The 288,358-nt window shown below is 40.1% G+C and overlaps 5 protein-coding genes across 5 annotated transcripts; 2 read left to right on the top strand and 3 right to left on the bottom strand.

The window, feature by feature from the left end:
• Nucleotides 1-98,636: 98,636 nt before the first annotated feature.
• On the top strand, nt 98,637-234,401 carry il1rapl1a (interleukin 1 receptor accessory protein-like 1a). The gene is made up of 11 exons (XM_053328433.1): nt 98,637-98,718; nt 146,538-146,823; nt 153,840-154,026; nt 155,376-155,529; nt 181,679-181,753; nt 222,814-222,946; nt 226,992-227,137; nt 229,312-229,458; nt 232,041-232,211; nt 233,075-233,119; nt 233,680-234,401. The coding sequence occupies exons 1-11, from the start codon at nt 98,637-98,639 to the stop codon at nt 234,399-234,401; spliced, it is 2,148 nt and encodes a 715-aa protein (XP_053184408.1).
• A 5,985-nt stretch (nt 234,402-240,386) lies between these two features.
• On the bottom strand, nt 240,387-241,741 carry nr0b1 (nuclear receptor subfamily 0, group B, member 1). The gene is made up of 2 exons (XM_053328434.1): nt 240,938-241,741; nt 240,387-240,628 (listed from the first exon to the last, which is right to left on the bottom strand). The coding sequence occupies exons 1-2, from the start codon at nt 241,614-241,616 to the stop codon at nt 240,387-240,389; spliced, it is 921 nt and encodes a 306-aa protein (XP_053184409.1). The 5' UTR covers nt 241,617-241,741.
• Nucleotides 241,742-261,002: 19,261 nt separating this feature from the next.
• LOC128367660 (TLR adapter interacting with SLC15A4 on the lysosome) lies at nt 261,003-263,484 on the bottom strand. Its single transcript, XM_053328271.1, has 4 exons — nt 263,430-263,484; nt 263,307-263,379; nt 263,173-263,188; nt 261,003-261,983 (listed from the first exon to the last, which is right to left on the bottom strand). The coding sequence occupies exons 1-4, from the start codon at nt 263,482-263,484 to the stop codon at nt 261,003-261,005; spliced, it is 1,125 nt and encodes a 374-aa protein (XP_053184246.1).
• A 190-nt stretch (nt 263,485-263,674) lies between these two features.
• LOC128368220 (uncharacterized protein C13orf42) lies at nt 263,675-266,677 on the top strand. The gene is made up of 3 exons (XM_053329002.1): nt 263,675-264,082; nt 264,156-264,300; nt 266,433-266,677. Exons 1-3 carry the CDS (start codon nt 263,675-263,677, stop codon nt 266,675-266,677), a joined length of 798 nt encoding a protein of 265 aa, XP_053184977.1.
• A 927-nt stretch (nt 266,678-267,604) lies between these two features.
• Nucleotides 267,605-274,261, bottom strand: rnaseh2b (ribonuclease H2, subunit B). The gene is made up of 11 exons (XM_053328633.1): nt 273,860-274,261; nt 273,446-273,514; nt 273,023-273,130; nt 271,544-271,620; nt 269,863-269,977; nt 269,710-269,774; nt 269,443-269,548; nt 269,069-269,150; nt 268,925-268,970; nt 268,517-268,594; nt 267,605-267,774 (listed from the first exon to the last, which is right to left on the bottom strand). The coding sequence occupies exons 1-11, from the start codon at nt 273,921-273,923 to the stop codon at nt 267,664-267,666; spliced, it is 921 nt and encodes a 306-aa protein (XP_053184608.1). The 5' UTR covers nt 273,924-274,261; the 3' UTR covers nt 267,605-267,663.
• Between the last annotated feature and the right edge of the window lie 14,097 nt (nt 274,262-288,358).

Here is a 288,358-nt window from a genome sequence, read left to right as displayed (position 1 = left end):
GCAAATTTTCACTGGCAAAAACAGACTTACACGGGCCATTAGAGCGAATGCACTTCCTCACTGACTTCACTTCTCAGACTGGGAGCTACTACTCGCTTGGCTTTGCCGCAACAGGGCAACTGTGTCACACAACAACCTTTCCAGCAGTGAAACATATGTTATGTTCGTGTACTGCACATATAGTCTAATTTATGTAAAGGGAGGATGTCAGAGTGGACAGTGGGCATGCAAGTGCAGGACACTGGAGACTAGTGTTTAGATCCTGAGAAAGTGGAGCTGCAACGATCAGTTCATTCACTGATTAAGGCAACAGAAGCACAGACAGGAGCAAGGTTAGGAAGAAAATAGAGCCGTGTTGATTAAATGTTAGTCAAGTTTTTGTCCTTCCAGTCACTGTTGACTTTTTCCAATTTTAAACCAAGGTCTTGATCTTACCTTAGCTATATATTGTATCAAACATAAACATAAACATAACCACACTTCAGTTGTTATCAGCATATTGTTGTTGATATTATTTTGCATCACCACAATGTGATTTCCTCATTGTGGTGATGCAAAATATAACAGAGGCAGCATCAGGTATTTGATCATTTGCAAATGATATAAAAGACAGGTTTGAACATAAACTGTAATATATTGTATCTCCAATGTAGAGCTGCAATGCAGTATAGATACCCTGCCTCCCTATTCTGTTGCAATTAATTATTAGTGGATCTGGGTCCTTTGGGCAAACAACACTATCAATACTGCATCTACTTGCTGCGATCAATGAACAAGTTATTTAAGGAATTGGCCACCGCCTCCTCATACAATAGCTGACTTGTGCTCACACATTCTTATGTTTCAGTTTCTCTTCATTGCAGTTGTTTCAAACGTACCTCATAAAACACGTCCACACCACTTGTTATTCTTACTTTTTTTTTTTTATAGATTGTGGCCTTACTAGCCCATACAACAGCCCCCCTCCTTGTCTCCATTGCAATGAGCAGTCCATTTGCAAATGCCAATAAGCCCTCTGTAGCGTGACAGCATGTTCTCAAACAAATTAGAGCCCTAAAGACAACGGCAATATTATTATTTTCAATCCTCCATCATGTGTTCATTAATCTTCATTTGGTCTTGATGAGTGTGGCAATCAAATGAAATTATATCCCTGTTTTGGCCTCTTGTGGATACCCCCTCACACAAACTCCTTATCTAATGTATTCCCGCAAGCTATTGGAATACAACAAAATTTCCAAATGACTTTAGATTAATTTTGCCTGATTAGCAGCTAAATATATCATCAAGCTCCTTCAAAGTCATTAACAGCGTCAACAACGGCTGCAAAGGCGCAAACACATCACAGATGAAATGCACTATCAAGCGCGAGCAGAATCGAGACCTTCAAATATTGAAAGATAAACATCATACAGCAGCCTTTGTTTGATTATGCAAACATGCCAAATCTCTTGTGCTCTCTGTGAGATCTGAAATCTCGGCTGGTAATTAGAAGGTGTGTGTTCAGGGCCCGGCTCCATTGCTTTAAATCACTATAATTGCCCGTGATCTCCTCTTAAAACATCACTATTCATTCCCCCATAATTACCGGCACATCTGCGGGAGCACACGTGCCTCTGACATCACTGTGCAGTCTGCCTGGCCAGTTTGCTGTCTGTTGGTGGCCTGTCCAATAGAGTGAAGACAGGGCAGCGTTACACAGAAGACATTATAACTTAAAAGACCTACATTTCAGTTCCTCTTAGCCACCCTATGTCTCTCTACATTACTGATCAGCAGTGGGATTACCTTTTCAAAATAGCCAACTAGACATCCTGCTGCTTTGTATCTGCAGGGCAAATTTCAAAGCACTATTTCATTATATAGAATGTGACAAACCACGTAGAGGGGAAACAGCAACACTTCTCTGCTTCATTGTGGTCTTTGATGAGACTCAGCAATAGGTTCTTTGAATATTTTGGAATATTTTCTGTCTATTGTCAACCACAAGTGTGACAAACTAGAAAATGTGTAGCCTGTATAAAAGGATATGGGCAATGTGTACAATCACACCCATGGGTCTTCATTTTAAAGGATGAAATAGTATAAAATGGGGAGACTTTTGTACCAGTTGCATAGTTCATCTCTCTCCTTTCCATAATCCCTGGTGTTTTTAGCTCATTTTCCTGCTTTCACTGCAGCCCATTCATTTCATTTACAGTTTAAAAAACTGCTCCTGGCTGGATAATACATTTTGGAAAATTAGATTTTATTTTCTTTCATAGTGCCAAAGTTGAGTATTTTCATAACAGTGTTCATATTCATAGATTATTTCAGTCTCATATATTGGAGACAAAACCTTTTTACCTCTTGCAAACCCTGACATCCTCTGTGACTGCATTACGCTCTGATTACTTTCAACCAAGTCATCCCCATGAAATAACACCTGAAAACATGTCAACTTACAAACTGTAATATCACATTCATGTCTTTTATTTCATATGTTTGTTGGTTGAGTCATTCAGCCTATCACGCCACGTTTCACACTGTGACATCTGTATTTTAAAAATGTCCAAAAATCAGTGGATGGTAAAACACAGAATATATGATATAAAGCAGATGCAGGCAGTAAATAGGCTGTTACTTTAAATCACTGTAATCCCCTTTAAGGTTGGCCTGCTGCCATGCTATTGATTTAAATAGCGCATAGAGAATAATGCAGAACATCTGTCTTTTATCGTGGTCTCACCTTGACACTTGGCTGGACATTTACATCCATTCTGCCAAGTCATTGTTGACAAACTTGAGCACAGTAGAGAAGGAGACAATCATTAGGAAACTTTGAGGTAGCGCCCATGTGGGCCCAGGGCAGCAGAAATCACGTGTGACCCAATTCTCAGCTGTCCTAGATATAAACACTTGGCTTCCAGTAGATTACTGTCCTCCTCAGCTCATGATCAAAGATAGCCAGAAACAAACGACTGCAGCGCAAGAGATGGAAAGACACTGAGGAAATGTCCAATGAAGAGGAGAAAGTGGTTGGAAGAAAGGATTTAGAGAAAGGAAAAACATGTAAGAGTTGGATGAGGAAGGCATATACATGGGCAGAGGAATATAATATGACCTGTAATCAGACCTTTATACACAGTGTCATCTGCTCAAGGAGGTTTTGACTTGTGGCATCAGTATAAGTCAACATAAATACAAAAATGATAACATACATACAATAACTAATGCATGTCTTTACCTCACTAAAAGATGTATTATTTGATAGTAACATCACTAAGATATACAAAACTTCTTTAACCAAGATACAAATTTGCTTAGCATGCTAAAACTTCCTCAACTTTAGAGACACTGTGTATACTTTGAATTTTTAATCTGGTGCCCTCAAGTGTTAGCATCAAATACTACTGTCTCACTGTGGCAGAGAGCAATGCTGCTAGATGCTATCCTCCAACCCCATGGATGTATACAGAGAACTGGATACAGCGTCGGAGGCCCATGCTCGTTCCTCTGAAACCTGCTCAATGGCAAAGAAGACAAAAAAGCCACTTCCTGAACTTATACCACACACCCTCTATGTGCCAAATGTGCCAAAGACTTCCACCGGCCAACACTGCTAACTTCTGGTTTAGTTGGACCAAATACATCAAATTCTGATAGTGAAGTGAACCATTTCACGGAGGGTGTGATGCTCTAAAAAAACCCAAAAAAACATGCTGATTTCCAGATGCCTCTTCTACTATGTACTGTAAGTGTATGAGAAAAAGTGTTTTGGGCCCAGTAGCATCATGTGACGTAATTACACGGTTTGACCACTATGTCAAAATTGGCTCTAAACCCTGGCGCTCTTCCTGCTACCTCCATCTACACAACTGTGAGTTGAAAGCAACACACGAAGAATACCCAGTTTCAACATTGTCACATTGTTGCTATGAATAAAAATATAAACTGGTGGAATATTTCAAAATATGTTGTAATTAGGGGTGTCACAATTCTCCAAATCCTCGATTCAATTTAATTTTCAATTTTAAGGTCACGATTTGATTCGGTTCTAAATCTTTTTTGTGTCCTTTTAGCACAGATGCCTGCCATTTTTAGACTAGTCATGAGTGATATGATCGCCATCAGTTGTTTTCCTTCCTGTCAAATTTAAATAATTTATTAACAATATAATGTAACAATAACTTGTTTCAGCAGTAACTGTAAGATAGATAGCAACAAACTCACTGGTCATATCTGTGTGAGAGTGCCTGTGTGTTCGTGTCCAGATCAGCTTTTAATTGAAGGCAGAACTAATCAGAAAATGTGTTTTTTTTCTGTTATTGCCCTCTAGTCTCTCTCCTTTTCCCTGTGGTTTCTGTATGCCAAGTCATAAAGCTGTGGGGTATGTGCAAACACATCTTTGCATCAATTTGCATCAATTCACTATGGGCAAATTTCTACTCACATCTTTCCATTGACTTTTTGTGCAGTCGTGCCACCTCTCAAATTCGCTTTTTATTTTGTGCGAACATACAGTAACATTTTCTTTCACGTGTTTGCATGCAGCAGTATAACATACAGCAGTATAACATACAGCAGTATAACATAGTTAGGTAGTGTACAAAGTGCCATAGCGATGCTCAGTGCTAGGTACAGTTATGGATCGGTTTTGTAACTTAGACTAGAAAAAGACTAAAAAACATACTCAACACACTCCTCAAACAAAAAGCTAGAGTTTTATCTTGGCTAAAAAACAGAAATACACAGGTTGAAAAATTGTGAAAATATTTTTCACAGTCAAGTGCAAGTAAAAGTACATATCTGTATTTAAACAAATGTATCAGAAACACCACTCTGCCTTCCTGTGGCTGTGTTTCCATTATCAGCATTATTCACTTTATTAGCATAGTGATTTATTAAAGCTGGTGTAACAGTGGGTGGCAGCCATGAGGTGAAACCTCTAAAGAAGTGAAAGTAGAAGCAGATCTTGCAGTGTCATTATTTATTCAAAATCCTCTTTCCGTCAGCCTTCATCTCATCGTCTTTATTAGTGCTCCTACTATTTGATTTTCATATTTTAACTCTTTACATGTTCTAGTATTTACATTCAGTTCTGATTTTTTGTGTGTGTATTTAAAAATGTGGTGTAAAACCAGTGTATTGAAACTGTTGATGGTACTTTGTATACTATAAGAATTAACCCTCAAAACCTTTAGCCTTGATACAACATGTGGCAGAAGCAGGGAAAACCTGGAGCACTGAAGAGGCCTGTTAGCCCGTCTGCAGTTGCTCTCTGTCACAACCTGTATGGCTGTAGGGTTAACCAGGGGCGACGTGCAGCGGAGCATTCATGTCCTGTCCTTGTCTCTCTGTTTCCCAAGCTCCATCACTCAGGCTCATGCAGGGGCAATATTAATCATCATAACTTTCCTCCATGCACAAGCTGCAGTAATGAAAATAAAACACACTGTGATGCTTATTCAGAAGAGCAAAATCTATTATTATCTGTTGCTTGGTTATTTAAGTGATAATCAGCATGGCATCCACTAGGACTTAGAAAAAAACCCCCAAAAAACTTTGTATGCCTTTTGTAGATTTTAATTTGTTTTGTATTAAGGTGTGTAGAATTTAGTGACATCTAGCAGTGATGATGCAGATTGTAACAAACTGAATACCTCACCTACCCTCTCCCTCTAAGTGTGTAGGACAACCTTTGGTGGCTACAAAATTTGCAAAAAAAACCACCCGTTTTCTACTGCAGAAACATAGTGGTGCAACATGGTAGGCTCTGTGGAATGGGTATGTAGATATTACATTATACTGAGTCTGTTCCACTAGATGCCACTAAATTCTACACACTGCACCTTTTTAAAGAACAGGTTCACATTTTGTCTTTCTTAAAACAAGTCAGGTGCCCATATGAACACTTTCTTTACTGTAATCATTCCTCTTGTTCACACTGGCTGTTAAACGAGCCAAAATCCACAGTGTGTCCACAGTCTTTTCAAGTAAAAATGCATTTAAAAGTTGATGTGAAGCTTATATGAGGCTTCAGCAGTCTGAGTAAGTCATATGAAGTGGTATCTGCCACATGTCTTTTTAGCGTCAAATTCCCTCTGACAGTTTCCTTGTTGAACTTTGGTGAAGTATAGTAACAAAAAGAGGGACTCTGGCTTTAAAAAGATTAATTTGACTAATTTGGAAGACTGAAGCTTCATATTAGCTTTAGATTTAGGACTTTTTAATCAATTTAAACACAGTAGGACGAGTGTGGATTTGTCCCCCCATCACTTACATTTTATGTGCCTTATGAAGAGATCTTCTAAATGGCCAGTATGAACAGTAGAATGATTATGGCAAAGAAAACCTGTTTCAATGTTCATTTGAGCAGCAGACTGTTGTAAGACATACTTGAACAATTGTTAACCTGTCATACAGTACAAGAAAATAACATCTTAAAATCTCACAACCTTCTGTAACAAGGTTAATGATGATGTAACATACTCTACAGTGACTATGAAAGATGCAACATATCAAACAAAAAAGGATTTGGAAATATTTGGAATGTTCAAAGTCCGACTTTCCCACACCAGTATCTGAGTTATTCCAAAGGTGATTTAACAATCCTTTTGAACAAAGGACATTCCTACAGTGCATCTGCCACAGAAGAATAGAATAAATCAGATTGTATGAGTTCCCTGATGAAACACAGGAGTATTTCTGCTTGGTGTCATCATACTCATTATGAGACACCCATTTATAGATCTGAGAAGGTGCTCTCACATCCTTAGAATAGCCATGAGGTCAAATTGAGAAGAGCTTTACTTTAAACAGGCAGAAGTGTGCCATGCAGAAGTATAAAATATGCCGCACCTCAAACAGTGTGTTCTGTCTTTTGTGTAATGCACCCACATTCATGGCATGAATTTGCTACTCTGCTGTATTGTGTATTACTCACCTTCTGAAGGAATTTGGAAGATACTTGTATAGATGAAGATACTAGAGGAAGATACTATTTTATTTGTCCCAGAGCTGCTATGAAAACCAGCTGTGTATTATATTACACAAACAATGGCATGTTATTGTACAGCTCAAACAATTTCTTGATAAGTGGGTTTGTCACAATACAGAAAATTAATCGGCAACAATTTTCATAATTTATTAATCTATGAAATGTTTTACATCACTGTAAATAGAATATCTTTGGATTTTTGGGGTGTTGGATGAACAAAACAAGAAGATGTCTATTGAGCTCTGGGAGCTTTTGAAAGGATTTTTTAAAGCTATGTTCTATTATTAATTAAGAGCGTATTATCTCCTTGCTGCTTGTCTCCGTACTTTACCGTGTTGCTCATGTAATGGAGTCACTTCCAGAAAGGCTGAGCAGCTGATTAGAGCTTTGTTGTCAGTCCCGTCGTGTTCGCTTGTGAGTCATTGTGTTGATTTACACTGACCTTTTTTACACAGATGCTGATTTGGTCAAAGATTTGGTTAAATCTTTCAGACTAAAAAAAAAAAATCCCATAGATGAATCAATAATGCAAAGTGTCTCTAGTTACGCTATAGCCTCTTTGTTATTATGATAGTAGCTGATGTAATCTGGAGGTTTAGGCCCCCATCTTGAGGTCAGTGCACAGTGGATGGTGGGCGTCACGCATGTGTCTTTGTTAGTTATGTAAAACATAAGTTACTTTGGCTGAAAAGAAAGTCTTCACACACATTGCTTGACAAATGTGCCGTTATAATAGCAATCCACCAGTGACAGTGTTCCTAGATATTAAAAGGAATGGGAGACAAATCTCTGATTGGTTTACTGCGTGTTACGCCCAAAACACGCCTATGATTAATGAGGGGACTCAAATCCAACCCTGTTGGACCATACGCCTGGCGCATTGACTGTTTTCCCGCCATTAAAATAGCAAAAGTGGATTTTGATACGCTCTAAACTGGCACTTCACACCATGCATTATAGACAGTTAAAATGGACCCCTTAATGTTAACTGACAGCTGGGACACCCTCCTGTTCTAACAAAGCAGTGTTGCAAAAAGTAATCGTAATCATTTACTTAAGTAAAAGCACCAAGATGACAATGGAAAGATTGTTATCAGCGCTTTTCCACTATACAGTTCTAGCACTACTCCACTTGGCTCGACTCGACTCGTTTTTGTTTCCACTCGGTATAGTACCTGGTACCTGGTACTTTCAACTTCAACTTCAACTTCTGCTGAGGTTCAGACTGCCGGCCACTGATTGGTCAGAGAGTTACTGGAAGAGTCATGAGCCGTCCCACACAAGAATCAAACCTGGCATTTTTAAATACTGGCAACAGCGTAACAGCCATACGGTTCAATGTTCTTGCTTTGTGTGTGACAGAAAGCCACATACAGCAGCAAGTACACCATCACCTCCATGTCCTCCATTGTTTATGTGTTTGTCGCGTATCATGGCAGTTTCGTGGAGCCGTGCTGTGACGACACCGCCCATGTTGAATAGGTACTTTTTTGTAATGGAAAAGGTCGTTCCTGGAACTGTGTTGAGTTGAGCCGAGTAGTGCTTGAACTGTGTAGTGGAAAAGCGCCACATGACTGAGTTTAGTAGAATGATGTTCATGATATTTCTCTGCAAACGCTATCGCTGTTTATCAGCAGAACTGCACCTATATGAGCAACAATTAAAATAACTGGCACCATTTTTTTTTTATGTGAATCAATACTCGTTGGTTCCAGCATAGTTCTGTCAGTACCATTAAAAGTACCGACCTCAGTACCCAACCCTAATTATGGATAACAAACATCAATGTGTCAGTAGCATTGTACATTGAGGCTGGTTGAGGTGAAGCTCATTTTAACTACTTCAGTAGTTTAATTCAGTGGTTCCCAACCTGTCACAAGATAGATCTGAGGGGGAAGTTGAGTGAGGAAATGTTTTACTGCAGTGAACTGAGTATATCTCACACAAAGATATACTTGAGTAAATGTACTTCATTATTTTCCACTTCTGGCTCACTGTGAATAATTTAACCATTTATAGCGAGCAATATAATACTTAGGGGGCCTGAACGTACCACAACATGTAGGTACTTCAACCCCTCAGTAGTTGCATTAGTCTAGGTTGTGCAGATGCAGATTTCATGGCTTGGTTTAATTCAGATGAGTGATAAAATATTGATTGCTGCTGAGAGGTTATATAAAACAACAGCTTTGTTGAAACCACAAAAAAAAAACAAAAAAAAACGTAATAATAGAGCGATGCATGAAAAGATTGCCCAGTGAAACAATGTCTGGATAAAGAATACCCTCCCTCTCCTGGAGTTTCTGGATATCTGCCATGAGAATAATAAAAGATCCTACATTCAAACACTGTATAGCACCGGTGTAACAATAGATGTTTGAAATAACTATCAGAGGGGCCATTTAAGCAAACCTTTGGATAATCACCCAACTGCCTTCTTCCATTCTGCGCATTCTTTTCTCTCTTACCTCACGCTCAATACACCTCCACTTAGCCAAGGAGTCTCATTCATCAATGCCAGTCCAGAGTGGATATTAGTAACCCCCGCAATAGTGAGCAAGAGTGTATTATCTCCCTGCTGCTTGTCTCCTTACTTCATCAGAGAGTTGCTCGTGTAATAGAGTAATTTCCAGAAAGGATGAGCAGCTGATTAGAGCTTTGTTGTCTGTCCTGGTCGTGTTTGCTTGTGAGTCATCGAGTTGATTTGCACTGACCTTTGTGCCATTGTCTCTGTAGAGGCCTACTGTGTGTGAGCATTCAATCACTAAAGTTGCACACGTACAATGCAGTGTACATTCATAACCATTCAAGCAAACAAGCAATTTCATTTTAATTAAAAACAAAACAAAAAACAAGACATTTGGATCTTGCTTTCAAATGTTTAAGGATGCTTTAGAAAAGATATCTCGTGCGGGCACTCAAAGCAGTCAAAGAGGAAAGTTCTGAAGGCTAGTAATGGTTAATGGTAAAGAGTGCAGACGTTAAAGGGCTTATTGAGCATATGGCAGCTCTCAGAAGATCCCCTTTCTCTGTTTCCCCCTGCAACCCACAGAAATCTCTCCTAGTTTATATTCTCAAAGCAGAGCCATGTGTGTCTCCCCGTGCCCTCGGTCTATGGGTGGCATTATAGACTCAGCAGGGTGATCAGTCGGGGTCAGAGCCAGCATTTAACCCTTTGTAGCCCCAGCAGCCTCTCTCCCTCCTGGACACCGGTTCTTCTTCTACATGCAGTCAGAGGTGAGAGCAGTGATACAGTGTTACAAGATTGAGATGCTTCTGAAAGAGATGAGAAAGATGAAGAGGAACAACATCATTGACTAACTGGACAGCGGAGTGTCCAGGTGTCAAACTGAAAATGGAATTTGTGAGTTTATTTCAGTCACTTCAACAGGGATATAGTAGATGAAGAAAATGTTTATTGTACTTTGAGAAATGTGTGCTTGTGTCTCAGTTTGTGTAAAATTGACACTGAAAAAGAAAAGTGAATGTATGAGGTCCCAATCCCTTGCCAGAAAGACAGACTGAGAGAAAACAGAACTGGAGGAGCCAAGAGGGAGGGGTTCATAGAGGATTTGGGTCATAGATAGCCAAGAGGGATCGTAGTGTGTGTGTGTGTGTGTGTGTGTGTGTGTGTGTGTGTGTGTGTTAGGGTGTGTGAATGTGTATGAATGTGTATGTTTGCGTGGGTTTTTTCTATCTGTATGTGTGTGCCATCACGTGAGCCTGTATCAGTTACACAACAGATTAACTGATTATAACCAATTATGGTTTTAATATTGTCTTTCATATGGAGAGCCACTCTCTCTGCAGGAAATACTAATCATATGATAAGACAAAAAGTAACTAGAATTCTGTTTAAAGGTGCAGTGAGTAAAATGAAGTGGAATCTAGCAGAAATGGAATATAATATTCATCAGTGTGTTTTAGGGCGCACTCACACTAGGTGATCCGTGCAGTGCCCGAGCACGTTTGCCCCCAGAACACTGGTTCATTTGACTAGTGTGATCGCTCCGAACCGTGCCTGGCCACGGAACGCTGAACCGGGCCCGGATGAAGAGGTGAGCTCGGGCACGGTTCAGTTGGACTAGGGCACAGAAATTATGCGACTGTTGCCATAGCAACAAACCAGCATAATAATTAATAATGGGTCTGGGTCTCACCTTGTTGATGAACGTGAATTGTAGTCGGTGAGTAAAGCTGTAAATCCCTCCCTCAACATCTGCTGCCTCGCCCAAAATGACTCGAAGTAAGCCAAAAGGAGTAAAACGGTTAACTCCATTGTACTGTGTGACAGCTGTTTCACCAGCACAAAAACACATTGCTCGACAAAGGCGTGCCCAGGCCCAGATCGTTATATATACAGTGTGAGCACAGACCAGCAGTGGAGTGGGGAGGGGGGACAGTCGTGCTCTGGCACTGTTGTAGCCAACCAGGCCAAGTGTGAGTGTGCCCTGAATTAGATACCCCTAAATCCTACACACTGTACTTTTTAATTATCATTTAAATGTATACAACTATACGTTCATTTTATGTTGGTCGGTTGGTCCACCGGTGTGGTCCGGACTGAAATATCTTAACTGTTGGGTGGGTTGCTATGAAATTTGGTACAGACTCTGGTGATTCACTGTTTCCTACCTTGATTTCTTTTTTGTGAAATGTTTAGTTGGTAAGTATTGGTTGGGTCACCTCCTGCTCTCCCTGGCTCCAGGAGTCAGTCATGTTGGTGCAATAATTCACTAAGTTTATTGTCACTTGATTATGATACCTGCCCTGTTATCACAATTTAAATAAAGTAATGTGAGAAGTACACACAGTACAAGTGTTTCACTCAGTTGCACCGAGCGTTCCCAGTAAACTAGCATTTGTTTTGGTCCAAGGTAGCGGGCGTGTTTTCAGAGTATGAATGGCAACACTTTGCACTCTTAATTTCCTGGCTCCAAAAGGAAAAGATAACCGCCAACCATAAACTACATCTCTGGGCTTCAAACTGCCTCCGATGCAAATCGTACTACTGCCACCTTTGGACAGCCTCACAGAGCTGCTGGAATTACTGTATAATACTGTTTTTCTGATAATGATTACAGTGTATTCTTACTTTTTCTGGTAAAACAAAGTATTGACCAATGTAGGATATGCCTGGTTTAAATGATGTGTCTTGGTAAAATAACAAAAAACAAACAAACAAATCAAATTCAAAATCATTTTTTTGTGAAAAAACATTGATACTCTTTTAGTGAGACAAACACAGACACACACACATAGATGTATCCTCCATTGCAGGGTCACAGTACACTGGGTCAGCCAAAAATCACTGTGTCTGGAGCACTGATCTGTAGCTGTTAAGGGCCTTGGACAAAGACATGCTTTTGGCAGTGATGTTGGGTGCTATGGGTGAAATGGGGGCCTGACTCTCAGAGCTGGCCTATATCCAACTAACACCCTCCCATAAGGTTGAGGGCGGTTGGACCACTGACCTCTAGACCGATGATCAGCCTTTCTATCTGCAGGGATAATGGGGCATCATCTATCTGCAAATACTGTGAATACAGGTACTGCAATGGTAAAAAGTCAAAAATAGCATGGCACTGCAACGTTTTGACTGGGTTCATGTGTTTGATGTTTGATGCTTCAGCCACTTTATGTCATTCACTCCAGCGAGTCACAGGTTTTCAATCTGAATCTCCTCAATTTATTCAGCTTGGGGGTCATGGGGTGACGACCCACATCTCTGGACTGTCATCACATGATCTCGCAGTGACATTGTCATGGAGATGCCCTGTGGACTCAGCATATTTGCACTCATCTCCTGTCAATCATATCAACTAGGAGGCACCCCACGGTCAGAGGTGACGCTTAAATGTTTTTCTCTGTGCAGCACTCTGTCAGCGATGTTTCTGAATGGTTGTAAATAGTGTTCTGACATGAGGAAGAACATCCTGATGGTTTGGTAGTGGAGCTTGAGTCAAGGATTCTGCATCCCCTTGTAATTTTCTAGGGGAGGTCAGATTCACCTCTGATTATAGATCATAAAGGAACAGCAGAGAAGCATATTCCCCTTTGAAGGAGTGTTCATGAGTAATCAGATTTTTTGAGAGATTTTTGAATGACAAGCAACTGATGGGTTTTTTTGCTGTGTGACTGGAAAGATTGTATCAAATGATACAGACTTTATAGTGTAGACTTTTACAATTATTCTACGGACATGAAGTCTGTCAAATGTTAGATTTTATTGGCATAAATATGAAAAATTTGAGAAGGCAGAAGTAAATGTTCCAAGCTGTAGTGCAAGAAAAAAAAGGATGTATGACAAAATCTGCATTTATCAAATCAGTTATTCTCTTTTATGATGATTACATTTCTGATCCTGATTTTAACTTTCTACTTTCTCCACAGTTATGTGTCCGTGATCTGAATCTGTGGAGTATTTGCATGTAATTGTTGAATTGAGTTAGAGATTGGAGGGAAAGATTGAGGACCAGTCTCCACAAAGGCCAGCATTATCCAGAAATTTCATAGACTGAAATTTGGTTATGGACAGGCTGCGCTTCATTAGCACAGAATGAAGCTGTTGAGACTTTCTCAGCTGGCCTGGAAGCCAGTTTAATAGACTGGAATCAAATCTAGGGATGGAAAATGGAGCGAAAACTCTGTTGGAGAGAGCATTCAGGAAGCAACTTTTAGGTTCTGAACTGAGGTTTCTTCATTGGATTTATGTTATTCTCCTCATATTTGAATATAAAAAGGGTGGATGCATAATAAGTTTAATAAGTTTGAGGATTTTGGCTTAAGGATATACAGTACGTACACACTATATGGCCACACAAACAATCAAAAAGTCACACAATCCAAAACCCATGGATCAGATGCATAGTGAGTGTGCAGTTCTCATTTTCTCCCGATAGCTGTTTTAATTTACATTATGCAATGTTTTTGTCACCTTCTCTGATTATTGTTTTAGCCTTGGGAGTCACTGCTACAGCTTTGACTTTTCAGTGTTGTGCACACAACTGTCATGGCCACGTATCAACATCTGTGAGCTCCGCGATAGTTTAGGCTAATGTTTTAATTGGTTCCTGAGAACAGAGGGCAAGCCAAATTGCTTTAGTGTCCCAGAGGCTTTCGCTCTTAATGAGATATTCTTCCCTCGCAGGATCAGAGGGGTCCTGACCCATGTGTCGTCACTGGGATATTATTGTAGCACATTCCCCTCTGTCTGATGGAGCGCACTGAGAGGTTAATGAAAGCAGAAGTCAAGGAGATATCTATACACGAAGGAAAGTGCTACTTCCAAGCACAAACTATTGTAAATGAGGGAGTGAGATGCTTGTTGAGCCAAAGTATTTACATCCATTCAAACCATCCATCCACCAAGTATTGAGTCACCTTCATTCAGTCCAGTTCACCTACAGTACACCGGTCTGCCCTGGTGGCCTCAATTCAGCCCAGACGACATACTCTTGCATCTCTTTAGTTTTGAATAAAGTCTTGAGCGGTATCCTCTTAAAGCTGGCAACAGAAAATTAGATTTTAAATTAGATTTCAAAACCCCTGTATGGTATTCTTTCAGGGTCTCACCTTTCATCACTTAACAGGGAAACAGAGGGGGAACAAAATGAGGTAAGATAGAGCAGAGAAGGTGATGTCCTTCACCTGTGGTCACCTGTGACAAAGGCTCTTTAAACAGGAACGTACAAATGAGAAAAGATTAGAATCTGTGTGGGCTGTCTGTGTGGAGTGGCTACATTTCCTTTTTCAGTCCTTGTACTGTGACAACCAAGAGGAATAAAAAGGAAAAGAGAATGAAAGAAGACAAAGCCAGTAAGATGGCCATTCTCACCTTCAGGCATATTTTTTTATTGTTCAAAGGGCTTTTTGTTTATACTGATGATAAAACTGAGATATCAGAGATGCGGGGGAACAGTCCTACTCTGCTGATAACAGCCTATATGACACCTGCTTCCTTCCCGCAAACCGAGCTACAGCGGATACCTAGCACTGAGATCTTATTCTGTCTGCCTCAGGGGCCCCACTGCACCCCCTCCTCCTCACTACGTCCTCCTCTATAAGCAGCTAAATCGATCAGATACACCTTGTTTAACCCCTCCCCAAAGGATTTGTTAGATTAAGAATCAACTGACAATCTTTACCTGCAATCAATTCAAACTTAAAGCCTGATGATAACCTCATGTCATAGAGAGAGAAGAAAAAAAGACACTGTTGCTATTTACGGCAACAATCAGGTTAACAACATGTGGGTGTTTTTTTTTCTTTATCAGCAAAACTTGGAAAAAGTCAAGGAACCGGATCACTGCAAATACAATAGCTTTGAAATGGGAACAATAAAGCCTTATTATTCCTCATTATAATTTCTGCAAATGATTGGTTCAATTAAAACAATATATTAGTGATAACAACATGTGGATTAGTCCTTTCTGCTTCAACGACACGACTGACGTACCTGTTGTGCTGCTGTTTTTCCTGCTCCGGCTCTGCTGCAGGGAACGCTGGTGTGTGGCGGCAGAGCAGGGGCAGGTAGCCACTTTGACTGACAGGCTGATTTGCTGTGTTCTCCATCGCTGTTCCTCTCCACCAAAGCGAGAAAATTAGATCTACAGTCGAGTCGCTAATGTCAATCAAACACTTCTGTTTCTTCTATTATACTGCAGCAGTTTCTTCTGTGTGTGTGTGTGTTTGTGCCCTGTGTCTGTATATATTTATGTGACAGCATATGTTAGGGAATTAAATGTGTATGCGTTTCAGTCCTTGCCCACAAAAATGAGTGTAGTGACCTGCTAAGGCAAAGTCGCACTAAGACAAGCTTCCCCATAATGCAGTTTGGAGAAGGGGGTTTGGCCGGCTCACAGCGGCGCTAATCTAATAGCGCTCATTCATGCTGATGCCAGGCAAGGCCGAGTCCGGTTGGAAGGTGAAACTTAAGGGAGAGGAGAAGTCTGTGTCGCTGCTGACTCTGAGAATCCCTCTTGTGGTGTTTATAGGGGGAAAACAGATCAGGCAAGCAGGAACCGTCTGCCTCGGCTGGCCTGCTCACTGTCTCATAACCTGATATGTCTGCTTGCCTCATTGGCTCTGTGTAACAGCATATTATGAGCCAGGCTGAGCATGTGTGTGCGTGCGAGTGTGTGAGTTTTAATTCTGATTGCTGTTTGCATATTACAGTAGACTCAGAGTGTGGGGGTACTTGATCTAGTCAGTGCTGCTTTGCCAGGGAGATTCGTCTCATAGCCTATCCAGAGACAGATACAGTTATTACAGCGTGCGGTACAGAGCCACAGAGAAACACTCGGCGCTGCAACACAGAGCTCTGACCCAGATCCCAGACGAGGAACGTTTTTTCATCTTCTCTCTCTTTTTAGAACAAAGGCTCATCTAGCCCTCAGATATGTGCCTCCATTCCACTCGTTTGTGCATTTCCACCATTTTCTACTATTTCTGTGTTTTGGGTCTATGAGATAAAATCCCTCCGGTTGGGAAGGATGCTCTCCGGAGTATAATTGATGAAAGGGCGCCATCCGGTTTTACTGTGCTCCCCAATTAGGAAAAAATACAAGGCAGAAATGGGAAAAAAATGTATGCTCGTTGAGTATCCACATGAGTGTGCCTTTAGAAGAGCCCCGGTTGACATGAACCTCGGCATCACTCTTTAATCAAACATCATTCTGGAACTTTTCCTGCTTTGTTAGTGCAAGCGTGCACACCGCCGCCACTTCATGGAGTATTTGTAATCAAATCAAATCACGTCGACCTTGTCCAAGGGCCCGTACTTCACTCTGCGTCATTCTCCCAAGATTCTTCCAATTTCATGGAAAATTAGATTAACATAAAATCAATTAATGCATTAATTAGTCTTCTTTAATTACACTAACTGGAGTATAGTTTTTGCTTTCAATTATTTATTCCATAATTAATAGGATGTAATTAGTACGTCTGATATCAATATTAAACACCTCGATAATCCCGCTGAGTGAAGTGGACATCTGAAGCTCATTAACAAGTTGCGCGGACCAATAGGAGGTCTGTTGACTCCCTGAGTGGCCAATAGCGCGATGGAAGAAGCAGTCTTTGAAATGTGCTGCTAATAAGGCACATGTCTTCTCATTTTGCATACAGCCTGCTGTGTATTGATTTTGAACAGGTTAATTACTTGATGATTTTGCCCTCCAGCCAAACAACAAGCTTTGTCATTTTTTTTTAGAGACCCATGCTAATTGTCAGCACAAATAACTATATCAATATCATTAACAGCTCACAGTGCAGGAGTGTGTTTTAGTGTTCATTACAGCATTAAATCTAATATGGCACTAATTTGATTTAAAGCAAATTACTGTTTTTTGTACTATTTTTTTCATAACAGGTGATTAAATTGGTTCATTATTTTCTCAGAGACAACTTAAAAAAGAAACGCTGCATACAATTTTGTCATTACAGACATAATTAACTTTTTGTAAAACTTGAAATTATACAGTTTTTAATATTACAGTGGGAGGTGAAAGTACAGTGCTGCTGTTGTTATAATATTCAATAGATATTGTAGATTAGATTGTCTCTTGGCTAGAGCGATGGTCTTTTTAGGTGCTGCCAGAATTTGAGGGTTTGTTTCTTTTCCATCTTCCTTCTCTCACTTTCACTCATTCACTGTCTGCCTTATCTGGCTGCTGGGACTGCAGCTCAAGGTGATATGGCAGCTAATTAGCAGAATTATCAGTGACCCCGTTAACAAGCCCGTCATTTAAACCTGTACTTCTCCTCTGAGAGTCCAACACTGCTGCCTGGAGCCCAAAGGGAGGGAGGGAGGAGAGAGAAAGTGAGAGAGAGTGAATAACAGAGACACTTAAAGACAGATATAGACAGGAGGAGGAGGAGGAGGACAGAGATGGAATGACAGACAACAGGACACAGAAAGAGAAAGATGTGAAATCACCAGATGCATGAAAATGTGATGGATGAGGCTGGGCAGAGAAGAAGAATGTGGCACGGTGAAGTAAAGCCAGCTGTGAATTGACATTTGAAGGGTTGAATACCCCACAAAGAGGACAGAGAGGTAGCATGCCACTACAGAGGAAATAGAGCAGTTTATAGTTGATGACATAATCTGAGAGAGCATTTTCCAGAGAAAATTGCAGAGGAGTAATGAAAAAAGGCAATGAATAGGCTGAAGTGATGATTTGAGTGTAAATGAGGATGGACAGCCGTGCTCCTCCTGTGCTGTCCTCACCTCTGAGTCTCTGACAGCCCACAGCATACAGATGGCACTGCTAATTACATACTGCAGAGGGAGAGGGGCAGCTCCTGCTTCCCCACACTACACAATCAAAACCTCCAGTGTGTGTGTGTGTGTGCGTGTGCATGTGTGTGTGTTGCTGACACTTGTCTTTTTGCTAAAATTGTCACCCTCACATCTCTATAATAAAGGGAGCAACTTTTTAAGATGCCTGCCACAGTTGGACATCTCATTAGAGTCCAAACCGACAGAAAAACAAAGACATAACAAATGCACGTAGACGTTTGGTGTCCTCATGCATAACACTGTACTGTACATGTATATATTACACTCATGGTGGTACATTTTGCTGTCAGAAAGAAATTGAAAGTTTTTTAATGAAAACAATCAATTAAAAAAAAAAATCTAAATATCAATTTAAAGGGTATAGTCATGATATTGCATCAAATTGTCCTGAAATAGTACTACAATAAGAACATAGTAACACTGAGCAGTAACGCCTATGATGCAAGGTTATGGGAATCTGTTAGAGTGTGATATTTTTCAGCTGAGTTTAGCAGGATTGACTTGGAATTACTTTGAATTCAGCACAGCGCCTGTGTCTATTATTTTTATGTATTCCTTCATGTTTTCACACCAGCTTTTTGGGTGTTGATGAATAAAATCATTTTTTAAAAGTAAAATGTTTGCAAACAAGTGCAGAAGGGGGTGGTCTCACTCTCCTCCACTGGTCAGTGGATGTTATTCCCACTCTAGTTGCAGTCTCTAAAATGAATAGTCTTTCTCTCTTGTGTAAGATTATAATTTAGCAATTTAAGTAGGTCAACAAGCTCATAGCAGCCATATGATCCCTTAGAGTTTTGAGATTGGATGGCTTTTAAGTGTTTCAGTGTTTTCTATTAGCCTGAATTATATCTGAACAAAAGTCATTTTTCTGTATTCATTTGTATTTGACTCTGCCTGCTACATGCAGCATCATCTCTGTTTAGGCTAGTTGGTTCCTTCCAGCTAGAAAGCATTGTATAGTAGTTGTGGAGCTAGTAAAGCTGCTGTAGAAGTTGTCGCTAACCACAGTGTGAGGCATGAATAATCTCAGATTACACTATTAAAACAGTATGAATTAAATTAGTTTGTAAATTAGAATTTCCTGATTTAAAGTGACTTGAGCATTATTGGTTTAAACTGTTTTCCACTTGTAAGTAACAGTGTTAGCTTGTTGTTTTTGTCAAAACACATTTACAGGACTGAAATGGACTACCTAATTAGCTCATATTAATCATGAGTTTAAAGCATGTTCTTGTGCAATATTGCTATTGATTTCATAATTTAAAGTGTAAATAATGAAAGTGCTAATAAAAGTGACATGACAATGCTAACATTAGCTTGTCCTGGTAGCTAGAGCTAGACGGAGAAGGAGTCTGGCTTGTTGGCCCTGCACTCCTTTGTGCCTTTTGTAGCTAATCAAAATGAAACTCTATGCTACCCTCTGAAAAAGACGGTAGTCACTGTAATGACAGTAGATAAAGCTGTTGATGGTGTTTTTGCAATCGACAGTATGTAGTAAAACCAGCAAACTGACTATCTGCACATCCTTCTTTTACCCCCCCCCCCCACACACACACACACACACACACACAGACACACACACACATACACACACACCTACCTGGATTTGAATATAAATAAATAAATAAAAACAAAATGATACAGTGTCTTCTTATACAAAGCTGTTTAAGTAGTTGAGACAGTGAGACCCAGATTGCTCAAAGGATGGCTTTCAGTATTTTACAGTTCATAATCAGTCTGCAACTGTGACCAATACCAATAATACCATACCTCTTGAAATAATAACACGGCCATTTCAAAAACAGCAAAGTGGGAACTTGTGAAATGGGATTAAAACTATGGCAAAAAAGAGAACTCGGGCGATGGCTGAGTATCAAATACAAATTATTCATGTACCAGTAACCCATTTAGTTGCATAACACTAGTGATTATAAATGCGTAATTGCTCTTGTCAGAGAGAAGTCGGGAATATTTACTGTAAGAGGACTGGTGCTGGCTGATGGGGCACCTTCAGTTTATTCCTCATTTTCTTTTGACAGCCTTATTCCTAATTACATAGTGTCTGTGTGTTTCAAGCATCATCTCGCTTCATTTTTGCTTTTGTTGTGACGACTGACCATCTGTGGTATTTTCTCAGCGGACTCTGTGAACAGGACAAGATACATTAATGGAATATGAGTTTTAAGGAGAACTGACTGTTGGCAAATTACATAAGTGATATGAACACAGACAGCGAAACCATTCAAGTGATGATTCATGATGTGCTTGAGAGTTGCTTTCAGTGTTTAATTTATTTATGTTATATTTTTATTTATTTATTATACATACACACATATTGCATGTGTTATCTATAATTTAGTATACAGTATATATTTATTATTATATTGTTTTAACGTCCTGCTAGGAAGCACAGCTGCTTCACATCACGTTAATCTGACAGCTGAGCTGTAGTTAAACTGTTTAGCTGTTAGCTTGTCTGCTAACTGGTAGCACTAACATCTTTCATGGTGCTAGCTAGCTAATGTCAGCTCTGGTGTGCTATGTTGGGCAAACTATCAACGCTTCTACACATCAAATGTAATAAACTGTGAGACTGTCCAACCAGTAAGTTATTTGCACTTATACTAATATTGAGACTTTGAGAGCGGACTTGTTATTTACTGTTTGCTTTTCAGCTGTGAAATTAGTTTGATTTTACTGCAATATCCATTTTAAACAAGTCCAAATAGACTGTCACTGCTTTTTATTGCAGCTTTGCACACCTGCTCTTGTTTATTTATGGAATTGTTTGTGTTTTAATGTAATTTTATGCAAGTCTTTCAGTGGTGCATGTTTTTATTGTTTGTGAGTCTCTAACCCAAGACAAATTTCTGCTATATGATAGTCAATAATGTTTTTTTTAATCCTGAGCACTCTCAGTAACTTGCAAAATAGTAAACCAACATGAAAAGAATCGTGATAAAATCGTGGCTCGTGACCCTGCCTTAAAAATTGCGGTATGATTTTTTTTCCCCATATCACCCACCCCTAGGTGTTCATATATAGGCAGGGGGTAATAACCTGCATTCTCTGTTCAAAGATGCTCTCTGACATCAGATGAGAGTAGCTTCTATGACCTTTGGGTGGTTGTCCACTCATGTCAGTTCCCTTACATTGCATCCACGTTTCCCCACCTGCGTCTTTTCCCTGTGTCTTAGTCCCTCCCACCAATGATGCATCGAGAGAAGCAAGAAAACATGTGACAATATGTTTCAGAGAAATGAGATGTCCTTTCTCTAAAGCATCATGTGAAGCGACATCAGTTTATGATGATGGCAGGAGCTGATCACAGCTGGATCAGCTGTTAGTCAGCCTTGACAGCTCGACAGACTTTTGATAGAGTTTGTGGCTGTACATGTGCACTGTGCTAACACAGTTATCACTGCCAGAGCTGATGTTCTCTCTCTAAAGCCTGTTACCTGTTTGACAAGCACCTGCACATGAATAAAACTCTTGCATTCTGTATCTATACTGTATCCCGCTCAGAGGCACAGGAATCCTTTCTACTGGCAGAATATGTTTATATTATTTATTAATTATTTGTGCCTGTAGTTGATATTGATATTCTGATTGTAAATTCCTTATTTAATAATCCAGAATATGATTTGAGTGTCCTTTGAACACTGGGAATTATCTATTAGGCTAAACGTTTCAGGGAAAATGGAAATGATGTAACTCATAACAAACCCTCACATGAATTGAAATGACACGAAATGATGTAAAATGTAAATGTGTTTAAAATGTGTTTCTTGCTGACAGACAGGCAGATGCTCCCTGACTTTAGTTTTGTCTATAATAAAAGTTAATGGTGGAAACAGATCATGAAAAACAAGCATTAATAAAACAAAAAAAGTTCTAATAAAGCAAGAAAGATGTTTATGGTTCTTTTGTTGATCAAACCGACAATTAATACTGATTTCTAACTGGATGGTGAGCCAAGAAAATAAATTACAAGACTTGGGAGTGATGCACTTGAGTCTCTTTTCAAAGCTTTTAACTAGATGGTGAGTCAGAAAACAAATAAGATATAAGACTTGGGAGTGATACACTTGAGTTTCATCTGTAGTCTGTCTGTTTACACTGTGATGGTCTGATGAACTACAGTGTCCAATCATAAACTTTCCAATAAGAGGGTGGGCTGGCTGGTAAAAGACTTAAAGGTAGGCTGCTCTCATGTATCCTTACCCATGGCACCTCAGAGAGCTCTCTTACTGAAGCTCCTTAGAGCGGAAATAGAAGCTTTCAAGATGGTGAACCGGAATGATTTCAGGCTCAAATAAGGGAATAGAGAGATGCACCTTTTGACTTCTATGCAGGTTGATGCTGTGAACAGTTATGATCTCCTCACAGACTGATGATGGTGCCTCTTTCTGGTGTTCATTCAGTCTCTTGCCCGAGGTCCTGTCTGTTTCACTGTTATAATGTTGATGCTGTGTGTGAAGTGGATGTCATACACCATCCAGTAGTTCTGGATGGTGGCTGGATCTGGCCGCGGGCATCCTGTCTTTAGAGATCTTGATATGTTGAATGTTGTGGTAAGTGTTGTGTAATTGTTCTGTTTTGTGTAGAAAGGTTCTCCAATTGATCTTTTATTTTGAAAGTGGTGGTATGAGTTGAAATTGAGATGCTGGTCTGATTTCCTCTACACAGTCAGCCTTTACATGAGTATAGGTGTCTAGAAATGGCAGCTTTTGGATTCGTAGCTGTAAGTCTGAGTGTAAGAGAGCATAGTGGAGATGAAAGAAATCCGATCTCCAGGCTATAAAGGAGTTATTACTCCACTTTAATAATATGGTAAAGAATACAAGAGCACAGTGCTTCTCTGAACTTATCTCTGACCATCAACATAGCCCCAGATTTGTATTTAAGACTGTTGATCGGCTGGTAAATTCAACCCCTCTGTGTACTCCAGCTTAAAGTGATGCTGATTGGGAAAAGTTCTTTTTTTCTTTCTTCACTGATAAAGCAGAGCTGTCCCCTAATTGTACATAGTCTAATGGCCATCCAGAATGTGCACTACAGATCATGTTTAATTTGTTTAATTATTGCTGCCTGTTCCGATCAGTTTACAGAGCTTTACTAGCTTGCTGTGCTAAATATTACAACCTCTTGACTCTATGTTAAACTATAATTTTCTCAGTACAGAGAGGTTCCTTTAACGAAATGTCCGTGGCATGCTCAGCAGCATCTGCTTTAAACAGAACTACTATCAGGAGCCTGAAAATGTGTGTTACAACTGTCTTTGGAGCTATTTCTAAACAAGGTATGGTAGCCATTGCCTTCGTGGTGAAAAGACATGTCTCCCAGAGCAACACTGTGGCTCTTTTTCAGTGGAGGTCTGTGGCAGGAGGAATAATATATATTGTTAGTTTGGCTCTGCACATGAGATTTGTTCACAATAAAAAACAAACAAAAAAAAATAGTTTTTTAATGCTACTTAACTTTATGAGTCTTCAGGCTATAACTCAATTGCATTTTGTCACTAAAAGGTTAATTTTTATGCAGGTGTGTACTCATTACTTTATGGGTAAGTTTACCAATCATGTCACATGTCTGCTGTATGTTGAAGATGACTGTAGGGAAGCCTGTGGCAGATTTTCAAGGTTAAGAGTAGGATTTGTTGATCAAGGGGAGAAATGGAGATTAGTGGGACTAGGAGGTATGAAAGTATCTTGGGATACATGAAGAGTGAGAAGTTGGAATCTGGAGTAAAAATACAGGGAAGCTGAAAAATGTGGTGAGGTTATAATGAAGCATGTGGGCTGTGTGTGTTAGAGCTGGGGGAAGGAGTGTTCAGGACCTTGGCGAGAAGGCCATCATAGGTGGTCAGGCTTCATCAGTCAACACCACCACAACCAGCACAGCACAGGGACTCACACTTGCCTTCATTTCTTCTTCTGCTGCCCTGGTGTACTCTTTTTCTTTTCTGTTTTTACCGCCCCCCTCCCCCTCCTCCCCACATGTTAGCAGTTTTTTCGCCCATGGAGTCAGTCATCTCTTCATTTTATATAAAAAAAGATGCCAGTTACCCTCAGAAAACAGAGTGGCGTAAAGTAAAGTATACAGATGCTCCAAATATGCTTAATAACATCAGCCTCAAAATCTAAATGTTGCTCCTTGGCTTGTGTTTGTGTTTTTGTGTATGCACGTATGTGTCTCCATGGGCGAGTGTGTGCATGATTTTGCTTTTTTTTTTTGTTTGATGTTTTTTTGTTTTGATGTATTTTTTTTTTAACTCTCATCTCATCCCACTGCATGCATGTCACTTCACACTGTTCAGCAAAACCCTCTTGACATTCTGGCAAGTGCCAAGCTACAGTATATCAAAGGGCTAATAATAGGGATTTGTCTATACAGAGTCCACGGTCCAAAAGCTGAAGAAGTGAATCAGAACAAAGCGATAGTCCTTCCCTCCCATCTGAAGGCTACAGATACAGAAGAGCTGTGAGACACTTCCAATTGACCTCGAGTATTTTGGATCAAATGCCATGAAGCGGCAGGAGCTGATCTCGTTCTTTCTTTCATGCTCACAATCTCACTCATGCTGTACGCTGCATACATGGAAACCGCATGACAGTATCTGATGAAACTGTTTGTAATTCAGTTGTTCCCTTCATATCGGTAAAGCATAGTCTCAGCCGTACAGTATCATCATGTAGAAAGATATTCAGAGTACATGTTGAGAGAAATCTGCTACATTCTCTGATACAGCAAACCTCTAAATGTGAGCAGTACAAATGGCTGTTTTCTTTCACAGTATAACACCGCCTATGTACAATATGAATATGAATTTGAAACTGACACTCTTAATTATATGCATACTTTACTATTTGTACAAACACAGTAATGCCTAACTTAGTATATCCGTCTAATTTGCTGCCATAGCCTTGCTGATTCCTATTTCATTTTCTGTATTTGTGGAAATACACTTTTGTAAGAAATGGATCTCTGGTGCTGAACTTCTTACTAATGAAGCTGGGCAAACAGCTGCTTTTTCCACACCACATGTGAAGTGTTTCATTTAAACAATTTGAGGAATTACATTGTTGTGTTTGTAGTTTGCAGCGATTGAAAGTAAGAAAAGAAAAGACAGTAATGATTCTAATGAGCTGTTTTGTCTCATCCCTTCCCATTTGGATATAGGGTTGTTTGTTTCATCACTCATTGTCACACATTTGTGAATGATTTTAGATTAACATTTATTCTTCTTCAAGAGGAATGTTAACTATCATTATTTCTGTGCAGCAGGTGTGTGTGTATAAGATGAAGCAATTTAAGGATAAAATGATCTATATTATTATACATTGTAATAAATGTATTATAATGTTATTATTGTGTGTGATGACTAATAGTACATTTGAATTTGAATATATTATAATGTGTATGATATGACTTTAAGTGTAAGTTATATTTTAGGACTGACAGACGTTTATGCTTTATTAATATTAGCCAAATTCAGTTTTCACTGGATTTCTGAAAGAAGAATCAACATTTATGACTAATTGAGAAGGCTGAAATGAGTCTAAAATCCTTTTACATAATTATTTTTTTAAACTGTACTCCTGCTGACTTGTACTTTGCTTTTAGGTCTCTGCCTCTATTTATAACAACTGCAGTCTTGACTAATAATGCTCATAACCCTGAGCTGTTCAACACCATCAGAGAAGATAAATAAAAAGGTCAAACACACTGAAGTGTAACACGACTCGCTGTTAGAAACTAATATATACCGTACTTTATAGTCTCATCTAAAGAAACGTGTCAGTGTCAAAACAGAAGGGAAGAAGGGAACCGAGGTACATGTGTAATTACGACCTTAATTTCAAGTACGTGCATGTCTATGGCTTTTATAGCTTATCCATTTTGTTGTTGTTTTTACTGCTTATTACATTTTACTGTTTACTGCATTTCATGAAATTCTATTTAGTATTATGTATCATTTCATTACTTCAGACCTGATTAACTTTAAGGCTGTTGTTAGGCATAGCAGAATTGTCCAGAGTCCTGTGCTGACCCCTGAAATTACATTTCCATAACACCAATTTGTTTAGGCAATTATGTTTTGATAAGACATATAAATGTTACCTGGATCATACATCCAGAGGCAACATTTTCTTCCACACACAGAGAGGTTACACAAGGTTCAGGACTCAGACCAGGTTTGCACCCTTACTCCTGCAAGTGGTTAAGTTTTTCCAACAGAAGCCCAAAGGCAGGGAACCATTATGATTTTAGTACAAAGGATCATAAAGATAACATGTTGTGTCTAATGCCTCGAGTCACTTTTGACTTTTTCAGAATCAAAGCAAAAGATCAAAAGCTTATAGAAAGCTTTACATTTTAATAAATATTATTTTCTTATTGTCGATTAACAAGACTAGGAGTCCAGCTATACCAGCACTGTGAGGCTGTAAGCATAGTGGTGCTTTGAACTGAATGTCTTGCTAACATGCCCTTGTTTAGCATGTGTATTGTTTACCATCTTAGTTTAGCATGTTAGCATTTTCTAATTAGCATTAAACACAGAGAAGCTAATGGGAGTGGCATTAATTTTGCAGGGATTTGGTCAAAAACTATATATTGAAACTTTGGTGGCCCAAGAGAAAAGGGAGCTAGTTGACTGGAGAACATACACGTTTGTACAAAATTTCATCCACCCAATAACTGTTGCGATATTTCAGTCTGGTGGACTGGTAATATAAATTCAGCTGCATCATGTTTCCTCCAAAACTTAATTTGCTGTTGCAAATGAGTAGTGTATAAACATAATGTCTTGGAGACAGAATTGCCCGTGCAGGCCAGACATACAGAGTGTGTGTGTCCTCTAAACATTTTCATGATGTCAACAGTGTGAATTCACGATCATCCTCATCCTCAAGCCGAAGCTCAATCCCTTTCTGTCCCCTGTCTGACTCACCCCAGAGCATTATAGACAACCCTTGGGAAAACACATGTATCATTTTGACTAGAGAGGTCATCTTTGTGGATTGTATGTTTTCCAAGGTTTAGATTTGTGTGTGTGCGTGTCTCATCTTGTCTGACTATCAGAGGTAGTTTACTGCACTGCTGCACTACCAACAGATGGCCATTACCATACTGTAGCAAACTCAACACTCGACACGGACCTCTCCCTCATTTCCAGCAGCAAAAGCTCAGTCACATCATAACACTGATATCTGTTCTCTCTCTAACATCCATAATGAAATACTGTAAATGTTCTCCCCCCAACAGTAAAAAAGATAAGTTTATAGCGCTCCACTATTTATGAGCAGACACAGCATTAGAGTGATTTCTGTGGCCTGTTCCTCAGCAAAACACTTCCTCAGCCTCACAGCTGTCAGGACAACTGCATTGCTGAATGGGATTGAAGAGACTGAGCCTTTTTTAAAAGCTCATATTCATCTCTTTGATCTGATAGGAACAGTTGGGTGAAACCCCGACTCTTCCGTCTTGCTCTGGGATTTGGTGGCACGCAACAGAGAGAGAGGGGAGAATAGAGAGAGAGAGAGGAATAAATGGGTGGTGTTGGGGGGGACATTAAGAAGTAAATACAAGCTTCTTAAACAGCTTTAGCCCTGAATGTTTGTGTCATAGAGATGATTTGAAATGTCGCCATGAAAGTTGATGTCAAAAGAACACATGGAATTAACGTCATGCCCTTAAAATGTATTGAAATAACCTCCTAATATATGATCTGTGTACCTGCTCATGTGTGTTGACGCGGGGGTGGGTCAACAATGAGTCTCAACATGCTCCATTCTTCCTCCAAGGGAGCCGTTGGCAGAAAAACTGGGCGGGTGACCAGGCTACAGATGGTGTCACATACACACACACACACACACACATTCACACACACAGACTGCCTGAAGGACACACACACCGCAGGCACCATGTGACTCCCTTTAAAGCTCACCCCACCACCCCAACACATTTAAAAGCCTTTTGTATTAAACTGTTAATGGCTAATCAAGATTGAGCTTTCAGTGATTACTCATCACCTCTAAGCTTAATTTGCTGGGTCAGAGCATTTGGAACATATAGTAAAAGTTCACTTAAGATACAGTTTATGCCTTTTATTCCTCTTATAGGAAATGTGGTCATTCACTTTCTGGAAGCGGGGAGGGAATAGTCTAGCTCCCTCCAAAAGTTTAAACAAAAAAAGCTGCCTGCCAACACCTCAAGCTCACTTATTAATGCCAAGAAATATAGTTACAACATCTAAGGAACCATAAAACCACATAATGTCATTTTCACGTTTCAGTACAGCTCAAACAAACAAGATGATAATGTTAATTAGTCAGCATTAGAGGTGCTGGTGGGAGTATTTTTTACCTCTGGAGAGACAAAGGCTAAATGTTTTGTTCCTGCTTTGAGTCTTAATGCTAAGCTAGGCTAATCGCATCAATCTCTTCATCTCACTCTCAGATAGAAAGCTAATGAGTGTACAAAATGTCAAACTATTCCTTTAAAGGATTTGGCTGTTGATTTTCTATATTTTTCTTACTGTCAGCAAATCTCATGCGTGGAGCCGAACCAACAATGAACTCATCCTACTTGAAAGTATCGTGCGTGCATCCAAACACTGATATATCTCCTTCCTCTGTGCAGTAGGGCTCCGTTGTTGTCCAAAAACTATTAAAAACTCGTCAACGAGCCACAGCACTGCACTGGGTGACATATTCCTTTATCCCCCAAGACAGTGGCCACTGTAGTCTATTTAGAAACGGCTCCAGAGAGTTAAAATAGCTATAAGATTGTAACCCAGCACGTGTGTGGAAATGCAGTCTGCCATACGAGGAACATCACTCCTGAGTGTTATAATCTTATCTGTTTTTACTCTAGAGCTGTTTCTAAACAAGCTATGATAATCACTCTCTTCAGGGACAAAAGAACATGTCACCCAGAGCAACAGTGAGGCTCACTGACATGTTTTTCATTATTTTCTTTTTTTCTTTAACAATATTAAAGGTCTGTGTAGCACTTGAAATGAAGTTTGCCCCATTTTCACTTGGACAATAAAATCACACCTGGGACAAAAATATATAGTGGCTTCTGTGACAGAGAGACTTATCATTACAAACAATTGTATGTACCATATATTCATGAGTATACTGTATATCATTTTAATTGTCGGGTATTCAACTTCAAACTATGTCACAGGAGCTCCCACACACACACACAAAATCAATCTTAGGACCTTTCTCAATACCAAGTATGCCAAGTTAGGACTCGCGTACTTGCTAGTTCGGCAAGTTTTACTCAGGAGTACAAACTTCTGAGGGTGGGAGGACACAGTAGGTCATTCTGCAATTGGAACAACGGCATACTTGCTGACAGCAGCAGCTCAGCTTCAACACAACTACCTGACTGTACTGTGACAACATAATCTCAACTCAAAGCTCCACTAACACTTTTTTTTTTCTCACATAAAATAACCTCTTAGAGAGATGCAGTAAATTATGTTCTTCAGTCTGTAATGTAGCTGTAATAAAAATCCAAACTGCAGTAAGGAGATAATGATGAGATTGATGTTGTATGAACTCAAAACAAATTGAACTGAATATTAAACGATGAAACTGTCATGGTGTTAAAAATAAAATGAAGTGTTTTCTATTCGATACGTTAAAAGTGTGTGTATGTAAATTTCTCTCGCCATATACAGTACCAATCAGAAAGAGGTTTGCTTTTGTTGTGCAGTTTTCAGTGATGCATTTATTGATCAAATAGAAATAAACAAGAGTTGATTAGATTTTTTAAAATTCATATTATTCGAATTTCTTTGAATGACCTCTACTCCGTCTACCTCAATGAAAAATCCAAGATCTATAAAAATGTAAATATTTTTTGCATTTTAAATGTTTAATTTATGGACACAAGCTGTCTCCTACTTGACTGTAAAGTTGAGATTGATATGAAAACAGCCTTGAAGTGTCAAACTCTGCACATACATCACTGTGCACAGTGAAGAGCAAGCATCCAACTTGAAGGGCTTGAAGTTTTTCCTAATCATTACAACTTGGTTAATAGAAAAAAAAGTAAATTACCTTTACACAAGATACACACACATAAAACCCAATATTCATTATTCAACTCTGATTGTTTATGACTCAACATTTAATTTTCTTTTATTGCGCACACATTATTTAGTTTCAGCAAAAGCAGGTTTAATCCTACTGGTGGATTAGTAATCACTCAACACTCTTGAGTCAATTTTATAACAATAATTTGTAGCTCAGGTTCACTGGTCTGTCATTATCACTGAGTCTCACATGTAATTGAGAGAAGGATGAGTCTGAATGATAACAAGCCTTTCAATGTGGAGACATCATTACATATTACATCTGTGCTCTCTCCTATTGCGACAACCCTCAAACTTTGTCCTGTGTTTTTTATGTGTTATAGGCTTTCAGGGTTCTGAGTGGCTCTGTGCTGTAGAGTTCCATCTACACTGATACAGCCACACTGAGGTCAGGCTGAACATGATCACTGCGCTGCATGGCCACTCAGCACCATGAGGACAGAGATGGAGTCCAAGTGCCTGCTACTCTGAGCTCGCTAACAGATGGGATGGAACTACGCAGCATTGCGGGTTTCCCAGTTTGTAGGTTTGTCGTGCCGTGCCAAATTAATCAAAGTTTGACACTCCATCGTGTATTTTCCTTGTACACTATGTGCTCAAGCAGCTGAAATAGCTCTTGTCACTCTGTTAGTGTTACATTTCAATTGGAGAAAAAAATGCAAAAGCAATCATACAATATTAGAAAGGAAAAATACACTCACAGCTGTTTAATGTAATAACGCATACATCAAGCTCTGTTCCTCCATGCGTGGCAACCTAATTTGTGTAGGTTGATTGTTTGTAATTCAAACATTCTCTGCAAATGTCTTGGATTGTAACCGGACTCGCCCGCGCACTAGAGTCCACGTCAATATGCCTGTGTGTTTTGCACTTGTGTATCTGTGTGCCTGGTTGTGCGTTCCGCGTCCGTTGAGTATATGTGGCTGGAAGGGAGATGGAGTGTGAAATGAAGTCACTGGAGCTAAGTTGAATTTCAGCACAGGGAAAAAATGGAGAGGTTATCGCTGAGCTACCTCGAGGCCACCGCAATGGCTTTCGGCCTCCGTCTGCAGCGTGTGAGAGCAAACTTCCAATTAGACAAATGAAATTAAACATTAGTAATCGTCCACCAAAATGCAGTGTGATAGAATCAGTAAGCTAATGAGAGGCAAAACTGTCACAGGTGTCTCACATGGCACAGAACAGAAACATTCTTCCGTATATTACTGTATTTTGCTCCAGAGCTACTTGAGTTCGCCTTCCCCTCTACAGCAAGCTGTAATCTAACCTTGAGAAAAATGCTCATCATAAAAACTGACCTGAGCAGTGCTATTGTGCTATCTCCTAACATGTCTCTTTCAAAGCTTCCCTTTGAGGATTACACAAGCTTTTGCTTCAAGATTTCAAAGTTCTGGGTCTCTTACGACTTATGGAAAAAACGTATATGGAATGATTTTTTTTTTTTTTTTAATGTGTGTATTTCCAGGTATTGTACACGTCAGAGCCCTTTTATTATACTATCCTTTCAGATGAGTGTTCATGGAGTACGTGTTGGCTTTGGCTGTGAATGCTCATTGGTAATCAATAATTAAAGCTCTATAGGGTCTCCATGAGTTAATATTCAGGTCTGTATCTTCTGCAATCCTCAGGGATACAAAGGCTTTCTCTCTCTATCTATCCCTATCCTCCCTCCTCCGCCCTTCATTTCTATTTGTATCCATCCCTGTGTTTGTGACTTCATAACCTCTCGTTCTCAACCAGATTCCCTCACCAAATCTAATAAAGAAATGCTAACACAAAAAAGCACAAGTACAACATGCAAAGGCACACACACACTCACACACTCACACTTAACCAACTCCTTTTTTGCCTCGTCTTATTAAAACCACGCTCTCTCTTGTGTATCATCTCCTTTCCCCTCAGAGGGTAGCTGCAGCCTAAATATGGAAATCTCCAAAAATATGTCAGGACTTCTGCTGTATCTCTGTACCTTTTTTATACTTCACTGAAACAAAATTTCAGTAGATGTATTCAGTGTAAAAGGGTTGATTCCTGGTAGACAAGCGTTTCCCTACATGGAAAATATGGGATACAAGACCACACAAGTGTACCAAATAATTAATGCTACTGGTCAAAGTAACAATCCAGTTTGCCATCTTTTGTCTTATTTATAGTAAAGCAGAAACATGTGGCCGCATTATCTATGCACTTGCAACTGTTCTTTTTTTTCTTTTAGCATTTTCCTTTCACTTGCCTTTCACTTCTTTTTCTAAGATTTTTCCCAATGTGGATAAAAAGACAAAAGAAATACATTTGAGTATAATGTTGTCTCACGCAATATCAACCCAAACTACAGCTTCCTAAATAACCATTAAGCTGAAACACTTTTTCTGACAGTCAACAAAAAGTGAACATGATGAACTTGGATAGGATTTTATTGCAAGACTGTTGCCTTATAGATAACATAACATAATACAGTGTACAAATTAAAGCAGTCATAATCTGAGTTGGCCATAAAACAAACTGTAAATGGGCGACATGACATAAAATCTCATATTCCAATATAGCTAACTGTTTTTCCGATAACGGTACATATCCCAATATTGCACATAATAATACAATGAATAAGTAGCTGATCTGCCATGTTGATGGCTTGTAGATCGTTGCAGCAGTGAATGCATGGACACTCAACTTTTGTTGCAAAGTGAGCGACACACTCGATAACGTCAGCTCACACTTTATTAAAACAACAATTAAGGTATTATCATAGATGATATATATCCCACAGCTAGCTGTAAGCAAACAACATTATCACCTTATAAACATGTGTTGGTTATCATTGCCTATTTACACATTCTGCACAAATCACACTTTATTTATATTACTGGCCACCCAACATATTAGTTTAATTTTTACTCTCCTTTTAGCTCTGTTTTTGGTCTCAATCACTGCTGTGGGAAATATATTCTTCTTTAGCTGCTCCACTTTGTTCACCAGCTGCTAATATTGTCTGTCTGTTATTTGATGCTGGGCAGGTAGAGTATGATGGGTTTATTTGGGGTTTGTTCCATTGAAAACAGCTGAATGCTGCTGTCAGAAACAACGCTGATGGGAGGGGTGAGAGTGAAGCAAAAAATAAAGATGCTAAAAGACACTAAAACGCTCTGTAGAGCTGAGGGGAACTATAGGGTCAGGGAGTCATTCTTAGAAGTAGTCTTCCTTTCACTACCTTTCAGTTTATTTTCATGTGCTTCCTATAGGCAGAGTAGACAATAAGCACCGCCTTTGCCTCATTTGGAATAAAACCCCTGCATACATGTTCTGATTTTCAACCCCCTTGATAACTGAACAAAAGTCTGATTTGTCATGAAGATGTTTGATGTGTGATTAGTCTTTAGAAACTAACATATTTTCTCCAGAGTGGTACAGCACAGAGCTTATCTGATAGCTGCATGTTTATCACAGACTGTGAGCATCTCCCTCCTTCTCTTTCCAAATATGACCCTCTGCAGGGAACGTGTTTACAAATGGCTCCCGCTCTTCAGACTTTTGATGCTGGAAAGCTCAGCGCTTGTTTTCCTTGCATCAGCAAGTGAAACCTCTCTCTCTCCCTCTCCACCTCTCTACCCTGACTAATTTGTGAGGAGTGTTTTCTGTGGTGATGAAAAATCTCTCGCAACCCGATGCTATAATTACATCTCAATTTGTCCATACTGCCATCCATCGCAATGTCTGATAAACAGGCTGTGTGAGATTTGAATTATTTTAATAGTCAGCCGTCTCAGAGCTGAAGTGAATTGACTTTAAACATTTTAGGTTGTTGGGAAGTAAAAAGGTCACAAATAACAAGGCACCAAATTTTTTTTACCTCGGCTTGGAGTGATATTTGTTCCCAACGGGAGGGGAGTGGGTGGTATTTTAGTTCATTATTGATGGTAAATTGAACCACTTGACCTCTTTTTGGCCTTCATATAATTAGGCAAATGATCATTACATACCTGTCAAGTTAACATGACTGGAATCTGTGAGGTCAGTGATTGAAAGATGAAGGCAGACAAGTTGTCACAGAGCTGCTCTGCTGTCATCACCTTTGTAACTAATCCAACACAAAGACTCATTTATTATTACTTCCCTTATTTCCTAATTATCTTACAGATTCCTGTCAATGTTAAGTTAATACTGGCAGCCATATCTGGAGCTGAGCTTTTATTGAATGGCTGCTATGTGCTAAAGCCAACATGGGGCTGACTCTACTGTCTCTTTCTAGGCTCTGAGGACCTCTGCTTATAACTTGATATTCAAGCCTGTATGTTCACAGCTCCCTAGGGGTTCTCGAGTGTTCACACTCTCTCCCTTTATCTGCCTGCATCTGTGTAATGATGTGACTCTGTCTTCTCCCTCACACGTCAACACACTGCATCAGCTCCAGGTTCTTATGTCTTCGCTGACATATACCGGCTTCAAAGAAGAGTTTTTTTTCAGCCGCAGAAACAAGTGAACATTGAACTTCTGAGGTCAACACACAGAGCGGCACTCGTCTCTCTCTCTTTTACTCCTTGACTCTCTGTCCTCTAGTTTCACAACAGTAAGTTACAGTTATATCTGCTGACGAGGTGCGATTAAGAGCAAATAATGAGCTGCTTGTGTCGTCTCTGTACAAGCCATCTCGGTTACTGATAATCATTCATCTCACCACAATTTAACAGAACTTTGAGTATTTATGTTTCTCACCTGAGATCCATCAGCCTCAGACAAACAAATCATATTTATCTGCAGCTTCCGATAAAACACAGTCTACAGTATCTTCTTTGAAATAAGTCCACGCAGTGTATCTGTCAAATTAGTATTTCGTCTCTTATTTTAATTCAAGTATTTAACCACTTTTGTGTGAAGACATACAACATAAAAATAGTTATTTATTATACCCGTAATATTTTATAAAAGTGGCAGATGTGTTGTATTATTCAGCAGGGCTGTCTAACATGTAAGTTGTATGCAACTGTGAAAAACACTACATTATTATAGCAACTGTTAGTCTGAGCATGCTCTCCAGAGGCTCTCTGACTGGGAGGGAAGGGTGATTTTAGTTGTGCTCATTTGTTTGGTGTTGTCTGTCACATCTGGTGATGCTTCTGTCAAAGCTGGACTGTGTAGGTGGAATATTCATAACACAGTACAGTGTATCAGGGTCACCACACCCAGCCCTCCAACAGAAGCCTTTTAAGACCTGAAGAAAAACACACTGCTACTGTATGATGTTATTTCTGCCACTGAAACTCTGTGAAACCTGTTGTAATATAAGCTTTCAAGTACCACCTTTGGCTAGATTTGCGAATAGATTTTAAAAACATGTGGCAGTGATCAAACATTTCATAGTTCATCTTTTTTTTGTTGTTGAGGGAGTGAGCATAAAATTGATATACTGTATACAGTTAGTGCTTCTAAAATCTCGGAACAACAAACACACACAAAACAACCAGCTACTCAAAGATGGTTGAATCAAAGATTTTTTGTGTGTGTGGGGGGGGGGGGTATCAACATACACTATTGTTTTAGTTGTGTGGTTTTATTTGTGCACATTTGTTGTTTTTAACAAGTCTTCTTTTCTGCCTCTTCGTTGTGGACTATAGCCTAAAAGAAATGTTTTTTTCTAACCATATGAGGATATGAATAGTTCAGTATATACATTGTACAGTATGTTGATTTATCGAATCCAACGGCAACATATGTTGTAGGCTAATTTTAATTCACTCATCCATCCTCCCACATACTTTATTACTTATGAACCTTTAAATGTACTGTGACCTTTTCAGTTTCCCTCAATCTGGTTTGGTGTTAGCAGCTGGACTAGATGCCTTTCTCTTCATTACTTTTGCCAACTATCTACAGAACTGCTTAAAGTGGAAATATTAAAGTAGTATTAGTAAGTAAAGAAGTAGCCCATAGCTGTAATTAACCAGAGTAGATGTTCTTGGTTACCACTGGTTGCCATGGATGCAGTCATTTACCACAGTTTTATCTCTGCTTCCCAGCTCACTGGACCATCCACTTGTATTTTACTTCTACTGTCTGCTTTCATACGGGTCAGGTAGTGAAAGGGGGGGTCAGTGCTCCCATCATCAAACGAGTGAGAGGAATCTGCGGGTAAATGTGGGTAACTGCGGCTCTGCTTTTTCTTTGAAGGGGAACAACAACAAAGGAGATTCCTTTCAAGGGTTTTATGATGAATGCTTCACTTTCCCTCTTGTCTTTTTTTTTTCTTTTGAAACATCCACTGCGATAACATTTTAACGTTGTGTTGAAACGCTTGTTACCCGGGGACACCTGAGATTCAGCGCCCTTAGCAACAAGTGTGTGCTACGCTGTGGTCACAGTAACACAGTGTTCATTATGTTACCTTGTGACAAATCCCTGCTGGTGGCTGTACTTCTTCTGCAATTCCTCACTGTCAGTATAACAAAGAAAGAAACTGAAAATGTCCAAAGCTAAATGTGGAACGCTTATTGACAAACAAGATTTTGGCAGTATGTTGCTATCCTTGGCAACTTAAGGCAGCACACACAATTTAACAGTTTCACAGTATCAGCCTTGCAGGGGGTTGCTGGTGGGTAGCTTTCAACATGAAGCACTGACTAAACTGTGTTAATATCAAAGCAACACACAGCAAATGACCTCGACAAAAATATGAGCCCATGGTAAAATTCTTTTTTTTTTTTTTTACTGTGACTAACTGCACTTTGTTGCGGGGAACGTTGACTCATAAAAATAGAAACCACATTTTGGTAGCATTTGGCATTGGAGGAGAGAAAGGAAATACATGAATAAGATGAGGAAGTGTGAACAATTGGCCTTATGCAAAGACAATTTAGTCTTTTCCTGAAGTTAAAAATGGCTAAGAATGGCTCATTTCACCCTCATGAATTAGCACCTGATTATTAACATCACCAACACTTCTAGAATAGCTGTTTTTGTTCTGTCTGTGGGCATATTTCATTCACAAAACTAATTCCAAATAATTCCTTCTAAATATTGATACAGCTGCCAATAATGAATCATCAGAGCAGCACTGTACTGTGACTGACATAAAAAGGGAATGGCTTGACATGTAGTTAGATGCTCAAAAACATCACAAAGCGGTTTCATGACCTGACCACGATGCAAGGCTATAACTGGGATGTTATATATAGGATGAGATATCAAATAAGTGAACATTAGAACTTACATTAGGAGATGTTCTCTGTTCTCTGCCTGGTGGAACAGATGATGATAGTTAATATGCCAACATAAATAATACAATGTCAAACATTATCAGTTAATTGATAATGATATTGATGATAATATGATAAACAGAATATTAATGTTGTATTATTTTATGTATATGTATATACTTTTTTAAAATTTTAGTTTTAGATTTTGCTATCATACTTAAACAACTAATTGATTCAAAATAAGGTGGTTTAACTCTGAAATCCAATAAGTGTTTCTCCCCTTGTGAAGAAAGGCAGACTATCTCTTCTTGACTGTTAAACAAGGAGGCTTTTAAATTTCATTCATATCTAAAAAAAAAAAAAAAAGTATGCAAGACTGGTGAATGTCATAAATGATCTTAAATCACTTGTGCTGTACATGCCACCTAACAACTCATTTGTTCATATGAGTGCTCCTCTGACCCACAATATAGTTAGTACAATCAACAAGGTCGTGCTCAAGCCATGTGCAAGGATACAGTAGCCACCAAATCACATTTCATTAGATGCCCCCCCAGTTCAATATAAGTGTATTTTTGTCTTGTTTTTTGTCAAAAACGTATTCACAATATAAAAGATGATCAACACAGGGACACAACTTGATCAGACATAAGGAAACATAATTGTCAGTGCGTATTTAAGATGAAGGGTGCAGTTGAAAGTGTGCACAGGCTTACAGAGCTAATAAACATGCTGAATTGGAGCATTGTTCTTGTCATTGTTAATGCTGTTTGTCACAACTTGGATACACTTCTGCTATCACTGGCCCTGTAAACACTCTTCAGACTGAATCAAAGATGTGCCAACATAAAAAACATCTCCACCAAGATATATCTCACACACACAAACACACACACACACACACACACACACACACACACACACACACACACACACAAAGTTTTTGACAAATGCTAAATCATTTTTTTCCTCTTACATCTCTTACACAGTAGAAGGCTTGTTGAGACAAACATTTAGAAACTTATTTTGAATCTTTGCACATTTGTAAGGCCACGACTGAGTTAGAATTGTGTCTGCTGTATCATAATTAGATCGAATATGTGTTCAGATTCATATCTGTGGTTATGACAGGACAGCAGGTGTTTGGAGAGATGATGACGTATCAGAAAAGGGCAAACATTGTCCTGACAACGCTGAACAGCTGGTCTGGAGTGTAACACCTGTGTCCCCGCCCAGCAATATGTCGGCCCTCTCCGGTACAAACTTCAATCACGCTTCGACAGCTGAACCAAAGCAGTTAGTGCAAATGCGAAGAGCATCTGTCACAAATCACCAGGTTTAGGGTGAGATCATGAAGCGTGGATTTTGGAGGGCAGGAGAACTCGTATATCTGGACTGCACATCTACCTTCTTTATTCTCTCTGTGAGGGTAAATGCTTAATCAGTGGCATTGAAGTTGAATTTACATTGTATTTGCTGCACAGTTGAACCGAAATGTTAGAGAAAATGTCCCAAAGTGTCCAAAACAAACCAGGTTTACACAGGTAATCAGATAACACATTTACATACACTGTAGTAATCTGGTTACTGCAAATCTACATATACATGTGACGGATGCAGATTTCTCCCCAGCCCCCAATCTTGAAACAACATGGGTCACTTTTAACGACCTTAGCTCTAGAAGCACTCATAATTAAAATGATCAAAGTATACCTTCAATCATGGTGTACTATTTTATACTGTTTTTATTGTTCTTTGGATTAATAGACTGGCTTCCAGTTGAAGTTGTATTGACTATTGGTATAATTATTTTAAGTGCACTTGAAAAATTGTATTGATATTTTTTAAAGTCTGACAAAAGGGAATTTCATCAGCATTTTTCATGATAGTTGAAGTGTTGAGTTGTCTCAATGCATTCAAGTCTGGGTATTTCAAGAGTGTGTTCATATTTGTGGCTGGTTTAATGGGACAGATTGGCAGGCTCAATAAACTGATCATCCTTAATATCACATTCTGTACAATGTTTTTACCATATAATGATTTTTAATGAGGTCCTTGGAAGCCATTGGTCATAATTAATTTTGTTACGGTCAGCTCAGTTCTGTCTTTGGATGGAAAAAGTAGAATTTAATTTTATTGGGCTATCAGATAAACATCACTGGTTTTCATTTGGTTGAGTCTAATCTGCTGTTTCTGCAGTCATTTTATTGTGACACATAAAGAATTGCTACTTGTGAGTAAACCATGAGTAAAATATCTGCAAGTGCATTGTGGCATGAATTTCATCCCGCTGTGGAGGTCGGGTGGGTGGTGGTGGTGGGGAGGAGCTGTTGTATTGAATTTTGGCGTTAGCTGCTGCTCTAGCTAGTTAGCTTTCATTCATATTGTTGCAGACCAATTGCTTTAGATAGAAGATACACCAGTGTCTTATGATCTTTCAAAGGTAAAAACACATCAACAGATGGCACAGTATGACGTTTTTCACATGTGTGTATTGAGCCTCTTTTGATTGGCCAGCTAAGACATGTTTTTACTTTGTATGGGAACATTTAACGTATGAGTCAAACAATAGATTTTGCAGGCATCTCATGTGACTGGGCACAATGTACATCATTACAAACACCATCCCTACAAACGCAATTCATGCACTACTTGTTGACTACTGTTGCAGTTTCTTCCCACGCAGAATATTCATGCATGTTTCAGCTGCCCGATAGTCTTTGTGGTGCATTCAAGAGCAACTATAAACAGAAGACGCATGGCAGTGAGAACCAACACATCGATCGTTATGTGTCTCTACTAATTTTTTAAAGTTGCTGTGGTGTCTCAGGGGTCTTAATCTCATGGTCTTGGACAATCATGCAATTTCACACCATCTGCAAGAAGAAATGTATTGGTGTAATCCGGATTAGTGTTCGTACAGCTACTAGCTGCTGTTTCCCATTAGAATTCAGTGTGTCATGTGGCATGCCGAAAACAACGTTGTGAAAAAGCCGTTCAAGTCTTCCATCCAAATGAAGTAATTTTCTTGTTTTTGAAGAGAGGTGTTTGCATATAGGAAACCTGTTCCATACTGGGGTTGAACAGTTTTATACATTAAATCTGCTGTCATTAGTTTTGACCAGTGTCTCTTTTATAACAGACTGTAAGATTGGAGCACTTGATTCCCAATGAAAGCTGCTCACATCAGGATATAAAGTTGACTTTCCTCTCTTTTACTTTGTTGTATGGCCTACAGCACATGTACATTGTACATAAGAGATTATATCAAACACATTCGCTCTGCGAAAGTGTTTCAAATATTGAAGTGTACAGAGATTTTGAGAAAATGCCCTTTGGGACTGCAGGCCATTTTTTTATCATACGACTGCAATTGGCCACTGGGACAGCATGACTTACTCACCCCACTGTATCCAGCTTTCTTAATGTATCCATGGTCCCTACATCCATTATTAATTAGAACAGTCATAAGGGAGTGTTCAGATGCACATGGCTTCGCAACCCCCCCACCCCTCCAAAAAAAAAACCACAGCAGTCATCCAACAAAAAGTATAGCAACCCGACGACATCCGGCAAGGCACTGTGTTGACCAATGGCATACATGTACTGTAAGCACACATTCTTTGTGAATGACTTTGTAATGTGAGCGCTGTATTCAACTGTTGTTCTCTTAATCATCGCAACGAAAGATAAAACGTTTTCCACTGAACACTGCCTAGAGCATCATAAGCAATTTCAAAATTAAAAACCCTTCTTGCTCCTTGTTGCATACTTGCATACTCTTCAACATATAAATTGTATTATAATTTGGTAGTGTGACTCATTTTACTTTTGGCATCATTAGGCTTCCATAGCTGCGCTAGATTCCCTGCTCCTCCTACTTCAGGCTCTCAGTGTAGAGACCTGAGGTCAACCTGCTCCTCTCCTCATCTCATACTGCTGACTGAGATCCTCTCAACAGGTAGAAGCTGTAACAAGGTTAATGATCCACACGTGACATTATAAAAAGAAGACATGACGTGCAAATACAGATACAATACATAGAAAACCAATTCTATAGCCAGTTTTTAGGAATAGCTTTGAACTCCATTGAGAAATCCAGTTTTCGAACATACCTGCTTACTTTATAAGTGTTATAATCACAACTTCCTGTTCAGTCGGATTCCAGTGCGATCTCTCTCCTTTAGCTGTTGTTTGCTCTCCCTCTGCAGAGAGGTCAGGGGTTAGAAGTGTTAGGTCAGGACATGGCCAGTGTATTTATTGCCTCCCTATGGTCTGTGCTTTAATATGTCAACACAAACGAGGCAGGATTGAGTGTCTGATGACAAGGGGCATTTTTCACTGCTCCCTCTCCTTCCCCTCTGTCCCACTGTTCAAGGTCCAGACACTCTTTTCTGGCCCACGAAGAAATCTATCAAGGACACACGGACAGGCACTTCTTTTGAGCAGGGAACATTTTAAAGGGCAAACCAAGGAAAATTGCTGGATAACATGTTTGACAAAGTAAGAGATGATCAATCTTTCATCAGCGTTGAGGCTGACTTTTCATTAATGGAGTCCTATGGACTTTCTGCTCCTAATTACTACACTACGAGTCCCACTAGAATATTAATTACACAATCCCAGAGTAAGCTGTCTATGCACTCCTTAATGTGACTGCAAAAGATAGGTATGTGTGCATGTATGTATGTCAGTCACCTGTGTGTCTGTGTGGCTTGCCAATGTGTGTGTGTGTGTGTGTGTGTGTGTGTGTGTGAGAATGTGTGCGTGGTAGTGTTCGTAAAAAACACAAAATCTTCCTACTATCTGTCTTCATCAGAGTTCTTCCTTATCAGTCAACCCACTCCAAGCTCCTCTTAAGATCCGGATGAAGTCTGTAAGGCAGCCATATTCGATAAAAAATAAAGTCACCCCCCTTTACCCCCGAGGATTAATCCTCATGGTTGTGCAGCAATAAGTCAGAAAGATATCTGCTCAGCTTTCAATAGACATTTTTCTGCTCCCAGCGATTTGTTTGATAACACAAGGATCACACATCCATATGTCAGCTATATGTATTTGGCCACCTTCAAGTCTTTCTTCTTCTGTTCAGCCTTTTAGGATAGATGCTGCATTTAAGGCCCCACAGGCCATACATGTAAGAAAGTCGATAGATGAACACCATAATCTATCCCTTCTTCCTACAGCATGTCTATCTGCACCAGTCAATGCAGAGGAAATCCCATACATTTAATTTCTCCATTCCATCTTGAAATATAACACTCGATAATATTGTGCCTCTGTGTTTACAGATTAATCAAAAGCCTTTGATAAAGTGGAATTGAGTTTCTATGACCCCACAAGCTGACAAAGTGTGTTTTTATGTGATGGGAGGGTTATTCAGTCCCCACAAATCACATTCGATTGGGTAAATATATGCGTCACAGAGGTTTGCCAGGCAGTATCGAGGTTTGGAGATGTGTTGGGATGAAAGTTACATTTCCAAGTTGTAGTCTAATTTATGAATTATCAGTTTAGTCCTCTATCTGCTGATGTAACAGCGCAGATGAGTACAAGTGTGGGCAGAGGCAAACAGTCCTCCGCAGCTCCAAATGACCACTGTTTTCCAGAGACTCCTAAATCACGCCCACTTAAAGCCAAATCAGTTTAATTTGAAATCACAGCCCACCCACGGATTACATTTTACTCATAAATACGTCACATTACAGAAGCCAACTGACTGCCGTTACAGTAGGACATGACAGATAAATAAATCCTCTTCTACTCCTGCTTGAGAAACATTTCATGTGCTGCACAGTTACTGAAGAGTTCATTTTTAATTAGTTTCATAAGATGAGGACTACTTCTTCAGCCAGAAACCAGAAGTTACATATATTCTCATTCATCTTGTATGACATGTCACAATTAAAAGCTTTTTTTAGTTCATTTTTTTGTGTTGATAGTTGTATATTTTTAATATATTTTCGTAACACTTCATATTTTCTAATCATTAAACAAGACACTCAAGGAAATATGTCATTTTCTTTCTCTTCTCGTGGAAATGTGGATGGAGATTGTTTGTTTGTTTTTGGAGACACATGATTATACACCCCTTTAACCACTTGTAATATACATGAAATTAACCCCCTGTGTGGCACGGGATTAGAGTTATATCACTGTGTGCACTCGAGACAAATTATGGCAGTGGAGGTCATTGATCTTAGAGGTAGCACAATAGTCAGCCTTCCCTTCAGGAGAGTGAACAGAGACAAGCCAGGTCTCTGTATCCCCCCCCTCCCCCCTCCTGCTAGGCCTTCTCTGATTAGTGACGGTAAAAATTGACTTTCTGTCTGGTCACAGAAAGATCCGTGCACGTCCGGTGCATTAGGTTTTATATCACTGTGATGCTGGGTAGATTTAGCATTTCAAACTTCTCTCTTGGCCTCAGTGAGCGATGATTGCAGCTCTTATAAACAAATGTAGGAGTGGAGCTCACTGCACAATAGTCAGGCCTGATGGATATACTGACTCACTGTTATACACTGACTCACTGGATTGTTCTCATCTTTATATTGCTCATTACAAAACATAAATTACTCTATTGACATTTTAAGCTGTTTTTCTATAAAATAAAAAAAGGTATGATTCATTATAGTGTAAAAAAAGAACTGTTGATACAAATATATAACTGTTACCGACCTGTTTCTTGTCTTGTCTTGATTTTATCAGTGGACAATAACCTCTGAACTGACTTATGAAGGAGGTTGTAACCATTACAAGTCAGAAAGTACATCTGACCCATCCTTAAAGTATCTGTTATTTACTTTGAATGTGAAGCTGTTTTGAGTGATTGACACTTATTTTTCATGATAATCTGAAAGCTGTGAACTTTACCCAGAGTTGGATAGTTGGATCAAGTTCCACATGTCATGGTGTTTTCCCATTGAGACAGCTGTCATACAGCTGTTTTTAAAGTGACAGGAATCAATATTCACAAGTAACAAACTGTGTGTGCCAACAAAGTACATTATCTTAAGTGCTGTAATTAAGTACATGATCACTCATACAACATGCAAATGATGTGCGCACACAGAAAAAACAAACATTAAACCTTAATGTGCTGTAGTATGTGAAGAAGTGCATTACTTTACTGCCTTTTTAGAAATAATGATACATTACAGCTTCCATATATTTGTTGCTAAGCTCAAGCAGGTGTTGCTGTATAATGTCTTTTTATTTATTATTCTCAGTTAGCAGAGCTGGTCTTATATTGGTTTTAATGCTTTCAATATGGCTGCAATCATATTTGCACCCCACTAACCCTGGTACTAAAGTGCTACAGTGTGTGAGCAATGACTTTAAAAGGGACATATGCTGTTTTTGATGTCCTGCATGCCTTGAATGCTTCAAATGTGATGGGAAGCTAACATCAACTCGTCACACATGCTCATAAACATGTGTCCTTTTGGTCCATTCTTTGTAGCTGGTGTGAACGACGTATATCAGAAGTTGCCTTTTAGAGTAAACGGTGAGAAAAAACTCCTACTATTGTTGCTTGTTTAAGTAACCTACAGAGGTGGAGGAAGTCGTGGCGCAGTTTTCTAGAGCCAAGAAGTGCAGAACAGAGTGGGCTCATCAGCAGGTGGTGGTGGTGGTGGTGATGGGGGGCAAGGGCAGGTTAAAGATACAGGAGTTAAGTTCTATAAATCATGCAAAGATATTCCCGTTGGGCCACAGACTAAAAATATGAAGCTTGTTATGTCCTCTTTAAATGTTCCTACTTCGGCTTCACTGACTGATACAATTTTCTCATAAACTAATGGACAGGGCCAAAGGAATTAACAGCTGAGGGACTGAAAGGTGTCTATTATTGCAGCATGCCCAGCACTGCCCCACTGGGCCGATGTGCCTTTGCAGCATCAGGGCTGAGCGACCCTGTAAAATTCTGCTCAGATTTACACAGCAGTTAAAGCCAAACCGCATGCCAGAAAGGAAAAAGCGGGCTTTTGGAGTGCATGTACAAGCACAGACATATATATACACACACTAACACACACCTAAGATCGCTTCCAAGACAAATCACACACAGCAGCGTCCCCGTTTTACACAGTATTGCACATGCTTTACCGGCGAGAAAAGGTGAAACACTCAAGAGAGTAGGGATTGTTGATGGCAGAGAGCAAGGTGTAGACAGCAGGTTACCTCTTCATCTCCCTCGTCCTCACCCCGTCGTGCATCACAGTGTATATCGGTAAGGCGAGTGGGATGCTGATTCATGCTGGCAGAAATGGACCAAGCAAAAAGGGAGGGAGCGACAGAAAGAGAAGGAGGCCCTAAAATGGCTCTGAACGTGTGAAAAAGTACCCTGCCAATACCGGCCATAAAACTTGAGCGACAGCAGGCACAAACCCATGAATCAGAATGTGACAGGATTGTAGAGTTCAGTATGCCAGACACCGGATTCAATCAAACCAGTACCTAACCTTCAGCATGGCTTCATGGTGACTGGCATAACAAGATCCACAGAGCAAGAACTGCTACAAGGGAATGAAGGAGTGTTTCCTGGTAAAATGGTTTCTTTCTAGTCTCATAAACCAACTGCAAAGCAATTGTAAAACCACAGTTAGATTAGAGAGACGTTGACTCAGATGGATTTGACTGAAGAAGGCTATCAACAGAATATAAAATACATCTGAGTTTGTTTTACCAGTTCAAACCCTTCAAGGAAATGACTATATAGGGGAAAACCACCTTGCTTTATCTTTATTTACTCTAAGGTTAAGTGTGAAGGCTGCACTATTGCAGACAGTTCACAGCAGCTCAAGCATTTTAAATCTATTGGATACAACTACCGTGCATGAAATGACTGTGAACAGCTATCAAGGTTTGGATCTAGTATCACCCAGAGTTTCATTCTTCCTTTCCTTCTTAAAATTCAATGTATCTCCTATATTGAAAGAACCACCCCAGGTAATTTGATGATGAAGTGCATATAGATTAATGTTGCCGTTGATGGAGCGCCCAGTGGGAGTGTGAATGTGAGGTGTTTCCAACAGCTTGCTTTCTCATCTAAATCTTCTGAAACCTCCTACAAGCCCACAGGGAGACAGGAATATACCGCCTGCCAGAACAAGACAATAGAGAATGGCCAGAAAGAGTATCATCTCATCAATCTTTGGCTCACTTTACGGTTTCTGTCTTACTGAAGCAGAAACATATTCTTTTCTGTCTCTAAATCATAAAGTTATCTGACTTCCCTGGCTACCATTAGGCTTTATTTTTGGAGGCGTGTGAACTGAGAGCTCAACAAACTTTTGTCAACAAATTCCAGATACAATTAGATTCTAAGAATGGTATTTAAACCCTTATTTGTATGAACTTTTATTTTGACAATACTGGATGGTAGATCTGATGTGTCAGGAACATTCTGCTAACAGCTGTCATACTGAACTTAAAGTACATACAGACATAATTACATTGTATTGACATAACAGTCATAGGTGCATTTCCATGTGTGCCTGCAAAAGAAAATGTCATATTTCCATCATGTTTTCTACAATATATTCCTGGAACTACATGGAAATAGCCCCACAAGCTCTTGCTTTACCGACTCCAAATATTCACAGAATAGCAGTGGATGTAAAAGTATATTTATTCATTCATTTTCTTTTGCTAATATTCTGGAAATTTGGTCAAAATTTCCATTAATTTTGGATGGAAACCTCAGCTAAAGAAATTGCCTTGAAAAGAGCTCTTCTCTCTTCCTCCAGTCCTTACCCTCTCCCCTCCCTTGTCGTCTGTCTTTTAGACCATCAGACCAAAAAGTAGAAGTAATATTAATTGATGAGTCATCATTTAAAAGTAAAATATTATTCTAGGAATACTGTATTGATAATTAAAATAATGAATAATTACTTCAGATAGCACATGCACAACTCAAGATCAAAAAGACACGTTTGGGAAATTCCACCTTACATGCACAGTATATATATGTATATATATATATATATATATATATATATATTCATTATTATTACAAAGGAGGCAAGTTTATTTATTTATGTTTTTATGTTTGTGGTTATATAAAGCTAACATGAGTCTGTCATCCATTTCTTTAACTTTAATACAGATATTATACAGAATTATCATTTTTCTAAACCACATTGGACAACTATTGTTACTTTCAGAGTAACACAGTGCAGATGGTTAAACCTTAAATGAATGAAATATGAATGAATCACCACTCGTCTTGTGGCTTTGTGAACAGCTTAGGATATCATGTACAGGAGTTCCAATTAAGGATGATGTTTAACTGAATGTTATTGATGTATAAATGTGTTTGAATCCAGATGCTTGTGAACTGAGGCTTAAGACAGGAGTCTTATATCAGTGAGTCAATAAACCCCTATGTGCTGTGTGAAAGAGGTATAATGACAGTTTTTTGATATACATTCAAAAAGTGGTAACAAGCTTCACACAGTTTTGATGTATGTAATCACTACAGTTGTTTGTCGCTGAGAGGGTTCATTTTAAGTGCTTGAACTACTGTATACCAAGATCATACAAGTGGCCATTTGTACAAATCAAAATCTTTCTTTTCACCAAAATCTCTGCCTTTGAGTCGGTGTCTCTCTTCATGATCTTTATTTGAGGGATAGCTGCCAAATCTCACCATTTGCTTTGATCAGCATGATCAACATAGTGTCCCTGCTGTTTATTCACATCTCAGCACATTTGATCTCAACGTCTGAGTTCAATCTAATACTTTAAAAAAATAAAAAAGTATAGTTTCTTGGTTTCTTCCTGCTGTGTCTTGCTGAGTATAGCATTGATGCTGTTAATGGGAAATCGCACAGCAGGAGTAAGACGGAGAGAATTATAACTTGCTGGCCTAGATTAAAAGTCTATAAACAATCCCTCAAGAAGTAGCGCAACTTCCTGTTTTCCCAACACCAAAGCTAGCCTTACCCTTGAAAAGTGAGCAATGAAGGAATTTATTCACAAAGTTCTTCTTTCTTTCTTTCCCTCTCTCCCTCCTTTTTCACCCTGCCTCTGTTGACTTAGACATTACCTTGAATTGCAAACATTGTGTGTTAATATAGCGTATAATGTGACACTAAATATGCAGATCTGTACAGCACAACACCTGATTTCACATCTGAGTGTCAAAGTGCCATCTGTGGGGTCACCTGGGGGCCCTGGCCTGATGTCACACCGAGTGCCGGACAGCAACATGAGAGAGGAGGGAGAGGGAACAAGAGCCAAAGAGACTGTGAAAGAGAAAAAGGGAGGGAGGTCAAAACAACCATCCTGATACGTTTGGTTACTAACAGCGGGCTCAACTTTTCAAAGCAGACAGAGAGCAGTGAAACATATCCAAGATAAGTTTGTTGGAAATAAATGAGTGGAAGGATAGAGAAGAGGAGCAGCAACCATATGCTTAAGATGGAAAGCTGACAGACACGAAGAAGTACTCACTAAAGCCTTAGAAAATGAAACCGCTACTGAATCAGTGAGCTGCAATTACCAAGTTTCTGCAGTAATTGCTACAAATCGTATTATCAATATTGCATTGATGTTGGCTTTTTGACATTACTCCCATTGTTCAACACTTTTTAAAAAATTTATAAAATGCTGAAAAAAAGTCTTTAGGAATATTCAATCTGCTTCGTAAGAATTATGTCAGGAATTAAGAGACTGGTCGGACAAAAAAAAAAAAAGAGTAAGAGGGAAGCATCAAAGAAAATGTTTTTGAGAGCACATCTGTGTGTATGTGTGTGTGTACATGTGTGCACGCACGCACGTGTATTTGTTTGTGTTTGTTTGCATGTGGGGAAATTGGATGACAGCATGTTTGTCACTGCTGTCGCACTCCACTGCTCTGGAGTGGCACTGCAGATGGATGTCTCTCAAATGCTTCAGTGAGCTTGCCAATTCAGCGGCTGAAACAGATGCTAAAGCAGATATAAACTGTACTGCTATTTGCTTAACTTTGGTGATCGAGGATCCACTTCCTGCAGCCACTCCTAAAAAAAACACTCACAAGCTAAAGACAATGACTATGCTAGTAGCTTTAGGGGTGGTAGTGTCAGACGGATGGTCCAACACTTTTTGTCCAGGGTGAATCTCAACAACTATCATGGCTCGCTATTAAATGTCTCACAAATATTTGTCTCCAGCAGAAGTTACATCTAATTAATGAGTTCATAACATTATTCAGTTTATGACAGGATGGTATTGTATTTTGAGGCTTTGAGACTGTGTATAATAATGGATGTAGTGAGGTGTGATGTCATTCACTGGTTTGCAATGGAGTCGTTTGAAGTCCAGAGGTGCTGCTTATGGCTGAGGCCATCTTTTCTGTTTGGAGCCAGGATATTCCAAATAAGGAGTGTTACCTGTTATCCTCTAGAAATACACCCCTTACTCAAACCAAAGCTATTGCTGGCTTACTCTGAACACCGGCCGGTGCACAGTTGAGCTAACATTAGCTCTTTTAGTTTACTAACAGAGCATGTATTATAACTAAATACCAATAAATGTAAGTTTCCTGTGCACTCTAAGTAGGTTTTTCTTCTTATTCCTTCAATTGGATGTTTGAGCTTCACTGTGCAGAATGATGTATGTGCAAAGTTTGACACTAGAAGCTGTTTCCACATTTATCTGTTGAAAGTAGAGAATTTCTCTTTGGTAAATTACAATCAGATTTTAAGGATTGGGTATGTGAGCATGATTTGTGACATCAAAACTATTTTTTGGATTCCAATTGTGAACTTGAAGCCTCTAGTGCACACACTGAAAATGGACTTTACAGTGAATTGTGTCCAGCAATTAAACTTACGCAAAATGACATATATTTGCATATTGACAGATTGTAGATTTTTTTTAATGGGGGAGAATGAGTAGATGCCATTTTAAGGATTTAATGTTGTCATTATACTTTTTAAATATAGTATTATAGTACAGTGTTTTTTATATGTCTTAATACCAGTCTGGAGGGGATCTTAAAATATTGCAACAGTAGTCCGACTCATTGGGAGCCAGAAGCTGGGACTGTCATATCTGCAGTTTTTACTCTATATTTCCATCTTTTGTGTGCACATTTCCATTTCTTTAAAACAATATGCTTTGAAAGCAAACAGGCTTCGTGATTGGCTTTTCTGTGAAGAAGTTATCTCATTAAAAAAGAGAAGATGCAGGTTGATGAAAATATATTTTTCAAATACATCTTAATGTTGCAGTACTTGCTTCTGCTTCTTCAGAAAAACAGTTTATGTCATGCTGCCAGACACTCTTACAGGTCTGTACTGCAGCACAATGTCACAGCTTTGGTTAAAGTAATGGAAAGGACTTTGTTTACATGTCATGCTGCTCCTCATTCTCTCCCCACATCCCTGTCAATAAAGGCCAATATGCCAAAACTAAAAAAACTCAAGTCCAGACAGGGACCCTCATTGTAATTCACCTTGTCTCTTTTCACATTACAGTAGCACTACAGAGACATAACAATCAGAAGAGACAAATTCATTAACTAACAAATGAATATAGGTGAGAAACAGTAATGACACAGAGTGATATGTCATAATTACTGCTTCTTTATTAATAATGTAATTTTGTCACATTCTTATGCAATTATATAATTTACCCAATGTAATAAATAATATTATGGGAGATAGAAATTGATAGAAACACAGCTGATTCATATTTAATTTTTGCAAAAATGCAAGAAATTACTTGCACAACCTTTTGAAGGAAACATAAATTATTTCTCAGAGCATCATGCATCACAGTCATGGTAATCCCCAGCTGAGAATGTGATAAAACACAGTAAATCAAACAACCATTCACAAGTACTGTATAGAGTGATATCAGTGTGATTTGGTGATAGAACCAGCAGTACATGAAAAGAAATGCTTCATGGTGTCTCCAAATGTATTCACTGTCAGGTGTCTTTTGCTGAGCGACCATAGGGTGTTCTACATTTGCATGTTCCAGGCAGGCAGGGCTCCAGCACTGGCTGTGGCCACCACACTGGAACAGATGTCACACCTGGTTTGTGTGATCTCTGTTGTGTGGGTGACCTCTTGGTCTCTAAGCAACACGCTTGTCTCATGGCTGATGGCCCCTGCAGATGCAGAAGCGTGTGTGTGTCTGTGTGTGTATGCAGAAAGGCTTCGGTTCAAGTGAATTAACATGCTTTTGGTTGTGTACTTGTGTGTGTGTGTGCATTTGTGTGCATTTGTGTCTACTTTCCTATAACACGTACATTATTTTTGTTTACTCAACTGAGAAAATGCAGAACAGTCAAGCCTGATGACTACAGAACATGATCATATATATATATATATATATATATATATAGGAAACATGACACAGCATTATAGAGCTGATATGAAATGAGTGCAGCCACTTTAGATACAAATAAAATATCTGCGGGCTTCTCCACATCCCCCTCAAACCCCTCTAGACTATGATGGTATTCCTGGTTGTCGTCTTACTGTTACTAAGAAAGCCTTGGAAATCCTTTCTCCCGGCTCTCCACCCCCAAAGACATACACACACACAGACACACTCATACCCACACACACACAAACTGATACAACACTAATCTCCCTCTCACAGTCTCTAATGGAAAGGATTCAGCTGAGTAGCTTTGGAGGAAAAAACAAAAAAGAGAAGTGGAGTGCGAAGTGAGGGAGCACAGAGGAGGAAGGTGGGATTTTCAGGGAGCAAGGACACAGAGGAAAGAATAGAAAAACGAGTTTGTATGTTTAAAGATCATACAGGCACGAGAGAGAAAAGCCAAGTTAAGAGGGAGTGAGGAAAGGTTGAGACAGAACATGAAAACCAAAAAGAAAAAAAGAAAAATTAAAGCATGTCACCAGAAAGGGATTTCACACTGCACACGAAGCTGAACAGAAAAACACTTTTCGGAACTTATCCGTACCTACACAATCAGGGATTACTCCATCTATCCGCACACAGTGTATGACAAGGCTCTGCCAGGCTGGCCCGACAGAGATAACATACATATGGAGCATGAGACACATCTGGTGGTGCATAGGAATGACGCACAGACACAGATGTGTGTACACCCTCTAAAGTATGCTGTGAAATGAGATGTCGTAAAGCCCATGAAAGTGATTAGCACTGCTTTGACAAATGAGCAGAAAATGGCCGTCTTCACATATAGCATCAATGTTAAGTGTGCACAATCACATTTTGCCTGTATACGTTTGTCTGTGTCTGTGTGCATGTATGCACGCCTCTGAGAGAGACTTCAGGGCTGCTCCTTCTCTCCTCTGCTATTGTCCTACGTATGTGTGGACACAGCACTCTGTATTTAGGAATGCGTGGGATTGGAGAGAGCAGGGAAGGTCATTGGGAAAATGTAAATTAGTTGAATGAATCAGCCGATCCAAATGTAGGCTGTGCATTAAGTTATATAAAGGCGAGACCCAGCGTGGTGCAGATCTCTCAGCTTTAGGAGTGATTGAGAGAGCTCATTGTGTTGTGCCAGGTGTTGACAAAATGGAATGTAATTTTTCAGCACAGACAGAGACGAAAATACCAAGTTACCTGTGATTTTAAATGACTTTTGCCTCAACTGCTGCTGATACTGAATTATGTACATAGTATTCACATGGTAGCCTAATGTGTGCTATCTTATTTTAGCTAGTGTGCAAGGCATCCTTGTCCACTGTCATGGCTTCTGCATGGCTTTCCACCAGCCACAGTTTGAAAAGGTGACAGCCAAGCAATTTAAAAAAAATCAGGATAAACATCTGATTATATACAGTATAATTTTTTTTTGTAATTTCATAGCAAGAGCTGCAAAGTCTTAGTTTGCTTGGGCAATAAAAGATAAGCCACTAACTTAGCTAACGTTACCTGACATTGGTGGAAGCATTTATAAACTTCAGTTTACTATAACCAACAAAAATACAACAAAATGTTTAGATATGGTAAACCTCTATTCTTGTTTGGATAATTGTGTGTAGCGTTTGAATTTTAGCTAGCTTTATCGTAGCTTTATCTTTACACGCTGGGCACGGATGACAGAGAGGAAAGGTGTTTTTTTTTGATGATATATTAGCAATTAATTCTTGTACTAAGAAAGTATTGCAGTATTGTTAATCCTACTTTTCTTGGGAGTCAATGTCCATAGGGGCATACAACATTATCGTAAGTAATGATGCTGTATGTGGTATATTGTCTTGCTGTCTGAAAATGTGTCTGTTCTCTCTGTGTGTTTACAGGTTTATAAAATGTCTGTCCATGCCTTGGTCTATGCGTGGTGATGGTGATCCATGTGTTGTATTGGGGTTCTTATTAATGAGATCTGGCCTGAGGAGTGATCCTAATATTGCTCTGACAGCCATTTATTCTAATATAGGACATATCATGAGGAGGTTACCGTGAACACAAGTTATTAATCACACATTCCTTATAATAACACAGGGCTCACAACATTGTGATGGGCACAGAGATGAAATTGGTGTGTGTGTGTGTGAGGCATGGTTTCCACTACCAGTGGCTCATTATCCTTCTGTCAAACACAGAGAAGGGCTCTCCTCTTTTCTTAAGATTAAATGAGAGCAAAAACTGAGATATGATTTCAAATGAATACAGACATGAGCACACACACAGCCACACACATGCACAGAGAGGCTTCGGCAGAAAATAAAGAGGGACAGAAATCTATATTTATAGTTTATCCGTGTAATATATAAGAGTCGGTATATGTCAGTACTGGTGACTGACTCACACAGTGCAGACTTTGGGGTCTTGGAGGTTGTTCTAAAGTGCTTCATTCATTTATATTTAGTTGGGCAGTGAACACAGGGATTAGTAAAAGGCTTTTCCAAAGCGATTGAACAATGCATCAAACAAAAAGGAATTTATAAATTACATGAAACAATCTATAAATAGATTACAGTGTGGGATAAAATAACTATGTATTGTGTAATAGGTAAGTGTTGACTGGAGAGCAGTTTTTTTCCATCCATCCATTTTCTGCTGCTTATCCGGGGCCGGGTCGCAGTGGCATCAGGCTAAGCAAGGTGACCCAGACAACCTTCTCCCTAGCAACGTTCGTCAGCTCCTCCTGCGGGATTCCAAGGTGTTCCCAGGCCTGAAGGGATATATAATCCCTCCAGCATTTTCTGGGTCTACCCTGGGGTCTCATCCCAGTTGGACGTGCCTGGAACACCTCCAGAGGGAGGCGTCCAAGAGGCATCCTGACTAGATGCCCGAACCACCTCAGCTGACTCCTTTCGATGCGGAGGAGCAGTGGCTCTACTCCAAGCCTCCCCCTGGTGTCCAAACTCCTAACCCTATCTCTAAGGTTGAGCCCAGACCCTAGTCGGAGGAAACTCATTTCAGCCGCTTGTATCCGCAATGTTATTCTTTCGGTCACTACCCAAGGCTCGTGACCATAGGTGAGGGTTGAAACATAGACCGACCAGTAAATTGAGAGCTTTGCCTTCAGGTTCAGCTCCTTCTTCACCAGGACATTCCAGTGCAACACTCCCATCACTGCTGACGCTGCACCAATTCGCCTGTCGATCCCTCCGGATCATCCAGCTCTGCCTCTTCTACAGTGGACATGTTTGCTGGGTTTAGGAGTTCCCCAAAGTGTTCCTTCCACCGCCCGACAATATCCCCAGTCGAGGTCAGCAGAGAACAGCCTGAGCTAAGCCCTGCTTCCCCTTCCTTAGTCGTCTGATGGTTTGCAAGAACTTCTTCGAGGCCGTCCGATAGTCCTTCTCCATGGTCTCACCAAACTCCTCCCGCACCCAGGCTTTTGCTTCCGCAACTGCCGCGGCCCTCCTGGCCGTCCGGTCCCCGTCTGCTGCTTCCAGAGACCCCTGGGCCAGCCAGGACCCAAAGGCCTCCTTCTTCAGCTTGACGGCCTCCTTCTCCGGTTGCCGCCCTGACAGGCACCGACGACCTTCAGGCCGCAACTCTGAGCAGTCGCCTCCACAACTGAGGTCTTGAACATGGTCCACTCGGACTCCATGTCCTCTCCCTCCCCAGGAACGTAGGAGGTGGGAGTTGAAGACCTCACGTACGGGGGCCTCGGCCAGACGTTCCCAGTTCACCCTCACTACTCATTTAGGCTTTCCAGGTCTGTCCGGCAGTCTTTGCCGCCATCTGATCCCACCCACCCCCAGGTGGTGATCAGTTGACAGCTCCGCTCCTCTCTTCACCCGAGTGTCCAAAATATATGGCCGCAGGTCCGATGATACAACTACAAAGTCAATCATCAACCTTTGGCCTAAGGTGCTCTGGTACCAGGTACATTTATGAACACCCTCACTGTATGTTCAAACAGGGTGTTTGTTATGGCCAATCCGTGGCTAGCACAAAAGTCCACCAACAACTCACCACTCGGGTTCAGATCAGGCAGGGTTAGGGTTAGGGTTCCTCCCAATCACCCCCTTCCAGGTTTCTCCATTATAGCCCACGTGGGTGTTGAAGTCTCCCAGCATAACTATGGACTTGCCGGGCCGCACCCCTTCCAGGGCACCTCCCAACGAGTCCAAGAAGGCCGGGTACTCCAAACTGCCATTTGGTGCATATGCACAAACAACAGTCAGAGCCTTCCCCCCCAGCAACGCAAAGTCACAGAGAGGCGACCCTGTCGCTCTGCGGGGAGAACTCCAACACAAAGGGGCTAAGCCGGGGACTTGTGTGGCTGTATCAGTTGTAGATATATTGCTTACATTTGCATACACATGTACACATTACAAAAATCACAAATTCCTGCACACATGCATGCAACTGCATTCATTTGCTGCTTTTTGTAGGCATCCCAAGATAGGAACTAATTATAAGTATACTGTATGAGCATATCTTCCTATGACATACATGCAGATAGTGCATGAACACTATCACCAGTAAACAAATTGTACTCTTACAAGTTATTACATCAGCCGCACACACACTGGTGTAAGATATGCGATTACATGGCAGCTATTTCACCCTGAACATTCAGTACAGATTCGAACAATCTTAAGAACGGTTCTATAAAAACACAGCTATTATTGGTTGTTTTTTTGGGTTGTTTTATTAGGTATTCTTTAACCTGTGAGAAAGACACACATCACATATACAGATGACACTGGGAGGGTGAGAAGTTGCTGTGAATGTATGCCTTCTATCCATCTATGCCCTCTATCCTTTGATCCTCACACCATTATCTCCATGCAGTGATAGTGTTCTCTCAAAACGCTTCATTGCCCTCACCATTCTCGGTAAAATAACAGCACAGGTGTATTTTGTCTCTTGGTATTCTTGTGTTTATCTGTTTCTGGCACCCCTCATTTTCTCTCCCTCGCTCTTCAAAGACTCTTTACACTTTCACCGCACTCACTCACTCACTCACACACACGTACACTTGCATGCACACAGGTGCCCTGCGGTACGACTAACCCCAGGGGGTCAGAACAAAGTGTACGCAGCTAATCTGACCTGTGGTGAGAAGTAAGGGAGCGGTCGCCTGGGTATGGAGGGGTTTTGACAGTCGGGATGGATATCATTGAACTAACTAAAACATGCTGCAGCTTCTGGGTCAACTGGACACCATGTAACACTTGGCAGAACTACACATATCTAATATAGGAACGCGTTTTTACATTTAGATTTCTCAGAGATTGTACTATTAAAACTGAAGCATCAGTGTTAGAGCAGCATGTTACTGTTGTTGCTGCTGGAGGTGGAGCTAGTTTCAACTACTTTATATACAGTTAGCCCATTTAGTCCAATGGGTCTCTCCAAAGGGTCACCACATTAATGTGAGGGGTAGTGAGATCATTAATGGGAGAGGAAAGAAGAAAAAACTAAGTTCTGATACACTTTAATTTTCAGTGAAAATTTGGATCATTTGAGCATTTATTAAAATCTTGAGTAAATGGATTTAGTTACTTTCCTTCACTTTCCAGTACATATTTATCAAGAAAACACAGGATGCACCATACAGGTATTATTGTAACCATGACGACAAAGTTCCTCTGACCTGAATGAAGTACTTATTTCAAACTAAACCATGGTTTAGTTTGAAATAAGTAGTTTGTTCATGCATGATCTTTCTCTTAACCAAACTAAGCTGTTTGTGTGTCTAAACCTAACCAAACCTTAAAGCCTAACCATGGCATTGTCAGAACATACAATATATGAAATTTTCAAAAGCTATTAGTAATATATTTTGAATGATGTTATCCTAGTGTAAAAAAGAACAGCATTTAAATGTCATAGATGTTTAAAGTACAATAATTAAGGGAATATGTTTGAACATGTTCTCACTGAGTACTGCAGATGGATGACATCTAAATAACTTGAACATTTCCAAAGGTTGTTACAAGTCAACCCCATACAGATAAAATGACACAATAACAGCAGATATTTAAACATAAACTCAATGGAAGGAGATTCCTCTGTATTTCAGTTCCAGGGTGTCAAACTGTGTTTGTTTATCAGAGTGTTGATTGTCGATGGGCATCATGTTGCTCCAGAATCAATAGAAAAAGTTGAAGGGGTTCAGATGATCTTTTCACATTAAGCTGGTCTCTCATCTCATCTGCTTTCATCTGAAAGCAAACAACAGCATTATCACTAATTATGTGTGTGATTAGTGTATATGCCTTATGCGAGGCAATGCAAATAGGACTGAAAGACAAGGAAACAGTGTGGCACATACAACAAATGTAAGGAAAGAGGCAGTGGTGCATTGACGACAGCGCTGCCTTTGTTATGATATGCAACAAAATCCATAGAAGTGCCTCACATCAGGACACTGAAAGCAATCAGTGTGATTCATCATAACACTGGCTAGCTGTTTAATATCATCCAATTACCTCAATAAAAACTGTATTGCATAACCTTGCACAAATGGCTGATGCATTTCAATAACCCATTCTACAGTACAAAACAAAACTCCTTTGGTAAGTCTAAATAATGATGCTTATCTTTAGACAACTGGTAATGTAAAAGCATAATTGTACCTTTTTCTGTCCAGTCCTGGCTTAAATTCCTCCCATCTAGTGGATTTTTGTAATGAATACAACAGCACATGTCGTAAGTGTTCTGTTTGTGTATTATATGTCTGTGTGAGAGTAAGGAAAAGAAAAAGGGATTTGGTACAAAGCAGAGTGGAGTGTATTTTATGTAACAGTGCGGAGTAGATCAGAGAGCAGAGCATGACCTATTTTTAGGGCTCCGTGGAGACAATGTTTTCTGTTCCATGCACTGGAAACCATGACGCCTGCTCTTCAATACCACTTTGCAAACCTATGGTGCATCAGAAGGTTGAGCTGTAAAGGTCTGACAACTCACCTATTCTTGTAGATAGTCAGTAGCGCTGCTGGTAAATTGACTCGTGTGTACAGTCAACCTGCCCGCACATACACGCTTTGTTTGACATACGTGATACTGTCCTATGAAGAAAAACAAAAAGTTGGTTGTTTCAGAAAAGTGCCCAACAAGTGACAAAGCTGTAGTTATTATGATGGGAGCAAAGAAGAAAATCACGTGATGTTATTATCAAGCAACAAAGTCCATGTTGGGAGAGGTCAGAGTGGGTGGATGGGTCAACTAAAGCGTGGACTCAATTAAAGTTTCCAGATGCCATGTCAGTAACTAAAGAGATGATCATAGACTTCAGGAGATTTGAAGTTGGGAAACTGCATCTTAAATTGCTGAAAAATCAGTTAAACATGACAAAGAATTTACATTTCTTGGCAAGTTGGAGACTATATTATTAGATTTGGTGTTTTTAATGTTCCTGTTACAGTCCTTAATTCAAATATGAGGTACAGTTTTATTTAAATGAGGTCTATCGATAATAACTTCCAAAAATATGAGTAAGGCAATTAAGTTGGTTAAAAAGGTTTAACCCACAATTAAGTGATAATTTATACCTTATGCTTTATACAAAGTCAAACCAGACCGGGTCTATTTTGACCCGTTTAGCAGGAAGACAGTAGGAGGGTTAAGTTATGGTCCAGTTTTAACTTCTGTTGTAGAAAGAGTGCTAACTTTGTCTATCTATCTGGTTACTGCTGAAACAAGTGCATTAGAGAAAATTGTTCAACTGGCATCTAAAATTACTGAAGGCTCTCTCCCATCTCTCTTTAATTTTTAACGTTCCACCAAAAGACCCTGAACATTGTGAGAGATGATTTTTCACCCAACAGCTCCTCTCTTTGAGGAAATGCCCTCTGGGAGGAGGTTCAGACAGCTATGTTTTAAACCTGAGTGCTTTAAAAGAAGAACATTCCCTGAGGCTAATCGGCTCTTGAATGGTAAACCTTTGGCACTTTTAAGGTACATTTTGTTTTTAGTTCATGGTTGTCTTTGTAATTATGTATCGTATTTTGTGGATTTCTAATGAGTCTGGGTTGTTCAGAATCACAAACCTTCCTCATTTTGTGGCTTTTACATTTATGATACTTTGTGTATTTTAAAATGGATTGACTAAAATTCCTCCAACGAAACAGAATACGAACAGTTTCTATAAAACATGTTGATCCAACATCTGAGCCAGTCCTCTCTTAGATCATGTGACAGCCAAGCGTTTCCCACCGTTCCCTGAGGTTTTGCAATCAGTATAGATCAACTGCAGCCAACTTGATCTTGTGAGGTTAGCATTGCTTTCATTTGCATGACATCAGATTAAGTCAGGATCACATTGGACAGAAATCTAGTATAAATGCTTTTACAGTGATCGCTGGTGACCAATTTTGCACCTGGCTCATCTCAAATAAGCCCAGGCCAAGGCAGCATTACCTTGTCAATTCTACTATGAACGTGAAGTTAGAAGAAAAAATGCAGCCACGGATGGCTGGAAGATATATTGACAATATGATCTGTCTGTTCTGCAGCTAAGTTCATGTTAATGCTGGAGTTGGGTGCTATGCTAACGTTAGAATTAGGTACAGAGTATTAACAAAATACTTCATCTTCACTTCACCAAGATTATTATTAAATTACTGTATGAAATCCAAAATGCACTGAACAGCTTTTCTTCTTTGAAGTTAACATTGTTAAAAAACTTCAAATCCAATTTTTTCACCTGCAGGGACCACTGTTGGGCAGTAATGCATTACAGTTTGAAATTCAGTAACTATATTAATCCCAGTAACTTTAACACTTGGGGGTCAGCATGCTTGCTGTATTAATAGGATTAATGGAAGGTTGATATCAGTGTGGTCTGACAGCTGACAGATGCTTCAGAGGAGAAGAAATGTGACACTTTCAAAGTTGTATTGTAGCTTAGCTGGATTGCTAATGTTAGCCACAGGTATGGTACACCTACCATAGCTGGAATCGCCTAATGCTGGTTTAGTTCTTAGTTGGAGGCCGTGTGAATCGTGTGGCTGAGGTCTCGACTGTTGGAATACTGTGTGCAGTCACTGAGGCAACGCTAACGCTAGCTGTATGTACGCTGGATGGTCTATAAATCCTTCCAAACTGTATCCTACCTGCTTGTTAAACCAAAATTATACTTTGTGTATAATTTGATTGGACAAGAGGAATTCCATAAGTGCTGATATTGAGTACAACAGCAGTAGGACTTTTAACTACACGTTTCAATCCAATTTGCACGTGTTCTAGTAACCATTAATTACATTAACAATCTTACTAGCTTAGACTTTAACAATCTTTGCACGACAATGATGAATATGTTTGCATGAAAGGTTATCAGAAGTGGATGAAAGGTAGGAGAGAAGCTTGGATACTTCAGTACACACCCTCAGGTGTGCTCATATGACATTACCTGACCTAGACAAGTTGCAGAAGAGCAAAATGAAGCTAACTGCCTCCAGACTTGAAGTCTCAAAAATATAAACGTCGACATTCAGTCTGTTAAGAAGACTGAGCTAAATACAGGCTTGGGGCAGTTTTATGGATCCATCTGGACAACTAAAGGGGAAATCTACAGCATCAGCGGTACCATGGGCTTCGGACTGGTTTAAATCGTTGTATCAACGAGCCTCCGGTTAGCCATTTTTGGAATTTAATGCAGGACCCAGAATTCATATCAAACAATAATATTTTCACAGGTGTTGTAAAAGACATTATAAGGTCAGGAAAAGACAAAACAACACACCACCCCCTGATTTCACCTGAAGACTAGCACATCATAAAATATTCTGCAACACTAAGTCCAGACAATCATTAAGTTTTACTGAACAGGATCTGGTACGCTATTCAGTTGCACTTTCAGCATCTCAAAACTGAAAATTGAGTACAACAGCACTTCCTCTCATGTGATATTGCTTAAAAGTCTCATTTTCTGTCTTTTTAAACATGTTAAATACAAAAGATGTAACATATCAGTGTGGAGGATTTTAAGTTGTTTAAAGGTTGTTTAAAGCTTTAAAATACTTTACAGCTTAATAACAAAAGTAAAGTAACAAGTGATGTAACTCATTATTTTTGCTACCAAGTGACAAGTAATGTAATTACTTTTACGTTGAGTAAAATGTAATCAGTAATTAATTACAATTTTCAACTTTCCCAGGCGAGGTGTGGAGCTGGCTTCACCTCACACACGTCTACCCACTTAGAGAAATCTCCGATGTATCTTCCTAACCTCCAACCACACACACACAACCTCACTTCACCCTCAGTGGGATCATTAAGACTGTTTGATGAGTAAGTGGAGAGACCACGAGCAGAAAAGTTTATCTCTTCAGGCAGAGAGCTTCCTGGCACTTTGCCCAAACCTAACACCCCTTTCACCACTTAGACTGTGTGTGTGTGTGTGTGTGTGTGTGTGTGTGTGTGTGTGTGTGTGTGTGTGTGTCTGTGTGTGTGTGTGTGTGTGTGTGTGTGTGTGTGTGTGTGTGTGTGTGTGTGTGTCTAACCCACCACATTTTTCAATAACTGTGGCTTCTCTCTGGAATAACCAGACCTGTGGCTTCATAAATCCTCAGCTCATCTCTTGAGGACAGATCCTGAGTGCTTGTGTTTTGGAAGATGACGTTCATTGTGTTCCTCTTTCTTACATGTATGTCATCTTAAATGGTCAATTCTCTTCTTTTAAAGGGCCAGCTGGTGATACTCTATTTTTGTTTCTTATTGTTCACAAATCTCATGAATATACCAAATCAAAAACGGACTGATTCTACGAACCGGTACTGTCTGTGTAGCTCAAGCCTGATCGACCTCATTCATCTGCAGCATAGAGCTCCATTGTTGTCCAAAAACTAATAAAAACACATCAGTGAGCCATATGTTGCACTGAATGATGTGCTCCTTGCTAATGATGAACATGGACACTTCATTTTGACTTCCCAAATAACATCCCTCTGCTGTAAATTCTCCCTGACATGTATCCACTTCTAGCTGAAGTCTTATTCATTCTTTCTATGTATATTTTTGCCTCTCTTCTCTGTGACTCCATCTTTCTCTCTTCCTACCTCTCTCTTTTGCCACCTCTTTATCACTCTGCCTCCCTTCTTCTCCGTATATTGTTACATAAAATGTAGGTGAAGGCCTGGCTGTGTGGGCCGTAGAGTGGAGGAGTGCCTTACCATGTTCTGAACTTTCATTCACTAAGGAGTATCCAAGTTCAGCATCCTTGCAAACCTCCTCAGCCAGCTCAGTGTGTCAGAGTACAAGAGTATAAGAGTACAAGACTATTTATGAACCCACCTCCAACATCCGAGCATTCTCTGTTGCTTCAGTATCATGGTCCCTCAGGAACTATAACATGTATATTTTAAAACAATGGATGCGCTGCGGTTTTGTCTTGACAGCTATGACAGCATCATTTAGTTTCTGCATTTCTCTCTGTTTGCTTTTGCCTGTTTCTTTATATCATAGATGTATCTCATGGTAATTATCCAGTCTATAAAATGTGTCCAGGCAGTCACTAGGGCAGGCCCAAATGAATGTCTTCAAATTTCAAGCCATATTTTGTTTGAGCTCAGATTAAAAGCCGAAGTTACAGAGAAAAGCAACATCAAGTATATTTTTTATGGATTAATTGTTCCAGGAAATTATACACAATTGTCATGTCCACTGTACCAAAGTTGAGAGTTTGTAACCTTTTCTGAACAGCGGCATGTGCAGCTACAAGCAGCAATTATATTGACATAACACATTATGTAATTTAACAGACAACAAATAAAATGACAAAAAAATTAAAAATGCTTGTCCTCAAAAACAACACATAAATGTTTTTTGATCTAACGCCACTGTCAACAGGATGACATGGTTTGTCTGTGCCATCTGAAACTGTTACAAATCACTGCTCTCTGAACTGACATCGGTATGTTTTGCAGGTTTGCTAAAAAATACTCTGTTAAAGTAGGAGAAACACTGTAAACATGGATGGAATTAACCAATATAAACCATAGTTAGAAAACAGTGAATGAGCAGCGTAGGATTCACCCATACACTGTACATAGAGGTGGACATAGCGAGGTGTGACATCACCCGTTATTTTGCATTGGAGCCCAGAGTTTCTGCTTATGGTCGCCGCCATCTTTTCCTTTTGGAGCCAAGATCCTCCAAATATGGAGTGCTGGATGTAGCCTGGGTATTGGTCTAAAGAGAACACCAAGCAGTGTACACTTGGGCTAACGTTAGCTACTTAAGCTAAATTGTGTACAGTGCAGGTATTGTAATCAAGTAACATAACACTTATGGAAATATTGTAATTATGTATGAAGAGAATCAGGTGAGTCAACTGTCAATCTCAACTGCTAATCAACACTCACAACAGGCATCAAAGCTATTACAAGTCTTCAAGTCTTGTTTATCAAGCGCTAATCTCCAAAATACACTACTTAACACCACACAACACTATAATACTACTTCCTCCTTTGCCTTGTAGCTTGAACATAAACATATGTTGTTTCAGGGCACTTGGTGAAAAGTCTAATTCAGTGATAGTGCCCCCTTACATTAGTGTTCTCCAGGGGACATGGACCCACTGACAATGTCCATACTGTAATTTGTGAGTGAACCACAGTGAACAGCATGATGAGTAATCCCAATGATGTTGAACATTGTTGAACGTCGGAAAGGCACAGACTCAAATTAGTAACAGGGTATAACTAAAGCTCTGTGGGCTTTTTGAAGAAGGGGATGAGGGTGTCCTGTATAAAGCAGAAGGGCTTTTTATTATTTATGAATACAATTTTTGATTTGGAAAATAAAGCATATAGTGTATATTCTTTCTGAAAAGTTACTTCCATGTGTGTATATGCATGGATTTATTTGCATGCTCAAAAAACCAAAACAACAATAAAACAAACTGTTAGACATACACAGACATGAATAACTGATGGGTGAATGAGGGCACCAGGTTCTGGTTTTAATTTCCGTCTGTGTTGATCTTGGAGATGCTGGCCCGCTCTGGATGAAGACAAAGTGTCACTTCATAACGTGGATAAATGGGATTAGTATCAGCACTTAACAAATGAAGAACATCCTTTATACTAATCTTCTGGCTGTCAGACGTGAGCGAGCGAGGGGATACTCCTGCTCCCTCGCTCCGGATCAGCTTACTACTAATGACACACCCACTCCAGCTTTCCATCCCACCGTAATGATTACAACAATACCAGTATGACTAGCCAGACATACATTAATACAGAGTATGTACTTAATATTGCTGACCTATTACGGACCGATTTGTTATAACTTTGAATGGGAGAGCTTTAAATGAGTTAGGTATACAGATAGTTGGAAAGGAAGATTGACTCAAGCAGTTAACTACTTTAACTTTTACAAGAAAGTTATCAACATGTTATTTATGTGTGTCTTTAGGAATTCTTTTTTCACTTCCAGTAACTAATTATAAGCATTTTGCTGCAGAGGAAATCAATCATGGCATATTGTGAGTCATCACACAAATTCATGCAAAATCATTCACAGCAAAATGATGAAGTGGCAAGCATCTAACACTCCTCCTTTTGTCACTTTAGGCTAATATTGTTCTCCCTCTGTCCTCTCTCTCCCTCTCTCTCTCTCTCTCTCTCTCTGTCTTACGACCTTCAGTAACTTGCTTCCACTACCACACCAGTTTTCATGTGTGTATTTGTCCTTTGTTTGCATTGTTACGGTTGGAGCTTTCTTCTTCTTCCTTTCCACCACGCTAAATGTTCTCGTTGGCTTTCCATGACGCTGCCTCAGTCTGTGTCTTTGTTTTTTTTTGTCTCTCTATACTGAAGACAGACAGAAAGAAGCCGCTTTCCACAGTAACTGATTCGATCCGGTGCTGCTTTTGTGTTGCAGATGGAGACAGAAGTATGTAGTGTAATATAAAGACTTACATTTTGGTGTTCTTCAAAGCAGATGATGTAGAATATAATAGTGATCACTCATGGGAGCCTGCTTGTGTTTTGTCTAGCTCAACTGGGACGGTCACACAAACACACTGGGTGACAACAACATGGATGTTTGTTTTCTCCAAACCACAAACACAATCTTTTTCAATCCAGACAAACAGGACAATGACTGCAAACCATGACATGTGTCACAGTGATGAAGCTGCTGAACAATGACAAAGAGAGGTGCCACTGACCATGCGTACCACTGTAATTGTTGAAATTGTAGGTGGTACTTTGGGTGCACTGACAGTGTGTCTTGGCCTGTCTCTCATTAGGCCAGAATGAACAGGAAACACTTGATGCATGAGCGACACTGTGCCAGCAGATGTTCCAGCAGCTGTCTTCAAATGCTCTCCTGCTTACAGAGGGGAAACTGCATGTACTGTCTCCGCAGGACTGTTTGTTTTGCTCAGTCAAGATTCAAAAATTATTCCATATTGTCTTTTCTTTTTTTTTCTCTCTGTCCAAATGGCTTATTAGAGTACTTTCGAGGTCGAAAGACTTCAAATGAATTTGGGACAAATTCAATTCTATTAAATAAAATTGGGACCAGGAACTCAGAATGAAATAATCTTTTTACATAACATTTGTAATAAAATGAATGAATAGAGATATGTTGATCAATTGGTTTCACTGGTAAAAAATAAAAATTGTAGAAGCAAACTGTAGGTGGGCTACAGTGGAGTAGGGATCTAAATCTTGGGTTGGGGGTTGTTTGGACAAAATAGTTTAAAGTCACACTGTAATGACATTAAGTCCTACATAAATAAAAAGCACTCAATGTTAGAGGTTGTAACCAGACCCCAAGTCTCCTGGAAAAGATGTTAAAGGGGAGCCCTGCCAATTTATAGAACAATAAACTGGCCTCATGTCATGAACTACTGTAAGTGTTTACCTGTTACAGTTTGGCGGGGGTGGATTCAGCTCTTTGCGTCCTGCTGCGTTGTCACCGAGCTCTGAATGTATTTCTGCTCTTCTTTGCTGTTACAGGAACCCGTCCTTCCCGCTGCAAGTACACGTGACAGTTTTGTACAAAACCTCTTTTGAGTCGACAGAGGGACATTAAGTACAGACTACAACTATTTTATATTTGACATTTTATAATTCTTAATTATTTCATGCCCTTGAACAAGACTTAATACTATGATAATTAACTACAGCAAAAAAAGTCAAAGTGGGAATGTTAGAGGTATCATTTCCATATTCCAGCTAAGTATTCACAGTTTTCATGTTTATATGTCTCGCCATAGCGGGTCAGAGTGGATTAAATCTGCAATCACAGCAGTGTATTTCGACAGTAGAACCAGGGAAGTTAGAGCCCTAGGCCCTAAAAGCAAGATGTATATATGGCATGAAAATCTCTAGTTACATCCTCATGTCCTAACATCAACATCAAAGCTCATACTGCAGAGTCATGACAGAGACAGAGGGGAAGATACAGACAGAACTAACGAACGAGCAACTGTAGCTCTCCTGCCTACGCCTCTGTCTGACAATTTAAGAGCAGATATAGCCTGGCTGTACCACCTGCTCTGATACAATGGAGCTTAAAACAATGAATAAATCATCTCTGCTGCACTTAAAAGCACCCTTTTTGTCCTTCAAACCATTTACACACTTCTTGTTAGCGCTGTTTAATGGGAGAGAGCAGAGGGAAGAGAGACAAGGGAAAAGCTAGTAAGGATTGTAGATCTTGAACTCTGTCTGTGAATGTCAGACAAAAAGGATTTAGATATATATATAAATAAGAACACAATAGGAAAGAGCCTTTGTGTCCTTCAAAAGACAGGATGTGAGACAGTTAGAGGCAAGGAGACAGTCCACTTTTACCCCTTCATGCCCTTCGTAATAGTCTGTAATTGTTTTGCACGCTGAGCGCTGTCGTCCTGCGGGCTTCTCCAGGAATGAGATGGATTTTTATTTCCATTTTCAGTTCTATGTGGATGAATCCTGTCCTGCTCTGCTAATAGGCAGATCCGCCACACTTAAAGGACTGGCTTAATTACTGATTCTTGGCTGACCTTGCTGCCTGAACTTTGCTTTAGAGCATCAGTTGTGGCTCATCAATTTCTATGTTAATGAACACTAGAGGCGATGGGGAGGGACCAGAGGGGGGGTTCAGTTGTTTTCATACAAAGTTGATGTTCTAAGGAGGCGTTACTGTATGTGATTAAAACACTGTTATGTAACCTTGTGTTAAAAGAGAGAGAAATAAAAGACACAAGATGACAAATGTCCTCAGATGCTTGTTTCTAATAGAGGAAAATCAAACTCCAGCTTCAGAAGTTACCAACTTTTAGCTGATAGACACTTAAATCTTAGGTTCAAATAACCCTTTACTGGTCCATTCATAACTAATCCTAACTCTAACCTTTCTATATGTCATACTGTATTTTATTATTCTTTCTATAATACCCCTATGTAAAAAAGAGGCCATCCAAGCAAACTCTAATGTCCACTTTGATGTGTTTTACTTGTATATCTTTTGGTCTCCTGTTTTCATATAAAAACATAGTTTCACATTAGGATGCACAGTGTTGAATTTATCCTCACTTAGAATAAACTATTTCCTTTATTTGATAACTTTTTAAAATCACGTTTGCATACCTAAGTTCTATTTCATGTGTATTTGTATTTTATGGAAGGGAAGACATGCTCTAAAAATGGACCAATATGTGTATATTTGATTTTTTTTTTTTCACAAATCCCACAACACAAATGCACACACACACACCTTAGATGTGAGAATAAAGCATGTATACATATGAAGCTTTACACTGCTGCACCTGTGGGATTCTCACCCCCCCCCCCCCCCCCCTCCTCTTTCTCTCTCTGTTCTCCCTCCCCCCCCTTTATCTTCATCTCTCTCTTTCTACCTTTCCCTGTATTCCTTTGGATGGAAAACGCTGATCCTGCTCCAGTACTCTGATTAAAAGGAAACGCCTCAAGTGGGAATCATGAGGAATGCTCCCATGACAGCTCTGGATGCAGGCTCTTGATTGGCTGCTTGATGTATAATTCAGGTTAGACTGGAGACCTTAATGAGACTGGCTAATGATGTTGACAAGTGTCTCAGCATTGATGAAAAATAGTTACGCTTGCCCACTGACTCCAATTCATTTATATAGACTACATGGTCATGGTCAAAATGTTTAAAATGTGTTACCATGACCACAGACTCTCAAGCTCTTCCTGCTGTAACACCAAAAGGTCTGAACCTGAAATAACATATTTTGTTTATGTTTATTTGCAGTTTAGCTCCTTGTTGATCATTTTAAACATCCAAATACTGTTCATCTAAATTTATATCTAATCTCTGTGGTTTGCAGACAGTGTGCATGTGTTACTTTGTGTCATGAAAGCAGCTTTTCATTAGACTTGCACCTACAGGTACAGTATGTGTGATTTGGCTACTGTACCACTACGCTCATTCAAAGAGTCTCAGCTTTCCCACCACAGTCTCACAAATGCGTGAGAGCTTTCAGAGTGCTACTCTCTGAGCTCATCCCTTCTCCCTCCTCCTCACGGTTTTAAAGATGTTCTGCCCTTCACTGTTTTTTTTTTTTGTTTTTTTTGTACTTCTTGTGATCATTTCTGTGGGTTTGAGATGGTTTGTTGGTTAGCTGCAGAGGGAGGAAATCTAGTTCCCTGCTGAAATATTTAGCAGTGCTCAGCATGCAGAAAGAATCCAAGCTATGAATGTTACTTCAGCTTCTCACAAACTCTCAGCACAAAGTAAAAATAACAAGGCAGTGGCAAAAACCCAGACTAATACAATGATTATTCAAGTAAGTCCCTCTTAGTCCCTGAACAATCAGGGAATGAGAGGCTGACGTTAAAGAGGGAAAGTGCTATGAAATAAAATCATTTTATATCCAAGTATACTGGACTGCCTTGCAGAAGGAAAGATTAATTTGCTTTTTTTTGGCATTGAACATTCAAAGATGTTACATTTAAATATCAAAAAATAGGCCATATCCCAAGGCATTCTCACCGCAGTACCACAATAGCTGCTAAATGTTGAGTTTTCAGACTTGTCAACATCCAGCAATAGGTGGTACATTCTTATAAAAGCTAAATCTGCCACCTCTGTTCTTCTTCTGCATAACTTTGTCCTTCTGTTTCTCCTCTCTGTCTTATGTATTTTAAAAATGAAACTCGCATTGGGTCTCTATTTTTAATGCTGTGTCACCCTACAATAGCATACAGCTGTATTGGACAATCCAGCTCGAAGGTCATGGCGCTGTGATGTCAAAAGATGCCACTGGGATCGGGAAAAAGCGGTGTACCGGTTGCTGCTGAAGGAGGTGAATCAGCCAAATCATTCAAATAATCAAGAACAAGATATTCCCAGAAACATTACATTTCTGGTACTTGTGAGCATTTTTCAAAGCCACAGAGTTACATGTTGGCAGTATCAACTATTGAGAGAGCAAACCAGTCATGAAGGGGAGGTGTTTGAACAGTGAATTAGCATTTTTGGAAAGTAAGCCTCTGAGACTGATGACAATAGACTCATTCTTATGTGCAGGTTTTATTTCAATTGTGCGCGCTGGCTGTCAGAGGTTTTGTGCTGGCACAGATGTGATACCAGATGAGCAGGGGAAATGGCATTATCGCTACAATTACAGGAAGGTCACGACCTGCTGTCGCGGCAACCGCTTGGCATCCGTTTGGAAACTGCTTGGCACCCGCAACCTGCAGATTTCATAAACCTGCAATTAGGCAATGGGCATGTATCAGTCAGCACACTCTGTGAAACATCTGCTTGTGTGTGTGTGTGTGTGTGTGTGTGTGTGTGTGTGTGTGTGTGTGTGTGTGTGTGTGTGTGTGTGTGTGTGTGTCAGGAAAAGAGATTAAAAGGGAGACAGACAAATGATAAAGGAAACAGAATGATGTGAGGTAGAGATTACTTTTGTTATGCTGACATATAAAATGATTAACTGTGTTCTATTTGTCAAAAATTAAGAAACATTAAAGTGAAGAACTAGCCACACTTTAAAATATCATTATGGATGCAAAGTCATTAAACAACTGGTAGAAATCACTAAAGCATCCCTCACTGTCTTCCCTATCTGAGAACATTTAAAGCTGTTTTAATAATTTATTTTTAAAAATATATTAACAATGGATGACATTTACTGTAATGTATGACAATCCCACAGAGATTTGTCACCGTAGTACGCAGTTCCCCTCAGGTAGAGAGAATTTTAGTGTCTTTCATTGTTTTGATTTTATAACTAAAACTTTTCCTACATTTTCCTGAGGAGTTACTGAGGATCAAAACAGAGCAACAATGAGTAAATATTTGCTGTAGATTCGTTAGGTGGCTGAAAATATAACAGTAAATGAAGGCTAGTGTTGTTCTGGGTCTGCTGGATGAATAAAAAGGAAACTTATTTAATATATTGTGTTTATAGTTACCTGTGCTGCGCTGAAGTCCAAATCTAAATGAACAGTTCTTTATAGATAAAGTGGAGGTTGCTTGTGCACCCTCATCATATGCATGAATCCACTTTTCATTACTATGCAATAGTGGATTTGAATATACTGAGCTGTCGTATCAGTTGACCATAAATAATTGCACCCTGTGTGGTGTGAAAATGAAGTCTTCATCAGCTTCAAAACTGTTAGAACTAGAACTGAGGACTAGACTGAAGACACACAGTTTGTCTTTGTGTGGTCTTAATATTGTGGCACCCGAATGTTTCACGCCTTGGCTACATCTGTTGTGTCCCAATGAGAATTCCTATTAATTTCCTTAGTTTCAATTTGAACCAAGGAATTAATTGTTTCTTTATCTGATTGCATTCTAATGCAAAGTCTATTTCTGTCTGCGACAGGGAAAGTGGGACATGATGCTTATTCAAGATATTGCTTTTTAAAGCAAAGTTGGTCCCTTTTTTTTTCTTTTTAAAAAAAAAAAATAGAGCTGTTACTGTACAAAGAAGCTGCAAACGAAGTAAAAGAAGCTGCTGTTCAGATCCATTTAGAAGAGCAGCAGCAGGGAAAAAAAGAAGTGTGGGAGTAAGATGTGATGGGGTCCTGTGATCTCTCAGCAGTTTCTATGGCATCACTCATGCACCATTTATCTACTGAATAATCAGCAGGCAGCAATATGTGAGTGAGTGAGTGAGCGAGTGAGTGAGCGAGTGAGTGAGTGAGTGAGTTTTTTTTAAAGAGAATGAAGAGGAGGATTTATGTCATATTGGTCAGGCTCTATGTTTTCTGCATGACATACAACTATCAGGTACCTACTCCTACTCGGTAAAGGAAAAAGTGCGGAGGAAGATGTGTCTGTGACGAGTTTCCTGAGCCCTGGGCCAGTGTGGTTACACAAGACAGGCCTCTCTGTTCTCTCTCTGTTCCTTCTCCTTCATAGACGCCACAGATCCTGATGGGATTTGATGAAAGCGAGGTGTATATCCTCATATTGACACACAAACACATAGGTGCGTCTGCTGTGCTCTCACTCTGCGGTCAGACTCATGGAGACATTCATTTATTTTGTGTTCCTTTCTGTTCCTTCTTTTTGTTGCTAAATTAAAGACATTATTACTGTTGTGTGGAAGTAATTTACTTTTGCTGGATAATATATAAACACACTAACACTTCCTAATTGTGATGACACCATAACACCATATATATCAGGGCTTAACCAAAAATTACATTTAAAAAATCCTCAAAAGTCAAAAAGTGTGGGTGGAATATCTGCTTTAGATTCATGAATTGTGACTTAAATCAGCTGTTACATTTCAGATTTTTCAGAAAAGCTGAACAGAAAAGCTGAACAAGTGAAGAGCAAAAGAAAGGTGATGGCTCTGACATGATGGAGGATCACACTTGTTTTTTTGTGGTTGTGAATCTGCCCATAGCTGTGTGAGAGCTGGCACAGGTGAATGGGCGCTCACAGCATTGTTAAATAATGAATTGTGTTGTTCTGTTCGGATAGGTGATTCTGTTGTAGCCCATCGTATTAAGGAATGAGGTTAGGATAGAGTTACTGATACCAATATTTGGGTCAAAAAGTAAAACAGCTGAGTCATCATATTTAAGACATACAGAAGCAAATTAATCACTTACAAGAGTGAGAGGAAACTGTATGCTCCACAAAACTCTGTAAATATGACTACATGCATTTCAGTCTTACTGTGTAACTGAGATTAATTACTGAGTGGCCAATTTCAAGCACTGACAAGAAATAGACTTACTTATTACTCTCCATGATGAAAACTGTTCCAATATACTCAGCTTAGTTTATGTTTGGTTTGGTCTTTTCACGATTTATGTTCAAATCCCCAAAATAATCCTTTACCTTGGTTCTGGGTTTTCTATTATTGAAGAGCAATTTTTATTCAAACACATTGTAAACCTAAAAGCCCAAAGCAGAGGAAACACAGATGGAGTATAGTGTTGTGGTTTTATTACACTGAATGATGGACTTTGGATGACGTGAGGCACAATATGATGTGGCATTATAAAATGCCAAGTCATATTGGAGCTCTACAAAAAATCCCAGTTTCCCAGTCGTTGTTATGACTGGTGACGGTTATGAAGGTTGGCACGTATACTACTGTAATAATACAGTACAAGTTGTGAACTCGTAACTCCAATAGGACATGAACGTGGCACTGTGGGTATGTGGGTGCTTGTGAAATATTTTGCGCAAAGGTAGATTTTGGAGTTTCTTCTCCACCATTCATAAAATAGCATACCAAGGTTGGAGATCATTCTCCTGATAGATCAATGTGTAAATCTTAAATTCATCTCACATAAAATAGCATAGTGGGACTGCCAGTCACCTAATAGAAAGCACATCAGAAAAGAAGTACAAGTATCATACCTTAAGAGTTTTAAATACCTTCCTAATTGAACTGACTTAAAAGTGTGTTTTATTTCTGCATACATAAATAGGTATGAGAGTTCTTCCCAACCTGGCCTGAGCCTCTTCTTCTCTTTAAAGAAAGCAGCAGCAGCAGCAGCAGGTAACCTAACAGGTTGATTAACTTCTAACAAGATTATAACAGTGCCACAATTAAACGTTGACAGACAGCATACATTTGTTGATCTCTACATTTAATTTGAGTTTTTTCTCAGCTCAATTTCCTGAACTGTATTTGCTCATTTTGAATGTCAGCAATAAAATAATTTAAATCTCGATCTTAAAAAGCAACAAACAAAAACGTGTCTGTCATTGAATCATTTGTGTGAAGACTGTGAATCCAGGCTTTATTCCAAGCTCTTCTCTCATGTAAGGCACACACATCAGCAGTATGCCGGATTAGAGGCTAAGTGGTGGTTCGATTTAAAGACTAGTCCCTCTGCTATTTTCTGTTACACTCTCTCTCTCTCTCTCTCTTCTCGTGTCTCACCCTTACCCCTCTTCTCTCGCTTCTGACGAGAGGACCCCTTTTTGCACATCCTGTTCCGTTCAGCATTGAAGCGTTGAGTTGAGTTATACCTGTCTGCTGGAATGTCTTCCCCCTCCTCATCCATTTCACTGTTTAATCGATGAGAATGACAGAGTGCAGGTGCAGTCGCGGCATGTGTTAGAGCCAGCAGGGGACGGTGTGTGGTGCACTAGGACCGGGGAGAGATACTTCTCGTCGTGTGCATTGCAACTACAGAGCGGAGCTGTGGAGGAAACCCCCCATCGGATCTGACCATTTTAACCATACATTTCTTTTTCCCATCTCCACCGCGGCGCGGCTGAGTGGGGATCGCACCAACCAGTGCGTCTGGGATGGTCAAGCACCCGGGAGAGGATTAGCAATTGAACACGATTTGCGTAAAAGTCAGCTGTCTGGTCTTTTTTGGGAGGGGGGGTGACCATTTGGCAGCTTCGCCCCCACTCGTTTTGCTATACATTTTTTATTGGTTGTAGTAGTATTTTTTTCTACCTAGCATCCGTTTTATTTCAAGCGCGCAAAGTCACATCTGCGTAGGAGAGCGCTTGGCGCACTTCTTCCCCAAAGGACAGAGACAAGATCTCCATTATTCTGTTTGGATTTAAACCGGACGATTGGCTGAATGGGTGACCTCGCTGAAACACAGACTATCACTGGCTTCCACCCATTTTATGGAAACGTGTTCTCTTTATTGACCGGGAGTTGTGATGTCCAAAGCCTTCCCCACTGACTGACAAACGGCGTCGTACCATTTTGGAAGCGAATAGAAGGTAGGCCAGTTTTCCCCTTGGCTTGCCGACATAACACGTTTTTTTTCTTCTTCTCAGACCATTTGATAAAGTTCGCAGACCTCATTTTAACTGGTTCTTCGATTAGTGCGGCAATGAATTGATCGCCTGTGACTCTGGGTTTCTGTCGTAGAGTTGCAGCAGTTATTCTTATTTACAGCGGTAGAGATGTAATATTCATCAGTTTAAAAAAGGCTCTGAGCCAGTCAAAGGCTTCAAGGCGGAGAAGTTCAGCACCTGCCACTGTTGCAGCAAAGAAATTCGTTCGAATATGGTTATATAGGCTACAAACATCCAGGGAAGCATTAGATAAATAATTCAACTTAGTGTGTGTGTGTGTGTGTGTCGCAGTGTGAGAGGAAATCTCAGTGTCTGTGCTTTTTGGACTAAGTGAGCCTATTTTGTAGATTTGGCTCACGAAATATTTGCTCATGAGCTTAATGATGGAGATGCCGGAGAAGCTCTCTGCAGTGCAGTCTCTCACACCGGCCTGCCGGGCTCACTGGAGCTCACTAAGGAGAGGATTTAGATAAAGGTGTAAACGAAGCGGCAGCTTTCCCTCAAGGCAGTCTACCAGTAAGCCTTATTATATTCACAATCCTGTCTTTATACGGAGGATATAGGCTGCTGGGTGTATTGAGACGATTTAACAATGAAATAAACTCAAGTTTTTTAATGGTTGAGCCACAAAAACAACTTATCACGCTCTCTCTCTCTCTCTCTCTCTCTCTCGCTCTCTCTCGCTCTCTCTCTCTCTCTGTGTGTGTGTGTGTGTGTGTGTGTATCACGTGCACGCACACACTCATATTGATTGGGTTTCATATGATTGTGTGCGTCATTGTAGGTGCAGGTTCTATATTCGAGACACATGAAGATGCCAAAACTCGCTTACACGCTGTCGGGTTTTTTTCTTTTTTTCTTGTTGCCCCGACAAAGCTAATCTGTGCTTGATGACCACTCAACTGTGCTTCATCAGTGTTTCATCAGTGTACATCTCTAACAGGCTCGGCTTTCTTACCATGTCGGCCTACTGTACAGGTTTCCCATGGGGACAAACAGCGCGGTCCCTTGGGTGGAACGGCGCGAATACCGACGCATGACGCAGGAATCCGAGTGATGATTGATGATGATCCTGTTTCTCAAAGTGAGCTTGGGTCACAAATGCTTAACCACTTTGAACCTCATAGGCAATCCTCAAGAATTTTATCAGCCGTGTTTTTTTTGTTTTTTTATTTGTATGTTTGTTGCAAGTCGTTTTGAGAACATGTGCAGTAAGTGAGCGCAGGGTTGTGTGAAGGTAGGCACTCTTTTTTCTTCCTCTGACGCCCGCGCGCGTGCACAAACACGCTCTCTCTCTCTCTCTCTCACACTCACACACACACACACACACACACACACACACACACACACACACACACACACACACACACACACACTATATTTTGAGAGGCTATATTTTGGTTGCATTAAACATAAAAACATACTGAGCCTTTCTAACTGGTTGCCCACTGTACACCGTTAATAAGATCAGATGGTTTTTAGTTTTTTTTAGTTTGTCAGGTGACCTATATCTATCTGGCAGTGACGACATGCTGGTGGCCAGTTGGAGGTGAGCCACATGTCCAGTTCACGTTGTTAACTCAGAGAGAGTCATGAAAGAATATGTCTGTGTGTCACTCTGGATTTTCGGTGTAACTTTTATGAGGTCCCTGCGTTAATGAATTGGTAAAGTCACTTCTGTGTGATGTTCCACAGCGCAGCGGATAAAACTGGCAGGCCGTCTCTGCCTACCGGGAAGATGACAGGAACTGTCCGTGGTGCTGAAACAGACAGCTCCTTTGTTCCACTCTGGGCTGATTTTTCTAAGTTTGAAATGTTGCGTGACTTCGGTTTCCCATCATATCCCGTCACGTCTGACTCCAGTTATATCTTATGTTGGAATATTTGAGAAGCTATACATGCGTGTCAGCCTGAACGTGTCACATGTAAACACATGGGATTAGTTTTATTCATAAAAAACACAACAGTCGTGGATTCTTTGTAAAATGTAATAATCATTTAGAGAATACGGACCGTCTCTTTATGTAGGCCGATAATGACATTCATTCTACCACCATGTACATTATGCTAATATGCTTCATACATATTTCATGTTACACTCTTAATTGCCACATCAAATCCCACAGTTGCATTGCTTATGGTCTAATGACACATTGTGTCACATATCCTGTGCCCTGTCTTTTCGTCTTCTATGGCCCTGAGATACAGTGTTTGTATTACAGTAAATGGCATCATCATGTGTACTACAGAGGTGTTAAAATCCATTAGCTGATCATTATGAATTTGAGCCTGGCTTGGTCATGTGAGTTTTGTTAAAATGAAATGGGCTCAGTTCTGTAATAACTTCAGGACCTGTTATGTCTGACCATGCTGCTTCATGATATATTATTTATGTGAAAATTATCTCGTCATTTAATTTCTTGCTCTTTCATGCCAGTGATTAATGCAAATTTAGTCACAGGACACACTATCTTTTCTTTTTGTCTACTGTGTGTCAGAAAACATGCTAAAATATACAAACAGAAAACCTTTTAAGGCGATGTTGGAGTTGTGTAAGTATTGCCGTCAGGTATTTGCTGTCTCTCAGCCTTTGTATTCCTGTTACATTAAAAGGATTTTTGCTGTTGCATTTTATAACTATGCCACAGAGACTTCAGATCTTTACTGATGACCAAGCACATTTCCTTCTTCAGTTTTTTTTGACTCCATGGGGTTAAACACACAATTGGACCTGTTATAATGCACAGAGCACACACCATGCCTGCTATAAACCCAGTTAGGGAACCAATATATTGGCCATGTTAAAATCAAATTAACCCTTGGGGATCCACGGCATCCACTGTGCCCCTGATAATTGACTGCATTGCTTTTCTGTGATTACTGTTACCCAGTATCTATGTATGTGCACGTTCAGAGTGTATAAAAATATCTTTACATGGTAACACTGCACACGTAACCCCTACCAGGTTCACTAAGTGCTGAGTGGGACCACAGCAGGCTATGTGTCTGTGTGTTAATGGTATCCTACGAAGAAAGAAGAGCTGGTAGAGAGTCCTCCTGGACTGGTCTTATGGTGGTGATGAATGATGTGTGTGTTTTCCCCTCACAGTGATTGAATTAGGCAACCCCACAGACCCATTGCTTTGCCGAGCACTCGAAGGCGATCCTGTGGTGAAGTGTATCAATAAGCGGGTGGATGGAGTGTAAGTGGTTGTGTTGCCGCGGGCAGACAGCCGGTGATGAGGAGGGGTAACGCGCTTAGGGAGAGTCCCGCTGATCATACAGCAGATTGGGAGCCCTCGGTGCTAGCGTCTGTCGGTCCCTGCCGCAGGGGGAGAGCGGGGTGGACCCACACAAGGCTGACCCAAAACCACACACTGGGCAAACTTCAGTTCAGCTTTCCAACTGAATCCAGCTCACATAAACTGTTATTTTATTTGTATAATCAGGAGCCTTTCACTTCAAAGTGGGCCTCACATGCCCACACCGTGAAAACATTTGTCCACTTTGGTAGAATTATGATCAGATGACTGATGTGATTGTTTCAGAGCAAAGCGTCTAGTGAGCCTGATGTTTTGATGGCTTTGTTTTGAAGGCTGGTTGCTTTGATGTGGACCCCCATGAGGCCACTGGCAGCTGAGCTCCCACTGTGGCAGATTGATATTTGTAATTTAAGGGAAGCTGTCACACAGCACCCTCCAGATGGAGAGTGCCGCGGAGGCATGCAGCCGATTAAACACGGTTTGTTTAGAAATAATCATTTTGATGCGGAAGCTGAGGATTCATTTGAGGCATATTGGCTCAAAGGTTCAAAATGTTCAATTATGCACAGACGCATACAATCACATAATAATAACATATAGATCCAAAACACAGAGCAGTGTTGGGGAGTAGACACTTTTTCATCTGTCTGTCATCTGATGAAGCCCCCCAGATCACAGCAGAAAGGACAGGTCAGTGATTTGTGTCCCTGTTGCAGAAAAGGTTGAGGTTAGGTTGCGGTTGAGAGCTAATTCATTAATTCACCCTCTGGCGTGCACACACACACACACACACACACACACACACACACACACACACACACACACACACACACACACACACACAAACATTGTTTTCATCATTGAACTATCGGAATTGATATTTGCAGGAGTATCATGTTTTAAAAGGCCATCTCCTCCTTGTCACATTGATTGACAATAAAAGAACAATAAACAGCACAGAGAGAATAGCATATGATTAACTGCCCTTCACAAGAACCAAACACGTGCAATAAATCAGGCTCCATCTCACAAATTAAGACAATGGCATTTAAATGCTGGTTTGAAGACCTTTAAGCTTAAACTTAAAGCTTTTGAGCCTATAGGTCTAAATGATAGTCGATCCCTGTGAGGACACAGAGGTTAGAAGCACTGACGTTGTTAAACTTTTACTGTAATTTTAACATTTAGTGTTTGAAATAGGCAGGAGAAAACGGGTGGTGGAGTTTGAGAGGGTGAAGAAAAGTCACGTGATAACATCGCAATATGAGTATATGGAAATGTCAGGTGCAAACTGTCTGAAATCGGCTTCCAGGATGTTTTGTTTTTTAAATGATAGAGTCCCTGTGGATCACAAGCTGTCAGTTAAATGCAGAGTAGGACAAAATCAGATTTTGCACTGCAGACTGTTGTTATCTTGACCTGTTGGCCAGGAGTTGGGGGGATATTAGTAAAAAACAACATGGCATTTAATTTCCCTCACTTTATTTGCAAAAACTCTCAAGTGATGCTTGTTTGTTTACTTGTGTGAGCTTGCTAGTAACAGCAATAATGGCTCCACAGCAAATGCAGATTCAGTAGCCAGGTGTCTGATGGTGGAATAATGGCTTAATGTACTGTGAACCTACTCTAGTTACAAATGTTTATCCTGTTATTGTGGACATGATAGGAAGGAATAGACTTGTGAAGTGGGAGGGGCTGTTTGATCCAGATGTGTTTTTCCTATTTCAACAATCTCTCCAAAATTACTCAGCATATAAAGCCAGGGTTCTCCCACATAATGTAACGATCCTAGAGGTTTTATACTATCAGTTTCAATTAAATCAACTTTGTTTTTGGCATGGAGGACGACTAACCACACTACCTATGAGCCTTGGCTGCCATTGCCACAGAGAAAAGGTGCAAATCAGAGTGGTAATGAATTCATAACGCTTAGCTGTTCAGGTTGTAAACAAAACATGGAATCATAGTTACTGAATTGACTCATGAATGACCTAGAAACTAAAACTGAACGTATTCATTGTGTAGACAGTGAAATCAGTTCCCTCAACACCTAAATCTTTAGCTTCTGCTCACAGTTTGCGAGGCTCATGACCAAATTTTAACAGATTGGTGATTGGTTGTTGTCAAAAAGCACCTTGGGAGTTGTAAGTTACGTTATACCCCAACATTTTTATAGTCAGGTTGGATCAGCACGAGGGATGAACTAAGGTTAATGTCTTCCCTCCGGCTGCTCCAATCAATGTTTATATACACATTCTTGTACAACTTTTTATTAAACACCCAGATATAGTGACTTAAATGCTGATCCAAAATACGGGAGAACCGACACTTTCAGTCATAAAACTTTGTCTGGGGAAAAATTAATGGGATTTTTACTTTTAGACCCAGGAGTGCCTGAAATAACTCTTCCCACTTTACAACTCTATGAGAAAAGATGCAGCCCCGATGTGAAGTCCAGGCACCCAAATAGCCAACACATTTTTCATTCAAATATTTTTGCTGAATCATGCAGTTTATGATCTGTGATGACACTGGTTGGTAACCACTGTTACCGGGGTGAGCTGCATGATTGAACTGAACACACTGAAAATGAGTGACATTTAAACATGCAGTATTTTAGATTCAAGTTTCTCCCCAGTCATAATGTAGATACATTATTAGTTGGAATAATTTCCGTCAGAAAGAGGCAATAATAGCTGCTTTATACTTAAAACATGAATGCAGTGAGAATACAGGATATGTGCCGCTGTCTGCTTGAACTCACTTCCACTGAAATCTCCTCACTGATAACCTCTCTGACACTCTCAGCAGACAGCCACTCCACTGATACTCTTATTATTTATTTTACACTCTTAACTGACTCTGCATCCAAAGTTCCTATCCTACCTTACAGCTGTGTGTGGTAAGGTCAGGACTGTGAAACTCACTGTCACCTTGGCCTTTTAATTCAGTCACCTGAGAGACTGTAAGCTTTTAGCAGTCACAGTATTCAGACTAAAGTGTTGATTTGTAGCCTGGAGTCACTTTACTCACCAGGTGAAACTCTCCTCTACAGTTTGTGTAGATATCTATACACAGCTGTGTTACAAAATGCGAGTGTGTTAATGGATGAGGGTAAAAGGAACAATGAACAAGTATTACAATAAAGAGGGCTGGATGGGCAGAGTGCAGTTTGTGAGAGAAATGAAGGAATTAGGAAATGTAATAAATAGAAAGACAAGGCATCCTGAGCTCCTCCTCGCTCCACTGGCTTTGGATAACGCTTTCCGTAAAAAAACACAAAGAGAGCTAGAGACAGTAAAGAGAAAGTAAGAGAGATAGAGAGAGAGAGATAGAGAGAGAGATGTGGATGATAGAAAAAGAGAAAGGATTGCATAGAAATAATTAATTTCCATAACGCTGGAAGCTGCATTTTATTAATGCTATTTTTAAAGACAAATCTTTATTACAAACGAAACCAATATTAAAGTTCCTCCACTCTAAAACATTATTACTTCACTTGGATGTTTGACTTTCACTGTGGAGAGAGATAGACGTATGTTTTCACATTCATCTGCTAAAGGAGGATGGTAAATGGATTGCATTTATTTAGCTCCTTTCTAGTCTTCCAACCACTCGAAGCGCTTTACAATACATGTCAACGCTCACCCATTCACACACAATGATATGCTGATGGCAGAGGCTGCCATGCAAGGTGCCAACCTGTTCATCAGGATCTAATTTAATGCTCATTCAGGCTCACACTCATACACACATCGCTGGCACAGCCATTGGGAGCAACTTGGGGTTCAGTATATTGCCCAAGGACACTTGACATGCGGGGATCAAACTGCTGATCTTCTGATTAGTGAATGACCCACTCTGGAGCCGCAGTTGCCCCACAGAGAGCTGTGAGCACAAATACACTTTTTTCTTTGTGCTTTGTGTATCTTAAATCTCAGTTAGAAGTGCATATGTAAGCATGATCTCTGACGTCACAGCTTGTTTGGTGGCCCATCATGGTCTTTTCAATGCATGTACACAGAGACAGAGAGTAGGAAGCATCTTTTACCAAGCAGTTACATTTTTCAGATGAACTTAACAGATTAATATTTGCATATTCATACATTCTGAATTTTCAGTGAAAGAGAAGGGGTACATGTTTTTTTTAATCATTTAAAATTAAATGTCAAAAGACACAAGTTCTTGTTTAAAGCAGATAATTGTTATAAGTCTTAAAACGTGTCTGTGGGGAATCTTCAAGATTTGAAACCAATATTTAAAAACATCTTTGTTTATATTCTCTTCTGCCTGATGAGGATTTCTTGTTCTTTGTTTTACTTTTATTGGATAGTGGGCAGTAAGGAGGAAGACAGGAAACAAGGGGGGAGAGATACTGTATTGTACGACATGCACTAAAAGTCTTTGGCTGCCATCAAACCAGGGATTGTGGTTTTGTGCCATGTGCAGTAACCATTCAGCTAGCAGGGAGCTCCTGATGGGGATTTCCTGAAGCTGGATAAAAGATGCCTGGCTACTGTCTGTCAAGATGGAAGGTGGTATTAGCAGGACACAGTTATAGTGCCACAAAACCTCTAAAGGAAGATGTTGAGGTGCATGGACGACATGAGAGACAACTGTTTGCATCTGCTATCGACATTATTCTCCACTAATTCTTTGAATGGTAAACAGCTGAATATATGTACTACTTATATCCAAAGTGCTTTACAATGCTTTGACTGTTTACTCACTGATGGCTTCAAGCTACCACACATCAGGAATGATTTGGGATTCCTGTCTCCACTTCGACATGCAGACAGGAGGAGTTGATGATTGAACCATTGATCTTCTGATTAGTAGACTAGCAGCTCTCCCTCCTGAGCCACAGCTGCCTTAACAAGAAAATATCTTAACCATGCCTAATCTAAACCATTATAGCTTAGTTACCTTAAACCCAGCCAAACCTTCTTCACAGCATCCAATCACTCACTTTAATGATTTTTCTAATGATCAGTTTGTAAAGGTGATGGCCCCTGACCCGTGATGTCGTCCTGCTAATCAGACGATGTTCACTCAGGTGTTTTTGAAAGGAAATGCCAAAAAAACAAACATATTTTCTCATTACATTTGGAGAACGTGTTCCTGATGTAAGTAAACAACACCAGGCCCAACTATCAGGAGAATAAAACTGTCTGGACATTGTCAATTAGTTCTCACATGATCACGTCTGGAAGGAGAACAAGCTAGGATGGATCATATCTGACCTCAGTCTTACTGGGTTACTCTCTCTATGTTGTTATGTCATAAAATACGCAGAGTAGGCCTCACCAGCCGTAATAGAATCAGTCTCTCAGCTGTCACTTTGCATCGGTCCTGGGACAATCTTGACTACGTCCCATGGGCGAGCGTGTAAAAGATGAGATATGAACACATGTACACATACAGCTGCAGCTCTGCTCTCTCTCTCCTTTGTCTTTCTCTGTGACACACACACACACACACACACACTTACACACACAAGATTAGTCACAGCGAAATGCCTTGTCTTACAGGATGAAATTGCATTTAAAGGTATAATTTAATCGTTCCCTTTTCTTTCTTTCTTTTTTTTTTGTTTTTGTAGAATTAGTGATGGAAGTGAGTCATCATTTCAGCGTTCCTTGGAGACGTAGATGTTGTAATCTCACCACTGGCAGTTACTTGTAAGAAAGCTGTCAGTATTTTCAAGATCAGATTTGCTCACAACAGTGACATTTTAAGCTGTGATCTCTCAGCAGACTGGACCACAAAAGAGAGAGAGAGGGAGAGAGAGAGAGAAAAAGGAAGAGAAAAAGAAAGAGGAAGGACTTAATCTCAATTTTCTGTTGCTTGGCTTGTCAACTTGTCTCAGAAATCCACTCAGATGGACCCAGCTCTGAGCTACAAAGACAGAAAGACAAAAACAGACAAGGTCATGTGAGAATTGGCAAGTGAGAGAGAGGGAGAGATATACAGAGAAACAATGGGAGAAGAGGAGAGAAGGAGAGGTGTTTCTACAGTTTATTAAAGCTAAAACACTTTATTTTGTTAGCTGCAGCAGTCTGTGTTATGGTGCTACGAGTCCCCGGGCAGTAGGGACTGCCATAAATATAGTACTGCCAGCTTTGATGTAGGCTCACATTGTTTGCAGGATACTAGCTATTAATGCCATTGGTCAGTAATGAGTGGGTACCGACTCCAAGCCAACCGTTTAAAGTCTTTAAACACTCGCCCAAGTGAGTTCAGACAAAAGCGCAGACATGGCAAGAATTTATGAACACCAGACGGCCTTCTCGGATGGATGGACTCAAATCTGAAATTCTTGAATATAGAGAGCTCATAATATAAAGGCACAAACACAATCAGCTGCTTTTAAAGTACATATAAAGGTGAATCTTTACAAGATGACCATGAAGCATTGGTGTCTTTTGGAGCTGTGACATTGCAGTGTTGTTGTAGAAGGTCAGTGACATCTATGTGTCTGTTCATCCTGCATATGCTAGTCTGTGTGTGCGCCTGTGTGCGTGTGTGTGTGTGTGTGTGCGCCTATGTGTCTCTATGCCTGTGCACACTGATCTGACACACAGGCCCAGTCAGTCATGTTCTTGGCTCCAGCAGTGATCTGGCACCTCTCCTAGTCCTGCAGCCCCTGCCATGCTTCCCCCCTCTCCCTCCCTCTCTCTCTCTCTCTCTCTCTCTCTCTCTCTCTCTCTCTCTCTCTCTCTCTCTCTCTCTCTCTCTCTCTCTCTCTCTTTCTCTCTCTCTTTCTCTCTCTCTCTCTCTCCTGCTGCCTCTCCCTCCCTCCCTCCCATCCTCCTTTTCTCCCTCCCTCCCATCCTCCTTTTCTCCCTCCGTCTACACACCAGTGCAGATCAGCCTGCCCAGGCCTTTGCAGGGTGTCAGAAAAAAAAAGAGAGAACTGACTGGACTCGCACCCAGGCTCTCCAGCCCCGGTATGCCTCCTCATTTCTGGCTTCTCTGCAATGCTTTGCCAACATATGACAGTAATATGGCGGTATTATGTCGCCAATTATAATTTGCTGCACATAAGATGCTGAACACATGGCCTGTGAAGAGCTGTGGCTATTCACAGGCCAGGATGGCACCCAGCAAAGCCTTTTTTCATATTCCTCAGACAAAACCTTGGATAACCTCGCAGGAGGGACACACGCAAGCACGCACACACACACACATAGACGCGCACACACAAACACACACACAAAGACTCACTGAGTTACAGATCTGTTTCTGTTCACATAAATTCTGTTATTCGATTCCATCTGAGATAACTGTACAGCTCCCTGCAGGGCCTTTTCCCCTCTCTGAGACCCACAGCAGCTGCACTCTAGTATAGATACAGCCGTGGTTGGAGAACAATCAATGATACTGAGTGTGAGTGTGTGGCCATGTACCAATTTGTGTGTAACTGGGGTTTGAAAAAAGAAAAAAGAAAAAAAGTCTGAATCAGTTGCCAAAGTGGATGCTAGATGTTAAAGTTAATTTCCAACATCCAAAATATATATACAGTATATACTTTTTGGAATAATCCAGCTTTTTTTGATGGCATCTTTTTTGACCATATTAAGTTTTTAAAATAAAGAAACATACATGCAATCTGACAAATGTAAAATTGTACTGGTGTCAATAATTCTACATATTATAAACTCAAGAGAGACAGAAGCACCAAAGAAGAAATTCAATCATCTATCATGCAGTCTATATTTTACACTATAGCAGCATTGTTGTTGCATAATTAAAACCTTATTGATGTTTAAGTAAAAAAAAGAGTAATAATGTAATCGTTTTTTTACTTGAATGGAAAAATATCCTTAGAATGCAGAATGGATTATATGGATCATTATACTTAAATAACTCTCTGCATCATTACACATGAAAGACGTGGCAATTTAACTTTCACTGTCGCCACAACATAACAAACATTGAACATACAAAGGCACATCACCTTCCCTTTGGCTACATATTTGTTCCTGGATCTCTCCACTGCAATGCAAGAAAGAAGAAATCTATAGCTGTGCATTGTCTATTGTACAGTAGGTGAGCTGGATATTGTACTGTGTCCTCTGTGGCATCTCATTCAGAGATATCGGTTTTGGAGTCCCATTGTGTCACACAGTGGAGTGTGCATGATGGGCGGGTTGAGACGAACAGGTGAGCGTGTTGGGTTGGAGACACAAGAGGCAGTTGAAGGTCATGTTGAGTGGTGCTTATGGACTGTAATTCGCACACAGGGGAGCGGGAGGGAGGTGGAGTGGTGGAGGGGGGGAGGGGAGGAGGTGTAAATGAGAACAATAGATAACAAGGTGAGCACATATACATTCTCTGATTCTCCATCTTCCCTCCATCCATCCACCCCTTCGTCCCCAGTGAATGTGTGCGATACTGTCTGCTAGGGAAGTCATCGTCTGTTTAATAGGGCTTTCATACACCTTCCCTTCCTCGCTTTGTGTGTTTGGGACTTTCGGTTGGCTGCAGCTATTGTTCTGAAACACCCACAAGTTGCTCTCATTGGTCCAGTGGCTGATGAAGCTCTTATATATCAGCTAAATCCTGACAGCATCTTAGGCTTCTTGTAAGCAGTGAAGTAGGAGAGAAGACTTTTCCACCTCAGTGCAAGTCTGTGATTGACTGTCAGGTTTAACTCCACACTGGTAAGTTACAATGGTTTGAGTTTGCAGTGTTTGTGCTTTGGTTTGCTTTTCATTTTCTTGGCATGAACAAAGTGAGTTGTTATTATTTTTTTGGTGCAGCAGAAGTTGTTGTTGGTGTGATATCTTAATAGATCATTCCAATATGATTGTGTGTAAACCTTTTATATTTTAGGTCCTCACAGTGTTCAGTGCACGAATGAAGAACTTTTTGAGATTACTTTTATAAAACCTCATGGGTTCATATCTATATTTCAAATCACTAAAAGACATGTTTTAAAGTTCTGTTTAGAAAATAATCCATCACTGTGGCTGAGCAGTCAATTGTTTGATCATAAAGTTGTGATACACAAAGTTACAGTCTCTACTTTATATTAATGTCCATGCGCTGGACCATTGAGAGAGTTGAGATGAGACATGAGGTCCAACATCGGCCTCCTGCTTATTGGATTTCAGTGTCCTTTTAAACCCTGAATAGATAGCTACATTCACTGCCAATGAGACCTCCAAATTAAAAGACCAAACACTGTGTGTTACTGCCATCTAGAACAACACATGCAGGCGTTTTCTGATCTGATGCTCTGTCGGCAGGATAACATTATTTATCATTATCATCATTATAAAAAAAAACATTGTTGCAAAACTAATATGTTTTGTGACAGTGCTTATCAGGTTAGGTTTAGGCACGTAGACACTAGTTAGGTTTGGTCTAAAATAATCCCTCAGTCACTGGATTAAGATTACTTTTAGGTTAAGGGGATCTCTGTTGCCATGGTTACAAATACAACCATGTGGTTAAGGTTAGGGGATGATTGTAAACCTTCATTGAAAACAGGATGGATGGATGGGACAAGTCTGTAGTTTCTTGATTTTCAAAAGCATGATTTAAAACCAGGAGGAGCCTATTTAGTCAGATTTTAATACAAGGTACTGTAAAAGGTATTTGACTCCAGTCACAGACTCTATACTTACATGCAGTGTCATAAAACAGCAATGACAACAAAGATAACCAAACATAATCCTACAGCTCTTGTAAAGTCAAGTAGGTATGAAAATAGAGATAAAAATCAGTTTGACAGAAAGCTATGCAGTGTTTATATTTCTGTTGGTTTGATTGTTCACTCATTCAGTCTCTGTGAATACAAAGGATGCTAGTAAATCATGTAGAGTAGTCAATACACATCCTGCATTAATTTTACATTCATGCAGTACAAGGAATTATTTTCATGAGAATTTTCATAGTCAAGAGTGTTGGTGTATCGACATTTTAAAAAAAAGACAAGCATATTAACCAGTTACATGAATCAAGGCATGCAGGAAATGAGAAAACCAAGCTTGATTTGTTTATCACATAGATGTGTTTGTCATGGCTTACGGTGGACTGACATGATAATGAATCGATATTTGAACAAGTGGCTTAATCTTTCACTTGTGGTATCTTTTTTTTCTATTTTGTAACCTTCCTTAACCCCCTCCCTCTTTCTTTCCGCCACTTTCCTCTCCACATCTTCCAGTTTTCTCTATTCCCAGCCTGTCCCTAGTCAAGCAGAGAATCGATTTTTAAACAGGCAAGACTCTTGGGACCTAGCAGAGAACCACTATTGGCCTCATTTAGGCTCCATTGCCACAACGATGGCTCCTCTAGACAATAGGATAGACTCTGTCATGGATAGAAAGGCGTAAACGCACATCCCAGCTGAAAACCGCTCAAGCCAGCATTTCCCGTCTTCAGGGAGCTTTGTTTAAAAAAAAAAAAAAACCCTGTCGTTGTGAGGGGATGGACCGCAGTGCTTCTCCACACACCAGTAATATAGGCACATCCAGCACATTTCACAGCCACAGACTAGATAGGACAGGAATATGGTAAATGTATGGGCTTTTTTCTTCATGCTATTTACTGCATGCCACCTTTCACTTTTTCATCATGACCATAGCTTTTTTAAGCAGACTGCATCATATTTTAATGTCTTTCCACCATGACTGCGGATTGTGCTCCTAGTGCTCCAGTGTATAGCAGCTGTAGGTCTGTCAGGCAGGCGTCTTTCTTGATTGAAAGGTTTCAGGAACACTGCTGCAGCTATACAGTAGTTTATCTTTGTGTTGTGTTCAGCATGAGGTGATGAAGGTGAAAGATACATTCCTAGATTGTCCTGTAGGTTCCCTAGACTACTTTGGAAACACAGATGCATTAAGAAACAATTTGAAATAACTCCAATTTGGTCATTTCTGTTACTCTTCTTACTTCTAGTGGCTGGTAAGAAGCACATTTGTGGTTGGATGAGAGAAAAAGCAATATGATTCACCGGGCTGTCAGCTGATAGTAGTACAGAGGTGAAGGAGGGATGCATGCACCCATAGTTGAACAACACAGCAACATCGGACACAAATTGAGGAGTTTCCATTTAGGGTCGGCTTGAGCTGGATGTATGTGATCTCAAAACCAAATAACTGGTAGTTGAATCAAGAATGACTTTGTTTGAATGAGCAGTTACACGTTTAGAAAACTGTGTTGGCACTGCACTGAAGACTTGGATGCCCTCTAACAGCAGCTGTCAATATCAGACTGCAATTTGGCAAATGAAGGGCATTATGTTCTACGCCTGATAAAATAAGAATCTGTTTAAGCTAATCAATAACCATTTGGTGGTATTTTTATTTACTAAAGTTGATGAGAGGATGCATTTTAGCAAATCTACAATAATACCCAGCTCCATTGCTTGGCTACAAAATTTGCTACAATCCAGCAGATGAGATGAGAATACATTACACTGTATGTATGATTGCATGTGGTACAATATACTTTAGTTACAGTACTGTTACAACTACAGTACTAACAGTAATAATAGTGATGATAACAGGATGAGTGATATAAAATACTTGGACAAATTTGAATGTGTAATGCAAAAAAATATAAGAAGTACAAGCTGAAATAAATCTACCAAGAATAATGTATGTATATATTAATCAACAGATTATCAACTTCATTATATATTAATGTGTTGACTATTGTCTTGATAAATTGTTTGGTCATAAAATATCAGAACAGAACAGTGGAAAATTGCATGAGGATATCCCAGAGCACATAGTGTCATCACCAAATGTCTTGTTTTGCAGAATAATTGAATAATTGATGCACATCTAATAAAATATGATTCTGAAAGTTAAAAAAAGGAAATGAAAAGGCAAGGGGAAAAAATGGAGGTGATGAATGTATGTATGAATCTGTGTATGTGCACATCTGAATGTGTATGTTAGCCCGTGTGTGCAGTTGTGTGTTTGTGTTAGACTGTGGTTTTATCTACGTGTGTGTCAGTTGTGGTCTGGTTGCCCACAGTGGGGTGTGTACACTAAATGGGTGAGGAGACTGTTGGCCCCTGCTCTCCATCAAAGGCAGCATTGACTGGAAGCATGAGAGCCTCTCTGCAGCCAGTCATCCTTGGACAGCTGACAATAGGCCTGGGCATGGGGGACATAGCTGAAAGCAATCAACAACCACTGGAGGAAAATGCTTCACTGCTTGTGTGATGTGTCTGAAATCAGACCTCACTAACGGGAACTCACAGCTCTGCTCTTGATCAATCACGTGCAAACAGATTTACTGTGCCTTGAAGCTCTTTTAATTAATTATGTACACAGTGTTGCAGTTATGTGCTTGAATTGCTTGTATGTACAGTATCTGTATGTCTATGTCCAGGGAGTGCTGAACAGCAGGGGTGCGGATTGGCTCAGAGTCGTGTGGTAATTAATCTCAGTGAAGAGGTGCATGTTGGGAGTGAGGCAGGGCATAGCTCACCGCACCTTGCTTGTTAACTCTAACCACCTATGGCCAGCCTCTGGAGATTAACAAGGGCTGCCCATGGTCAAAAGCGGTCAAATGCATTTAACGAATGCTCACTCAGCCTACCAGCATGCTTATTTTTCATTTTGAGGCAGTGATTCGCGTTGTTGCTGCAAAATAATACTCATGGGACCCGACTCACACTGTGACACATCTGGGAAACGGCAGAGCAAACTCAAGCGCACACAAATGCCAATGGCACAGACGTAGGAACAGGTAAAATACAACGAACAAAGTCACAGTCTGCTGTGCCATTTACTTGCAATCCCAGCATGAATCTCTTTGACACAGTGACACACAGAAACACCTATGACTCACTCGCTCACTGTGTGTATGTGAGCTTTGTGTGCTTATTCTATTTTTTTTTTCTTGTCTGCTCTACATGTTGGTGTTGCGATTGTTGTCAGCATAGCTAAAACTACAGATGGAGAGAATAACAGTGAAATGGAGAGAGCTTCATCTGAACACAAACTTGCTTTCACTTTTGAATAAATCCGACTTTCCCTCTAATTGCTGTTTGACTCCTGTGTGCAACCTGTACCGTATTATCAGTCAGTTCATGTAGCTTCAAAGGTTACCCTGTACAGTCAGTGACTGCTTAAGCATATAAATAATGTAGTATTTCGTAGAACGGAGGTGGTATACATATACGGTATATATATTCACATCTCATGACACCAAAGCTATGGTCTGACTACAGCTAAAGAATATTTTACCTACTCAATTCTCATTTAATATTCAGCAGCTATTACTCATGCAATATTGATCAAAACTCACTACTGGTCTTGTAATATGTGTGTGAGAGAAAGTTTAATTCCTTTTATTTACAGCTATGCTTGCTTCACCTACTTCTTTGACCTTGCTGTAACTTCCTCACCCTCTCTGCACTCAGCGGAGACAGTTGGAGCACAGACCTTCATGCTATTTTGTCAAGCACTTAGCTTAGCATCTTAATTAGCCTAATAGTTTGATGGTCTTCAATTGTCTATCTAAAAACATTACATTTACAAACAGTTTTATAATCTTTTAAACTGTACATGAATGAGTAAGGTAGATTTTAGTCTTAAGAAAATAGTATTTTACAGTAGTGTACAGTACAGAATTTTACACTCAATTAAATTGAACCTATTTATTTATTACAGAAAAAAAAACTATAGTTTTTTTTCATATAGGAAATCAACAAGCACTGCAACTCTAAGGAAACTAAGATGTCTTTCTTTGCAGATGGACATTTTCATTGTCTGCGTTTTTGGTCCTGTAGGGGCACAGAGCCACGTCTAGTAAATGCTATAAAGATGTACTTTAGCTAAGACCACAGTACAGGCTGCCTTCAAATTGGATTAAATCCCTAAATCACATGATCAATCATCTATAGTTTGCTGTGCCAAGATGGCGGAGCTTTCCTTCTCTGTCTTAAAATGGCACAGCTGCGTACTAAAGCAACACTAACAGCATTGTAAATCACTTGCTTTTAGTTCTGCTTTAGACATGTTCACTGTCAAGAGACACAAAACTGGAATATGAGAAAGTATTTGAGACTCCGTAACGTGCACAGAGCCAGAGTGCACAGACACACACCACAAGCCACATAGCAGAGGGTGTGTGCTAGCAACAAATAGCGTGAGGTGATAATTGAATTTGGGAAACATTAGGGGAGAGCGGGAAGAGATACAGCTGTCCTGGGAGATTTAGTCCCATAACAATGGCAACAGACAGTAAATTCCTCTGCTCCTTTGTCAGGGGCGAGTCAGCAGGCATTGCTGGGCCATGGCCCTCATTTTCTGGTAAAAAGCAGCAGGCAAGCGGTATGTGTGCTACTGTGTGTGATGATGTGTGCATGCTTCATGCATCACTGAAGCATGGATATCACGCCATGCCTCTGTGTGTGCCTCCTCAAACACACCTGCTCCTGACGCCTCAGAGAAAAAGCTTGGCCGTGGTTAACTGCACAAGCAACGCCAGAATGTCATATTACAACGAGAGGATGCATCTGTGCAGCTTCTTATTTCTGCACAGTGCTTCTAATGCAGGATGATCCCTAAATCTTTTCTAAGGTGCTCGAAACATCATTGAGTCCAAACCTGAAGATTGATCTTTGCAGTGTTTCACTCGCAGAGTTTTCTGTCTATCAGACCTTTATCTGAGCAAACATGATTCAGTAATGGACGGGCAGGTAAAAAATAACCAATCTCATTCTAAACATTGTCAGTATTCAATCCACCTGTGTGCACATAACTGTAGGTTATAGCTTTGAATGGAGTACTGTGAGGTATGCAAATGTTTCCATGGATCTCGAGCTTTTGCTTATTGAAAAGGTCTCAAGACAAAACGACACAGTCAAGCACATTGCAAATAATGGAGCACTTATGAGAGAGAAGCTGCAGGGTAATGGTTTTAATAATGTCATTGACCCTATTAAACAAATACTCAAGTCATAAAAAGATGATGGCAACAAAAATCAAGAAATACAAGTGGGACATCTTGGACTCCATTCAGGACAAGGTCTACAGGTGGATCCAGAAAAAAGACCTTCAATATCCATTCAGATACTACCATGGCAGACAGATTCTGATTCAAACAGGAGCAAGCAGAAATCACCATCCAAAAAATGGCGAGTGGCAAGGAAGAAAAGAAGGAGGGGTAAGAAGACGCCAACCGGAACAAGTCCTTCACCCACCAGCGAGCCAGAATCCTGTGATTAACCTTTCTGATAAGGTACTCACTTCCCATCAACTTTCTGCTCCCGTCAAAGACCTAAGACAAACACTTCCAAGGTGAAGACGGATGTATTCCATTCCTTTGGAAAGATTGAACTGAAACATATGTTTGGTGACTCTGCTATACAGATGTCTTTTAAATCTATATTTAAGCCTGAAATCTGTATGCCATACACCTCAAATCTCTTTATCCAAACTTTTTTGCATAATAGTTGAGCAAAAAAAACTTTTTTTAATTTAAAGTCAAAGCCCCTCATTCTGTCTCTAATCTCAGTCAAGATGAACATTTTTGCTAGACAGGTCTCTGAGATTATTATCAAGCCTACCAGCAAGGGCGCTACAGCCATTCAGGACATGTACTGTAAGACTACAAAGAAGAGGCCTATTAGCAATTAACTTACAGAAATCTGAAGACTAACCCACCCTTTACTTCCAAAAAAAGATCTCAGATGTCACAGACTGAGTTCTTGAGCTGAAATGGAGATCAAAGAATGAGCACAACTTTCCAAATTGTAGACATCTTTGCCTCCTGTATTCTGTGTGCCGCCTAAAATCCACAAAAGCTTGGTTAAAGGCAAGTTTATTCATACATCACATTTCAGCAACTGACTGACTCTTTACTAGAGCCATTATCTAATTATGTCTACCATTTTATTAATCCATATGTTCAGAAGCTTCCATCTTATATTAAAGACTGTACTGATTTAATCAACAAGATACCAGCATTAAAACATGTGCCTAATGATATCATTCTGGCCACCTTAGATGTGGAAAGCCTCTACACTACTATCTCACATGCCAGAGGTCTTGAGGCTCTCGAGTATTATCTAAAAGACCATATTAAAGAACATATTTAAACTCAACTTCTTTTCCTTTATCGGAGATTTCTTCTTACAAAATACCTAAAAGAACATTGATTTACCTTTGGTCCAAAATATGCAAATATATATGTGTTTTCATATATGTAAAGAAATCCCTTCCTTTACAAAATCCTCAAGTGGTTCAGATATCTAACATGGTGTCCTTTGCATTTTTCCAAGGGACTAGCAATAATTTGAATGATTTTGTTCATCCCCTCAATAGTATGAATCCTGACCTTAAATCCTTGTTGAATATGATCATGAACGTGTATCTTTTTTGTATATGTGGATTGAATTATGCAATGGCAGCCTCATGACTAACTTAAATCAGAAAGAAACGGATAGGAATAAATTCCTCCTAGCCAGCAGTGCTCATCCCAGAGCTCTGAAATAGGGTTTATCCAAGAGCCAGTTCTCTAGGCTCTGATGCATAGCTGCTGCAATGAAAAAATGCTTTTTGGACAGAGGCTACTCTTCACGGTGTATTGATGAGGCCTACTGAGTTCCATTTTCTAAATCCCACTCTGATCTTTTATAAAAAAAAGTGCCAAAAAAGATAAAAGTAACACTGCCTCCTCACTCCTCATCACCACACTATACAGCTCAGATCCTTCCCTCAAGAACATCATTCTTCTGGCTTATTTTTGCCTCAGACCCAGCATTAGTCCAGTATTTTACAGATCCTCCCTGTGTTAGGGTCCTAACTTACACAACAAACTGGTGTGGGCTTACATTATAAGTCATGTCCAAAACAGTTATCCATGTGACACCTGTGTCCAGGGATAAAGCACATGGCAAACTGCAGTTTTTAGACATCCAAGATTGAGCATATATATGCTCATATGCTTAATACTGGTAAAACTACATGCATGCTAAAACAAAGGATTAATGAGCACAAGAGCTCTATCAGACACAACAATGTGAACTATCCTTTTGCCCTGCCATTTCAATGAATTTTCATATCCTATCTCCTCTCTATGATTCCAGGGCATTGATCATAAAGAATTGCCTTGAGGGGGAGATATGGAAAGAAAGATATGCCAAAGGAATTTACACTTTAGATACACTTTAGCCTACAGGCCCCGAACAAGGATTTTGAGCTATAATCCAAGATGTTTCTTTTATTCTTTTCTAGTACAGAATTTGGGGTGTATGTTTCCTGATGGCCCTCTCTTTCAGGGTTTGGTGGATATTGTGATAAATGTGTGTTATGGTTGAAATAAACTCACTTTCAACCCTTTTGGCTTGTGAGGTTACCTGGTGTTGTTGGGGAATTAACCTTAAAGGTGACTGGTATATTATTGAAACACAGTGTATGCTCACTCCAACCATGACAAAATGATGAGAGAACCTTCGATAATGGGGTCATGTAGAGTAAAAAGAAGAAACAGCTTGACTGTCCACTTCCTGGATCAGAACACTGAATATCTTCATCTTTAACAGGAACTAAAGAGACACAGTTGAAACGATCACTTCACAGACTGATGTATGGCTCTGTGGGCATTGATGGCTTTCTCTGTCTCTGTTACGGTCTGTTCTGGAGAGCACACTGAGGGGCCATTCTGGTTTTAACTCTAAAAAGTTCCTCTTTTGAGTTCCTTTGTGTAGCAGTTGCAACCTCAATGCATGGAATGGAGAGGGAAGACAAGCGAAGGGAGACGAGGTGTGTGTTGGGTGCTTGTGGGAGGTCGCGCGAGGTGCACAATGCCCTCTCTGTGTGTGAGGATGGCAGACTGGTGATGTCATGGCTGGCAGGACCCAAGGCCCACTGGGCTTGTGAAGGCGTGACATGATTGGGACACAGGGGAGTGTCGCTGACATTGTTCTATTGAATCAGGCTGTGACGGGAGGCAGCTCTCCATCCTGCAGCTACAGACACACAGCCTGCCAATCATTCACTTGTGTTAAGTAAATCAGGTTGTATCAGCAACTTGAAATTAAATTATCTCCTTTTTTTTCTTGGTCATTTAGCTTTTATATTGGACAGCAACAAAGCTCCCACAAATGGTATGGTATCATCGTACCTGCTAGGCTAACAGAAAACCCCAGATGAAATGATTTTGATGCAATGACGTGATTAGTTCAATTTAAATCACTTCAGTATTATGTGTTTAACAAACAAATGGCGGCAGACAAATGTGAACTGCAACAAACTCAAACTGGCTCTCCATACTCACAGATTACTATGCTAGGTTAAATGCTATGTTAAGATGAACAATTTTGACATGCAGGCGATCAGTGAACACATTGCTATCTTGCAGTGAGAGAAAGATGGCAAGCTGGTAGGAGGGCTGTGCTGGGATTAAGGAATTTTACACAGCACAGATAATCAGGTTATCCGGTAGTGTTTTTATATTCAGTCTTTAGTGTAAACTGAATATCATACTGCCACAATTATGTTACTGTTTCTCTTTGTTTCTCTCTCTTCTGCCTTTGCATAAGCACATGGTCTAACGTTTTCCAATATTATACTGTCATTGTGTGTTTTGCTCCTCAATTCTGTTTGACTTATTATATTTTTGGGTCAGGATTGCAGCGATAGTTGTACAATGTTTTATGTTGAAAGAGGGATATGGTCCTTAAGACTGAACACTACAAAACCTGTACTGACCTCTAAAGGATTTGGACCTCTGAGACAGTTTTAGGTTGGTGATTTTCGTGCACATAGCCATAAACTAACCGGGAGGTTACAGCTGCAGCTGAAAAGACATATTTAAATCCAAACCACTAATCGGCAAGTGTTTTTAAAGGCCTTTTAGTTGAACAAAGAGGCGCCAATCCTTCAACTGTGGCATTTGCCAGAATGTTATTGGCAGAGCGGTGTTCATCGACTGAACGTTGATTCCTTGTAGAAAGTGATCGAGGAGGAGAGAAAGGCTTCTTTTCAGAGTAGGCCTCGCGAGTGTTGTGTAAACACACACTGAGAGAGGCTCCTTTCATTAGCTATGCTAATCTGGAATGCACGTGACTTGCTGCAGACTCCAGGGTCCCTCCTGTGCTCTGGCTCTCTGAGCCGTTAATTTCAGTCTCCCAATGCCAGGGTCCTGTCTTCGCCTTTCTGGTTCATTGGGTTAATTTGCTGCGCATTGTGTTCTCCTTTTTCTTATATGGTTAAATTGACAGATACATGGATGTGCCTATTGGTGAATCTGCTCCTCTCCTTCATCACCTTTTGCTGTTTGGTCGTCTCCTACCTTTAAAACATGCAACTACCCAGACAGGCAGCTTTGGTAGAGGGAAGGCTTTGATTACATCACCTCTGCCCCCTTTGCCCCATTGTTGCTGTTTGTGAGGAAGGTGGAACAAGGCATTCGGTCTACAGATTGCATAAGATGACGGCTGATTTTTCAAATGTACTGCACTGTAAGCTAACAAACAGTTTCTTTGATGAGTGTTTTTTTTTTTTTTTTTCATTTAACATCAAATTATACAGCATCACCGGCTCTATTTCAGGAGCCTGCTATTAGACGGTAATTACTTCATGTTAGATTATGTCCTTTACTCAGAAAAAATGAAGAGTAGAGAATGAGTCACCTCCATCAATTAATATGATATATGAGTCGATAAGAGATATGGGTGGAATATTTGCTGCATCTGTGAATCACAAGGTGATGATTTGAAATTCCCTTTAAGGTCTTCCCCTATTTTTAATGAAGCTGGCGATTAAAAGTGGTGTTTCTTACACGTGTAATTATTTCTTTATTGATTCGTCAGCAACTCAGGAAATGGTTTCTCATGAAATATATCCCTGCTATGATAACCCATCTCAATTGTAATCATGAGAGAAAATCATTACAAGAAAGACCCCCCAGGGGAATGTGGAAGGTGGTATGTTGATGTAAGTGTCCAAGTGTGTGTGTGTGTGTGTGTGTGTGTGTGTGTGTGTGTGTGTGTGTGTGTGTGTGGGCGTGCAGATCTGTGTAGAAAAGTGTGTGTGCTTTGTGTAGTGTTTGGGCTGTTGCAAAACATTCCTTCACACTGACACTTACTCTTGTCAGTAGTGACAAAGAGGTACTTGATCTCATGTACAAGCAGTGACTGATTGTTTTCTTTCTCTCTCTCTCCAATCTGTCCTCTTCCTCCTTGTCTCTTCTCCTTCAGCCTGTGAGGACGGGAGGGAAGATGAGACCTCCCAGCCCTCTGGTGATCCTGCTGTACGTCACGCTGTCCAGGAGTCTAAAGGTGGTCTCTAAGAGAGGCTCAGGTATTTAACACTCTTTGTCAGCCTTCTTTTCTGTGTATGCATGCATCCCCTGTGTGTTAATATGTTTCATTGTGTGAGTGTTGTCTCTTCATTTTACGGTAACTGCCAACCGGCAATGGCTGGTGCCATCACTGATGTAATTTGGTGGCTTCTGGCGGATTTTACCTGCATAATTTAATACTTGTGCGCTGTTGTTTAGTGATCTCCTGCCTGCACTAGATAGAAATTGTCTAGAATTTGAAACAGAGTGATTTTATAACTGTGTTTAGCTACACAGGAGATGATAATAATCTTAATTACAGTTAATTGTTGATATAATGCCTCATGGTGCATAAACAGTGTGATTCAACAGGCTTCAAGTGCTGTGTGTTACATGCTTTTAAGGATAAGGCTGGCAATTTTCTATATATTTTTAAATATTGTCAACAAACTTCATGTGCAGAGAAGTGGAAACAATTCATTGATCCAATTTCCAAAGTATTGTGTGTGCATCCAAGCGCTGACATATTGTATTCGTTCATACTGTAGACCACCATACACCTTTTAGTCTCCAAAGAGCAGTTTCATGTCAGGCTCTGTTTACAGATCTGTGCTAGTTTGTAGTGCTGCATTTCAAATCTCTTAACTTTATACTAAAATTATTTACAATGACCAATGGAGTTAAAAGTCAAGAGTTGTGAAATAGCATACAAAGAAAAAGCAAAGCTACTCACCAAAGACTGACAATGCGATCAATGACAATAAGTCACCAGCCATATCCTTTAAACATATTCTTCAAAAAGAGGATTGGCAGGTAATTGAAGGGGTTCTTATCCTCACTACTTCTTTGTGCGAATGACTCACACAGAAAAATGAGAGCAATTTAAGATATAAATTCAGCTCTTTTTTCGCTTGTGTACGAGAGTAAGAACATGTGGATTAGTGAAATGATGTACACTGTGCTTCTTAAAATTATCTCCACCTACCTCAATCTAAAGAGAGTGACAGCTACCAAATGATCCAATTCCTCAGTGACTGGGTCAACAGGGGTTAATGTGAAACTCATTTTGGCTCTAAATGCCAGCAAATTGAGCATCAATTGTGAACAAATGCAAAGGTCATAAGCGAGGAGCGAGAGCAAAAAGATTGAAGGTAGAAACTTTTCATGGCAGAAATACATAAAGGTATTCGGGCAGTCACTTAAAACACTGTGAAGACGATCTCCCCTCACATAACAAAGTATAGTAGTATTGCAGTAGTATTCACATAGTTGTATATACTGGATTAGTTTAAAAAAATCATTAGGCAGGTAGATAAAAATGTTCCTTTGTCTTTTATTTGATATTTACATCATTTTTCTAACAGAATCTTCATCCACAATATACAGGATTGCTTGTGTGTGTGTTCATGTGTGTTTGCCCTTCACACACTACTGTAAGTTTTATGTCTTCCCGTGTGTACTGCAGGTGTATGCTACAGACATGAGTGAGCATGTCTGAGGATTTAAGGACTGATCCTCTGCTAAAGGTTTTATATTGAAGGAAGAACCTTCACCAGACAGACACTGACACAAAGAGCAGAAGGGCAACTTATAAATAACTAATGTGTTAAGTAGATGTGACACAGAATACAGACATTCTCACACATATAGTCCACCTGCCTACCCAACACCAATATATTCCTACACTCTCTGTCCACTCTCAGCTAATTACCAACCTCCTGCTAGGATTTTTTTTTTAAACTAATAAGAGGAGATTTGTGGTGTAATTGTAATGATTGTGTGAACATAAAGCACAAATACTAATTGTTAAAGACAATAATCATATTTGTAACTGGTTAGAAAATGTTGTTTTAAAAAAAGGCCTTTAAGACTACTTAACACAGTCAATAAAATATTGGTAATTTAGAAATATTATTGTCTGAAAATCTATTGCATAATTATTATCCAACTAAGTGACAGCATATGATGTCTTGGGTCATCTAAGTGTATAATGAGTTTTCTGCTATGGTTATACAATACAGTAACACAATGAGAGACCAATCTAATGTAACCTAACTTTATCTTTGTTTATTATTGTGTTGTCTGTATTATTATTATATAGAGTTAAAGTAGTATATGTTTCTTTCGTGCGCGTGTGTGTGATTGTGGGTTCTTACTTCTGTACCTACACACACACACACACACACACACACACACAAAGTACCTGTGTGGTTGTATGCTTTGGTCCGTGGAGGATTTCCATATAAATCTAAGTCAAGACAGCATTTCAGATCAATCAAGTGGGTCCTCCGGGTCCTTCGGTCAAATATCGACAGCAAGAAAGTCAATATTACCCCCCAACTAAGGGGTCAAAGGTGATGGAGTGTCACCAGGTAGTTTGGCTATTTAATGGCTCTTTGAAAGGCTTCTCAGTCTGCCTGAAAGATTATAAATGGAGGCATGTGGAAAATCAGACAAGCTCACATTAAACTTGTAATCCGGAACATGGACACTGGTCTCTCTTGCTCTCTCTCTCTCTCTCTCTCTCTCTCTCTCTCTCTCTCTCTCTCTCTCTCTCTCTCTCTCTCTCTCTCTCTCTCTCTCTCTCTCTCTCTCTCTCTCTCTCTATCTCTCTAGCACACACACAGACTCACATACACACACACACACACACACACACACACACTGGGGATAGATAACAGGGATAGATACAAGCACATATGAATTAAGAATTTAAACACATGTTGATGCAGCTTTCTTTGCATAGCTTCTTTTTTAAATTGAGCCAGATGTGGCACCCTTAAATTCTCCTTTCAATGAAGTTGTTTGCATTGTATGGCAGTTGCCTTGAGTAAGAGGCCTTTGACAGCTGTTTCTTTAAATGTACAACAAATCACTACAGCATTTTGTCATTGTGGACATCGTTGGTGTTGGGTTCTCAGTATCCTATTTTTTTTTTAAGTGACCCTACCACATATTTATTTTTTCTGCCACACTTCTCTCCAGTACTAGTCTCAGACAAATTGAGCAGGATGAAGGTTAGGTGTCTGTGTTAAAGATGAAATGTAGTGGTAAAGGAGATTAATTGGCTGATAAAGCCTCTGGTGGGTGATTGTTTTCTGGTTCAAAGGTTCGGGACATTCGTCTTCATGTGCTGGAGATGAAAAAGATAGAGCAGCTGGACTTTCATGACTGCTATTAAATTAACCTCGAGTTACCACCTTTGCCCTTTCACATGCACCCAGGTCAATGTCATTTATAGGTAGTTGTTGTTATTGTCCGAATCACACACACACAAAAAAAATATTGAGACGGGGAAAGTAGGGATGTTTTTTGGATTATTGTTGTAACATGGTGTTTGTGGAACATTCAGTATCAGATGGGAATACTTTGTTTCTTCAGGAATAGCTGGGAATGTCAATCCACAGCCTTGAATAGTTACGAGTGAGGCAGGAGCAATGAAGACTTGATTAGCCCTTAAGAGACACTGGATAAAGCTTCTACTTAATTGATTTTCCCCTCCAATGTCCGACTAGCATTCTCAGAGTTTGTAGCATTTTGAAATCCTATAATTATTCAATGTGGAGTCTACTTGGGCCAGTATTACCCGAACTAATGAGTTTCCCAAAGGTGTGGAGGCTGCATTTGTCTCCTGTTCCCTCATTTTTTCGTTCCACTCTCAGCACTGCTCATGGTATTAATGACCACTTGGGCTCTGCAGAATTGGATATCAATTTGGGGCAGATTGTTATTGTTGGTTTGTGATTCTTACGTCTGTGGATGCATGTATCCGTTTCCACACAGGTTGTGTTTGACCCACATCTTGGAGTGTATATGTTCTGCTGCTTCCAATACGTGTTTTTCCTCCAACACCTCGATGAGCTTCATACCAAAACATTTTTGTTTTCTTAAGTCTTTTGTGTACGAGCGTTCCAAGTCAGATTCAACTAACTTTCTTGCTGAACAAACTTGGCCCAAATTGCTCGTTTCAGCCTGATGAATGCCACCTGTTTATAGTCCTAGTGTTGCTGTTGGTGCCAGTAGTGGTTTCATAGGACCCAAAACTATTATAAAATATTAATACAGCTGTCAACGACGTGTCCACATACTGTGACAGAAATGAAGTTAAATGCTAAAAAAAAGGGTCTCTCTAAAAATTAGATTAGATGAGAGGTGGGTGTGACATTGATGTATAGACTAGAGAATATTATAGCCTACAGTAGGTGACTTTAGACTATTAAGTGAAAAAGACTGAAATGTATGAATTGCTGTACTGTGATGTGCCAATAAAAAGTATAAAATCTAAAAAAGCTTGCAGTAAATTAACAGCCGTGACGATGATAATATGATGAGCAGATTGTTGACTTTGTATTAAGTTTGTTTTCTATTTCATTAAAATGTCTTTCAGTATCTTCTTCTTCTTTTAGATTATTTTTAAGTAAAAAAAAGTGAAGAAAGTCAGAGACTATTTGTTCACGTCTCATATGACAGGTCTGCACTTTGGGTAAATTTCTTTTGTACCTAAGAGAAAATTTTCAGTTTGAGAAAATTGATGAACACCATAAATTCTCTGCAATCACTCGTATTTGCCACTTTAGAACAATTGTGTTCGCATGAATGATTTTTGCTTGAGGACCAATATGTTTTCTCACCTCGACGTGATTGTGCAGTAAATTGACCAAGGCCATGCTGACACTGCATGAAATTCACTCAGGGCCTCTATTGAGGTCTCTGACAGACCCAGGCTGTCACTATCCATCCATCAGACTCCAATTGTCTCCGTCTTGGTCCAATCCGGCCCAGTCAGACCTGAGCAAGCCCATTCCAGCCTCTCTACTGGAGATCAGCCCATAAAGGCCCAGACTTTAATGAGACAAGACAGGGACTCTTTAACCGAGGTCTCAGCCTGCTCACAAACCCAATTACCAGTTTTCAGCAGGCTGTAAGCTACACTGAAGAATGTTAAATATGGGGAAGAACTTTTTGACAAAACACACAACCTGCTGGTCTACACAATACAGTATGTCTGTAACAAATAGTTCTGGAAGGATAAATCAACATATAACTAATCTACTGTCTCTTTGACAGTGAATGTTGGGTCTCTTTAATATTAAAACCTGAAGAGTTCGGTTTAGAACCTGCTTTATGTGTAAAGTGCCTTGAGATGACTTGTTGTGATTTGGCGCTATACAAATAAAGATTGATTGAGGTTGATTGATAGATAGATTGATTTCTCCCCGTAATTACTATTATGAGTGAATCAGATGTTTTTTGTTTTTTTTTGGCCGCTCTTAAACAAAAAAGAATTGAAGACATCATTTTGGACTGTGATAACTTTACATAAGCATCTGTAATTTAATTGTATTAGCTAGACAGTCGATTGATTGATTGATTGAAAAACAGAATGAGGCAATTAGGCTTTTATTAATGAATAAAATACATTATTATTTATTGTAACACAAATGAATAGTGGTCAGGAGGTTGTTGCATGTGTTCATAAAATTTTAATTGTTTTAGTAAATGGGGCCCAGAGTCTTTCTGTGGACAAGTGCAACTTCCTAGTGGCCCTGTGAAGAGTGTGCTGAGAAGGCTTTTATCTGGTGGCTGTGTCATGTTGTGTGCACATTGACTGACACCCATAGTAAACAGTGGATGAGCACTGGCTGTCCTAGTATGTTTTTAAAGATTGCTGGGTATAAGTATATTTAGAGCCACTAGAAACACACATACATAGCCAATAAAGCTTATGCTGATTCTGATTTGGTGGGATGTGCCAAACAGAGGAGTGCATATAATGAAATTGCTGGATGCACGTATTTTATGTATCTTACATGGCTGCTTTACGTTTCCCTTTAGAATTCCTCACAGAGTGACACAGCTTCATTGCTCTGTCAGCTATATTCTCCACTGCTATTGCCTTTGCTGTGGCACTCTACCTTAGAATCCAAGACTAGCATCATTAGCTTTACTGTTTCCTTAGCTGCTATGAAACATCATTTTGATATATTTTGTATTTTCCAATTTTGACTTCTTTTTTTTTTCTTTTAAATCAACACTCAAAACATCTGATGTGCAAAATAGGGGTAATTTACTATTTATCCTCTGAGGTCAAATGGGCCACTGAAATAAATGTAAATGAGTTGGTCGTAATTCATTCCAACCTTAAAGTCACATCCACTTTTGCCTCTGTATATCATTTTCTGAATGAAGGCTGCCCAAGTATGAACCGAGCCAAGTCTGTCTCAATTCAAGTGCTTCTTCTTGTTTTACGGTGAACTTCTTAGCAGTCAGCGTTTTCTTGTGCTAACTGTACAGCTCTATTTTATTTTTATTTTTATTTTCTATCTCAATGTCTGTGAATTTGCCTTTTTTTTCTTTGATCCCTATATTGTTGCCACAAATTAGAAATGATAAAGTACAAATCAGCAAGACACAAAGATGTCCACAATGTATCCTAGCATAATAGCCACAGTAGTGTGAGACCAGACATAGTTAAAGCGATGTTTAGATAGACGTAATGGTGCATATGACGCTAGGTCAAAATTACACCGAACCATCGCTTTAAGACTGGACTTCAGTTTGTTGAAGAGTCCATTCTGAAGACTGGTCTTAACAAAGACCGACTTAACAGTCAGGACCAGGCTTAGTAAATACCAGCTGGTGCAACCCATGGAGTGTGGAGTCAAAAAAAGAAGCCAAATTGGAGAAAGCCATCTATGAACCCTCTCCAACACCTGTTGCCACTGCTGTCCACTGGACTGAATCTGAGTTTCAGCTGAGATCAGTCAAGAAGATGATCACTGTGGGAGTTTGGGGATGAAGTGGCAACAGAAGTTGTTCAAACGAATAAACCACCTTTCCTCTTTATACTGAGACTCAAACACCTGCTCCCATCCAAAGCAATATTTTCCTGCCCAACTTCACTGAGTCCTGACTGTCTTGATTATGTTGTGTGCAGTTATCAGTCACAATGACACCCTCCAGACAGACAACATATGCAAGACCCGGTCCATCAGGCTCTGAAAAGTGACCACATGGATCTGAAAAAAACTCAGAGGAGGTGTATGTTGGTATGAGCTTTTTGGTATGGAAGACATTCTTTTAATATCCATCGTCCAAATCTAATGGCATAAAAACAAGCATAGCCGGATCAATCCAAGGCATCAATATATGACACCTCATTCACCCCCCAGAGAACCATGAATTCCCATTGACTCTAATGTATCATAACAATACAGCTTCAATGGGCATTGTGGAATTGATACTATTTCAGTATATCCTTTAATTCTGCCTTCATGGCGTTATGCTCAAAGAAGCGATAAGGCTTTTTGTGCATGACCACACTAAAGATTGTCTGCTCTGGGCTGATGGTAAAAAGGTAAAATGCAGAGGGTTATTTGAGCTGTGCTGCAAACTCTAGCTTAAACCATGCATGTAATAAGATAATTGGATACTGTATTAAAAGATGATGCTCCATAAATTTAAATGAAAGTTGCTCGCTGGAAAAGTTTTTCAGGTTTCTGCAGTTTTGGGTCTGTAGAGCATGAATTAGGGTCCTTCCTTAATCTAGCCATCTGATTTACTGATGACTCGCTGCACACATGAATGAGGCCAAAAATATTTTGTGGAACTCAGACTTACTCGTTTTCATTTGACCTAATGGCTTAAATTGAAGCATAGTCCTCATTTTGTAATGCTTTTGCCTTAGTCTTATTGGGCTCTGACTCATCACGTGACCAGCTATTCTGACTGTGGCTGTCACAATCCGTGGAGAGCCCAGCACAATTCCTGGGGACTTGGCCTCAACTTAAATTTCTCAATCCCAGCTAGTCATTTTGAGCATGAACTGAGGCACTATACACACTATACTGAAAATGACTAAATAAATCTCTCTCACAATGCTGTGATTGTAGGCAGTAACCATATAGTTTACCTGCCTACATAGCCACAGAGTTATACCATCTACATTCTACAACCCCTTCACAACACACCCCAGAGTTTTATTAAATTTGAACTATCATTATAGTATTTTACCCTAGTTCACCAGCCATGGGCTTATTGTAATATTCTACATCATTTCCAGATCACTTCTTGGCACCAAAGGTTTTCTCGATGGCTCACCATGTGCAACACGTGATCTCTTCGCTAGCACATGGACTACATGACCATCAATCAGTGTCACCTGGTCAATGGATGAGTGTTGTGTGTCATCATGCAAATTTTCCACAGGACTCAGTGTGTGTTGTCTTCTGCCCTAGACTCACCGCCAGGACATAAACAGACAATAGCCTTGATTATGAATAGCTCACAGCTGCGACTCTGCACCATCACTGCCTCTCTGGCTCTGCTGTCCCATACAGAGACAAAAAAAAAAAAATGAAACGCTGCATGAACACTTGTACATTTATGCGCGCCAAATGTCATGAGAGAGCCAGACAATACACATCACTAAACACATCCAAGGCCTGCTGACCGGTCTGTTAGCTGGAATAATGGCTTTTAAACACAGCCTGCAGGGATGAGTGAACATGTTGCAGTGGAAAACAACATTCTGCACTCAAATACAAGAGTTGGAGCATGTCTGTGTCTTACGTTTAACCCAGTAAAAGCTCTATCCAGTACAGTAAATAAGTGGAGTTCGTGGGTTGATTCAACTGTGATTGATGCAGTTATCGAATCCACATTCAAGCAAAACGTCTGAACAAATTGCTTGACAGATCTTTTTAATAGGAGGACTAACACTGGACAACAGCTAAACCTGACTTATAAATGTTTTCTTAAGGAATATTTGTAAGAGACCACAACAAAACATGCCTATATCCTCTATTATATTCAGTAGAAAAACACTCAATTCAGTTTTTCCAACACAAACTCTTCAGTTATGCGTGTAAATAAACCTCATGTATATATATATATATATATTCAAAAACACTTGAAAGATTAAATATCAGCAGTGTTGGGCAGTAACATGTTACTTTGTGATGTGTTGCAGTAATGTACGGTAAATAAGTTCTCTTTTAGTGACAATACAATTGAAATTCAGTAATTGCATTACTGGAATAATCCCAGTTAACAATCCCAGTAATGCTCTGTCTCCAGATAAATCCAGGTCTCTAATTTGATTGTTGTGTCTTAGCTGGCTTGTTAACATAGCCGCTGGTTAGGCTACCTTCAGGAATCAGTTGGTTTGATTTAGAGTTGAGAACACCACAGCTTCACTGACTTCATGCAGCCACTGGGGCTAACATTGAGCTCTTGGGCTGCTTGTTGAACCACAATGTATCTTATTCCTTTTTTCAGAGCATCTTTGACAGAACTGGGCTGTGTAACTAAAGTAAAAACGGCTAATGAAACAAAATACTTTTCAATTCAAATCAATTCAATTCAATTTCATTTGTTTTTATAGCGCCAAATCACAACAAGTTAGTAATATGTAATGTTCAAAGGATTACATTTTGTGAACTAACTTGCCCAGCAGTGGCTGTGACTGCTAGTTTAATATAGTATAGTGTACCCACTGTAGTTAGCTTGCTGTCAACATACTCTTATATCTTCTATGACAGAGTATTGCTACCCAGTGATCCCAGCAGGAGATGTCAGGAATGTATGTGTGTGTGTGTGCACTGTGCGATTGTATTCATCTGAATGTTTCTCCTTGTTTCACTTGTGTTATCCCAACCTTGGCCTCTTGCTGTTTCTCTGAGTGGGGATAAAACGATACAGCCAATATTCTAGATGACTCTGCAAAGTCCCGCTCCAAATCCCCGATAAGAGCCTGTCATGGATAACTGTAAATCTGACATGGCCCCAAGGCAGTGTGGGGGATGAAGTCCATGAAGCTGACGCCTGAATAACCTCACGATAAGTATGGGGACAGGAACACAAAATCCAGTCAGTCAGTCATTTAATTTATTTGTCAAGGCGCTCGCCTTTCATTTCACAAATCATACTGGCGCAATTTCTTTGACACTTGCAAACTGAAATGTGCCTGTCTATATATTTCTTCTGTCAAGCAGATGGGCTAAATGGCATACACAAATAAGATGTAGTGAGACCTTGTCTCTACTTGTCATGCCTGTTTCATTCCTTCGAGGCTTCCTAGATACTTGTATTGAACATTCATTCCACTCATTTCTAGTGCAGGAAGAGTGTAATAGTTTATTGACAGATCACATAACAATGCTGCGCTCGTCCTTGGTGCCTGTTTTCTTGATGTGAGCCACTAAGCAGGAATGTCCAAATAAGGATGTATTGATGATAAGTAGATAATATGGCCACCTGTATTAGCCCACAAGACGTCAATATTGAAACAAGCCGACTCACAAGAAAACACATGAATTTGAATAAATATATACACATTTGTTATCCTGCTTTTTCCCCCCCAGACTTACACCCATTGACATTTACATTACTTCATACCATGTGTACATACAAAGAAATGTATAAGTGCACAATTGAGAAACAAACACAGGATGTATTGTATACATTGGTCAATTTTCTTCTTTTGCCGTTGGCTCACAACATGCACAGATGCAGAACGGAGGCTGTCCCAGCCTGGTCAATACCTCTCTCTCTAAATGATGAGGAATGGCCTGCGCTGCAGTAACACTGTGCTGGGAGATTGATCACATGCAGACTACTGGAGATTAAATGGCTTTCTTGTAGAGAGCCAGTCTTGCCCGTGGACGGTGCATTGTGTAGATAGGATTCCTGTTTTCTTGGCTTCTCATTCACAACAGCTGCACTGCCTTAGAATAGCCCAGCATATGCAAGAAGTCAAGCCATAATGCATTGGTTTTTATAGGAAGGCATAGGATTGTATTTGACAGCGTCATTATTTTTTGCTCACTCTTTAAAGTAAAGAACAAGGACGTTGTTCAAAGACTGAAATTGTTATATTAGTGGTTAGTGCCTGTGATGTAAATCCCCGGTGTCTGGAAGTGTGGAAACGATGACTCTTTAAAATAATAGGGAGGACATGTAAAGAGTTAGACGCTTGTCAAAAGCTAGATTGAGGGTTACACTGGAGAAAACCACATGACAGTAAGTAGTCTTTATACAGGAGGTATTTTAATCCCCTGCAACAGTTTTCATTAAAGACCACTATAGCCTGACATATTATTCCCTCCAGTCAATGTGTGCTCTAATAAATTACCTGCATTTGTGCTTAATGCTGTGTATATACAGCATATGTACGTGTGTTTGTGTGATGGGTGTGGTGTGCGGAGGAGGAATGCTGTATATGCTAAAGTGAACAGATCATTAGAGAGACATGTGGTGAGATGTGTGCATGCTGGTCTTCACTGATAAAGGTGAAATTATGCAGAGGAATCATTCACCTTTGTGGCACAAGTAAATATAATGTAATATTCAGCATATGCACCAGTGTAAGGGTGTGTGTGGATGTTTAAGCGAGTGGTTTTATATCTGCTACAGGAATAGACTGTTAGGTAATTAAATGGTTGTAAATGAGGAGAAGTGCCACCAGATGTTTTTTTAAGACATCATGGTGATTCTGTTCACATGAAATGGTTCTGATATGTGAAGGCTTTTTTTCTACATGTCCATATTTTTTATCTATGGTTTGAATGTGTGTGTTTTATTTGCTTGTTTTAATTGTGAATATGTAGAATATGTAGTGTGTTATGTGTAGGTTTATATATATGACGATCAAATCTAACTGAATATAGCAGCAGGCTGTGTGCTGCATGTTAGTGTGTTCCCTGGAAACCTTGAGTATCTGCTGTACAGTATGTTAGCTCACAGGTCAATGGAAACATGTTATCTGCTGATTGGTGATTTTTTTCCCTAGTGAGCTTTAAAGGGGATGTATCATGCATGTTTCCAAGTCTATATGTATATTCTTTGACTCTACTGGAATATCTTTGCATGATTTACAGTACAAAAAAAACTCCTTATACTGGCTCTATTTAGCCCCTCAGTTCAGTATCTGTCTCAGCAGATTTCACTTTTGTTCCTCATTCTTCACTCAAAATCTAAAGTTGTCAAATGCATCCATACATGAGCCTAAATGGACAAAGCGTAGGATCCCATTGAACAGTATTAGCAGCAAAGGCTATGGAAGGCCATTTGTGGACACATGCAAACAAAAAGCATGTTATGTCCCCCTTATAATTGCCAGATACTGGACAAAAAAAAGGTGTACAGTGTGTATAAAAATTTCTTGGCATAAGGGAGTGTGTTTGACTATTCTTTGACAGTAATCACATCAGATGCCTTTGGAAAACCCACAGGTTACACCTCAGGCAACAAAACTACAAAGACTGGCATTCCAGAAACCCCTTCAGGCCATTTAAACCAATGGTTCTCAAGCTTTTTCATGTCAAGGACTCCTAACCTGACACAAATTAGACCACAGACCCCCATTTGATAAGATTTGGCCTAAGTCTCCCCCATCTCATATGATTTTTTCTTTTAGTTTTTTATTGCTGAAGGTGTATGAAATCCATTACCAAAATAGTCACACATTATGTCATTGTGTTACTTATGGACTGATTTATAGTGAAATAACATTTTCTGGATACCCCTGGAACCCACTCAAGGGCCCCAAAGGGTCCCTGGGCTGCGCTTTGAAGACTCACAGGTTTAAACTACAATTACTAGCAGTCCTCTATCATCTCCTTCTTTCAAAGTGATATGCACTCAGTTGCTGTTGTTAGACCTTTGGATGCATAGAAACACTTATACAGTACGCATCCACAGTGTTTGTGTGTATCTATATACCATCCCTCATTAAGCAGAAACTCACCAAAAAGTGAGCTCCATGCTGAGAATGTGGGGGAGGAATCTAAGTACGTCTTCAAATGCTAATGAGAGGAGCGGGCTTCAACAGACTGCTTTGTCTTAGTGTGTATCCATCTGAACAGGTTTGTGTGTGTGTGTGTGTGTGTGTGTGTGTGTGTGTGTGTGTGTGTGTGTGTGTGTGTGTGTGTGTGTGTGTGTGTGTGTGTGTGTGTGTGTGTGTGTGTGTGTGTGTGTGTGTGTGTGTGTTTTAGCATGTTTCTTCATTTTTTTTATTTTTTGCAAAGGTAGGGCAAATTCTAAGCAGTTATTTTTACATATCATTAGTAGCCCAGTGCAGCCACATCACCCTGACAACTACATCCCTTCCTTTCCCTTCTGCTTATCACCATAACAACTAATCTACTGTAAATAGTGCTGTCTGCCTGTCTCTTTCTTTCTTTCCTTCCACTTAGTTTTTTTTTCTTTCCATCGTTTTTGCATTTCTCGCTTTCTTTATACACACCTCTAGTTGCCGTGACACCTCCCTTGTCCTTCACTGCCATTGTTTCTTCCACTCCTTCCTAGTTGCTCTCAGTTCATTTTTCTGTGCCACTGCAGATGTGGGTGGTTCTGGTGACTGCACAATAACCTTTCTGCTGCCTCACTTTGTCAGGTGCCTGAGCTCAGATGGCGATCAATAAAAAAGGCAGCTATAACAAGTTATCCAGCAAACTCCCCCATCCTATATTGATTTAATAATTTTTTTGTAATAAAATTGGCTTTTTAAAGCCCTATTTCTTTCTTTATATATATAGATATAGCGACAATGATATGCATTGACTGCTTGATATCTGATCGGTGTAGGTATCTGCAGTAGGTCTCCAGAAGATCAGGTCTCTTCCATGCCTTTGTGTTTGACCTAAATGTGTTATTGACAGTGAGCCTGGCCTGACAACTTGATTGGCCTACTACGCTCTAGGATTAACTTGCCAACCTGGCAGGCTTTTACAATCAAAGATCAAGCCAATGTGCTGTTTGGCTGAGTAGCTCAGGGATTGACTTAGCAGCCTGATGTGCTAATGCAGAGTTATCCCAAGGTTGAGCAGCAAAGCAAGGACACACATGCTGTTTTAGATCCACAATCTACTGTATATAGAGGCACGGGACATTTATAAAGGTGACAACAAACACTTATCTTTGAAGTCATTGTGAAGGTTTTCCTGAGGCGCAAGCGAAACCTCTCATTCGGTTTTATACGTCCTGCATTTCAATTCTTCTCTGTGTCTCTATTGTTTCCCTTTGCCTGACTCCATCTCTTTTAATCACTGTTTGAAATCACTAATTATTCTAGTTTATTCAGTTTTCTTTCCCCTCCCCCTCTTCTTTGCCTGACTCAATCTTTTCATCGGCAGCATATGAGAGGTCACCTTTGTGAACCCCTGCCCTATTTCCTGTCCTTTTCACCGTTCACACACTCCGTGTTTCTCTCCTGTGCTCTTTCTTTTCAATCTCTATCCAAAGCTCAAGGGAAGCCCTCCTGGATTCCTTCTTACATAACCGCCTCCCCCTCACTCTCCTCGATAAGTGCATGTGTAAAAAGCAACGTGAGTGTTCAAGGCAGAGGGAATATTGATATTGTTCAATGCTGAAAAAAAATATTAGGTTTATACTTGTAATGGACAGCCATTTCAGAAAAAAATAAAGCCATTTATCCAGATTACATTCTATGATTGCTCCATCAAGATTGACTGGAAACTATAGGCAAAGCCTGGAGAGAAAAAAAAACATGAGAAACAGACACATAAATGGTGTTTGGAGCATACCAGTTGAAATGTCTCTTGAAAGGACACTCTTACCACACATCTCGAATTCCTATCATTTCTCTTCTCTAGTTGGTTCCCATGCACATGCTTCAGTGGCTTGCTGTATATGTGATGTTGCTGTGACGTTGGGACTCTTTTGAAGCTATAAATGCCTCTGCTTTCTCACTCCCTCTCTCTCTCTCTCTCTCTGCCTTCATTAAGAGGTTGTCTTAAGCTACCCAGCTTAACGCTATTTACATTTTCATTATTCTACCGTTACCGGGAAGAAATGGCATGAAATCCAGCAGTGTTCAGGACATTAGACAAGCTTCATTCTCACAGCAAATGGATTTACATAAATAAGGAGGTTGATACATGGAAGCGGAAAGAAAGAGAGGAAAGCAAAGAAGAGAGGAGATGAGGCAACAAAAGATGAGGGGGAAAAAGTGAGCACAAAAGCAGGGAGAACATCTAAAATGGATGAAGAGGAAAAGATGTGATGTAGAGGCAGGAGGGGTGAGAGAGAGCGAGAGAGATGTAAAGTGGTAAATGAGCAGGGATTGTGTTGGGTTCTCTGGCTGTATAAAGTGGGCTCAGAGGGACTGACAGAGGTCCTCTGAACCAAAGCATGTGATCAATACAGCACTGGGTTCCCTCATTACTGAAACAGACCTCATTGTGTTTACCATACAATGGACTTGTGGGATCAAACTCTGCTCGTGTTTATTTGTCAGCCTGTGTGTGTGTGTGTGTGTGTGTGTGTGTGTGTGTGTGTGTGTGTGTGTGTGTGTTTGTGTGTTTGTGCATAATAAGGCATTTTAGTTTTGATACCTACCTGTATTTTTCTGTTAAGACAATTAACTGTCTTATGTCATGTGGATTTACTGTATTCACAGTACTTCACACTTTTCAACCAACTGGTAATCCTTTGTTTAAATATGTTTCCTGTGGGTTTAGACTTAAACCCTTTTATTGACTGAATGAATGTTTAGTTCTTGGTGTTTATTGCCCGTGCGTGTTCACCTAGTATCGGATAGAGCAGAGCGTTTTTTCAGGCAGAGCACTGAAGTTGTATCGGCTATTTGGCTTCAGTGGATTTCAGTATGCTTTCTGTTGATTTAACTAAGATTTAAGTTCATGTATGTTTATTATAGAGATTAGCTCTCTCAGCTGAATCTTTATTGCTGTTCTGATTCCCTCAAAGAGCAAATCCAACCATGTGTTAGAAATCGTTTCTGGGGTATAAAACAACATCAGTTGATTGGAGACAGCGTGTGTAATTGGGGACAAAAGCCATGTCCCCAACTGATATAACACTGATTTTTGGGTCAGTGGTTAGGTTATGGTTAGGATAACGGTTTAGTTTAGGCAGATAGTGACCGTGGTTAGGGTTAGGGGTAAGTCTCCAGGAAATGAATGTAAATCTATGTAGATACGTCAAAATATAATATATATAAAGCTTTGTGTCTGTATGTGTATGTGTGGTCTGCTGTATGCTACTTTTAAGGACAAATTTCTGATTTAGGACCAGTTAATTGGGGAAAAATTTTCCAATTAGGGACAAAATCTGATTTTCCATTTGGGAAAGGTGTTAGGGTTAGTCAAGCAGTGTTTATGGTTTGGGTTAAGGAAAATCTGCAGGAAATTAAGTTAGACTATGTAATGTCCCCAAAAGTGACCATGACCTGATGTGTGTGTGTGTGTGTGTGTGTGTGTGTGTGCGTGTGTGTGTGTGTGTGCGTGCATGCATGCGTGTGTGCGTGCGTGTCTGTGTGTGTATCGGTTTCTTTCTGTCAAAGTCCAACTAGTTGCTTTTGAATGCTAATGATAGATTAGCCTCAGAGGCTTCCTCAAGCCTCACCGGTTTTCCTCAGAGAATCTCAGCCAGTCATGAATTGCATTTCTCTCTTTCAACCCTCTCAGCGCACATTCTGAGCCACTCTGACCCTGAGACCCTCTCTTCAAACTGGGAATAAAGACCCAACAATAACAGGAAAGAGCTCAACTTTCACTCTTCCCTCTCTCAATTTCCTTTCATCTAAATTTTCTCAGGAATTTTCTGTTTGAAAATCTTTTGGATTGCTCTTTCCCACTTGTTGGTGTTGTGTGTTAGATTAACTCATCAACCATGAGCTGAGGACCCCCCAGTAGAGACAGAGAAATGGCCAAAAGAAAGAGAGACTCAATTTCCTCAAAAGATCTTCATTTTTGCCAGCTGCTGCTTATTGCTGTCTCCTTATGCTCAATAGTGATGGAATGAAGACCTGTTATTGTAATAGTGAATGAAGAGGTTCATAAAATGTACTGGTTGTTAAGATTATCTTTTTCTATTCTTCTTTTAAAATATTAACAGAAGCCTCTGAATGACAAATGATCATACTCTTCAAAAATGGACCTTCGCCTTGGAATAAAAAACACTGCTACTGAATCTTTTGGAATGCTATGTTTTCAAATTTTGAATGAAGATTAAATTATGATGGCAAGTGAATAGTACCATAACTCAAGAGCATTCGCTGTAATAGACACATCTCCTAGTCTAATGAAAGGTAAATAGCATGAACATACAATCATGAGGCGATCCGATGTGTGCACAAGAGCTGAGTACACAGGGTCTGCATCCACTCTCCAAACTTTGCTCTGTTTGAGTACAGAGGTCAAAGGTCTCCCTCTTTACACACTGGAAGATTGAGATGAGAGCTTGTGTGTTCATGTGGGGGCCGCTGTTGTGTCTCTTCTCTCAGGCTAGTTTTAAAATCAGAGATTGTAAACCTCTGTTTCCTGATTTTAGAACGAATAATGTCTGATAATGATGTTTCAATCTTTGAATTTGATTTTCCTGTCCCTGTTTTAGGTTTGATTTTACAGCAAAACATACCAATCGAATTAACAGAGCAATTTGGGTCTTATCGTAGCTCACTGTAATTCTGAGTTGATCTTGGTGTACTATACTCATCTATTAACAGGACAACTTCTGTTACCATCCATCATTCCACTCAAGTGTCACCCATCCCCAGAACACGCGTGAAATCGCTACTGTCAGAGGAGAAGCTTTTATCAACCCCATCTGAAGTTCATCATTGTTGTGTGTGATAGAGAGTGGATGGGTGGGAAAGTGGAGTGTAATGCAGTGGGTGAAAGTGTGAAGGACTACTCCTCTCCACAGGTGCACAGCACCCCTCCCAAAAGAGCCCTCATATCTCTGATCATGTATTCAGTCCACTTCTGTGTCCCTCTCCGTCCATCGTCTCACTCATCAATAATTGAACCCGGAGGTTTCAGCCAAATTAACTGAATTATTTTGAAGTAGCCGATTGCCTTCTTTTCACTAATGGGATGGTGCTTTTGGGTAGATGTTTTATTGAAAAGGGGGAGGTTTTAATTCACAATAAATTTTTGATAAGTAGTGTTATATTTAGATTATAGGCAAACCGATTTTCCTCCTCTAATGAATGGGAGAGCCGTTGGAGGAACTTCACAACAAATACCAAGAGCTCTGAAGCTTAAGTACATTCCCTGCTTCCCATAGAATAGGACATTTCAGAGGCATTATAATAGACAGTAATGACCATAATTGCCTGCCAAGGCTCATTCATATCAACAGCTCAATAAGCTACTAGTTGTGTCTCCTTTTCTCCAGTGAATCCAGGCTTTCTCTTGTTCGTTCTGGCTGTCATTCATTCTTTTTTTCTTCCAAATCTTACTTTGGGGTAAAACCGGGACTTCCATCTTGTTGCACTGATAAAAAAGTCTTTGCTTATTGACCTTCAAGTTAGTTTCTCTGACCTGTCGCCGCCACCGGCCGGTATCTTCCGCTCTGTCAGTAAATGCAGGATACTGTATACAGCTTCTCCCATATCTTTTCCTGCAGTCCTAACTATGTCTCAAGGCCTCCTGCCCCTCCTGTAATGTCCACTTTAACATCCAATCCTCCCACCAGCAGCCTGACTGCTCTGTGTCTGTGATCCCTGGTGCATTATTGGCATGACAGAGGAAGGCACAGCTGTTGCGGAGCCGGGCAGAGCGGGTATGGGCACTGGTCCAGGCTTGTCGGCAGCTGGATTAGCAGTGCAGCCATTAGCATCTGAACTCCTGTAATGTGACAATATGACAGGGATTATGCCATTTGAGGCCGAGTGGCAAAAGCTGAGAGAGAGAGAGGGGTAATGCTGAGAAGTGGGGTAAAATGCAAAACTGGGATGCAAGCAGATTTTGGAAGGTGTGCAGGATTATTGGATGCTGAGTTGAGAAATGGGGGTGCTAGAAAAGTGAACATCCTGAAATTGCAGAGTGGACAGAAAAATGAGAGATTGGTTGGGAAACAGGATTATGCATGACGGAATAACAAAGGAATCATGAATTAATGAATGAAAACTATTGAATTTGTGCACATGTAAAAAGAAAAGGCATTGTTGGGTAATGTACTCATAAACTCCTGCGTATTTACATTTTAAATACCTTCTTGGCAAGACATCCATCTTATACCTTATACAGCCACAGACAGAATAAAGGAGAGATTTCATTCTTACGCTATCAGCACTGTATGAAGTATCATTAGGCATGCAACAATACTGATATTGCTGTTTGACATAACTTAAGACTACATCAACTACATAATAGAGGTCTGTCTGAAGGCATTTATTAGTATTTAATTCTGGAAAATTGGGAAAAAACAATAAATTCTCCCAAACTTCTATATCTCTGAACTATGTCTTTAACTAAATCACAAACATTTAGGGTATTCTATTTGATCTTCTTTTGATAACTAATTAACAACTGATTTTTTCACTTCCATTCACTGAGCCTCCCCTGAAACTTTGAACTACCTCCCACTTTGCAAATCTCTGCTGTAGCTGATTTTTGTCACTGAGGTCATTTTCTTTAGGAGATATTTGTAGATGTGATAGTGTGTTTCTAGTGTTCAAGGTTCATATATCCAGTGGCCAGCTGTGGCCCTGGGCCTTCAATAGGACCACATGTGGCAAAAAGATAAATAAATGAATAAAACATAGTAATAAAAATAATCTCTGTCATTTGGAACTTCAGTATATTCAAGTTTTCTGGCTTCACAACACATAAAGATGGTTCTATAAAATCAGTCACAAAAATGATTATCATGACATCACAAAATTGAAACATGACATGTAAATGAACAGCCCCTTATTATTTTGTGAAAATAAATGAAACAAGCAAATCAAAAAATATTTCATATATTTGTTTAGCAGGAGTGAAAGTACAATCTCTGGCATAATCATTAATTATTGTTCAACAGTTAAAGATGGATCCAATACCAATCCAATGTTATTGTTTTTATTTGAGCTTAGTCAATGTAGATTTAATATCCTTCTGAAGTAAAGACTCATACTGACCAGCCGGCACCTCCTGAGGAGAAATGGGAAAGGGCACAAGCTCTTTGTGAGCTATGCTCAGCCATTTTTCACTGGCCTTAATTAAATCCTTTATTGGGATTTCAGCAAAAATTATGATAGAAAGTTGAACAAAAGTCAACTGAAAATCATAGTTAGTTTTAACTATGAAAATGCTCCCAGCCTGACAATGCTCACAGTGAACAATTAACAATCAGCAACTTCTGAAACAATAAACAATGACTTTCTGCTTTTTTATGGAAAGTTGGAGTTAGCACACTGTATATTTTCAGAAAAACAAAAATGAGAGTTGCTCGGTTAGTAAGTTACTATTCTTGGTTTCTTTCACGGAGCTGTTACACGTTCTTAGCTCCTCCTTCTGCTCATAACATTACAGCAGGATCTTATTTTTCTTCTTGAATCAGCTGGGACGACTATATCTATCATCACTGCCATATTCTGTTCCTTGACTTTTACCAGATGGTTTTCCAATACTTGTTTATCTGTCTGGATCTGTCATTCTCAACATTACCCTCTGTAGTGTCTCCAGTGGACCTGCGAGGGTCTAACCCATGCTTATCACAGATGTGTCTGTACAGTACATGATCCCTACAATATGATTGGTTTAATCCTTTGTTGTTTGTTTTATCCACTCACCCTTAGTAAGCATATCTTGAAAAGCACCATAGATTTAGCTGAGAATCAAGTATACTGTATGTTAAAATATCACCTTTCATACAAGAAATGCAGCTTGTGAGCAAATACAGATGGTGACACAAAACAAGGAGATATATTACTTACTGCAAACATACTTCAAGTGTAATCATGCGTTAAAACACAGAATGAAAGGTATGAACTACAACTTTTTAGTTGTACATCAATACGATGTGTAAAAGAAACAAACAAATGAATGATTTAAAATGTTTTTCACTAAGTATACCAGTGAAGTTAAATAGCACCATGGGAGCTATTTATGGTTCAGTACAGAGCAATTTGCTTTCCAAGGAAATAAAAACTACTTTAACTTGGTCTGATTTATGTAATTATGCAAATGCTACGCTTTAAAAAAACATTGTGGCAGGCTGTTCAATATAAAGAGCGCACATAGTAAAAGCTGCTTCTCCATACATCTCAGTCATGATCATGGAATAACTAAAAGATCACAGGTATTAGACATATACTGAAGGTATGTTTTAGATATATGCAGATTCTGAATATGTATCCAGCTATAATGCATTTTCCCATTATAGTTGGAGACAAAAAGGAAGAGAGAATAAGATGCACATGCAGCTCTGTATAGTACACATTGTCAGGTCGCATAATCATCACATGAAAAATACTTGTTTTGTAAAGTTTACAGTTCAGATAATTCATTAACAGTATTTAAGTCAATTATTTGCATAGCCAAATATCACAATTGCACGTAAGTTTAAATTATAATACCAAAAAAAAAAAAAGAAGAGCGAGATGGAGCATTAGAGGGAAAAATGAAGGGATAGAGATGATACTGAGGTGAGTATCCCTGGACAGAAAAACGAGAGCCCTGTTCCACAGAGATAGTGAGTGAAGGGTTTAGAGAGGCAGATATACTCAGATATACTCTAGCTGATGCTGAGCCCACACTGCCTCTTCAACATCATCTCCCTTGAAGAGAACCGATCGCAACTGACCCCTCAGACAGATCCGGCCTCTTGTTGCTGTGGAAACAAAATCTGCCATTTGCCTCCTCGTCCTCAGTTAAGTGGCTCGGGAGACTTTGGACTTCAAATGGCCCATGAAGGTGCTGCACTTTAGTCACTGTTTAAATGGAAAGCAGAGACAGGATCCTAGCTGGAGTTCATAATGTAGAGAGATTTTTTGTTTCTTTGCATCTACAGTATGAGTCTGTGTCCACTATCACCTTGTTGAATTGACTGACTCAGAAGCATTTAACTAATGATTTACTCCAGCGCTCATGATTTACCAGTGAGAAAGACACAACTATACAAGAACAGAAAAAGAATAAAAAAGATGGGGCAAACATACAAGAGACAGAGCACTAAACTAATTACAGCCATCAATCACTTTGCATTTGCTTTGAGTAATTAAAAACAGTGCTAATTAAATAAGGATCGGCCCATTGGCAACTCATCGGTTATTTTAACCACAGTATATCTTGTGGCCATACATAGTCCTCTGTCCCTTACTGCTAACCCTCTTTAACACCTGCAACACAACTGCTGCACAGAACCTGACAAGAGGCTCTGAGAGAAAACAACAGTCTTCTTTGCACAGTTGAATTTTTCATATCTTACGTGGCTGTGCTGGCTTTTTAGCTTGTTTGAGAGATATCCTAATTTATTATTTTTTTTGGTGTGTTAGACCCCTTTCAGACTTTTACCTTGTTATATAAATGTGACAGCAATTTAACATGTTGGTATCATGTCTGAAAAAGCTCCACCTTTACATAAAAGTCACAGTCACAGTGTTACTAAATCGGACTTAATAACATTTCTTTTAACATGAAAAGAGTGTGAATTAAATACCATTCATTATGTAAAGGAGACTGCTGCACCATGGTAAAACACACACAGAGTTAAGCAGAGGTCTTTTTTTGCCCTATTATGAGCGCTGTAGTTGTTAAGATTTTTCCATTGTCCAATAATTTAATAAAAATGATCCATGCTGGAAAATAGAGGTCGGGGAAAAGGTCTCCCACCTTTATATTTCTATTCAAGCCATATGCACACTTTATATGCAAAAGCTTTACATGTGAGAAATAAAGGCATTATACAAGAGACCCAACTTAACGTAATTTTACTGTATGTATGTCAGACTGTTTAAAATATAATTTATTACAGGTTTCACAGTGGGAAAGGGGGCAGCATCCCTTGTGTGCACAATGGTCATTAATGAAGGCTTCAATGTCAAAACACTTTTTTAAAAAACCCATTAATGATGCAGCATGGGAGAGAACGTCTCTGCTCATATAATTACTTTTCAACTAACCACTGTTTTCCAACACTGACACTACACCCTCTGCGGTTGAAGCTCTATCTGTAGATATTCTACAATAATTAAATTAAATTATAAGGAACATTTATGTACCCAACACCTACTCTATGTCTGAATTACAAAAGGTCATTGTGGCAATGTTACATATATTTTTCCACTTCTGAAAATGGCTTTAGAAGATAAAAATGATTAGAACACTTTTGCTACAGATTTCTGTGTCAGGCCAAGTCCAAGATAACCACCTGCCCAATCATTCATCCACCTCCTCTTTGACTCACCCCCAGAGCGAAGTCAGTAGGAGCTCTCAGCCGTTGGCCTGCTTCCCTGCTTCCCTCTGGGCTGTGGTGCTTGTCACAGGCAGAGCTGCATTTAGATACAATGCTCCATTACATCAATAATAGATAGGGATGAAGGAGGGAGGCCAAATTGGATGGGACAACTCACTCAACAGGATATGACAAGTCGCAACGATGGGGAAAAGTGTGTGTGTGTGTGTGTTTGTGTGCTCATGTACAGTATGTATGAGTGTGAGTGTGTGTGTGTGTGTGTGTACATGTTGCATGAACAAGAGGTGCATGGATGACAAGCGAGCGAGCGAGAGAGTGTGGGATACTGAAGGATACTGACTTAGTGGGTTTCTGCCACGATGGCGCCATTTAGGATCAGACTGACCCAGTTTCTACAGAGCCCATACATTTTAGATAATCCCTGAGGAAACCAGGTTTGCACAGTCTGCCTCCCCTGCATGGTGTTACATTGTAGAATACAGCAGGTAGAGGCAGGGACACAAAATGAAGCACTTAAACTTACATGCTGAATCATGCACGGTTGTGTTAAAGAGAGGATATTCATTTCCCTCCCACTGCTAAACCACCTTCCTTTGCTCTTTCCACCTCCTCCTTCCTTTCCCTCCCTCCTCCCTCCTCCCTCCTTACCTTTTGCGCAAACTGGAGCGGTTATGTGGCTTTATGCTGCAGCCATTTAAATCATTACCTTTCCCACATTGATCCAGCCAGAAGGTAATTGGCTCAATCAAGAGAATTAAAAGCCCGGGTAAGATGGAATAATTCAGCTCACAGATCAAAAGAGGAGGGGAAGACGAGGAGAAAGAGGATGGGGGGGAGGGGAGCAGAAGGAATGCCGATATTAACACTGTGGATGAGGAAGGGAACGCTGCAAGCAAAGGGGGAGGGCTAAAAGGAATTAAAATAAGAATATTAGCATATGAATGAGACAGAGTGAAAGACAGAAAATAGAGCAAGAATATAACATTATGATACATAAAATGCTACAGAGGGAGCAGTCGTTTTTCTCAGTCTAATTGCACAGAGTGAGAAAATGACTAAAGTGAAAACTGAGGTGAGGACACATTTCCATCTTTGGTAAGCACATAATAACCCTTTGACCATGTTTCATTTGCTGTCCCCATCTGTTTCTGATTCAGTTTTAAAAAATGCAGTCAGACTCACAGTTTACCCCAGAGCCACAATACTTCTTTAGTAATGACATATTGAGTGACATTTTCTCCCTCCCCTGTAGCATTCTTACTTCTACTAGCTCCTTTCTGAATAGAAGGCCAGCAGGACTGAATTTCTATGCACACGAGATGGACTGTGAAGCTAGCAGGCCTTGCTTTAGTTAATCCTTAAATTAGTGAACAGATGGCGGTGATAAGAGTGTTACAGAGGTGCAGGAGGTGCTAATTTCCCTGGGCTGTTGATGAACCGGACACCTGCTTTATTTGAGAAAGAAATGAAAGGATTTGTGTAAGGTGTGTGATATATTTTAGTAGTTATGGTAACAATTATTGTAATCACAGTAAGAAATTTGTGCAATAATCAACAAAGTGCTGAAATGTGAAAGGGTCTCCGGTGTTTAGGTGTTCATAGTGTTTTCAGGCATTTCTTGAACATGCCGATGGAGTCAGCAGACCATGCAGAGCTGATTAGCTCATTCAATCGTCATGGAATCACCAAAAAAAAAAAAAAGATCTGTTCTGAACACTTGCTTTAGTATGATTGATAAAACCAGACCCTGCAAAATCAGCTTCACATTTACAATGGAGAGTTTGGGTTTTTAATAATTTGAGATTTCAGATATTTTGTTTAAACCTTGTTGGATAATGTGATTACACATGTTCATTACTCATTGCTTACCCAACTAGATATGTGCAAAGCTTCATTTATCAGCACTTAGGTTTCTGATTAAAGTGTTTAGATAATTAAAAGAATTATGTCTAGTGGTACTAAGAAACTAAATGTTCCTTCAGCAGTGTGAAGCTTTCAGCTCACCACTGTTCCAAAGATCTGTTTAGTGCCTTGTTGTCATTGAGTGGCTTTTAGTTCTATATTATTATACATTGACTTAGATTGCTCATTATCCTATCAGTGTGAATGGTAGTTAAGATCATTATGATAAGACCTGTCCGTTATGCAAGGTATGGTGTTGAGTGTGTTTAAATACTCTTGTTCATGTTACACTATGACATGTATGCATTGGTTTATAGTAGTGCAGACTTGCTGTATGTGTATATAGTGTTAGTGTATGTCAGCCATGTGATGTATGCAGCCATGTAAAAGTCACAGATCAGCCATTACCCCTGATTAGGATGAGAGAGGAAGGCTTGTAAAGAGAAAAAAGGAGGTGGGTGATGTTGCATGAAGAGATCACTCCATGACAGTTAATGATGTCAATTCTTGCTTTTTAAAAGGAGAAAAGAGAGGGATTGTGAGAAATGTTATGAGAAAGTGCATGTGTGTGGTGGAGGTGGTGTTTGCATTCTTCATTGAGAAGAGATAAGGAGATGCTGAGTCACAGTTCCTCTGTGATCCCGGCTTTTAAAGCTGAAATATTAACTGTTTATTTATTCATCAGTGTGGCCAGCTAGAAGAAGACAGTTGGAGATATACAGCAGTGGGAAAAAATGCTGGAAATGAGAGAACAGTTTCTTTTTTAATTACAGATGCAAGGTCAGACGGACAATTTCTACCTTGTCCTGCCTCAAAGCAGAAACTCCTTGTGTAGCCTTTAAGGCCACTATGTTAGCTATCCAAACACATTTGCACTGTTGAGTGAATCTCTGTCTGACCCAATAAAGCTCTGCTTTTGTTGTGAATTTGGAAACAGATGCAGAAATTGCTTTCTGTTTTAACTGGGCAGATGCTTTCATGCTTTCATGTAATTCAGGCCTAGTTTCTCCAAGCATATCTGCAGCAGCCTCACAGGAATCTTCCTGTCGACTTAACTGCAGTCCCAGTTGTTCATGCCAGCCTGTCAGTTCTCTGCCTCTTTCTCACCAGTAGTAGAGTCACATGAGCCCGGTCCCCCGCTGCGTTCCTCTGGCTGCCGTTCACGCTGCTACAGAAAAACTCCAGAGGAGATGTCTGCGCCTTGAAAGCACCATCCAGCCTTGCTGAGAGAAGGAACACAATGGACAGATAAAAATATAGCACACATGAACAGCTGCTAATCCATGCAGGCTATGTGAGCCTTGATAAGCGAGTGAGTGTGTGGGTAACCAGCTGATTGTAGTGTTAAACGTGGCATACACAGGCCTGTTTGTGGATGCATTCTGATTGATGCTTGTAATTACGTACTGAATGAATGCATAATTTTCGTCACAATGTTTGCTTTTAATTCAGCCTGTTTGTGCAGTGCGCCGGGATGAGTATCTTCCTCTATTTTATCATGTACACACATACACACACACAGAAATATACACACACATATACTGCATAGCATCACTTTAATAAGACAGCATAGTAATATCATGGAAATATAAAGGAGGAGAGGTTAGGCGCAAGTTCAGAGCATTTTATTGCCAATATTCCCTGCAGCATGCAGCTATTTCTGAATGCACACACACACACACAAACACACACACACAAGTGTTTGAAACCTGTAAGACTTACTTTATGCTATAGCACAGCACTAACTGTACTAAGAAAGCCAATATCGGTAGAAAGTTGTGTTCAGACATCAGTGTAACTTGTCGCTGATAATGGCTCATGAATTATGGACATGGTTCATACATCACCCTCATGTTCACACTGTACCATGCACAAATTTGCATATGAGATTAGTGAAAGCTGCTTGACCTCTAACCAAGGGCATGATGGGTGGTGGAAGGATGTGATGTGGGAGATGGAGCTCTAAAATACGAGTCAATTTCCTGCGGGGCTTATCAGAGCTGTTTGACTGGCGTGTGAGCAGCGAGCGGCCGTCAGTTGTCAGGATTTAAACTTAGGGAGGAAATGAGTCACTGGGGTGTGCTCTGAATATCCTGCAATGATAGGATAAAAGTGAGTGAGAGAGAAACCCATATAGCAAACACCTGGGAAGGAAAGGAATGTATGCTTCAGTCATGTGGTTAGTATTTACAAATCATCTAAATAGAAGTGGAGGGCTAATCTGTAGTTCCTCTCTGCTGGAGAAGTATTAGTGCATAGCTTTCCCTGGTGTGTTTTGAATACATCCAGTGCTATACTGGCTGCGGTGGCTACATCAGACTGTCTGGATGACAGACACATCTTCCTCCCTTCATTAATCTCCATTTAGTTCTGCACTAGAGAAGGAGAGATGGAGGGAGGGAGAGAGGATGGCGAGAGTGCGTCGGGCAGGGGGGAAAGGGGGAAGAGCAAGATTAAAGATATGGCTGGCCATGAAATCGAAAAAGGAGATGGAAGATGGGGGAAGAGGGAGAAAAGATGGAGAGAAAAGAGGTTGAGGAGAAGGTGGTTGGGGGGAACCGGAGATGAATATTGAAAGTGAAGGTGTAGTTGCCTAGAAGACGAGTGAGGAAAGTGAGGTAAAAAGCAGGAAGGTGAGAGCATAGAGGAGCTAAGGAATATAAGTATAAATTGGAGAAAAATTGAGGCAGGAGAGAACAGCAGGAGGAGGGGAAAGGGAGCCTGCTGTTTGATCTTTAACAGGATTATTTTTCCCTGCTGTCCTTTTATTTATTTGATTTTTTCCCTCATATTTATTCATTATGTAAACGCTGGCTGTGTGCCAGCAGAAAACCATATCGCAGTTCTGCGCTGCACTGAGCCCACCCTGTGACTGTGCATCGGCGATACACACACAGCCATACCGGGTAATCCTAAAGGGATTTCTGTGGACCTCTGCAGCCATGCACTATAGGCCTGGACACAGGCAGCCGTGCAGCAGACTATTGGCTGAGTTCTTAACTTGGTAGTTACTGACTCACTATATGTTCTGCATTTTTATGCTTTTTCATTTTTCAGTGTTTTGTGTTCTTTTGTTTTAACAGCTCAACCTTTACAAAAAATGTGACCATCAGATGATTTGCTTTCTCTCTGTGTTGCTGGTCCGGCCCTGAGGAGTCTCTTACTGTACGCTGTCTATACGCGCCATCAGTCCATATTGAAAGACACAAAAACAAATCCAAGGCCATCCTGCGCCCTGGTGATTACTCTGATTCTCTTATTAAAAACGAGGGTTTGGGATTTGTGTGCTAGTTGGACTACCGGGTTGATCGAGCTGTTCTGATGCTCTTGTTTGAGTGGGTTAAACCCCCAACTGAGCGGTAGGTGCTGGATCCTGTAGTGGGTATTGATTTGGCCTTTTCACTGCGATTATACAAGTATGGCTCTGTTGACTGTTAATAAGGCCATCATTGGAGGACAATACTTAATCTCAGTGGCCTGTAGCCCAAACAGGATTTGGTTATCTCTGTGTTTGTCTGTTTGTTTGTAGTTCTTAAAGCTGAACGGTTGTTATTTTTAAGATACATATATCCCCTACTGATGTACTAGAGTGCAGATTTTATTTTTATGTATATGAATCAATTATTACATGGCCATGTATGTTTATTGGGTTGTACATGCTTAATGAAAAAACCTCTTGTGTGGTATGTACAAGGCCATTCAGACTAATAAAGAGCAGAGCAGAAAGGGTGCATGCAGTCCTCTGTGACCAGGCTGTATGCTTCATATATTCAGTCAATTCTGGCTCTTTTGAATATCAACACACACACACACACACACACACATACACATACACACACACACACACACACACACACACACACACACACACACACACACACTCACACAGCATACATATACAGTACACACAGCTCCATGACCTATCAACCTACATGAGAAAATTGTGGTATGCAGACACAGAACACAGATGTCAAGCCTTCACAGATGTTAAGTCCATAAAAATCAGGTTGTAATGTGTGTGTGTATGCCTGTATGTGCTAGCATGCTTGCGTGTGTATTTGTGCACGCGCCCTCCAACATACACTGAGGAGCATAGCCATTAGAGCATTATTGCAGATTGTCTGGTAGGGTGCTCAGGGCCACAAAATGCAATTAGATTCTGGTATAAAATATTTATTTCCACAACACCTACTGTGCACCAGAGAGGAGCCTTTACACACTGTGCACTTAAATATGAAAACAGTAGCACATGCCTGAGAGAGCAGCAGATACAATTTCTCAGCGGGAGCTTGTGCGCGTGTTCTTTGTGTCTTTGGGTATAGATGAGTGGGGGCATGCTAATAGATGTCTACTGCTTTTATTGCTTTCTTATATATTTGAATCAAGTTCATGATATTGCCCTTTAAAAGACTGGAGTCAAATGATCAGTAATACATAATGCAAAACATTGTTTACTGTATATATATTTAAAATGTATTGATTGTTATGCTCCATTATAGTAAAAGAATACTGTTGGATAAGATATAAAAGTATTAATACATCTCAAAGCCATTGAATGATTGTTGTATTTATTACAGTGCTCAGGTACTGATATACTTAAGTGCAATTTGGCGGTACTTACCTTAAGAATCTCCATTGTATGCTTTGTACTCTGCTATATATTCCACTCCACTGTATTTATCTGAGAGCTGGAGTTACATATTCATATTGCATATTCAGATTGAACAAGTATAATCAGTTTATTACAGAAGACACATTTTAAACTATCCAATAGATTATAAAGCAGCTTCACCTCACTAATTGCTGCAACATTAAAATGCCGCGTACGTGTTACAACATTGTGAGAGAATAAATAGTAGTTAAAATTTGATGTATTGTATATATTATAAATGTTACAAATATTGTCTTCAAATTAAAGGGTCAGTGTTTGTTTTCAATTTATTGTGATAGTAATGTCACTGTTATATCATGGTATAAAAAACCCTGGTACTTGGCAGGTTGAAGTCTTCAATTCTAGGTGGTATGATCTCTCTCAGAAATATGATGCATTGTACTATTTGATTACATTATTTAAAAACCTGACAATGCTCTCTTTGTGTGTTTATTGAGTGATCAAGCAATTCTCCACGACAGCATCCGTAGAATAATAAAAAAAAAAAATATGTATGATGACATAAAACTCAGAACGGGGCCATTCTTCTGCATAATACTATTTTTTGTGATTCTTCAATTACATTTAACTGATAATAGTTATAATCACATTGTTGTATTGATATCATTCGGTTAGGTAACATATTTTAATCTATATTTGATTTATTGTGTTGTTTATTGTGTGTTGTGTATTGTGTGTCCATTTTGACATATTCCTTTGATAATCTAACATCACAAGTTTGTCCTTGATCTGAAATATTTTAATTCCAACTTTCAGTAAAGCCATCACTTGACTCCAGCTTGAGCTTTCTATTGTTAACACTATCTGCCAGATCAATTTATGTTGGAACACTTTTAAGCCTAGAAGCCACATGAGGACTCTGGTATGTCAGCTTGGAATACTCATTGTGGGTCCTCACCTCTGAAGGAGTAAGGATTAATGGATTGTGGCTTTTACTCTTCTGAAGCAGCCATCCTATTTGCTGTGTACTGAACAAGGACCATACAGCCGCCTCTTCTCACCTCTCCACTCTGAGCTGAAGTACTTACCAACCTTGGCTGATCAGGCTTTTGCAGTGATCTTGTTTGAACGGCTCATTGAAGTTCACAAACTGCTGCTGGATTTGGAAATATGTAAAGTGCAGATGAACCCTACCAGTGGGAAGCTTGCAAAGAGATCCAGTACAGTCAGCAAGCTGCAAGCTAGTTCTGCACCCTCACTCTGTCTCACTGACCATGTGTCTGTGTGTTTGTGTGGGTGGATGAGTAGGTGGAGGCCAAATGTTAAGGAATACACAGTATGGATGTTAGTTAGTATAAGAAACCTAACGCTGGGTAACTACTCTAATCATATACACACAATACTGAAACCAAATTTGGGTACAGGGCTCTAAATGTGACGTTTAATAGACTTTAAAAATCACAGAAATCAATCAGCAGGAGTGAGGTTGTTTCCTGCTCATACCAGACATGTGAGTAGATGTGGATTTTATTAAAAAGTATATTTATTTTCTGTCAGGAAAATATATGCGTTATATGCATGTGTGTATGTACAATAATCGTGTGTACGTGTGTCTCTGGTCTGCACTGGGAGGATTACTGTAGATTTACAAGGCCTGGTAACAATGAGCAGACCCACCCCAGGGACCCATACTCAATAACTATCACAATGAAATGCTGCTAATTCCTATTTAAAGCTGCCGCACAGGCACTGCCCTCCCTGTTCTTCAGGCCGAGGGGAGCGGGAGGCTCAGAGACAGTAGAGGAAGGAATCCATATTATGTTAGTCAGTATAATTTCTGTTAATTCCTGTTGCCGAGTTCATCTCTTAAGTCTTCACAAATCACCCCTCTCCCATTGTTTGCTGGCGGTTTATGAGGTAACTTCACGAGACTAATGTGTGTGCCACTGGAGAACGGTGCGTGTTAGAATCTGTGTCATTTGTCTTAGAAGTGCCCACCCAAAGGCCTTGTCTTCTCTAGCACTGCTCCTTATTGGCGAGCCACTGAATAATTCAGCAGTTTCTGATGTAAAGGGGATTGCTTTCATTCCTGGCTAGCAGGTTAATATCTGGAGTTTGCTGTTGCATTAAATGCAAGCAGTAATTTATGATGTCAGCACAAACAAATAAGTAGATGATGTGGCGTTGTTACAGTGGGATGCATTCATGGAGGGAGATAGTGTGTCTGTTTATTTGTTCTGAATGTATTTTATTGCTGCATGTATACAAGGGTACAAGGACCTTTATACTTGTCAGTTCAATGCTACAGTACATATGATGACATGAAACTGTACTTTGGTGAAGAAAAGCACAATATGAAAGAAGTATTTCAAATTTAGAAGACTTTAAAATGTAAGGTTTAAATGAGTATGTACCAATAATAATGCAAGAAGAGCAATACAATGAAATGAAATGAGTGATATCTTTGTAGAGGCCCTCAGGAGAAGAGCAGGCAAAAAAAAAAAAAAAAAAACAATTAAATGAAATGAAATAAACGAAGATAGTGTACAAGTTCTGCCTTATATATGCGTACAAGAGCAGCTCTTACTGTAGGCATGCACCTGTGTGGTTTTATGAAACAGTGGCAGTAAAATTGATTAGCAGAGTTGCAGTTTTGTGTTTGCTGCTCTCCTCCACCAGTCCCTGCACAAGCACATTCATTTAGAGAAGGGTTTTAATTGGACAGAGAATCAGGGACAGGAATCTCAAGCTGCATAAATATTTTAGAGGAACGCGTCCGACAAGTCTGCCTATCTGACTGTCTGTGTCTTCCATCTCTCTCGTCTTCCTTCGCTTTCGCTTGCTGTCTTTCGTTCCTGCACGTGCATGCAGGTGCATCAAAGCAAGTGCACACACACACATGCACACACAAGCTGCGCATGTTTCTCAGAAGCTGTAAGACTTTCTTTTTTTTTCTCCTTTGGCCATTAATCAGGAGATAAAATATTGGCACCAAATCACTTGAGGAATCTATTTTACACTAGGCACAGGCTTGCATGCAAAAGATGGCAAGCAAACACACATGCTCACATACAGTGTCTTTAAACTGGGGCGCGATCGTAATGGGGGTAATGATTTTTGCATTATTAATGAACCAGGCTTCACACTCATCTTAATTGAAAATGTCCTTTCATCTTGAGCACAGCTCATGTATCCTCTCTCTTAATATCAGTAGTGTAACACACATACTGTAGAGGGCACACTCACATACATAACCTGCACACATTTCACACACATGTATACAGGCACACACGCTGTTCAACCCTCTCTCTCTCTTTCTCTCTCTCTCTCTCTCTCTCTCAACACTTTTTGCTGGCTTTTTATTTTCACTTACTGTTCTGCTCTACTCTTTAACTAATAAAGACCATGCCACCTATAAATGCAAATGATTAGAATAACAGTTGGGGGAGGGGGGGGGGTGAATGAGGGTCAGGGATGCAGGGATATAAGGCGTCAAGATTTAGGATTGGAATAAAATGAGGGTTGAGTGAAATGGAATAAACAGAGGGTCAACTGGGAATTGATGATGGGTATAAGCCAGAAGCTGTCGTGGCAAGAAACCCACAGAGAGAGACTCACGATAGGAGCCGTGTGTCAATGAGGCATCTTTGCTCCATTGTCTCCCCTGTGGTTCCTGTAATGAGAAAGAGGGAGGTGAAGAAGCAGAAAAAAGAGGTTTGGGGAAAGAGAGAGAGATGTGAGTAAGTTATTGAATCATACAACATTATACTGTGTGTGCTTTCATATACACGTATGTGGATGTGTGTGTTACTAAATTGTGTTTTTTTTTTGTCTCAGTGTTTTATCTTGTTAAGACCTCTGATCTTGTTAACACACTGCTGGCACCTCAAGCAACAATAAGAAAAGAGAAGAAAAAACAGAGGAGTGAGAGGAGAGAGAGAAAGAACATACAGTATTGTTGGGTGATGAAATGGCATTAAAAGACAAAAAGAGGATAAGATAAAAGAGGGAAGAATCAGGTTTAAATAAATGTGCAAATTAAGCACCAGAGACACTTCACAGTAAGGTGAGTGATATGAATAACAGGGTTTTATTGACCTGTTCAGCAATGTGTTAAAAATAATAACCAGCATTTCTTGACAGTTTGCTTTCTTTAAAGGGCACGAGAGTAAGAAAGTTTGAATAGAAACCAGTTGAGCTCTGCGTGTGTGTGTGTGTGTGTTTATGATCATGGGCATGGTGCCTGGGTCTAGGCCTAGGGCAGTTTGTCATTAACTCCTCTGGCCCTGAGTGCCGGCTCTCACTGGAAATGTCTCTTTCCTGACTGGATGGATGGGTCATTGCTTCCATCCCTCTCCCACCCTCTCTCTCTATCTCATTGTCAATTCTCCTGCCATCACTTTGATTTAGTGTCACATCTCTTATTCATGCCCATGATTTTATGTATTTATTTTTTTTAAGACATGAATTTCTTCTTATTTAGGGGTTCTGTTTGTTTTTAGAGGTCAGAGTGAAGAGAATCACCAAAACCTTATCAACAGGAAAAACATTAAAAGACATTTGAATGATTTGACCTTCATCTTCAATTTCTCAATAAATCCTCTTATCCACCATGCCTTAAACCATGCTTTAAATACACAATAAGAAAGACTCAACAAGCACACCACAATACAAACAGATAGAAAAAAAAGACCTAAGAATTTTCCATAGAGACAAGCATAGATACAGTATCACTAAGATGCTTAATGTCTCTGATGAATAAATCATCCTAATGTATTATGAAATATGGTAAATAATGAATATGCACATTGATGACTAAAGTAATATACCAGTTTAGATACAACTAACTTGACAGCCAAGTGAGACTGGTGAAACCAACCATGAAATTTGCGTGCTGTGGTCTGCATCAGAAAAACTCATATATATATATATACCCATGTTCAGCACCATGGATAGCTCTGCAGGATACAGCCTCAATGGAGTACAAATCTGAATTAAAGAACTGACCTCCAGACATTGGTACTGTTATCCAGAACTCCAGTCTTAACCATTGGTAGCATCAATTTAAGGCCCCATTTCTTCTGTGTGTTCCTGTCTGTAGCTACATTGCACATTTTGGTGCTTTCTCTCCCCCAGGCTTCAAGTTAAATGCCTGGTAATAGAGGTCATGAAAACTACTCGTTCACAAACCCTGAGGATACAAAATCCAATGGCCCACTAAACTTTTGAAGAGCCAGCTCAGTTTCAGCAAGTTTTTTCAGGATTGGAAAGGCTTGATTTTTGTGTGGATTTGTCGGCACCAGTGATGGAAGGTCTGAAATCAAAATCCTACTTAACCTATTAAGCCACACTGTTCCCAATGTGGGATACTGTAGCCTTGATGGCAGTATTTACAGGATCACATATTGTCATTTTTGGTTGTAAAATGTAAAGATTAGTGTTTTAAATGAGACCAGAGTTATTACTGTTGTAATATTAATTGATTTTATGATACATGTACATGAAATTATTGTTGCTCACTCATTGAGTGTGTAAGCAGCAATTTACTGTTGCAAATTTACTGTTGTTGACCCCTGAAGGAGGGAGCTGGGGGCTGCCCCAGGCCTATGGTTCTCTCTAGTTACAAGGAGCCCATCTTGGACCCAATCTACCTGACTGAACAGCATTTTTGTTGTTTAGTTGAATATTTTGAGTAAAGTTTGTTTTTTGTCGTATGCAGCAAAAATAAGAAGCACCAGCAGTGCCACTGTTTGGCTGTCTGCAGTGTTAAAAGCCAGCACCCTGTGTATCCGTGTGTGTGTGGCACACTCACTGTCAAGTTAACGATCAAGGTGATGTGTTTTTTATAATCTAGCTAGGAGGTAAAATGGAGCGAATGTACAAATTGAGTACATTCAATCGCAATGAGTGAGAGAGTAAGAAAACTTAAAATGCGTCCTGTTCTCCTCTAACAACTTATTTGCTCATCCTTTAAACATAACCGCAGTGATGATGAAACAGATCAAGTAAGCTAGAACTACAAGCCTGACAATGGCTATTAGCTAGACCACACAACCTCAGTTTGTGTTGAGCGGGACATAAACATTTACAAAGACAAAGTGGTTCACAGGTTTGCCACCTTGAAGGAGAGGAGGACTGAGTTTTAAAATTGATCGTGATATGTTTAAAGTCAGTTAACCTGTTCAGATTACTTTGTTCTGTGGAGGAGGATGGAAAACACAAATGGACTCACTGAACTACAGGCTGAGCAAGGACAACAATTGGTCAGTTAAACATGAAACTTCCATAACTTATAGAAGTTATATTTTGTACTGGGACTGAGGAGCCCACCAAGGCTTTGAATAAGGTGGATTTCAGTCACCTGTTGACTGTTTTGAATATGAGTTCTGACAAAAGCTGTCTGACAAGTCTGCTTCTTGCTTGTGGGAATGAATTCATGCATATAGAAAACAAGAGTGAATAAGCCTTGTATTTGATACATGCAGGAATACTTTTTGACATGTACAAAAACTAAATAAAGAAATACGTGTAAGCCATGTATCTACAGTATGATATGTGCATTGTTTCGTCTTGATGACAACATAAATATACTGTCTAAAGGCCATCATATCCTAAAGTTTTCTAATTGAATGTAATGTGGTTTGTTCACACCATTATGAAATACTGTGAAAATTACATGTTATCCTACTTTATACTTCATTTCTTTATAATGACCTGTCTGACCATAGCACTCCTATTATAAGTGCCTTTTTTCTGTTAAATTTGGCTAACCTTGATAAATGCGTGGGGTCACAAGATGATAAAAAGTATGAAACAGAAAAAAGAGAGCAATTTCTGTTCATGTCCATCAGATGATTCTCTAATTGCACTGCGCTTTTCACCTTTACAGAGCTCAGCAAAGTTACAAATGTCTATAATTTTATTTCTTTATTATTAACTAAAATTTTGGTTTTGAAGAAATCAGATTTATCTGTTGTTTAACTCCATGCTTATTGCATCTCGGCACCTGTCTGTGTCACTGCCTGTAGTGTTAGGGACCCCTGTGTATGTTATAGAGAAGTTGTTTGTCAGTGGTTAACCCCAGCAGTGGAGAAAGTGCCGAGGAGCCCAGGATGTCTTACACTGAAAATGTTTATTGAAGCTTGTCCAAGAAGAATCAAAGTATTATCAATACACCTTCTGATGCATGATGCCACCACAACTCTGAGGAAACTGTCCTCTGTGGATAGTTTTTAAGCCTTCACAGGTATTACCACAAATACTTTATGCAGATAAATGGTCATACTCAGTGCATGTGCAGTAATGGAATTAGCCTATTGCTTTGTTATTCTACACACAAAGAAACACAGTTACCCATTTGTAGGGTTATGGAGGCAGTCATATCCTCTGATCATGGTCGCCACAGCAATGATGCATCACTGTTATCAAAGTGAATCCTGCATTCCCCAAATCACTGCAGACAGTTGCCTTCACCATCTCAAGGAGAGAAACAGTATGTCTCTCTGCCAAGATGATAGTGTGGCTCTTACTGTGACCTCAAGGCCCATGCTTGACCCTAAATGCAGAAAATTCCCTAACAGTGTCTATTTTATGTTTATCCTATTCCCGTGTAAGAAAGACATGGTACTGTGACAGTGCACCTGGCCTGTTGCTGTCTATCAGTGGTGCACATACAGCACTGATTGCTGTCCTAAGGGCTGAAACATTTGAACACAACCTGTTTTATTGTTTTGTTCTTTGGAACAAGCTTGTCTTACAAAGTGGCTATACTATTTGTTTTCTTAGACATAGACTTGTTTGGCTCAATAAGTCTATTTTAAGTAAAAAGAAGCGTAAATGACTAATGTCTGTTTGCAGTGCACCTGCATCTGCTTCAATCTTAGACAAAACTGAGTTCATTAACCTTAACCTTTCCATAATAATCATAAAATAACAATAACAATAAAAAAGAATATTTCAGTGAGATTAAATTAAATAGACAAGGCAATTAAATTGTGCATCATGTCCTGATTTAAAAGGTGAGTCTTAAGATGTTTCTTTACAAAAGTTGCATGTTGGATATTTATTGGCAGCCTGTTCAATAGCTTTGGTCCATAATAAAAAAGAGCTCTCTCTCCATACTTTTATATCTTTACTGTTGGTTCATTTAAGTGTTTCAGTATTCATTGGACCTGGGATAGCTCCTGAGATAGAGAAAGAGATAGTCGACCAAGTATGGAGGTATCAAACCATTTAGGGCCTTGTAAACTAATAATACAATCTTACAATCGATTCTAAAAGAGACAGGGAGTCCGTGTAAAGATGCTAACATGGCTGTGATGTGTTCTCTACTACTTGTTTTGGTTGAAACTCTGGCAGCTGCATTATGTACCAAGTCTGTTTATTGATTTCTTGTGAAGTTCAGTTAAAAAAGCATTGCAGTAATCAAGACGAGAAAAGACGAGGGCATGAATCAATATGTTTGCATCATCAAGTGCCAGGAACTGTACGGTCTTACTTCATATTTCTTGGGTGGAAATGAAAAAGCTTAATAAAATTTAAGTCATGATCCATGGTGACAACTAGAATTTTTGCCCATTGACATAAATATTGAAAAGCAAGAATTTGTGCAGTGAGTCAGAGTTTATACAATCTCACACATTGTGAGGGGGTCCACCATTTTCTCTGCAATCCTGTATTCCCACGTTACTGCAGTCCTTGTCACTGCTAAGTTTACTGTGAGCCTTAGGGTTTGGAAAGCCATGCGCATCTCCCATTACACATGTAGCCAGCAGCTGCTGCTTTTCACCTGACAGCCAACAGCTTCACCATGAAGCTTTTGTATTTTATATAACATAAAGTAGGCAGGCTGTATGGGGTGATTTCCTTTTTTTCTTGTTTATTTTTTGGAAAGAGTTTACAGAAATATGTGAAGCAGAGTAGCCTTTGTAAAAATGAATGACAATAAGGATAATCATCAATATTGTAGTGGGGGTGTTTGGATTACCTGATCACTGAGAGTGCATTTGTGAGTGGATTCAATGCTCTTGTTTTGTCTCTGTCATTCTTCCTCCTCTTTATTTTTGTGTCTTGGGCCCACGAGAGGGAAGAGGGAGAGAGGAGCATGGGTGATAATGACTTGTCAAATTAGAAGTGATGGAACCTGCAGCGAGTGTAAACACAATTCGGAATGTTCAGATGACATTTTCCAAGCTGTATTTCTACTGGGGGAGATTAGGAGAGTGACAGCTCATCCTGAATCTCATGGATCACAGCTGTACAATGGAGAACACTGGCACACACAAACACACAGACACACACACACACACACATATACAAACAGAGAGAGAGAGGGAGAGAGAGAGGGAGAGAGAAGAAATTACTGGCATTTTAATACTACACAGCAGACTGACACCTGCGTAGACAAACATGGACATTTCCCCACAGACAAACACATGTGCACACACACCTCGCATTTGGAGATGATTTGAAATGTGTCTCCTCCTCCAGGCTTTTCTTCCTTTTCATGGTCCAAAGGGCTTGGCTCATCCAGCCAGGCTGTGTATGAATGCATGTCCATGAAGCCTGCCCACACCCCGTCAGCATGATGGATGCTATTCACACACAGCCTTGACTTTATAACTTATAGGGACTTTATTTGCATGTGTTTCAATTGCTAGTAAAACTGCACATGATGTAGGAGCGCCGCAGACTTTTCCCTGTTAAGATATTAGTGGCCGCTGTTTCTATGTGTTCCATTTTACGCATGGCCACCCTCCTCCAGTACAGCAGCAGCCATGAACGCTCTTGCTCATTTCCCAACTTCGCCTATGAAATAAAGAGCCATTTACGAGGAACAATGTCCCGGGCACCACGTCTCCCTCTATCCTGCCCCCACTATTGGAGAGATACTATTGAGAGTCCTGAGCGCATCAATTTGGGTCTCAAATGACTTTCTCCAGCTGGCCAAATCCTGACAAGCTTTCTGTTCTCCTTAAAAAGAGCCCTTTATCATCAAGAGAAAGGAAGAAAGGATGACTGAGAGAGAGAGAGAGAGAAGGAGAAAGAGAGAGAGAGAGATGGAGAGAGAGAAAGAGAGACAGAGAGAGAGGAAAGTCAAAAAGCTAATGTCTCAGTGACACCCTTTCTCACACAACAGGGGAAATTTCTGTTCTATAACGGGTTCTGGTTAATTTGAAGTCAATTGGAGAGTTATTAAAAGGATCTGAGTGAGCTGTGCTGAACTTGGTCAAGGGCAACAAAGCCACCCTGGTTTCTATATGAAACAATGAAACACGACTGTCACTTTCAGGCAAACTTGAAAGTTTATATGATTTGCCTGCTTATTTTAGATACAAATACCAGCGCTTCTCTTCTGAGCACCTGCTTAGATTCTGCAGGTTAAGTCTTATTGTTGAGGATTTGCTGCAGTTTTACTGTACAGCAGGTATTGTTTTTTTGGTTTATCTCTCAAAGCGTCATGTTGTCTTTGAAATTACTCTGCCAATATGTATGCAAATGCAAACATCTACTTTCAGGAATTAGATTTTCTTCATTCCCCTATTGTTACTGTATCTGTTTCTATGGTCCTCAGGTGCAGGTTCAGTAGTTTAATGTAATGCTGTTGTGCATTGCAGCACAATTTGCAGTGCATGCACTACAAATATTGTCTGGGTGAAATGATGATAATAAAGCCGGCTGCGGAGAAGTGGAAGCTCTGAATTAATTCATACACAGTACGATATGATGCGCGGAGGTCATTAGATGAGCATATAACATGTAATCATGTGGACACACATAGGGTCTATTTCTAAACAGATCTTAATGGGAATAATACCCTCCGTTTAGTGTATAGGGAGTGAGTGACTTGCTTAGAGTTTGAGTTATTTATTTCTTTATTTTCAGGGTGGACCTTATTTAATCTTACAGTTCCCAATTTCCAGACAGATAAGAAGCCAGAGGTTTTCTGTGTTTAAATCAGGTTTAAGACTATATCATATATTTTATATTGGTGGTAAACCCAGAAAATCCTGTGCTCATTAAGTGTAAAAGGTTTGTTACAGATACAAGGCATAATATGGAATATTATCCACGTTGTAGTAAATTCCAGAGTGGAATTAACACGTTTTCAAAAGGTTAAGGTAATAGGACACTTCTAAAACATGTTGAAGAATGTCCCCAGGGCGTTACCAAAGCAGAATGAGCTGATATAGTCAAAGGTCAAACTTATTTTGTAGCATCTCTATGGTGTAAAATACATTCAGTTGTGTGAACTTTGAATTTTCTGTGAGTTATGGTGAGGGAGGCTGCTGCACAGGAGAAATGAGTTAGAACTGACTACAGGCAGCTGTGAAGGCAGATTTCAACCAACAAGACAACAAAGCTGCAGAAGAACCAAATGAAGGATTAATTACTCAATGTTTCTTTGATCAGTTTTTGTTATTGTTGACCAAAATTTAGGCGACAATAGCAGGCAGCCCAGCAGTGAGGACACGTTCCAAGGCTGGCTTTGGGCTGATCAGCTGGGGGTTATGTCAGTATGTCAGTGGGTATGAGCTGTATGGCAGCAGCCAGGGCAGACATGCTGCTTGTTTGATTTGCATATGCAGCCTTCACATCACATCCCATCAAAGTTTTACATTCTCACTTCTCTGTGTTTGCTCTTATAGTCCTTGATAATAATAACACTTTTCCACACACTTGATAGTTCAAACTCAAAGTGTCAATAGCTTAATACAAATTTCTGCAGATGGGTCTAAAGATGGGCAGTTGTTTTGTTTGAGTACAATGAAGTACAGCCAAGTACCAGCCCTGTAGAATCAGTTAATGATGAAACACATAACAACCAGGAATCCTGGAGGCTTAAGAAATATGTTGTTAATAAAATGATTTCTATATAAACTGACTGGTTTCTGTCAGTGATATCATTTTTACAGAAGAAAGTAACCCCTCAGAGTCAACTTATACATTTAAAGAAAAATAAAATATTTACTCATAATAACATGTTGACAGTACCAGGATATGGTGTTTGGGAGGGAAATCGGTCTCTTCATTACTTTCATTATTCAGTCATGATAGAAGAAGACAGACAAAGAGAAGGGTACAATTATGTAAGTCGAATCTCTTTCTCTGCGTAACAGTTTTTTTCCACCCCTTTTTGGATAGACAGCAAAGGTAGTGCACCACCATCTTTAGAGAGAAATTATCAGTATTGGTCCACATTTGCATATAAATGAACAGTAGTGAACTGTCAGTGAGGGAGAATGATTGGGAGGCAGAGAAATTTGGAGTGGCACAGCACAGAGGGGGAGATTAAAAAGACATATAAAGTTTCATATACAGTAGCTACAAAGACAAGCGGAAAGACTGCGGAGGAAGATTGTTAGACGCAAATATTAATACACAGCTCTGCTTCAATCAGACATATAAAAAGTAATACATGAGTGCATCTCTTATATAAGAACTTTTTAGTCACTTTTCAAGACGTATAGCGTAGGTGCCGACTTATTATTTAACCCTTACATACTGTTCATAATTCATCATTTTACCCATTTTTACATTTGAGAGCTGTAAAAAACACTAGATACACATTTATTCAAGTCAGATTTTATCTAATGTGACCCTCAGTATACAAAAATGAAAATACTTTTTGTTTGTTTGTTTTTTGCTGATACATATTTTGTATATATGAAAATGTACAAAATGACCCAAAAAAATCACCATTAAAACATGTTTTATTCTTCAAATTCTATCAAATGATCATTTAATAGTGATTATGAATGTATGAGTCTATTATTCCATAAATAAACAGAATACACTTTTTGACAGCTTCATTAAGGATTAATCAAACATTTGTTAATGACTGATGTGGAATTTATGAATGTGAATTGGTGAAGAGATTAATCATGAGTCAGAATATGAACAGTATGTAAGGTTTAAAGAATAATAAATGATTTGTTTTTATTTATTTTGTTGTTATTTTGTTTTATTTATTTAACATGGAAAAGCTTTGCTATTGTTATATATGTTATAACAGATCCTAAATGGAACAGTGAAAGACCAGAACAAAGCCAGGCCACATTCACTGATCCCAGAAAACAAAGATGGATGACACTAAAGCTTATTTTCATTATCAGTAATTTTTTTTTTCTTACGTTTTTATCATAATCCAAACTGAATCCTGCAGCAAATTACATTTCGACTTCAAAGACTTGGGGCTGTAATTGTGCTTGCACAATCCAATTTTTTGTCGTCTCTGAACTTAATCAATTGGCACGGCAATTACCATGGAAGTATTTACATGAATTGATCTGATATGGTGTCTAAGTTTCATGGATGACAATAAGAGTAGTTATTTTCATCAGCAATATAACAAGGTTTTGAAGCATTTCATTCATTTTTTCATTCATGCGCCACAAATGCTGGCTCATTCACAGCTGTGGCTATCAGCTGACTACTAACCTCCAATCATATTAATGCAGTCTTCAATGTTATTCCACTTATATTCTCATGCCAATGCTGTTTGCACCGTTGCAGGCCAACTCAAGTCAAATTATATGGGTTTTTAAAAAGCTCTGTAAATCACATGTCCTGTGTCCTCATTTGAGAAGAAAAATCAGAACCTAAAAAGGATAAATATTAGTGTTTTGGCCCAGCTCTGCAGGCTAAATGGAGAGATCCTGCCAATCCGGGCCAATATGACTTAGTGAGACACCAAGTTCAAGGTATTTACCCTCAAAATAACCTATTATAGCCAGCAAACTTATAGTATTATTATCCAGTTTTTTTACTGAATCACATGGTTCCCTCGTGATCTGGTACTGAACAGGCTCTGGGAACCCACCATTCATTCACAGCCAGTATTGCAATCTTGGGAGTTTACTTCCCATGATAGTCTATCACTATCTTGAATGACTTCACAAATGAGAACTGTCCCCACCTTTTCTGTTTTGTCAAATGTTGAGTTTTGTGAAAGGTTTTTGTATTTTCTGAAATGTTGTGTTTTGACTCTCAAGGCCACCGTAGTATTTGACTGAATTACAGTAACACAGTATCCACCCAGATTAGATCCTTTGATCCATTTTGAGGCCTACTGGTATTGTCTGTAAAATCAGATTCAATAGATGGAAAGGGACATTCAGTGCTACTGTTGGCTGTATAAAGACAAAGCCAGTGATTTATAAAGACAGCTTGGGTTCTATAGGTGAAAACTCAGTCCTTGATCTGCACTTTTACTAATCTTGAGGCTAAAGTGGAAAGAGATGGAAAGAGAGAGATAGATAGACAAGTGATGAGCCTATAATAGAACACCACATTGCGATAAGGGGCTTATCCAAGAATGTTTTGTTGTACATGTACTGCTCTGTGCAGTATGTATATATATATATATATATATATATGTTATTATCACACATTATTTCAGATCAACAATTGTATGTGCAATGCAGGAGAATGATATGTAATTTGCCAAAACCTTATGGATGATATTTTTATCTTGTCCTAAGTAGTACTGGCGCAGTGAACCATTTACGATAGATTCTGCACAATTACCTTGAGGGTCAGAACAGCTCTCAGCCACAGACTCAGACACCTTTAGTTCATAATTAGCCTTTGCAAAGAATACATAGGTGAATTTCCATGGTTGATAAAGTTGGTCAGTACTTTATCTCAATGATTATACAAAACGTTTGTTCTGTAATAATTTATTCTGAACCAAAAATGAATTCTACAGAACACTGAATGAAGACAGAAATACCCACTATTGTTCTAGAGATCAATTAGAAAATATAAAATAGGCAAAAAAAAAAAAAAAAAACAAGCGAGGAGGAGGAATGAGTCGGCTGGATAGGTATAGAGATGGAGTCATGTAGGCAGAGTGGGTGTAAACTGAGGAGGAGAGAAAACGAATGAGAGAGAGACAGAAAGTTATTAAGAGTCCTTATCCACATATAGATCATTGACTGTCTTTGTGGCCTGCAAGAACCCTGCCGCCCACCCAACATCTGATAATTACACTTCATTAGGAGAGCAGGTAGTGATGAGGAAAGAGTGGCCGACTACTGGGGAAGAGAGCGAGAGAGAGGCACAATGGAGTGATATAGCATTGTGAGAGGATAATGTGAATTTGATTATAGGGGGGAAAGAAAGGCAGGAGTTGACTTAGATGACATGTGGCTCACTCTGTGATTGCGTGTGTGTTGCGAGTGTGCATTTGTTTTTATTTATGTGTGAGTGTGTGTGTGCATGCGTGTGTGTGTGATTGATTCCATGAGTGTTTATGTGTGAACTTGGGTAAATTTATTCTAGCTCAGGGCTCTTTATTTATTGCCTTGGTTTAGTGTCACTCGAAGATAGACAGATCTTCCCAGACGCAGGATGTAATAAGGGTCCATGAAGCACGCACACATCCTGTAGTCTGACATTCCCCCCTTGCTATTTCCTTTCACTGTCCATACCTATGCCCTACATGTCATGTGATGTAACAATGTGACGGCAGCAGCAGAGTAGCACTAGCTGGTAAAGTAGTGCTGCAGCTTATAGTGCTGCAGTAATACTCTGTTTCTTCCTTCAGTCTGACAGCCATGTGGGAATATGTCCATACAGTAACATCCTTTACATTATGGGCTTGTCCAAGAGTGGCTGAACAGAATCACTACAAAAGGTGCGATGTCCCAGAGGTGCAGGGAGGTGGGGGGCGGGGGGGTCCTGTATTTGTGTGTGTGTGTGTGTAGTTGTGTATGTGCTGTCCGCAGAGAGAGTGAGAGGTGGGGACTGCAGTATTCCTCCAGCGGGAAGCATTGATTTTCCAGCCCAGCATGGGGATGTGGGAAATGTCAGCCTCTAATTGAGTTGATAAAGCCGTTTTGAGTTTCAGACGTAAATATGGTTTCCCCCGCACAAAAGGCCACCGCATTAGACAACTCCCATTGGGAGGTCTGTAAGGAATGAAAGGTCTCCTTGTTTTGTGTGTGTGTGTGTGTGTGTGTGTGTGTGTGTGTGTGTTTGTGTGTGTGCATGCCGAGTTTAGATTGCACAGTCAGATATTCAAATGTGTCTCAGACAGCACACGTCTACCGATCTGCATGGTGAAGGCAAGTGAAAGGCACTGAATAAAATGTTTGTTTGATTGTGTGTCAGGATACAAGCTTGTTAGAATAAACAGTTGTTACTGTGGCATAGAGAGTAGAAACAGAGAGTGTGAGAGGGCGAGGCAGAGGTCATATCTATCTAGTGTGGAGGGTGAATAAAGAAGAAGCTGAATGAAGCCTCCGCTGTCCCTCCTGATTATCAAATATGCAGAGAGAGAAAAGGAGTTACTGCCTGCCTTTAATGGAAAATCATCCTAATGCCATTGGACGAATAGTTGTCTGTGGTTTAGTGTTTTTTTGATGATTATCTCCATTCAGAGATGATACATGCACAGAGTGGAAGTGAATCGTGCAATAGCAATGCAAACTGGCATGAGATTTTGTCTTTTAGGGTGATATTTAGAACACATTAAACAAAAACACTACAGCTTCTTTGCAGGACTTATTGTGTTTATCATTTCAAGATAAGTGACAGTTGTGTAATCAAGTTTAAAATTGTGAGAAGTGTATGCGAGCCTGTTTGTATCTATAGGGGCCCCCTGCTCTCATTATTGGGAGCGATAATTAGACAGAGTTTCACACATTACGCCCCACACACACACTTTTTGTTTCTCTCACATTCATGTAAAAGCGCACACACACACACACACACACACACACACACACACAAACACATACGCACACACACACACACATTTGTGCTAAGCCCACTGGTAATTAACAGACATAATTAGGCAGACAACCATTCGTATAGGGAATGCACACTCATGCAAACATACACACACACAAAGACACACATTACTTCCCTGGTAATTAAGAGTATTAATTACAAGCATAGCTGTCCCTGTGAGGCTCCGTATCACTCACAGACTGGCACGCAGCAGGGTTCTTATTACTTTATCTCACCACACCATCACCACTTCTGTCTCTCAACCCCTCTGGTTACACACACACAAGTACTCCCAGTTATGCACCTGCTGGTTAAACAAACGGTAACTAAGTAGTCAATGACTGATGGCTGGTCATAGGTTAACCTCTAGTCGTTTGGAGAGAGATCTACTCTACCAACTGTAGCTACAACAGAGCAGAGTGCCTGAGGGGCTGTGCCATTGTCTTTGATTTTTGTCAAATGTCCTCCCAGCTGTCTTATCCCTCACTTTTTTTTTCTCTTGTACGCTTTGTCAGCAGCTGTGGCAGTTGAAGTATACATTTCAAAATTAGACCAGGAGCAGATATAGTTTCCAGCTGTATTGTATTAGCTTGTGATTTTATTTGTAAAATGAGTTACTCTACTTTAACTGTACATACACTAACCTAGTTGGACATGTGGGCCAAACTCTCAGTCCTGTCAGGGTAAAGAGTACAGTAGCATGCGGTGTGTAGAAAAGAGGTTATAACTCTGGACTAAAACTGTGAGACAAAAAGCCTAAGGAAAAAATATCTGCTCATAGAACTGTTAGGACAGGGAACATGCCTTGCTTTAACAGCCGGAGGCGTATTCCCAGTTAATGAACTAGCAGTGCACTTTGTGGCAGTGGAGCTGTGGAGCTGTGGCGCATCCTCAGCACTCGGAGGAGTCTGACATCACATTCCCAAATGTCACAGTGCTTGCGTGTTTAGATATTGCAGGGAAGCGTCTAAGCTGTCTCTGCAGAGGCCAAGGTGGCACACATGGCCTGAATGCGTGAGCAACCTCGAGATAGTGAGAGTGAGAGGAGCGGAGGTATGTGTCTACCGCAGGCATTGCACTGTGAAGTTGCAATCCTCCACAAGCTCACACAGAATAGGGAGTAAAAAAGACATTAATATTCATTCAGTACAAAGCAGTTTTATGCTTGTGTACTGTTCACAGCTTTGTGTCTCATTACTAATAAAGCTATTATAGGGAGTATTTTCTTTAAAAAAAGTAAGAGGAGCATTATTGTAGGTGGTTTATGACCTGGTAATCTTAACCCCTCTCATATGTTTGTGAAGTAACATGAAGATTTATACTGTTGATTAATTATTTAGCAGTAAATATATTTCTATATGCTGTAATCCTACTGCAATCATTTGATCAATGTGTCTCTCTCTTTCTGTTTCTTTGCAGTGGATGGCTGTACAGATTGGTCAGTGGACTATCTAAAGTATCGAGTGCTACAGGGTGAGCCGGTGCGGCTAAAGTGTGCTCTGTTCTATGGTTATATCCGGGCAAACTACAGCCAGGCACAGAGTGTGGGCCTCAGCCTCATGTGGTACCGCAGCTCTGGCCTTGGCCACAGTGACTTTGAAGAGCCCATCTCTTTCGATGGCGTGCGCATGAGCAAGGAGGAGGACGCCATCTGGTTCAGACCTGCTGACCTCCAGGACGTGGGCCTCTATTCCTGTGTTTTACGGTAAGAGGGAGGGAAAAGAATGTACGTTTGGGGATGATAATGATGATAAAATGTTTTTTACATTAACAAAGCAGGTAAGGATTTGGTGATTTGGGGGTCCTGTGCAATTTCAGGCATGGGACCTCTGTGATGGTTTATTTCCACTCTATCTTCAAATGTTGGCATTGGCAGCGGCAAAATAAGTAATAAGACATTTACCACACTGTAAAATACTTAAAGTCCTGCACTCAGATTATTCATGTGCAGTTCCAGGTAACAATTATCGGTTATTATCAGAACAATGTGTTTAAATGTATTTGACTTCTGTTCAAGGAGGAGACAATTTTAATTATATATGTAATTGTGGACAGTTCAGCTATAGCAATGCATTATAATTTATATCTTGATCATATTTTTTGTGTAAAAAAATCTGAAAAAGTAATAGGCCAAATGCAATTTATCTCTAATAGAAGAGGTTGAATCCCTCCTACTAGAAGTGGTCTAGATGTAGTTACAATGAAAATAATCTTGGATTAGTAGTTTGGATACAAACATACGTTTAAATACCTTTTTCACCCAGTCTTGCAGGGTGAAAAAACTGTAGCTCCATAAGGCACAGACATGAGAGTATTGATCTTCTCATCTAACTCTGGGAAAGAAAGCAAATAAGCATATATCCTTCAAGGTAATCATTTTTAATGAACATAGATGAACACAAATCTTAGTTAAACAATAGTTCCACAATACAAAATACCACATTGCGGTTGGGTGATGGAGGAAGCTACGTCAGCAAACAACGTTGCTGACGAGTAAACAATGATAGTGTCCATGCTGAATATGACTGGACATTACTAGCTACACAGCTGAGAATGAACCAATGATTGTGAAGCATGTTAGACAAATGCTAATACACATTGTGAAGTGGCAATATGTGGACAAAGAAAGATAACTGAATACAAACACTCACACACGCACATGTGCACACACACACACACTTTGATGGGCCGTTACAGAGAGACTCTTTCTAATACAAGATGCATAATTATGTGGCAGTAACTTATTAACCTTTACAGTGGAGAACATCCCTCAATAAACGGCTCATTGCAGCTCTTCATTTCAGAGAGTTTTTTAATAAACCCAGTTAAAGGCCTCTTAAAGACCCGCAGAGGCTTGCAGAATACATTGAGTGTGACTGGGGGGAGTATGTTTGTGTGCATGATACCCCAACCTATACTGCATTTCATTACTGCACTCTGTTGGACTAATCTGGCAGAAATGCTGTAATGCTGTTTTACTGTAAATTAATATTGTCTTTGATTATTGAGTGTTTCTTCTAACAAGGCTTTGCTCATATTCAAATGCCGTGTTTGAAATCCAAAGCATACTGTAATTCTTTGGAACACAACAATTGTATAAAAAAAAGTGCCCTCAGGTCTGTCTTTCTGAGTGTGCTTGTGTTGAGCTAGGGGGATTTCAAACTTCTCAGATACCCTAATCAGAACACTGCGAGAGATTTGCCTCTGAGCTGAAATCAATTGTCTCTTTGTAAGGGGGTAAGCTTTTGAGTCACACATTTTAGCACATATGACCCAAACACTCTCCCCTAAAACTCCCTGCAGGCAAAGAGAGAAAAAAAACCTCCATTCTTTTGCCCACATTTGTTTTTTTCCAGTATCTCCATTAGATCTTCATTCATCCAAAATTCAAATATCTGAACTACACCTCATATTATGGTGACCACTTCATAAAGGTATGTTTCATGGCAAGGCCGATTGGTTATGTATTTAATTTACCTAATATATACCTACTGAACTGTGGCTAACAACCAATCCAACAACATAATGAGTTACTGGGATATATGAATCTCATTATTAAAACATGCAATTAAAAGCATATTAAGTGCCACTGGTACTTGATAGTGGTACAGAATAATCAAACACTGCATATGAAATTCACAATTTTATGACAATGTAAATTAGTCGAATAACACATGTTTATTAGGGCAATCAAAGGTTTAAGATGAAATTAAAATTAAAATTAAATTAGATAAATTGCAAAATCTCTGTAATTTATTTGCAATTAAGGATAAACCAAAAACCAAACAGCAAAGTATATTCAAAATGACTTGTAATGGTATACTCCACACAGTTGTGGTGAGTGACTTAAGACATTTAAGCACTTACTGTGAGTATAATTTTGACATATTTCTAATTTTCTTGAGTACTTTCTGCTCATTTGTATTTCTTCTTGTTTCATTGCAAAGATAGGTTTTGTACTTTTTATTCTGATACATTTAATGAAAATTAACAGTTGCTTTAAAAAGTAAGATTTTACATACACGGAATATGATACGTTAATAATGCTGCTTTTACAGGTACTCAAGGATAATTTTTTTAATTTATTTTTTTTCTGGCATAGACACCTATTTACTCTCACTTATTTAGCAGTAGAGAGACAGGAAATCATTGGGGGGGGGGGGGGGGTTGTGACATGCAGCGAAGCGAAAGTCCTCTGGCCGGGACTCGAACCAGGGTCCGCTGCACACATGGCATGCGATGAGAAGGACTTTGAATTTGATCTGCTGTGGGACTGGGAGCCAGTTAAGGTGATGCAGGACAGGGGTGATATGGTCACAAAAGTGGGAGTGGGTGAACAGGGGAGCAATGGAGGTTTGGATATACCAGATGTTATTTAGGACTGCCAAAAAAGAAGTAACACATTCTGGATGTTATGACAATGGATAACATTTTCAGAAGCAGAGAAGGAGAGCGATGTATGGAGACAAGCTATGATTTTTTAGGTTTTCAAAAGAGAGGTTGCTGTCAAAAGAACCTAGAGGTTTCAGAAGTGTAGAGTGTGACAGTAGTTGATGGTGAGGCAATTGTGAGTGGTTTTGTTGAAGTTGGGTAGAGTGGAGTGAGTTTCACTGGTGATGGATATATTGGAGATATAGAGCTGGATGTCATAGGCGTAGACCATGAAGACACACGATTTTACCATGGGGTAGCATGTAGAGGATGAACAGGAGAGGACCAAACTCTTGTCTGTGTGTAAGATATTTGCCAGGAGAGGCCTTTAGAGGTTGGATTCAAGGAGACAAGAATGATGATCGATGGTGATGAAAGCTACAGAGAGGTTGAAGAGGATGAATGTGATGAAATGACCACAGTTTGAGGAGAGAAGGTGGTCATTGGTGGCTTTGAGGAGGCCTGTTTCTGTGCTGTGCTGTGTGCAGAAACCAGATTGAAACAGTTAGAACAGGTCATTGGAGATGAGGTGGGCTTTGAGTTGGGAGGTGACAACACATTGCAATAGTTTTAGAAAGGGGAGATTTGAGAGGGCCAGAATGTTCAGGGTTGAGCCCAGTTTTTTGAGGATGGGGTGGGGATGGGGGTGAGTGTTTGGGGGACTGAACCAGAGCTGGAAGTGGAATTAAAGATTTCTGCAATGAGTGACGAGATAGCTGGGAGACAGTCTTTAATAAGAGTGGATGGTATGGGGTCCAGAAAAACAATGCCAATTTGCATTAAGGACTTTAAGTACATACAGTTAAACTTTTGATTTCATTGCTTTTACTTGCAACAGAGTATTTTTACAGTGGGATATTGCTTTTCTATAAGATCTGAATACTTCCTACTATTTCCAACACTTACTACTTCTACTACTCAATAGTAGAATATTTTGTCAATATAAAGCATTATGCTGGATACGTACTAGCACTACTTGCTTACAGCATCTTCCTTTATACCTGAAGATATTTTATATAAATGATGCCTATCATTTCTATCTTCAACGTTATTGAACTAAAGTGTACTTCCTAAAACTCTTAATATTTTGGATGACAATGACTCATTGGTCAGATAAATCTGTGTGTATTGCTTGTAGAATGCATGCCAATAATTAAGGGTAGTGCCTTATTTAGTGAATTAGAATGGGGCCACACACAAAGCGTTATTCAGTGATATAATAAAATCTGATTAAGATGTAAACAAATGAAAGCTGATTGTATTTCAAAGTCATAGGCATTGTTTCATTTCAAATCCTATGTGCTGTATTATAAAAGCCAACACAACAAAAAATGTGTCATTGCCCTAATACTTTCTGACTGCACCATATATATGCCAGTATTGTTCCCAAGAGCAGCTTATTCAGCATGTTCTGCCTATAAATGTAGGTAAATCCCTCTGTGTTAAGTTCAGCTTTTCAGTGAAGCCCTCCAGATGTTTTTCTCAGAGATATGGCGGCACACAGATTCACTGAAGTGTGTGTCTTTTTGTCCGCATATACAGTACGTGTGCATTTACCATGTGCTTGTGCCCGAACAGTTATCTTTGTCCTCTGTCTGGAAATTTAAACCTAATCGCCAGCTCTTGTCTGAAGGTGACTCCATTTACATAGCAATATCCATGTGCTGCTTTCTTTTGCTTTCTCTCTCTTTTTCACTCCTTTGCTCGTTCTGTAACTCGCTTTCCTCTGCATGTCATCTCACATAAGGTCTTTAACATCAATTCAAATCCATCAATCTTCCTCTCCTCCTCGCTCTGTCTCTCTCTCATGCACACACACACACCACCACACTCTCTGTTTCACCTGATGAATTATTTCATAATAATTCTAGTAATGATTCTGTGTCCTGGGGTGGGTGAAACCATGTGTACTTCCTTCCTATGATTACATTATCCAACATGTGGGATAATAATGTGTGGCGAATTACAGCTAACGTGAGGCGCAGACTAATATCCAAAGCAGCTACACTCAAATAGAATGTGACAGACGTGAAAGACACCACAGGACTGTGCATTGACCCCTGGCTGTCCATCAATCACACACCACCACTGACACCTTCCCACAATGCCACAGGGTGCTTGCTGAGAATATTTAACATGTAGAGATGTCTTATATTGGCTCCTTGGGGATTTTAATGGCTCAGGTGCACGAGAGGTCATTTTTGTTCATCCTCCTATTATTAAGCAAGGAGGGGTTGACTTTGTAGGTGTGTGGATTTGGCAACATGTGCATCTATGTGTCAACATTTGTATTGATATGTGTGTGTTTGCATGGTTGTTTTTATTCTTATTGTCCAAATCTACCTTATAAGCCTACAGCATGGCATCCTCCCACTCTATTCCCTCCAGATAGAAGGTATGAGTCAATAAGAGATTAGAGAACCAAGAGGACAAACTCTCTTGCGGTATCTTGCATCTAACTTTTGCCTCCTACAGCATTTTCCAGATGCCCTTTTACTCTTTTAGCTATCTTCAATATTCTAGAAGTTTCCAGTATCTTATTTTTTCATTCCCAGCAGCTATTCTCCTTCTGCTCCTCTCAGTGCTCCTGCTCCTCTCTAGACCCGGTCTTCCACAGCTGCGCGTGGCTACATTTGTCTTTTAAGCATGTGTGAGCGTGCATGTGTCTGCATCTGTGTTTTATGTCTCCAGGGGGTCAGAGGTGTTTATATAAGAGAGGTGACTCCCTTATTGCTTCCATAACCTGAGTAGATCATATGAAACCCTGTCATTTACAGTGAATGGGAGCATCTGGCAAGCCATAAAAATGTAATGTAATGAAATGAAATGAAAGCCCATATGGCAGCACACATAGCTCCTCCATTCGACCAACTGAGTGACTGACCGAGTCAGATCACAGACTTTGACAGAATGTGGACTCATGGTCTACGCATGTTTTTAATGGTTTGGGCTATGCCCCTTGTTCCAGTGAAGGAAGACCTTAAAGAGGACATAACATGTACATTTCCTGGTCTATAGTTTTTAATCTGGGACTCCATAAAACTCGTTATTTTTCTTCAATTGTCCCCTTACACAGCCCTTAGTTTAGCCTCTATCTGAAACAGGCCCCCTCTTAGTGAGCTCCCTCCCTTCTGATTGGTGAATTCTTGACAGCTGTCCCTCTGCTCTGGAAGCTACATGAACAAAGTATGAAAGTCCGATTTCACTTCTTTTTCCAATTCTTTACATTAAATATTAACTCCCCAAATCCATTCGGACATGTTCAAACTCAAATCTAATCAGTCTTTGCTTCACCTGTATGTTTTACAATTCTGACTTCCAACATTATAAGCATGTCTGTTTCTATGCTACACCATCTAATGATATTTTACAGTGCGCTTAAAATTTTGTGGCACCAGTTTTTAGGGATGGCCCTACCTTGTTTGCACCTGTGTACAAAATGAGAGCCATGAAGAAATAGCTTTCAGTGTTTGATTTACAAGAACTGCCTGCACAGATCCCTGACCTGCCCAATCAATGAAATGTGGGATGAACTGCAAAAATGCAAGCCGGGAGTTATTGCCCAACTTGACCTATTGTGACTGAAAGGTAACCGATATCCGCAGCCAGGTCATATAGCAGCAAAGGTGTCCCTGTGCTTGTACTGGGTGTTTTTGATGTCCATATACTGTTGGGCAAGTGTTGTAGGAAACACCCCATCACAGTCACTTCTTGGGAGGTGGATGCAGTGGGATGGCATTATGTTACTGGTGATGAGAGTTGAAATGATAATGATACATACAACAATATTAATGACAGAGAGAGAGGGAGATTCTGCCAGTGTGTGTGTTTGCGCATGTAATGTGTTTTACTGGTTGCTGGGATACGAAGAGGTGGGGGTGGGTTTAAATTGTGCAGTGGTGACTATCTCAGGGTTTGTCTCCTCTCTGATTAGCATTCCCAGGCCCAGCTGACTCCCCCCATAAATCCGATAGTGGTCGTGAGCGTGAGTCATTGACTCAGTAAAGCTGCTGAACATGTCGTTATTGCCAAACCCACAAACCTAAGGAAGGGGAGGGAAGCAGAGCAGGAGTGGGAAACGATTAAATAACTAATAGGATATCTAAGGGAGGAAACACTGAATTCCACTTGTTTTGTTATTTTCAAGTTTATTTACGTCAATTATCACAATTAAGAACATATTTTCTCTGTCTTTACTATAATGTGACATCATCGCTATTTTTATAGCAGTATTACAAATAAAAAATAAAATAAAATCTTAATCTTGTCTTGTTGCTTTTCTGTCTACAGAAACTCCACATACTGCATGAAGGTGTCCATGTCTCTCACTGTGGCAGAGAATGACACAAACCTATGCTACAACTCCAACATGAGACGAGCTGAGAAGGCTGAGCTCAGCAAGACTAAAGATATCCTCTGTCCTGACATTGATGACTATGTTGAACCCGGCAAAGACCCAGACATTACCTGGTACAAGGTAAGGTAGCTCACAAGGCATCACTACTGCCATGTTATTATTGTACTATTTGTATATTTGAGGTTAACTGGTGGTTTTGGGGGTTTTTGTTTCTTTTTTTAATGTATGTGTCTTGAATACTGTTATGTGTGTGGGAAAAGTAAAAAGGAGGGTGCCTGTCTTCATCGTTATATAACCAAGAAATACTCTTGAACGGTTCATTGGTTTGTTTTCATCTAATTTCTTGGCTGTTTATGTTTAAACGCCTTGTTTGAAATGTGGTTCCAGATCAATTAGGCAGATTATGTATGGATGCAAATTATCACAATGAATAGTATAAGCTGTGTTTACATAGTGTGCAACACAGTTAGGACTCATCTACAGAGGATAAGGACTGAGCAGAGGGCAGCCACAGAGATAGCATTTTATTATATACACAAAATGTGTATGAGGAGAAAATTGTGCTATGTCACTCTTTGCCCTGCGGTACAGGTGGATGTCCTCCAAACGCTCCTAGTTGCTGATCTTTATTCAGCATGTACCTTCTCCTCTCTCACCTGGGTTCCTGCCTTTCCCAGGTCAGGCACGGCCTGTGGACAACAATGTGCATCCCGGAGAAGGGTTCAGGCCAGACTAATCACAGGCAGATCAGCAGTAGATTAGCTGGCCAAGCTCGACCTCTAGGTTTTTCCAGAATTCAATTACGGTCTGGGTAATGACTGGGAGTGCTGGAACCTAGAGTTATTTGGACCACTGTGGAGCCACAGTGATTGAATTCGAAGCTTGCCGGGAGCAATGGTGGAATGGAATCCGCCGAGCCATCGTTGTCCCTGCCAAGGCACTGAAGATCATGTCATGGAGTCTCTCCTTTTGCCTGCACGCACATATACTCACACATTGCACACAGATGCAGGCTAAACACACTTATTTTGTCAGCAGAGATTTCTGTAAATAACATTCTCTGTCCTCTGTGGCCTGAGTGGAGTATTGAATTGAGAATATTTAGTTTAGTGCAATAAATCTTGATCGGATAAGTAGGATAATGGCTAAGCCTTCTCATTTTACCTTATGGAGTTTTTATGTCAGTGCCAAGCAATGCATCCCTGCATTTCAACCACTTTTTTAATGCTGTTTTAAAGCTTTTGTGTTCAACTCAGACCACTTGAAATCTTATGGATGTCATTTATTACACAGGAGGGTAAAGGTCTTAAATTTCAAAGACAGCCATGTGCAGAATTTTTAACTCCTGACCATGTGCTGTACACAGGATCTTTCCATCTGTGCGTTACATCACATTTGTATTTGACTTCTCTAGTGATTTATATGTTTAAGTCTTGAGTTTGACCTGCCTGTCCTTCTCTAATGCACAGGAATGCCATCCAAAGCAGTGGCGTGCCAGCATCATCCAGAAGAGAGATATTCTGTCTTTCCAGGAGGTAAAAGAAGATGACATTGGAAATTACACCTGTGAAGTCCAGTTTGGGGGCTTTGTGGTCAGGAGGACAACTGAGCTCACAGTCACCGGTACGTCTTCAGGTTAATCACAAAGGATGAAATTATGTTTTTAAGTGTGGAGGAGGAAGGGAGTGTCTATTTACAAATTCTTTATGTGGTAGTTTATGTTGGAAGAATGAGTAGTAGCAGCAGTTGTTACAGTCAAAGGGACTTGAAATTAATGGATGGTACCAAACACACACACACACACACACACACACACACACACACACACACACACACACACACACACACACACACACACACACACACACATACACACACACACACACACACACTGCAAGCAAACTGTAGTGATATCCTGCTGTTGTGTTAATTGCTGGGGGAGGTTGAATGCTGTGGCTTGGCCTCTTTCCCTTCTTCTAACTCAGCACTTTTCAGCCAACCAAGTGGTGTTGAAATATTTAAGGCTATAGGCTAAAGCCCTTCACACAGAGAGCTAAAGAGCCAGGTCCAAGGTCAGGAGATTAAGGCCCCAAAAGGTTGCAACACACAGGGAGCACCATACTGCCTTTTTTTTTTTTTTAGCCACCAATTTAAAAAAACAGCAGCTTCCAGCACCTTTTTTTTTTTAAACCATTGACTCAAAACAACATATCAAAATCTCAACTATCATGCTAATTTACCCTCAGGCCTGCTGTTTTCTGTTCAGATCACAGTAATTACAGTTGATAAAGCCATCATAGCTCCAGGTGTCCAGCAACAGCCACAACTAGTTTATCCTCCATGATTGTTGTCTCCACATGTTGTCATCATCACCACAGAAGGCTCACCTATTCATCTGATAGGACAATGTGGAGAAACAGCAAACTACATCAGCTGCTTTCTGCTCTGAGTTGAAAGTTTTTAAATTCAAAGTGTTCAGGGCGCTCCTGTAGAGCGGAAAACGCGAGGCTCTCAGCAATGCAAAAGCAATGAGCAAAAAGCTTCACTCTCATTGAAGCAGTTACAGAAATTGCTCACTCTGTTTCTGTTCATATCACTGTCTGCCTTGCACAGCTGCAAGGTGCAATAAATAAGAAATAAATGCATCGTTTTATTTATTTATTTCTCACTGTGAGTGGACTCCAGGGTGAGACCCAGGATGCTCTCAGCTTGTGTGTGTGTTCTTCCAGGTCACCTACTCTGGCTAAGGTTGAGGAAAAGGTCAAATCCTTTTTTCCCCAAAAAAATTTAAATCAAAACAATAGGAAAACAATTTTGCCTGCGCTGGCTTGGTCTTTGTGTGCAATTTTTAACTAGATAAGACTGTTGAGCTCTATTAGCAGATTCATCAATTCTGTTGTTTGTGTGTGTGTGTGTGTGTGTGTGTGTGTGTGTGTGTGTGTGTGCACGTGCATGTGTAAGTGTGTGTCCAATGCTAGCATTTGATTGGTATCTTGTGCAGTGTTTATTTGTGTGTCTGGTCATTGCTCTTATGTGATATGAAGCCGATAGCAGTGTGAGGTACACACACTACTTGCTATCTAGCTGAGATCAAACAGGAAGATACATACCTCAACCTGAGCCTGGTGTGCTGTTGGATAAGGCTACAGCCTCCAGATTGGCTGCTCTGGTGATTGATGGGCCAGCATTTTATCCCCAGTGGAGCTAAATAATTATGAGGCAGATAGGAAGAGGTAGATACACTAGATCTCATTTTATCACTATTTCCATCACAGTAGAGTACTCATGCGTACTCATGCTCATCTTTTCCATGATTCCCTATAAAGGACCTCAATGAGATATTCCCTGGACATCCATGGGCAACATACTATGTAACATGTGAGAGGTCATCAGCAGTAGGTTCATTAGGTGTTGAGCCATGTGCTACAGTTTAAAGAGTCTTTTATATGTTTTTGTAATGTCTTGCTCATTAACATCATTGTTGTCATCATATGTTTTTTGTGCTATTGTGAGCTGTAGTATATAATTTGAATATTTCGAAGGAGCTCCAATGTTTCTTATGTGCTCTATGTATCTCGGCTTTATCCTTGTGTGTTTGTTAGCCTGTCAGCCTGACCTCAATGTTCCATAATGACAGTGGTCATAAAAACTTTATTGGGTTATAAATATACATGGTTCACATCAATGATACAGAGAGGAGGAAGGAGAGAGAGGGAGAGAAAGATATAGAGAGGATGAAAAAAGAAGCGCTAGGATAGTGAAAGACATGTTCTTTTCTTTCTGTACAGTGTGAGCCTTGCATGTTGCCTGTCTGCAGCGTGATGTGTATTAAACCTGGCTGGATGATAGCACGCAGAAAAAAAATCAGGAAATAAGTAAATTTATTATTTATTTTCTCTATCTTCCATTGTTCTGTTCTATACAAAGAACACACATATATTTATGCAGTACCAGTCAAAGGCTCAACTGTTACTGTACATCCAAACTGACTGGTACTGTGCATCCAAACACTGTCTTAGGTAGCTTGCTGCATGTTTCTTATAATGAAATGTCAATAAGTCATCAAAGTAGAGGAAGTAATTTTATTTGACACCCAGGGTGCGATGTTCTATTCCTTCAATGCAGCATATTGATGTGAGGATCCTATTATTGTTTCTCCTCTTGCGGTACATGAAATAATTTACATAAAGATCATGTCCAGAATGAAGATGTTCTGGTAAACTGAATCACTGTGGGTGACCCAGTTTCACACACTTATTAGAAAATTGATGTTTAGAGATTTTTTTTTTTTTTACAGCATCACAAAAGGTGCCTGTCTCAGTCGCCAATTCTGTATCATCCACTATAGTACTTCTACTGTAAAGTGATTGTAATTATTATGCCATTTATTATACCATTTCCTTTAATAAACCTACACCATCATCCCCTCAAGTGGGCGTGAGATTATCCGCATTTTATCACATCCTGTTAAAGCCGATATTGCCCTAGCGGCAGGCATAAAAGGCCAAACTACGTCTGAGATCCGAGGGCTAATGTTGTAGTTTATTTGATAGGCCAAGAGGATGAAGGAGGTCATTAAGTTTAACTGATCTTAAATATAGCTCGATAGACACTGGCCTTTGCTTTGACCCTGCCTCACTGCAAATTTCACATGTGTGTGTGCCTTCTGTCCTCACCCTGCCGCACTGTATAACAGCCTCCATTAGAAGCAGCAGAGAAGCCACAATCTGAACTGAGGTCAGTCTTGTAATAGAGGTTAACTATGGGCATAAACACCAGCTCGCCCAGATCAGACTTATCCAGGCGCCCCTTAATCAAGAGCTGATGCTGCTCAGGTTAATAGAAATGTAAAAGAAACAGCGACCCCCTTGCCTCGTTTTATGTTTTCTCCAGCTGATGTTCGGGTGCATTTAAACATCCTTATCTCACTCTGAGCATTTGGACCGGGGGGGAGGTACTGTCTGCGCCACGATAGAGGGTATGTATTGAGCTTAATCAACAGATGTAAAGATTTTGTTCTCTCTTTCCTCTCCATAGTCCTTAACCTCAGCCTCCCGTCTGTAAATAGAGTGCCTTTTTGTGTACTCTTATAATTGATTCATAGCAGCAGCAGGTTTGCTATTTCCCAGCTCCTCTGAGGAATACATAGTGTGGTCAGATTAGTCTACTCTTGTTTGTCTTGTTTGCCTCCTTTTACTATCAGAAACACAAGAAGCAATGCCTCAGCTATGATTAATTGATACATGGATGTACACTATATGGGCCACATTGTGTATGCATGCTTGTGTGTTCTTGTGTGTCTTCTTAAAATATATCAGTATATGTGCATACCTATGAGTGTCTGGTGTGATATGTCTGTGTACTATGTACTATTGTTTTTTTAATAGTGCATCTGAATCATTTCTACTCAATTTTTACGTTTCTCCCAGGCCTCACTCCTGCACCATGATGGTAATGCTACAATACTATAACACCAGATAAAAGCCCTGCTCAGCTGATGTATGCAGCTCCCTCTGTGTGCTGCAGGAAGGGAAATATTATACAGGGGGGCGCAGGAAAGGATAAAGAGAACAAGGGAGTTAAAGTGACTGATAACACAAAGGAGAGAGGGGAGAAGAGATAGAAAGAATGAAAAAGATAGAGAGGTTGGGGCTCCTGTATCTTATCTGTATTCCTCACTGGTGTTTCCCAGCAGAAACAGTGTGTCCAGGACTATAAACAGACTATTATCCTAGTGTTTATCACAGTGCACATTACCGTTTGCCTCTGTCGGACTTACTGTAATGGAGTCGTTTGGTTTGATGGATGCCTCGGGCGTGGGTTTCTATCTATTGCTCCCATTATACCTCTGTCTGCATCCCCTCACTGTAGAAATATCTGTCTGCACATTCAGCATAGCCTGCAAGCATGGTGATTGAGGTTATGGCCAATGTAAATGTACCATTTGGCACAGTGAATAGGAGGTGCAGAGGGCAAGAAGAAATCAAGGGGAGGGGAGAAATCGTCTACCTTACATTACCTCCTGTAGAATATCCACTGTATGTGTGTATATGCTTTATGTACTGTGAATAAATATATATGCTGTGCCAGTCAAGAGTTTGACTGGTACTGGTACTGGTATGTGTGTGTGTGTGTGCGTGTGTGCATGCGCGTGTGCTGCAGGTGTTTAGTTTGTTTGCATATGTTTGCTTTATTGTACTGCTCACTGTATTGGAATGTATTGCAGCTGGATCTAAAGTCTCAGCAGGTGCTCTTTCATTTGAGATTCATCCATCAAGGTTCGCAGCAACCTGATTGCCCTTGCCTCTAAAATAGATCTCATATTTGAGATATAGGAACACGAATATTGTATGTGCGGTGTGTGCGTTGAAGAGACAGTGTGTTGTTTGCGTGTCTGTGTGTAATGAGGAGCTCAGGTGTAGGGAGGTGAACCAGGACATCGTCTCATCGCAGTAAAAGGCTCCTTACAGTTCTTCTGCTATACGGTCACCTTCAGAAGCATGCACTCTTCACAACCTTATAAAATGTTACTGCCTGTGTGCACACGTGTGAGCGGGACTGTGTGCATGTCTTGGTGCGATTCTTCCACCTGGCGTGAGGTTGGAATGCATGGAGGCCGAAGCAGTAGGCAGAGACGCAAGGAAAGAGGACTGTTGTATCCACCTCCTCCGTCTGTTCTCCTGCGCGATCCGTCGAGCTGAAGATGGACAGATGGATGGAGAGGCAGCGATTAGTGCTGATATTATCCTAGACAGCGGGGAGAAGAGGAACAAGTGGGGCAAGATAAGAGGCGTGGGGTGAGAAAATGAGATGGGTTTGCTCTCGACTGAAACTGCTTCCATCTCTCAGTCTATGTGCTCGGGTCTTGTGTGAATACATCGTTCCGCCTGCAATGTAGCAGCCTTGTTGGCCTCAGCTACATGTCCTCAGGGAGAAGATGATAAAATCACACCTGAGATAAGTGTTACTCCTGCAGTTGACTTTTTCTGACTTCTCCTACACACATATACGCACCTGTACACACATACGCAAAAAGCACTTGATATGTGTGAGATGTGCAATACTGTCTATACTGTTTCAGCATCCAGAATGTACTGTATATAGTCTGACTCTTAAAACCTACAGATTTACTGCAGCTGAGTTACTTGTGAAATTGTGTCATTACCAGAACAGGGTGGAGCAGAATGGCTCATTAGTCGAGGGTCAACGATCACTCTCGTCATTAACTAATCTCTCTTTCTGTCTCTCTTTCTCACCCCTAACCTCTCCTCCCCCTTCCCGTTAACTCCCCTCCTTCCCCCTCTTGTTCTCCAACTCACTTCATCACTATTCATCAGCTGTCCTCCTAGACTCGAAGCAGGCCAGGGTTCACATTGTTTTAATTCAATTAAAATTGACATCAATCTGCATGTGACGAATGAAATTTACATCCCCCCTACAATTAATCTAGGACAACCTACCTCACTCCACCCACGCACACAACCTCAGTCTGTGGTTATCATCATTAACTAGGTCTATAGGGCTGATACCAGAGCAGGAGTGAAATTAATATCATAATTCTATCTTTTGAAGCTTTTTGAAGTGTGGGTCAGTAATTAAAAAGCATTTGGCGGTGGCTGGGAATGCACATCTGGAAGAGACTTTAATGCTGATGTGTTTGAGGCCAGTGAAGTTAAGAGGAGATATTTAGCCTCTACATACTCAACAGCTTGAAGTACGTTTATTTCTGCATGCCCCAAAACTTCCTGCAGTGCAGAACTTTTACATATAAATGAATGTCAGTTACATTTAAACCCTTGATAAACAACACAATGCTCAGCCTTGAGCCTTTCACCACCTGGTAAATCTCTCTGTATTTTATAGTATACAGATCTTTTTAATCTAGTGTCAGTGTCAACATTCCCGCACTGGCCAGATGAATGCATGCTATGAATGCTTTATGAGCAGAGCATACACAGCAGAGACGTCTGCCAGCCATGCAGCTAACTTCGGGCCAGCCATGCAGCTAACTTGAATGGGGATAGATTCAATGTTATTGAACTGAATGGATCAAATTGTGATAGTGAAACGAGTCATTTTGCAGGGGTGGTGTGACACAATTTATCCAATATTTTACAGCCCAACAGTAGCCACAGACTAGGCTAAGGTGGTTTATGATAAGCACATGTTGACAATATTTTTATAATCACTCCCACTGTCAAAACGGAGAGACAAAAATCCCACATTCCCGCTTTAACAAGAGAAAAAACTGTAATTCAAGTGCTGGGTACAATCAGTCAGAGGCATGAAACCACCAAGCAACTCAGCTGACCTGAATTTCTATTCACACATCAGTGACATAACCCGAGTGGCCCTCTATCCTTTTCAGTAATATTCCAAAAAAACAGTGATGTGCATTATTTGCATTGGCCTGGTCAGTCGCTGGTACAACCAGAAAGCTTAGTGGGTCTTGTATCCCCCCAGTCTAGACCTTAAAACCAAATACATATATGTACCTGTTTCACTTGTGTTGTGGCAATATTAAAAAAAAAAGTAAAACAGAAAAGCGCTGTTGCCATGTATTTTCCTCCTGAAATAAAATCCCCCATGTTAGTGCAGCACTTTGCTTTCAATCCTCTGATCCTCTGTCTCAGGAGAGGACAGAAACACCCCTGTATTTTTCTCTCACTGTAAGCAACCTGCATATTACCATATATGCTCAAACAGCTATTGTAAGACTGTCATTTTTCCTCCATTCTGTGTCCAGTTCCTGTTCTTTTAATCTTCACACTGGGATAATGGTGAACATGAAGTTTGAAGCATCCATGTGAATTACTGCCAAACTTTGAACCTTCAAGCAAGGATTTTAGCTTGAAGTGAAGTTTTTTGAAACACAGCAGCTACTCTTACACTAATGGTCCCATTGGCTGGTTGATTTGAACGACTGATAGGGACATTTGTGTGAGAGCTTGTTGATTACTTACATCAATGTTTTTCTCTCTCATTCTCTGCCCCTCTCCCTTCCTTCACTAATGAAGTTAGAGTATATGTTGGACATTTTGATACTGATCATGTTATGGCCTTTGTTTCTCTGATCTCTCTAAAATCCTTGTTCTCCTTGCTAGCAATCCAGTGCTAATTGGCCCCGTGCATCCTGACTCACTTACTCCCTGCAGACATCCTCCTCTCCTCTCCTCTCCTCTCCTCTCCTCTCCTCTCCTCTCCTCTCCTCTCCTCTCCTCTCCTCTCCTCTCCTCTCCTCTCCTCTCCTCACCACTCCTCTCCTCTCCTCTCCTCTCCTCTCCTCACCACTCCTCTCCTCTCCTCTCCTCTCCTCTCCTGCCTCGCCCCCCCAACTGACAGTGACCACCTAACTTTGGTTCTGTAGGCATCTCAACAGAAGAAATTAATTCACAGTTGTGTTAAAATCAGAACAGGGCCAGCTGCAGTACGGTTCTCATAGCGGGATATGAAATGGCTGAAGTTCAATTAGGGGGCCCTAAATAACCATCTCATCATCCAGTATCCTAAAGAAAAGAACACTGTACTTCTAATTAAAAGATAAGAAGGTGACCATTAGCAACCACAGGGGACAGTCACAGAAAATAGAAATTGTCACACATTTGATCTCAGCCACAGAGCACCAATGGACACAGTTTTGGGCAAATCCTCAGAGTCCAAATTAATGAAGGGCTTCACTAGGTGTGCAAGAGTATGTTTGTGTACAGTACTTGCAGGAACTTCAGGGATATGTGTACAAATATGTGTGCACATCTACATCATGTGAATGTTATACAAAGAGCATAAAGAGGAGTATAATGATTTCCTTCCCTGTCTTCAGCATAGCACAAACTAAAATACATCTGACAATTATATGCCAAGTTCAACTATGCCAAACTTTTGACATTGTGTCTCTTACTCCCATTCTTTCTGCATGTCTGTCTTTTTGTGTACATACGCCTCCATCTCAAGCTCTTTCCTGTAAAATTACAGAGCTTCATAAGGTTGATTGCAACCCTCTCTCTTGCTTGTTACTTATTACTCTAAATAATACATATAGTGTGCAGTAAAAGCCTGGTGGAGACACAAAGAGATCTCAGCAACACTGAAATACAAGACCCTTTCTGCTAACATTAACTTGCCCCTTTGTCGACTGCTTATGCATGTGTTTCTTTGCCACCCTGCCCACTTTCTTCAGGTGTATTGAATTGTATACAGTGTGTACGTCGCGCTACATCATAGTTATTTTGGACCCAAAAGCGGCGCCTCGGAGAATGGTGGTTATGTCAAAATGAGTTTTTTTTTCCTATTCAGTTTCTTCCAGTGAGTCCGTGACTAAACGCCTTAACTGTCATTACCATTTTGTGTTGCCACCACTTTCCCTGGTACACAATGGAAATGATGTCTTTACAGCTTGCTCTCTCTTTCTCTCCTCATCTGGCATCCCTGCACAGTTAGGGAGGCTGTCCAAGAAGCCAATGTCATATACAGTTTGCTTGCAGTGTGTGTGTGTGTGTGTGTGTGTGTGTGTGTGTGTGTGTGTGTGTGTTTTGGGGGGGGGCATGTTTGTTTTAGTGCATGTCTTCTATACCTATGTATTGCTGTACATGCATACCTGTTTATGTAGAATGGGTGAGGTTCTATTCCCCCTGTTGCTCCCTGAAGCCAGTCACCACTTTGGACACACAGGTCAGGTCCCAAACTCTTCTCTCTGCTAAAAAAAAGAGCTGGCTGATCTAAAGCAAGAGGAAGATGGATGAGGAAGGAAGGAAGGAAGGAAGGAAGGAAGGAAGGAAGGAAGGAAGGAAGGAAGGAAGGAAGGAAGGAAAGGAAGGAAAAGAAGACTGGAAGGAAAGATGAAAAGAAAGGGAGGGAGGAAGGACAGATGGAAGGAAGGAAAGAAAGATGGAAAGGAGGAAGAACAGAAGAAAGGAAAAGAAGACTGGAAAGAGAGATGGAAGAAAGGGAGGGAGAAAGGAAGGAAGAAAGGGAGGAAGGAAAGAAGGAAGGAAATATGGAAGGAAGGATGGAAGAAAGGAAAATAAGACAAGAAGGAAGGAAGCAAGGAAAGATACAAGGAAGGACAGACGAAAGGAAGGAAGGGAGGACGGAAGGAAGGAAGGAAGGAAGGAAGGAAAAGAAGACAGGAAGGTAAATGGGCCGGATTGGACCCCTCTGTGGGCAGGTCCTGCCCCATGGACTGCATGTTTGACACCCCTGGTCTAGCTACTCAGATGCTCAACAACAGGAAATGTCTTCTTCCATTCTTGTCATTGTTTCCATGACCACCTCTGCTCTCTGCCAGCTCAACATCAGATTACTGAATGCCTTCGGTACCTCCATCATCATAAGTATATGTGTGAAACAAAGAGAAAGGTAAAATGTGCTTAAAGGAGGTTGAGTCAGCATTTATTACAGATTTGCCAGCTAGCTGCAGAATGATGTGGGTGTCACAAGTGTCATACAGATTTTCTTTCACTGTAAATGCTCACCTATTGCGCACCTATCTCTCCTCTCTCTCTTCTCCTCTACCTGTCTCCTGTCTCCCCTCCTCTCTCCTAACTCCTTTTGTTGTCGCTCAGAAAGATAGGAAATATATAGGCAGGTAATTACTGTGGGCGAGGGCTCTATCCCTGTTCTCTTCTTTTCTTTATATTCTCTCTGACAAACCCTTACCTTTCTCTCTCTCACCATATTGCTCTCCAGCTGTCTCTGGTTATTTTTAAATCCCCCCTAATTACCAATTTTAGAGAGATTAGAGAGACTGTCAGGTATTGTAGTTTCTTTGAATAATCTGCACAATACTGTAGACTTCTTTCCTATTTGCTTACATGGGTTTGAATCCCAGTGTGGTGCAGTATGAGGGTTGGATCCCTTCCTGCTGTTGTTGTTTAGCAGTGCACTGGAGCAGGCTTTATGCTGATTAACTGCATCACATCTGATGGATTCCAGGCGACCTCTCCACCCCTCAATATAGCTCTGGGAGCCTTTCAGGGGGAAAAGGCTTCCCTTTTTAATTAGACAAGAACTGAAATCTATTAGTGAATGCAGAAAAGGCTCTGTGCTGAATGAGGGATTGCTGAGTTCAGTTAGTGTTGAACTGAGTACAGTCATCTCCCTCGCCATTACCACATTCACAAGTGTTTACTTGTGAATGCAGTGATATGCTCTCTGTCTGTCTCTCTGACCAATCGGGAGACAGAAATGTCAATATCAGATGGGTTTAATAAGTGCAGGACTTACATACTGTACCTTTGTTACAAAGGTATTACAGATGTATATGCTCCTCCATCAGTATTGTTGTAGTATAGCTTCCAGCCATCATTATGACCATTTTTTAAAAAAAAGATTTACATCTTCAGTGGAAAGAAAGTTGGCTCGGGGCTGAGAGCCACAGACAGAGAAGATAAATCAGAAACAAATAGTTTGTTTTACTCTTTTCTTTGTTGGCAGTAATAATAATAAAGAAAAGTATAGCATTGTCCTTTTGATGGGAGTGTAATGCTGTGTTTCTACTTTACACACACACACTTTCAACTGTATGCAGACAAATATGCACTTTAATGTAATAAGCTAAATCCTAATACCCCCCTCTGGTGTCCATGCAGAGTATTCTACAGTGTATGTTGTGTAAGGCTCCACGAGTTTGATAAATAAAAGAGCAGAGAGCTCTTCCTCATAATCATGTTATATTTATGTTGAGGAACAGAGGGAGAAGAGAGCTTCAGTGCCACAGAACTGTCCCTGGCCCTACTACTTACTAGCTGCACAGAACCAGCCCAGCTTCAATGTTTATTACTTTCACTGGGAAATATCTCTTCAATTTTTAATGCAGGGCCCAAACTTTCACTGGGAAATGTTTGTTGAATGATTAATTCAAAGAGTCTTGCTTGTAGAGGGGAATATTTGTTTAACAATCAGTTGTGGGTCATGTGAGGGTGGCCTTATTTCCGAGCTTTGCACCCTTTTAACTTTTAATCTGACTTGATTGAAAGTTTCTTACCGTAACGCAGGATGTGTGTTTTATTGGCATTGTGACTCATCAGGTTCAGGAAGCAGATGCAGACGGGGCCCCAGATACTGTATTCCTAAATGCTTTGCTTTGCTATTCTGCACACTCTTCCACACGCCTTCGTCTCGTGGCATCTGGGGCGTCTCACTGGGATAGCATGTTACATAATTAGCACCAAATTAACACTCAATTAGGCAACGCGTGTTGAGAGGGTGGGGACAGACTGTCTTCAGAGGTTTCAGAAATCACATCAGAGCCTCATCTACCACCTGGCCTACTGAGAACATATGTATCACTTACATATAAACCTATACCTCATGCCTTTTTTGTGCGTGTTTCATTGTGTGCTGATTAGTGATTATACAATATACAACCATTTAAACAGAACGTCTGCTACCGTTTAGCAATCCCCGACGTGAGGAAGGATCAAGATTAATGTTTCCCAATTTACGTTGTTTCAGCAAAAAAGATTTGATTTATAAAGTGATTCACTGCAAAGCTGGCTTATGATACATGCACTTCTTCTGAGAATAAAGTGATAAAGTTTAGTAAAGGTCAACTTGAAACTTGAAACCCATCTGCAAAGAAGCCGTATGCAAAATTCCAGCCAAGCACAAGTCCAATATCTTGTCTTGTAGCGGTGTCCTTTCTCCATAGACTTCTTCACTACTAGGAAACAAAGGATTACAAAGACAAAGAATTAACATTGAACCAACATGGTGTTGTCCCTAATTATTACTTTTCATAGTAAAAAAAAACAACCTCTTTTTCACTCTCTCTGCATCTGTCCCTCTCAGCCGTCAACCATCTCTTCCTCTCTCCTCACATCTCTAACTTCATGCCTTCCTTCTCTCTTTTGCACACATGCTTACCCAGTCAAGCACACACACATTCACACCTCTGTCGGGGTGGGGTTCTTTATTTCATTAACAGCCGCTTGTACGCCAAAATTCATTATGCCAACCTTCTGTTCTCGCGCACCCAAGCATGCCAGCTAACGTGCGGAACAAATTTCTGCCCCCCCCCCCCCACCCCCCCCGTCCACCCTCCTTCTCCCTTCGCCCTTCCTCCCTCACGCCCGCCCCCCACACACACACACACACACACACACACACTCTTGCTAATAAGTATGTTTAGGATGTGATTCACCTGCATCAAAGGCTCACAGTGAAGAGGCCCGCTTTGTATCGCTGGTCCCTGATTAGTCATTACTGTCAAACCCTCAGTGTTCCCCTCTGCTTCTATTCTTTGAAGTTAACAGGTAGTTGAATCCAAATATGCAAATAACGAATAATACCGTTACATTCTCCCAAGACTCATCGTCCTGTGAAGCACTGCTGGTGCGTCTTTGTGAAACATAGCTTGAGTGGCTCCTTTGCATTTGCTGTCTTTTTCCCCTTTTATCCGAGCACAAAGGTTGTAAAGAGTGCTCATACCACGTTGCTGTTGAGTGACATTTAAGAGAAAATCCTGAAATTCCCTATGTGATCATTAATGGGGAATATCTAAGTCTATAGTGTTTGCTTTGGAGCCGATCCTTCACAGTATCAATGATGTGTTTTTGTTGTGATTTATGTTCTGGTTTTGTTATATTTGTTTGAAGGTTAGTTTTAGATTTTTTAAAGTCTTTCTTTGATCATTCAACTTGTTCCTTTAGTCCATACTTTACACAAAACATTTGTAGCAATGTTAGCTATTTTTGTGTATAAAGGGGAAAAAAAATTGTTCTAGCTGAATCTCAAGAGAATTTCCACTTCACACAACAGACATTTTGCCAATGCCGCCAACCCTGTTGCCATGGAAATTGATAGGGTGGCACCTTGGTCTGGCTGTGTTGTGACAAGTTACTCCGAGTGGAATAAAAAGGGGCTTTGTCTTGAAACAAAGTGGTGGCTTAGGGGGGCTTTCCAGCCCTCTGGGACTTGCCTTATTTATGAGACACCAGTAAACAGGCTACAATAGAATAAAACAGCCAAACATGTCTGCCACTCAGACCTCTGGTCTCCAGTGCTTTTTTTTGCCAATGAATATATCTGGCTAGAGGACTATAAACCACTTTTAGTCCATTTGTTTGTTTTTTCACTCACTATATCTCAGAGATTGTTAAGTGGACTGAGTGGAACTTGAAGGGAATGATATAACACGTCACTTCATTTGTAGAATATCAGATTTACTTAGTGCACAAACACCACTAACAAACATCATATTGTATACAGTATATTATTATCTGAAAATGATGGCAATCATGAAATGCCAGAAAATAACAGACAAAAAAACAACAATCAGTCATAAGGAGAATTTTAATGCAATATGATACAAAATAAATAAAAATCAACTCAATAAGGAATAAAATAAAGTTTTAAAAAATTAAATGATATGAAGAAACACATTGTAAATTCAACCTTTTGTAGATAATGTGTCAAGAGTGTGAATGAAAGAAGCTTCTCTCTAGCTTCTCTCTTCATAGGCAATGTTACCATCATAGCTAACGTCTCCTTTGCTCACATCTTATGTTCTTTCTACTTGTCATTCCACCTCATACTACTTTGAGATTACTTTGCCTCTTTCATAAGTAGGCCCATATTGTCTCACTCTCTTTCTGGTGCACACAACAGCAGTGGTCAAGGTATGCCATGGTAGAGTGTGTGTTTGTGTACACTGTGTGTATGTGAGCAGGGTTTTTTGTAGGGTAATAATTGCTGCTTGATTTGTGGTCAATGAAGGTCAGACATCCTGCAGGGAACATGTCAGGCTTTTAAAATAGGAGGGGAAAAAAAGAAGAACCCAGCCTTGAAACCGTTTAACCTCTCCAACCTCCAGGGAGGTCAAAGCTCTCAATCAGCTCTTCTACTTTTATTAGCTTACGATTCAATGTAAAATACTGGCAAGAGGGTGACTATTGGTCTAGTGCACTTGTGTTGCTTGTACGCTCCCGAGCATACGCGTGGAGCCTGATATTTATATGGACCCATTATATACTGTAGAAAGTGGGTCATATTGAAAGGAGCAGGTGCTAGTGGAACTGGGAAGATTTTCTGAGATGTACAAGGGTCTACTCACCGTTCTCAGTAAAAACACCTGCAGGAACTGTAATGTTTTAACATATGTTTCTCTGCATGAGCCTGTGTGCACTGAAATGAAGATGCCTACTCCAAGCCTCATTAATGCTAACACACCACCATCGTAGCCAAATACTAAAGTGTGACCTTGAAATGTGGTTATCATAGCTATATAACTGGATCAACTCTTTAACTGCAGTGGTCTCGTCCAATTATTTTTAATGCTAAAATGACAGCTTACCTTTCAGCCTTGCAGCAAAATGTTTTCAGAGTAGGCATGCACAAATTGGAGTTCAGAATTTGTTCATGAAATTAATGCAGAATGTTCAACAACTGGTCTAATCAGACAGCCAGGCCCCTTTTATATAAATAAAAGTACAAAGCAGCAGTCTGAAAAAGCAGATGATCAAACAATTGTTTTTTCTACTGCAGAGATACTTTGAAGAAGAATTGATCTTTGACTAAATATATAACCTGGAAAAAGAATAACAAAAAAATTGTTTTAATACTATTTTATGGGTATGTTTCAGCATTTTCATTTACATTATTTAATATTAAATCTCATGAAAAGAATGAAAAAATTCCTGTCATCACAAACCTTAGAGAGCATGGCTTATGACTAAATAGCCACTCCATGCTTGTCCCATGACCACACTGTCATAATGAGAAATTAGGAGTCAGGACCACAAAGGAAGTGCCGGAGGAAGTGATGGATTCAGTCCAGATGGTCACTAGCGCAGACGGGACAGCGGGAGCTCTGTTAACACATCTCAATACTGCTGCAAACAGTCTCATAGCAGAAACTGCTACAATGCTAACAATAAACCATGCCACTCCACACTGTGTGGTGTTTATTTAGCCGCATGCATCCTCTAATAATGCCGTCAATGACAAGACTCATTAACAAATAGGAGATTCCACATGTCCCGGGCAGATTTGTAGATTACAAGCAGGCAATTTTGGCAGATGCTGTGCCATTCACAAATGTGTGTTTACAATGGTGTAGCTTTAACTTCCTTCAATGGAGTGAGTGCCTCTCAAACCACTGCAGGCAGATTTGAAGTAATGGTGCATTTGAGTGAAGAAATGGTGCATCTGACACATGTCTAAAGAACTGCTGGTGTCCATGCTTCTATGTCAAGCAGGAGAGGTAAGCAGTGATGGAGGCCTTCCCATTCACTCTTGGATCAGCGGGCTCTAATGGCTTCTCATCAATTCCTCCTGTCTAGAGAAGTGTGTGTCATGACTCCTGTAACTACTTCTGACAAGAGTGATGAAGCACTTGTTAAAGTTGTAAGATTCTGCTGGAGTTTGAAACCTTTAGATATAAATCTGTGTGGAGGTAGCTGGTCAGAAGACAGTGAGTGAGGGGCGAACGGAGGAAGGAACGAGGAGGGTATTGGTGTGTGTGTGTGTGGGAGGGGAGGGTTAAGATAAGAGAGAAGAGTGAAGAGTGAAAAGGTGGATAAATAGCACCCATGGTTTAGATGTGACAGATCGGAGAAAGTAGTGAGAGAGATGGGAGAGAAAGAGAGAGAGAGAGAGAGGAGTGAGAGAAGCTAATGATCGCCATCTGTCTTAGGAGGCTGCGAGAGAGGAGCATCGTTTGGCTTTTGATATCAGGGGAAGCAAACAAACACGCGATTTGCAGATCTCACCCTGGCACTGTGTTATGTGACTGGCTTCATTTAAGTCAGCTGGTGAAATGTAGCTCAGTGACTGTTTAGACCATCGGCTCTGTCATGCTAATGATGGCTGCTCTTCAGTAAGAGTACTTGTATAACAGCATGTTTGTTATTGTGTATACTGTAGTATGCCAGAGTCTATTTTGCTATGTGTGTGTGTGTGTGTGTGTGTGTGTGTGTGTGTGTGTTTTGTGTTTAGTTTTGAGTGTGCAGTTATGAATTTTGGTTGTTGCATGATACTGATGATCTCAGATGAGGTCTCTGAATCTCTAATTAGAATTTGGCACAGACTAGAAAGACTATAGTGGCTCTAACATCAAGGAGAGGGAGTGTGTGAGCCATTACTGAGGCCACTTATGCTATGTAGGAGTGTTTGCCTATGGCTGGCTGTGAGAATACATTCTGAATACATTCTGCTTTTTATACAGTAGGTAGTCTTTTACTGTATATACCATTTAAGTCAGATTTACCTTACAGCACATCTCATAGCAAGTAAAACTCACTGTATATGAAACAGTTCCCTGTGGTGGAATGGAGAACATAAAGCATAAAAATGTGTTATGTAAGAAACAATTCCATCAATAAACTGCTCTGAAATCCACACTATTGTATTTCAAGCAAGTTTCTGCATGTAAAGGGTGAAAAAGCTTACTTCAGTGTTACATGCAGTAAATCACCTTAAGGTGTTCTTAAAGTGGTCACGGAACAGTAAAACGTTCTTCAGGCATTTTTAGGCAGAGCAAGGAAAGGAGTGAGAGGAGTAATGTTAAAAGCGATCTTTTAGTCGGGCATATTGGTTAAAACCTCAGCCAGTTTCGACCTCACAGGGTTTTCATCAGGGTGGAAACTGTTTCTACTGTATTTCACATGTGTTGCAGATGGAGGCATAGCACCACAAAGTTATGCTCTGGCTGAAATAGCAAAAATAAGCTGAAAAGACAAGTTATATCTCCATTTCTGCTACTTGGCCGTTTTAATTCAAGTGAAAGGTTTCTGCATGTCCTCATCAGCCAGTCCACCATCACTATCTGTTTTACCTGAGCAAAATCCATCGTTACACTTCTGTCCTATCGAAAAAAAGAGCCAGGGTACCAATTAACAGTTAAGCTGCTGCAAGGGAGATGTTAAAAAATCATTTGGTCTGCTGAGGTAGTTTGCTCTCACAATAACAGTTCTCACAGGGCACATCATAGTACATTCTCTTTGTTCCCTTGTTAAAAATATTTTTAGCTGCTTTTCAAATGCTATTCTATCTGATTAGCCAAAAATACAGATTTTTACTTTTAAATAAAACCATGCATACGCATGAATATAAAATACAGTATGATTCTCATTTAGCCTTTTCTGAAATTCTGTGTACTTCCAGCATGTAAGAGTGTCCATTAGTTGAATGGCTAGAAACATAGATTTGTATAACATGTCCCTATTAAGCCCAGGCTATGCTGTTTCATTTCTGTCCAGAAACAAAAACTTACATAAATATAAACAGACAACTACATAGACTGTCAGAGGCTATGCAGAAGTCCCATCAGCACAGTGCTGTATTACAATGCCTCCATTAGGTAGAGATCTTTGTATTTCTTTAGCTTCTGCATTTTAACTCAAGGTAGGCATTTGTCTTGCAGAGTGGCAAAAAGCAAAATTATCTTGCATATATATCAAGCATAACACAATGAGACTGATGTTTTTTTGTCTTTTATAATAGTGTGCATTCATCTCATTATTATACACATGAGGAGAAACAGTGGATTTGGTAAACTGTTGAGGTTGGTGTGGAGACGGGTCAAAGGGAGCTGATGGAGCAGATGGCAGTGAGGTGACTCAGCGGGCTGCCTATCTGTTCTGTTCGGCAGTTGCTTTATGTAAATATCAGACCTGTATGTGCCACCTCAGGTACCTTGTTGGCACTACCAGTATGTTTACACACCTGGATGGACCTGAAGCATGATATACAGCACGGGGAAAAAAAGAAGAAAAGAGACACACACATGAAAACAGCCTTCCAGTGGGATTATGCACTGTGCATGCTGATTGTAATGCGCCAGGACTGTGTTAATCCCCCACCCCCCTCAGGTGTGTATCCACCTGCTTTGGCTGTCTCCAGCATTGACTGGGTTAGCCTTCTCCTCCTGCTCTGACCGAGTAACACTGGGCCACTAGGGCTTCGGTCTGAATAGCCCGTAGAGATTGGCACTGATGAGAGAGCTTATCCTCTGTCGTTGCCTACAGTCTACGGATGTTTTGATGGTCAGTATCTGTCTTGTCTGAAAATGTCGCCCTGTTCTGTCTTGCATGTGTCCTCTATCAATTCCTTCCCACTGCCTATCAGCATAAGCTCTGCACAGGTGTGTTAATTGTACATTTTACTTCTTTAGCAGGAATGGCTTCTTTATCATCACTACACTGCAGGGTTCTCTTATCTGAGGCTGTCAGGAAGGTGTGCGTACTGTGTGTGTGTGTGTGTGTGTGTGTGTGTGTGTGTGTGTGTGTGTGTGTGTGTGTGTGTGTGTGTGTGTGTGTGTGTGTGTGTGTGTGTTTGAGGCCACGAGCAGTCTACATGTGTTATGGGTGTGGGCTGATGTTGCACACAGGCATACGTTGCATTATTGAATTTGTACATGCTGTGTGTGAGCTGAGCCCTAATGGAAGGACAGTGTAGTGGTATAGTGTAGACTCTACCCATTGGGGAACATTAAAGTTCACAAAAATATTATCCCAGACACACAAGCATGCTGCCGGGAAGAGCAGGAGCATAAGCTGGACTGAGTGTAGAGAAAAGAAGCTAAGAAAAGAACTGGCAAGGTTTTACTGAAAGGTAAAAAAGAGTGCGGTGGGGCCACTTCTGGGACAGTGACAAAAGGATGAAAGGATGACAGTGGGGGAGAAAGCGACACGCTTCTAGGTGAGATGGAGCGAACAAAAATATTGCTCTGAGATACAACGAGATTGGTTAAGAACAGAGCAGAGTCCTAGACAGATGAAAAGAGTGAGCTGCTTAGTTCAGAGAGGGCAAAAGCAGACAATGGTTAGCTGCACCCACACATGCTGTATGTCGATACTTCATCAGTACTATGGTTGAGGCTAGAGTCTTGCAGGCTTTCATTGTAGCTTCTAAATTCAAGGATATTCTCCTCATCAAGTTCTCTTCCTCTGTACCTTCTTTATTTTCTTCCCTACCATCCCTCACTGCCCCCTTTAAGCACTCCTACATGCCTGGGTTTCTTCTTCACCTTTGTCCCTTTTACTCTTTATACCCAACCAAGCTCCCAGAAGCATGTAATGTTTATCAGCCGCTTATAAAACAAACACATACTTGCACTACTTGCGATATGCCACTTCTTCATACCCATTTGAACTTTGAATTACATCACAGGCACGCACATACTCATATGCTCCATTTTTATGTATCCTCACAGGCACATAATCCTGTGAAGATCATGAACGTGCAGCGCATGCTTTCTCTCTCACACCTTCCTCCTCTCTGTCTTTTGCTTTCTGTTCAGTAGAGCCCTTCGTCTCCAAAATTACATTGAGATGAACATGCATGAGTGCACATGCTCGAGCACACACTCGCAGGGCTTTTGAACATAGAAATGTGCATTCTCACTTGCCAAGTTTGCACACAGACACCTCCCGTGCTCACTGCGTTGAACTCATGGGGTTTCTTTGTTGTAGGACTATATGGGAACATTAAAAGATTATGAAATGGTTTGAACTCTTCCTCGTGAATGCAATTTGTTAGGGATATAGCATCTGGCAACTGTAAGTCAGGAACAGTCATACTGGAGCACAACAGAGTGCAGTGCACCATATGTGTCACAGATCCCTTCAGACTGTGAGGAGGGATGATTGGGCAAGTTGTTTGTGTGTGTGGTGTGTGGCAGGCCTGTATTTGTGCACATGTAAGAGTTAGAGAGACTGAATTTTTTAAAATCAGTTTGCCAGAACTGTACCAAACTGTGTGCTTTGTCAGTGTAATCACTTTTATTTAAAGGGGACATATCATGCACACTTCCAGGTCTGTATCTATGTTTTGTCTCAGCTGACTTCTGGTGTCTCAGGAGACTGCATTAACAAACAATAGTAGTTTCACTTATTTTTCTTTTCTCAAAATATAAACTTCTTAAATATATCCATATACATGTTCAAGCTCAAATTCAAGGCTTAAGAATGGACAGCTGTTTGTCAGCATGTGTGAACAATATAATGTCAGCGCAACCCTGATACACAGAGGAGACCATTATATCTCGAGGACACTTCTGACCCTCTTTTCCCTCCGTCTGAGCATCCCTGCTTTCTGCTCAGTATTCTGTAAACAATAGAACCATAAAAATGCTCCTCATTCATTTAAACCCTCTTCACATTCCTTGACTGCTTAATTGAACCTCTTACTGAGAGTATGACGCAAGTTATTCTATCAACCTGCATAAAATACAATCTCAGTTAAGTCTGAAAAAAAACCTTGATTAAAACAGTCTTAATGAGGTTGTTTTTTGAAGTAGAAAACAATGCATTATAAAATTAGAAGAGGAGCATACTGCCTGAGCATTTGTTTTCGCTGCCACTTGAAATCCAACTCAAGAAGACGTTTTGGTTAATGGATGTTGAGTTATTGTGAAGGGCTTGTTAAAGTTTGTGAGGAGGGGAGGCCCGCAGGTGAGCTCTCCACCTCCAGTACGCCAATAAGATTATGGGATTTAGCGATGGCATTTATAAGGGGCAAAGCTCTGTGGTCACACACACACACACACACACACACACACACACACACGTACATTCACATACACATATATTGTACACACGCACAACTGCTGAGAGGGCCGAATCACAGCAAAGCTCCAGCAATCAATAATACATTTTCTCAGTCGGTCCCCTTAACTATGTGTCTCTGTCCCTATCTTTGTATCAATCTCTAGCTTCATCTTTCACTTTTAGTGGATGCTCTTTAGTCGGTAGTCAAAATCGTCTTTTAATTGGTATCCATGTAGAACTTCTGAGGTAATGAGTTGATAAGTGTCGTTCCCATTGGTTAGCTAACGTACTGAGAAAGAGGAGGGAGCTGACATGCAGGCTCTGGATTAAAATATTTTACAACGATATGGATATATCACCTCACAGCTGGAATCCCGCTTTGAAAATCTTGATCATTGCCATGTTTCATTATCATAGTCTGTTAGAGGGCTGCTTAGTCGGAAAAAGCTTGATGGGCTACATGGCCAAACAAGCCCAACAGTTGTCACTTTTAGCTATTTGATAGTGCCAGTGACTGTGATGTGCTAACCTGTCTAGCCGTACTTGTGGGATAGAGCTCACGCTCCTGTTGCTTTGAAGGTGACGTATTTCAACTTTGCCAGAAGCAGGGATCTTAGAGCGCACAACAGTGGTGCACAGTGGGGGGTATGTGATGTAGTTTAGGATGATTATAAGTGCTTTTATTAGCTTCCTTTGGATGACACCATCCAACTCCCTGCTCGGCTCCTCTCATGTGGGAAATGGTTGGGTCTGGAATTGAATTCTGTATACTCTGAGGTGACTTTATAAGGGAATCATACAGGATGGTTATTGCACCATCAGGAATGTAATGAAACTAGCGCAAAGGTGACAACTGTAGAGAGGAAGGTCACTGTTAATATATGGTGATCTCCCGCAGTACAATATAGGAGTCTGCCAGCCGTAGAGGAGAACTGAGACTTCTCAAGTCAAGCTTAGCAGCCTTCAGAGACTCACAAGGACTTTGTGTTTGCTCTCAAGTCTCCATCCTTGTATTGTTGCCTTTCTTCTCTAGCTTGACTGCCTTTGCTGGTAAAAATACTAAAAACCTTTGGGAGCCAATTTCCTGAGACTAAGGGACAGTAGAGGACTGTGTGTGCACCCATGCATGAATGTGTGTGTGAGTGTCCATCACTTTGTGACTGCACAGCAATATACTGAATGTGGCAGTAATTTATACATTTGATTTACGCTTATTTTCACCTCTGTCACCAATTTGCCAATAGTGTATCTCTCTCTTGCAAATCCCACATACCCACAAATGGGACTAACTAACAAAAAAAAGTATCTCAGCTCCATCCTTAATTCATTAATTTGCTGTTTCCCTACAGTCAGTCACCCAGAATAATCCGTCTGTCCAGTGAGCAGAAATGGCATTGTGGATGACTGACCACAAAGCTTATATCCACACTACCCCACTCTGTGGTAATATATCTGCTAGTAGGCCTGCATACACATTCACACATACAGTAAAGCAGTGAAGTTATTTCATATTGACTGTCATCACAGGGTTTGAAAACACAAACCCAGCCAGGTGCTTTTCATGTTACATACAGCTTACAACACTTTTTCACAAAATTAAGAAGAAGCTCCGTCGTTTTCCACTACACATGTTTCAACTGCCTAAACTGTATGCATATACAGCAGCTTTTATCACGAGCTAAGGGACTCAGGGGTTAAAGAGTTTACAACGATACTTGTGTCACCTTCTGAAACGAATTCAGCCCAATTTGCTGCAGAGAATACACAATGCCCCTGAGGATACACACTTCTGTGTTTTATTAGGAAATATTGATCCCAGAGCATAAAACTTGCACAAGTAAACCAGCATGGCCCTTATGATCCCCTAAGGACACCTATTCACCTAGTAGACAGTGATTGACTTTGCCCTGTATGGTGATCGATACCTGCACAGTATCAATTCACAATTGACAGTTTACCAAATTGAACAAATTCTCTAACTAGCAGAGTTGCAGCTTTTCCAACATTTTGTTTATGCTTATTCAGTGTTGTCCTACAGGTTTCATTTCCTAAGAATGCAGGAATTGTATGTTGCTCAGGGCCCAGTGCAAATAGAGCTTGCAACCAACACACAAATGCAGCATAATGGCCTCACAACAGAAGTTTGACTTTCTTGATGCCAATATTTTTATTGACATTTAGTCCAAATGTCTTTTTTTTTCTTTTCTTTTTTTAAGTGGCAGATAAACAGACAGGAATGGAAGTAAAATGATTCTGATTCTAACCTTCAAAATGTCTTTTAGAAATAGAAAGATATAAAACATGCAATTTTTTCTCATGATGCTCTCTCAAACTTTTATTAAGTTAACATGTCACCAGATGTGTTTGCATGTTTTTATCTGTTTATGTCTACTTTTGTCTAATCCAAAAACTCCCATAATAATGTCGAGCAGAAACTCTTATCTGTGTTAGGAGTTGCTTCCACTTTTCTAGGTTTTAAATGGTGCCCCTCGCCCCCTCTTGCATCATGATAATTGGTGTATTTCCCATAAAGGAGTAGTAATTAAGATAATGAGATTTTCAGAGGCAAGTGAAGCATTCCAAAATTAGGAGGGGGGACATGTTTCTTGACTGGTTCACATTAGTTTTATACATTTTCCTTTCTGTCCTCTCCTCTCCTCTCCTGTGTCATTATCTACATTTCAATTGCTCTCTGCTTTTCTTTCCACTGCTTCCTATCTGTGTTCTCCTTACCACATCTGCTCTCATACACAGCTCGTCCTCATTTGTTTGCCCAATGCATAATTAGCTATAGGATCACCCATTGTGTAATTATGTATAGCAGTTTGATATGTAATTAAAATTGTATCAGTATCCTGTGTAATTTGTGCCGTGTGATTACCTATTAACAGTGCAAACAGTTGTGCCTAAAAGCCCGTGACCGCCCCTCTCATAGATGTCACTGAGCTTCTCTGTCAGTATTTACATACCAGCAGGTGCTTTATCTGAGCAAAAAGCTTTTTTTTTCGGACTAACATATAATAAACATTAACATTGGTCTACATCTCCTCACATGAACACTTTATTCTGACAGCTTGAGTAATTGTTAAATACGTTATCATGCAGGCTTTAACCAAGCACTTAACAAGACCACACACTTTACTTCAGACGAGACCACGCACTTTACTGCAGAGAAACATTTCATGGATTATTCTTCCAAAATAGAGACACCAAAACAGAGTAGGGCTTTCAAACAGCTTGTTAGAGAGGTCTTATAATAAGGTTAAAGAAGAAAGACGAAGAAGAAAGGCTTGTGAGGACACTCTGAGGAAACATTTAAATTGAAGCACAGGGCTAAAAACTGGCCTAAAAAAAATTCACCCCTAAATAATTAGATGTGCCTGAAAAGTCTTCTGTTCAGAATAGTCTCTGTTTTATTCAATTATCTGTTTTTTTCTTCTCTATACGTGATTTAGGAAGTGCAGAATTGGACTTATTGAATGTGTTGATTTATTACTATAAATCAATACATTCATGTCACTGTATACATGAACCTGCAGGCCAATATACTTTAAATGTTTCATTCCAGTAAACCTCATCTTTATCTGTAGCCACATAAGCACTGTAATCATTTCAATCATTGAATCCTGCACTAATTTTAATCCAGAAGAAGAAATCTGTGATCATGAACGAATAAATATCAAACATGTCATGTTTCTAAGCAGCAAAATGTTATTTATAATGAGCTTAACTTGACCCAATTTTTATGATATGATGTAATAGCAGTGCAACAAAAAAATGTGTCATACATTTCCATTTTGTAACAAGAAAAACAAAACAAAACATAACCAAAAAAAAACAAAAAACATTCAACTGTTCGTTATGAAGCTCAACTAAAACTGCACACATGAAATACCAGCCTGGTTAGTAGTGTGACACAGTGGGACAAAAAGGCCTCATACCCTGGCACAAAAGGTGTGACTTCCAGATTAGAGGCACTGATCCATTTATTCATTGGTCAAGCAGCTGCTGTCAGAGCACATGGCTTCAGTGCTGCACTATGAGAGAATCAGTCTTTTCATTGACTTTGCTTATGTTTGCATACCTTTTAGTAGACGTGCTGCTAGCAATAACAATAAAGATTGCATGTCACCAACATTCACAACTAATTGTTATGATGATGACATTTCCATGACCGGAGTAAATGCATGCACAGTAACAGCCAATAGGTGCATATACACAGGCAGAATCACACTTGCAACACTCAGACAAAGGAAAATCAAGTACAGTAGTTAGTATTAGCCGTCATAGTGACAAGACTCTGATACAGTTTGTCCTAAATCCTACACCAGCCCACCATAGCTATAGTAAATAATTCTCTTTATGCTATTGACAAAATGTAGATATCCCAGCAATGTTTTTTATATATTCAGTAATAATGTTGGATAGTAACACTAGGCAGATTGCAGGATATGCAACAAAAATCTGCTACTGGAATTGAACCATGAATGTTGCAACCATTTATTTAGGTGTTTACCAGCAATGCTCAAATTACTGAAAATTATCTGCAAGCCTGCTCTGGATAACAGAGTACCTCATGATCAAAGCATCTCATCTAACTGTAGACACAGCCACCTCTCCATGCCACTGTTCAGTCATGTACATACAACACCCTCTTTCTGTTCTCTTAACCCCTCAGCCCTGAAGAGCACAACCTTCCTTGCAGAACACACAAATGCTTTTAACAACAATAAAACTGTTGCATGTTCTGGCTTTCCCCAGAGAAAGGACATCAGCAGTATGTCTGACATCCATTGTATGTATGATTAGCATCATTAGAGTATCAGCTGGTCCCTCTCACTCAGACACTCCATGATGGCTCTTCAAATGCCTAACACTCATGCAGATTAAATGGTGGCTTGTTCTTGGCAAAGCAGTGATTAATTTATGATTAGAAGTAGGTCAGATGAATGGAACCAGAGGTCTATAGACACCAGAGAGTGATGTGTCTTCAAAGAGCTACTTATGAAAGCGTAAGGAATGAAGATGGACAGAAAGTGGATGAGTATTTAATCATTTTGAAAAGGAGGTAGGAGATCAGAGCTAACCTATGTCTGTGCTCTTTGTGAAATGTTCACAAATGTCTGAAAGGGGAACAGAAAGAAAACTACTGGATCGAGTGAAAGAGAGGGACATGGAGGAAACTATAAATTGCTCAATCGGAAATCCTTCTTCTTCAGTGACTTTTCCTGTATTGTTGGTTTGCCTGTCTATCATATTTAAATTGTGTCTTCTCTATCTTTCAGCTCCTTTGACCGACAAGCCGCCAAAGATCCTGTTTCCTTCAGAAAACAAGATTAGCAACATGGAGCTGCAGCTAGGTAAGAGCATCATGGGATTTCCTCCAGCAGCAGTCGGCACTATCTGTGTCATTTTCAAATGACACGAAATGGATGATTTTACAAATCCTCTCCAACACACCACAGGCACTGAATGCAGATTGATGATGACACTTTTATTTGCTGGAGAATCAGTAAAAGAAAAACAATTGTTCAAGTGTTTTCCATATATGCAAATGGTGCATGCTAATGTCCCCAGGCTGTTTTGTCAACAATTGAAAGCCCATATGGTGCCAGGGTTCCGTACACTGGCTCGCCACATGGAGAGGCGGCCGCTGTCAGTTGCCACTGTTTGTCTTCTTTGACGTGGGGTCACAATGGTCTTACCATGTGTGCATGCGTGCATGAATGAGTATAAGCGTGTGGTTGTGTTTGTTTTGGGTGTTTTTCTGTGACAGCATATTGCTTGATTTCTGGGCACAGTCCGCTGTCCACATGGTACTTGCCGCTCTATGAATGGCTAATGTGTCTATCATGAAGAAGCTAATCAGACAAGACTAAGAGGTCTGGAAAGCAGAGAAGGATTGGATGAGTATGTGACGGGAAGGGAAGGGGTGGGGACATATACAAAGACGGTGCAATTATTCACTGAGAGGCAGAGACATAGGTTTACTTTGAACTTTTTTTTTACTTTAAAGGAACATTTTTAGTTAGACGACAAACACAATTGCGTATGTGCACTTGCTCTGTATCACTCTTTTCTCTTTAATAGGCACATGTTCACATGCACATCAAGATCCTGACTTTGCAAAATGTTTACTTTACTAAATATGTATTTGCTGACCTGCCTGAAACCAGACGATTATTTTCTCTAATTCTTACATTTTGTTTTATTGATAGACTACTTAACTATTAATCAGAGACCTGAATTAATATTTAACATAACATATCTGTCACAGTGAAAAAAATGTAGAAAAGCCTGTAGGTAATGCACTGCTCACTTTATGGATTTGGGCAACACAGCACAAGAGTTACATGACAGAACCACAGTGACGCTCAATCCTATCTTTACATCATCTCAAAAACATCCATTTGTACTATCTTTCATTCATCTCCTGAGCTTATGGATAGATCCTTCACTATGACATCAGAGGTCACCTGAGAGGCTCCAGCTCACCTGTCTGTGTGTGTCAGTGCTGCTCAGGCTGCTGCTGACAACCAGGTCAACTGAACAAGCTTATAAATAATGTTGATATCTTCATGGCACATGGGCAATATTAACTCTGCTCTAGATCTACTCATGGAAAAGGAGAGAGATAGCATTAAATAATAAATACTTATACCACTAATTTCACCAATTAATGTTTGGCTTGAATATAACTTTCTTATTAACTAAGCCCAACTGTTACTGATCCTTGTTTAACAGGGACCAGATGTCTTAAATTGCTTTTGGGAGGAATTTTGTTGTTTGTTGTTTAATTAAACAGAAAGTCTGAACAATAATCACAAATGAGCTAACAACACCAAACACTTCAGAATAAATATAATGTCCAGTAAGTTTAATTTCATCCAGTAAAGTTTTTTAAATTAGACATACAGTACAAACCGCTTCAGGTTCTCCGCCTCACCAACTCTACGACTACTGCTGCTACTGCTGCTGCTGCCGGGCTGCAGATGGTCAACAATGCGTGAATTTGAGGGTTGCCAGATCATCAGGCTGAGTATCCCCCATATGCTGCTCCTGGCAACTCTGTGGAGGTCTTAACATAGCGGCTAGATTGTTAAAGATTGGTAAAAATATTGATATGGACAATCCAGCAACACCATGGTATTGATAGGAACATGTCCCTATAGTCCATACCCAAATTTACACCCTTGCTGAGAGGTTACCTTTTTTTTGTCTTTCATCTAACGCCACTGAAATTCAGGTAGCTCTTTTGAAATACCTCCATGGTTGACTGATTAAGAGTGAATAGTTGATAAACTGACAAGCACATTGTCATATGTCAGCATACTCACACCCATGCATAAACAAGTTGCAGTATTGTTTGTAAGTGTTGTTTGTATCTACCTTCATTTTACTGGGATTTTGAGGAAAGGTGTCCTTCAAAACTGTCTCGCAATCATTTAAAGCCTCATTGTCGGTTCTTTGTTGTGTGTGTGTGTGTGTGTGTGTGTGTGTGTGTATTTGCATGTGTTGAAGGATCAGTGTGCTTAGTGCTGAACAGTGTTTTAATTCTCCACTTCCATAAAATTCGGAGACATGCAAGAGACGGTTTTTAGAAAAGCGAGGTCTAAATCATTACAGCATAGGTCAAAATATCCTTACTTTTGGCCTGAGTGTGTGAAAAACACTGAATCCTACAATTCTCATAATGCAACTCACTAGAGAGTCTTTGTTAGATCATCCGTTCCCCTTGTTTATAACGCAGGCTTTGTACTATAAAATAGTCTCCAAATCCAAGCTTAGATAACATCACTAGAATCTTCTCAGACAAAAGAGGCAAAAGTCCCTCCAGAGCCACATAAGACATTATACGACTGTTTTCACCAGCTAATTAGTACTCCTAATAACAAGTGAACTGATCTGTAAACCCAGTGGAGTTTCCCTCCAATGGTATGGAATATGAGGGCTTGGCACCACCATCACAAAAAGAAAGAGAAAGTCATAAGCAAAGCAGAGAAGAAGAGAAAGTATGAGTGGTGTTATGCAGTGAGCCCCTACAGACTCCGAGCAGAGTCTAACGCACGGAGAAACTGAGGTAAATATTTTACAGTTGGGCTCCATTTTGTGTGCAGAGAAGCTGTCTCTCCCTCTAGAAGATAGTTGCTCTTTTATTTAGCTTTATTTATTTATTCTGCCTCTTCCTTAATATTTGTTGAGTCATGCCCTAAGCAGCTTTATGGAGCAACATGGCAGATTTACGGTGGCCAGAATGCGCACAGAAAAAAGGCTGGTCCCTTATGGCAAGGTGGAGGCCAGTGGATGGGCAGTAAAATCAGAGCCGTAAGCAGGGAGATAAATCTGCAACACTGCCGGGAAACACAGCCCCACTCTATCTCCTCTGCTGCCGCAACCAGTGCCAGCCTCAGACATTTTTCCATCGCAGCAAGCTTTACACAACATACACGCATGCGGGCATAAATAAAACACATATGTTCCAGAGATTCTCAAAGAAGATGCACAGCAGGGATTGTAGTGGAAAGTCAAAGAGGACAGTGCAGAAAGGAGAACACAAAAGACCATGAAAAGGAACTGAAAGCGAGAAACTGAGAGGCGTCAGAGCAGGCGTATAGGCAGGCGAGGGTGTCAGAGAAAAGATAGGATGGGGTATGTTGAGAGAGACAGAGATGATGGGTGTATAGACACAGGGGGATCAGAGGGTGTTTGTTTGTCTCAGGAGAGGGGGGATCTTGTCAAAGAGTCCTTTCAAAGTCTCCTTCTGTCACTTGGGCCTTACTCACATGAAGGGTTGGTTTATGTTCAACTAGTTCATATAACATGTGTTGTCCAACCACGTTGAAAATCTGTAGTGTTTATAGTGTGAAAAGTCATCTGTTATGGTGAAAGGGAAGACCTGGTATTGTTTGAACGCTGGGATAACAGCGCACATTTTCAGACATTCTCACCTGGGAAGCATTCATGGTGTGGTACTCAGCTGTTCACATGAGAAATGACAAAATTGGTTGTGTCAAAAAATGAAAAAAGCTTGAGAGAGAGAGAAGTTCAGAATGTCAAATCATCAGTTTCAGAAAGTTACAAAATGAAGTGGTGAGTGGGGAGAAGGTTTCCGAGACAATCCGACCGTTCTGGCACCTTCAATCAGAGCAACAACACCAAATAACTGTGTGTGTGTGTGTGTGTATGTGTGTGTGCGTGTGTGTGTGTGTGTGTGTGTGTGCGTGTGTGTGTGTGTGCGTGTGTGTGTGTGTGTGTGTGCTGCTCACATTGTGGATGGACAAGGCTTCACCGCTTTAGGCATGTGTGTCTGCACGGATGCTGAAAGCAGGTCTGGTTTGTGTCACTAATGTTACTTTCGGTCAACTTGACATTTTGGATGCATTTACCAAAGGAGACAAAATCAGGAGTGTGGGGGATGGTGTGGTTTTTGTCAGTAGCCATCCAGTTTTTCTATTGCCAAATTACTGCTGTCCCCAAGTGGTGAGTTGGTGCAGTCCACCTCTCCAGAATAGAAGGATGATTCATATTGCATATTTGTGTCTGTGCTTAGGTTCGTGACGAGGTGCGCACCAAAGTACACACACTTTCACTGCATGGCGTATTACACATAGCTCACAATTTAAAACACACACATTCACACACTGACTAATAGTGTTGATTCCCTCAGGATGATTTGTCATGGGCTTGCTGTCCCACAAAGTTGGGTGGAGGGATTCAACTCACGCAGCACTCCACTTTGAGCATCTCTCTCTCTCTCTCTTGCTTGCTCTCAGTCTGTGTCACACACACACAAACACACATGCACGGATCTTAGCACACGCCTCTGCACCACTTGGGGTTGGTAAGTCACATGCACTTGCAACGCAGTTCTTGGTAACTGTGGGATAATTGTAACTGATAGAGGATTTTACTGTCCCCTAAAGTCAGCGGTTGGGTGCACTCTAGTGGAAAGGAATTAGAGTCCATTATTCTAAAGTGCAGGACCCAGTAGTGTGGGATGGCTGGCAGTAGAGGAAGACAACTCTTATAGCCTACCTACTTCATTTCAACACTGACACACATTGCACTGTGTAGAGTCAAACACACACACAAACATTCTCACACTGCACACAGTCACTGGTAGCCATCTGTAATAGACTGACACTCCAAGTTGCTGACGTTCCCAATTTCCCTCGTGTTTTAGCAATGTGTTTTTGACAGGCTCAGAGAAATAGGCAGTGTGGCTGCATATTGCACTGAATAATCTCGCTCTCTCCAATCTTCCTCTATTATCTCAATCTTTTTCTCTCACAATTTGGAAACATCTGTCTACTGGCCAAGGCACAAAAAAAGAAGAGTTTTTATTTTTCATTTCAGTGAAGTAAATCCATGCAGGGCTTTCACATTTCGCTCTGAACATACATATTATGTGCAAATTTGTATGTGAAGGTGCCTCAAAAGTGTGAAAAATCACCAATTGCAAGCTAACAGACCATTGAAACACCAAAGACCCAGAGAGTCCACATTTCAGGAGGATATCTTACTAGCTAGATTGCACTATCAATTGAATATGCTCTAATATACATACTTTTTTAATAATGCCAATAATGTGCCAAATGTTTAGCAACCAAGTTAGCCCAAAATATTTTACTATGCCACTCTCTGCTTTTATGGAGCTATAAGAATGAATAACATTAAACAGTTGAAATCCTGATGGTTTATTGCTATACTTGTACATACTGAGTATCAGTGCAGTTTCCAGGTGTGACACCACACTGAGGATTTAGGTGAAATAGCTTATTTGATTGCTGCAATTTTGTCACATAAAAACAACAGTAAAGAGTATCCACTTCAGGACTCTGTCTTTATATATTGGTGGTTTCGCTAAAAGCCTACAATAGCTTTTAATCCATGTTAAGATCAGTGGTTAAGACCCCCTTTCTCTCTTCTCTTCTCTTCTCTTCTCCTCTCTTCTCTTCTCTTCTCTTCTCTTCTCTTCTCTTCTCTTCTCTTCTCTTCTCTTCTCTTCTCTTCTCTTCTCTTCTCTTCTCTTCTCTTCTCTTCTCTTCTATTCTCTTCTCTCCTCTTCTCTCCTCTCCTCTCCTCTCCTCTCCTCTTGATCTTCAACACCTAGCTGTGACATCAGACATGTCACCTTCACACAGAGAGGGCTGAAATTGAAATTGACATTGCTCTGCAGAGTTGCTAAAGGTCAACTCAGAGTCACACACAAAATTACTCCATGTCTCTCATTCTCTGTCTGGCTGCTTCTTACACACACACACACACACATACACACACACACACACACACACACACACACACACACACACACACACACACACACATTCATTCTTTCTCACTTCTCTCATATGTCTCCTATAGTCCCTCTCATCTCAGTTCCTGTCACTTTTCTTTTTTCAGCTCAGGCGTGCATGACAGTAGGATATCTGTAAAAGCATGACCAAATGTGTGTGTTTGTTATTTTTGACAGTGGTACCTGTATTAGAATGGATGTTGGTGAAAATGGTGCTGGCAATGGTGATGATAGAGAGGAAAGTAATCTTGCAGAGAATCCTTGAATAAACTACACCCTCAGTGCTTTGTGCTTTTGATTAAAAGAATACATGTATCTATATCTTTTGTGATAAATTACATATTTACATTATGACAGGGGAAAAAAATCACCAGCTTTAAAGGTCATGCTACAGAGAACCATTTTTTATGTCGTCATTCAATTTGGTTGCATTCCCACAGTGACCCAGCGTTAAGTAGCCCATGGTGACCGGTATGGTAACTAGTGTGTCAGCGAAACAAAGCCACATGTTTAAGTGTGTGAACGGTCGTCATTAATCACTGAGGCTGGGGCTGAGAGCAGGAGCCTGCAGTATGATAAATGAACTAACAGCGCCTCTACACATGCCTACAGGAAAAGGAGAGGTAAGAAGGCAGGGAACGAGAAAACACACACACATATGGAGAGATAGAAACGGCACCACATAACAGGTAATAAAGACAGAACCAACCACCACCACTGTGCATCACATACATCTGCTTGTTTATTGCTGCCTTGACATTGCTCGCCACAGCAGTGAGGCCGGTAAGAAGATGCAAGAGGAATGTGAACCCACCCTTTATTCATACCAGGCCGTTATTTTACTCCCTGAGGCATCAGGCTGTCGCTGGACTGTCAGGTTCTGTCTTTGAGAGGCTGCAGTTTCAGCGGTGTGTCCAGCACCACTGCTTTTAAAGATAGAGCCAGTGATTCTGGACAAAGCTGGTTCAGTACACTTTTTTGTCAAATTCAGCAAATATCTATTCACAGTTTGCTAGCTTTTTGTTCTGTGTGTCAACTGGAAAAATGTTGATGTTCATACACAGTATGGCACTTTAAATGAGAAACAAAGTAACTCAAATGAGACACGCAACACTATTTCAGCCGATCAGCAGGGGGCGTTCATGGGAAGTCATCAGAGCAGCTGTTTGTTTGAGGACATGACAGTCTCCCGTCTCCAGCAACCATTGAATGGTAGAGGAGGGCTGGTGAACTGAAAAGAGAGTGGCAGTGCTCAATTTCTATAGATGGAACAGATATGCTTCCATTCAATTAAATTTATCAATTCACATTGAAACTGAGACAGTCTCATGGAGACCACCCATTTTTTTTACAATCTCAGTCTATTTCTGTCACATTTAGTGAAGCATTATCTGAGAAGGCATCTGTTTAAATTACAGAAATATCCTGCTGTATATGTGATTTAAACTTCACCATATCAATAACTTTATAAATTAAAGCCTTGGTTATTTCTTTGGCAATGCATGCACATGACTTTGGACTTTCTGAAGGAGTACAAAGAGAGGGTTGTATTTGTTTGAGTGTTTATTTCAAATATCAACCACCTTTCTCCAGCATGACTGACTCTACCTTTAATAGACTTTATCAGCAGCCGTTCAGACACTTCAGCATGTTGAATTACAGGTGAAGGAAGTCATGAGAAAGAGCTGTTTGACTATCGTCTTAGCCCAGTGAATCAATGATTTTACCCATCGAATGTGGTTACTCCTTGTTTTAACCTTTTCTTACTTACACGGGGAGAACAGCAGGGCAAGCCAAAGCCAAACTTTGCCAACTGTATATCAAACATATCTCCGTTCATATCTCAAGCAATATAACAAGACTGTTTAATCACAGTACAGTGGCGTAAATGTTGGCTAATTTCTTTTGCTTGTGTTGCTTTTAAATACTTTTTGGAGCATAAAACAAAGTATTGACTTGCTGTTTCCTGAAATGCAGATGCAAAGCTCTCCCATTCTTTGGCTCAGTTGACTGTCAGCTGTAGTCTTGCTGTGAAGCGTAACTTTGAATAGAAGACAGGAAGTGACTTGAGGTGATGCATCAATCTGTTTTTATTCAGCTTGTGTTCACTTTGGTGTGTCAGGGCCATAGGATTTTCCCCCAAAGAAGCCAACAGATCTGATTTGTCTTCACTTGGCCTGAGCTCAACTTTATGCTCACTTTTAGTGTTTGTGTCTGTGTATGTGCCCGTATTTAGAACATAACCATTATCCAGAGCAGTTGTTTTAAATCAGTCACCTGTAAGAGTTTCACCTGTAAGAGATGATTTCGGTAATGGTAGCTTTTAGCTTGTCTATGTCTGATGCTCAAGCTCACTGACAGGTAATCAAAGAGAAGGAACACCCCACTCATGCCTGCATCACTCTGTATTTGATACAACAAGGACAGACAGGAAGAAGAGGCCAACATAATGAGATCCGTCTCCTTTACAGAGGTCTCTGTTTGCAGAAGCTGCCCTTTCATCCTCTTCTTCCAGTCACTGCCACCTCTGCTTGGTCAAGGTGGCAATGATAAGGTCAGGGGATATCTTCTAAAAGAGCATCTTGGCATACAGACTACACTGCAGGAAATGCACTGAAAATTGAGTAATTGACCCAATAAGCAGATAGAGATGGATGTACAGTAATAAGAAAGGATGAAGGAGTGAGAAAAGAACGCAGAGGATAGAGAGAGATAGAGGGAAAAAAGGGGGGAGGGTGTTGGCACTGGAATGACATGCATGAACAGCAAAGCGAGCAGGGGAAAAGGCAGCTTTGCCATTCACTTTGAAGCTTGCTCCACTTCTGTCTGTCTTACGTAACAGAAAAATGAAGAAAAACAAGTGCCAAAAAAAACTAGGCAGGGTGGAGAGCAAAAAAAAAAAAGGAGGCAAGTCAGAACTTCCAAACTTCAGGGCTCTGATGTTTCCGGCAAGCGAGTGGTTGTATCTGGACGATGGAATTAGTCACCATGCCGCACCGAGCTTTGGTGTTGAGTGAGGGGTAAAAGAGTTAGGAGAAAGTGAGGGAGATCAGTCAGTGGTGTGAAAAGAGACAAGAAAGGAGGGTTCAGAGGAGGTTGGACAGAAAAAGATAAGGAGAGAGAGCAGAGAAATAGAGGAAGAGGGCGGAAAAACAGACAGGAGAGGCGAGGAGAGGGTCCACAGTGAGCATTTGAATCCCAGAGAGCTAGCTATGTTTCTCCTTTTTTTTTCTTTCTCCCTGTTACATAAGCCGATCTCTCCATCCCCAGACCAGCTGAGGCCCTCCACATAATACATTCTTGAGTAACCGAAGAAGACCCCCAGCTCGGGGCCACAGCATAATCCTGTATGGAGGAGCACTGATGCACTTTAGCTAACACCTATACTACCATTGCCCTCTTTCTGCTGTACTGTTACTTTTTTATGACAATCAATCTTCATGATGCCACCATCGCCCACAGCAGCGAATGTTGCTATGGAGATCAGTAGATCTGCACCGAACTGCTGCCTTAGGGAGAGTATTCAAGCTTACGTTGGTGCGTGTGTTTGTGTGTGCATCTTTCTGCGTGTGTCTGTGCAGACGGTTCATCTTTAATTGCCATCTGCAATCTGCATCCTGAGCACAGTCAGTAATTCGAGAGGCCCAGCGTGCGGTAAATAGCTAAGACTCATTTACAAGTGTGTTAATGGACTCTCTATCTTTGTCTTTCTCCATCCCCTTTCTCTCCCCCGCTCTGTTTCTCTGTCAGCCTTTCTTTATCCTCTCTCTCTCTCTCTCCCTCCCTCTCTCTCTCTCTCTCTCTCTCTCTCTCTCTCTCTCTCTCTCTCTCTCTCTCTCTCTCTCTCTCTCTCTCTCTCTCTCTCCCTCTCTCTCTCCACATAGCAGTCACATATTGAACCATGGATCAAAACTTACTGCAGAACACAGTAACAGTACAAGCCGTATAGAAGCAGTTTGTGCATAATTTACATAATTTTATGAATAAACACGCAGTTTCAGGCAGTTAATTATCTTCAATTTGGTCATTAACATAAACATCGTTGGATTGACTATGACTGGCTGCTGCTGACTATATTTTCAAGAGTAGACGTTAACTGGGCCGTTACTAGCCTGGGGTGATGCTTAAGGGGGTGTATAGCCAGTTGAAATTAGCTGAGATTATATGTTTGACATTGGTTGTTGTATCAGTAGAGTTCAGGAAACTATCAAGGATGAAAGTGAAATTGAGGTAAATTTTAAGTAAAAAGTAGATAGACCTTTTTTTTAACTATAATTTACACAGTGGAAGGATGAGCACAACCTTCGTTTCCTTCAGCTATTTTTGCTTCTCTGTGCAATTTCTCCCTTCTTTTCTGCTCTTTTCTCCTCCCTGCGTCTTTCCTTCCTCCCTTAACTACCTTCTTCAACCCTTGAAATGTGTTATTAGTATTAAACAATGGAGGAACAGGCATGTTAAGTACCAGCTTTACTTTCCTTAATAACTACCCTCCATGGTAATAATTACCCCCTTTGAAACAAAAGGAAAAAATCTTCTTTGGTTACTAGGCAATAAGGGTGCAGCTGGTATTGTTTGTGTGTTTGTGTGTGGGTGCACACTTACTGTGGCTTGTACAGACTACAGACATTTTCTCATGATTTTCAGCTTTTATCTTGTATTTGTTTTATCTGAGCAAATGACCAAAGTTAAACCAAAACAATCAATTTGCAACACGTTACACCATTTTAATGCACCATAGTTTGTTTTCTCAAATCCTTATAATGAGTTTTTGGACATTTCAAAGTTTCTACTACAGACTGACAATAATTTGATTATGTGTATGTGTGTGTGTGTGTTTCCACTTCACCACACAACACTGTGTAATCCTAAATTTCACCACCAATTGTCAGCATAGCCTTAAAGGACAGGTGTGGACTCATATACCATACATACAGTAAGTGACTTATTGGTTGCTTTAGTCCTTCCTCTTATCCATACTTTGGACTGCATTTTTTTGCACAGAACAAGGACTGTGGATTTTTGTCTGGTATCTTTTACACAGCAGTTGCATTAGGATGGGTGTCTCAGTATTGAGAGAAGAAGTGATTACAGCGAGGGAAGCAACGATCCGACTTTTACTGTCAGGTATTCCAATACCTCAACTTAGAGTATCTGCCGAGAATAAATCTAACTTACAGTATGAATTTCAATGGCAGAAAAAGATAAGGAGACAGTACATTTCTTTTGTAGCTGTGCCTGTACTTAACAGCTGACAATGTAGAAATACACAGGGAATGTGGGGAGAGAAAGAGGGATTCAACATACAACAAAGGTTCCTGACTGAAATCTAACCGGTCCTGCAGTTATATGGTATATGTCTTAACTACTAGGCCAACAGGACACCTCAAAGACATTGTCTATAATGTGGAGTGGTAAGGTACCCCATCCTCTTAATAAAGCCAGTATTGGAGCTGATTCTGATGTGGTAAATTCAGTGACATGTCATGCATATAGGCATGTTATTACCAAATGAAAATCACAATCCATCCTTTTAAACCTCTAAGCCAGTTCCATGCTGTGGGTGACTAACACTGGGTGCACGTTACCATAACATGTCACCTGTGACTCTGTCATCAATAACCACTTAACTGGATAACTGACTCATGTTGATTTTGGGTCATAGACTGTGACAAAGGGCAACCACTTTCAGGATTCTCTAGGTTTCTGTCTGTCTCAAGGTTTCTTACACGTATTGCCTTGTTTCACCTTAAATCAGTAAATCCACAAAATCTAACAAACTATTCACATTCTTGATAAGCTGTATCAATAACACTATCTGCTTTGGATTAAGTCTACCCTTTATTATACCATTGTTCCCTCATGTACAGGAGATGCATATATAATAACAGTGCACCCTTCCATCCATGTAGATGTGGACAGAGATGGCACACATGTTAGTTTGCCTTGTTAAGCATAGTAAAAATATTGAGAACCATCCCATCCTCAGGATGATCAGCTGATAAACTGAAATCAAGTCATTGTGGCTTGTTAATACAATACTGGTCACTGGATGAATTAAATAGATGTGTCAAAGTGATGCTCACATGTGCATCTCACAAGTGAATAATGCTGTCAGGGAGATGCTTCTGGTTTATTTCTAATGTCTGCAGCCTTATTTAAATGATTTTCAATCAGGAGAGACAATGAAGAAAAGATGATGTTTATTATAACAAAGATAGAAATAATAGTCATAAAAAGTCTTTGGCACTTGAACTCCACAGGGACATCATCCCTGAGCAGCTGCGAGACAGATCCCCCACTGAGTCCAGAGACTGGTTGATAGTGGTGATGGTGGTGGCTGATGACTTCTGATGAGACTGACGGCTGATGAAGTGATGAGACTGATAATCTTACATAGACTGGGCAGAGATGGGGAGGTGGAGGATCGTGCATACTGTAACAGCTGCATGCCGGACTAATGTAGAGAAAGAGAGTCTTCTTTTTTTAACAATGAAGGTGTGTTGCTGTGCTATTGGATAGATGCGACCAGCTGATGAACAAATGATACTCAATCTATGCCCCCAGGCAATGACAGCTAGGAAATAGAGTGAGCGTGTGTGAGATATGAGATTAGAAATAAAACCATGGGCCTCGGCAAAGGTAGTCTTCCTGACTGAACTTTTGCTAAGCTCAATTTCTCACAGTATAAACCTGTATGTTGCAGGAGCACATTAGAAATATGCTTGTGCCGTATGATGCTTGCAATTATGCATTCAAATTCACACCATAACAAACACCGCTCTATCCTGAGTAGACCCCCTAACCTAAGTGCACAGCTTTCAATGTATTTATTCAGACACTTAAAACCATTTATGTTTGTGTGCTTGCATACATTATAAAGTATATTTCAATCAGACTTCATTAGAGTGAAGGATTATGTTATTGACACGTGCACGGTATAATGATGAGAAATGTGAAAAGTTTTTGGCGATTAGACTCCATCATGACGTTATCATATTTTATTAAGGGGGTAGTGAAGCCATGAGTAGAGTAGGATATCCCCCCATGGAGTGTAGACACTAGTGGTGGTGGTGAAGGATGAGGAGACTGCTGAGATCTTGATAGATGAGAAGAGGAGCAGTGTTCTGGTATGCTCAGACTTGGGCACTGAAGTGATGAAACTGAAGGTGAATGGGGTGGAGGAGAGTCGAGACCATTCACGCTGAAATGACAGCTGGTAGCAAGTTTGATGGCTCAGACATGATTGGCTGATAGAGATTGTGGCAAAATCTGATTGGTTTAACTAAAAGCCTTAACACCACTAATCAGCTGATACCAGAAGCAGGAGAAGAGAGAGTCTTCCTACTTTAACTTAAGCTTCATTAGGCCACTTTATCTGTGGTTTGTGCCCTATCTCCTGTCAACAGTCATTTATTTCAATTATTTTTAATATACATGAAGGAAATATTTCTCAAACCATAGCCACATTTTAGCTACTTAAACATAACCAAATCTGCAGATCAGAGATTGTTTAAGATATGATTTTGGAACAGTTCAGTACTTTTTTCCATTTAAGGAAGATGAGTCATTCTCATGCTCTTAAACCTTTCTGGCCAGTTTCCTCTCCTCTCTTAATCTCACCTCAGGTTCCTGTCACTGTCTGTCTCGAACACTCAGAGTCTGTGTTTTTTAAATTCCTCTAGAGCACCCACCATCTGTCCAGTGCTGCCTGCTGGCACCACAACCTGCCTGTTGAGAGGACTTGCTATAGTGTGTGTCTCTAACAGCCAGCAGAGTTGCTTGAATTTTGTTTTTCATTAATCCTGTACATCTTAATTTATCAGTTGACAATGTTAGTTGGCTTTACAGATAAGCTTATCATTTGTATCTGCAAACAAACTGGTTTTGGGTGAAAACCAGAATTCTTAATTCTTTGCAGTTTATTTAATTTTTTGAAAAGTACATAGAGGCACTCTAGCAAAATGAATGTTCTTCATCACAGACTTCAAACACCTACGGCTACAGAAAAAAGTCAGAGTCAGAAAAATCAGAGTGGAACAACATCATGCTATTCTAATGGCACCACTGAACCCTTACATCCAAACATTGTTATCCATGTAATTGAAAAATAGAAGAATCTAACTTTGTTCTTCTGATTTTTGATTATTCTATGTGGATGATCAGCTTGTGTATACATCTGATTATCAAATATAAGTATTCAACCACTTTCCTCAGTATAGTCTTACCTGAATCAATCAAAAAATAGGCCAAATTTCACAAAAATTACAGGCAATAAATGATAGAGGCTATGGACACACACAACACTATGTTGCCGTACAACAGCACTTGTAGACATTCTCCTCTGGAGAGTGAGTGTGTTGTTATACTCACTTGTCTGAATGGCTTCTAAACTTCTTTGCTCATTCATATTTAATGCATAGTATGACCAGTTCACTCAACGTCTGTCCCGCTGCGCACCTCAAGTTTTTCAAACATTTTCAGTTGAATGAGCGAAAAAAAAGTGGAGAGCTTGTGCACACCTCACTGAAAGTAGAAAGTTTAAACCTGAGCATGTCATTCAGACCCAGCATGCACCTGTGTTCGATTTGGATCTCAGTGATTAATAACAGTAGATGCAACCAACATAATACTAACCCAAACCATAACCCATAATGATATTATTGTCTATGTTTAATACTGTTCACAAAATGCTAGGCCCAACTCATGCTTACACAGCTCACCAGTAAATTTGAACATTTAGAAAATGTATCTTTTATAGAATGTCAGCTACATCGAGCCTGTACTCAACCACAGACACACTAGCAGCTTTATTTTGGTGCAGCTGCTGATTTGACGCATTTCTTTTGTTCCATTCTTACATATTGTATCATGACTTTTTCATGACTTTTGCTTTTACTCTGTAACAGTAAAATATCTGAAATCCTACACACTTACAGTAAGTAAAAGTAAAATGACTAATTTAAAAGCATTCTCATAACATTACTTCCAACCCTGTACCTTACAAGCATGTTACTGCTATATTACTCTACTTTCTCTCCTCTTCTTAATTGTATCCTCTTCTCAGTGGCTTTTCTAATCACATGCACTCCCCTATTAGAGATAACATGACCTTTTGTGTGTTGGCAGTTTCCTGTGTGACCTTTAAGAGTGAGGCAGATGGAGAACATCTGTGGATTGAGTGGAGCATAATGTGAGGCTAAAGTGGACTCCATCACTGAGTTCTGCCAGAGAGAGCCATTACAACTCTTTGTCCTCAACTGGAAAATGAGAAAATTAGTCACCTTTACGTACTGTATGTGCAAGTGTAGCCAAGCTTATAAAGACTCCTCTGACCTCGTGTCTTGTTCTCCTCACTAGAACAGACCCCCCACATCACGCCGTGGTTCACAAGTAATCTGTCACTTTCACTCTTTCTCGGTGTTCCTCCTCATCACATTCTTCACCGCTCATAGGTTTTGCGCTCCTGCCTCTATTTTCTCTCTCTGCCTCTATCACCCTTTCAATTTATCCCTCCCTCTCTCTTGAGATTCCCATTCCCAGAGTAAATATGTAAAGTTGGGCTTTTTCCACTGAAGTGAAGTGGCAAATAAATAGTCATCATCTATGTTTTCATTTACAATCTGCATCTGAGCCAAATGGATCAAAAGTGATATTCAGTGTACTTCAGCAAAGTTCTCCTTATTTGTATGGCAACAGTGAAATTAACTTCAACTTGTTTACCTCCATGTTTCCTTGTTATTTTTCCTTTGAGTATTAAAAATAAATTGTGTTTCATCCCCTCTATACATATTACTCACTGGTGAGTGATTCTCATAATGAAAGTAATATAAAAATAAGCATAATGTTAATATGCTCAGCCTGAGTTAATGGCTGTGGTTAAGGTTGAGTGGCTGATCAGTGGAAGGAACGGAAAACATTGCTTTTACTATATATAGGCTTTTTAACAACACTGTACAGACTTTCTGTATGCTGTCTTTTCCTCTGTCATGCCCTCTCTCCTTTTGTTTGACTATGAGGTTGCTCAGGCATGCGCTCATGCTATTTCTAACAGAGCAATAGTATTCCCTGTTGGCTTTAACTCTATTTGTGAAACAAATAATGTTTCCATTACTGAGATTCCCCATTCTCTGCAGGTAGCTTGACTTTTCACCCACAATACGTGAATTGAATCATTACTATTGTTAGATGGATTCTCCATCTATCCTTTTTCTTCCTTCTCAGTCCTGCAGGATCTCAAGGCATTCCTAATCCCATGCCAGATAATCTACCCTGTCTCCTAGAAATTCCATTCATATGATTGATTTACACTTCCTCCCAACATAATGAGAAAATGTTAAATAACATATTTGGAAAGTTGCAAAAATGTGCATATTGAACGTATGAATGAAACATATGTAGCTGAATTTTTTGTTTTGTTTTGTTTTGGGGTTTTTTGCACCAAAATATCTGGCAGTACAAGATCTACTAGTAGAAACTGCAGCAATATTACTTTAACATACTTTTAATAGTTATGTTTTGACACTGGCAGCACTTGGTTTAATAGGCTACAGAAAAATGTAAGCATAACATGTTTATTAATATTTAAGAAGCACCATAATCTTGCACTAATCCTAACCTAACCTGCCTCTTGCACACCCTCCATCCAGCCCGATCTCCTCAGCTCCGGCTTCACAGTGAAGTATAAATGTAGTGTGTTATTCATTCAAAAAAGCATTACCTGTTAACATAATCCAGGCAGCAATTACATTTGTCAGTGCAATATTATTATTATTATTATTATTATTGTTATTATTATTGTTATTATTAGAAAATTATTTAGCTGTATATGTTGCAGTAATTTCTAGGAGACAAGTGTTGAGATAACATATATATATATAAATATACAGTATATATATATATCATTTCTCCAGTGTGCTCCACACCCGCTCCAGGTTCCACTGCTAATTCGATGTGCATGTTACAGGAAGCTGTCCAGGAGGCATCCTAAACCAACTCAACTGACTTTCATCACTAAAGACTATTTTTTCCAAAGAGTTACTTATGGATTTCCAAGCCTATCACACTGTTCCTAAGGGTGAGCCCAGACACCCTGCGATAGAAGTTCATTTTGACCGCTTCTATCCATGATATAGGGAGTGTGAGACTACACTACACAAGACCATGTGTGAGAGTTTGAATCGACTGAAAAACTGAGAATTTTGCCTTCAGGCTACAACCGCAACATCGTGAGCTCACCTTCAGTTTTATCCTTATTCAAACACAGAAACACTTTAACCCCAAGTGTTGATTCTCATGATTCAGATACATATGTAGCATTTGCAACTTGCAATCATGTTTACTTGTCTCACATCCAAAGTTGCACACATGCCCAGTTAACCTTTGTCCCTACCCAGTGACTTAAAATCCACCCTGTCCATCAAGGGAGGAGACAATCAAGAGTACATTATGTTCAGCATATATATAAATACACAGTATCAGTCAAAAGTGTGGACATTAGAGTGAATGGGAAGGTGACCCCAAACTTTTGAATGGTATTTGATATGCTGTACATCCTGACATGAACATAGACACAATTTGTCACACATGAATACATAAAGGGAATATATATCTCACCGGTGCTACAACATATAATTTTTATTTTGATTGTTCCAGTTTCTCTTGAGTGATGTGGTTGTCTTGGTGGGTGTGATAGTGCAGTGCAGTGGAAAAGTACAGAATGGTAATGATATCCTACAGGAGAAGTTCCAGTCGTGCAGCGATAATCATTTCTACAGGATTAAGTCCTGACCCACATCAGCCTAGCATATTAGCATTCTGAGAGTACTGCGGCAAGATTCCACACAGACTAAATGCCTGCAGTTGATAGGATGGGGAAGAGGAAAGAAAATAAGAGTGGGAGACAGAGAGAGTGAGTGTGAGTGTGAGAAGCAAAAAAAATGAATAATGCAGAAAAGAAAGTCAGGTTTTTGCACGTGTCAGGCCTCTACTGCCTGTACTGCATTTTTGTATGTTTTTGCAGGTGTGTTCTTTTTTGGCTGGACCGCAAAATCAGGGTTAGACTTAACATGCGGTTGTGAGTGATGAAGTTACAGTATACCATTGGTCAGCTGGCCGAATGCAGGAGTTTCCTCATTGGCTGTTGCTTTTGAAAGTGTAAACAGTTTTCTATTACATCAGCAGAGGACATTTACATTGCTTCCTCTCATAGCCCTATTCACACGGGACAAGTATTACGTTGGGCCGAGCTCATGTGATTTAAAAAGCTATCCCTCCAGCCCTCTCACGTCTGTGTGTTGTGCGCTGCATTCTCACAGGATAAACAAAGTCTGTATTTTACTCGAATTTACTGAGATTATTCCACTGGATATGCATGACAATATGACAGCCTGCTAACTTTTCCAGTCTTGTCTCTAAATGACCTAAATACATAACTGATGGAAACAGAGGACAACGCGATGCAGAGCAACTGTGTTTCTTGCTCCGAGCTCTCAGCTCCGGTGTTAAATGCAGAGAAGTCAGCTAAACTCCTGTTTAGACAGACATATACCAGCGTCTCTGCAGTCTCCTCCTCTACCGTCCGGTGTGATTTACTCTCTGGCTGACAGCGCTGTCAGCAGGAGAGACAGTCTGCGGTGTGTTTTGACGTTTTCCCATCATAAATGATGAACAACAGCATTAAAATACAAGTCTTGGAGGTAAAACATGAGACTCATGTAGGCTGTTATAATCAGTTTAGTGTAGGTGTGCTTGCTGTAACTGCAGTAACTGGGCAGAGATGAGCCTCCTGAATTTGCACCCAATGTTGTCAGAACTTTCATTTATAATTTCTACCACAGCCACAAGATGAACATTTAATATCCAGGAATTCACATCATACAGACAACCGCTGTCTATTTCTGTAACAAATTGGCCACAATTTTGCACACCCATACACGGTCCAGCCATGTACCAAGTTTTGACCTAGTGTTGTTAAGATGAGCACAGCTGCAAGCTTTGGGTTCATTTGCATCTTAACTCCTGCATTGAACAAAAGAGGTATCTATGAAATTTCCTGCACCACAGTGAAATTGGGTGCCGAATATGAAATGTAAGAGGAGCTTTATTTGAATTTCATTGATGTATTTTTCTGTCTAAACCCACGGTATTTACATGCAGATAGCTTTGCAACAAGTTTGAGGACCAAAGAGTTATTTTAGAGATCAATCAAAGTATCACAAAATACATTTTTGGAAGCCACAAATTTGCATTATTGAACTTTTCACCTGTTTCTCTTTTCATTGATGGTACATTGTTTGATCCTCGATATGGTCCCAGGCTGCTAAAGCTTGAACGCCTCCAGTTGTAATTTGTGTGATAGAAGATTTGATGCAATAGTGCAACATCTTGTATTGTAATTACAAAGTTCAGTGAACAGCTTTTTAGTGTGCCTCTGCATTGAATTTTTAACTCAGATTTACATTTGTTGTGTGTGTGTGTGTGTGTGAGAGAGAGAGAGAGAGAGAGAGAGAGAGAGAGAGAGAGAGAGAGAGAGAGAGAGAGAGAGAGAGAGAGAGAGAGAGAGAGAGAGAGGGAGAACTACAGTAGCAGCAGATGGTTTGTTGGAAATAATGAGCACACTGGCCCACTCAGTATGCTGTTGGTTATGATAACATATTACTAACTATACAAGAGTTACAACAATACCAAAGTAACATACTTGAATTGTAAGAGAGTTAGAGGTGTGACTCACATCATCCATCAGAATAACGAGCATGAGCATTAATGTTTTCTTTTGAAGGACAAAACAAAGAAGACCGTTAGGGCCTGATTTACTAAAGGTCTGCGTGTGTAAAAATGTGTGCAAACATGACATCACCCGCAAAAAATGTGCAAGATGATCTACTAACGCAGCGCACTGAGGTTTGCGTCTTTTAACTGTGTAAGATAATACGCGCTGTCCCTTTAGCACGTTTGCCATAATGAATATGCAATGTGGGGCGTTTCAATCCCAGTGTGCAAAATACAGGGAGGAGAAAATGCAAATATGTTATTTAGCACACGCATTGTGATTTACCAAACCTGAAGGTAATTTTACTGATGGTAACTGCGTCTATAAATAATACTGCTCTGGTCTGACTCTGCTGACTCTGGGCCAGCATGTTTGTGCAGAGGTTTCAAAACCCCATCAGTTTCCTAAAGCAGGGTCGGTCAACCCAAAAAATATACCTGTGGAGACTTTTACACCCTCAGGACTTTTTTAAAAATGTATTTCTTTATTCATTTTTTGTCTACTTTTTTTACACTTATTATATTCATTCTATAGTTTTATTTTCTTATCAATTTGTCTATTTCTTTTGTCTTTAATTTGTCTCTTCATCTAACTTTAGTCCAGCTTTTATAAAACTTCATCTTCTATTTTACTTTTCTTTTGTCTTTTTAATCTATTTTAACCTAATTTATTTACTCTTACTTTTAATAAACTTTTTCTCGTATCCTCTCTTATTCTACTTCCTAATTTTAAATTATTTTATCTATTTAATGATTTATTTTTACTTGTTTTATTTAAATTTTAAGCATTTTTATTTTCTTTTGGTCTCCAGTTTTGTTCTCCAGTTTTGTCTTTTAAAATGTTTATAATTATTATTTACAATTTTGTCACTTGTTCTGTCTTATCAGCTAACTGTAAAACACAAGGTGATATATAAATAAAGTTTGATTGATTGATTGATTGATTGATATTAGGCAACCAGTAGAGAGAGACAGAGACAGACAGTAAACATGGAAAGACATGGATATGACATGTGACAAAGGTCCTGCAGCCAGGAATCAAATCATGAATGTTGCAGTTAGTAATCATTAGATTACTATGGCGCCACAAGGATAGAAATGTAGATATTTTAACATCATTGAAGGGATTTGTGCACTTAAATAGTAATGTGATTTTAAGGGGGAATGATGAATTATTATTATTGTGCATGGCTCAAATATGAAATTATTCATCCAGCAACATGACTTGAATATGTATGTGTAAAACTGGGGAAATAGCCACACAAGAGAAGGTCAATTAGAGTTATAATTGTTATTAATCTTAATTATGATTTTGCAAGGCTGTATGTCTTTGAAGATGAAGTGACTCAGTTGCAAGCACAAGAAAACAAAAACAAGTTCACTTTTTCTTACATACACATTTATTACTTATACCACTACAACAATGACTAAATGCTACAACTACAGCATTTTACAAACACGACACATGAAGGACACACAAGGCCAGGCTGGGGGATGATTCAAATGAATGATGCTATTTGTTGTCTTGGTATGAGAACCAAATAAACAGATGACCTGGGAAGCAGCAAGTCAAATCAATGGTACAACAGTCTAGTTGTGTATTGCCAGTTGAAGTTACCAGTTATGGAAATACCAAGGTTTAAACAAGTCAACAGAGATTTTGTAGAAATGCTTGCTTGCTCCCTGGATTGGCTTCTTCAGAAGATGGAGTTGGAGGTGCTGTGGTGAAAAGCTGGAGTCTGAATCTCAAAATGATGAGTAAGTCAGCTGGAACATATTTGAAAAAGTTCACATTGGAGGAGAGTTCCTGGTTTAGGCTATTCTGGTTTTGATTATTAATTCATGATTCTAGATTTTGAGGTTTCACCTCCTATTGTTCTGAATCACATCTTCAGTTTAGCAAAAATGAGAGCTAGAAAAAAGAGCCTCAGACCATTGTTTGCCAATTATCATACAGTTTTGGTCTACCTGTCCAAAAGATGTATCCTGGCCCATTACAGGGACTGCAGAGTTCTGGGGGTGAGGGGCTTATAACAATGGTATGATGTCCCATTTTGGATTGTAGCTTTAAACAAGATGAATGGTACTAAGCATTACCTTACACTTGAGTAAGGGGGGGTCCTTGAGGTGAGTTATAAAAACAAGTGGTGGCGTGATATTTATCCAAGTTGTGCAGCTCACTCTGAAGTGTGAATGGGTCTTTCTGTGTTGCTGGCTATTTACGGCTTGTAGGGTTAAAGGTGGCAGGGTCACCTGTCTGATTTAGGGGCCATACAGCAGATGAGAGGCTTTCTTGTCTCACTCAATGGTCTGGTGATTGAGAAATATGGAAATCTCACTGACATTTTTGTTGGCCTGCATTCCTTGGGGGCTGAAGAAAGAGCGGGTCCTGGTGTTTGAGGGTTTGTAACTGTGTGCATCCGAAGTGACAACAGGACTTTCCCCTGCATCATTTAACCAACTCCCCAAAGAGAAAGAGTGAGAGAAAGAAAGAAAGCGCAGACTTGTGGGGAAGAGAGAGAGTGAAGGCAAGAAGTGAAACTGAATATCTATTGGGCAATTACAGTATTGTGTGTATTTCTATGATGCAGCAGTGAAGTGTATGCCAATACACTACAGACTGGAAACCCTGCTGCCAGTAATGCTGAATGGGTCCATCATGAGTTGGACATATGTTCAGCCTACCCTCATCATCCAGGCATCTCCTGTTAAACCATGTTCATGGCCATCAAAATTTTGCAAAAGCAAAGAATGCTTTATTTAACAGATTCCAAGGTTTCATATCATTTACTGTAGTTTTAATAATTACACAAATATTTCAATGTGCACTGCTAGTGTAGAGAGTCTATTCGTCTATGAACAACAGGTCAAACTGAATCTGCAGACACGTGAAATTTGTCTACAGGCAATCAGGCATTGCAGTAATAATGAGCCAATCAATTAATATTTATTAGGGTTTATACAGAGCACTGATTTACCACAGTTGGTTTTCAGAAAAATCTCCTTAACTGAAAATCCACAACTGCTGAAGTAACAGTTGAAATAAAAGTGCTGAAAATAATTGAAAAGCCAGTTCAAATTCAAGCACTGAAAGGAGATGAAATGTCAGCCCATGTACAGTTGATAAACTGAGTTGGAGGTGTCAGTGAAAGTGAACGTCCTGAAAGAAATTAATGCCACGTCAAGTGTGTAAACTGAAAGACGATGTCAGCTGAAATGTCAACAGAAGTGAAAACCCTGTTTATGTGTATGAACAGTGGAGATTGTGGGAGGTAGAAGCTTGAAGAAGAATTTTTTTTTTTGTTCAAAGGTGAAGACCTTCAAGGGTTAAACGTGGCAGTAGAAAATAAAGAAATTAATACAGCTGAAATGTCTCTTGACATGTAGATGAAAGCAGTAGCAGAAGTAATATATCAATACTGTTTAAATGTCAGATGACAGGTTGTGGTAAATGTAAAAGTGTGCACACTGTAAGCATTTGAAATGTCAGTTGAAGTCTAATGTCCGAAAGTAGTTGAACTGTCAGTTGAAGAATAAAAATTAGTTCTTGGGGCACATTGACTTGTAATGGGTGAAAGCAGTTGAAGTTAATGAAACAGCTGAATCTCATATGAAGACTCACTAACACCTACAGTGAGTGTGTGTAGGAGAGTAATAATTACAGTGTTTATCTTGAGTATTTAAGAAAGTTTTTTTTTTTTTTAATTCCTAGATGAAACATCGGACCCAAGTTTTCATAAAAAGTGAGATAGATAGGTTAGGAAGGATACTATCCTAGCCTGATGATTTACTTCTACTCATCATTACTGAGTGCATCATGTAGTTCACTAAAAGATTCAATTACTGCAATTCAGAGTGAACCATCTGCAATGATGACACTACATTAGGCACCAATGACTGGACCAAAGTGTGGGGAAAGGGTCTCCTCACTAGTCTAACTCTTTCTGGTTGATCCCAAAACACAAATAAAAATCTGCTCAACCACTTAAACATATTACATGTGATGTGCTTGTTTCAGTTTTAGCTGGTTCAAGTTTATATTTGTTTGAGAGTCCTGTGTGACTGGAGGCTTTCTTTTGAAGATGGATGCCTCATTGCTGTATTTTGTGTGGGGACGTTTGGGTGAGCTGCAATTCTACTAAAGCAACTAGACTTTCACAAAAGTAATGGGACATGTTATGTACTGTAGTCTTGACACAAGACTTTATCATCTTACAGTTTGCATGTAGATCAATGAATGATGTTTGCCTTCATAATAAATATTCTGATAGACTGACATCTTGTCCAGGGCATGCCTGCCAGGTATAGATAATGGATTGATGGATTGTCCTTGTGTATTCTTTTTGTAAGACGTTTCCTTAAAGGACATAGAGCCAAATCCACAACGAATGGATTGCACCCGCTAATAGCACTGTTAATTACATAGCATTTGCACAGTAATCTGCTCCGTTTTAAGGTTCTATCCAGAGAAGATTTTGTACTGATGGTATGCCAGTGCATAGTCCTGCAGCTGAGTGCAAATTGCCCTTGTTTTGCATCTGGTTTGCGCCTGTAAGCGGAGTGGTTTCCAGTGTCTCAGTCTGTTCTCTTCATTTCAGCATACAGATTGGTCCATAATGAAAAGTTGCAGAGCCTCAAATTTCACTTTTTTAATTAGCAGAGATGGACACACACAGAGTTCAGTCACAGCTTTCATGTATGTTGTGTCTTTTACAATAACATAATAAACTGAAATGTCCAAATACAGATATTAATGTGATTCATGCAGGTCTGAAACATGTTACATTAATGTCTAAATAGTGTTCAGTTGTCTCTGAATGTATCTGGGATTTCACAGAAACATCAGTATGTTCTGTTTGTTGTCCAAAGCTGGCTGTGGGTCACAGTTGGCTGCAGCATCATACAGCAACTGATACAATAAGTGGATCTCCAAACTGAGAAAGAGACACTTACACACATGACAAAGCAGTGGTAACTTCATTAAAACCAGATCAGTCAGGATCTGATGATTCATACGGTGGGATTCTTGGTAATAAAGCAGCCTTTGAGGATGAACCCTGAGCTCTATCAGAAGTGACAGGACTTTTTGTTTTTTAAGGAGCTGAAATTATTTTAAGTAGCCAAATGTCTGACTGAAGATTTCACCCTTGATATCATTAAATATCGATTCAGTATCATTCAGGCCTCAAGACTGAAGATTTGAATAAAGAGAGAGAGTGAGTGTGCACGCAATTAACACCAACTCTCTGAAGACGGTAGTAGCACCTCCTTAACTGCGTTTGCAATTTGCGCTGGTCGTTGCGAATTAGACGGCTTTTGCAATGATGCTTATTTGCATAGAAAGGGGCCAGTTTTGCACCAAATGTATGAATATTACCTCATTTGCATACATGCAAATGAAACAGGTGCATCATGGCATTATATCCTCTGCAGCGCAATTTGCACCCGCATTTCAACCTTTGCGGGTGTTGGTTGAATTATACAGTATCTTTTAGTCTCATTTGCACTAGTTTAGCAGCTGCAAAAGAGGCGCAATGCTTTTATGGCTTTGGCCCATAGTCTAGAAAGAAACAATTGCTGACTAACATCATAGTTGTTTCTTTTTTTTATCCAAATTATTCTCTGCCAATTGATGATCAAGGTGTGTGCTTATTAAATGAATTAAATACAAATGAAATTGAATTAAATACCAGGCTTGTTGACCTGTCTCAGGTCATTATTAGAGTCACATTCTGGCCTGGACAATTAACAACTTGAATGGTGTCTTGTTCATACACACAGGCTATTGGGAATCAATGTAAATTGTCTTCATATTTATCTCAGCTGTACCTTCTTGTTTGGATATTTCTGAAGATCTTCACTTAGAGTGTAAATATATATTTTGCAGTCCTGACACTCTTTCCTTTAATCATATCCAAAGAGACATAGTAATGCTGGCTCAGTCATTTTGAGACTGTGCTGATAAATTAATCTAATTGTGTGACTGAAAATATTATTCACTGTTATATGTGTTGATATGTGTTTATTTTGTGGTTTTCTTTGTACATTTTCTTTAACAGTAGATGTATCCCTACATGATGGTTATTCAAAGTATGTACATGCCTGATGACTAGTCATCAAATCTCCAATGACAAGAAAGCTGTTCTGTCCTTCTCAATATTCAGTATTACATCAACTGTAAAATGCACTGGATGCATAGCACAGGTCTCACTGAAGAGTTGAAACTGAAGATATCAACTGGCTGACTGATCTGTGTGGTGGTTGGTTACCTCCAGATAGCAAGAGGCTATCTACATAAGGAGCCGTGCTGACCTCTTGGTCTTCTTCAGTATCTGACTGAATATTCAGCCTTTGTTGTACATGCATGTACACTCAAGCAAACTAACACACGACTGCTGGCAATGTATATTTCAGAGTATATCTCAGGGCTACTTGTCTCTAAAATGAATTACCACGCTGCCTCAGTGGTAATACCTGTCTCTTTATTGAATCAATTAGAGTCCACCATAAGGCACAGCTTCTGTTGTCACACACAGAATAATCATTCACACTTTCTCTGAGCCCAATGAGAGTGGATAAATGTTGGCTACTTTATACCTTAATGATGGATTGGTCCATACTCATAATTTATTATAGGGATGTCATCCATTCACCAGTTAATTTTGAAGAAAAGTTGTGACGTCGATTTCATTTGTTAGAGCTGTCCAGCAGTCGGCGGTCAGAGAGAGCTTCTCTGCCCTGGTTAGCTTGACTTTTAGCTCATCCCTCTTCACCTCAAAAGTATTTTCAGTGCATTTAGTCATACTAGCTCTTTATGGCTTAATGTACCAAACTATCTCTTTGAATTTCTCACCCTCTACCCCACTGATTGGCAGCCTATCATTCTCAATCATTTGGCACACCAACTGGGTGATGGCTTGATAACAAAGTAACACATTATTATTACAAATAGATCATAGGATTAGCATGCTAGCCTAACAGTCCATTAGCTGTGTGACCTTACACCCGTGTTGTGAAATCTTTCAGAGCACACCAACACCATAAACACATCTGTCACCTGCCCAGCACAGTGCTGTTAAGCTGGAGAAACTGCAGCTACACCTCTTTTTTATAGACTCTGTTGGCTACACACAAAATATCTCAGTTATGCTAACATTGCTAGCACTGCGAATTATCTGCTAGCCAGTCAGTGTCAGAGCATCTGTGTGAGACACTTCGGTCGGTATGTGTATTCGGTATGTATTATCATTATTATTATTATTATTATTATTATTATTATTATTATTATCATTATCATTATCATTATCATTATCATTATCATTATTATTATCATTATTATTATTATTATTATTATTATATTAATATTATTTGTGATTATATGTTAATTTGAGTGCATCTTAAAGAGTCAGCCAAATATGTGTAGGATGGCTGGTGTTGGCCAGCTGTTTTATAATATGATATCTGATGTCAATATCTTCACTAAGCCAAACTCTACAGAGCTGTTATCTTTTCTATAAGGGAGAGATGTCTGACATAAAGTCACTTAAAAGGTAGAACGACTTAAGTTCACATTATGTGTTATGCAATGTGAATTTTACACTATATCAAATTTACAGTTATTATAAGCATGCGCATTAAAAGTAGTGCTAAGTTGGCATACAGTCATAGTCTTCATTTTTTGGAGATAAGCCTTTTTTTCTTTGCTTATAGATAAACTGGGAAGGCAATGTGAACTTTTCTGTTACTATAGAAACCGGGTCCCAGTCATATTCTTTTAAAGTAATGATCCTCGGGGACAAAAGGAGGAAAGTGAAAATAGGATATGATGTGTTGCGTTTTGATGTCTTAAAAATAGGGTCCTAGCAAGAATTCATAGTTTGGATCATCATGAGGACACCCTGTAAGACTTCTAGAGAGCATTTGAAAACATTACAGTAACAGGACATTAGAGTCTAAGGTTATGCTCAAAGTGACAGAAACTGAGGAAAAATGAGTGATGAGTCATCACTGTAAGGATTTGTGCAGTGCAGCTAACTTAATCTCTTTTGGAGACAAGGAGACGCTGATTGATGCTGTGCTCCACCCTGGCATATATATTCTGTAGGAAGACACACACGCATGCAAATACTCACACAAATCAAGTACAGTCTACTTCTCACAGGAAATCATTGCAGTAATTAACGTCGTGCTCCCTCGTTGCCGCTCTGATTGGCTGAAAATCATCCTAAGAAGCAGCTCTGCACAGTTCCCATAGGTATTTTCCAGAGTGAAATTATCTCAGCGCTTTTCAAGTACCAAGGGACATCATCAGCCTGTGTTAGTGTGTAAACATTTCTGTTTTCCCCAGCGCCCCTGTCCCAATGTCTCCAGCCCACTCGGCACAAGTCATTTGTCAGCCTTGATTTAGATTTATCAACACACAGGCCCCCTGCGGCTAGAGCTCAATCTGTACTCCCACTGAAAGAGCTCTGAATTTATCGGACATGCTCTTGGTGAATTTTGAGGTGTGGGGGAAGAGTTGTGATGGTAATGTGATGGAGGGAAACAAAAATCCAAAAAGATGACATGGAGGGAGGGTGAGAGAGAGAAGCCTGAGAGGAGCAAAGAAAAAGACAGATAGGATGGGTTATTGAAGCCCATGTGTCTGATCTTAAAGGAGGTCTAGTGGTGTGTTGAGATTGGAGGGTCCGGTACCAAAAGCATAGGGTGAAAAGGAGAATGGAGTGCTAGATGTGCGATAAGAGGCTCAGGGGCTGGAGGTGAAGAGGGGTTGGCACCCCTTTGTGCAATAGAAAGGATGAGGGATGGCTGAATGTATTTGGGGGGGTGTATGCTTTGAGGAGAACAGAGAGAGATTGCAGGTTATGGGGAAAAAAATAGGACAAGGATGGTTGGGTGATGTTCAGAAGATAAGCCAAAAGCTTTGGTTAGAGGAAATAGCTAGATGAGCACCGGGAAAAGATGGCACGGAAAAAAATGTTAGCTGAAAAGCGGAGGGACGACATATCTGGAGGATAAAGAAGAGATACAGAGGGAAGTGAAGATATGTGATCTCTTCTTGCATAGTGAAACAAGATGAAAGAGAAATAGTAAATTAATTCCTTAGATCTGCTATTCTAAAGTCAGGCTACATGCATAAAGCCAGGGGTATGTGTAAAGCTCCAGAGGGAGTGCAAAAAAAAAAGAAAATCACACATAATGTGCATTAAATTATTGCAGTTCGTTACAAATGGCACGAGCAATTCTTGTCACTATTAATCTGCAAATTAGTGTAATGTATACTCTGACTGTAATTTATTCTTAATTGGTTTGAATGCATCAGCTTTCTCTCTAAAAGTATTTCAGTTGTAACATAAACCTCAGCTATAAACCTATAAAGATAAGAGTTACAAGATATGAGTACAATAAAAATAGATTAAAGAAAATGGGTTCAAACAATTCTAGATTAACTGTCAAATAAGACTGTGCCTCATCACCAGTGAAGGACACAACACTACTGTAATTAACACAGTGAATCTTTTTTTTTAAAATAGTAAGTAAGAAAAGGAGAAAATTCAGAACTTCAACCCTTATCCTAACAGTAAATGAATGGTTACCTACTCTATAGTTAGAGTTGCGAAGGAGGAGGTGTTATTTCAGACGCCCCTGGTTCTGGAAGTAAAAATACTTTTCATTTTTTTGTATAGACAATGTTAGAAAACTGGCAGTTGAAGCTCCTCCAAAGCTTGGTTGGGCATGAAACTCTTATGGTTGAATAATCAGCACAGAGGATGAGCAACTGTGTGAAAATATCTGGTTGTCTGTTAAAATGTGAAAGGTACAAGCTTGTATCCATAGAAACCTACATACGTCCCCTAAAGGGCATTTTGGTAAGAAACATCTAATCGCCAAGTTTATGTCAATTTTATGCTTCTATTCATATAATGGGTATTGAATGAAGTACTTAATTGGTATCAGTATCACTTTAAGGGTACTTGGATTGGTTCTGTTATTGTAATTTTTTAAATGATACCCAGCCCTAGTTATTTCATTATTGTTAATGCTTAAAAAGTATAGAAAATGAAAATGTTTCCCTTCAAACTTTGCTTTTGTGACATGGTCAATGATTTTTGTCATTTACCTATTTCCAATGGAAAAACAAGCGAACTTGCACATTTTCATTTACATAAAATAGAGATTTGCATTTCCATCACTAAGGCCAATGCAACACACATCTCGATGTATTGCCAACAATCTGATACATTACATTGAAACATACAAATGAAGCAACTACCAATATGACACAATATTATTCACTGCTATTGTAATGCAGTGCAATTTGACACATCAATGTATCAAGAATGAATCAAGCTAAACATCAAATTATTGGTCACATTTTTTAAATAATACAGGCATAGGGTCTCTACTAACAATTATATATGAATAAATCAGGTGATGTTAAGATAATACGTTAGACAAGTTCGTCCCAATGATATCCATTACATAAACTAAAAAAAATTGCAACTCAAACAACAATCACAAAATACCTACAATAAACAACCAACATACATGTTGTTGACATGATGGTCCAACATGGACATTTGTAGAGTAGATAAACCATGCCTGTCAACATTTATTCAGTCACAGATCCGACGAAACTGTGGCTAGAACAATGTCAGCTATATAGAACTCTGCCAGTTGCTACTAGCAACAGAATGTTCTGTCCATTGTCATTAGCTTCTTTAACACTTTCTTCTAAATCTCAGCTAAAAATGTATTTGTTGCTCATTACTCAATAATTTGGGCTTATATAAGATCTGTGCTTCAATCATTATGTGATTTATTGTTCCTGACTTCTTCTTTGTTTCTTTGATTAGTCCGCCATTTACTCATTCCATGTGTTCTGTTATTTTAGTCTTAGATTGAAGCACTGTGTATTACTTTGTATAACTGTTATTCTCTGTGTTTGTATTCCATTGACAGCAGTTGGTAGGTGCCTCTCCTGTCTCATTAACACCTCAGCAGTGGTTACTAAGGAGAGAGGACAAGTCATTCACTATTCTTTACCAGATCTTACATCCAATACAATTTTCCAATCAGTACTAAATCAGTACTAAATCATTTGTTTATCATAATATTCTTTGTACAGTTCAACTAAAAAAGCTTCCACACATTCCACCCTGTTTTATTTGCAGACTACACCATTAATATTATTTTAAAAACATGGTGTGATGAGGGATTTGGGGGTCCTTCTTTTGACAGAAGACAGATGGCACAGGTATGTGACAGGGGTGTGATAAAGTCCACAATGACACTTGTGTTGATATTGGATGGTCTGGGTGTGTGTGACCTGTGCCTGGTTTGTGAGCTCTGGTTTTGATTAAGTTAGTCTGATTGAAGTTAGTATTCTGGTCAGTGGGTCAGCGCCCGTAGCCTGGCAACTCTTGGGCCGTTCATTAAAGTGACGTTCCTCGTCAAGTGTTCAAATCACACCATTTAATTGGCCTCCAACCCCCTGGACAGGGGCCAGTTACAGCTCTCTTTCTCTGATCCTCTGCATGCCTTCAGTTGTCTTTGAGCTGCAGCGCTCTCACTGTTCTTTTCTCTCCACCTTTTTATTTATTTTCCTTTATCTCATCATTTTCATCATTACAGATAATAACATAAATTCTCATTTACAAAATATTTTCTTAGCCAGTGGCAAATATTTTCAGCTTTCTCACTCGGAAGGCAGTTTATAGAAACATGACACCCGGTGTCACTGAGAGAAAATCACATTCTCTTTGGTCTCATTTTGACCATAAATGGAGATTTCACATGAACCCACAGTAGAGAGGAAAAGTGGTCCCCAAACCCTGGTGTTTAAATGAAAGAAGTATAAAAGAAAAGGTGGGTGTGGAGCCTGCGGTGATGATATGACATGAGCAACAAAGACAATTTGTAAGAGAACAAGACGCAGTAGTCTCAAAATGCCTGAATTACAGTATACCAGGGTACAGAAAGGTTAGAGAGGCAAAGGATTCACAACATGAGTGAGCTGTGGTGTATTATTAGATTTATTTTCTCATTATACACACTGTCATATTATCATGGGATATGGACATGGCTTAAGATTGAGGAAGAGGTGGGGTAGTGGCACTTGTTGCATGTTGATCTCTCAGTTGGTATGAAATCATTTGAAAGATAAAAGAGCATTATTTAGTTCATCATCACATCATCGCATAATCCCCCACAGTTCCTTTCATGGTATAATGTGCCTCTGTCTTCCGCTACCTCGGACAGAGCACCTATTATGTCATCAAAAGGGGACGATTAGCAGACGAGGGGGGAGATGAAAGCGAGGGCACCAACTACCTGTTCACAAAGGCCGTAATTTTTACCGGTAATTAAAGGCTTACATTTCCCTGACGGATCATCAGGGGCCACAGAACAAATGGGGAGAAGGAGCAACAGAGAGGAAAAGAAGCAGGATTCTCCTCTGTTAAAAGCTCTCAGGCTTGTAATGGTAATTAAGGGCTTGTCTCGGGAGAGGGGACGATATTAGAACAGAAGAGAGGCTGAGGTGGTAGGGGGGTGGGCCCCAACTCTTTCATGTTCTCATCGCCCTTACTTATTCCTCTACTTATTTTGCCCAAATCCTCCAATCCGCTCTTTCACTGTACTTCGCATCCCTCCAATTCCCCCACCTCACACCGACCTGCAGTTCTCCGCAATGCAGAGTAAAAAGTAATCAGTTCAGCCTATCGTCATTGTTCCACATCGGCTCACTGTTATACCATGAACAAATAGCCACATTTATACATAGGGTTGATTTGCAGGTATTGTAATGTTTTCAAAACACCGCTAACATTTTCTGGCTTTGTTCACTCAGCATTTGGCCTTCCTCCAAATTAGAGTAGACTTTGATTGCTGGCAGAAATCCACTGAGGCCCTAATGTGGCACAGTACCTGTCTTTAGCTTCCGCCCTGGCAGAGCCTGCAGAGCTGCTCCTACCCGTCACAGTAAATGTTGTCATGGTAACCTGCAGGCCGCTAAAGAAAAGGAATGTTGATAGACATATTTGGACTTTCTGAGCTCAACACCCCAATACCTGATACAACCAGAAAACAGTAAAACACACCTGCCTAGCTACGACTCTCTGAAGATGCCCCCTCCTTCACTAAGAGATGGGCCTGGAACATGAAGGAATCTCCAGTGATTTTTGTTGATGCTGACCAGCTGTCATTCACTGTCTTTCTCATTTCTTCATTTAAAATAAAATATATTTAAATCATCAGATTTACACACACTCACACACACACACACACACACACACACACAATTCTCCCTCTCTCTCCCTTGCCTTTACCCTGAGCCTGTGTGTATTGTGAAGTTGTGCTGCTTAGTGATTTCAGGAGTGAATGTACTTTACATCAGAGAGCCATGCAGAAAATGTATGTATTATCATATGCAACATGCACCAGGGAGTTTCTTCACTGCCACTTTCAACAGTGATCCATCCATTTTTAACCAAACAGATGGATGCACCTCCCTTTGCTACACTGAGCACACATGCAGGTAAATACTGACACACACACAGTACCTGAAAGCAATCTCAAATATACCACAAAGTACGTGTCTATCTAAAGACCATTTGAAAAATATCGTAATTTTGTAGTTCACAGCCGCATGCTTCTATTTATTGCTTCTCTCTCTCTCTCTCTCTCTCTCTCTCTCTCTCACTCTCTCTCTCTCTCTCTCTCTCTCTCTCTCTCTCTCTTTTGCTCTTATCCATCTTGTTTGCAGAAAAGGGATTACACAGTACCATGTGCACTTTTTCATGCTTGTTTCACACCTTGTGGGGGAAGAATCGTGACTGACAGGACTTGTATCAGATTCTCCTGCAGCGATATCCACAGGAAATTTTCACAAACATGTTTTTTTCTCTCTCTCTCTCTCTCAGACACACACATTCATACACACACACACACACGAGCACTGCCAGCTTAGCCATTTTAATTAACGCTTAAAATAAAAAACTCCAAACTCTGAAGTCTCTGTCAAAAGCTAGGCTGTATAATATTACTGTTTTGGGTGACTCGTGTGACCTTCTATTGGTCTTAGTTTTCTAACTCTCCTTAAAGTCCCAATTTATGAACTCAAGCTAGAAACAAGAGTGCTGTGTCTACTTGTTTTTAAGTTGGACCATCTTGGCTTTCGTGACACCCCTCTGCTTTGCTGCTCTTGTTACTGCTGTTTTCTGTCTGCAGGGGCAGGTTCCTGATTAGCAGGCACACTGATCAGCATGAAGGGACACACCTGGGCCTGGTGTGCACCATGTATAAAGCCAGAGAAGCTGCCAGTCCAGTCATTTTCCTCTGCCTGACATGCTCCTGCTGTGTTGTTTTTCTTGCATACAAAACCCACACTCACTTATCCACTCCCTACATGACTGATTTTACAGACTAGCCCTACCTTTATGTTGTTTTCTGTTCATTTAATTTGTTTTCATTGCTTTTGTGCCATTGAATACCCATGTGACTCCCCTTTTCTGCCTCAGTTTAGAACTGGGTTGTGACACTTTCCATCCATGTCTCAGCCAAAGTTAAAACAAGACTGCCTGAAAGTGGTAAAGCATCAAGTGAATGTCACAGTGAGCACACTATAACCAAAATGACATGTGCAGTTAATGACAATGAATAAAATACTGGCAACTGGCAGCCAGCAAGATACACATACCCTATAGTTTCTTTTTCTTTTTATACTGTTATAATAGCAGATGGTCATAGTTCTTGAACTTGAGGTGAACGTATGTGAAAATGCTCCATGAAAGTTGATCAGCAAACAGCCGTCCATTCCATAGACGTCATTGCTAAGGTTTTTCCACTGTTTGTTCATGTTGTCCTCTCACACAAATCAGATAATGATGTATTTGAGAAGACTTCATTTAGAGAATAAGAAAGAGAAAAATAAATTAAATCCAATAACTACGGTTTGTTTACATGAAGCTGGTGGAAGTTTGCTAAGGGACAACTTCCAACAGCTGGCCAATCAGAACAGAGTGGGCTCATCGGCATGGGCACCGTAATGAGGCACAAGCAAAAACGGATTGTTTCGGACAGAGGCTGATCTGAGGGTCTGCATAAAGGGACAGGATAAAATAACTAAAGAGTATTTTTAACATTAAGTCATGTCTTGTAACATCGCAAGCAGTGTAGAAACAAATGATCATGGCCCCAAAACTTACTGTGAACTTAGGACAGACTTTAGTGAAGTTGAGCTTGAATCCTGAGGTCACCTTTTGAAACATATTTGCACTTGGTTCATCAAAATTTTATTGAGCAAGAATAAGTAGATGTCATTTTAAGCTTATGCAAAGTAAGACATCATACCGCAATTAACAATGCTCTTGAATATGAAACTACTTTTGCCACTAGACAAGGTGGGGGGAACAAGGAGGTGACGTACTCAGCTGTTTCCCTTGGTAACCTCTTCTTTGGATTAGTACACAGAGAGAAGACTGGTGAGAACAGGCAGCCCTGAGGATGTGATTTGATGTTAAGAGGATACTGTTTTTGTCACATTATTTTCATTGTCAACAGTAGACCCTTTTTTTTTTGCATCCAAAGCTGCCTCCTGCAGGAATGTGGAATTGTGGAAGTGAGGGGTTATAGTTGCAGATGTAACACGTGAGCAAAGTGATTTCGGTGGGTAGGAATATACCGTCATGTGTTATCGCTTCTTGTGCCAGACTTTGCCCTGCCTTGAAATAGAGCACTAAGAGAACATTGGGTTGTGCTGAAGACCAGAGTGTGTTATGAAACATCAAACACACTCTGGCTATGACTTATTCAAAAAGCACTCGGAATAAAACATGTTGGTGGCTGTCACACACAAAATCAACTCTGCTCCAAGCATGTGAAAGACAAGGAACCTATTCAGTGGATTATAATAGAAAGAGACGAGACAGAGAAGACAGAAATGACATTTACATCCACGTGTGTGTGTGTCTGTTGGTTTATAATCATGTTTGTATGCGCATGGCTTTTTTTTGTTTTTTCTGGCTGTCTGTTCATTCATCTGCCCTTCTGTCTGCATATCTGTCAATCTCACTGTGTGCTGTGTGCATCTGTGCTGAATTTTGGACAGCATCTGCAGAGTGTTTTTTTTTTGGTGCAGTGTTTGGTTTCCTCTCCCCTGGCTTAGAAAGTATTCCTCTGTCTGTATCTAAGTTCTCGCTCTGTGAAGCCTAATTAAACCAAATACTGTAAAATCAGCTAAGCATGCCCCGCCAGATGAGTTGAATCAAAGCACAATTCAATTGATAGTCTCACCAGTCACTTGCTTAGTCATTTCCTCACACTGATTCATTCATTCATCTGGCCACGCAATAACAGGCCCCACTTCAGGGTTAGCATGTGTTCCTCTAGCCTTCATTTCTCTATGTGATTTCTAATTATGATTCTTTTTTGGACAGCATGGTGTCACCTTCTGTTTATATCTTTATTTGCTGTGAATACAATCAGGGACATTCAGTAAGTGCATTTTTGAATGCAGTTCTTATAAGTTGTTTTAGACATAAGCTAAATAAATGTCATGTTATGTGATGGGCATAGTACTGCGGGTATCATTCAGGTGGAATGATACAGTCTCGCTGACAGTATCACGCTACCTCACTGATGAGCAGTTGGTGGCAGTCAAGAAATATAGCGGTGCACAAATGAAAGAAGGAGGACAGTTGTGATGGAAAAGCATTCAAAGTGTTTATAGACTTCAAACATGCACACTATGTTTTTGTGAGAAACAGGAAATGTAAACATAAGTTTGCTTGTTTGCAGTAATACTCCACAGGGTAGCTTTAAGTTGCTCTTTAAACAAGAGATTTATTATTTCGTTAGCATTCAAAAACTACATACCCCATGAGGCTTTGATAGCACTCGAGAAGAAGACTCATGAGATATGGTGTTGTTCAATTCTTATGAAATAATCATGTCATAATTGTTCAAATAATGAAGTTAACTCGCCAAAAATATGGAAGGAAGTCCTAGTTTCAGCTTTTCAGACTGACCGAATACAAAGGGGATACAAAGTGAGAACAGAAAGAAACGGTAATGATTTAAGAGGTGCTGTATTATGTACACGATATTATCACATGTGTTTTATTAGCATGATATCAGTATTTAGTTTTTTTAAATATTGTCAGTACAGATATATCACAACGCTACTGATGAGAATATAGTTTTGTGCTGCAGAGGCTCTGGGAACAGAGGATGGTCTACAATAGGGAATAGGGTCTTTGATGCTCTGTACAACATGACCTATCAACTCCAATGCACACCCAGTTATAATTAGGTTCAAGAGTTATTCTTTCAAATAATACTGTCCTCTAGCACGTATTCATCTGTAGCTTTCAGTGGACCAGAGTAGGAAGTCTGTAAGACTCTCAGAGGATCTGGGTTGAAATAAAAGAGAGAGTAGATCTTAAGTCTCATTTCCACCAGGCGCTGTGACCAACTCTCAGCCTTGGGGAGGATGTCAATCACTCCCATTACATGGATTTGTTCCACACCCACGCATGCGTGAACGCAAAAACAACACAAAGATATGCTCGTATAAAGAGCACACTTACTCATGCTCTAGTGCTGTACAAACCTCACATTTGACTCAGCAGGGGATATTCTTCACACTGAACCTTGCCAATTCTTCTGATAGCACATTTATTCGTGAACTTGAAACAATGATTTTTCACTTAATGTCTGAAAGAAGGTTATTTGGGAATAAGATTTCCTGTGAAATCTTATTAGTCTCTTTTTTTAGTAGTGTGTTGTATTGTTTTCACAATATTGAAATCTCACTGTAACAAAAAAGTTGCTGTCACAACAACTGCAGCTGATTATTCACTACACAGAGTGAAACACAAGTGTACAAATGTCTTGTGAGGTTAGTTGTGTTTCCACGTGGCCATCTGTTTTTTACTCTTCTTCTGATCTCTGCTTTGTTGGACCAACACGTTGTTTGGGAAAAGCCAAAATTTGACCATGCTCACATCTTTGTGATTGTCTGGTCTGAGATCTGCCTGCACATGTGCACAAAAGTTACCACCTCAACTATTGTAATATGATAATGTCTCAGTGAGGACTAGTTCAAGTTGAGACACCATTTCTTTAGGTCATAGGGTTAGGGTTAGGTAAGAATATCACAGATTATAATAATAATGAAACTACTCTGACTTTGACAAAAGGAGAGAACAGAGAGATTTCAAAAGCTGCTCCTCCTACCCTGTAACATGATAGTGTGCAAATGATTCACCTCATTGTTCCAGTCCTGGTTAATAGTCTTCCTACCATCTGCTCCCATCTGCTCAAAGTTTAACCGGCTCGGCATCATTGTAGTGCTGGCTCAGAGGCTAATGATAGAGTCATGCGAGCTGTATGTAAAACGGTCTTTTCTCTACGCCTGACTAATATTGGTAAGTCTTTTCCAACAGCCTTGCAAACACAGTCGCTCAGCTGCTCTTCACCCTGCCAATTCAAATTGCAGCTGCAGTTACAGGCTGTATGTGTAACACCAACCAGGAGAGAATAAGTGCTATTTTAAATGTCTTTGCTGTCGTTTTACCTGTACCCTGGAAAGTTGTGGAAATAAAGGAAGGGGACTTGCTTTGACCATGGGTGTATTAAAACATGTATTAATAATGTATGAATATGTAGCAGAGTCATCCTTGCTGCCAATGTATCCCCATGGCTAAATGTGGTACAGCAACAAAAAAAAGAAAAAAAAAGAAAATCTCCTGCAGCCCTGAAAGCATTTTCCCCATAGACCACTGCAATAAAAGACATGTCTGTAAAACTGTTGCTAGGATATCTCTAATAGCACACAAGATTTTTTTTTAAATAATTGGGTTTTTTTAAATATAAATTGTATTTAATAATATGAAGTTTGAATAGTTTTAATATGTGTGACATCCCAATGTAAAAAGTCATTTGTGTGTCTAATAACTAAGAATACAAAAATCTGTATCTGTATGTACTGGATGAGCAACTGTCAGTGAAATGAGTGGTCATCATCTTGCAACATAATATCCAGCTCTGTTGTAACACCACCCACTAATGTTTGTGGTGGTTGAAGAATTAACAAATGTGGACTTGAGAGCATTTGGGGGAGTGCTGCTCTTGGATTAGATTTAGATAGCATGAGGCCTTGGACAATTTCCTGTGATTCCCGGTGAGCTTCCTCCCCAGGCAGCGGCTACTAGCAGCATGACATTCCTGGTTTGCAACTGATCTGTGGGATAAACTAACAGCACAGGGGAGACTGATAAACAGAGGTAAAGGAAAATGCTGCATCTGCATCACACATAGTAATACACAGTTGTACAACCTGTAATTTGCACAGTATGGTTACCTGTTTGCTGTACAAATTATAAAGTCTGTTTGTACATTTAAGTATTGCACCGAAACCTTTGCGTGAGTGTGCGTATGAGTGTAATCACACACGGGAGGTTTATATTTCGTAGGTACAGCATGTAGCCTTTGTAGAGCCCGACTATGCACAAATACCAAGCTGAGAGTGGCTGTTGAACTTTGGAAAATGTCAGCCGCTGCTACTCACAGACACTACTATCAGTTCATAGCTGGGTGTCCTCCCGTCCTCCTGGCCTGCACTTAAAACTTTCCTTGTGCAGAGAGTGACCTACTGAAATCTTTTGAAGCTCTGTCTGTGTTGTGGTGTGCGCAGAAGGAGCACAGGAGATGCATGCCCCTAGTTCAAACAAAAACAGTCTTTAAGAAATAAAGTTACCAGTTTTTCGCTGAAAACATGTGTTCTACAGGTCACAGACAGTGGCTTTTTAGAAAAAGGTGCAGAGCTGTTAGTGGCGTGCGGTGCGATGGGTTGAATAAGTGGCTGAAGAATGTAGTGAATCCCTGTAAATGTAATTCAGTCAAGTAAAACAGTCCTGCAGTAAATCCTTTAACATTTTGTTTGGGCTGTGTCAAAAGAGGAGTACATGCAAATACATATATAGTTTTATTTATTTATATGTGCATGTGTGTGTGTATGAGTATGTGTATATAGTAGTATATAGTAAAGTCCTGTAGTTTCCTCCTACATGTACATACAGTATATCCTGCACTAGGCTGTGGGGAGCTGTCCATGGTGCTGTAACATGCCAAGCATTAACAACAGTTTACCTTTCAGTCACGCTCATACATCCTGGGGGAATGCGTACAACCGCCCCCGCCCCTCCCCGCCTGAGGGAGCCAGTCACAGCACCAGCTCTCCTGAGAGGAGCATCCTCTACCGTACACTACACTGAATTATAAACCTTCCTGGTCTCTATGTTGTTTACATGTTGCTGTGTGGTTCACTGGGAGGCAGCAGCATGTGATTGCTGCACCCCAGGCCCTTCGAGAATGCCACTTCAGAGGAATGTAAAATAAACATGTGCCTAGTACATGACAACAGTGCCTTATCTTTACAGTATGTGCATAGTTCATGGACACTGAAGGTTTTGCATCAGTGGCAAAAGGGGACTCTTTATGCCAACTTTAATCATGTTGCACCAGTGCTACATGCAACATTTGGTTTATTCTTGTTATCTACCTTATCAGTTATTTTGAGCCTTTAATCTCTCTCAAATAGGAAAATAACACCACCTGTATTATCTAAACCAAACCTTTTTCTAAAAATTGGTACATGTAGTATCACATTTCTTTTACTTGTCCTCTCTGTTGAACCCAGGAGATAATCACTTCACAGAACAAAGACCTTTTTGGTTCCTCACAGACAATTATTACACCTTCCACATATAAACTCTCAACAAACTACATTTGTTGACTCCTGGCCTTCCTTCACATCCAGCAACAGCTATAAATGAAATAACATTATTGTCAGCCTCCTCTCACCTTCCTCCCATGGATACACAGTCTCGAGGGGCGTTTTAAGAAGCTCTTGAGTGCCCTCGTGTGTTCAGTACAGTTCACCAGCTGTCATATCAGTATAAGTGTGTGCTATTGACATGAGGAAAGCTTCTTCTGAGATCTAGCCTGTCTGCTTTAATCACAGCTGTATATCCTTCAAGGTGAGTGAACGTGTAAGTGTTCAACGTACACGTCCACTCATGGGACCACTTTTGATGTGAGTTGTGTGCAAGGTCAGTGTGTGTGAATATACGAATGTGTGCACAAGCATATGTGTGTAATACACAGTCGACAAAGAATTGTAAATCTTCATGTTTCCTACAAAATAACATGAAGAGTTTCTGTTGATGTCACTGACTTTGAAGGCGGTGGTATGAAATGATGCGATCTTTTATGGGCCACGCACATGAAACACACACCTTTAACGAGCCAGCAGGACTGTCAAGCATGACAGCGTGTCATCTCCTGTCTTTGCAGGAAGTGCTTTGAACCTGACTTGCCGGGCGTTTTTCGGATACAGCGGCGACGCCAGCCCACTCATCTACTGGATGAAGGGAGAGAAGTTCATAGAGGATCTGGATGAAGAGAGAGTCCAGGAGAGTGAAATCAAGTAAGAAACACACAGCTGGAGTTAAAATCATTCCATCAAGCATGGCAATAATGAATAATGATAATGAGAAATTCACTTGAAAATATCAAAGGACTGACGGTTTTGCATGTTTTAGCCCATTAACTCCAAATTGCATTACACTAAACCAACCATTTCCCAAAGATTTATTCCCTCCTTTCCAAGCAGCTGCTGGTTTCATTTTATTTTGTTACAGTATGAACATCATGCTTTTTTTAATTGACATTATTGTCCTGGAAATTCATTTGTGGGCAGGTGGAAATCCCAGCATAACTCACAGGTGTCACATTTATATCATGATACTCATCCTTGATGCGTCATAATGTTTGTGATGTTGTGTTGCCTCTTGGATTGGAAACTTTGTTGTTCAGCAGTTGACTCTCAAGTCAGGGATGTTCAAGTGTCCTTGAATGCATCAAAAAAGAGGGTTTTCAAAACAGCCCTTTTGTGCATCTGCACTACCAGCTCTGACAAAAAAGTGTTTAAAATGAATGAATAAAGGTGTAGAAATGTAGGTTGTGATGGAATATCTGTCTCAAGAATGTTTCAAGCCACTGCAAAATTATGTTTGTAGCATACTGAAATATGCTGCTACATCGTCACTATGGAAACTATAGTATGTTCCTTAAAGTTATTGAATGAAATGAACTCTCTTCTCTTCATTCTCTTCAGGTTCATGTCATCGGTGCTAGCAGCTGGTCTCATTGCGCTGATCACCACCTGTTTTAGTTTTAGTGGAGCATTACTGCCATGATTAATTTTTTTTTTTTTGTCAAAGCATAAAAAACAAAAAGTGAAAATACTGTTATTAAAATAAATTTGACATTAAATAATTACACACATATGATACATGAACACACCAACCTGTCAAGAATCCATTTCTTACTGTGTGGCACACAGTAATAAATAAACTTGTCAGTTTAACTGTTGATTGTTTCTCCAAGTACTGTAGAGTTTGAGTTTGTTTTTTTCTGGAGTTTAGATGAAACATTTGGGGAAGAATTCATCAGTTTTTTGTAGACAGTGGTAGCCATACATCCATTTCGGTTGTTATAACACACACCAGTTTGTCTCTAACTATTTTCTTTCCATGACACCACTTCTTTTTTCTTCTTCACTCCTCTTTAACTTTCTGTTTGTCTGCAGCAGAACAGGACGCACATCTGTTGGTTTATACTCCCCACTACACTAAGATATACAAATATGTTTACAGAATAAAAAAGTCTGTGCCCTGTTTTCCATCCTCATACATGTAAATCTTTTCTTTTTTGCATGTTTAAAGCATTTAAAAAAGCTAGTTTATGCACCTTGCCTGCTCGCCTCATCTCCTACCAGCCTAACATTGTAAAATCTGTCCAACAAGCCTCCCTTCCAGGCATCTAAGACATTTAAAACAAGCTCATTTCCGTGTCTCTCCCTCCTTGTGGTGTAACACATTTAAACAAGTCCATTCCCCGGCCCATGTGCATGTTTCCCATTAGGGCTGTTTGGAGAGGCTGCAGCTTTGGGGAGACAGCCCTGTCAGATGGTTAACAACCGCCATTTTTCACACCGCAGCCACTATCACTATCTCCCTCGTTGCACCCACCTATAGCAGCATGCAGATTGGCCATGGGGAGCTGGGAAGGGAGGAGAAAAGGTGGAGAAAGAGAAAGTAACAAAGACACATACTATGTGGTTGTGAGTTTGTTTGTACTGTACAACTGATATGAATATGCAACAGAACCAGATTTCATTTTAGCCACAACTCTCCTGTCTTTCTCTCTCTCTGTCTCTCTCCATTACTCTTCAACACAAGGATTCCCTGAGGGGTTATCTTTTCAATTATTCATACTGATATTTCATGCAGCAGATCAATAATGTATTTGATCGTACACTTTCTGTTGCTGATGCCGCTACCTTAGGCTTTTTTACATCCAGCCAATGCCTTGGATTTACTTACATAAAGTCAGCCAGATATACGGACCGGGCAAAGATGGGGAGCGATGGAGAGAAGGGATAGGAGAAACTAAACATGAACAAATTTGTGCTTACCCCACAGCCAAGCTGTCTCTCTTCAACATGATACATCGGGCACGTTTCTAAGGGTTACCTCTCTTCTTCAGCCTGGCAGTCGCACACTTTTAGCTTTATTACTAATGCATCAGCAGCCAAACTTGAGTTTAGAGGAGAGCACTCATACCTTGGGAGTTTCTGCAAGCATTTATTTACCCAACTCTCAGCCTATTGATTTGGGGTAGCTCATTTCTATGGTAACCCAGGTCCATAAATTCTCATTTGTGCAAACAGGGACAGGGCTATTGTTGTTATCATTGCACGGATGACTGGACATTAGCATAGCATGCAGAGATTAATAAATTAGCAAAACAAATCTCGCTCTGTATAATAAAGGACCTGATCGATAATGTTATTGACCTTATTCAATTGGTGTTTTGCAGGTGTACGTTGAATTGAATGAATAAAAGGAATGCATTAGTTGGAAATTGATCACTAAATGAGCAAACGCAGAGGTTTCACTAATGAGCAAGTAAGAGAAAATTGAAAAGAAAATGTGCCTGCAACAGCCAGAGTTTCAGAACACGTTGACAGTTCACTCATTCGGTTAAATCTATATTGATAAACTCAGTCACCCAAAGAAAAGTAGAGGAATTTTACATTTATAAGATTTACATGGAGTACTACAAATTTGACACTTGCTTTAACACATTTCGGAACATTTTCCAGTTATACACAGTCTGATTGAAACTCACTCCTCAGCCCACATGTTATGAGCTGTCTTCCAGGTCTGACCTTGCTCTTGTTTTCTGACCTTGTTATCCACCTACTCTAACTTTCAGTCCTCATCATCTCCATTCGAGGCTCATGTATAACAATGATGGTTCTTATCCATCAGGTTGTGTGGCAGCAAGCTATGCTGGCTCATATACTGTAAAACGGGAGGCTTCAAAGAAACCCACCACTCCCTGGAGAGATATGAATTATTCCCGTGCCTCCTTCTCCCAGCGCTCCAGCCTCCAAACATTGCACAACAAACTCGGCTGAAACTACAAATATCATCAGCAGTGCCTCAGTCTCTCTACGCAAAGCTCATGATACACTTTCAATTACTGACGCCAAATCTCCCCAACAAGCTGTCCTTATGTGCAGTTTATCAGCTTGAAGGCGTGAGAGAAGAGTGCTGCTTGAGAGTCAACATCCCCCTACACACACACACACACACACACACACACACACACACACACACTCCCCTCCTTTCTCATCCTACTCCTCCTTCTCTACCACATGCGTAGCCTTTATTAGCACATGCAGTTGATGACACAACGCCCCGTGCACACATGCTCGCTCGCTCGCTCGCTCACACTAACAGAGGAAATCTCTTTCTCATTTGCACTTTGTTTCCTCCAAAGTGTCATTTGTGCTGAGGGTGCTGTAAAAAGTGGGCTAAGTAGTGTGTCTAAGGTATGAGGGAGCATTATCTCCCCATTCTCTCCTCCATCAGGCTCAACCAGCCCAGCCAGGGACACTCATTTACTTTATAGAATATTACTTTCTCTCCTCTCTCCGTTACCATGGCAGCCGCTATAAAAAGATTTTCTTCTCATCGCCATTGTTTGATCCCCCCCCCCACCCCACCCCACCCCTCCACCCTCCCCTGCTGAGGAAGAGCCCTTATTGATTTTCATTTCTCATATGTTTTGAGTGCAGAGAGAGAAATTAACATACCATGAAGTACTTACAGTAAAAGGGCCTCGCTGAGATGCAGAATACAGAAACATGCTCACGGGCATTTTTGTCGCTTAACCCTCGTGTATTGCAACACAATATGTTCTGTGATTGCTGCATTCCAGATCATGACTCTTAAAGCATCACACGTGCTGCCTGTCATCACATTCACACGCACTGATTATATATGTTCTGTACTTGCACAAACAAAGGGAACGTGCCATGTCTTATTTACTCTTTCCAAAGTTGGTGCTACAGAGAAGCATTACTTAGTGTTTTTGTTTAATCATCTTTTTTTTTATAGGATTGTCAAGGAGCATCTTGGCGAGCAGGAAGTGGCCATATCCTTGACAATTGATTCACTGGAGGAGGAGGACCTAGGAAATTACTCCTGTTACGTGGAAAATGGTAATGGCCGTCGCCAAGCTACCATCCAGCTCTTCAGGCGAGGTAAGGGGTTCTTTGATGTTTGCTGTTGCCACCTTGAGGACTGCAAACCCAAAAGGTTTCCTCAAAAAGTGACTTAAAGGCTGGAGAATCATCTTATTTCTAAACTAAATGATGAATGAAATATTACAAGCCTCACTGAATTTAAAATGGATCAAATGATCAGAAACATGACTCCAAATCAGTGCTAACAATGTTCTGTATTTTCTGGATGTGTAAATAGGCCACCATTTGTTTGAAAATTCACCTTATCAACTTTATAAGCTGATAATATATCAATGCTTTCTTTACAGCTTGTTTCCAATGCCCACAAGTGGCCAAAAGTATTATTGCAGGTTTTAAGTGTACATGCAACAAACATAAATGTGTTTTAATGCTTGCTTCAGGTAATGGCTAGTTCTTTGAACACTGGTCTTTGTAGACATCCCTTCATATCTCCAAAGACCTCACAGAATGATTTGCACTTCCTTTCTGATCCATTTGACCTTTGTTTTTTTGTTCTTCTTCCATCCATGCTTGTGTTAACAATGTGTGTTTGGGCTCCATTTGGTTTTGTTGTCAACCTCCTTCATGTGTGCCAGCAGCTGTGCAGCTATTTTGGCTCTCTAGCATGACTTGTCTGAAGCTCTTTTCATGCACTGGTTGTCACCCTACAAAGAGAGGTAATTTGATGGCTGTTTAAACAGCAAATTGGGCCTCAGCTTTACCCAACAGGCCAGTAAGTTCGGCATACAATTACATTTTAGGTCTTTATCTGTCTGTCTCCCCACTTTCTCTGTGACCGTCTTTTGTAGATATCCTATTTCCATTTGAGCGGGCTTTGTAGGCTGTAGACAGCTCAATTGAACTCTCCTCTGTTCGGCAGTATTTGTGAGGAGAGGGATGCTGAGAAAGACTTCAAGTCAAGTCACTCTCTCATCCTCTCTCTCTCTCTGTATCCATCATTCTCACCCACATTATTCTGATGTTTATTTCATGTTTCCCCATTCTCCCCGAATGTATCACACATAAGCCCTGCAGCAGGTCTACAGATGTCTCTGCAGGCTGACTTTCCTTTCAGCTCAGAGTAAAGAGAGAGGTGGAAAGAAAAGTGTTGGTCAGTTAAACATAAACAACTTTAGAGTTATAGAGAAGGTCTAGATCACATATTAGAAGTACAAAACAACAAGTGATGTCTTTCTGAGTTGTTGTTTATGAAAGATAATAAAAGATAATGTGCCAGCTTATATATTTAAGGGACTACTGTCATTACAGTTATTACAGTCATTATTTAGTCTGACATTATGTCTTACAATAAACCTATTTGAAGTAAACTACACGTGGTCTTAAACATGCATTTGAACCTTTAACCGTAATAAAATAGATCTTTTATGACTTAATACTGATACTACAATGACTTGTGAGGGTATTTACCTCAGCAGTGTACATAATGTGTGATAATATAGACAGTGCATTGCAGTTGCCATGGCAGCCGTACCATGTTCCAGCCCACAGTGACAGAGATATAAGGTGAATCTGTTCTAGCTGAGCCAGCCAGGTAAATGCTGCTTTAATACACAACATAACTCATCCTTCCCCAAGCTGGGGCCTCTGGGGAGATGGAGAGGAGATAATAGAGAAGAGAAATGAATGGAGAGAGAGAGGGAGAAGAGAAGGAGGGGAGGGGGGGTGGGGGTTGAGAAGTGAGAGATTCAGAAGAAGAAGAGGTGTGATGGAAAGAGGAGTAGGTTAGATGAGTAAACTGTAGCTTCTTGTTTTGAAAAGGCTTTCATCCATGTCCAAAATTGTCACAGGTCCCATCATGGAAGTCAGCCAAAGTGCAAAGCTGTGTCATTTTTGTGCTGCTCCAAAGGAATGAACCCGATTTCTCATCATCTCCTTTTTTTTTTCCTTGTGTCTCCCTGCACTGCTCCCTATCATTTTTCCCAAACTCATTATGAGCCTCTTGTCTCTTCCCCCTGAAGATTAATGCTGCTTTGCTCTGAAAATACTGATGATTGTCCACTCTTCCTGCAAATTCAAATGTGTCCTGAGTTAAACTGGGAACTTGTGAGGAAAAACTTCTTAGTCAATTCATTACAGACATAATAGTAAATATATGTTTTACTGTGATTGTCTCAACAATTCTATATTTATAGATATGTTTTGGTCTGCATGTGTGTGTGTGTCCATCTCAGCAGAGCTCATGTACACCGTGGAGCTGGCAGGAGGGCTTGGAGCAATCTTGCTGCTACTCATCTTCCTCATCTCTCTATACAAATGCTACAAGATTGAGCTGATGCTTTTCTATCGGAGGCACTTTGGCAGCGAGGACGTGGATGGAGGTAAAGATGGTGCAAAGCATCACAAAGAAATCCTTACTTTGTCTCCGCCGGAATACCTTGAACCACCGACCTCTGGTATTCACAACTTTTAGGCCTTTTTAGATCAAAATGTAGATGTTAAGCAGGCCTGTTTGTTTTCATAGAGGTGAATGTGTCTGTTTACCCCAGTGAATATGGTTTAATGTGTGTGTGTGTGTGTGTGTGTGTGTGTGTGTGTGTGCGCGTGTGTGTGTGTGTGTGTGTGTGTGTGTGTGTGTGTGCGTGCGTGTGTGTGTGTGTGTGTGTGTGTGTTCTGCCATTTCCTCTCTCTCTCTCCCTCAGCTGTTGGGATAGAGGTGCACGTGATTGTGTGTGTGTGTGTGTGTACATTGCCGCAGCGGCTGCATAGGGAAGAAACAAGATTTTCAATTTGTTGCCCATTTAAAAAGAGATCAGTCTCAATATGTCATGGAATAATGCCCAGCCTCTGTTGCGGAAGGCCAGATAGGACAACATGGGGACTGGGCAGGCTCGGAGCTCCTTCCCCGGGCGACAAATAGCGTAAACAGCCTGGAAATTGGAGGGCAACTTTTTGTTTTCTCTAAAGAATATTGTTAACTTTTCATTCAGTTAAGGATTTGTCTGTTTGTGTCCCACTACGTTCTCCTCTTGCTTTGTATTTTCTTTTCAAAACATTCTGGAAAAACTGAACTCATTTTTGAAACGTTGGATTGTTTCTACAGTAGCATGAATTATCTATTACACGCTGTTTTGTTGACTCAAACTTCCACATGATTAAGTCATACCGTCAGGGACCACTGATACAAGCTGTTTTTGATTTTCCAAGTTTGCTAGGTGGTTAATTAGCAAGGTTGGTTGCTAATTTGAACGTGTTGTTTGATGTTGGGATCCTATTGAGTACAGCCCTGGCCTTTCCAGTGAATTTCAAAGCTGCATGTGCTCCTCAAAGAGTTTGTGAAAAAGCCCCTCTTCCCTTTTTGGCTGGCCCACATTCTAGTTTCTACAGAGAATAATGACTAAGACTTACTGAACATGTCACCAGTTCTGCTTTTTTATCGTCGTCTATTTTCTGCCTTTTCAGTTCTTCCCACTGTCTTCTGGGAAATCATGTTGAGGTGGGGAAGAGGGTGTTCACGAATCATGATTTGGATGTTTTTGTATCTACCCCCAATTTATTTCTCATGTACACCTTATGGCCAATATGAACACCCCTGTCATCATGCTTAATTTGAATTTTTGTTCTGGGGCTGTTTTTCATGTTACCTTTGCAATTGAGGATGATACAGTGATATTTTAGACAGCAGTGTGCATCAGCATTTCAGTGAAGGCCCTTTTCTATTTTAGCATGACATTGCCTCTATGCACAAAGCCAGGTCTATAAAGACATGGTTGTGTCAGTTTGATATGAAAGACCTTGATTTCAGCCCCATCCAGCACCTTTGAGATGAATTGGATTGCTGACTGTGAGCCAGGCCTTATCACCCAACATCAGGGCCTGACCTCACTAATGCTCCTGTGGCTGAATGGGAGCAAAATCCTGCAGCCAAAATCTGACAGAAAGCTAAAGAAAGATAAAGAACAGAAAAAGTAAACTGGCACAGTGAGGGGCAATCTCAATTATTTCATCTTGTATGAATGTAGCATTTGCTGTCAGATTAAGTTAGACTCAAGACTACATTACCGTAATACTGCATATTCAGTTTCAAAACAAGGGAGTTTTCAAAAGTCATTCACACTCTATATCCTTTCAAATACTGACCTCTGTATAAATTGCTTTATCATTTAAGAAATTCCTTAATAATAGAAATGATAATTGATTTGTTAAAGAGGACCTATTATTATTTTCCTTATTTTCAGCCATGTACCGTATCTAATGTAACAATGTCAGATTTTCATTATTAAATGTGGCCAAAGTGTCAAATAATGAGGGGCAGTCACACTGAGCCGTTACTTTACCATTGATCATTGTGAGTGTCTCACTATGACACAGCACTGCAAAGTAAAATAAATTGTTTACCTGCTGGTTGTCTGCAGCCCTTCATCAAACATCATCATCACTGTAGCTGTTTCTGCTTGTATTATTCCTTCCTGTATTATTTCTAACTGATCTGCTGAACAAAGAGCTCCAACCCTAACCTGTTGTTGTGTGGGCTAGTGGACTACCGAAGCTCTGCTAATTCAGTGAGGAACACGTTTAATTTCTTCTAAATTAAATAAAAGTCTCCCGTTATTAGTAATTTAAAAGCTTTTAATATAATGCAGGTAAGCAGGAAATGTTGGGTTTGGTTTGCATCAGCAGTAACTTAACACAACTCTGATATGACTGCCCCTCAGCAGGCTTCCTGAAAACTGACAATCAGAACAGAAAGGGCTTATTGGGAAGAGACAGGAGCTACGGCCGGCTGTACAAGATAAATAGGAAGGGTTTTATTAGCTGTGAATCAAATAGCTACTTTTGTGGAGTCCTCAAAATTTTATGTTTAAGTTTTTGAGCCATTTTTTGATTATGCCATAAGGAGTAAAGAGTCCATCTTTTTTAAAAAAGCCGCTCCCTGCTGTTTCTCTCTGTTGGCTTTTTACAGAAAACAAAGACTATGATGCGTACCTGTCCTACACCAAAGTGGACCCTGACCAGTGGAGTCAGGAGACCAGGGAGGAGGAACGCTTTGCCCTGGAGATTCTCCCTGATGTGCTGGAGAAACATTACGGCTATAAACTCTTCATCCCAGATCGAGACCTCATTCCAACAGGAAGTAAGCACCGTGGTCATGTGATGAATTATATTGGACTGTGAATGGCATTTACTGTTTTGTGTAGCGTAGTTGCCACAGTGTTTAGAATATTTCGTCATAGTTTTGAAGCGTTTGTTGTTTGTTGTTTTGTCTTCAGTGTTGTTTTTCACTGTCACCGTCTTGTGTTTCAATGTTTGGTGCTGTTGAGTTAATTCAAGCAGAGTATAACCGCAATCACGAGTGATGAATTGATGATTTTCCAAATTAGGGAAGAAATAAAGGGCAATATTCAGTCCAATGCTGTCTTTTTTATTATATCCTCTGAAAAAACAAAAAAAATAAGACCATTCTTCACTGGCTGTTCCTATACTATGTACTACAGAAATGGTAATATAGTGAGCACTGGGGGTTAATATAATGAGCAAATTTATCATCTTCCCTGGTTGTCATCCATGAATTTATAAATCCATGAAAATTCTTTCTGAACATATTCTCATGCGTGCTAACTCTGCTGAGCCCGTAGTACACAGTGTGCTCTAGTTAGTAGTGATGCTGTGTGTTTGTAATGTAGACTTCATGTGGAACAGATAAAACGCAAACACATCCTAGCTGGTCCAGACAGAATTAAACATCAATGGGAAATGTGTGAAGGCTCCGAGCCCTGCTGACTGAGCTGCCTCTTTCCTTTAATCAAAAGAAAAGTGCTGCCAGCATCAGCACCAAGCAAAATCATTGTAGATGAATGTCCAATCAGGGAAACATGGTACGTGAAATAAAAGATGAGTGAGAGGAAAGTCGGACACTTTTTACGACTGTGTTGAGAATGTTTCTGTGTCTGTACTGTGTTCTCCCTGTGACCTGAATGTGAAAATGTTTATGTTTAGGTCTCACCAATGAGCATTACCAGGATGACACACGACTCTTTGGAGGTACTCGCCCTCAGTCTTTTCCTCTTGTATCAGCTGCTGTCATTTTTACCTGCTCCTAGGAAGTTTCAAAGAGGCGCTTAGAGTGACGCTGTTATGTTATCTGATATATCAGGCCCAGTTCAATAGACAGCAACTCAGCCTAATCTTATAGACTGTGCAGCTTTATCAATCATCTCCAGCTTTGTCTGTGGGTCTGCCTTCCAGAGTATTGATGCAATGCATAGACTAGTCCTTCACACTGTACACACACATTCAAATATTCACACACTGTTCATTTATATATGTATGTATCTGCACATACATACACAGTAACTGTGATTCCGTACACACTACACACTAAAATCGGTGTAATAAAATCAGATGTTGCAGGTCGACAGCAAAGATGCCACCTGTCATTGTCTTGTGTTTTGTGTCTGATGCTGTATGTCCATCCATTGTTGAGTGTTGTGCCTTGTTCTCATTAAATCTCTTGTGGTGTATGTACATAACTCAACTACTTCACTAGTCTTACACCTTTTGTATTTTTGTCCTTTTCTTTCTTTATTTCTTGTTCTCTGCAGCCTACATAGAGGACGTGGCACGCTGCGTAGATCAGAGTAAGCGCCTCATTATAGTTATGACACCCAACTATGTCGTGCGGCGAGGCTGGAGCATCTTTGAGCTGGAGACCCGGCTGCGCAACATGCTGGTGACCGGCGAGATCAAGGTCATCCTGATTGAGTGTGCCGAGTTGCGCGGCATCATGAACTACCAGGAAGTGGAGGCTCTCAAGCATACCATTAAAACCCTCACTGTCATCAAGTGGCGCGGCCCCAAGAGCAACAAGCTCAGTTCCAAGTTCTGGAAGCAGCTGCAGTACGAGATGCCGTTCAGACGCACAGAGCCCATGCTCACCCATGAGCCGGCGCTGGACGTCAGTGAGCAGGGCCCCTTCGGAGAGCTGCAGACCGTCTCTGCCATCTCCATGGCAGCAGCCACCTCCACCGCCATGGCCACCGCCCACCCAGAGCTGCGTTCGTCTTTCCACAACACCTACCACACCACCATGAGGCAGAAACACTACTACCGCAGCTACGAGTACGACATACCCCCAGGAGGGACCCTGCCACCTCTCTCCTCTCTAGGGAACCAGCACACCTACTGCAACATCCCACTAACACTGCTGAACGGACAGAGGCCTCCTGGGAAGAGCCGAGAGCACAGCCTGGAGGAGGCACACGCTAACAACGCCATGCTCCCTCTGCTGCCAAGAGAAACCAGCATCTCCAGCGTCATCTGGTAGTGATGAGCAGACACAGAGTCAGCTGTATGAAAATCAGTCAGGGTCAGAAATGGCTAGGCTCAGTCTGGTAGCTCTTAGGAACACAGTCAATGGTCGTGGGTACGGCAAGTGTTGCTCTCTGTTGGCTTTTTACAGAGGGTTTTGGATCCATTTGGTTCCTCGTTGTTAACTGGCAGCAAGTCGTGGAGATACAGCAGGTTTTTGGACTCTGTCTCCCTTGTTTTTTTTTCAAGTGGACAGCGCCTCCATCACAAGGGATGTTTTCTATGTGGAACCACAGGAGATTTATGAACAAAATGATAACATACTGTTTCAACAACTAGCGAGAGACAGACTCGCAAGAACTCCACATTAAAGAACCAACACACTATGGCAATTGTGCACACACACATTCAAACACATACACACGCATATGTGCATACATACAAACAAAAGGAAAACAGGGTCTTGTACATATATTTGAATTTATTTGTAGCATCAGTGTTTTCCTGTTTTGTTATTTTGTTTCTTTTATTCAATCATGTTTGTTGCCTTCTCTACTGTAGGACTTTGCTTTAACTTGTTATACAGAGTTGTATATTTTTATTGTTTTCTCTTTTTAGTTTGTTTTTTTTTAACTCTTATTTCAACATGCTTGTTTGGAAAGCCAGTATGTCACGTACCTGCACTGTTGTGTTTTGTTTTTTTTTTTAATGTTTTGTCTGTTTGATTTTAAATCTTTGTGTAGTTTAAATTTTTTAACACTTTTGGAATTGCCTGGACATTTCAGGAGCTTCGGGGAGCTGAAACTTCTTTTTGTTTACCTGTAAAAGGTGTATCTAGTTTAAAAGGAAACTCTCTTTTAAAAAATCATAGAATATGCAAAAAGAAGGAGGAGCTGGCAAAAATACACCGTCCTGTGGGACCGAGAAGGAGGCGCGGTTGGAGGGCAGTGCTAGTCCTCTCCAATCAGATAGACCGACAGACTGGCAGAGCTCTCTCTAAAGCTTCATATTTTCTATTGAAACAAACAGCCTTGCTGTTTTAGAGTGATAGTGAAATGCCTCACCTTAAAAAGAAATCTGTAGATTATTTTAAAAAGAATTCTATTTTTATAACAGAAAAGAGTTTGCTTGAGAAGTCATACTATTTGCATTTCATCCACCATAGAAAGGGGATTTGTGTATAAGTGTTATGCTGGTTTTGTACACTTGCAATGTGGTTCCTGGTTTGTTAAGAGATTAAGGTGGCTTTTGAACCCCACATGAAAAAATACGTCCTGTTCTTGATTCAAAAGTAAAGCATTTTCAATGTTTTGTTTTTTTAAAAACATAATATTATTCCCATTCTGATAGTTACTTTGGCTCATATGGATAGTTCATGTTTAAGGAAAGAAAATAATACATTTGTGTTTTGAAAGACTTTTTAAATATATTTGAAGGTGTGATTTTTGAGTATGCATAGCAAATAGATATGTATTCTATATATAATATAGATATTTATATAAATATATAAACACGATTTTCACTTGGAAAGAAATGTCTATCTTTATAGAAACACAATCATTATCAGTTGCCCTTACTTTCTCACTGCACATTAAAAGCATTGATTTCCTTTTGATGTTTTCCTTTTGTGTAGTACTTTTTATGACAGCCTTACAACATACCGATGACACTTTAATTGTCAGATTGGTGGCAAATTCATCCCTCCTTGTGAGTACTTTTGTGGCAGCAATTGGTTAATGGGTGGAAAAGTAATTTTGAATCAGTGATCCTAATGAAAGATCTGGCTCAGGAAAAGTGAACAAGCATCCTTCTCCTCGACTACTCATGAAATGCCTCTAAGCACCACAGAACTAGACCGTCCCTTCAATTGCCAGCTGCTCTTGTAGTAGACACCACTACAAGACTATTCTGGTTCTAGACAGCCTGTGTGTACAAGCTGTTTGTCTGCTGCTCTCTCTGATTATTTCCATAAACAACAGCAAGTTAAATTAATGTTAATTCAGATACCCAATCAAACCTCTCAGGACATTATGAAATGTGCTATGCAAATGATGAAACATGGGAGGTATAATCTGTTGTGTCCAGAGGAGAGTAGGAAACCATCTTATGTCCAGATGTATGCTGCATATTTACATCTCTTTTTCAATGATTCTCAGCCTTTCAAGAAACATATTACTCAGTTATCCTTAACAGCCGAACATTAATGCAGTGGGAAAAGGTCCATTTTTAGACAGTGCGTAATGACAGAGCTGCTGAGGGGAATCTGACAGTTTAAATGTGCTGATAGGGGGCTCTCTGTGGCCTAATGGTCTAGAACTCCTACCATGTAATCGCAATTTCCCTGCTTAGATAGTGGCCAGAGACATTTAGTGCATGGCAGCCCCGTCACTCTCTCCCCATGTTTCCTGTCTATCTCTTCTATCAGACAGGAGCACAAATGCCAAACAGAGATAAACCTTAAAAAATGTGCTGATATGAGAAACATTTCAGCTTTAAGCCACAGAGCCTCATTCGATGCCTGACTTTCGCTCGGCGACATAAACACAATGGAGGCTGAGTGCTGCCAAAGAGTGCCATCTCATGGGGATTCACACTGCGCACAAGGGGTGTTTGTGATTGAACACTGGTAAACACAGAAAGAGAAAGCACATTTGCTGATTCTCTGTCAATCCCAAGAGAGAACAGAGAAAAAGAGAAACTGGGCCAAAAGAAGCAGACTGGGACACACTGAGTTAAAGCCAGAGGAAGGGAGAAAGGGACTAAAGACAGAGTTTGTCACAATAAAGATCATTTTTGTTGGTGCCAGGGTGCACAAAAAGGGCTGTAAAGCTCAGAGAGTTTTAGACTATGTAAATACAACAAACCCGAAAGACAGTTATAACAGCATCAATAAGAAAATAAATGAACCACAACCACTGGAATGTTCATTGGCTGTGGTTCTTTTCATAAAGATGCCACCAGAGGCGTACACACACACATACACACACAAACGCACACACAACATGTTGTCAACCACAAGTAGAACTGGTGACTGTTGCGTGTTGGCAGCCTCCTGCCAGACAGCTGGAGTTTTATTAGCAGACACTGGATTAATAGACTCTTTATTACCCAGAGCAATTAAGGACTTAATTGGAGAGAAAATAGGCCCCATCGAGAGGGAACGGGTAGAGGAGATAGTCAGGAATAAGCATATCTTTAGAGAAAAGTCCACAGTGGCATATGTGCGAGTGTGTGTATATGTGTGTGTGTGTGTGTGTGTGTGGACTTTATTTCCCTTTTTCCTGCAATGCCTCATCAAACCACCAGGAGGTATGTGAGAGTTATCAGTAACATGCTCATGCCATCCAGCTGGTATCTCATGTTGTCTGTGTCCCTGCTTATTGTTGTCTTCACCTCCTTCCAGTGGCAGTCCATTTTAGTTGAATGGGGTTATTCTGTTCTGAGAGGGAATAAAACTAGCATAGAGACATTGTTCTGCTTTGAGGCACACTTTTAAAAAAATCTGTTTCTCTTGTAAACATCTTTTTGTTAAGAAACTAGACTGTAAAGAGATAACATTCCTGGAAATGCAATTTTCTCCACTTTTAGTGTTTTGTTTGTCATAAACAGCAGGAGCTCTAGCAGATAAGGCTTCCACACCGGTGAGTCCATAATCAATATTGAGCATTAGTGGAGGCTGAGCTCCCCAGCAAGCTTTACTCAAGCAGGCTTTTTGTGAACACATACCAGGCTGTGAAATGTGCCATCGTTCTCACTCTGCATCATATGAGACGGCTGGTTTCCATTAGAATACTGTTCAATAAGGCTATGTTGCTTGTGTACCACTTCCCAACCCGCACTCCTCTCAGTTCACACACACACACCACATGCACACATTCAGCTTCCATATGCTGTTGCACACTTATGGCAGTGGTCCCAGTTTTAAGGTCTAACCGGGAATAAGAGGTCATTTCATGGTCCAGTGGCTCTCTGACTGGAATTTTTTTTCTTCTTCTTCTTCTTTTGTGTGTCGAGCTCTGTCCTTCTCTTTCCATCTCATTTACACTTCCTCTCTTTTGTTTGAGTATAATACAAAAATCAGCAGACTGGGGCATATATAAATGTAAAGTAGTTACCTCCCGCCCAGGTTATTTTGTAAGATCGGGCCAAAACAAAGCCACAGGGACTGAGCACAGGTACAGGCCATCTGGCCCTTGAACAGTGATTTGAATAGTATAGCTGTTGGAAGCAGGAATCAGAGTTTGTGTTTATCAAACTGCTAAAAGTACAATTTTGGCCTCAAGTAAAAGATGAAAGTGAAAATCCTTCATTTTCACTCCTACTCACAAACTCAAGAATGGAGCAGTTTTAGCCTATTACTGTTTTAAATGCTCGATAGGCTTTTTTTTTGGCATTTATCAGGGATGCTCACAAAGAAACAAGAATAAATCTGGCATTGATTTTATTTGAAGTCACCTTGCAGCCTTCTAACCATCTTCATTGTCTGCACTTGTTAGTGTGCTACTAAATTCTTATTATTACATGATTTCTCTGGCATATGTGGTCCTCCAACAGTAAAATGTCTTGCAGCTGAATTTGTATTCCATTTCAGCCAGTTTCCTTTTATTTCATCCTTATTTTCACATTTATATTTATATTTTTATCTCACACAAATAAAATTTACTTTTTAAAGATTCTGTAGAATAATATACTACATTAAGATTTTCTGAAAAGACTGTGCAATATGGCAAATGTAGAGTCAATCCATATCTCTGATTATCCTTCTCTGCACATAATTGTGGTCATTTGAGAGTTGCTCTTAAATGTTACGAGTAGCAGTAAATCACTTGATAAACGTGTCTTATTGCTCATTCTTTATGTAATTCTTAGACATTTGATAAATATAGGCTCAGGTTTCCAGAGACTTTACCTCCATAAAGACATTTGGTCATGCTATCTGTACTGTAACCAAAGGAAGTTGTTGCCCCACTGTCCAAAGCAAACACGCATTTCATCATATTGGTCTCTATAGAACTGGTTTCACTTTAAAACCAGGGAGTCACTACACTACACACTAAACCAGGGGCATCTTAGGCTGCGTCAAAATTTCACACTGTAATGGCCAGAGTTGAAGGGACAGGTAGAACATTACCTGAGGCATTTTTGCTCCACCATTTCTGACCTCCTCTGTCTGTGTCTCTTTCACTCTCTGTATCAGTGGATGGGGAGTGATGTATGATGCACAGCCCAACTGCAGCAGGTGGTATAATGTTGCACCCTGGTGGTCTAACATGGCATTTCACCTGTGTTTAGAAGTCACACTGTCACAGTTGAACCCTCCATTCTACCTGCAATGTGACAAAGGGGACAATAGACATCTGTGTGGGCCACCACATACTCATCTCCATCCATAGTTGATGTAATAAACCTTTATCATTGAGTTATGTAAACAGTAGTTGATGTGATTCAGTGTGACTCAGATTTCTCAAGGTAAAGTCAGATTTGTTAGGACACTGTAGCTATCACTGCTTACGTACTGAGACTTATTATCTCCTGCATGATGCTTTCTAAGACTGATTTCACACCACAAAGTGGGTCAATAATGACAGAGCTGATATCACACACACCGACACACACATATAGAGAAAGGGGAGGTTAAAAACAATTCAGTGTTTTCTTTATTATAGAAAAATAGTTTATATAAAAACAAATAAGTTATGAATTCCAGCAGCTGCTTTGTATTTTTCCTCTGTCATGACAATTTTCAGCCCTCAACACACTCAACATCTTTCTTTCTCTCTTTCACTCTCTCATGCACACACACACACACACACACACACATTCCATATTCCTTCTCCTGTTGGTCGTTTCACAGTCCATGAAGATCTCCCATAAACAGTAGTTGTAAATGCAGTCCCTATCCTCCTCATCTGCCTTCTTAATCAATAAGAGCTTGGAGCATTTCAGTCCATCTGGCAGCTGAACCTGCTGAATTCACCTGTGTCCGTTGTGGACTCTGGACCTACTTCCCGTAGAACATCTCCTTGAGCACCTCCTCAATGTTGACCGTCCCTATGATGGGTTTGAAGAAGAGCTGAGCGACCACCGGCGGGCTGATAGCCCTCAGCATGGACAGAGCGATGAGCAGTTTGGCGAACCGTGTCGTGTCCTCGCGGTGAATCAGCCTGACGTGCTCGTTCAGAGCCTGGTGCGCCTCCCGACGCAGAGACTGGATGTATTGGAGACAGCGCAGACCCTCCAGATCTGGAGAGAGAAGAGTGGAAATAAAGTTCAGTATGGTTGCCTTTAAAAAAAAAACTGTTTATGGCTTACAGACAGCTGTCAGTTGGAAGATGCAATAAATCAAATAGTGAAGTCTAACTCAGTAGTAGATTCATGGCACCATCCATCAAATTATACACAAGTCGCTGCTAAAACATGCCCATCCCAAATAAACAAGTAAACTATGAATAGACTATTGATTAACTATTATTAATCTAGCATGGGTTACATTCATGTGCACGTCAGCTCTGTGCCACCTGTGTTAAATAAGTTAGGACAGCTCTGACCTACCTGGGTTGAAGAGCACAGCTCCTTTCAGATACGCATACTCCTTCGTACTGATATCTACACTCCAGCACTTCTTCAGGAAGGCTTTGATCGCTTCGATATCCACAACAGATACCCCGGCTGTCGGTCTGGTCTGGCCGGCGAGCACCTCGCTCTGTCTGTCCGGTAAACCAGTGAGGATGCGCTGCAGCATGCTGGGCTCCACAGTTTCCGTGGTCTCAAAGTCCACCCGGTCTTGTGCGAGTCCCAGCACGAGCAGGGGCGCCCAGCCGCTCCGGATCAGCATCAGCTGGTCGTCCTCCGGCAACTCACGAAAACACGGGACGTTTTTCACAAAGCGCAGTGTCTTCACCAGAACCGCCGAAGCTGCTTTGCAAGTCACCTGCGGGGAGCGGAGGATGCCTCGGCGCCGAGTGGAGCCGCAGGAGCAAGCCTGCTGCCGGTGCTCCTGCGGGGAAGCCGGGGTTGCGTTGGAGGAGGTCCTGTGGAACAAGTTATGCAGTGTTTGTTGTTGAGATTGTTGTTGTTGTTGTTGTTGCTGCTGCTGTTGTTGTTGTTGTTGTTGTTGTTGTTGTTGCTCCTCGGTTGTTGCAAAACTGTCACTCTTCAAAATGCTGTAGAGGATGCTGCTGTTGTTTCGGCCGCTGGCACCTCTACAGTGGCAGCCCTCCAGCATGGCCATGGTGGCTGGCCACTCTGCATGGGCCGGAGCTCCGTGCGTCCCGCTGTCTTTGAAGCGCTGGAGGTTAGCTCAGAGGTAGCGCTGTTTTCTTAGCCCCTGATAGCCCCGAGTGAAGGGCAGCACGTTTATATTAGCTCCCGTCTTTCCCCGCGCTCTGAGAGCTTTTTCAGACTCTCTGCATATTCCGCCTCCCATGCTCAGGCACCTCCTCTTTCTCCACCTCCTCCTCTCTCTCTCTCTCTCTCTCTCTTTCTCTCACACACACACATACAAACACACACACACACACACACACACACACACACACATTCGTGTTTCCATCACTTCAGAAGACACTACATTGACTTACATGTATTTTCTAACCCTTACCACATGCACACCCTTAATCTATAGGCCTACCCCAACATTAACATAACCCTAAAGTAACCTTAACTTCTTCGTCTTCACCCTGAAATTAATGATTTACATTATAGGGACTCCCTTTTGTCCCAATAAGGAAGGCAAATCCCCACACGGTACCCCTTATCCTAACCAGGACCTCAGATGATATTTTTATTTTATTTTCTATTCAGTTTTATTTGACAATGCAAGTGAACATAGTACCACTTCCACTCCTTACAAACAAGTTGAAGTACTGATGTTCTGCATATAGAGATTATAACTAATACTAGTTTACAACTCCAGTCCTGCCAGTTTCATACAGTAACAGAAAGAAAGAAAAAGGCGAGTACACAGATTACATACTTAAAACATACAATTTAAAACATTTCAAGTCATGGCATATTAAAAATGCATACAGTCAGCATTTTTGCCTCATTAGGATTGGGCATAAGGATTACTGGTCCCAACAAGGTCAGTGTTTGTCTAAAAGGTCCCAAACAAGTAACAAAAGTGCACACACACACACACACTTATCCCTAAACACACCGTTTAGGGCTCAAATATTCAAGATACACCACTCTAAAACAGACAATACACACTTTTCATCTTGTTTGCTCACCTGTGAAAAGTTAATGCACAATGTGTGTCTGCAAAATATCAACCTGGTGGCACAAAATCAAAGATAACAAGCAATGATCAGTAGGATTGATTAATTACATGGATTGTGTTATTAATTGTGAGAGAGAATAAAAAGCCAAGAGGGAGGAAAACACAGTCAAGAAATCAGAACCCAGTTTTATTCTCAGCATTACCTTGACTCTCTGGCAGCGCTGTTTATCAGACAGGAGCTGGTAAAAATATAGGCCAGTGACGGCTCTGAAGGCTTAATTATTTTAGGGACAATTTATATGATTTTCTATGAGAAAGAAGTAGGAAGAGCTGAGCTGTGAAGGCCAGCCTCCAACCTTGACTCGGACACACTGATATTGATTTAACCGTGAAAACAGGAGCTGGTGAATTATGATGTCATGACTCAATGCTCTCCTTGCCTCTGTCACTGAAGGAGGATGGGGGGGTGGGGGGTGGCGGGGGGTAGCAGGGGGAGGAGGGGAGGAGTGTGGAGGTCAATGAATGAGAGACTGAGAAAGACAGGTCTGGATAAAGCAGATGAATTAGAGGTTTATCTTAATTGCTCCTAAGAGGGAGCACAGGTTAGGGCTGGCTGCTAAGTGAGAGAGAAGGACGAGAGGGAGGAGGGAGGAGGGGGGGGGGGGGCTCTGGGGGGAAATAAGAAGTGATTACAGGAGAGTTTATCCAGAAAGAAAAAAACAAGGATGAATGAGAAAAAATGAAAAATAAGTTTTGACTTACAGTATGTAGGGCATAGACTGAGAAAGTGTTGGCGTGGTAACCTATAGTCTCATGCTGGCACGCAATGGTTTTCATAGAAGGTTGCTTTGGTATTGAGAAAGGATGACACTGAGTGCACGAAACCCAGCAGTAAACAGGACCTCTGTGTCCGCTTGCTCTGTTGCATTGAAGGACACAGCTATGAATGGAGGCAGGATGAAAAACTTTTGCTGTAGTGCCACAACATTGTTCAGAGGCCGAATGTCTTTGTATTGATTTAGCCGAGAGAGAAAACAGAGAGATTTTTCACATGTTTATATCAAGGACACCGCGGGATAAACAGCCTTCACTCAGACTGTCTCTTCTCCTGCTCAAGGCCCAGCCAGCGCAGGTTATAAAAATCCTTCCGTCTCAAGGAGAGATTACATTATGTCTTGTTTCAAACGTAGAGAGTTGAGTTTCTCTTGCATGGGTCCTCCCTTTTCTTCCTTTGTTTATCAGTATATACAAGATGTACTTAAGTAGCTCTCTGCCCCATCATCTGTCCTTCTGACAGAGCATGTGGAATATGAAAGTATACATTATGTGACGCCCAGCTTGTACTGTGCAGCAATGTATTATTCATATACATCCAAAAGTGTCCAGAGATACCAAATGTATCAGGCTAGATTTGAGCTAAATTAGCAATATTATTATAATTATACAAACTATGATATATGATATATTTTATGTATACAACTTGTCTTAAAATAAAGTTACAAAGTGCTTTACATGGGAAAGCATTTCAGCACTACGGTTAAATAAACTAAGGCACAAAAAAGCACAAAAAATACATGTAATGAAACAAGCCACAGACAGTAAGATACAGTAAAAGGAATTAACTGATCAAACAGGTAAGCCTAACTTGATTAATAATCAAAACAATGCTTTAAATTAATAAGAAGATTTTTCCAAACTTAACGCCCACCTCCACTCAAAAACATGTTTTTCTTCTTCCTACAGTTGGATGTTTGAGCTTCACTGTGCATAATGATGTATGTGCAGAGTTTGACACTAGAAGGCTGTTTTCACATTCATCTGCTGGACTCTTGAGTTTAAGCTGTGTACTTATGAGCGCGATTTGCAACATTACAACCAGTTTCAATCCAATCACAGATAACAATGAAAAGGTCTACCTGAAGGAAGGAGAGGACCTGACCCGCTGCTGTCAGCACAACAACATGATCCTGAACATCAGCATGACTAATGAGCTAATAGTGGAATTTGGGAAGAAGCAGGGAAGGAACTATGCCCTTTTAATATCAACAGGACCTCAGAGGAGAGGGTGACCAGCTTTAAGTACCTTGGTGACTTGGGCGTTGCATACTGATTCAATGGTGAGAAAGGCAAGGCAGAGACTGTTTCACCACAGATGCCCGAGGAAGTTCTGGGTATCCCCTCAAATACTGAGGAATTTCTACTCCTACACCATCAACGGGGGAACATCACTGCTTGGTACGGAAACAGTACAGAACAGGACTGTTAGGCCCTGGAAAGAGTTATTAATTTGGCTGAACATACAATAGGCAGAGCTCTACCCTGCCTGACTGCAAGATTATGACTAGGACACTCATTAAGGATCGCAACCACCTGTATAGCAGCCCTTTCTCCCTGCTGCATTCTGGAAGACGGTACCGGATACACCGGACTATTACTGAGAAGCTCAGGATGAGCATCTACCCTCAATACCCACCAGGATCCTAAATGAGGTCACTGTTTTTGACTACCCCCCCCCCTCCCCCAATCATATTTATTACTATTTATATTACTAATTACTAATATTATCAATCATTTGCAATTATGTGTCTGTCTACCTGATGAATGTAGGTGTTGCATTCACTGTCTTTCTAGCTCTGTTTTCGGTCTTAATCACTTCCAGTCTCTTTAACTGTTAAATTCTCCACTATGTCCACCAGCTAGTCTCTAACTGTGTCTGTTTACATTTTGGTGCTGAGCAGGTAATGTATAGTGAGTTTTAAGAGCTTTTTCTCTGACAGCAGTTGTTTGTGGTTGAAAACAACACTATGAGAGTGGTGACGGGGGACCAAAACAGTAAAGTTGCAGCCAGACAGTTAAACAATAAGCTGAAACTCAATATAAAGCTGTGTAAAAAAAAAAACAGAGCAGAACTGCAGAGCCAGGTGATTATTCTCTGTCAATACAATTGATGTCCCTCACATTTCACATTGCATCACAATCATCACAAAATGTTGATTATAGCCACTTTAAGGGGTTTGGCTATATGCTGTATACTAAACACACTGAAAAAAAAAAAAAACCTTTCTAGACGATGTACCATCAAATGAAGTATACTGAGTCATCAGCTTTACAGATTCACTCTCTCAGTTTTCTGTGGTAGGGAGCAGATTCTTTCTCTGGCCCAGTGCCTGCTGGTCCTGAGCCCAGTTTAAAATGGCTCAGTATGGGGAGGCCCTCTTGCAACCCTATCCCTATCACATACCCTTACAGATATGAGTGCACAACTGTCACATTCCAGTATTATACATTTCTAAGTTCTACCAATTTAACTGGGAAAAATCCTTTGCTTCAATTCCCTCCTCTAACTCCCATGTCATAGTAGTCTGTGCTGAAATACTATGCAGGAATATGCAAAAACAAGTTATGAGTACACAGATATCGATTGTTCACATGCATGCTGTCTGTCTGTAATCTGCCCTTCTGTAACGCATTGCTATGACACCCAGACAGTCAGAGTCAGACAGAATCAGCCACGCTGCTGCTCCTGAAATTTAGATCAAGGTCAGTACCAAGGAAGTTACTCACTCAGACAAGGGGCATGGGAAAGTGAGAGCAACATGCAGGAGTTAAAGGGGGAGGAAAGAGACACAGTCAAGAGCCAGTAAAAGAAAGTTTCAAGTTGTCAGTATGTGATGTGTTTGTATGGAAGTTTTATGAAGACTTGGCCGGAAATTAAAAATTCTCCTTTGAAAAGTACAAATTGCAATTGTATCCACTTAGCTTTCCATCTCTACAACTAATACTTTGAAACTGAACTTTTTCAATAAGTGCAGATTGCTCAAGTAAATACACAAAATGCTTTCAATAAGTGAGTATTGTTGCTTTTGCAGCAGTAAGCATTTCCTGAAGGTTGATCACACAAATGAAATTCTGAGGTTGCCATGACCCAAGAAGACAGCTCTTTGGCACATTCAACTGAGCCGGCCTTGAAACACAAGTGTAGAGAAGAACACAAGGTTTTTACCAAACACCCACAGACACTCAAAGACAGGTCTCAGAAACATAAGAGGACAACTTTGTATGATTCAAGGCTTTGCATTAAATGGCTCCCCTGGAAAAGTCTTGTACTGCATTGTTTGTTGATTTGTTGGGCGCTCTTCTGGCGGTTGCTATAGTGACTGCCTCCATTTTCTCTCTGTGGCTGCTCACATAAAGGACTGTGTCCTTGTCTCCATAATAGTTACAAATTGAATACTGCACTTTCCAAGGACTCATGTCACCAACTTACATCAGAGTGAAAGTGTGTGTGTTTGTGTGTTGGAGAAGAAGAAAGAAGACAAGTTTGCTTTAGATGTGCTGGATAACTGCAAGGTAAAATGAACAGGTTTTGTTTTTTTTAACTTAGTTTTGATTTGATATAAAATAAATAATAATTCGATCATAAAAACAGCCCAACATTTAAGATAAATGCAGAAAGACACAAGACACAAGTAGGAATATAAAAACAAAAAGATTTAAAAAGGCCTGAGTGCTGCATCACCAAGAGTCCATAGTATTAGAGAAATTTAGTTAAACGGACCACTCTTTAGGCATTGCTCATGCTGTTATGGATCACACAGGGACTGCGCTGTCTGTCCAAAGTGTCTCTATATTTCAACTAGAAATATTGAGTCACTGGTACGGAACAGAAATAGAGAAATATGTGAAGTACTATTAGAAATCTTGTTGCCAAAAGGTTCACTAAAGGGTTCACTCAGACAATTTTCCCTGATTTTCTCAAGTGTCTGGAATAACATCATATCTCTCCAGGCTAGTGTTTGGAACAAAGTTTCTCATTTTGGTGTGATGTTCAATTCTATCCTTTCAGGGACCGTTTCTTATTATTGTCTTGTGAGCCAATAAATGTCATGGACATATTGGTTTTGGATTTTTGTGTTTTATTCTCTTGGTTTCTAGTGTTGTATTTCTGTTCAGTCCTTTAGGTAATCTGGTTTTACTTGTTTATATTTGGGTTGTGTTTGGGTCCACCTGACAAAAAGTGTAGACAAAGAGACAGGCACCACCCAATAGTACTGTATGTGCTGGTATAGATGGGTAGTTTATGTATAAAAAAATAAATTGTTCCTACCAACATTTTTTACCCATCTCAAACAATATTTCATTTAAACTTCTTATAACATTACTGTAAGATCTCTGGAGGTGTCAGGTGTGTTTTCTGCAAAGAGTGGGTTAATATAATAGAGTGAAGAGTGATTCATGGGAGATAGCTGACTTGATCATCTAGGAACCCTCAACTTCAGGCTGTGTTATGTTGTCAACTAGCTGCAGCCCAACAGCAGTAGTGGAGTCAGTGATGAATGACAGAAGTTTTCATTGGAAAAAATTACTATCATATTTGAATTTCAGGCATTATAAGCTTTTTCAGTTCTGACATGTCATAGAATGAAATCACTATAGGTGTAAATTCATCCCACAGTGAATTAATTCATCAGGTCCTTTTTTAAAAGAAAAACTGAAGAGTAAATAACAGCTGATGTTATCTCTGAAGAATATACTTTAATCAATTCTAACGTTTATCACCTTTTGACATTATATACAGTAAACATGTATCCTAATAATCTCATCCCTCCCCTTTTCAAATAGCTGATGAGTAATTCTTTTTGTATGCTGTATTTATAAGCTAAATTAGCCACAGCTTGTCCAACTGATCTGCTTGTAACTGTCAGGCATCATTTCATCATGAAACTCCCAGCCCAAACAGTATAGAGACACAGAGCTGCAGCCTCTAAGATGAGCTCTGATATCATAGTGAAAGAATGATATCAGTAGAAGTTTTTGAGATTATTTAAAGATATCAATCAACAAACTGAAAGAAATAACAGAGCTACAGATGCTCAGGTGAAGCCTTACAGCAGAGTTGAAGTGCTTCACTGATTTGTGCTCTTCTCCTCAGTTCAAAGATTTGTTGGGACTGACGGAGTAGACTGATTGCATCACAGGTCAAATGCACTTCAGTAGATGCATCAGTGTGCAAACACATCACTGATTCTGACTGTCTTCAGTTCAGTGGTAATAATAATAATAATGATAATAATAATAATAAATGTTTGTGCCTTGACTGTCTTGTTAATGATATTTTAACCAGATAGTAAGATACTAGTAAGAACCACTGATTCAGTCAGTGATGAAGATGATTCTTAGTCCAGTTTGAAGATCTGGTGTTAAAGATTAGTTCATACATGTACTGAATCATCGCTGTATCATGTACTGTATCACCTGTAGAACATACTAGCTCTTCCCAAAGCTTTGAAATACATCTCAGCCATCATGGAGATAACTTTATTGTCAAATATGGATTTTTGGTCACATGAAAACAGCAAGTTCTATATGGGGTGAGGCTGTAACCCCTGCCTCTGTTCGTAGAGGGTCTTGTCTTGGCATCAGATGTACAGATTTTACATTTGTCAGCTCACCAGTGTTGTATGTTTATGATGTGTAATAACCTGGTCAGGCAATGGAAACAGCTCACTGATACACAGAAGCTCTCTTTGGACAAACATTTTGTTCATTGTTTACTTCAGCTGTGGACCGCTCACTGACACACACACATATTAACACACTGTTGTGTTACGATGGTCCATAGTCTGTTTGTCTCTCCTCTTGTAACAGTGTTCAAGGTTGGTGTAAACACAAGGTCACCCAGCTCAAAGCAAACAAAGCAGTAGATATGCTAGCTTTTAGGCCAGGAACAAATGACTTTGCTATTAAAGCCTATATGGGATGAAGATATGTTGTATAGTGTCATGTTGCATAGTGTTATTTTGTCTTTTGGTGATGCTAGTGAAAAGTAAAAGAAAAAATCAATTTTGGAGTTACTTCTAAGATTCAGTTGTACTGAAAATGTCTGCAGGTTTAGTGTATTCAGTCAATGTCAAACATTCATTAATTCAAGTATAAAAATGTGACAAATTTGACCAACAACAAAGCTTTTTAAAATAAATATATATAAATTATAAATTAAAAATGAGCATTGTGACTGATTTGCTCCACATTCAACAAAAACTACCAGCAAATGAAACAAACCACAAAAACCCCCATAACAACAGTTGCCTTTTGACATCTGAAAGCACATTTGTGAAAAGATAAAGACAAAGCCGAAGTTTAGAGAAGGGTGGTGTTGACCTCATTGCTATCAGTGAACTACTTGGTAAAAAGAGAGGAGAAGAAAGCTCTTGCACATCTCCAGGTCTATATTTACAGTATATTATTGCATTTGTACAGCCTCTCAGTTTAGCACCTGTCTCTTAAAGGGCCCCTCTTTACTCAAATCTAAACTTCTCAGATACATCTGTATATGTTCAAACCTGAATTTGATTTGAAATATGCAATTGGACAAGACAAATAGCCTGTGGAACAACCTTAGCAGCAAAGGCTATGGAATGGTAGGCCGTTTGTGAGCATGTGCGAACAATCTGACATAAGTTCAATGGGGACGTAAAGGTAACATGAAGGAGTTCCTTCATTTGACTAGGGAAAGTCTCAGTTGGTAAACTCACCAGAAAAAAAAATTAAGAGTTACAAATACAGTTGCCATATTTTCAGTTCAAGTGTTCATGTTGTCAAGAACGACAGAAAGGGAAGATATTTTCAATTAAAAGAATAATTGAATACCAGCTGAAAAGATTTGTTTCTACCTTGCTGCAGCAATATAGACATGTATGCATGGTGGTCAGAGAGGCAAAAGAGCAGAAATAAAGACTTCCTACTTGGTATTAAGTTAAGTTACAAATTAAAACTGAGTTGTGGGTGGAAAAAAGGGGTGATAATGAAACTCAATGACATCCATCTGGGAGGTGATGCTAATAGACAGTCCAGCTTTATTTGTTCAACCTTATCATGTGTTAGACTATGTGGGGTCTGGAGAGGGTGTTTATGCCATTTTATCTGAATAAGAAAATAGCTGAGAGATCTGCTGGGTTTCTTCTGTCATATTATACTCAGTTAAATGGGTGCACTACAGCACTGCTCTCATCAAAGGACTCATTTTACAGGTTTTCTCAGTTGCTCTGGCTCACTTCCTGAATGACAGTTGAAGTTGTCAAAACAGTGAAATTCTTCACATTTTGTCACATTTTGTCTCATTCATTGTCACCAATTGCAAATGCTTAAGCACATTTAGGCACATGACTAAGTACAATTTTCTACAATTTCAACTATTATTAAAAAAATATTGTTCTCAGTTGAATTCATTTACTTTCAAAAATGTTACAATTCTTTCATTGAGTAAGCACATGCATCACATACAGAATAGTCTATCTAAATGTCAATCTACCAAACCCATATTTCATAAGTCTGGTGAGTCAGGTGAATCTTAAAAATCACATAGGAACAGACAGTTTCTTCTTAGACCAACCAATGGCACATACTGTCCAGTTAGCTTACAGGTGTAAACTGTCATGAGTGTAAAACACATTCATGAAGCATGAGGGAAAAGAGTTACTACAGTTTGTGAACATGGAGGCTGCTCAGATGAATATTGGACCATTGGACTCGGGCAATGGAGGTACTGTATTAAGCATACAATCATTGCTTGCTGCAACAGATGCTGCTTGTGATGACGTAACAGCAGAAGCATGCAGAGAAGGGTTTGCGGCATGCAAGACAATTCTTCCTCTGTTGCTTTGCAAGGGAGAGCATGAGGTGTGAGGCTGAGGGGAAAAAATATGACCAGGCAGTCCCAGCACTGTAACTTGTATTATTATGCTATACTACTGCAGAGCTAGGTTTTGTTTCAATTTCCAGTTATTTTTCTGTGTGCTGTGTTGTGTGATCATTGCAGCAAAATAAAATTGTTTTTCCTCACATTACATGCAAATCTACAGTAAGTGCTCCTTTGCTTTATAAAGTGGAATGTGAAACGGTGTACACTTGAACTCAGTGTCTGAAGTGAGGAGTATTCACTCTGATACACAATAGCAGTCAGCTTCAGAACAATAATGGTCTGGTACAGTAGGCATTCAGTGTCAGTGAAAACACGCAGGACTAGGCTGTTTGGGAAAAGGAGATGAGGGACACATATAGTCCACTCTCATTCTGACTAAACATTTAAACATTATGGCCACCTTTTACACAATGTCAAAGGAATGTGTCATTTTGGTGGCAATGGCTTCATTTTTAAATATGAATTAAAGGTTTGGGGTGAGTTTCAGCCTTTTTATAGGTTAATTATAGTGTTTTGCTGCATGTATGAGCTGTTTTGGGAAATGCATCTTCAGTGTTGAGAACATTAAAGAATGTTTTGAGAAATGTGCTAAAGCAACTGAGAAAACTGTAACATTGACCCAGTAACGAGGCAGGCTGCCTGCAGTTGCCACTTGAAGGACTTCTTGTAATTTTGTCTTAGTGATCTTATAGTCCTTACAATTTAGAAGCAAGGTTTGCTGCTAATAGGCTTTGTAGGCTTTGTAATTTTTTTTATTTTTTATTATTAGGTATTTTTGACTGAAGGGGTTTTATAAATACAGCCACAAGGATTTCAGAAAATTCACATCAGTTGGGTTTTAGAGGCACTCCAGAGACACACAAGGTATTGAGGGTTTGAGAGTACCTCATGGTGCCTCAGTCACTTTGACATTTAGTAAGTTCAAACCACCTTGGATTGGTTATTCGCGAGGAGTAGCATGTAAGTGTTGTGTTAAAACCCACAATTTTTACAGTAATGATAGTTTAGGGAGCATACATGACCTGGAATGCCTTGTTTTCAAAGTAACACATAATGTCTAAATAAAAGTGTGTCTTACTCTGAATATGTTGAATTTGACACCCAGCACACATTCCTACTGACTCCTGCTCCTGCAGATACACCACATACTCTGCTGAGCAGCTGGTGTATCTGTCAGCAGGTCACAGTGTAGTCGGTTACCTGTGGCTCACTGCAGCTGCTCCCCTTTGTTCTTATTATTCACCACATTACTTAAAAGAGATACACTGTCAAAAAGCAGAAAATGATCATTGTTTTGAAGACGCTTTCTTGAACAGTTTCGGTCAGTGCCAACCTCTGTTTCCTGTGGCTGCTTCACACTAAAAGCCACCCTACTTTCTGCCAGTTAAACACTTTCAATTTAAACTAGTAGGAAATATTCCATTAGCCTTAGCAGCAACTTAAAGCTACAGTGCGGGACTTTTGTCTCCCTCTTCTGGCAGTGAGAGTATTTATAAAAACAATGTGTACATGCGTACAATGCGTACATCATAGATTCAGTCTCACCTACACCGTCATTACTGTTGGGCTGTAAAATGGTGGATAAATTATTTTGAGTGTCACACAACCTCTGCGATATGACTCGTTTCACGATCATAATCTGATCTAATAACATGGAAAGTCTGGAAGAACTGCATGATTAAATGGTTTTTTATTATTCTAGTTGTTGTTTTGTTTTATTTTATTTTATTCCCATTCAAATTAGCAGTGAACCAACTGGAAGTTAGCCGTTCAGCCAGCAGAAGTGGCTAGTGAGCATGTTCTGCCCATAGAGTACCGACCCAAACAGTTTCCGAGGCTAACTTCTCACATGGTTCTGTGTTACAAGCATCTGGTGCTTCAGATCAGGGAATGTCAACCAGAAGTTTTGAAAACTCTGTCTACTGTGAAATACAGAGAGATTCAGGCTTAATCAGCAAAGTGTGATCTCGTGTAGTGAGGGCTTGAATGCAACAGACATTCATTTATATGTAAAAGTTCCACTCTCCAGTCTTAAACAGTGGAGAGTGATATGAATCCAATGCGTGAATGGCAGACTACACTAATGATGAAAACTACAGTATAGAGAGGTAATTACAGAATGTAAATACATTGTTGGCTATTGCTGATATAATTAACGTTAAAAACAGGGTCTGATTTCATGAAAATCATACCTGTCCATTCCAACTACAAATACAGATAAACACGCTACAAAAAAAGTGCCAGTAACATGATGGAGCAAGCGAGAGGCAATGCAGAGGCGGGACACTGCAGTTATAATGTCCTTGTTGTGGATAAATTGTGTGTTGAACATATGCCACGGGGACATGAGCTAATTAGCCAAGGTTGAGTGGGACCCTGGGGGGCTGGGGGTTGGGGTTGGGGTTTGGTGGGTGGGTGTGTGTGTGTGTATGTGTGTGTGTGTGTGTGTGTGTGTGTGTGTGTGTGTAGAAGGGGTATGGGTGGGGGGTTAACATGTAGGGGTGGAGGGAGACGAAGAGGGAAGAGAGGCTGCCAAGGTCAGACCCATGAGTGTGCAAGTGCTACTGAATCCACACAGCACAACAGTCCCCCAGTGCCATTGTGATGAGTTCACTTCATTCAGTCTCCCTGTGACTTCAAACCATCCTCCCTTTATTGTACACATTCATTCATCACTTCACCCTTCCTGCATTAACCCAGCAAGTCACAAAGGATTACATCAACAGAGGCGTCGTAAAAACACATTTAGACAAAACAGCAATTAAAATGCAGATTGCCTCACCTGACTCCTATATGCATACCCCATTTACCTGCCTTCATTCCCCTTTTCCTTGCTTGCCCCTTCCTTCAATTTCTGCTTGTCCTTGTTGATCTATTCATCTTACCTAAAAACATGTGACACCATGAAATAATGTCCCTGCTTCACATGTATAGCCATTACGTATTCGTGCGTGTGTGTGTATGTGTGTTTGAGCGTGTGTGTGTGTGTGTGTGTTTGAACGTGTGTGTGTGTGTGTGTGTGTGTGTGTGTGTGTGTGTGTGTGTGTGTGTTGAAAGACTACTGAGTGAAATATGAAGTAAAACAGAGCAATAATTTATGTCCCTCCTATCTTATTCTTTATTGGTCTCACGGTGACTACTGTATGAATATTTTGCCTTACAGCATATTGAGGACAGGGTCATGTTTGCATAAGGAGGTAAATTATGACACTAATAACAATGTTGGCATGCCAGGAAGAGATGAGGGAGGAGGTGAGGGTGCGAGGGGCAGAGTGGAAGAATAGGCAGGAGCTCACAGATGATAGGATGTGTGTTGTGTTGACCCAAGGTGAGGGAAACAGACACAGCTGGATGAAACACACATTTAGAATAACTTTGAAGGAAATAAATGATTTTCTGCTGTTTAAATGCAGCAAGATCAATTACTTGTTTTCATTTCCATGCCAAAAAATCTCATTAAAAAGTTATTCTTCATTTGAGTCTTAATCACCTTGGGCAATACAAGACTTTGATACTTTTGCTGCTGCTTTTTTTGTAATATGACACTTTTTATCAGTGCAATTGTAACTTGTACTTAAACAGATGCTCTTCCACCACTACTCTAGAAGGTACAGCTTGATTTTAAGTGTTTTGGTTAACTGAATTAAAAGGGAGAAGATATCTACTCCAATGTATAGAAGGGAGTTTAAGGATAACATTAGCGGTACTCTACATTTTTGTAGAAGGTAAATCTTAATAATGGGTCATGAATGCAGACTTTAATTTATGTAAAAGGCTAAATAACTTCCTGAAGCAGCTGGGCACTGTCGTTTCTAGCAAACATTACTCTGACAGGTGTATAGAGGATTTGTTAGACATTATTTTTAGCTGCACGTTTGGTGTACAAGTGAATATTTTTAGCAGCAGTACGATTAATGGCCCAGAGGAACATTACCTTCAGCTACACAGACACCTGCTTGTCAGTATAGCAAAGATTCTTTATTGTTTTCATGAAAAATATATATAATCAAATCATTACTTATTTTTAAATCAGTGATGTCTTGTACATTAAAAAACACCTTATTTCAACTTTTTCAACTATTAACCCTCCTGTTGTCCTCAAGTCAAGGAAGGAAGGGAGGAAGAAGGAAGGAAGGGAGGGAGGAAGGAAGGATGCAAGGGATGAAGAAGGAAGGGAGGGAGGGAGGGAGGGAGGGAGGAAGGGAGGAGGGAGGAAGAAGGAAGGAAGGAAGGAAGGAAGGAAGGAAGGAAGGAAGGAAGGAAGGAAGGAAGGAAGGAAGGAAGGACAAAGGAAAGAATGAAGGTAATGGGAGGAAAGAATGAGAGAAGGAGGGAGGGAGGGGGGAGGGAGGGAGGAGGGGAGGGAAGGACAGAAGGAAGGTAGGAGGGAGGAAGGAAAGAAGGAAGGGAGGAAGGAAGGAAAGAAGGACAAAGGAAAGGAGGAAGGTAAGGGGGCGGAAAGAAAGAGAGAAGGAGGGAGGAAAGAAGGAACAGACAAAACAGACAGGGTCAATTTAACCCGGGAGGACGACACAAAGGTTAAACTTCTCATTTAACTCAAATTTCAATACAAATGACAAAAGACGTTTATCATCACTATAAAAAGTTACTGTACAAACTGCAGATCATTTGTCATATGTGTCCCAGTTTGATTATTGGACAAATCTCTGTGAATTTTAATCACACTGTTTTTGTTTCAGTGAGATTTTCTTGTTGGAGATGCTAAAGTAGAAGTTTGTTCATCTACTACACATTCAGCCTTGTACCAACATCATTGGTGCATCAGTAAATTAACTCAACTTATGCTACTATAGCTACACCTACATATTATTTTTCCACAAGCAGCAGCCTTTTGTTCAGCCAGTACCTTTTTTTCAGCTGATTCAGAAGTAACCTTGCCAGCCTGCCATCATAATTGGCTACAGATCCGTGAGCAGCAGGTGTATCCAAACTTCCTAGCCTCGCTGTTCAGCCTCTGCTGCTATTTCCACGGCGTACAATGTATTTTCAGTTATACCTTGAATATCTTTGCGCTCAGCTTCACATACAAAACAGACTATGGTGGAGTGAGGGACTATAATAACATGTCTATAGCAGACTGACTGTAGTGTACTGCAGTATATATCTGAGTATATTGACCCCTCTTGACACAATATGTTGTAAGCATTGTCTAACTAAAACAAAGGCTCTTAATCTATGGCAAATGATTATGGTTTTGAAGCATGTCAAATGTTCACCCATATCATTCTCATCCTAGATTCTTTTTGTAGCAAGAAGTTATTTCCATTTGCACGTCTTCCTTTCTACACTTTCAAGTTCATCCATTGGCCTTGCTTATAAGGATAAATTGCTACAGCACATCAATCTGCCTCCTCTTCATACTTTATTTGTGCCAATATGATTTTCATCTCTTTTCAGAGTGCCACTTTCTATACATGTTTTCGTCTGCCAAGGCCAAGGTCTCTGCTAAATGCCAGTTGAGCTTGTTGAACTTCCTGTTTATTGAAGGCCTTAAAAAGTATCATATGTGTTGTATTTTTTATTATTAATGCGTTATGAACCCATAAACCCAAGCTATACTTTAATGTAAAGTTTATTTGCATCATTCAAGTCAGACTTCAATAGAAATTAACAGTCTATACGGATGAAACAGTAGCAGTATAATTTCTTTACAGGAACTAATGAATTGAAACTTTTAGAGATGTCTCTCAGCAGTGAGTAATAACTGTGAATTTAAACACTTACTTTTTTTTTAGCTCTATTTGTGCACCTTCCCATATGGCATTACACTATTAAGTAGCACAGGTAATTTGGGAACTTCTCCTACTTTATAGTGTGCCAATAGATTTTTTTTTTATTTCAACAGTAATAATAACTTATTATTATTAATATTAATATTATCATTATTATTATTATTAGTAGTAGTAGTAGTAGTAGTAGTAGTAGTAGTAGTAGTAGTAGTAGTATTGAGGCCTCAGCAGTCTGAGTTTTTCATATCAAATGGATATCTGCCACATTTACATATAGAAATTCCCTCGTTGTGTTTCCCTGTTGAACTGCCATTTTGAACAGTAAGGTGTTAACAGTTCACTAATGTGCTCTGTAGCCTGTAAGCCTTGTAAGTCATGAGTAAAAATTTTAAATGGATTCTAAAAGAGTGCAAAAAAGCTAAAACTGGGGTGATGTGAGAAAAGTGTTTGGCCTAGCTGAAACTGAGTTGCAGCTTGGGCACTGAGGAAGGTGAAAGGTGTTCAGTACAGTACAGTAGTTCAGGTGTGAAGATATAAAAGCATTCCTAATTGTCTCTGTATTACTAAAAAACAACATTTCTCTGATCTTGGAAATACTCCTGAGAATATAATTGTACCTTTTTTGTGTTTTTCTTAAGTTTAGCTTAGTGTCAAAGATTACAGCCAGGATTTTAGCAGTCCTCTTAATATTTGGCCAAACTCCTTCCTGTAGGTCTTGCGACACACATGTTTGCCGCAATATGATTTGCAAAAGGGTGCAAAGTCAGATTTTAGTTTTTTTTTTAAACATAACAAGGGATAAAAGAACAAGTATGCTACAAACTCCAGAATAGGGTCAGAGTGTGTGTGTTTGAAAGTGTGAGGTGAGCCAGATAGCTGTGTGTCATAATCTCTATCATTCCAAGCAAAAACACCACTGGAGAGCAAAGTATTGCCTAGAAAAACAAAGGCTTTTCAAGCAAATTTAAAGTCATGGTAAAGCTTTAGATGAAAGCTCTCTGAAAATATCACGTTTGCACCCACCCACTGTGCAGATTCATATGGCTAACAAGGTAAAATGTCAGTGATTCACACTTGAGTAGTGTTAAAACCACTAAAATACAATATAAAGTAATCAAGTAAAGGAGAATAAACATGTGGGTGTTTTTTCCAGCCAGTTACATGCACATACATATGGGCTCTTTGTGCTGTGATATACAGTCATGCATTATCACATTATGTTCCCCCAGCCCTTTGAGAGCCAGATCCTGCTGCCACGCTGTCTCTCAAGGTCTCTCTCTGTCTGCTGTAGCTTAGCCAAGGTCACCTGCGCCGCTGCAGGCTTTCTGCAACCTTGAGTAGCTAACTGACCGGGAAATGTGTGTTCTCCCGTTCCACCACCTACATGTCCCTATGTCAGTCAGCCAGATACATAGCAGGGCTGTCATTAAATGTTCCAGCATGCTGCGAGTTGGACATTAGGTCACTCCAGTAGATGTAATCTGAAAGAACCACAGCCTCTCAAGGCCATTCAAAAAAAATTAGGAGGGAGAGCTCAGCTTCTGAAAAAATGTTAATTGAATTAAGTGCCTTGACCACCTAACTGTAGTCTGAAATGATTCCACCTCTGTGTGTGTGTGTGTGTGTGTGTGTGTGTGTGTGTGTGTGTGTGTGTGTGTGTGAGTGAGAGAGAGAGAGAGAGAGAGAGAGAGAGAGAGAGAGAGAGAGAGAGAGTGTGTGTGTGTGTGTGTGTGTGTGTGTGTGTGTGTGTGTGTGTGTGGACTTTAGTCACTTTCAGGGACACAAACCAGACTTAAGATCAGTTGAGTAAGAACAGCTTGTGCAGTTGGGGACAAAAACCATGTCTCCAATTGGAATAGGGTTAGGTTAAGTCTGCATTAAATATCAATGTAAGTCTATGTTAACTGTGACTTAATTAAACGTGTGTGTGTGTGTGTGTGTGTGTGTGTGTGTGTGTGTGTGTGTGTGTGTGTGTGTGTGTGTATGTGTGTGTTTTCTTGGAGGATCTTGACCATCAATCAGTCTTGAAGTTGTGGTAGATGTTTTGAAGTCATATAGACACAAAGGAGGGGAAAATATATATGTAAACAGTATATGACTGTTCCAATTAACAAGGCAACATACTAAAAGCTTTTTAAATAAAGGCAAACCACCGAGTGCTACAGAGCATTAATGCCACAATGGTGAGAGTGTATCTAGGACCTTGGATTTGATATGAAATCATGTGGCCTTGCCTCTGCCGCCCTCCATGTTAAAAGCTCTTTGTGACAAGGAAATTACTTTATGAACCTCTGAAAGACTTCAACCTTCCTGTTAGTTTCATTACAAGAACATGAGAGACGTGTGTTTCTTTGCCATTCGTTTATCAGTCTTTTTCTTTTCTCTTGTTTCATGGCTTTTCCATCGTTCTTTGACCTTAGTCTTTCTTTTTCTTTAAGAGAAAACCTTCTACTAATCAAACAAAAACTAAAAAAGAAGTCTTTGCCCTTCTATTTAAACTGTTTGCAGTTTTAATTTCCTTGTCAATGTGTTGACAAGGAAAGGTAAATTAAATAATTGACATAATTTGGTTAAAATTAGGGTTGGTGAAGAGATATTCATACCCTGTGTGAGACTGCAGGTTTACCTTCAGTTCCTCTGAGCAATTCTGAACTTCTGCTAGAACAAGAGGTCTGTTTTTCATTTTATTTTCCCAAGGTCTGTGGAAATAAGTTTGTTTGATTATGCTCACAGTGCTGTACCTGGCACTGGGTGAATCACATTTATATGTGAGCATATTTTTTGTTTTGTTCTGCCTGTATGGTCTCAGTTCCTTTAACATGTACCTGGAATGTTGAATCCGGATAGAGGCAGAAATATCAAACATGTGTCTCTACAGCCTTGAGACTTCACAGGGCTCCGACTGCGGTGCTCAGCCCGGTAAACACACAGTTTCCTCCTGTTGCTCTCTGTTTGGACAGGAAACAAGGAAGCTGATCAAACACCGGCTCAGAAGGCCACGGCTGCACTGAACTGGAATGGAGTCGCAGAGGTCTTTTCAAGGCACTTTAAAAACGGGGAAACGTTGAAGATAACATGTCACTTTTAGCAAATCCACTGGTTTGCAGCCCTACAGGGAGAGCAATATGTTCCCTAAATAAATCATGCAGTATAGATATCCCTATCAAAAACATATATTTTGTTTACACAGTAGAGGAACCTGTATTACAGATACAGTTTAACATTTGGTGTTATGTGCCTGCATGTTTCAGATTTACAACCCAGACTTGATGACATCATAGCTGAGGAGGGCACAGATTTTAGAGCGCATTAGCTGGATGGATAAAAGCAGGGTGAGAGAGTTGGGCAGACAGTGAGAAAATAAGAGTGGATGATCTGTGTCAAAGTCATTTTGGTTAATAAATCAGGTGATAATGCTTCCCCCTTGTGACTGTTTATTAAACTGCAGGAATCCATTAATGATCATTTGAATGGGAGCACGAGAATAAACAAAAATAACCAAGCCTTTATGGAAATACATTTAAATTATACCATGTGTGCAGAATTTCAATTGATTGATCTACAAACAAACCTGCTGATTTTCAGATATTATATTATTTCAAATGAAATGCATTCTGTACTTACTTTACTACAGAGACATTTACTACACATAAAGAAAGGAGAATGTGACAAACAACATGTTGATCCACATTCAATGAAATGTTGAGAAGATTGAAAAGCAAGGACATGATGTTATTGAAGACAGGTAAATAGGAAAAAAAAAGGATAATTTAGTTTGAGTTTTCAGTTCCTGTTTTTATTGTCCTTTACAAACTGAAAATTACAACTCAACACACACAACACATACACATGAGCCCATTGCATGGTGCATGTCAAAATTACAACACATAAATAGAGCACATTCCCTGGTAAAACCAGTCTCATACAGAACACTCAACATCAGGGTTACTGGTCTTTATTCTCTGTTAGCTGTTCCCTGGATGCCTCGCTTGAAAGCTGCAGCAAGGGAGTGCTGATCTCACTTGACTGCATGTCACCAGCCACCCGCAGCAGGCAGCTCAGGACCATGTCCTTGGCCAAGCCGGCCTCCAGATTCCCTTCACGACTCAGCTGCAAAGTGATCTGGTCCAGACTGGTCAGGACCAGCTCGGAACCCAGTAAAGGACAAATGGGGCCTGGGTCAGAATCCGAACCAGGTGCCCTTTCTCTGGCCATGTTCTCCATCATGTACTGCTGGTATAAATCCAAGAGCTTCTGTTCCAGATAGTGATTCAGAAGGGAGTTGGAGAAGGGTCCTTCATGCCCCTGAAGTAGAAAGCTCCGATCACGGCCACTTCCCAGCCTCCAACGATTCAAATCCCCTCTTGGTGGGTGCACAGGCCCACCCTGAGATGCCTGTCCTGGGAGAGAATCCTCCACAGCTGGGGGCATGTCACAGGACTGGAGGAACGGGCCGACAGCCTGGGTATCAGCACAGGCCCGCAGTTCACCATTGTTGGCTGAAAGAGGCAGCACCTGGTCGCCTCCAATATGAAGGTCACTGTAATTTTGGCAGATGCTTTGACAGAAGGAGGGAACCAAAAATGGGGCGTCACCAGCTGAGGGAGCCTGGGCCGGGATCTCGATCTTTGGAGAGATTTGTCTCCCGGGCCAGGCTTTCTTGAGATCCAAGGACTGCAGCGGAGAAATGTACAATTCCTCTGAAGAACCCCTGCTGTCTGTATTACCCGTCTGCTGTGGGGAGCTGTGATGAACAAGTGTAATGCACCTGCTGGAGCCCGACAGAAGGGTAGCAGCTGCTCTATGTAGCCCAGAAGCCCTCTCAGGAGCCCTCTCAGGAGGGATGGGATCCAGTTCCTCCAATTCACCATAGGCCATGCTCAGCAGTCTACCTTCACAAAGCATGACTGTAACAAAGAGCACACACTGAGCATACACACAGGTTATCTTACCCCAGAAGCTGTAAGCATGAATCTGTCATTAAAATAAATCCTATTGACTTTTCATCTGAAACATATACATCCCTACCTTCCTTGAAGCACAGTCTCTCAGTCAGATGACAACTTGTTTTCAGATGATAAATGTCCGACTACAGTCTGGAAGGAAGGCACCTCTTAACCTTATTGCGTGTTCAATCGATGCAGACTACCATGTTTAGTTGTGTGCAAATGATGTGCATACGTGTGAAAGGGTTGTTTTATACTACCCCAAGAGGAAGTGGAAATGCCTTTTTTTGTGTGTCTCTCTCCCCAGTTCTGCAAACTTAACTCTGCACCTGGACTAATCATTAATATATTCCAACATATCATTCATATCATATCATATCTTAGAATATTTTCAAAGGGCTTTGACAAGGGGCCCTTCTAGTCTTAGTTAAGAAAATGATTCCTTTATTTCTATTAAGACACATTAGGAGTCTTTGTTCTTGCTAGATAGAGTTAAGAGTGAAACCTTATTAGAAAAAACGCACATGCTGTGAAAAGAAACCACTGACGTTTTGTTTCTTTGTAAGTGAAGCAGGTGTGTGATTGAGGTTAAGGAAAGCAAGAAATAGAAAGTTCAGATTCTTGTTTTGTCTCCAGTGGAGCTGTAATGCTATCTATGTCAGTGTAAAGCAGAAGTGTGACTTCACGCTCAGTTGTGTAACCTCAACTAATCATTTCCTCCTTGAAACCGCGCCAATATATTCCTCAAGCATGTTAACCTTTAAGTGTGGGAGAAGCACGTCATTCACAAGTGGGGTCTAAAATCAGTATCGGAGTGAAAGTAATGGAAACTTATGGTCGGGATTTGTCCGAGTTGAGGGCACCGTGGGTATATATTCTCTCGCTATACGTCTCGCTCCAGTTGAGACTCTTTAATTCAGACTTCTTCCGCTTGTGACAGGAAAGCCCAACAAAATAAAGCACATGAAACACGAAACGACATGTTTTATTAATGATAAGGCGAGTAAACCGAGACAGATATTACAAACACACATATGTCAACCTCGTGTATCATCTCGAATTTGCTGCAATTTATTGGTCCTTCATACAACTAAATTGGTCAGTTTGACCTTTTCATGGCCTATAAACCCCAAAACTGCAGCAGAGAAATGTTAACACATTAACCCTACCTGCAGTTTGTCTTGTCTAACACATGATATAAACAGATGGATTCACGGCTACAATGTTTAGAACAGGAGGACAGTTTGCTGGATAGCTGTTGATATTTTGTCTGCTGCTTAAAGTCTCGTATGAGTCAGGATACCTGACACAGGACTGCTGATCAATAGTAATGATAGCACAAAGTGTAGAGTTACCGACCCGTTGCTGAGCAACATCTGATAACATTAAAGACACATTGAGATCAGGTTAGACAACTGTGTCTGACGTGCTTTTCTTGAAGTGTCACTATCAAACTCGTCGTTTGGAGGTTTCAGGACCATGGACAGCGACTGGTCAGAGTGAACAGCTCCAGACAGGCTAAAAGGCTGCTTGTTTGTCTGCTTGTTTGTTTGTTTGTTTGTTTGTTTGGAGAGGAATTAAATTAGGTTGAGGAGAAATATGGAGAGATGCTTCAGTAACAGCGAGGAATCTCATAACAAGTCTGTAACCTTGAATCGCTCTGTTTAGAGGATGTTCAGGAAGATAAATAATGTGTTCCGGCCCAACCACGGTGGACAGAAGGGGCGGGATGATGGTGGGTTTCGGTCCGAGCAGGACTACCACAGCGCTTGCACCGTCAGGCTGGTACGCAGCACCTCCATGTTAGTGGTGGGAGAGAAAACTCAAGCGGCCGTGGGCTCGACTTTAAAACGGAGCAAAAGCACAGTGAGCATCGAGTCGACCCTGTACTATTATCAGAGACAGGAGGACAGGATATGGCTTTACTCTCAGAACCAGAACTGTCTGGAGTACTTGGAAGCACTTGTGGCTTTGAGGAGGCAATACACAAAGAGTGTCAATGACTTAAAAAGTAACGACACGAAGGCCACTGTGTCCTCAAAGAAGAAGCCTGCACCCCCACCACCCAAGAAAGACTTGGTAAGCTTAAACCATCTTTTCAGGAACACACGACAGGCAATATCAAAGACAAATGTTATCCCATTCTTCACAGATATCAAGAGCCAGACCCTCCACCCCTCCGGCCCCCAGCGAGCTGGACACTTTGCAGTTTTTTGATGAGGTGATAGCGAGCTGCGACAGCGAGCCTCTCCGCAAACCTTACATGGATGATGGACATGCTGACGTGGACTTCATAGGTGACTTTAAAATCCCTCTGTACTCTAATACTAAACCTGCAATTTAACGCTTATCCATTGTTCACCGTTACAGGCATATCGAATCAATTGGGGTCAATAAGGGGACAAATAACAAACTATAAATAACAATAATATATACACCCCCTCCAGGCATGTAAAATACTGTGCTTGGAACAATAATGTGTATTTATTTATTTTTTCTAACAAAAAAGTAACTAAACTGTCAGGTTTAAACCCTATACCCCTGCCACTCATTTAAAATCCCAGAATCTGTGAAGATGGAAATATTTTTAATCTCTTAACTGCTGGATACAAGATGTCTCCTTCACTGTCCATTGTCAGTGTCTGTGCACCGGAGGCTTCAAAGTTTCCACAACACACTTGTACAAGTTAAATGGGCTACTGAATGGTTCCAAAGATGTTGCAATTCATTCTGTTAGCCCAACCTCTTAAAATATGATGTTTGATGATCACAGAGAAGCTTTTCATTTAAATAGATGAATGTTAAAACAGCCTTCTAGTGTTGAACTCTGCACATACATCATTCCGTACAGTGAAGCTCAAACATCCAACTATGGGAACAAGGAGGAAAACTCATTTTTGAGTGTAAGAGGACTTAAATACTTAACTAATGCCTGAGTCCCGATGATTTCATGAATTAATTAATGCAGAGTGTATCATGAATTCCTGCTGCTCACCATTAACAAACTATCAAGTCACAATGACTTTATGTTGGTTTACACGTAGTAATTTAATTAATGTTAATTCATGGATACTTTGACTGTCAGGTCATGCAGCAGCAGGTCTCTGTTTACACACCAGTTTGATAATTGAAAAAACAGCTTTGTAAAGCTGATCAAACGTATGGCTGTAAAATGCCCTGTATTAAAACTGGAATTCAGCTAACTTGGTAGCATATCAATTAGCTTAATGTATGAAGTAATTATCATTCATTTTCTGCTATGAGTACTTCTACTCTTTATAACGTTTTACTTTTGATCATTTTAATATATTTGGCAGATAATATAACTGTACTTCTTCAGTAATATCTTAAATGCAGCATAGTATTTGATGTACTGCTAGTCTGCTACTTTCATTTACATAAAAGGTCTTATGAGATGATTGAGCTCAGAAGTGCAAAGTACACTGACCCAGGTATTGTACTGAAAGTCCTAATATAATCATGATACACCTGCACAGGTGTTAATCTGACTGATTAGATGTCTTCTTAGGATAAGGTGGTCATATAACAACAGAATTTGACATCTGTATCACTTTCCATATGATTTTGTTACACCTTTATCATTATTACATGGAGCTTGATGGTATCATGTAGGGAGCCACTCATTCATTTTGTTTAACTTTATACAAACACTTCACTACATTTCAGAGGTAAATGTAGGAGTATACAGCGGTCTTCAAAATTGCAATTTTTTATGTCAAACATATACATTCAGGTAGCATGATGTATTTCTGTATAATTGGTTTTAAGCATATAGTAGTATTAGTATTACTGTGTTGTAGCAACACTTGGATCACATACATTAAAGAGCTGCTAACATATTAATGAATCATTTTTAAGACTGAAGAGGTTAGTCTTCCTTATTTTTTACCTGTGATACCCAAGTTGATTTAGTAATCCATAGCTTTATATAAATATTTATAATTGAGCATTATAATATTGATCTATTGTTCCTTTTGCTGAAGTGAAAAAGGCTTAAGGTCAGCAATTTCACCTGCCTTTATAAGAAAAGCACAGGTGTAGCCAATAATGTTAACAATGGCCCATTTGGCACACCTGAATTGAGTGCAGACATTGTTAAATGAAATGAATTACACCTGAGCTTTTCCAACAATGTCAAAATCTGCGCCATGAAAAATGAAAAAGATTTTCTCTGGATGTCATAAAGTAAATGTGGTTATGGCTTGGGTAAGTCGTACATCATTTATACTCATTTGTACCAGAGCCTGACATCTTGGGGACCAGTTTGTGTCAAACCAGTTTCTTAACCTCATTCACGCAGTCACAGTTTAGTTAAAGTGAAAACCATTGTGGGTCATGAGGTCCAGCAGTGAAAGCTGTTGGTTTTCAGCTTCAGCTCAGCTTGTTGCTCTCTCTCTCTCTCCTACAGTGGCCTCCAGCTCTGCGGAACACGACCTGCACTCTAACTGGGTTTTGCGGGTTCCTCGGGCCACAGATGACTCCAAGCAGAAAGAAGCTCATGTCTGTGCCAATGAAAGTGTCCTGAACAAGAAAAACCCAAGTGGGTCCACAAGCAGCAGACTGCGGCTGCAGAGGAACCCAATCCATCTGCCCAAAGTGGTGCAGAGCGCATTCCAGACTCTGCGCTTCAAGCCCAAATTAAAAAAGCAGTGAAGCTTGATAGACATTTGAAACCACCAGCACTGCCAGGCTGCTGACGCAGAGCTCAACCCACTTTCTTGGACAGACACAATGCTCTACCGTGTGGACAATTAATACATCTACAAACTTTCAGTGTAATTTTAATAAAGCAATTTTTTTTAAACTGCCCAGCCAGAGACATTAATTTAATTACTCTTGGTCCCAAATTGACCTTTTTCACAGCAGGCATTTTAACTTGGTTTAATAGCACAGGTGTTACTAATAACATTAATGATGCCTCTGCTTTATTGAAGCGTGCCTGTTGAGCCGTAACAGTGAGCCAGCATACACAATACTAGGACCTGAAACTGAAGTGCCTGAAAGGAATTCAGCCATAATTGTATTTATGACACACATCACGTTTGCTGTGGCATTTGTTTCAAATGTTTTGAAATGTGGCAGAAAAGTATCAATCATATGATGCCACTTTCCTTCTCTCCCTATGACATGTCTACAATAGTATGACCCTTCTTTTGATAGCATTTCTTTCAAGTCTGATGAACTGAATTAAACTATATCAATAAGTGAATATTGTGTTAGTTATGGCATGTACGTTGACTTTAATTCTATTGATGGTTTAGACCTACAGAGACACAGCATTTTGTAAATATCAAGGCCAACTGTAACATCAAACCATGGTTCCTTCACAGTAACAAGACTTCACTAACCTTTGTGGTATCTAGCAAAGCTAATATGTCTGGTTTTATGTACCCAGGTTTTCAGATATCCAAGACACAACAAAGAATAATCAAGGTTTTTTTGTGGCGCTTACTGCACTGAAAAAAAAAAGCAAAATGTTTTAAAAAATTGGTAAACTGACCATTTTAGCCATATTTTATTATATATTTGCCAAATACAAACACTAATGTGGTAACTATTTTAAATGAAAATACTATCAAATACATTTTCTTTTCTTTATTACAAAGGAATAGTATACAAAACCATAAACTGTACAACATTCATTTATTTTCTGCTTTGACCTTGGGGCTGAAGAAGGATGACAGAGGTTTCATGCCAGTCTTGTCCACCTTCGCCAGACTTTTCTGAGCAGTAGTCATCTTCTTGGGTGGCTGGAGTCAGGGGTAAAAAAAATAATAAATCAATATAACCCACCGACAATCCACAGAGACCGCAGGGAATTCATTACATATCTTGACCTTCAGTTCAAACTGAAAAAAACTGTTTCCTCAAGGTAAGCACCTTTGACTTGTGCGTATACTTTACAGACAAAGCTTAAAGGACCAGTGTGTAGACTTTAGTTGCATACAACAAAACAGACTTGCCAGAAACGGAATATAATATTCACAAGTGGGTTTTAATTAGTGTATAATCACCTAAAAATAAGAATGGCTGTGTTTTTGTTACCTCAGAATGAGTCATCTACATCTACAGGGGGAGCAGGTGGTCCTCCACAGAGCCCACCGTGTTTTCTACAGTAGCCCAGAACAGACAAACCAAACACTGGTTCCAGAGAGGACCTTGTTTTTGTTTTGTTTTTACTAGTTTTGTGGCAACCACAGATTCTCCTACACACTTGGAGGGGGGATTTGAAGTGATGGGTATTTAGTTGGTTGCAATCTGTAACCTCACCGCAAGATGCCACTAAATCCCACACACTGGTCCTTTAAAAAAAAAAAGACTAAATAAGCAAGAACTACACTAACAATCACTACAGGTCTTAAAAAATGACTCAAGAGATGAAAGCAAATAAATAATCAATTTAGCTGATATAATATAATCAAAACAAATGATAAAAGCGAGCCCTCCTGTACTGTATGGTCTATTCAGGCAGACTGCTCTGTATACACTCACTTTCCGCGCAAAGTCTGCACTGTTGAATTTGGTGTAGTCCTCTCCAGCCTCCACCGGATTGTCTGAAAGTTTCCGCTTCTGCCAAACGAGGAAGTAAGAAATGCTTTTCATGACCAAGAGCACCAAACTTTTTTTTGTGTTGCTTTTAAAAAACACAGAAACACACTACTACTAGTTTTGATGACCTCAGACTGTAAATGAAAAAGCTCTTAAATCATAACCAATGTTAGAAACACACAAACAGTGACTGAGGATGGTGGAATTTCTTTCCCCATTTCAAAGTCAATCAAATCAAACACATGCATAGAGGTGGAGGACTACTGAAAACGTGCACGGTGGTTTCGACAGCAGCAGTGAGACAACATGCCACATTGACTTTTCTCACATCGCAGACAGACACAAACAAACCTTGGAAGGTGGCTCTGTCTTCTTTGGGCTTGTGAGCTCTGGTAAACTGTGGAGCAGAATAAGAAGCATGTTTGACATTAAAATCACTATTAGTGCTAAGTTACAGTGAGGATGTATTTCAAAGGGTTAAATATCAGAACTTACTGCAAGTGTGAGAGGAGCGCTTTGCTCAGGTCTTCACTGATGTACTCTGATATTAGGCCATGGGCATAGCGTAGGTAGTCCTCTATATCATGGAGATAAGAAAATGATCACATAGTTTGAGGTTGAGTGATTAGAAAATCAAATGGTGAGGAATGAAAGATGGGGAAAGTTTCATTGTTTCATGATGGGAACCATGCACTATTACTGCCATCTATTGGTCAACATCCAATGTGCTGCAGGAACCAAGTTGGAAGAAAATACAAACAAGGCCCAAGTAAAATTATCTCTCTTTTCATAGAAAGGTGACACTGGAATTTCAAGTAGTTACAAGACACAATTTAACAGTGAAGCTGCCTGAAACTGAAGCAATATACCTTCATTTGAGTCCGACTCTGACTTCACTTTGACGTATGTTGTGGATTTCACTCCATCTCCCACGGAGATATTTCTCTTTTTGAGGGCAATGACTGTCCTCTCCACCTGCACCAAAATATACAAATCTGCATGAAAATCCACTGTGCAGCATCAATGATTCATTTAACTTGTGCATACTGTTTTTCAGACATTTTACATTATATTACAGTTGAAATGTGGAGACGTTCGAATTTCATTAAATGATGGCAATGAATACTTCAGAGTACCTTTTTCTTTAACCAATCCATCGTCTTTTCTTGACTGTATCGATGAAACTTCAGGCTTCCCACCTCTGGAAGATTGACACCAAGCATTTAAAATAAAGCAATCAGCATAACTATTCTCATTGTGTGATATTAGCTTCATGAATAAACCTGAACCTTTTTCCTCAGCAATGTGATGCATGGAGGCCAGTGAACGTGTGCAGCTCAGCAACCTTGAGCATGCTGGGAACTCTTCATCTGTCACCACTTGATCCACAGGCTGGAATTTCCCCTGAGCAGCAGAATGACATCAAAATAATTAAAGCTGAGATTGTACGGAGGAATAAACTGCAACAAAAGTCAGAACACCCTTCATGAATGAGACCATTCTTTTATTTTTCAATATTTTATGTGTCCGCCTTTATTTCTGAGGACAGATTGGATCCTCCTGGACATAAATGATACTAGTATTGCACAACTTTGTAGAGAGATGGTCTGTTAGTTAACCTTTTTCAGCTGCTCTTTGCTAGAGAGGGTTTGTTACTCTACTTTCCACTTTAAAATACTCCAAAGGTGTTATGTTGGATTCAGGTCTGGGGACAAACTTGTCCAGGTCACAATTGACACTTTCTTCTTTAAAAACTCCTGTGATTTTTGTAGTGTGTTTGGGATCATGGTCATGTTGGATAATTCTTCTCCTTCCAAGCTCCCTGAGACTGACTCATCTTTTCAGTATTTTTGCACACAAACTTTCATTCATAGAGTCATCTAAAAATGTCATCTCTCCTGCACTTTTTGCACTCATGCAGCCTCGTATTAGCGCACTCCCACCTCCATGTATCACGGTCAGCACTGTGCAGTCACCGTGGTAGTTGGCCAGGTTCATGCCAAACATGAAGGACACCATCTGATCTGATCCAAACACACTTCTTTTAGTTTCATCTGACCAAAGAATGAGCTGCCAGCATTCATCAGGCTTCTTCTCATCTTCTTTAGTAAAGTTTGATCTTGCAGTTTTGTGCTGTCTTGTGAGCGATGATTTTCGTCTTGGACGTCATGAGAGGTTGACTTTATGCGGTGCCCTCTGCACTGTCTGAGCAGTCACTGAAACACTGATTTGTGTGCACTGTCATCTTTTTGAAGACGCCCACTCTGCTTTCTGTTATTGGTAGTTTGGGTCCTCCTGTACTTCCTAACCACTGCTGCAACTGTGTTTTGTCTTCTTTTCAGCAGCCCATTAATGAACTTTTACCCTTTCCCATCTTTATGAAGTCTCACCATCCAGTTTCTAACCAGGTCATTTCTTACCATGTAGGACCATGTTGCGTGAGACACAATCCAGGCCAAAACTATGAACATTGTTGTGTTCACATGTTCTTTTATAACCTTGTTCAGGCAATTAGTATTCATTGGGAGTCACAGGTGTACTCACTTTTGCTGCATTGAGGTTGTACTTAAAGGTCTGTATTTTCAATTTAGTCTATCTATACTGTCAATTTAACATTCTAGTAATACTGCACATGGGTGTATTCAGTGTTGTTGAATAATATATATGTTGTATTGTATTGAATAGCAATTATTAACAACCTGGCACTTTAAGCTTTAAGAGGAAACACAAATGCTGTAGTAGTAGTCATTTTGGTAATGAAATTGTTCCAACACAACACAACAAAATGTGTCCTTTTAACATGTTTCTCTATCTTATATTTTGTAAAAACAGACATCAGCCTTCAGTGGGACTTACACCCTTCACTCTGGTAGAGCTGCACGGGAGTTACACCACAGTTACACCACAATAACCATCATGAAAACATAACTGGAACAACAGCTGTGAGATGAAGAGATTTCTTTTTCTTACCTCTTTGCCAGATTTAATCAAATAAGGCAAAATAAGATAGAGAGGATCCATTGGTGTGACAAAGAGAAGCTTCCCATCTGTTAAAAAAAAGACAATTAGTTGACTATCTCTGAATATTTGACATACACAAACAATATTATTAAGGCTCACATTTCTGACAAAGCCTGGTCATATCAGACTGAGAGAGATGCCAGTCTGCAGTATATTACCCTCTTACATTCAACTTGGGACAGCGTTTGTCTCTAATTGGCAAACAGTCATGATATATAGAGAATGTTCCTACAGGCATATGAAATACTGTTTTGTGCAGTGCACCTGTGGTTTCAGCAAGGATGATTTGGCTCATCTGAAGCTCTATTAGCATAGCATAAGCTGCTATGAAAGCTCACATACGAAAACTCTTTTACAGCTGATAAAAACTGCTGATGGGAACTGGATATGAGGTTTCAATTATGATGCTGTAGAACAGTGGTTCCCAAAGTGGGGGGCTGCAGCATGCCAGTCGTGCTGCAGGATAACTCATGTCATTGTTAATAAATACTTTTTATGTTACATTCTCAAAATTTTTAAAATTTTAAATTTTAAAAACTAAGCAATAAATGTATAAATCACCATATAAAAATGATTTTTAAAAACTTTAATGTGCAGGAGGTTGATGCTGACATGACAATTCACTGTAGCTGGTTGTCTTAGTAACACAACAGGCTTTCCAGCTCGGGCATTTTGCAGGAGCTCAGCAGTCGGAAAAAAAGTGAGCGTCAGAGCAGCGGTGGAAAGATTTGAGACAGTAAACAAAGTGGAAAGAAATGCTGAAACGTCTCAGCTATCAACACGGAGGCGACTGAATCTGAGCCGACCAACAATACTGCTCAGCTAACGGATTAACTGACAGGTTTTGACTGCTGGTGGAAGACGGATATACATTATCGGCTGTATGCATTCACTGTAATATTACACGTTCCCAAATTCAGTTTGTTATGAGGCCCTCATGTCACTAGTAAACATGAAAACAAAACAATAGACCTGCAGGTTGTTCTGTCTCTGCATTAACAGCTCATATTAAATTGCCTGCAACTATTTTTGTATTTTGTGTATTTGTTTTTCTGTGTGTATATATATATATATATATATATATATATATATATATATATATATATATATATATATATATATATCAGCTCATTTTATGGTGAATGAAAACATTTAACATGTGAAATTATTAAGAATATTGGGTGATTAAGCATAACCCTTTATTACTTAATATTGATATAATATAATTTTTTAACATATAATGTTTTTCAACAATACATGTTAAAAGCGAGAAGCTTCTGTGTACATATAAGCCATGCAAGTTATATTCGGGGTTGGGTGGCTTGGAGTGCCATGACAAAAACATTCCTCTGCAGGGGTGCCATACTATAAAAATAAGTTTATGGACCACCTCTGCTGAGTAACGCAGTAATGAATAATGACACCAACCTCTTTGTACAGTCTGGCCAACAAACCAGGAGTGGAAATCGCCTTCAAATGCTTTGACCTCATAAAGCTGCACATCACCACTTCCCAGCATGTACAGAGATGCTGCATCTGCAGTAAGGAAATGAGGAACAGTTACTTTCACTACCACATCTGCAAAGGCTGCTCACTAGATACATATTTAGATTTTGTGAGGAATCAAAAGTAACAGCAAATAACTTTCTTTATAAATGGCTACATAATTATAAGACTTATTGATGATTCATTTCTGTCAATAAACAATGTATTAATGACTTGCTTCAGCTGCAAATGTTGCAAATTGCTGCGTCATAGCTTAAGACATTGTTCACAATTTTCTGACGAGCCAAAAAAGAAAATATCTGATAACTGCAATCCTAGATTAATATATAACAATAATAATTGTACCTGTGGAGGGGTTCCTTAGTCTCACAAAAGCTGGGTCACTGTCATGCTTCTGTGTGTCGGTGACAGACTCTGTGGACACCAAAACAAAAGATACATGAACAGCTGGGGGTGAAGTCTGACACAGCATCGATGTGTACTTTGCGTGTGGGAGAAAAGGTATCACTATGTAGCTGAAAACTCAACTTACACAGGCTAGAACAAAGAAAGTCTGGTTCAAAATAAAGTGAATAGCTTGTAGTAACACGTGGGTGTGGAGCTTATAATGGTGGCATGCTAGCATTAATAAAAGCAACTCCTTCTCAAGTCACAGTTGGCGATGATAAATGTATGAAGAGCAGTGACACTTTGCTAATGTTTTCCAGGCAAAGCTACACCTAAATGTAACTTAGCAACCTAGCTTATGACGTAACTTACCTGCAGCTATGACAACCCAACTGTCATTATCTACGTTAGGCGTTCGTGTCTTTTTCGCGGCCATGTTGTATCAGACTTTACAGACTGAATTTCTGCTGTCCCGCTGTGTTATTGGTTTAAATAAACACCTATGTGAGCTTCAAACAGTGTTGGCTAAAATGAACGTGAGTGGCTAGCTGCTTCTGCCTGACAACATGAGCTCAGAAAAGGCGCCTCTCTCTCCCTGCACTTCCTGTGGTTTGTCCCGTTATTTCTAACTGCTCTGTTAGCTCATTTCCGTCTATTGAAAAAAAATGTTTTAAACTAGCAATACTTCAAGAGTTTGCATAATCAATTTAGCGTTTCAGCATCGAAACAAACTGATAAAGCTGACAAAAATACACTGTGTTTGTCTTGTGCTTCACCCTGTTTGTGCTGTTTATAATGTAATGGTACGTCCCGGTATGACGTCATACCCACACGCAGTTCCTCAGTACGGCCGCTAGAGGTCCACAAAGGACTGTGCTCAAAAATCACAGTTCACGGTAGCGTTTGGGTTTGTGCTGCACAGTTGATCCCTCCAGTTACTTATAACTGGTATTTCTTAAATATGGTTTGGTCTTCATAGAGAGCCAAAAAGGTCTTCTCTCAGGTGCAGGATATATGGTGACCAGTTATCCTTTGGCAAAGTGGCACACAACAGATTGGGGGATCCATCTGTCCTTCTAATAGGAGGGCATCTCTCGCTCCCTCTCAGGATATGACACTGTGAGTCCCAGTTGGTTTTCAGTGAGTCACTTGTTTTTTTCCTCCTGCACTGTTCATGTGTCTCTGTGCATGCTCGAGTGCGGATGTGTAGGATGTATATGTGTGTGTGTGTGTGTGTGTGTGTGTGTGTGTGTGTGTGTGTGTGTGTGTGTTTTCCCTATTAGATGACTATAGCTGTGTCATCAATTTGTTTAACCATCCAGGGGTCCCACTGATATGTTTATGTATTTTTTTTTTCTTTTAGTGCTGTTTATTTCCCTCTCTTCTAAAAACACCCACAGCACAACTTATTAACATGTTTTTATTTAGCTTGTTTTTGGTAATGAGGAAGGGAAGGATTTGTGTGCTGGGTGAATGAGCTTTTTAAACATAGCCATACAGTGTCCCTGTGGAGAGCAGCATGATGTAGAGGAAAATCAGCATCTTCACAGGGTGACATATTGCTATGTGATTCTCTGACACGCTCATTTTCATGTCACCTCTCTCTCTGGCTTTCGGTTTTTGTGGACTTTTTTCTTTTAGTTAGTTTAAAGATAATGTTGCCATACGGGCCCATTTGCCGATTTGAGCAACACATGCTCTGAACACTTTGAACACTGTCTCAATTCCTTCTTGAAATCAGTTAGATTTATGTTGCTGTAGTCTGTGGCAAAGAGAGCGTGGGTGAGATATTGTCTGTGAATTACTTGTTTTATGGGTCCCGAGAGTATCATACACAACAGTCTGCGCAGCTAAACAGAATATTCCATGAAAGCTTTCTTTCTTTTTGGGCTGCTTGAGGGAACGTCTGTGTGTCTGACTGCCAGGGAGAACAACAGCGGCCTTTCTGATACACTGGACCACAGACAACCCTAGAGAGCTGAGTCCTCTGTCACCAGCATGCAGACGAGAACAAAGTGGGTCTAAATTTAGGCCTCGATATGGCCTTGTAGACCCGGAGTTCGAGACCCCTCTATGCTCTCCGAAACCTAACTCAACGATTCACATCAATCATACAGCAACAAAGAGAATTTCACCACAGCTAAAGACATGTCTATTCTGTCTTTCTTTCCCTCAAGCTCTATTTCCTTCTCCCCTTTGTAATTTGCTTCATAGTTTGCTATTTCTTGTTAAAAAATATTACTATAAACTTGTCTGTGGAGGTATAGGGGTTTATTGCAGCCAGCAGGCTGTAGACTGTTGGTCACACTCTGCTGAGCACATTGAGCAGCCCATGGTCCTATCTATCTCTGTGGCCTCATTTGTGGTGGTCCAATGCAGGGTGACTGGTTATAGCTTACATATCGACTCAGCCCCGAGCTGTCATGTCACCACCATGTGCTGTACATTAGCAAGGGTGTATTTTTACCCTCTTCGACGCCTGTCTTCAGGATTTATGGAGTAAGAGGTGAAAAGAGCTGATATCAAGAGCATACATATTCACCACAGTGCATTTTTTTTACTGTCATTGCTGCCAAGAGAAGCAGGTTATAAATAGAAAGACAACGTCACTTAGGGTGCCACTTTTTCAGTACAGACACAGGCTGTTATTTCACACAGCTGCAAAAAGCCACATTACCATTTGGAATTCCCTACAGATGTAAACTCCATCTTCAGTTCAAGGAGATAATGTACACATTGATGCACTCATAATAGACATGCAGACACACACACACACACACACACACACATACTCGCGCACATAAAAACAGATGTGGAGAGAATTCCCCTTGGCAGCAGAAGCCTTTGAGTCATCATCTGGGATTCCCTTCCTCTCACTTCCAAATATGGGTGGGATTGTGAGCGAGCAGGAGGCAGAATGTGGAAGGCAGAGTGGAACCCCCTTGTGATGTCAGAGCTTTGGAACAGTGAGCCTCATGCTGACTGGAAACTCACAGGAAGGAATGTCGGGAATGCAAAAATCACCAAAAAACTATTCCCTCGTGCATGTTTGTAAAATCTGAGTTGTAGAACTCATGCCTCATGTGCACACAAGTACACACACACACACACACACATATACACACACACACACACACACAATGTTTTTCGTCAGTCCTCTAGCTGGGGAGATATGCCTTCCCGTAAAGTCTAATTTCCCCCACCCCACCCCACAAGATGGTGACTCCTTATTCCCAGCATCAGTTGCTCTGTGTGAGGCCTCTGGTTGAATGGTATTTCCCCTCTCTGTGAGTGCAGTGAATGATGTGAGTGCTTGAACATCAGCTATACACTTCATGTAGACCAGATACATTTTATGCCAAAAGAAAAGCATTTAATTGCAATAATATTTCCCTTCCGTGCTTGAGAAACTAAGGTTGAATTTGTGAGACATATGTGAAACATATATGAATATTGAACACACACTTCATATTGAATGAACACTGAAGTTGTAAATATGACGTTTAAACCGTCTAGCCAGGGCCAGATTAGCTTGCTTGGTGGCACTGGGGTGTAAATTATGTGTAAACCATTGGATCACCTATTTTTTCTACCCTGCCGGCATTGTGTACTCAATGTATCCTCTTTTTCTTTAATTACCTATCAAGTACAGCCATTTACCAACTACTGCTCCTAGACTTGAATACTAACTGCCCCAACTTTGCTGTTTGTTATTTTGTGCTAATTATATGTATACACAAATATATATTGATCAAATTAAGACATAAAGTATCTACAAAGTAGACCATAAGCCTGAGGGTCTGTTGCCCACTTTGTCCAGTAAATGATATAGCTGTAGTCTTGCACCTAGGTATCAACCATGTCAAGATAAACCACTAGTAGCGCTATGGAGCAATTATTGATCAGTGTCAACCTGTTTTGTTTTTATCTTGACACAATACAATACAATACACTATATGATATGATACAATACAATACAATACACTATATGATATGATACAATACAATACAATACACTATATGATATGATACAATTCAATACAATATGTTACGAAACGATACAATATGATCTGCCATGATACGATACGATATGATATGATATGATATATGATACCATACAATACGATATGATATGATATGATACGATATGATACGATACGATACGATACGATACGATACGATACGATATGATATGATATGATACGATATGATACGATACGATATGATACGATATGATACGATACGATACGATATGATATGATATGATATGATATGATACGATATGATACGATATGATATGATACGATACGATACGATACGATACGATACGATACGATATGATATGATATGATACGATATGATACGATACGATATGATACAATTTGATATGATACGATACGATACGATATGATATGATATGATACAATTTGATACGATATGATATGATACGATACGATATGATATGATACAATTTGATACAATATGATATGATACGGTACGATACGATACGATACGATACGATATGATACGATATGATACGATACGATATGATATGATATGATACGATAAGGTTTGAAGCCCTCCTCCCGCTCGCCAAAGACGAACCTTCATCCTCCACAATGTTAACCAGCCCACATGCTGTAGCCACCAATTTAGCCATCACTGTTTGTTGCTTGTAGACTTGTTCATGCATATCCATTGCAAACTATCTAGTGTGGTCTTCCTTTGGCAACTGGGAGGAGGGCTCTCTGTATCAGCTATATGCTTGGCCAGCAAGTGGTTTATCATGCTATGCTTTCAGCAGATTTTTTGAGTATTTGATTGTTCTGGATTGCTTCAATAGTAATAAACATACATTTGTATAAATCAAGCATATGTGTCCCCTCCCATGTTGTTAAGAGTAGTAAAAACTTATAATATCCCTTTAAAGTACATTTAGAACAAATAAAAAATATGCAATTAATTTGCGATTAATCATGTGTTAACTTAAGACAATCATGCGATTAAACGCGATTAAATATTTTAATCAAGTGACAGCCCTAGTTTTAAACTATTCCACTGATCAACAGGTGGAGATAATACACCAAGAAGAGAAACAATAAGCCAGCAAAATTCACAGAGGAAGAAGGCTGCAGGCAAGCAAACATGGATGTAAATAATGTAAAATTTTAAAAATGTCTGCTTTGCCTGGTGTTAATGAGGAAAGAAATGCATTTGGTACATTTGTTAGGCCTTAAAAATACACACAATACTTTTTGGTGAGAAAAAATACATGTAAACATAACTTTACGGGGTTCTGTTGATGTGTTTATTACTTAAAACTGATCTGTAGGTCATTGTGCAAAGCATTTCACAACAGGTTGCCAAGACTTTGGTTATCTCTTCATTTTGGTCATCTCACATTTGTCTTAGGCTGTTCAAATTTTATTAATCATGGAACTAGTGCTGAAGTAATTAGTTGATTAATACATTGAAAAAGTTGATTGGTAATATTAATTGCCAAACATTTTGGTAATGATAATAATTATAAATAATTTGACAATATCACCCTGGTCTCTTGTAGATTCTGATGGACATTTTTTATTATTTGATGACATTTTATACATTGTTGATTCAGGAAAATAATGAGCAGATTAATTGATCTTGAAAACAATTGTATGTATCACTACATGGAAAAGTGATGTGGGCTCTTAACAGGGTCTGATAAAAATATCAACTTTCAGCCAGTCAGGGGGGCTGCCTGTCCCAGAGGCTTTCATCTGCCCATGATCCCTGCCTGTCTCCTCTCTCCCTTTTCCTTCCGTCTCTTTACTCCCGCCGAGTAGACGTCCCACAATACACCATCCCCAACCCTAATTATTGTTTACTAGGATCAATCTCTCTCTCCCTGTCCCTCTCTCCATCTCGCTCTCTCTCTCCTTCACTGTCTCCCGCTCTCTCAGTGTACCAGGGACCAGAGACGATGTGGTAATTACATCTGCCGACTGCTGGTCTGCCGCAGACGGCTCCGCAAGTCTCTCTGCTCAGAGAGAAATTAGAGACTGCTCAGCACATGTCCAGGGCTGTAATTAGAATAAGTACTCTGTGTATGAAATGTGTTTATTTGTTTATTTATGAGACCCCAGAATTCCAGGGCCCTTCTCTTTGCCTCTACTCTTTAAGGTTGGGTCAGGACATAAGATGTGCACCAAAACCCCTGTTAGAGAGTTAGTAGGACTGCTGATTATGCATGCTGTGTTTACTGATTTAGCGTGTCTCAGTTTGATATAATTTTGGTTTGATTGTAACTTTTTTTTAAGTAGTGTTGATGGTTGATTAAAGTCGTGTTGATACTAGCAGCACTGTTAATAAACAGTCATTTTAAAGCTTTGCAAATTTACTGGTGCAGATGAAGTTGTGTGATCCAGGTTCTACCCAGTTTTGGAAGAAGTATTTAGGTCCTATACTTATACCTATACTATAAGTATAAAGTTCAAAGTTAAAAGCACCAATACACCAAGTAATTAAGATTTAGGCCTACGCAAAAAAAGTATTGCATATGCATTCTGAATCCTACTTCTTCAAAGTAAGGCAAAATGTATATATTGTTGACTTGTTAATATTGGTGCTTCAGTAGGTAAGGAGCATTTCACTGTTAAGGCTGGTTGAGGTGGAGCTAATTTTAACTATACTTCATATACAGCTAGTTTAGATTCCCAGCCTACGAGCCAACCACCTCCAGAGGCTCACAAGAGATATTTGTGAGTCGTGAGATGATTAATAGGGTAGGAAAAAGTGAAAAAACAAAGTTGTACTACACAATTATTACATTATTTGGACTTTTCTCTAGTTGTTGGTATGTGATGACAACTGTTCCAGATAAACTGATCCAAATGAAGTTTAGAGGAGAAATCAGTCTTTGGTGGCGTTGTTAAGAACTCATAGACATCTGAAACATGACAAGGAGACCCAACCAGGCTGTTTTTAATAAAGAGTCATAAAAATGTGGAAACATTTGGCTTGATCTTTTATAATATATTGTGTTTCATTATCTTTTCATTGTTTTTTTTAATGTAAAAACTTAATCTGGGACATAAATTTGCTGTCATGTAAACAGAGTAAGAATTAAAATATTATCCTCTGGAAATGTATTAGAGTAGAAGTATAAAGTAGCATAAAATGGAAATGCTCAAGTGCCATAAAGTAGTACTTAAGTCTAGTACTTGAGTAAACATACTTATTATTTTCCACCACTGGTCTTATCAGCCCTGCAAGTTGCTTTGCGTCCCCTCTGATCCACATTCTTCAATCCAAACACCTTTACACATTTACTTAAATTTAATATCAAGCCTATATATCTTTTAAAAGTAGAAATAACAAATCCACTTTCATACAAATGAAAAGTTTAACTCATAATAAGTAAAAAGCAGCACCCTTGCTCATTTCAATACACTCAGTGGTTTTGCTCCTACAGCCTCACGTGCTCTGGTATGACCACAGGCTTGTGGTGGCTAATATTAACTAAAGTGTAGATACTAAGTCAGTTTGCAGAGTTAGTGGCTCTTCTCTATTTGTGCTTTGCTACGTTCAAGTGTGTTCCATTATCATATTAATGCCACTTGTGGCTACAGTGGCTCACTATTAAAATGATGTGTTATGTGAATTATCACTCAGTGTTGTCACTTGTTGTTTCTCCATATTATAAATCTACTTTGGCAACTGCTGTCTACATATGACACCCATTGCACGTGTGTCTGTTTCAAAGACGGATTTCTGCTCTGTTGCTTTTTCTGAGGTCCCTTTTATGAAATGCTTTTTCTTTTTTCTTTTTAAGGATAGAAGGTATTGTATATGCATTTGTCACTTTGAGCTATATAAATGAAATGAACTTGACTTCACTAAAATAAAACTGTGGAGCAAAGTGGATTCTGTTGCCTTCACACTTACACAATGAGAAGAAGAGGCTGGACAGGAAGACATACAGCTCTGATTGTCTGTCTTTTACAAATATATTGAGAGAAAAACACATTTTGAAAGTTGCGTATCAATAATTAAACAAAGACATCTTTGGCTTTCAGTACCTTTGTAGCGACTGTTTCCCCTGCCTACCAGTGTGCCACTGAAACTTCCACAAAAACAGTGAATCTCTCAGACAAAATAAAGGCTCACTGCATCCTCTCCATCTCAGAGACCAGTATGTCTCCCATTTTACTTTGAATGGATCCAGTTTCAGACACAAAATAGTCAAGGGGACCCTGAGTTGCTGTGGGGCGCTTTCTCCACTCGCAGATTTATGAGCTGCACAATGAGACAGTCGACAACTCAGGCCATTAAAAGATTATCTGGATCTTTCACAGGCATACTGGGATCATTTGGGAGCAAAGTCATTATGTTCATTCCTTATAAATCTGCAAGGTGGGGGGTGACACATGGGAGAAACGAACAGTCCAATACAATGTGTATGTGTGTGTATGCAGGTTACAGTATGTGCTGTGACACGTCTGTGGTTATTTTGTATTCTCCCTTAAGACATATACATTTTCCTCTATTTAGAAAAATCCCATACATGTGCTAGTGCATATCTCAGTTTTATAGAAGGCCGCTTTCATTCTGATCCCAAACCACTGTCATCATCTACTGTATATCATCTCTTATCAACAATGCTGAATGATTTAACCATGAGGGTTAGAGTGTTTATAAGCAGCTTTGCCTTTGAATCACACTCCATAATCTGAGAATCATTACTGAAGAGAAAAGCAGATGCTGGATGAGAGGCAAACACATGAAGGTGTTCATGTGGAGGGAGGCAGAGCGACTACACAGCAGTGACATGGACCGGATGGCTGAGAGCCCAACGTGTAGCCTTTAACTTACCTCAGAAGATGGATTGACCCAGCTGCTTCATAAAATAACTAGTCAGTCTTTTAGTGAGATTGTTCCCATGATGGATCTATGCTTTTACGTTTAGAACTGTCATTTTTCCACTAAACTAAAATGACTCTTGTCATGATTTCATGTGCTCTGAAGGACTTCACATTAGAGCACTGCTGAATTTCTTAACCCAATGCACACAATCAATAAACCCATTGGCATTTTAAACACAATCATTTTTAAGTAATGCATGAAATTGTGGATGTCAGCAAATATTTATATATGGACAAGAATGGATAGACAGTGTGTAAGACCACTGACATCACCATCCGTGACTGGAAAGACAAAAACGTTTTTCATGTGACATAAAAGTTTTGGCAAATTTCCATCATATAGGCAGTGACTACTTTACTTGCCAACACCATTATCTCAGAGTGTGAACAAGAACCTTCATTTTCACCAATAAACTCTTATGACTGGACAACAATGGCTGAACAAGACACTTTAATCTCAATAGTAAAATTGGTAATTACTCTCCTGACTGGACCAAGGCTCACAGTCTGCATTTTGTCCTTGGCTTTTCAGGGATACGGGTCTTGGCATGAATTGGCCAAGTGTAATGTAATCGAAAGAGGCAAGACTGTGAATCTGGCGGCGTGATGTCATAACTATGAGACACTTGTGTGATATCATAATTATGAGGTAATGGCGGGAGGGGTGTGCAAGTTTATGACTTTGGCACACGCTCAGTTTACCGTCAGCCGACTGCAACAGGGTACTAATGAGAATAAATGGCCTGCCTCGAGCTATCCATGTGGGCCTGTGTGTGTGTGTGTTTGTGTGTGTGTGTGTTTGTGTGTGTGTGTGTGTGTGTGTGTGTGTGTGTGTGTGTGTGTGTGTGTGTGTGTGTGTGTGTGTGAGCATTTGTGAGAATGCCCATGTTCGTGCTATGATAAATTGATGGTTATTGGCTGAATGATGTAGTCAAGAAAGGCTTGATGCAAACGACCTACAGGTACGGACTGGTGAGCACCAAAGTGAGGGGGGGACACATGAGGAATCCATGTGAGTTTTGAAGTCAGCAGGTTTTTCACTATTGATAAGACACTGACCAACGTAAGTGTTTGTTTCTGCTGAAAAATATTTCAAACCTCAGGTCTGTTGTGTCTCAAGCTGATATGCTTTTATTTCATCTTGTCCTGACTACTGTAACTCCCCCTGACCTGCCTCAGCAAAACATCCCTGGACCGCTAACAGTCCAAAATCCTGCTGCCAATTTATTGACCAGAGGACCATATTCACAAAATGTCCTACGACTAGAAGCATATGAAAAAAGGGAGAAACTAAAAAAAAAACTAAAAATAATCCTAACTTTAGGATTCCTAAGTGCTTGGTGTGAGTAATTCACTGACATTTTAACATTAAAGTAGCTCCTATTAGTCTGAGAGAAGTTAGAGGTAAGCCCGTAAGACATGCTCACAATCAGCTGCTGAATGAAAATATTTAGATAGTGGTCATGTTAATGAGGACCCAATTATCTGACCAACAAATTGAAACAATCCAGTCCAATTACATCTATCTCTTTCTTTCCTTCTTTCACATTGATACAGATCAGTCCCTTGCCAGTGGGTCACTATGGACTTAAATGATTAAGTTCAACATGGCCCCTTCTCTTAGCTTAGGAGTTTTCTTAGTTCCTTACTGAAAGTTGCTCTCAGCAACTTTTATCAAATGTCTTCAGAGGAAACTTTTAGGAGTTTTTAACACCATGTTGGAGGACTCCTAATGGTAAATAAGATCCTTAGTGAGTATGGCCTGATTTATTTATTTTTAATCACTTCTAGAGCTCATTAGAGATATACTGCAGTCTGTTGTCACCAGTAGGCCTCTAACGTCCTCTGATCAAGGTTTGTTGGTTGTTCTTCACTCAAGGCTTCAAACTGAAGGAGAATGTGTTTTTGGTCTGTGGAAAACCTTAAACAGAAGCTCAAGGCCCTCCTGTTTAGAACTGCATCAAGATTTCTGTTTCTTTTGTCTTTATTTTATGTCAATTGCTGTGTTTTTATATTGTGAAGCACTTCTTCTCTTGAAAGGTGCTTTATAAATAAATGTATTTACTCACTTTCGCATCAGTCTGATTCATTTTCCGTTGCACTACTGACACACACACTCATGAGATTATTTTTATTCTAAACTCACAGAATGAACAAATGTTTCGTTTATTACCACATTGACTATTATGTGGTTGAAGTAATCCACAATGGTCGTAAGAGTGCTGTAAAGTTCATCCCTGAGCTTAAGTGTACATGTGCATATTTCTGGTTGCTAGTTAGTTTGATGATAAAACAATCATCTACTGTTGGACTCTTGTTCGTCATTCTAAATGAGGCAGTCCTCTCTTAGTGCTTTGAGACAACTCACCGTTGTCAAGCACATTACCTCTCCGAAAATAATGTGTTCAGATAAAAGTGTTCAGATTTTTATCTACATATTAATCTCAAATAGATAGACATTCATCCTTTACTTTGTCTCTTTAAGTCAGAGTGTGGGGGTCATCCCATAGACAATGTCAGAGCCATGTTAAGAATCAAAAGATTTATATTTCTTAATTCAATATAAATTGAAAGAGTATGCACATTTTCCAAAATTGGGTCCACACAATTTAGCTTTCAAATAAATTGCACTGGTGAGTGCATTTCAGCATAGGAAGGTGTCAACTGACTTCATTTCTAAACCATTTAATGTGATAATTATTGGCATGCTATGAAGCTCATAGTAAAAACTAGCAAGCTACTACAACAGTTTTCTTAAATTGTGTTACATGAGTGCACAACATTTTGACCTCAGAGTTCCACTTGCATGTAATAACAGTGAGCGGGCAGTAGGCTGTGTGGAGCACAAAAGCACAGAAAGAGCACATTGTAAATCAGGAGGATCTGTAAAATTTTTATAATATAATCAATACTGTTATACTATATCAAATCCAGATCTTTTTTATGATGTGATGGTGACAGGACATAGACACTGTGTTTTTGATGGCAAATTGAATTAAACAGTAACACATTTTTAAAAACTGTTTGTTCTGACTACCTAATTGGCTGCTAAATTTGACATTGCTCAATCTGCAGTGGTGACCTGCTGTTTCGGTGAGTTAGAAGTGAAAGTGTGACCTCACCCAAACGATCACATGTGTCAAAGTCACCCTGCAGAAATGACATCATGGATAATGATGTCATCCCAGGATTCCAGACCCTCTCCCGTTCCTGCTTAAATGCTTTTAGGCTTGGCTGTAGACACACACACTCACACGCACAAAAAACACTAAAGCGTGTGCATGCTTGTGTGCTTGCCCTCTCACAAACACAGACGGGTGAGCACACACACGTGCACACGCATGAAACTAACTCAATGAGCCTCACCCTAGACTGAGTCGTGATATGAGCAAGACAAACACACAGCAGATGCGATAAGGATGTCATTTGGCCTCAGAACAAATAAAGCAAATCTTCAGAACTAAATATGCCTAATAATAAGCTTGTAAACCTTCCGTAAACCTTTCTGACAGAAGCCAGACAACAGCTTCTCATATTCTGCCATGCCAGGAAAGAAACTATCAGACTCAAAGTATAATCACATCGAGCCTACTTTTAAATGGCCAAGAATAGTCTTGTAGGCCACTGTGTTAATTTTCTGTGGTTTATATGCAGTAAAAAAAAAGAAAAGAAGTAAAACAGGGCCTTCCTTCTGAGTGTGACAAGAGATGTGTTTATGAAGAGGGTTTCAGCAGAGTCTGAATATAAAGATGGAGTCTGAATATAAAGATGGCTATATTATCTGGATTCATACTGAACTTCTATAGTGCTCAGATGACAAATTTGTTGAAATGGTCATGCTTCTGTGCATTCGTTTAGATAGGCTAAGCTAAAATTTTGTGGTATTATGATGGCAGCAGTGGATTGCAATTAAACTAACTTGCGTCTCCCTCTCTCGCTCTCTCTCTCTCTCTGTCTCTCTCTCTCTCCCTGTCTCTCTCTCAAACCCGAACACAGGCTCCCCCACGGGCTCTGTGCCCAGTGCCTGACCTTAGTAAATACGTGGCTAATTTGAAGCATGTGGCGGCAAATTGGAAACACTGAGCTTTTAAAACTGTGGACTTTTCTTTTGCACATGCTAATTCCTCCCAGGAGATCCCATCAGATGAAATGACCCAAAACATGTCAAATGTTGGGGCGACATTTGGGCCCACGGGGTGGAGAAGGGTGGGAGGAATAGAGGGGTTGGGATGTGGGGGGAGCGGCTGGAAGGGTGGACAAAGAGGTGCTGAAGGGCAGAGGAGTGTGTGAGAAAGGGTGGGTTTAAAAGGGGGAAATTCATTCAAGTCATCCCTTAATAAAACACCACTGCTGCTCTCCCTCTTTTACTGTCTACCCTCTTTATCTGTCACTTACTCACATATGCACACATACACACATATATATACACACGCCTCCCACGCACAGGTGGAAATTCTTAGGGCTCTACCTCCTGTTCAAGGGAGAGCTGCCTGTTCCATGTAGGACAACAGGTGCATGCAAGGCAGGAGTGCACATGCGCTGGTTCACGTGTGTCTGAGTGGGTGTGTGCGTGCGTGCACGTATTCACAATACGACTCTTTATTTTGAGAAGTGCAGAGAAGCAGGGAGAGAGTGTGAGCTTTTGGCCGGGGTCCAAATCTCACTCTGGGTGGACTCCTTGTCCAGCCCCCTCAACGCTGCAAAAAAATACACCTCACCTTCTAAATTAGTCCTATAATCCTATTTTTTTTTCTCACAGCCCCCCCCCCCCCCCCCCCCCCCCCGCCAAAATATTTTCTTTATGTCTCTCAAAATAAGTGTAGATGAGGACTGCTTCAAGACACTATAAGATCACTCCACAGTGTATTGTTTTATTTATTTATTTTGTTTATTTTGAGAAAAAACAGAAGCAGTTTAAATATCATGACAACAGCATTTTGTTTTACTTCATTAACATTATTTTTACTCTCATAAAGTAAAAGGTTGTCTAAAGAAGGTCTGGCTAATGCTGCACTGCATTGACAAGATAACCTAATTAATTGTTTCTGGCTTGGTAGATGGTAAAGCTATGCAAAAAATATAATTCATCAGTTACATCAGTGTTTTAAAATTGTGTACATAATGCTTTCAAGAGGCATATTTTTTGCAGTAAATGCTCTCCCCCTATGCTTGGCACAGAGATGAGGGCTCCAGTTTTCCAACAATCTGGAGGATCTCTATCCCGCTTTGTGTCCACAGACGAGCTTCCTTGTTGGTCTAAATTTAGCCCTGGTCCCCTCGGGAGGCTGGAGCAGGTGGAGGTGACAGGGGCCCTGGCCTGTACTCATGGGACAGACGGATAACTCCATGACCAAAGCCCCGGCCCTTAAAATCTAGTTATAGAGCTGATAATGACATCCCGACTTTAGCACACACACCTCTAAAAGTGTGTCTGTTATTGCCTCAGTCTGATGGTTATAATCTGCGTCATGCTATCGTACAACCCCAAGCTGAAAACAACAGATTTCACTGGCAGACTATGAAACCACTTATCAAAACTCTTCAGCAGCACCACATGAAAACCTCCAACCATGCCTCAATATTTTGAGACTTGCAACATGTAATTTGAGACCAGCTTTTGTGGGCACACATTCTCCAAAGCACACCATTGTCCTCTCTATAGAGGATGGCGAAGCACACCAAAAAAATGCTGTAACTTTACCTTTTCACCAGAATGACGAGATAACTACTACTACACATCTTTCCCTACTATTTCTCATTTCAGAAACTTGCTGATCCCCATATTGCTGGCCCATTCACCAGGATGACATCATTGGCTCTGGCTGTGCCAACTGTGCTCAATAAAGCCCAGGCGTGTTTCAGTGTGGGAGTGCCTCTGCTGCACTGAGACTTGAAAGACACGAGTGAGAAGATCTTTGTACTAAATTAGTCATGACAAAAATTATTGCTTGTCACCGGTTCTCATCAA

Source organism: Scomber japonicus, chromosome 11 (genome assembly GCF_027409825.1).
Source record: "Scomber japonicus isolate fScoJap1 chromosome 11, fScoJap1.pri, whole genome shotgun sequence".
Lineage (NCBI taxonomy): Eukaryota > Metazoa > Chordata > Actinopteri > Scombriformes > Scombridae > Scomber > Scomber japonicus.
Note: the sequence above shows the minus strand (reverse complement) of the source record. Positions and strands in the feature narration are given on the sequence as shown.

Excerpts from the sequence above, each read along its gene's own strand:
- il1rapl1a (XM_053328433.1), top strand. The coding sequence starts at position 98,637 with ATGAGACCTCCCAGCCCTCTGGTGATCCTGCTGTACGTCACGCTGTCC. Across the intron at positions 154,027-155,375 it reads CAGACATTACCTGGTACAAG|GAATGCCATCCAAAGCAGTG; the intron begins GTAAGGTAGCTC and ends TCTAATGCACAG. Across the intron at positions 233,120-233,679 it reads TGACACACGACTCTTTGGAG|CCTACATAGAGGACGTGGCA; the intron begins GTACTCGCCCTC and ends TGTTCTCTGCAG.
- nr0b1 (XM_053328434.1), bottom strand. The coding sequence starts at position 241,616 with ATGGCCATGCTGGAGGGCTGCCACTGTAGAGGTGCCAGCGGCCGAAAC. Across the intron at positions 240,629-240,937 it reads AGCTGTGCTCTTCAACCCAG|ATCTGGAGGGTCTGCGCTGT; the intron begins GTAGGTCAGAGC and ends TTCTCTCTCCAG.
- LOC128367660 (XM_053328271.1), bottom strand. The coding sequence starts at position 263,484 with ATGGTCCTGAAACCTCCAAACGACGAGTTTGATAGTGACACTTCAAGA. Across the intron at positions 263,380-263,429 it reads TGACACTTCAAGAAAAGCAC|ATGTTGCTCAGCAACGGGTC; the intron begins GTCAGACACAGT and ends TAATGTTATCAG.
- LOC128368220 (XM_053329002.1), top strand. The coding sequence starts at position 263,675 with ATGTTCAGGAAGATAAATAATGTGTTCCGGCCCAACCACGGTGGACAG. Across the intron at positions 264,083-264,155 it reads CACCACCCAAGAAAGACTTG|ATATCAAGAGCCAGACCCTC; the intron begins GTAAGCTTAAAC and ends CATTCTTCACAG. Across the intron at positions 264,301-266,432 it reads TGCTGACGTGGACTTCATAG|TGGCCTCCAGCTCTGCGGAA; the intron begins GTGACTTTAAAA and ends TCTCTCCTACAG.
- rnaseh2b (XM_053328633.1), bottom strand. The coding sequence starts at position 273,923 with ATGGCCGCGAAAAAGACACGAACGCCTAACGTAGATAATGACAGTTGG. Across the intron at positions 268,971-269,068 it reads GCGCTCCTCTCACACTTGCA|TTTACCAGAGCTCACAAGCC; the intron begins GTAAGTTCTGAT and ends TCTGCTCCACAG. Across the intron at positions 267,775-268,516 it reads GTGCAGACTTTGCGCGGAAA|CCACCCAAGAAGATGACTAC; the intron begins GTGAGTGTATAC and ends CCCTGACTCCAG.